The following is a 228,804-nucleotide window of genomic DNA, read 5'->3' as shown; positions in this document are numbered from 1 at the left end:
TAATCCTACTACGTCATACATATACCATAGACAACACTATTTCCAATTAAACATTTTGAGTGGTTTTCAGTAGCCATTAAAATAACTACCAATTATACACTTTTACAGGATATGTTTAAACATATATTTAAACTATTCAAATTAGTCCTTTTACCTCAATCCCAATTGTAAAGTGCTATGGAATCTACTGTGCTATATAAATAACTGTTGATGATGAATTGCTTTTGCAGTAAAAGCCACTTATAAGGAGATATAGACTTTTCCTGTGTGCGGTACCAGTTTATAAGGTGTCCTGGCAACACTTAAAGAACTGTGCAAATATGAAATTATGTGTTTTTCATCAATGATACAGAATTTGTACAGGGTAAGACTCATTTTGAAAGCAAATGAAATGGGTTCCATTAAAAGAAGAATTAAAATAGATGCCCACTCAGATTATTCAGCAGGACACAACCTGCTTTTGGCTAGTAGGACATACTCGCCCTTTCCAATCAGCTGCAAACAGCCAGCATTTGGTTAGGAGGCATGTGAGATGCTCCGATGGGTCAGAGAATGTGTTTGAAAGATGCTATGTTTTTATGGAAGTAAATTTGTCTTTCGTCCATTGCCATGATAATGTGAATATACTCACGGTATTGCTAGAAATGGAACAAGTGCCACACAAGCTTCATTTTGTAGCCCTATTAGTTAACATCTCCAGCAATTTGTAGTCTGCATACAATATGGATATTACTGGTTACACCTGCAGTTTTTCACATTTATCCATAAATGCCATTGGACAATATGAATACATTTTTGTATGATTATTCATTGAAACATATTTAATTAGCCATACTGGCACAATATTTATTACCCCGCAGTAATGGGGTGCAGTGTAACACAGAACACCCACATTACAATCCTTAAGGACATGCCATGCAACACTTCTTTGCATAAATTCCAAGAATGCATTAATGTTTCTTCCTTTCTGAAACAAGTTGGAAATATAACTATTTCTCATGTGTGTGCTGTTTTTATTTCCAGCTTGTTATGCTTTATATTTTTTTTTTTACTAGTTGTGTGTTTTTTTTTTTTTTGTCACTGCCTAGTGTACTCTAATAGTAGTCCCCTCCTACAAAGAGGAGTAGAATATATACCTTTGGAAAGCTAGCTGAAAAAAAACCTTGTGTTCCCCTATTGCAGTGGTTCCCAAACTGTGCGCCTAGGCTCCCTGGGGTGCCTCAGTGATCTAACAGGGGTGCCTCGGCCAAGGCCAGTGGTAAGCAAGGCGGGGGACTACTTCGTAATTTATTTTGGCTTAGGGATGCCTTGAAAAAAATTATGTAGACCCTAAGGGTGCCTGAAACTGAAAAAGTTTGGGATCCACTGCCCTATTGTATAATGTTAGTGTATCTACAAATAATATCAGTCGCATTTTATTACACCCAAACCACCCTGACACTATTACTAGGCTCATGCATTTGACATATAATTGATAAGTGCTATGTAATGTATGAATGCCAGGGCATCATTTATGCAAATAAAAGTTAACATGTCAAACACACATTGGGAACACATTTGAACAGTAAGCACTGCTACCAACCCACTCAATTATATCTGCTATAATGGTCAAGTCCTATTCATGCAGTTCGCTGTCATATCAAGCCTAATAAGCTCTACTGCCTAATTTACAGAATGTAGCTTTGATACTCGGTTACTGCACACTACAACTGGCTCAATATAAACTGGTCACGGAAGGAACAAGTGACTTGTATTCTCCTTCCTACCTGATGAAAGTTACCAAGCACTTCTCTACTAACGCATTTCAGATTTTTTCAGCAGGGACAGAGTTAATGTGTACTCTCAATTATGCAAATGTATGACCTGTTATTTGTGTTTGTAAATATTGTATAGTCCCATTTGTCTTGTTTGCTTATAAGACAAAAAAAGAAACAATATGACAAAAAACAATTTTGTATCAATTTCTGCCTTTTCATGTAAAATATTTTCCCCTTAAGTTTTTAATATTTTTTGTACAAAATAAAAAAGGAAAAACACGACAAACTTTTACAATTGTGAATTTTAGCTTTTTATATGGAAGTTGACTTTAATTTAACAGATGAAAATATTTTGAAACATTTTTAGATTTTATGTTTTCTGATCATTGAGGGGCTGTTTTATTTTGTATCAAGTATTAAATTGAAAAGTGTGGTAATATGTTTAAATTTAATGTGCGTCTGTGTTTTTTTTCCCCTCCGTTTATTCTGTTTTAATTTCTTTGGTTTCCAAAGCTCTTTAGAATACATTTATTGTAATCTTCAAAGAGAATTTGGTCAGAGTGTCATCATCCCACAATAAGCTCCTATGTTTTGTTAAGTTTTTGTTTATAATTTGGGAATGGTTGAAATTGAAAAGTGATAAAATTACAACACATTATTGAACTTATATAAAATAAAAACTATGAACACAAAGGTAGTAATGAGGCCTGTTACTACGGTAATAGTGCACATTATTACCGTTGGTGCGGTAATTTCAAAGCTGATTTTTGCTGGCAACTCTGAGAGCCGTAAGCAGAAATCTGCGTTAGTACGGTAGTTCTAACGGTAAAAGTTTCAGGGGTAACGCGACCAATTGAATTCCCCCCTAAATGTGCTCATTCAAGCAGCACCTGACCGCAAATCGCTGCAGGTGTTTCCCAAAAACAACTGGCGGTTGGGAATTAATTACATGCCCACTGAGGCTGGCAGAACCATGATATGACAACATGTTTGGTTATCTTCTGACCTCACTAATTGAATTGGTGAAACACATATCTCTAGATAGAATAGATTTGGTGCACTAGGTACGAGTGGGCAGTTTTTATGGACACCTTAAGTGAATAAAGCACATTTTTCTGTGTTTTATATGAAAGCGATCTAGACACATGTAGAATTGTGCAAAAAATGTAATTTGCGACTAACATAGTAACATAGTTGATGAGGTTGAAAAAAAGACACCAGTCCATCAAGTTCAACCTATTTTGGATCTCCTGCGATCCTGCACTTATATTTGAAATTAATCCAGAATAGGCAACCGCCCATCTGTTTCAATTTTGAAAATCCCCCCAGACTCAATATTGCAGTCCAATTTTTACCCTGTATCCACTACTATCCTTTATTGTAAATTAACGGTCGTATCCCTGGATACACCTTTCCGCTAAAAATTTGTCTAACCCTTTCTTAAACATATCTATTGAATCTGCCATCACAACCTTCCCTGGCAATGAATTCCATATCTTGACTGCCCTTACTGTAAAAAACCCCTTCCTTTGCTGGTTGTGAAATTTCCTCTCCTCTAACCTTAGGGGATGACCACTAAGCCCCTTTTTAACTTGGAATACCATAGAAAAGCTATTAATAAGAAAAAAATTACTTTATTAAAGGCATCCTTAAATTACAGCAAATTAAAGAAGTCCCACTTGTTTAAAGTAAGGTCAACCTTTATGAAAATAAACTAGTGAATGTATTAGTTGTGGTGCCTAGATGATTCTGAGATGATTTAATGGCCTCCTACAGCAGATACCAGTCACAACTTTCTACAGTACTGTAGTGATGTGTTCTTTTATTTTCATTAAAGTCCTTGCATTTACATGGGAATGGGAGAACAAAGGAAAAGGCACAGACAAAGGAAAGAAAAATAACTCAATCTCCCACACACCCATCTAAGACCACACATACCCTCTAACCCAACAATTTACATTATATGGGTCTTAAAGTCCCAATTTATGGGGCTCTAAGCCTTTTGTTTGTAATTTCTTGGCCTATGGGTGGCAGAAATGACTCCGAGTTGACTGTAGCCTGGAGAAAGGGATACAATTAAACTGTCTAACATATACATTATCTTGTGCTAGGAGTATAAACACAAGTGTCATAGCCAGTGTAAAAATCGGCACAACAAAGAATAATCAAGCAAAAAATATGTTTAAGAAGTCATATTTTAAAAAATACTAACCAATCTGATAATAAAGCAGGAGGGGGCTGGGACCCGCAGGTGCAGGCTCTGAGGGCCACAGGCTGCCTATCACTGCCTTAAACTAATGCTGACATATCACTAATAGGGTTTTCGGAAACTGGGAGTCATCTTTTTGCTAACAACAGCTGGACGCTTTGGGAGAGGCCCAGACTCGGATGGCACAACCAATGCTGTATACAGAACAATGAGTTGGCTGAAGTAAAACAGTTTAAAGTAACTATAAGGGAAATTATAATTATGTTATTCTATATATTAGCTAAACAGGAAAGACACAGAGAAAACGTGCAAAAAAATAGAAAAGATGGGAAACGCACTGTAGAGTATACAATTGTCCTTCACTTTACATAAGCTGCTAATTGAAAATTACACTGCGCTTACTAAAGTCTATTATATTCTATTGTGATCATACAGCAGTTTTACACAGTAGTAACACAACTAACCCTAGACATCAGCCCCCCCCCCCCACTGTTATTTCTGCTAATTATAATTGCCATCACCCCAGTTGCTGCCATTCAGGCCACACCAGTTATCAATACAAATATTTACTGTTACAACCTCACCCTGGCTGTATGATTTGTGTACTGAAGTGGAGAATGCTGGTATAGAAGTTACATTTATACTAATGTGCTTAAGGTGGTGGTGTATATGCGCGCTTACAACATGATGTCCTCCACCTGGTCAGACTGGGAACAAAAATAGATACTTAGCGGTTTGTCACTGTGGAGCGCTGTTTGTGGTATCTTGATGTCCTGGACATGGATTTATGTGGTGACTTAAAGCCGGAGCCGTGGGTCTGTATCGTTGTTGTAGAGGGAAGCTGTAATATAGATGAGTTACGAGACGTGAGATGGCTAAAAGGGCTATGGAGAAACCGTATTAAGTACAGTGCAGATATACCTTTCCTGCAAGTGCAAGAGAGTGCTAGTATAACTTGAATCTCATAACAAGGCGGCTTTTGTGAACCAAACTGACTTCTTTATAATATATATACTGCATATCTGCTGGCATTCCTATAGTTTACGACAAATAGGTCATACCCCTGATCCACCCAAACCACGCATGCAAAGTCATCGTTATCGTTAATTTTTATGGATCCCCAGATTCCGTAGCGCCTGACCTAGTCATACAGAAATGACAAACATGAAAACAGTATACATAATTAATGTAAGAAGGGTACAGTTGAAGAGAATAAGGGGATTTATGTACTTACGTTAAATCTCTTTCTCTGAATCCAACTGGGGGACACTGCTACAATGGGGTGGTATGAGGGCGCAGGAGTTTGCACTTAAACAGTTAACTAAAACTTGCCGCTGACTCCTCCCCTCTGCAACTGCTGCCAGCCTCAGTGTAATACAAAAGCCCCAAGGAACAGAGCAATCAACCAAGACCATACAGCAGGAGAGCAAAACGGAGGGAACGCAGTGTCCCCCAGATGTATTCAGAGAAAGAGATTTAATGTAAGTACATAAATCCCCTTTTCTCAATCATCCACTCTAGGGGACACTGCTACAATGGGGACATACCAAAGCAACCCCCTAAGGGAGGGAATGCTCTGATAGCCCAGCCCGCAAAACACTGCAGCTGCACCCTGCATCAGCTGACGCAAACACATTAAACTGTTAGAACTTCGTGAAGGTATGCACAGAGGACCAGGTGGCCACCCGACACATTTGATCCACAGAAGCCCCATGATGTGCGGCTCAAGATGCCCACACAGAACGAGTGGAATTAGCCGTGATCCTCGCCCGCACATGCCTGTTCAAGCTCACATAAGCCTGCTTAATCATAGACTTGATCCACTGAGCAATGGTTTGTTTGGAGGCTGGCCAACCCCTCTTTTGGGAATCATATAAAACAAAGAGAGAATCCGATTTCCTAGAAGACTATGTTCTATCCACATAAATTCGCTATGCCCTAACGACATCCAAGGATCAAGGGAAAGAAGGTTCAGATGTAGATGAACCACCCTTGAAAGCCAGAACCACGATGTCTTGATTAATGTGGAACCCTGAGACAACCTTAGGCAAGAACCAAGAAACCGTCCATAATACAGCCCTGCCATATCATGAAAAACTAGATATGGGACCCTGCATGACAAACTTTCCATGTTTAAAGTCTCCAATCAAACGTAAAGGCTCAAAAGGAGCCTTCTGAAGAACTTCCAGTACCAAATTGAAATCCCAGGGAGCCATGGGCGGAACATAAGGCAGTTGTACCCTAACACTCCCTGGAAAAAAGTACGAATGTCTGGAATAATTGCCAATCTTCTCTGAAAAAATACTGATAGAGCAGAAACGTGAACTTTCAGAGAAGCCAGTCAAAGTTCTGCTTGCAAACCTGTTTGTAGGAAGGCCAACAGAAGTGATAATCTGAAAAGGTTCACTCTGGAAGAATGTCGTTCACACCATCTAATGTAAGCTCGCCACACCCTGCGATATATACGAGCTGAAGAAGGCTTACGCACTCGCATCAAGGTTTGTACAACAATTTGCGAGAAACCCTTGGATCGCCAGATGCCGGCCTCAACAGGCATGCCATTAAAGCCAGACGATGAGAATCTTGATGATAAAATGGCCCCTGACTTTGCAGGTTGGGACGACGAGGATGGGATCAATCTGGACCGTCCGCCATTTGTAGAATGTTGGCGTACCAAACATGTCTGGGCCAATTCGGAGCCACCAGGAATACCTCCCAGACTAAGCCGTCGGAGAACCTGTTGAATCATGAGAATCGGCGGAAAGAGAGATCCCAGTTGGAATTCCCAATCCATTGTCAAAACATCCACTGCTACTGCCTGGGGGTCCAAACTTATCATTGCCTGTCTTCTTTCGGGGTCTCTCGGAAGAGAAGTGTGAAACAAACGCTGAGGAGAGGGTCCTGAAAGATGCAAGATATATCCCCTGGAAACAATTCCTAAGACTCAATTGTCTCGAAAGGTCGCCACCCACTGATCTAGGAACAAATGTAGGGACCCCGTCATGCAGAGGGCTTGTCTGAATTTTTGTGGACTGGGGGCCTCTTAGAGTAAGACCCCCTGCCCCTGACTGCCTGCCCCCAGGAACCCTGAGTCCTACCTCTACTGGCATACACTCCTGTGAACCGAGTTGCTCCGGAAGGACTGCCGGAAAGAACTAAACCTAGGTGCTCGCCCTCTAGGTGCATTGACGGGCAGAGAAGTACTCCTTCCCCCTGTAGCCTCACGGATCATAGTATCCAATTCCGGTCCAAAAAGGACCAAGCCCGAATAAGGCAGGGCCTCCAAAGACCTTTTAGATTCCACATCCGTGTCCCAGGCTCTAAGCCAGAGAATTCTCCGAGCAGAGACAGCCGCAGCTGAAACCGCCGAAGAAATGAACGCTTCTTTCTGTGCTGCCTCATACAAATAACCTGACGCCTCCTTTAAATGCAAGGCTAGCTGGAGAAACTCTGAATCCTGTAACCCAATCGCAAGTTTATCAGCCCAGGACTCCATGGCTCTAGCACTCCATGCCGAAGAAAACGGGTTGGGTACTAAATTACAATACTGAGAAAGACGACAGTACTTACCCCTACAGCAACATGATGAAACTCTCATTCCCGACATCCTCAGCGGGCCGACTGTTGTAAAAGCTGATTTTGCATGAAGCAGCACAGAACGCAGCGTCCATTTCTTCGGCGGCCCGCTGAGGATGTCAGGAATGAGAGTTTCATCCTGTTGCTGTAGGGGTAAGTACTGTCGGTGAGGTGGTAGTCCGGAAAGCGACTACCACCGGAAGAAAACATGGGTCTGAAAGCTGAGCCAGCAGCAGAAAATATAGACTTCAGACAACTTTAGGGTCCTGGAGGACAGCCAAACTTGTTACCTGTAAGGCGGTATGGCGAGCCAACCTACTGGTGCGTCTACACTGGAAACCTGCTCCCAACGCGCCGCTTCCTGGTCCTGTAAGGGGTATAAATTTGCAAATCTACGCAGAACAGAATTTTTTTTATCCGGCTGTTTCCAAGCTATCTCAACTATCTCTGTGAGCTCCACCGAGGAAGGAAAACATACCAACTTAGGTCTCTTACGAGTGAACAGACCCTGATTCGAAGGATCCGCCTCCCCTGGGTCTACCAGATCCAGTCTCTGACGTACTGTCGTAACCAACAGAGAACCATTGTGTTTTATTAAGGGCACTCTTAGGATATCTTGATAATAAAACATCTTAAAGTTTATTGATATGCATTAAAAATTTAGGTGTCTAATAATCAGTAGCAGTGAAATATTAAAATTGTTGATTATGAATAGAGCCAATGAATAGTTGGTAAAGAACTGTTAAAACTAGCAATAAATGCTAGTACGCGCCGTTCTTTCTAATAATGTATAGATCAGGGTCTTAAAGGGATCAGATCCTGAACACCCTGGTTCCATACAGACTCGTCCCAATCACACAACTGGGTAGAATCTGAATCCTCAATCACTTCCCCCTCTTCTTCAGAAGACCCCTCTGAATCTGACAGAGAAATAAATGCGTGAGAGGATTTATGTCTCTTGTTCCTAGGTGTTAATATACTAGGTGAGTCTAACAACCTATTCAAGCGGTCCAATCTCTTTCCGAGGGAAGATGACCAAGCTGGCTCTACCTGGGCGGGTCAAGGGTAGAAGCAGTCTGAGACATGACCCCTTCAGTAACCTGGTAAGCAGCCATAACATTATCTGCCTAGGTAGATGGGACAGACCCCGTAGGGGCCCCTACCGCCATGGTCGTGGTTGCGGTCTGTCTGCTAATAAGCTGATTCAACATAGATACAGACTGTGGCAGCGAGGAAACCCATGTTGGCTCCTCCACTGTCACTGCAGCGACCCCCTGTGCTCCACCTACTCCCACTTTACACTGCGCGCACACGGCCCCAAGTCCTGTTGACCCACAGGAAGTTAGGCAGCACATTTAGAGCAAGCATGAAAACTTACTTTTGTGCGTTTACCTTTATCAGACATAATGACAAAAAGTCTTTCTTTTTTTTTGTTAATAACACACAGTCACCACACAGAGGGAAAGAAATGTATTACTTGCTCGTCCCAGGCTAATGCCTACAAACAGTAAAAATCTCTGTTATAGGTGTCCCAAAGATGTCTGATTACTCACTTGTTAAAATTCTAAGTGTTTAAACTGAGAATAACAATATATACAAAATGTAAGGAAAGTTATACAATCATAAACCCCTTCAGGGGACTTAGCTGAAGGATGGTCAAAGCGGGAGAGAGTCAGCCACAGCTAAATTGTAAATCTGTCAGGATACTCTGTGCACTGCTGAGTACTGGCGCAAATCCTTCCCGCTCCAGAAGGTACCAAGTGTTGGGGGAGCCTCTCACAACAGTCTCCACCCCACACAGTCTGCAGACATCTCCCTCCGGTTCTCTGATATCCGAAAATAGTTTGCCACTACTCTGATAGAACCACCTTCCAAACTATCCTTCTGGCCACGGAGATCCAACCTCCCCCCTTCCCCTCAGTGGGGGACTTGGTATCTCCCTTAATGGCCTCTCACCCGACAGGGCTCGGTGCTCTATGCCCGTGGCAGCGCGGACCTGAAGGGAGGAAACTGTGACAGTCTGCAAACCTGTAGCTGCCACGGCATAAAGTGATGTGCCACGATGAATCTTCAGACACTTTGAAGTCCACAATACTGAACGCTATCGCGTCCCACTACAGATATAAGCACTGGCCGCAGCACTTATATCTCCTCACCTTCTTAATAAAATAACAAGAGTTAAAATAAAAATAAAACCTACACTAACCTAGCAGCAAGTACTGGACACAGTACCAGACAGCCCAACTCCTTGGGCACTTAAACTACACTGATGCTGGTAAGGGTTGCAGAGGGCAGGAGTCAGTAGCAGGTTTTAGTTAACTGTTTAAGTGCTAACTCCTGCACCCTCATATAACCCCATTGTAGCAGTGTCCCCCAGAGTGGATGAATGAGAAAAATGCATAGTAAAACAAAGCATAACTTTGAGCTAAGCACAACTTTCACTTGCATTCCTCTACATCCAGAGAGGTGGATTGGTGGCGTGCAAGCACAAGTTGTTTATAGTAATGTGCACATTAAGTGTAAAATGTGTGACTCCTAAGACATGTAGTAAAGATACATATTGCTGGTGATTATCAATTATGTTCCTTGTATCAATGAATTAATCAATCAATTACATTTTAACACAGCCGCACACAGAACCCCAGTGCTATTCTGGCTTGCCCTGGGGAAAGGGGGACACCCACATGTTTTTTACGGATCGAAATTCCCTAGGGAATTCTGCCCTGTGCTAACTGAGCTGGGGCTGCCGCACTTTATGGCAGGGTACCCCATGCTGTGGGACTCCCTATTTAGAGAGAAACCAACCTAGCCTAGCATAGCCTGGTGCTAATTGTTGCATTTGTAGGAAGAGCCCACACTCTTTGTCTCATTGCTTTAGCAATAAGACAAAGACAAAGATCTGTGATCTGATCACTCTGCCCATGTGCCTCTATATTCATACATAAGTCGTACATGACTTATGTACAATTAAAATAACTCTTACCTGTTTTTGCTGGCTGTCCTGCTCTCTCCTACCTGTTCAGTGGCTGTTGGGCGTCTTAAGCTTAGTTGCTACTTATCTGGATCCTGGAATGTTGGTGCCCTGTTTGGAAAAAAGTCAGATACATAAAATATCTAAAGTCCCAACAAGCCCAGGCATTAAATCTATAACACACTTAGGCATATGGTGAACTAACATTGCCAATTGTAGACAGGACCCTTCTTAGCACACAATTATTGTAGCTTTCTGTTGTTAGTTATTAACATAGTAAATATAGTCATGAGCTGAAATTGTAATCTCTGCATTGAGGTGTATCCCTGCCAGAGAGATATGGCTGGTTAAGCACCAACTTGGCTGGGAAGAAGTGATGTCACACAATCTTATATTTGATTACATATTTACTAGAAAAAATACAGGGTTACCAGAGAGTTGATACCAGAGATCAAAATCACATAGAAATTTGAAAGTTATAATCATGTTTGTACTGCTTTGTTACATGCCCGTGCTTTCATCCTATAAACATGTATCTAATTTAATTTATGTAGACATCCGATCTCGCGTAACTACCTTCTAAAGTGGCCATTCCAATATATATGTACTCTCTCTGATATTTGTTCCTGGGTTTTCATATTGTAAACTGGAATATAAGTCATTTAAAGTTGCCATTGACCCCTTGGTAGATTCCCTTCCTGATCAATTTCCTCCTAGCTCTGTCATTCAGTTTGGAGGGACGTCCCGATCTAGGTAAGGTCATTGAATTATATTCAGTTTTAAGAATTTTTGTAAATAGCACTATGACTTTGACGTTGAGTGTTATAATGTGTAAATACAGCTGTAAAAAAATTTGATTTAATTTATTTCTATTTCCATGGTGTAATGAGACAAAGGTTATGATTTTAGCAGTGTATGATGATTCTCAATAGTAACTGAAGGTACTGGGGGACTAGCAGGAAGTGTGTCTGAGAAAAGGGAAAATCCTCTTGTAAGAGAAATAAGGTCTCGGACTATAGATAAGAACGTTAGCAATCGCCGCACTTCCACCACATACAACACCTCCAGTATGTCTGAAGTGTTCGAATAGAACTCGTATAGCCTGGTGGGGATGTAACAACATCAGAATAGGTGTTGATATTGTTACACTGACAGTCAGTACACAAACTCACAGAACTAGTTGGAGGAAGTCTTCACCTTTAGCAGCCGCCTTTCTCATAGAGCTTTATACGCTCACCGGTACTCAGATGCCCCCAGGACTTATCTTCAGATGTAGTGTGAGTTTGTGATACAAAACCGTAGTGGCAGGCCAGGAGGCAGTGTAGATGGCAGCGAATGGTCAGACAAAAGTCGAGGTCAAGGGTCACTAGTAAGCAGGATAATCAGGAAACACGCCAAAGGTCAGGGTCACAAGCAATATAGAGGGGCCCAAGGCACAGGCAAAACGAATCAGGGTCACAAGCAAACAGGCAAGGTCCAAGGTACAGGCAGGGGTCATACACAACAATTCAATCCAGAAGGTATATACCAACAGCACAAGAGCAGGTTAGCAGGCAGGAAACTGGAAGCTATAACCGGCAGGGAGGCTAAGCCCTCCCTGTCTTAAATACTGACTGTGGCCAATCAGAGCCTAGCTCTGACAATCACTCCCAGCCTATGCCTAATAAATCTGGACATTAATTATCCCAGAGGCTAGTGGGTTATTTGCGCACGGGCCCGGCTGCCCTCCGTTGTGGGGACGCAGTGCTATCTATTACAGCGTCCCGAGCGTTGCCTAGAGACGCTTGGACGAGATCCGGAAGTGACGTCCCGGTCGTCATAGCGACAGCCGGGATGCAGATGAGAGAGTTGCGACGGCCGGGCACCGCCGCGACTCGTAACAGATATGCATTTTGTTCTATTTTAAAACATACTGAGCTCCTGTCTGTGTTTTCCCTTATCTACGCCTGCTTCACTTCCTCCATTGTCTCTGCCAGGTCAGCCTTCTATTTCAAGTCGTGAAAATCTTTTATTGCCTCACTCAGTACTTACAATTCTATATATAGTATTGAAATACAGTCTGGCGTGGACAGAGGGATTCTAATGTGATGAGAGGCCTGTTAACTAGAGCGGCTGATCTGAATAAAAGTTCCTAGAAGGGATATTACATTTTTCTTGTATTTTGGAGAAGGTAGGAAAAGTTGATCGAGAAATTTCATACTACCTGCCTTCATGCTTTACAATTTTATGCTGGGCCAAACCTTGGAGGATGAAGGAGTGTTCCATTGAACATACTGGACTAGTTGCACTGCCAGATAATATTTTCTGAAGTGCTGGATGCCCAGAACCCCTCCCTGAAAGGACCGGGGCAACGTACATTACTTTAACTGTGTAGTTGATGTGATGTGTTGAATGGATTTAAAAATATGGGAGGAATTGGATGAGGAGGGTTTGGAACAAATAAAGGAGCTTAGGTAAATCATTCACGCCAATCCAAGAGACGAATTGCTCATCCCATGTGTTGAGGTCAGTTTTGATTTTGGATATCAGCAGCTGGTCGTTAGCTTCAAAAAGCTGTTAGTGGTGTTTGGTAAGAGAAAGGTATGTAAGCTTGTGACACTGCCATTTGAAGGATTATGTCAATAGTGAATCTGGTACTATCTGAAACCTGGTGGCTTGGATCAAAAGAAATTGGTCTGGATGAACCAGTGATGGAAGTATGTATTTGAGGCAGATGGTTAAATTTTTAGCAACAAAATGGACTTATAGGGCCTGAGTCATTAAGGGACGTATCTGTTTTTTGTCTGTATTGTACACAATTCCTTTCTGTGCATGCCCAGAACAAAGACACTCGGCCGTCAATGAAAGCAAGTCCGCTGCGTATGCCAACGCAAGTGACAGTTACAATGGCCTACGATTTTGGGGAGTGAACGGGACAGGGAAGGAGCATGTACCCGTACTCGATGCACAATGTGGGCGTGTCAAACTGAAGCGAATGCAGCCACATCGGAATGAAGCTCTGCGTGCGAAAGTTTCTTGCTACAAAGGACTGGATTGCAACCAGGTTGTTGGTCTACCACAATGTTAGACTTTGACTTGGCTTGGTCGAAGGACATCATCCTCCAGAATGTTGTTGTTGTACAGGTCCGCTAACTTTGAGGTGAGAACAGCAGTGAATTTCTTGCAGTGTTGGGGTTTATGCTCATTAGGCCCGGTGCGAAGGTTGGTTTCAATTATTTTAGGCTTGTGCTGGTTCTTCTATGGAAATCTCTTCATTTTTTTCAGTTTTGCTAGCCAGTCTGGAGAGATTTTGGTTTGCAGATTTGGAGAGATATGCGTCCATAGCACTATATCGTTAGTGGAGTTAGAGAAGGTGGGGAGATTGTATAATGCCTTATAAATTCCTCAACTACATTACTGGGCTCATAGGTAATAGCTTCAATATTTTTTGCTGGAGCTTGTCAGAAACTATGAAGTCAGATTTGTCCACTTTGTCAAAGAAAGCATTACTGTTGTATTGACTGTCCTTTTTTTGACAGTACAGCAATAAGGTGCCCTTTAAGAGAGTCAATATACAGCTGAAGACATTTGAATAGCTTATGTTGGGCAAGAACCTCGGCAATTTGAGTCTCCAGCGTAATTTCTTGTGTTGCAAATATTCTGAAGTGCTAAGGCGAATGTGATGAGTTTATCTCTAATGGTGGCCTTATCCACTTCTCAGTGTTACCTTGCCATTTGAATTAAGATTAAATAAATTGATGGTGGCTTCTGCTATCTCTTGTACTGAAAACTTATTCAAAAAGGAGTCATCAAGCCACCATAGGAGGGTCTCTGCTGTAAGCTTAAAGAAATCAAAGAGTACATAGACACCTGTGTGGTCATTCCAAGAGTTTCATACCTACTTCAAGAATTTTTTGTGTAGGAGCAGAGGAAAACAGCAGCATATCTATGCAGGAATATATGCGATGGGACAAAGTAGTGGGTATAATCTCTGGATGTTGTTTTTGAGATGTCAGGTACAGTGAAGGTTATGTTGGCATAACAATTAACGCTATTAAAGTCCCTTTCTAAAATTACATGGCCTTTCACAACTCACGCATTTGAAGAGAGTTCATGGAAAGCTGTTGGAAAAATCAGAAACTTATGTTAAAAAAATAACAAGCAGTCCAGCATCATCTACCTCCCTTCTCTTATCTAAATCCCAGCACCTGCAATCTACACCCCCAACACTTTCATCATCAATATCCTCCCAAGTGATGGGAGTTAGTCCTGCATCCAAGTTGCTAAGGCTAGATGACTCCTCCACTAACCATGATTCCTCTGAAGAATTATTGAGTGTTAGTCCCGCTGTTGCTGGATCTTCAACCCAGATGAAGACTACTAGTAGTTGACTGTTAAACAATCCTTTGCTAGAGGAAGAAAATAAGAAAGCTGTCACCCAGTGGCAAAGTGGATCACAGACGCCATGGGGACTATGCCACTATTAGATCTGCATCCAATATCCACTATTAATGCAGCTGGTCTTAGACAATTACTTGAGGTCTTGTATCCCCGTTTCCAAATTCCATCACAACACCATTTTACTAGAAAAGCTATTCCTCCCCTCTACCAGAAGGTTCGTAATCATGTAATTATTGGGCTACAAAATCCCATTCTATCCACTGTACACTTAACCACAGATACTGGGGACAAGCAGAACTGGGCAAACTAAAGATTATATGACTGACAGCCCACTGGGTTGGTGATTCGCCTTCACCAGTAAAAACAGCAGCAGCATGTACCCAAGTACATCACATTTTTCTGAGGCAGGCTACTCTGTGTATTATCTGCTTCACTAAGAGGCATATTATTGTTATTATATATATTATTATTTGTGTCAATAGTGTCATCGAGGATAAGGTCACCTCTAAAAAAGAGATTGGTTTTCAAAGAGCATCTAAAGATTTTAAGGCTGTGGGAATGTCTGATTGAACGTGGTAGGGACTTCCATAAGTGGGGAGCAGCACGGGAGAAGTCTTGAAGGTGGGAGTGAGAGGTGCCTATCAGAGACGAGACAAGGCACAGGTCAGAGGTAATACCGCTGACAGCCTGTTTTTTTAAAAACTAAGGGATGTCATTGCAATATGGCTTATCCTGATTGGACTCTCCTGCGGATATGTGATTTCTGAGAACGTCACCAATATTGTTTGAGCATTACAGCGGGGGGAATTCAATCACATTTCCTGTTTTGCTCACATAATCAACTTGGTGGTACAGAACTTTTAAAAAAAATGACAATGACATGCAGGAGATGCTGTTTGTGTCCCAAAAATTTTTAGGTCATTTTCAGGATTGTGCAACAGCATGTAGGAGAATGCAGCAGCTGCAAGAAGACTAGAATTTGAGGGGGAATGTACTTTAGTCCAATGAAGTAGTCACCTGTGAAGAGAGTGCAGACACGGTTAGCTTGAGTCAAGTGATTGCCTTAATTATACTTTTTGAGAAGCAGCTATAGAAATTGAAGGAGGAAATTAAACGAAACAAATCTGCTAACTATATTGTAATTGTAGATTAACTACTTAATTCGCTTTGAAACAATCAAAGACCTATCAACATCTTGTAATGACGTCTCCTCCTTCAGTTTCTCTGGCAACTGCTTCTAGGAAAAAACTTAGATTTCCTAAGACACCCAGTGGTGATACAAAGGAGTCAGCACTTTTTGACATTTGTTCTGCTCTAAAAGAATTGCCCAAAAATTGTGACAGCTCTGCCATAAAATGAACTACAAATTCCATGAGGAAGGCCATTATAGGCAATTACATATAAAGTACACAGACTTCTAAGATGGTGGAATCCAGCGGGGATTAATTAGTATTGTTTGTGGATGATGTACACAATGATGAGGGTGAATATGACAGTGTAGATTGCAGGTATTGAAATCTAGCTAAGAGAAGGAACTACCTGATGCTGGCAGGCATGGTAATATTGTGGGTAGAATGGCATATTGGCAATTTTATGTTTTTCTACAGTAAACGTTCAACTTTTTTAGAGAGGTTTTCTTTTCTTTAAAAAGGTGCAAGCTTTTTATTTAATTTTTTGTTTCCTTGACTTAAAACCACTATGCACTTGAAGACAGGCTTTAGAACATGAGGTAGATGGATTAGTATCATCATGACTGAGACTGGAGAGTGACAACAACATCACCCCTCCTGTTTCTGTATGAGCTATGGCACAGCAGTATGTCACTGGAGACTTTGAAGAACACTGACAGCCATATTATTACAATTTCTGTTTCAGCACTGAACCCTGCCACATCTCCTGTTTCTGAGTGAGCTATGGTACAGTAAAATGTAACTGCAGATTTAGCCCAAGCCAGCCAGCCCTATAGTTTCTATTTCAGCAATGACGCTTAGCAATGGAGCTCTTGTCTTTGGGTGTATATAACACCATACACCTTTTTGGTGCAAATTTCAGAAGAAAAGCCTGCAAGACTAGTATTTGTATTTCAGCAATGACAATTAGCAACACAGCTCTCCTTTTTGTGTTACCTATATAACCGAGCAGTATTGGACTGCAGAATTACATCAACCCTGTAAGCACTATTATTTGTATTTTTCTGCAATGCGATTTAACAGTGGAGCTATGGAGCTCTCCTGAATGTCACTGATTACTTTCTTTAACACTGCTATCACCCTCCTCTTTCAATTCTCTAACTTTTATGCACCTGGTATAGCCTATAAATTGATTTGAGCAACTTCCATCTTTATCTGAGAGGCATGTTGATGTCAGTAGCTGAGGGGGGAGTGCTGACATTGGATTGCTTTTTGGAGGCTTCTGGGGTACCTCTTTGGTAAGTTAGCTCTCAATTTAAAAACACATATGTATGGCCCAAATATATGGGACTCTCATTGTTTAGAGTAGGACCACCCTATTAGCAAAAGCACCGTGGAGTGGTGGGTGGCCTCAACATACATTTGCAAATGTGTGCAACTAAGACTTTTGCATTTTTATCTACAGTAGAAATAGCAGATCTGTTGCTGGCTATAGCAGTGTACTGGGGGGATTTGTCTGTTTGTTCCTTTTAGGATAACCCCACCCTTTCATGCACCTGATATAGCCTATAAATTGATTTGAGCAACTTCCATCTTTTTAATTTTCTAACTTTGCCTGCCCAACTGCTCTACACTCTATCCTACCCCTTCTGTATCCCTCTCTCAAATGGCGCTAGATCGCCATGGAGGGGGGTATTTATAGATTCCAAAACTTGCGAGATCCGACGAAGTCACAATGTTTTGCCTCGTTTTCGAATCCAAAAAAGTGCAAAAGTACCGAGCCGACCTAGCTAGATACTCGGATCCCCTAAGTTCGGGTGTGTTCGGTTTCCGAGGAACCGAGCCTGACCATCTCTAGTATGAACTCAGGGTGAGGCAGAAGGATTTGAATAAAACAAAGCATGTTTATTAAAGCAAATATACAATGAAGCCAACAGGTGCAGGGAATCTGCTTGAACTGCGTTGCTGTTTACAATGATATGTTTCAGACATCAGAAATTGCAAGTTAACCCATAGCAACAACAGTTCCATGATATGCAAAGTTAACAGTAGTACAAGGTAGCAGGTCAACCAGGGTTGAGCCACAGATGCAGAGTGATTAATGGAAGAGGCTATCGCAACAGATTCAAAGTTGGGTGTAATGTCAGTTGTGGCCTTTGTGGAGATGGCGCTGGTGAGCAACACATAACAAGCAGAGGCCAGATTAAGCTGTAAATCTACATAGTGGAACACAGGTAAGTCCCAAGAAGCAGACACCACAAACCTGAGGCTGGGAAGTAGAATCGCAGCCAAAGGGCAGAGTCAAAAGCCAGGCAAAGAGTCGGTCCATGCAACAATATGAATAGACGAGCACGGGCAAAAGGGTCAATCCAGGCAGCAATCAGGGATGGTCAGGTCACAGGCAGAGGTCAAGCCAAAGTAACAAACTTGAACAGGTTACTCACAAGGATAGCAGACAAACCGCAGCAGACAGGAACAAACAATGAATTGCAAGGAGCAATGGCTGAAACAGGTATATAAAGCAGTGGAACAGGCACTAATCAGGGAAGATTAACTCTTGCAGGCAAGGTGGCATGTTCAAGAGTAAAACAGCAGCACCTCTGGCAATATTGAGGTACTGCAGCCAGATACAAGAGAAAAAGCAATGTCCTAACATGTAAATACTTGAATGTTCCTTGAGCTTCTTCCACAGTAATTATAAGCAGCTGAAAGACACTTGTTTATAAGCACAGAGATATTTGAAAAGTCATCCTAAGAGTAACTGAGGTTGTACATTCCCCTTTCAATATTCTGGGTGCTTTCCCAAGCAGTCATGGTACATAAATTGAGGATTTTAATAACCTCTTTACTTCCTCCCTTAACAAATTGATCAGACGTGTAACCTAACCAGCTCTTGGCAACAGATATGTAAACTCCACCACAAAAGCATACTGATGTTTCTTTACTGTATATAGTTATCCTATATGTAGTAAAGAAAAATATTCTATCTAGATTTAAATCCTATGTAGTATTTGATGTTGGTACTAGATCTCGCCTTTCTTATACAAGTTGATAGAACATTTTCCTAGCTCTTTTCAAGTGACACCCCTGGTTTGCCAATACTGGAGTGGAGCACTAGGCCAGTCCCTGCCTATTTGAAACTTTATACTTACTAACTTTGTTACCAAAGTTTCACTCTGGACAGACTATTTGAGGCATGAATGATGGCGCTTTGATTTTCTAGGCTTGGGACTCCTTAAGAAACCTACATAGAGGGCTTGCCTCTTCATACATTACACAAATACAAAAACATTCTAAAGTATAGTCATGGCTGGAAAAACTCTGCACCAAGAAGTCTAGGATACCTCACACTCTAATGTCTAGCCTGTGGCATTCACAGTACTTCTCACTATACAAAAAAAAACATTTGAAGGTGGCAAAAGAAATGATAGGTTACTCCCCATATGGGATGTTAATGGCACAACCCAGATTTATCCTATAATAATATGAACGCTGTCTTTAGAGACTACTACACTTTCCTCTACTCCATAATATTAACAATGTTGACTTTTCTACCTATCCTGCTCAAGTCCTTTTCCCAGATTCTGGAAGACAGCCATGTTAGACTTCTGATTAACACTCAGGAAATAGGGAAGGCAGCAATTGCATTAGTGGCTTCTCTAAATTCTGTGGCGCTCTCATACCTGTGAGGATCTATAAAAATCTAGATTTATTTAGCACCAATACAACTCGAAGTATACAGCTCTGCATATATAATGTCTGCTGCAGGTCTTGACTCTAGGATTCTGTTAGAATTCAGGTTCTGCTGTATATCCCTGTGCATGAGAGTGCTCTGCTTTCTATTAGGCTGAGCTGCATTGCAGGTTTGTTACCTGCGTTATACTGATTGGTTGCCTGCACTATTTAAGGCCTGTCCTGGCACTCGCTGCTGTGCCAGTGATAGCATCCTGGTTCCTCTGCTGTATCCTGCATCTGCTTTCAGGTTCTGATCCCTGGCTACATCTATGATTCGGTTTTTGATGCCTGGCTATGATTCTGGCTCGGATTCCTGGCTCTGTTTGACCACTCATATTCCTATCACCTGAGTGGCTGCTAGATACAGCACTCCATTCCTGGCTGAGGTAGTGAAGTTCTAAAAAACAAGCCACAGCGGTACCATTACCATTTACACAACCTGTTCTGTTTGCAGACATCTGGTGGTACATCTCTCTGGTGTTCAGCTATGCCACATACATTTCAGGCCTGCTTCCTAACCATCAGTTGTGCAACTCCACTCAAATAGGAGTGTTAAGCATTTGCATTGACTTTTGTACGGCTTCAGGTGCTGTTGTGGCCGGCTGTTCTGAGGGACTCTGGGTCTGTCTCAGAATATATGGATACACCAGACTTTGTTAAACAAGGCTGACAAATACACTGTGACATATCCTGTTGTACCACATCTGCTGATTGGGGTTAATCTCCTGCTCCTATATGTATCCTGTATTTTTGCCTGATTGCAGATTCATCTGCATATGATTCTAAACCTGATAAATCTGCATATGATATCCTGCATTAGATGATCTGCATATACTGCTTCTTGCTGATCAATTGTGTTATAAAATAAAGACTATGATTTTAAGCCACACACCTCTTAATTTCTGCTGCTAACGTAACAGCTGCAACATCCTTGCATTCCGTACCTTCACAAATGATGCCATATTACACTTAGGCTGTTAAAAACAGCCTCATCAGAGCATCATATACCATTTCTAAATGTGGGACATTTCATGATGTTTGGTGAATAAGGCTATTAAAGCAGACAACATATTAGAAATAAACATCACATATAACAAGACAATTGTTTTACAAAGATTATGTTTATGTAAGAAGGAACAGGAAGAGCCTATCATGTTTCAAGATATGCATCATTATAATTTACTTGTGTTTATTTTTAGATAGGACAATTAGTGTAGAACAGCTTCCCTCAAGCCAGCAACACTGTTATAATTAATCTCAGTGTTTTGTTCAGATTTACACTGATGGACATTCTGCACCAGAGGGTTTAACAGGAACAACATATAGATATAAATAAAAAGCCAAAGAAAGTTCTCATATCCCCAAGTTCTCCATGTCTGCATCTCAAGTACCAACATGCAAACGCAACACCTTGAAAAATGCTATAATTCCCAAGTGCTTGGGGCCATAGTGACAGCACCTGTTACAATAGGCACAGTAGGGTCCCGTGCATGGGTGGGTACAGGAGAAGCACTCTAAGCATACTCAGGGGAAAGAGCAGAAGAATGGATAAAACTGAATGCTAACAGGGCTATATATACAATGGTAAAACTTTCCTTTTAGCCAAGGGGAATTAGGAGGAATTTCATAGTGCAGCGTTTGCAGGAACTCGTTTCTTGCAGTTTAGGGGGCCGAGGCTTGTAAACACAAACTGCAGCTCATTTGCTCAGTTTCTTTATTCTGGAGTCAATACTGGAAAAGTTGTCCTCCACTGTAGCTAAATTCTCCTTCATGGCCTTTTGGACCTGCAGAGAAAACAGACAGATTCACAACATGTTGTTCTCTATACAGAACTGTATTGTGTATTCTTTTATTAATGATTGCATGGTCTGTCAAATGAGCTCAAGTACAGATATTTGAAATGTACTATGATGTATTATTAACTCGTGAACATATGTGGGATTATTAAACCAGAATGAGGAACAGGGAGGTATTATTGCAACCTGTTCATGAAATTAAAACTTGACTTTTATTAAATAATGAAAAGATTGCTGACAACTATCCTATTATTTATAAAGGATACAGATATTTCAGAATGTAGTTTTATTTTGTTTCCTAGTTGAGGTTGGCACAAATCACCAAAAACACTACTTAAAACACGTTAACCCCAGAGATAGATGTATATATGTATATATGTGTATATATATATATATATATATATATATATATATATATATATATATATATATATATATATATATATATGATATATTTATTTGTATTGCACTGTAGAGGCATCATCATCATCATTTATTTATATAGCGCCAACATATTCCGTGGCGCTTTACAATTGTGGACAAACATAGTAAACTAATAAACAAACTGGGTAAAACAGACAGAGGTGAGAAGGCCCTGCTTGCAAGCTTACAATCTATGGAGGCAACACTGCAGGCACACTTCATTACTATAGACAATGTACAATAGGAAACAGATCAAGGCAGATTATTGTGAACACGTTGAAAAGCAAACTATTACATTAAGTGAGAAAGCAGCACCTGACATATGTAAATAATAGATCAGATAACCATCTGTCAGAATGTACTGAACAGAATAATTTCTAAGCAATCAATTGTACTTTTCGTACAGAGATATTTTTAGAGAAAAAGAAAATGCAGAAGCCTCCTGAAAAGTCAATAGTAAAAAATACAAATAGTGAATGGCTAAGTACCAAGAGACCCACAGTTCTACACTGCTCTGTTACTGTAAGCAAAGGAAGAGATGTACACAAGTTATTACATACCATGGCTAGAGCACTAGTGTTGTCCTTCAGGGAATTGGCAATCATCTGCTGGGTAGTGTCAAGATGGGTGAGGAGCTGCCCAAACTGCATGGCTGAAAGTCAAAGGCACATCAAATATTATGCCACATTATATTCAAGTGCACCCATTCCCCAAGTCCAAAAGGTAAGCGTTGTATGGGCTGAATCAATATACCTGAGAGGGCAGCCTATGAAATCGCTAGGCACTAGTGTGATATCGATTTACAGAGTACCTCTGTGATAAGCTGAATCCATAGCCCGAATACTGGTTCAACCCACAAAACGCCTGACACTACTACATATTTTCTAGGGGTACACTTTAAAAAGCAACGTACATGGATAAAAGAATAACTTATCAGTTAATAATGCAGAGTTAAAGCAGGAAACATGATTATAGTGTATGAAGCTAGATGGGCTGACGACCGCAAAGATAAAAATTGTAAGTCTGCAAAGGAACCATTAAAACACTAACAGCGAATCTGTAAACTGTTACCATAAGTCAGGACACCTAAGATAAGTACACAGTATATATATTCTGCTCTGCAAAAGCTATATAAATAAATATACACATGAATAGCACTCATGAACGGGAGGTTAAAATAAACAATTAAGTATAGAACTAGAAACAATGTGTGTGTAAAGAGTTTAGCAGCAGCAAGAGAATATAGAGCTATAAAAAGGAAATATGAGACACATTTGACCAACTTAAATAAAGCTGGAGGGTGAACGGCCAGCTTATTAGAAATTCACCATCCCCTATCAACAGAGACAAGCAGAGCAAGACACCCAATAATGTGGGTGTGTTCTGGTTGTAGTCATTGGGATTGGTCCTGAAGTATGCCATTGCTGGGGATGGGTATACAGGGTGGGGTTTGGGGAAAGAACATTGTTTTGTTGTAAGCACATGCAGAATTTACCAACTCATGTTTTGTGTGCCATGAAATGCCAGATTGCACTATTTTGAAAACACCCTCTGAAAAAGTATATTGCATGTAATACATATCGAGCATCATCCATAATACTCCAAACAAATTTTCATGCACTTGGAAATGTTGGATGGCTCATTATGGGGCTGCCTCAACACTACAAGACTAAATATAACCTCCATGGTAATTAAATGTCTACCCAATGAGTGACTCCCACCCCACCTGTCCTGCTCCCCCAACTTCACATCTCCTAATTATCCCTCTCCCCACCTGATCTTATCCTACAGCTCACGAAGTTCTGAAACCTATAAGTTGGCTCAATTAAATACAAACTGATAGGTGAATTACCTTGATCTACAAGTTGAACTGGGGGAATTTATATTAGTTCTCACAACCTTCCTACCTTTAAAACATATTTTAAACTGTAATGATTTCTGTGGATCAACTCCCTCCCCTCCACCTTCTCTTTTTTAGAACACTAAAAAGATCTTGAAAAAAATAAATTGGTGTAGGATTTAATGTTATACATCGATGAAATTAAACTCCCTAAATTATCTATTGACAGAAAAACATATTCAGACTCTCCTAATATTATGGAAGACATGGAAAATATCTTGACTTCTTTTCCAAGTGGTATGTTCATAATACATTATAACTGTATTAAAGAACAAGAAAAAAAACAAAACACAAACATAGGGCATTATATGTCCAGGTCTACGAAGCAAAGATAGAGCTCCCAAACCCCAGAAAAAATCCCATCTATCCTGACTCCTACAGACCCATATCCTTGTTGTCAACTATCAACTAAATTTCAGGTTCTGCATCTTAATAGGGTTATAACTGTAATAGTCAATCAAGAACAAGATGGATTAATGCCAGGTAGATCTACAAGTAAAAATTTTAGATGTCCATCTTCACATTTACAGTAAATACAGTGCTTTGACTAGTGCCGTGTTGTCAGACATGTCTGCCATAACCTGCAAATTGAGCAGCTCTGATCTAGACCTCTTGATAATTTTCCCCAGCAAGACAAAGCCGAGTTTCGTGGCAATGGCTTCTACAAAGCACTAAGACACGCTTCCTTAGTAAATGTGTCGCGTTTAAGTTTAAATAATATCCAAGAATATCCCTGCCACGCAACACACCCAACACCAGACCCCATGTGTGTAAGCCAGTCCTTCTCCTGAGACAGATCTTTACCTTGCTCATGAAGCTGTTTTAATGCCACCAGTCTCTGAACAACTTGGGGAAGTGTGCCAGACATAGAATCCCACTTCTGAACAGTGTCATAGAGTTGGTGCACCTGGAAGGAGATCAGGTAGTTTAAATAACTAGAATAATTAGTGCCACAAAAATACGTTGGATGTGTACAAAATATTTAGTTTTGTTTAGTGTAATTTTTTAGCAGCTATGAAGATATATATCAACTTTATAACAGCTGACTTATGAGTGTATTTGGAAAAAATGGTGCATTAATTTGTCTACAAGGAGGAATATGGCTGGTTCAATGTACGCCTGGGCACATTTATCATGGGGATAAAAAAAAAAAACTCATAGGCCAGATATTATCTGTAAAGGCATTCAGGAAAGCTTGGGACCAACATTGGGGGCTAGGGGGACGGATTCAATTACCTACGAGGTGCCACTGGACATCACCTTGATTTCTGGCTGCGCACAATGCTGGCCAATACAGTACAGGTCTCCTCACATCCCTATGGGACACAAGGGACAGCGAGCAGACATTTAAGGAAAACCGCTTGACGCAATGTGTGTCTGCGTACTGTTCCGCAGGCACACAGCGCCACCTCAAGGCTAATTGAATCTTTCCCCGCCCCCAATGGAGGGCTAATTTCGTACCGTGGTGTGCTTGGTTAGACAGCCTGCAAAACATTCAGTCAGGATCAATACCTTGCTTTCTGTGTCTGCATCCTCAATGGTTGCCTTGTGCTTTGCAATTTCATTCATCTTCCCCAGGACACTCTATAAAACAAAACAACAACATGTCTGAATACATTATAACTTTACATTAATACAAAAGCAAAACACACACATCTATGAAACACTGGTGCAAAGGAAACAGTGTGGAAAAATTGGTGTTGCCCAAACTAACCATTTAGAATTTCAAAGTCCATTTTCTAATACAGTTTACAAAAGAAAAGCAAACGTTATATTGGTTGCTATGTGACAGCACATTATTTGCACACTTATTATTGCACTGGTTTCATAAATGTCCCTGCATCTTATTTGTGGAAAATGCTGAACATTCCAAGTGGTCTTTATAGTGAGTTTTCATTGGAGCAAGAATAACCATAAATGGATGCTACACCTGTAGTCGGGCTTCCACCTGATCCAACGAAGCTACATCCAACATGTTTACTTTAGCCTGTAGGATTTCCACAGTGTCCTGAAAAGACAGCATTAAAGAATTTTATATACTTCTACTACGCAAGTGACATCAATACATGTAAAATATCCTGTAAAACTTAATACAGATGGTGAGGCGTTCAGTCATCGCTTATATTTTACAGGAATGGCATAATTACCCTGTAAAAACATCTATTTGTATATTGGATTACAGTTGTCAGTATGGGTAAACTATATGGCTAGTTTATCAAACAACTGGTTAGGCTTTAAAGTGATTTTTTTATGTATGAAAAAAATAATGTCTCTCTTTCCTACCATTGGGGGACACTGCGAGACATTGGGGTATGTACCTGTTTAATACACATGCCTCCATTACTATGCCCCTCCTCTCCTGAAGTAGACTCAGTTTTATCTAATTGCCCAGGTAGTAGGTCATGTTTGTATGGGCTCCAGCCTATACTAGCTATAGTTCTAGAAAATAGGTCATTTGGATAGATTGACTTTTACAGATGTCAGTGCAGGGACTCCAAGACCCAGTGAGTGAATAGTCTGCTGCTTCCTTCACTCGGAGTCCCTGCGTAGGGGTGTGCAGCTGGACCGCTCCACTCATACAGATTCTGCCGGCATCTTCACAGAGTAAGCCCTGAGTGCATAGGTGACCAAGGAAATACCCGCAGCAGCAGAAAAGGATTAGAGGTTTTACTGATCGGGTGAGAGTGAAGCTGTGACAGGCTCTCCTCCAGGCCAGACTGACTTGCTAGCACTACCCCTAGTCAACCAGCAGTGACAGCTGCGGCTGGGAGAGAGCAGGCGATTGCTCTAGGAGACAATACGGTGGCCGGCGCAGAAGATAGTTCTGGCCTCAAAACAGTCTGCAGCGCAATTGTGACAGCAACCGACAGCTACACTTTGTGTACGCTGATCGATTGCGCATGGAGGCAGCCATTGTGGAGGCAGACCTGAGGACAGGACTCTATCATCTTTGGCTGGCTTCCCTCGCGGGGGCAGTCATTTCCCTGCAAGGCTGTTAGGCTCCACAGTTGCTCTTTGCCACGCTGACCTACTGTCTCTCTCCTGTATGGTACCATCTTAATTATCAACAATATACTGGTTACAGCCTGGTTACTCTGTTTTTAACAAATTTAGATTTATATGCTGAGAAAACAGAATTTTAGAGTGTTGTGTCTCAGGTGTGGGTTAGCTTTGGAGGAGCCAGCTTAGCTTGGGCCAGATAGCTGGCGACATCCATAGCAAAACTCGCAAGGGATCACCTACCCACAGAGGTAGGTGATCCTTCTTCTTTAAATGCACCACACACACACACACACAATCCTCCCGGCCTAGCCCTGAGAATGTAGAGCTTCCCAGGCAGAGACAGGATTGGCAGTATCCCTAGCCGAATCCGCCCAAGGTTTGGCACAAGCCTCCTCGTCCTTAGAACGCCAGCTTACTATTTCCCACTGGAGTAAACGCGTAGTTCCTGACTCTTTTCCGGCTCTAAACTTGGATTCCGATCATTCTTCTGCGGAAGATGGAGAGCTGCTCCTGGAATCTGATGTAGAGGATGTGCATAGCCCAGAGGACTCCGTCACACAGAGTGGATAATCTGATCCTGGGTGACACTCATTAGGTATTGCGGAGCCTGAGGCTGGGGACCCCTCCGATTTCTTTTAAAAATCAGAAAATGCAGATTGGTTTGTTTCCCCCTAGACCCTCAGCTACTGGAAATGGTGTTTGAAACTAAATAATGAATTCCAGATACCGGGCAGATTTCTCTCTCTTTACCTATTCCTGGCGGAGGAATCTGTAAAATCGGAGGATACCTTCAAATTGGATCCTCAGGTTGCTCGTTTAACTGCTGCTATGGCCATTCTTGCACAGGGCACTATAGTTTCACTCTATGATCCAACAGACAAGAAATGTGACTTTCTTCTCTGTTCGGCTTATGTGGCGGTAGGTAGTTTGTTTAGACTCAACGTGTTCACAGCCTGGGTCAACAAAGCCATTCAGCTGTGGGCAGAGCACTTGGTTAAGGGCTTCCAGGACAATGTGCCTAGAGCTGATCTACTGACATAACACATTCAACAGGCCTCTGTGCGCCAGGCATCCTGGATGTGGTGTCCGTCAACTCCTTATCGTGGCCAGACATGCTTTATGGCTGCGCTCTTGGTTGACGAATGTGAACTCCAAATGCACCCTGGAAGCCTTGCCGTTTTATGGTATCATTGTTTGGTTCTAAGTTAGAACATGTCATTCAGGTGGTCACGGGTAGCAAGACTACCTTTTTGCCCATCAGCTCCACTTGATCACACTTTAGGTCTTTTGGCAGATCTCGGACAGCCCTCTGCTCCCGGGCACGTGGAGTGAGGGTGAGGCGGAGGGGCGCGTGACAAGATATCTCGCCACAACACTGTGGTGGGGACCTGTCTACTACGCTTCCAGGACCATTAGCAGGCATCAACCACAGATGTCTGGGTTCAGGGAATTGTTACACAAGGCTATGTTATCAACCTAATTAAATTCCTTGTGCATCGATGCTTCACCAAAGCTCTTCCCTTTTGTGCTCTAAAGCACTATACACTTCAAGAAGCCATCAGGAAACTACTATGCTCTGGGGTCATTGTCCCGGTCTCATAGCAGGAAAGAGAAACGAGGTTTTACTTCAACCTCTTTCTGGTCCTCAAACCAGATAGCTCCTTTCGTCCCAAACCTACAGTCCCTCAACAAGCAGGTCCACGTGCTCAAGTTTTGGATGGAAACCTTGCGTTCGGTGACTGCAGGCATGGAACAGAGAGAATTCATGCCATCCGCATCTCTACTCTTGCACCACATTCAGATAACTCATTTTCTGGAAGCTCACGGCTGGGTACTGAACCTATCCGTCTTCACTCAGCCCTGCACAACGAATGCCGTTTTTTGGGCCCATTTAAAGGAGTAAGTCAGGTTTCCGCGCTCTATTCTTTTTTTCAGTGCTGGCTGGCGGTTTTCACGGATGTGTAAACGTTCCTTCAGGTTTTACACGTTCAGCCCCCCTTTGTCCATCCAGTAGAACCTTGGGATCTCAATCTCGTGCTGCGGTCTCTCACCAAGGATCCCTTTGAGCTGTTGGATTCCATGGATTTACGATATGTTACTTGGAAGGCATTGCTTCTCTCAGTTATCTCCTCTGCCCACCGAGTATTGGAGCTGGAAGCGCTGTGCTGCAGTCCAGGGATTCCTGGCGTTTCATGAGGATAGGACGATGCTCCGCACTAAGCCCTCCTCAGGGAATAGTTCCCGCGTTCTGTCCTTCTACATCTTCGGATGAGACTTTACCTAAGTTGGACGTAGTTCACGTCCTTCGGTGTTATGTCAACCGCACAGGTCCTGTCTGTAAGCTGTCCGCTTGCTGGATTACCTCCACCATTTGGCTCATTGTCTGGGCATCTCGGCCTGTGCCGTTAGGTTTGAGGGCTGATTCCACCAGGGCTGTTGTCACTATTGGACAACAAGTCATAGTGCTTCGACTGAGCAGTTGTGCTGGGTGGCAACATAGTGGTCTGTCAATACTTTTCAAAATTCTACAGGTTGCAAGGCTTTGCATATGCGGATGCTAGCACTGGGCATAAGGTGTTGCACGAAGCTGTTCCAGAGCAATCCCTCCATTAAGGGCAGCTTTAGTATGTCCCCAATGTCTCACAGTGTCACTCAATTGTAGGAAAGAGGAAGAAAAAAAAAAAAAAAGAAGATTTGCTCACCATAAAAGTCTGCTTCTCCTATTCCATTTGGGGGGGGGGGGGGGCGCACCCTTGCCTTGCTCTAAAATATGTTCTGTTATGGCCTTTTCTCTATGCTTGGTTAGACAAAACTGGGGCTGCATCCAGACAGGAGGGGCAAAGTAGGGGAGGAGTGTGCATTAAACAAGATATGATACTTGCCTAAACTCTTAGTCCACCTACTATGCCCCAATGTCTCGCAGCGTCCCCCAATGAGAAACAGATCGGAGAAACAGATTTTACAGGCAGTAAAAATCCTCTTATGCCCTACTATAACGTAAAATGGATGATGAGAAGTCACTTTGGAGATCCGAAGTCTTCTATGAAAGCACTCGGCTTGTAGATGGCACATCATTCCCATTACATTAACATTCAGCACACCTGACAACTAGAAAATTTCAGTGAATCATGTCAGCACACCTCTTTCACAACTTAAGTTATTGTACAGCTTCCATGTTGCATCAGTTGTATGCAGATAGCAGATTATATTGTGTACATATCCTGTTTACAGGTTGAAAAATAATCATATTTAAACTATGTACAGAATAGGGAAAACAAATGGGATAGACGAAAGGGTACTCATTATCCAAGTCAGAGAAACAGCTAAAGACTTGATGAGCTATAAAATTGCTTTAGCAGCTGGAATAAGTGGTTCAATAGCAGACATACTGTAAATGAACAGCGAGAAACAAATGGTTCATCTGCATTATTAGTATATAGAAGCAATACACTGTCCAGCGCATAGCTTTCTCTGAAGGATATCTGTGCAGGCAAACTTTTATGTTAGTTGTGTGGCTGGAAGAACTTCACCCTACTTAAAGTTACTCTTAGGGTCAGACTGGGATTGGCTGTCAGGTTTTTAGGGGCTAACATGCTAATGGTAAGTCGCAGTGGTATTCTGAAACGGGCTGCTGAGGGACCCTCAGAGGTAGAGCTCACATGCATCTCACAGGTCTGGTGCCTAGACAGAGTCGTGCATTCACTCCTTGTTTTTCAACCATGTTCACCAATACATTTCCAGATTGGTGGTAGACTGTCACTTAAAAACACTACTTACCATCAAATTAGATCCTTGCAATCCAACAGTAAGGGGATTCTGCAACAAGAAATGGTGTCCATTATATTTTAATGATCCAATAAAAATGCTTTCTCATATGACTCAAGAATAACTTGTTCCTAACTTGCCTGTGTGTCCTGATCAAAGCGCACAGCAGCTTCCAGTTCACCCATTCTCTTCTCAAGCTCCGCCAACTGTTATACAATAAGACAACAACAACATTATTTCAGACATGTCTATTTTAAAATCTTCTGTGACAAAACACAGCAATATAGACAGACATTTATGGTGCAACTTGTACCGCGCACCTTTGAAGCCTGGGAAAACTTGTTTTGTTCAGGACGACAGTGTAACTCATAGGTGACCAAGCCTCCATTATCTTGGGCTGAACCTTTTTCTGGGATTTTCCCTTCTGGATTCTTTCTGGTTTTAGCAACATCCAACTGAGTCAGTAAACGTCTACAACACAAAACCAGCAAATCAAATAAGAGCAGAGAAGTATTAGACCCACATTTCTCAAAGCTGAAAGGATACTTCATGTCACAACACAGACACAGCAGCTATTCCAGTAGGAGGATATAAAAGGTATGTACTCACTTTGCTAGAGCTCCATCAGGATCCGTCAGGTTAATGGCAGCATCAGGGCCTAACAACTTCTCTAAGTGGTTGGATACTAACTGCTGCTTTAAAACCGCTACCTGCTTGGCCAGCGCAACTGGAGTCAGTTTATCCTCAGTGGCAGATTCTTTAACAGAGCTCTGTATGGGTAAACAATGCAAAATAGTATTATACAAACATGACAAACTTACAGATACAAGACATCTGCCTGACGTCTAAATTCAATCTAATCATAACCAATATGAATACATTTTAAAGATTCTAGCAGCGTATAACTATAGGCTGTGTTTTGGTCATTTGTGCCGTGGAAAACATGTATGCATGCCTTGGTTAAGTCTATCGCTATAGTTTATAGTGTATCTGATTAGTGATTTTCATGCCATCTTAAATAACGCAGTGTGCGTGCTTCAATCAGGTGTTTGGAGAATGGGAATTTTCACCTGGATCTTCTCTACTTCTTGTGTCAGTTCCTGGAACTCATGCAGCAGTCGCTGGTACTTCTGCTGTGGCGTTTCCTTTACACCTATTCCTTCCCCCAGCTGCACAGGAAACAAACTGTCAGGTTATACAACCAATGCAATATGGAAGCTTTATTCAAATGAACAAATGGAAATACATAATCAATAGAATGCTCATCAATACACAGGCAACGACTTCCATAAAAGAGACAAGCATATTTAAATTTGCCTATTCAAAGTTATTTATACAGAATCTCAAGTGTATCGGTAAAAGCTTCATTTAGGGCCTCATTTAGATTTAGAAGTAAAGCAAAAAAAAATAATAAAATGGAGTAAATTTGCTCCTGCACAAACCATGTTGCAGCATAAATTCTGCAAACACAATTATTTTTTTGGCATGCAGCTAAAGCACTGGCTGCTTTAGTCCATTATTTTTACGCTGCAATTTAGTGTTGTGCTAGGACATGGTCCTCCCAACTCTAAATCTACACGGACATTTTAAATTTGCTCCCCCTGCAGTGTAACATGGTTTTGCCAAGATGCATAAATACCTTTATTAAAACTATTGAAGAACAAAATTCTGACATATTCAGATCTCACTCAACTGGCGAATTATTTTAACCGAACAAGTGTGTGATCTTCAGAGAAGACCTACAACACCACTTTTGCCTTCATAATTCCTGTAATTAGAATTATGCAGTCGTTTTCCAAATTACTAGCACTAGACACAGCGAAAATTCATTGGGGGAATTCAATTGGCCGCGTTACTTCCGAAAGTAACATGACCTGCACTCTTACTGGTATACGGTCATTTTAACCCGGATTACTGCTCAGGCTCCCTGAGCCAAGAGCAAAAATCAGCCTTAAAGATTTACCGTACTAACGGTATTAACGCGCACTAACCGTCCCGTAGCAACGGTAATAGTGCGCAGCCCGCGCTACTTTTGGCAGTAAGACGACCAATTGCATTCCCTCCATTGTGTTGAAATAAAAGAGCATTTTAAAATTAGGGAAAACATGTTTTTATATTTGTTTCTACAAGAACATTTATTTGTGAATCAATGCATTACTTTACTGACATAGCTTTAACCCTACTCACTCAACAAACACTCATTAACAAAAACATGTGCTGTACTTCACATTTTACTCTCATTTGTAACAATACTCAAAGAAACTAAACTAAAAGGCACAACACACTATATACCCACATCAACACAGAGATCAGAGCAAAAATCATGGCTGCTCAACCAAACACTAATAACTGGTCAGCATAAATACTTACTATTTCATACTCCCCAGATTCATAGCCTGTTCTTTTTGACTTGCTGATCCGGTCAGAAAAATCTATGTAGGAGGAAAAATAGTGTCAGATGTAAATTTTTACTCATTCTGTATTGCAGAGCTATAAAAGTACCACTATCTTGCATTGCAACCTTGGTATTAAACTGCAGCTATGCTAAAATTGTAGTCTTACCTCCACCACTTCACCAAGCACAGCTGAAGGTCTTCGGTCTTCCAGTAGGACAGTGTCCTGATGGGATCTCATACAGGTCAAAAAGCTAATTGTACAGACACCCGAGTTGCTGTGGCAACAATGGCCCTATCAATCAACCTATCCCCACATTTCTGTGCAGGAAAACTGCAAAGATGTCATTGAAGCTCTGCCTGCTTACTTACTTGCAGAAGTACCTACTAACATGGCAACTGACTGAAGAGGAGTGGAAAGGAGCACGGTAGCCATTATACCATTTACAGAGTACAACAAGCTATTGTATAGTGGCTTTACTTGTTTTTATTAATTAGACGAACTGCATGCAAATGTTTTTATTTTTGCAACAAACTCCATCCACATAACCAGAACGGTGGCGTTCCCATGGATAGAACCCCTTACAGTTCATGATATACTGCTGTTCCTTTATTCTCCAGGGGTATATCTGGAGGTCAATTTAATGGACAAGCTGTGCTAACAACCATCAAGTTTAAGCTGTGAGCCCTGGAGCAAAGAGGGAGTAGAGATGCCAGCAGGTGAGTGCAGAGGCTTGGTGCATAGACCCCCCCACAGTTCTGCCAGCTGGTAGGAGTTTTTATTTTTTTGCGTAAATAAAGGTTTTGCATGGAGTTCTATCTTCATGTTTCAGATCAGCCTATGTCTTCCTTAACAAACACAATATGACTGCCAAGAGCTGTGTCTCGTGCGGTGAGGAAAGAATAACTCTTTCTATTTACTTCTACATAGATGTCTGTGCTCTGCCATAACAATGTGTTGAAAAAACAATAGGAAACCGCAGTTTACATTTACCAGAGCGACAGGTTATTTCGCTTACCTCTCGGGAGCAATTTGCATTTTTCTCAATACTGCATTTAAAAGTATTACAAGAACATATAGTTAGCTAGAATGTTTGTTTGTATACAAACACATCCCTGCTGAATAGTACCTCTGTCTGTAGCTGCTAGAGATGTCACGTGCAGCTCAATTACAGTAACATCCCATTGCACAGTTAGCAATAAAAACTGCTCTCTGAAACATTGTCTATCTTTACAATATATCTGTGTTCTAGCAGAGATTTAAAAGTACATTAGTGAAGTCAAAACATAAAATAGCACCAATTTAATACAAAGATGTTGTTCTTATTAATACGCAGTCATTATTAAGCCACATAAGGACTATGAATGCATGTAGAAAACATAGTACACAGCATCCCTTCCAATACACCGTCCATCCTATATTACCGCAGAATGAATGTGCTGTTTATCTCTTATTCCAATATTCAAATAAAGGAATTTCACACTTACCAAGTCCTTTAGTGCCAACTTTCTTGTCCTTAAATTTGTCATAAGCTGCATTAGGGTTGACGATAATATGCTCTACACTGCTGCTAGCCAGCTCCTCCTAGATGAATGGATAGAAAGACAGGAACACAGTTAGAGCCTGTTCCACCCCTGGCAGGACTGTGTCTATCCCCTCCTACCCCAATCATGGACGGAGAGAAAAATTTAACACATCATATAAAAGGTTTCTCAATCATATTTACTAAAAATCTGATAACTACACCCTTGAATTGTCTTTTAAAGATCAACAAATCAAATAGTTTTTTTAAAAATGTTCAAATTACAACACATCACACACAAGCCGAGATTAATATATAAAAACACAGCTATAGCAAGTATGCTGTATACATTTTCTTGTCCTTTTAGCTAAATCAATCTTTTCACAGTGATTGTCACTAGCAATCCATCAAACATGGACTCCATTATCTGGACAGGTGTTGCATCAAAACAAAAAAACATTTCTACCTCAATCATTCAACAATACTCTACCAACATATCAAACATTTGATCTAAGAAAGTTTAACATGTCTGTAGGTCCAGATAATGAAAAGAGGCAGTGCAGGCAGCACCCACTTCCAAAACATGAATTATTAGTTCAACGGATATTTACACACAACATTCAGTGATTGGGTTATATTCTAAACAAGTCAACAGACTAAAGTCTCTAACATCTATGTAAAGGAGAGCAATTACAGAAGTGGGACTATGCAGAATAAAGGCAAGAAAAAGACTTAATTATAACATTATTATAGGAATTTTAATGAAAAAAATATCAAATGAGACATAAAAAGTATGTAGAGGGAAAAGCTGTAAGTGGGTGTGTAGATGAATGAGGAAGCTCTGCCGCTAGTAAGAGTGGAGAAAACAGTGTGACATGACTGGGATCTTTCTGTCATTTCTCTACAAGACACTACACCTGCACAAATTGAAGACTTAAGCTTCAGCACAATTAAGACAGTTTAATTTCCAAAGTAATTTTGTTGTTAGTGGCCTGGCTGCACCATATATTTTAATATGTGGCTGTAACTACAGTGAACAATGGAAGGTGAAAGCAAGGGGGAAATTTCAGCGGCACTAAAGGCACTCTAGCATCTAGCATTAAGCAGCAATGTCTTCAGGCTACAAGAATGTACTGTAAAAAATTAAATACAATGTCTACCGATTATAGTACAAGATACTTTGTTATAGAAGAGCTCCAGGGGCGAGTAATTTGGTATGTGAGAATCCAGGCCATAAGGGGCAATGGCAGATCTCTAAATAAAATGACATCAGGATAAAGTCCTCCCTTAATAAAGGAGAAGCGGCACTGAGCCATGTGACGCTAATGGAAGTGCCAGAGAGTACAAAACGCTGCTTCCTACCTCTCGCCTAAAAACTGGTGCGAATCGTGTTAAATGTTGCAGCTCAGAGTTAGGGACAAATAGTAGATATGCAGCAATTATTTTTTTTTTATTATTAATAACTATTCTTCATTGCAACTTAAACTTCACACACACAGAAGTTATTTTCAGCTAATGTGCTTTGTACCGGTGTCTTATTCCACAAAAAGAACAGTATCTTGTCCAAGTCACTGACAGTAACCCAAAGCCAGAATAGTCACATGCCTTCATTATCTTAAATCCAAGCTTCTGCATAAGGATAACATTAGCTGCAACTAAAAGCTCTAGTATTAGTAGAACATGGAAGCGTATACCAAGCACAGCACTGAGAAAAGCAGACAGAATAGCAGGCTTCTTACCAGCTCCTTGCAGTTTTCCCAAGAGGTGAGTGAAAAATAAAACAAATAGTTAAAAAGGAGAAAGGGAAAAAAAAAAAAAAAAAAGAGAAAGAATTTGGATTAGACAAATAAACATGCAACAACTTTACAATAAGCTCAAAGTACCTATCAAAATTCTAGAATTCAGAATAGTTGGCAGAAGTGCAGAGTAACTTTCCGCTCTTAAAGCCAGCTAAAGGTCAGGTCTTCCATGTAAACTAAAAGTCTAGAATTCTGACTATAGAACTGCAAATACATCCAATGCCCATATAGACACTATGCTCGAGTCATAATCATTAGAAAAAATGGTTGCGGATATTTTTGGCCATAAACTTCAACTACTATACAATTAAAAACAAATATGTAAAAATTGTTTTATTTCAATAATCCTGACGTAATAATGCTTTAAAATGGATCGAACACACTGGGGTAGAGTATTAGTAACAGCATCTATATAAAAGCATGAAATGATGGCTGGTAAACAGACAGAATTAGTTGCTGCAAGCGATGACATGAATGCTTAGATGAAAGCTGTAGCAGGTTATTGGAGCAGTGTAATATCTGTGAGAAGATGAAGTGCCATAACATACTATGCACCTCACTAAACGATCAAATGAAAGTGACATTATTAATGACCACAGTTTTCAAAGTTATTACAACTGCTATGTCGGTCACATAGGAAGGAGAAAAACATGGGATCAGCATTATTTTCTCAGTGTAGATGATGGCATATAATATGCATGCAGCAAACAATAACGATTTTCTTCTCTTACTGATTTCTTGACACATTCTATAGACAAAGAAAATATTAAAAAATAAAAAATGTTCCTTGATCTCTCATTAAACAACAGTAAAGATTTCATTCAGTCCAATGTGACATTTATATTGCAGTAACTATGCTCTCTGCGCTGGACAACAAGAACCCAGGTATTGATCAAGTTTACAAATGGAAACGTCTGTGTATGAGGTACACCAAGCATACGGGAAGCAAGGGATTCCACACAGGTGTGGCTCATGCCTGACTAAAGGCAAACAGCAGCCCAGAGTCAAGCATAAAAATACTGGACTTCCTGGTTGCCAGTAAGTATGGCTAGCATGGCTGCATGAGGAGACACTGGAAGAGTGTGACCAAGACAGCTCAACTTGCTAAAGTTTCATGAGCCTTATGATGATGTCAGCATGACACTCAGAGGGAAAATCATCATCAGCAAAGGGCAACAGTGGCCAGAAGCTCGTACTCCTGGAACAAAATATCATATATTAAGTCTAAGTGCATGGCAAAACAAGTGAGCAACTGCAAATAAACTGGCTGCAAGTTGTAACCTGTGGCTCAAATAGTCAGTTTCATAAAAAAAAATTAGATGAGATCTATGCAGAACAGAATATCATAGTAGGGCTGCATTACATAAACTGCTCATGGCCATGTACGTTCAGGAGTTTAGGCAATGGACTACTGAGCAGTGAAAGGTGATATGGCTAGAAGAACCACCCTTCACTATGTTCTCAACAAATGGACTAATGCACGGGTGCTCCAATCTTTAAAAATGTAAAATAAATAAAAATAATAATATTAATTATTAATAATAATAATAATAATAATAATAATAATAATAATAATAATAATAATAATAATAATATCACACTATAAAGCCATAAGGGCTTGTTTCCAATGGAAGGGTTCTGGGGCACATTTTTCTGCCATGGTGCAGTTACTCCATTTAAAAGGCAAGGTCAATGCTAACCATTACGAAATTGTACCTAGTGATCATCTCCCCCTTCCCCCCATGTGGAAGTATTTATCTCCTGATGGGAGGGATGCCAATGTCCCCATCCACATATCACATGTGCTCACCTAATGGTTTTAGGATAAGAAATGTTATTCTGATACCACGGCTATTTAAGAAGCTCAGGTCTAAACCCAATTTCATCACTTGAAACAAAACCCATCATAAAACCAGGCGTCAGTTGAGTTTCTTCCTATTCAAGAATGATACTAAATTCCTCCTAAACAATTCTAGACATTGATATACTCAATGCTATGGCACAAAATGGCCACACAGGATGGCTCAACACCCTACAGGATGACTATGTTGATATTTAATTTTTTTTTTCAACCACTACCTGTATGTTACTCAATCATATTTTTAAACATGGTAGAAAACAAGACCACTGGCCATGTTAAATCATAACTAGCATATTCACTTCTTTGGCAATATATGAGGATATATTGGATTGCAGTTTGGGCACATGATATACAAAATTATTCTTTTTAGAATACAAATGCAAGCTTATAGCAATCTTTAATGTAGAGCATTTTGCAGCAACCATAAAAAAAGTGATTTGGACTCCCAACATTCCAGTTTATAAAAGGGATTTTCCTCATATATTAACCGGAGGGAGAATCCAGCACCAACTGAGGCTCACAGAAGACCAAGCTATTGGATACTCGCTGTTTGCACAGCAATTAACTACACATGCGCTAAACTGTACTGAAATATATATCTTGTTATTCCCAGCTACAGCCCACTATTAAGGCAATTTATTTACTGGAAAAATATAGGAGTATAATGACTAAACACAAAAGAGGACATTGTACAAGTCATGTTTACTTATTTTCACAAACAATAAAACATACAAACCTAATTGTTTATATAAATCAGCACATGTAAGGCTTTAATTATTAAACTAAATATTTGTTTCCATGCATCTATTAATCACAAACTGTGTTGGTCCTTGGATACCAATGTTTAATAGAAAATGAAAGAGAAACTATTTTGTCCATATGCCTCCGAAATGATCACATACACCAATTTCTCTAAATTCTGAGGGGATTATTATATAGAAAGGATCATGGCTCCAGAAAATGAAAGTACTACGACTCTGAAATGAGAATTAATGTTTCAAGCTTTATAGTCACTGTCCGTCCTAAATCACAATTATACATTCAAAACAATTTTTTGTCTATAGCATATACCTTGATTTGAAGGGGACCTGACACTTTCTAGGTAAATCAATGCTTACAGCATTTTGCACTGTGCAAGTGTAAAACTATCTGAGTTTTCCTATGTGCACGCCTACCAGTGTCTGTAAATGCCCTGACTTGGCTTGAGAGATGGACAGCATACCGAGCTATGCTTGTTTTCAGGTAGCTCTCTTCATGGGGCAGGAAATCACAGTGTACATATAATCAAGGCTTTCAAACAGTAACTCTAATTGTCAGATTGTAGCACATTAATTTCCTGTAGCCATGATCCCTTCTTAGCAATAATCCTCAAAAGTTAGATAAACAATTTAGTCCATATGATCTCAAGGGCACAAAGTCTCCTGACAGCTGACACGTCCTTGTGGCCAGTGGCTGATCAGATTTTCTGTCATTCCAATTGTATTCATTGAATGACTATTACAGGACCACACTGTGCAATTTTGTAATGGCAATTATCTCACATTAAAACAGGACACAGGCAAATTACCAATGAATCTCAGTATGAATAATACAAAACATTTTAGATTTCTTAAAATTAAAAGGACTTTGCGAAATCAAACACGTTTCTGTCACACGTCAACGTCATTTAGATCAAAAGGATGATTAGTCTCGCCCTCAGAGTTTAATCACATCCTAGATTACACCAGTAGGAATTACAATATTGAGGCTTAAAATAAATCAGTTGCAATTATAGAAAATGTGATTGCATGCAATTATTTTGAATACACAAAAAGCATGCAAATAAGAAGCATGAGTGGTCTTACTTGTGCAAACTAGTATCCAGGCAAGGGGGTTAAAAAGGGGAGGGTGAGAGTGTTAGAAAATTGGTAACAGTGCAACACATTTTAAAACAACTCAACATATATGTGTGATGTCCCAAAGCAATACTATATGAGCTGTATGAAGGCTACTTGCAAACAATGGTGGCATTTCTGTCTTGTGCTTCATGCTAGAACTATATTTCTCAGCAGGTGATATAGACAAAATATCTGTATAGTTCCCACCATTTGAATGGCTTTCATCTCAATCTAATGGCTTCACGCTGGAACAGGCGTAGACTAAATAAACACTGAATATGGTTTATATACGGCCATTAGTCCCGAGTTGTGCCTTACATTTCTTGAGACCTAGTGGGCGGCTCAGAAACACTCTACCTGTAACCCCCCGAAACCCTGTGCCTAGCTACAGAAAAGAAAATAAGTGAGGCCTCATCACAAGGCAGAAGACTTTCCAGTTTGCTTCCTAGGCGATTTGAATATCAGAAACTACACAAATAAAGCAAAAGTAACATTTGGATTTTGATTCTTGACAGTCTCTTCTCCATAATTCTACAAAACAAAAATGATCGAAGATATGCAAAGAATCATGTTCTTCCTGTGTGAGAAGGAATAAATCAGGAGCACAGAGAGAGACCCACATGGCACTGATTATTTTCCAATATGAGAATACACAGTTACTGCACTTACTAGGCCAGAGAAAAAAAACTGTAACGCAAGATGAAGTTCTTTTATTTAAGAATCCTTTGCATATATATATATATATATATAAATGATGATATTCACATATAATCTATTCTGGATCTGTGATGATTCAATGTATGGAATTACAGAATGCCATATATAGGGAGTATTACAAATGATAACATTTTGTAAACAGGGAAATATAGTCTCCATTTTACACTATTTGGCATTAGGTAATATGTCGATATTATTAGTCATACTTATAAAGTATTCCAAGTATCTAATGTGGTGATATATACTGCCTGCTTTACAGTCCACAGATTCCATAGTGCCTTATTACATGAAGTTATGGGAAAACACTGACTAGAGCCATTTTGAGGGTGCAAAGTTTATTGCAGGCTCGTGACAAGTCTGCCCCCTCCTGTTTTTTCACTGTAGTTACCGATCAGAAAAGTATTGGAAGTTCAGAGGACAGGTACGTAAAAGAAACCAGAGTGGAAGTGATACAGTAGGGAGATATCAAGAGGTAGCATGTCCCACAACACCTAGTACCTGGAACTGACAGACATGTTTTAGTAACCATGAATTTGGCATAGGGATATCATTGCTAGAGCACATCAGTTGTTTCGAAAAAAACAAAAAAAAAAAAAACACTAAACAATGCAAATTTAGAGCAATAATGACCAGTCCAATTATAGGAGCATTTAACTTATCATTCTAATTGATTTGCCTAATATAGCTACTCAAAGACGAAATAAATGCCCAAATTTCAAATCGTCAAAACTAAAAGATATTTGAGACAAGGGTGAGCTACATGAGGGAAATGATTTGGTCTACAGAACAGAATGAGTACTATAGCTACTGCACATATATGCTCTCAAGCAGCCCATGTTCTGTCATGGTAGGAGAACAAACTGAACTGTAATTGTTAGGAGATTCATTAACTTAATAAATTGATATGTATTTTAATGTTATTGGTCGTTTAATGCTACTAGTTCAGTAGTACAGTAAGCAGAATTAGTGACTTTGTATTCTGAACGTGCTTAATGTAACATTTCTCGGGCATAATAGTAACATACTGTACACTCCTATGGACAATCAGGCAGACTCTATGGGGCAAATTTATCAAAGTGCGGGTTTGATAAAGTGGAGATGGTACCTATAGCAACCAATCAGATTCTTCTACAAAATGACAGCTAGAATCGGATTGGTGGCTATAGGCAACATTTCCACTTTTTCAAACACACAGCTTGATAAATTTACCCCTATATGTATAGAATAATGGTAGAAGTGGGGGTGCATACAGTGGTATGCCATACCAAACACTTCTCCTACTGCCTTCATTGTAAAACTATATTGACTCACATTCCCATTACAATTTTCATACTGTCACTTCTAAATTTCCACTTCGACCACAGTTATAGAAGAAAGTAGGCAGAATAGTAAAATACCCCAGAGTTGGAAGGGTTATTTTTTTAATCCAGTTACATAATGATCACATTAGCAAAGAACCATACGTACTCCAAACTTTCTAAACCTATCCACTTAAGGAATAGTAGTGTAAAGCAAAGAAGACGAAAAAGGGGAAAGTCACAACATTGGTACAATAAAATTCAGTAACAAAATGTGTACGCTCAATATTTGGCATGCAAGATTGTGAACAGGCAGCTGTCAAAGGTATCAGTAACGAGACACGAGGCCTTTTTTGTGTAATTATTTAAAAAGACAATGTGATAAAATGTTATTTACAGTAAATGCCTTGATAACAGGCACTGGATGGAGTTCATTGTGTACTCTCCAAAAGATCAATCCCTTATGTATTATTTGCGCATTTTTCAACTGGCAAGAATCCATTTACTTAATATTGCTGACTCAGTGATATTCACCCAAGGCATTGACTTTATATAGCTAAAAGTAGAGGCCTGGATATAACACCAGCTCCTCTTGCATCCAATCAATACAGCAACTAGCAGGGACCTGCCGCATGAGTTGCATTCTGTTTCAGGAAGTCTACACAAGTGGGTAAGATAAGTAAACACACGCATAGAGATTATTGATGCCTATGGGTTTCATGCAAGGTCTGTGTGCATTATCATATATGAAAATAAAACATTCAGGCCTTTTGGTGTGTGGCCTGTGGCCCTTTAAATGTACCTTGCACAATACTAGATATCTATACTACAGCATTTTAGTTCTTTTCACAGTCTGATATATAAAGGCCAGAACACAATTCTCATGCTGGCCTTACATTTATGACACAATAATTGTCTGAAGTCCCACAGTATCTAGCGCATTTATAAGGTTCAAGGACAGCATATGAAGGTGTAAATCATCATCAATAAGCGTGAAAAGTGTCCCCCTCTCCCAAGTTTTGTGAATTTACGGTGGGAAACAAAAAAGAGGGGAGGGGGGGGGGGGGGGGGGGGGGGAGTTTTAGATTTTTTTACATCCTGTAAGTTTCAATTTGTAATTCCCTGCAAGAAATGTTTAATATCAGAATGGAACTCATGTATGTATATCTGTGAAACATTAAAAAGAGACATGCCCCTGTTTTGGAATAAGCTAACAAATAGCAATTAGCAGCCTTACCGCATCAAACTCTGCTTGATCATCTTCTGGCAGGTCACTTGTTTCATAAACATCTGGTTCATTCCTAGCCTGAAACCAAAGCAAGAAAACACATTATAACCATCATTACTATTAGCAGGAAATAAACAGACATTTTATACCTCATCCAGGGTTTATAAAACATCATCATGTTTGCTAAACATTGCACAGACAATAAATACAAGTACAATCCAACACTAACTTATAGTGCTTATAGATAAAAAAATACTGAAAGACTTCTCATAAAAGCGTTAGGACTAAAAAGAGTTTGAGGTGCAAAACAGTTGTAAGGTGGGAAAATCCCTGATGACATACAGAACAAGAAGCTAGGTGAGTGGAGGAGACAGATTACCAGGATAGGTGGCCCCTAGTACTGAAGATACATGTGGAAGGAAGGAATGAAGAAGAGCAGTTGGGAGAACACACACATGCAGTCAGAATTGTGGATGATTTGTATCCGTCACCTACACACAACTACACATTTAACAGATAACTGAACAGTGCATAATTCTACATTATAAAGACTGTTACAGTTTCTTCTATATTCACCTTTGTTATGCCAGCAGGAAGTTCACTATCTGTAATGTAGCTATAAATGCTCATAAGTATTAAAGAGCGTATGAAAAACACATGTACTGGCTGGAGCATGACAAGGGCACTCCTGAGAGACCTTAGTGTGACATCACCTTGAGAAAGACCTAACCAGAGATTGAAAGGCATCGGCAGGGACTGGAAACAGTTTGGGGAGAAGATCACAAACCCAGGAGGTTCTTACATGATCCCATAATACCAACCTCTGAATATTTAGCATCTAGTTAGTTCTGACAGACCCCAGATGGGGAATACTGTTTTATCATTGATCTTTTATATGCCTTTTTAATCAGAATTTAATGTGAGTTTAATTGAATGATTTATGGTACACAATAAAGCATAGAAGCCATTGTGACAGCCCTTTCCTTTGTTCTCTCTCTCTTATGTGGAAGATAAAATTTGCCCTGGTTGCGCTGTCTTTGTTTTTACCATAACAATATCAAACTATTGTGTAGTTTTATTTGTTTATTTACATATCACTCATATATACAATTTGAGAAGATTTTCTTCCCACATCAATTTGGACATTTTTCTATAATATTTAATTAGGATTGAATAGGGATACCAATGTGATTATTTATAATAAGAGATTATATATATATATATATATATATATATATATATATATATATATATATATATATATATATATTCTAGCTTTGCCATTAGAGGTTGCACCACAATTCACACTGGGTGTTTTATGATGACAATACTGTTGCCCACACCTATACCTAATGTAAACAGATGATGTATAACAATAAGGAGGGGCGCCATTTTATAGCCGAATTCTTATCAACAATGGTATATGTAATAAAAACTTTAAATTTAATAATATTTATTTTCATTTTAGATTTTAGGTTTTAACTCAGACTGTACTGTTAATGTGAGATTTTTCAAAATTCTAAAACAGATATTTTAATATGCATAATTTAAAAATGTTTTAGTTAGATAGCAGAGCATGTCAGTGCAAACACAGGGAGAGTAATCAATATTAACCTATGAACACTCAAGTTGATCAACCAGATAGTGCTTAAATCGAATTGCGGATATTAAAAAGGAAAAAAACACCACTTTATCATATAAAAAAAAAAAAAAGACTGACTTTTTCCAGCAAACCAGGAAGGCAAAATGACTGGATCTACATCCTATTTACACTATGTAATCTATATGAGAACATGGAGTGACAAGTGTATAAATCTGATGAGATGTAACTGTTGACATAATATGCCAACCTTGCAGCAAGTCACTTTATAGAACTCCAACTCCTGGTATTATAATAAAAAAAAAAAGCTTTACTCAAGTGAATATAATAAAAAAATTTTTTTAAAAAAATAAGCAATATTGGCTAACCCAGTGAAATGTCAGACACTAGCTGTAACCGTTGCAGTAATAATCATCCTATTCCACTACCAGGAAGGCAACACTGAAAGCACTTAGTAATGATTCTGTATAAGCCAACACCCAGATGCTCATACTATGAAAGAGCACAACAAATAATAGGAACGATAGGATGAGCAATGCAATATTTAGAGAAATGATGATATACAAATTCACTTTGGGTTTTCTTCCAAGCCTTGATCAGAAACAAAGCGTCATGTACATTTAAAGACTTGACAATAAGCCAAGACGACATCACAGGTGTTCTCTGGGTTAGCAGCGTGGGCAACTGAGCAAGCATTTAAAGAATGTAATGGTAACATGCTTTTGTACCAATTGATTAAGAGATTTGTAAGCTCATCCATTTAGTAAGGTAGTTGCTCATATTATCATCTGCTATTGGACATAACCAAGCAATAGCAACTCAAAAAATCCCTAAAGACCATGTTTCAGTAGTATATGGCCCATGAGTATGTATCTACAACCACGTTATGTGGCTATTCACAGCAAAATAGCCTTGACCTATATTGTAAATGTTTAAAAAGTTAACTCCAAAGCCAAATGCCTGCTTAAAATATTATATTTTGTCATTTTCACAGACCAGAATATATAATTGCACTGGGTACTGTCTCACAGTACACTGGTACAAGATAGCATCACATTTTATTATACCACAAACAGTATATAGTCTTGGGGCCTAATTCATCAAAGCACATATCTGTGGATGCCCATAACTGGGAGATACACCCATGAATATAGCCCTGTCCGCTGGGTCTGCATACTCAAAGGACAATTAATACAGTCTACGATTTCAGGGATTCAACAGGGTAGGAAAGGGGCATTTTGCTGTAATTAATGTACAGTAAGGCATGCCAAACTCCAGAGCATGCAGCCACATCCGAATCCAGCTCTGGCCATCTAAAAGTTACTTGTTTTTCTGCCGCATCTCTTGCTTAAGCTAAATGGCTAGTTTAAGTCCTGATGAGTAGTGATGACAGTTTTGTATGCATGCTATAACATGTGTTTGCAATCAGGAGCAAATGTAAAAATGTATTTTACATTCAGTAGACATTACAAACATTCTAATAAATGTACTTCATTAAAAAAACCACTTTAACTGTGTTATCATTAATGCATTTATTACAGGTGACATTAATGCAAGATTTTTTTTGTTTTGTGCATTCTTTAGCAAAGCTCTGCAAATGACAGTTTACCATTACACCGCCATTACATACGGATACCTGTCAGTAATATACTAACCATTACATTGGGCTATTTTGCATATTAAAAAAGTTATGTGAGCATTATTCACTAATGCATAATTTTGAGCCTGATGTTGACAGGTCTTATGCAGCTAGTACTAATACAGTATTGCATGCACCTGGATTGGGATATTTCATAAGTGGAGAATGACTAGGTTCAATCACTTCTTGAATAAGAATATCCATAGATTGTATGCTTGCGAGCAGGGCCTTCTCACCTCTTTGTCTGTTTTACCCAGTTATTTTATTAGTTTACTATGTTTGTCGCCAATTATAAAGCGCTACGAAATATGTTGGCTCTATATAAATAAATGATGATGATGATGATACAGAAGCATAGACAGGGGAGGGCTGGCAAACACTTTAAAGGAAAATAAAGGCATGTAGCCCAGTGACCCAGCCCAATATAGAACACTATGCTCTCCTGCCCAGCCAGCCCTTGAACATAGAGTACACAATATATACATCGATTGCACACTTTTTGCTGATGCTGTAATTTTTCTCTATTAATAAAGACTGTGCAATCTACCATAAAGGAGGAGCACCAGTTTTCCTATACTGTTCCCCTATGGGCATACCAGTGTGCGTCTACGACAGTGACACATCTGGGGGGAGAGAGCCAGGCAGCTGTGGCTCTCATAGTCTCTGTGCTGGGCCTCCTGGCCCCTTAGTACATAAAGCCGTAGGCATGCATGGGAGGAATGAGTGGTCCAGCACTGACACACTGCGGCTGACATGCCAGCACATCCCTGCACCCGGGGAGCGCACGGTATATTAGCACAATACATGCACGGTACACATGGTACAGTAGGACGCCATGGTCTGGGCACTGGTTACTCACGATGCCGGGCAGATCAGCGTATTTGGGATCGGCCATGTCTGTTGTGTACGCTGACAGGAGGGCGCGGCTCACTGCGGTGCAGGATGACACAGGCTCTCAGTACAACGGACAGATACACCGAGCTGTCTCTGCAGATGGCGTCAGCCGGGGACAGGGGTAGATGACACTACACAGCGCAGCCTCGGGGAGAGCGGCCGGGCCCGTTACCGAGCACCAAGTACCGGCAGATTGGAAACTCGCGAGATTGGAAGATACGAGAAGACGTCACGCGGCGCGGTGCTCGCCGGGAAATGTAGTTCTGAGCGGGTCATTTATATATTATTATCATTGTGCATTGAAGTACTTCTTCAGCTCTGTGAACTTAATTAGTCTATAGTTACCAGGTTTAAAGTTTTGTTCCTATTTTTAAATAATTGTTAACTGCAAAATAAAATTCATGTTTTTTCTGCCTCTTATATGCACATCTTCCCATCGGTTTATTTTCAGCAATTTAGAAGGTAATATTTTTTGAACAATAATATTGAAAATACCAAAAAAATCCCAAAGCGAAGGCCCAAAGAACAAGTGCTGGGGGCTTGATGACATTTTCGGGTGGGCTGCTTAAAATTTCCCAGATACTTCCCTTACTACATTTTTCTATCATGTTTTTCTTTTACTATTTTCTTATATTTTAAAATTAATTTCAGTTTAAAACAGGCCCCTGTCTGTAAAATTTGAATCTTGCCAGGGATTGGGGTGCTGTGATAATCATACCAATGGTCCCAGACCTTGTGGAATTTGTTAGCCCTGTTAGGAAAGCAATTAGCGTAGAGACGTCATGAGAGGGCAAGACTCCCCAGTGTTTTGTTTTGCTTTATTTTATTTGGAAAATGGACATCGCTGTGCCTGGACTACGTCATGTAATATATTTCGATGCTGGATAGAACTGTTAACTTACAGGATAGAAGGTTAAAGGTGTGGTTTGATTTTTAAACGTGTGCATAAGGTTACTTACGTTGGAAACTTGAAATTCATTTTTACAAACACACTTATGATATATGCTGTAGGATATCCTACTTCATCTATTTACATACTTGCCCACTCTCCCAGAATGTCTGGGAGACCCCTGAATCACGGGAGACCAGACCATTATCCCACATTCTGCCCACTTCCTGGTGAAGGATGGATGACTGCATGACGCGAATCGAGTGTCAATACATCATTCTTAACAGCTTTCTGTAGTATACTATAAATTTAGCTGAAAGTTTACTGTATTTTATTTTTTTTAATCATTTATAAACTTATAAATTTATAAACTTATAAACTGAGTATTGCCAATAGCTGTGACTGACATCCGCTGAGGGAATAAACATGGTTCTGTCGGGAAGGAGTCTGTGTTGCTCTAGTAGGTGATAATGAGCTGTACTAAGATTTCCATGATCGACATGTGGAATGCTATCTAACATACTCACATTTCATGCTCTTGCTGTTACAGCTTTCTGGCATGGCGACCTGTGGTATTTCACCTTCCAGGATTAACGGTGGTTCAATTAGGCTACCTGACTCCATCATCAGGCTATGGGCAGAATATCCACCATAGTTCTGCAGAGCTGGCCATTCATCTACTTGCAGATCTGCATGATTGCATCTGTAAAGTGTATCTTCCATATCCACAAGATATGAGCATGGTGTAACCTTTTGCACACAGGAACCTAGTCTCCATGGGCCGGTGCAATCTACAGAAATAGATATGGATATAACATGGATTAGTTTTCTGATGTTGTGTTCAGGCAACTCCTTGACTGATGAATTGTACCATGAAAAGGTCTGTAGTTTTTCTGGTATGCGTAGTACCAAACTGGGCTGACGTAATGTGTTGGCAACTTTCAAGGATGTTTTGGGTTTCCTTGGCAACAGGGGTGCGTTTCTCCTATGTAATATTCCCTTCCAAGTGTCTGTATTGTCACTTAGTTTTTTTGCGAAGCTTTTTCCACTATCTGGACAGCTGATTCAGCTTTATAGTTGGATTTTGGTGCATGCTCAAACTCCCATTCAGAGGCAAACCACCAAAATTGTTCACATACAAATTGAGGTTTGTTTTCTGAGATAATTCAATCTGATTGGCCATGACGTACAAATAATCCTCTCCAACGCTTGATTGTAGTCTCTGCAGACATGTCCGAGAGTAACTTAATTTCCCAAAAATCAAAGTAGTGGTATATGTGGGCAATGGACAGAAATTCCTTACTTACATAGGTGAATAAATCCATGCTGAAAATCTGCCATGGATATGTCGGAATCTCATGTGATATCATGGTATCTTTCTGCTGTACATGTGAGTAACTCATTACATGCTGAAAAGTTGTTATTGTAAGTCACTTTGAATGTTAGGCCAGTACAATGTATCTTTCACTTGTCTGTAACATGCCTCACCCCCAATGTGGTATTGTCACGGCGGTTACCTGTGTCAGCGCCGCTCCTTCGCTCTGTACTGCCGCACTTCCGGGTAGGTCCCGGCGGAAGGTCAGCTGATCTGGGTTGGGGAATTCAAACTCCTACTTCAGGCCTGCTCTGACACACTGTAGGTGTCAGAGCAACGTGTTACCTGTATCTGGCTGCACTGTCTGTGCTTTGGCTTCCCTGGTGTTCTCCTTTGTGACTGCTGATCTCTGTGTACCGAACCAGCTCTCCTTCAGACCATTCTACTGCCTAATTCCTGGTACTGCATAACGGACAGATCCCTGTGTACCAAACCGGCTATCCTCCAGACCATTCTACTGCCTAATCCCTGGTACTGCATAACGGACAGATCCCTGTGTACCAAACCGGCTATCCTCCAGACCATTCTACTGCCTAATCCCTGGTACTGCATAACGGACAGATCCCTGTGTACCAAACCGGCTATCCTCCAGACCATACTACTGCCTAATCCCTGGTACTGCATAACGGACAGATCTCTGTGTACCGAACCAGCTATCCTCCAGACTATTCTTCTGCCTTATCCCTGGTACTGCATTAACGGACGGATCTCTGTGTACCGAACCGGCTATTCTGGACTACGCTTCTGCTCCTGGGGCTGTACCGCGGATTGACTCCTGCATTCCACCAGTCTCTACTCCAGACTATTACCTTCTGAATATACGGTTAGTGATTTCAGTTATCTATTCTTCTGTGGATCTGACCGTGCCGCTACATGTCCATCTCATAGAACTCTTTCCTTACGTCAGTAGGCTAACCTGGGGGCCGCAACCTGCGGTTCTCCGGCAGCAAAACCCACCCTGCCTTGCGGCGGTTCTTGGAGAAGACCGGGAGGGCCGTTAGACTCCGCGCCCTAGGAAGGCCGGCGTAAATACTGACTAAGGTAACCTTGAAACCTAACAGTTTGCTCTGACCACATATATCTATCTGATGGACGGATCCGGGAACCCCTCAACCAGGGAGTTATTGGAACACTTAGCTACCCGGGTAGAGGAACAGGACAAGAACCAGGCACAGTTACTTCAGTTTCTTCAGAGCATGTCTGCTCGCCTGGACACACTTCAGGGTGCGGTGTCAGCTCAGGCAATCCAGGCAGCGGTACCTGATCCACTACCGATTCTCCCTCAACCTGCTCCTGCCCAGGGGGGTGGTGCCGCTCCTCTCCCGGTGAATTCCCAACTTCGCATCCCTAATCCTCCGAAATTCGATGGGGATCCCAAGGCCTGCCGTGGATTTTTAAATCAGTGTGATATCCAGTTCGAACTCCAGCCAGGGAACTTCCCTACTGAAAAAGCTAAAGTAGCGTATATTATCTCTTTACTTACCGGTCAAGCTCTTGCCTGGGCATCTCCCCTATGGGAACACAATGATCCATCGCTACATAACTGCTCCACCTTCCTGGAGGCTTTCAGATATGTCTTTGATGAACCAGGAAGAGTTTCCAGCGCTGCTTCTGGCATCCTTCGTCTGCGTCAAGGCTCTATGACCATAGGCCAGTATGCTCTTCAATTTCGCACTATGGCGGCTGAGTTACGTTGGAATAATGAGGCCCTGGTAGCAACCTTCTGGCAGGGTTTGACCGACCGCATTAAAGACGAATTGGCAGGTCGTGAACTTCCAACTTCTCTGGATGCTTTGGTCTCTTTATGTAACCAGATTGACATTAGATTCCGTGAGCGCTCTCAGGAGAAAGAGAGTTCCCGTCGTTCTCCTTTTCGTCTGGTCCCACGTTTTCAGAGTCCGGTGATGCCTGAGGAAGAGCCCATGCAGTTGGGAAGAGCTCGGCTCTCTCAAGAAGAGAGGGAAAGACGATTCAAAAATCGTTTATGTCTTTACTGCGGAGAACCTGGTCATTTGCTAAACAATTGTCTTAAGCGTCCGGGAAACGACCGAACCTAACTGACGATGGAGAGGCCAAGTTAGGTGTACGTGTTTCCTCTCCTGTTGATTCTAGTTTTTCTATTCAGGTTCTGTTACAATCCTTTGACAAACAAACAGCTTTCTCTTCCAGCACTCATTGACTCCGGAGCAGCGGGGAATTTCATAAGAGCTGACATAGTGGAGAAGTTGTCCTTACCTACCCTTCCCCTGGATCCCCGATTGCTTTCACAGCCATTGATAGAAATCGCATTAGTGGAGGATCACTCAAGAAACGTACCATCAAGCTCTCTCTTCGCATAGGAGCCCTGCATACTGAATCTATGTCCTTGTTGGTCATTCCAGAGGCTATTAATCCTCTCATTCTTGGTCTTCCGTGGCTCCAACTTCATTCCCCTACATTAGATTGGCATAAGCCAGAAGTTCTTGCCTGGGGCCCGGCCTGTCATTCTCGTTGCCTTCCCAGAATCAATAAGTTCACCAATAATGAAGCTGCATCACTACTTACGTCCACTGGTATTCCTCTCCAATACCGTTCATTCTCGGATGTGTTTTGCGAAAAGGAGGCCTCCAAATTACCTCCCCATAGACCTTGGGATTGTTCTATTGAGCTTTTACCCGACAAAATACCACCCAGAGGACGTGTTTTTTCGCTATCACTACCAGAATCCAACTCCATGTCTAAATACATAGAAGAGAACCTAGAAAGAGGCTTTATTCGGAAATCATCCTCCCCTGCAGGGGCCTGCTTTTTCTTCGTTAAAAAGAAAGACGGGGGTCTACATCCATGTATAGATTATCGTGGGCTGAATGCCATTACTGTGAAGAACAAGTACCCGTTACCATTGATTTCAGAGCTATTTGATAGAATAAAAGGCGCAGTTATTTTTTCCAAATTAGACTTGAAGGGTGCCTACAATTTGATCCGTATTAAGCAAGGGGATGAATGGAAAACTGCGTTCAATACCCATGATGGACACTTTGAATATTTAGTTATGCCCTTTGGGTTATGTAATGCCCCCGCAGTGTTTCAAAACTTCATCAACTAAATTTTTTAAGATTTTCTCTACCAGTTCGTGGTGATTTACCTGGATGATATCCTGATATTCTCTCCTGACATCGTGTTGCATCGCCATCATGTTTCCTTGGTGCTTGAACGCCTTCGGGTACATCAACTGTTTTGTAATTTGGATAAATGTATCTTTGAAAAAAGTCATATTCCCTTTCTTGGACACGTGATCTCTGGATCTGGGCTATGCATGGATTCCGAGAAAGTAAAGGCAGTTTCCGAATGGCCTCAGCCGATAGGTCTGAAAGCAATCCAACGTTTCATAGGCTTTGCCAATTATTATCGGCATTTTATCAAAGGCTTTTCTTCAGTGATCGCACCCATTACTGCACTAACTAAGAAAGCTATCAATACTAAACTTTGGCCTCCTGAGGCAGAAAAGGCCTTCTCTTCCCTAAAGAAAGCATTCACGACAGCTCCTATCCTTCATCAACCGGATCCTACCTTTCCTTTCTTTCTTGAGGTCGATGCATCCTCTGTGGGAGTGGGGGCTATCTTGTCACAGAAGGACTCTGGTGGAAGATTATCTCCTTGTGGTTTCTTTTCCCGTAAACTTTCTGTTGCCGAGAAGAATTATGGCTTTGGAGATAGGGAACTCCTGGCCATCAAATTAGCCTTAGAAGCATGGAGACATCATTTGGAAGGAGCTAGGTTTCCTATCACGATTTTTACAGATCACAAGAACCTTCTATATTTACAAACAGCTTCTTGTTTAAACCCTCGGCAAGCCAGATGGTCCCTGTTTTTCTCCCGGTTTGATATGATCATCACCTTTAGATCAGGATCTAAGAACAAGAAAGCGGATGCTCTTTCGCGATCCTTTGATGCCACGGATGCTATAGAGGATACTCCTAGACCCATCCTGGGCCCGAAATGTATACTGGCCACCACCCCTGCTCATCTAGTGATTCCTCCAGGGAAGAACTTTGTTTCTCCTCATCTTCGATCAAGACTCCTCAAATGGGCTCACGCCTCTCGGTTCTCTGGTCATGCTGGGATCAAGAAGACTCTGGATTTTGTCTCCCGTAATTACTGGTGGCCATCTATTCACTCTGATGTTCGGGAGTTCGTTACGGCTTGTTCCACCTGTGCTCAGAACAAGGTACCTCGGCAAGCCTCCTATGGATTGATACAGCCTTTACCCATTCCGGATCGTCCATGGAGTCATCTCTCCATGGACTTTATCACTGATTTACCCTCTTCAAGAGGCTTTTCCGTGGTTTTGGTAGTCACAGACCGTTTCTCTCGGGCTGCTCATTTCGTACCTCTAAAAGGCCTTCCATCTGCTCCGGTGCTGGCACAACTTTTTATAAAGAAAATATTCCGTCTCCATGGTTGCCCAGAGGTCATCGTTTCAGACCGTGGAACACAGTTTGTTGCAAGATTTTGGAGAGCCTTTGCTCGTGTTTGTGGAATCAAACTGAATTTTTCCTCTGCATACCACCCCCAAAGCAATGGTCTCACGGAGAGGACTAATCAAGAGCTCGAAAAATTCCTCAGATGCTTCATTTCAGCTAAACATGACGACTGGGTTGATTTGTTACCTTGGGCAGAATTTGCTCACAATAATAATTCTCATGACTCTACATTGGTTTCCCCCTTTTTTGCTCTCCAAGGCTTTCATCCTAGAGTTCCTCCTTTTAATGATTTGCCTACATCCGGAATTCCTGCTGTAGATTCCATGTGGTCAGACTTCTCGTCCAGGTGGGGTATAATCAAACGTAACCTGCTTCACGCCACTGCCACCAGCAAAAAGGCGTTTGATAAGAAAAGGAGACCTTCCCCATTACTTTCTCCTGGCGATAAGGTATGGCTATCTACGCGGAACCTTCGTCTGTTGGTTCCTTCTAGGAAATTCGCTCCCCGTTTCATTGGACCCTTCAAGATCTTGGAAGTTATTAATCCAGTAGCTTTCAGATTAAAGTTGCCTCCTACTTTAAGGATTCCCAACGTGTTTCACATTTCCCTCCTCAAGCCACTTGTCATTAATAAATTTTCCTCTTCCAAGAGACCTCCTGCCGCTGTCTCTACGCAAGATCATGAATTCGAGGTCAAGGAAATTCTAAATTCTCGCATTTCCAGAGGTTCTCTACAATTCCTGGTTGATTGGAAAGGCTACGGACCAGAGGAGCGTTCATGGATTCCGGCACGTGATCTACATGCTCCAGTACTGTTAAGAAGATTCCATGCCAAATTCCCTCAGAAACCTTATAGGCTGTCCGGTGGCCATCCCTAATGGGGGGGGGGGGGGGTACTGTCACGGCGGTTACCTGTGTCAGCGCCGCTCCTTCGCTCTGTACTGCCGCACTTCCGGGTAGGTCCCGGCGGCAGGTCAGTTGATCTGGGCGGGGAATTCAAACTCCTACTTCAGGCCTGCTCTGACACACTGTAGGTGTCAGAGCAACGTGTTACCTGTATCTGGCTGCACTTCCTGTGCTTTGGCTTCCCTGGTGTTCTCCTTTGTGACTGCTGATCTCTGTGTACCAAACCGGCTCTCCTTCAGACCATTCTACTGCCTAATCCCTGGTACTGCATAACGGACAGATCCCTGTGTACCAAACCGGCTATCCTCCAGACCATTCTACTGCCTAATCCCTGGTACTGCATAACGGACAGATCCCTGTGTACCAAACCGGCTATCCTCCAGACCATTCTACTGCCTAATCCCTGGTACTGCATAACGGACAGATCTCTGTGTACCGAACCAGCTATCCTCCAGACTATTCTTCTGCCTTATCCCTGGCACTGCATTAACGGACGGATCTCTGTGTACCGAACCGGCTATTCTGGACTACGCTTCTGCTCCTGGGGCTGTACCGCGGATTGACTCCTGCATTCCACCAGTCTCTACTCCAGACTACTACCTTCTGAATATACGGTTAGTGATTTCAGTTATCTATTCTTCTGTGGATCTGACCGTGCCGCTACATGTCCATCTCATAGAACTCTTTCCTTACGTCAGTAGGCTAACCTGGGCGCCGCGACCTGCGTTTCTCCGGCAGCAAAACCCACCCTGCCTTGCGGCGGTTCTTGGAGAAGACCGGGAGGGCCGTTAGACTCCACGCCCTAGGAAGGCCGGCGTAAATACTGACTAAGGTAACCTTGAAACCTAACAGGTATGGATGTATGCACGCTGTCATCTCTGGTCATAAAGATTTTGGTATTATGACCCTTGTCCTCTTATACAGAATGCCATTCTGTATGCTGATGTCATCTCTAAATGACAAGTTGTCACTTGCTTTGAGTGATGTCTCCTCTTTCAAATCTGGCTATCCTGCCAGTACAATTACTTTAGAGTCTGCAAACTCTCATCATTCATGGCATGCCATAGGATCTGATGCAGTCATTGATCTGTGATATTCAGATTCTTTGCTTGGTTGAGCTGTGCAATGTTGATCTGCACTTGCAAAGTGCAAACTGTTTAGTGCGCATGGTCTGTTCCTTATCCCCGTCCATAGCTGTTGCTCTGCTGAAAGTGTCACTAATGTACATCTCAGGGCCTGGCTTGTTCATGACATGGAGGTTGTAATGCTAGAAGCATGCTCTTAAGTCACTTGGGTGCACATAGGAAAGACTTCTTGAACATTGCAATTAGCAGCTTGGGATCTGTCTCCGCTGTGATCATTTCCCAGCCATACAGATAGTGATCAAAAGGGTGGAAAGCAATCACAATGCTCCTTTTCAGTCAGTAGATCATTCTGCTCATTTGGAGTCAGTACCTAAGAAGCAAATGCAACTAATTGGCCTTCTTACATCAGAGAACATCCCAGTCCAGTTTTACTTGACACTCTGTATAGTGATTGGCTTGGTAGTAGCGTAAAACTTCAACACAAGTGTAACTGTGACCAAACGTTTTATTTCCTGCACCACATTGTTATGTTTTGGAAGACAGTGCCAGATTGACTCCCAGTCCAGGAATCTTCGCAGAGGCTTAAATTGCTTAAATTGTTTCTTTACACTGAGGCTTAGTTTCACTTGATTGCAATGATCCATCAGTGCTAGCAACTTGCGGTTATGGTTATCATCTGCTTCTTTGTCTCTCTCGCCACAGCCAAACATAAGAATATTATCCGCTAGTGGCTTAATACCACTGAGTCCAGTTAAGGACTGGTGTTGCTTTCATTGACAGACCTCTGTGCAATGGAAATGCCAAACAGAACGTTAAGCCATGTATTCCTGAAACAAGGGGTCCAAAAAATTATCATATAGGTGCTTTCTTCATCCACCTTGCATTTTGGCCAGGTGATCTTACAGAACCAATGCATTCTGTTGAGTAAATCACTTCAGCAATGTGGAGGTCTGTTTCTTCTAAAGTGCGTACTTTCCCTGCATGTTTTCCCAAATGCAGTGGACTGCTCTCTCCCTTGTTTATTAATTTTGCCACAGAATTTGCAAGTTGTGTGTTTGACTGCTGGCGAGCTCTCATGCAGGTTGTTGTTGACCAGGTCACCTGTGCTGTGCTGTTGTTTTTCTGCAGAACTGACATTGGCTATCTGTTGTCTATCCATTGCTCTGGTTAAGGTTAACATCTATAACAACTATAGATGAAGAGGTGGAGATGTTGGAAGAATCAGGCTATCACAACCTCAATCCTTTACCCATTGAAGAAGGCCAGAGGATGAGGTATCATGTTATCCAGCAATATTTCAGTTAGGTACAACATAAAAACTACAAATACTAGATTGCTGTGATAATAATAATAATTTTATTTATATAGCACTTTTCTCCCAATAGGACTTGAAGTGCATTACAGTACAGGAGAGAGAGCTAAGCATTTGCTTTTTTATTATTTAGAACATTACCATTTTGTCAAATACTGGACATCAGTACATGCTATTAGAGGGTTTGTGTCACTCACCGGACTGTGAGTGCTTCTTCCCGGACATTTAGGAACCGTGGCCGTCCTCCATCCTGAGGGACTGCGCATGCGCAGCCCTTTCTATACCTCCAGTGTATGTTCCTTTAACTTAATTGGCAGATCAGGCAACCTCCCTATATTAAGCACCTGTGGTCATCACCACATTGCCTGATCTTGGAGTCTCATTCCCCATGAGTCTCTGAAGGTGTTCCTGTGTTTCCTCGTCTATTCAGCCCAGCTGATTCCTGTGGTTTCCAAACCACTTCTACCTCTGTGGTTTCCAAACCACTTCTACTACTGTGGTTCCCATACCACTTCTACCATCTACTGTATCATCGTGACTGTGAGCTGATTCCTATCCGCTGCCTCCGTGCACTACAGTCTTCTAACCACTTCAACTCTACCTTGTATCATTGGGACTGTTAGCTGATGCCTATCCGCTGCCTCCGTGCACTACAGTCTTTCATTCACATCCACTCACCTGTTCATGATTGTGACTGCCAGCTGATTCCTATCCGCTGCCTCCGTGCACTACAGGCTTCAACCTGCAACTCGTCTGTGTTTCATCATCGTGACTGTTTGGCTGATTTCTATCCGCTGCCTCCGTGCACTACAGTCTTCAACCTGCAACTCGTCTGTGTTTCATCATCATGACTGCTAGCTGATTCCTATCCGCTGCCTCCGTGCACTACAGTCTTCAACCTGCAACCCGTCTGTGTTTCATCGTGACTGTTTAGCTGATTCCTATCCGCCGCCTCTGTGCGCTTCAGTCTTCAGTCCTTGTCAACTCTCCCGTGTTTCCTTGAGTCTGCTGCCACTATTGCTACCCGCTACTCTCCGTGATCAACTGTTCCAGTTCAACTCTGCTCTGGTGTCCCATCGTTACTGCACCTGCTGGTTGCTATTGGCTACCTCCGTGTTCCCGCAGAGACCCGCTGCTGTTACTTCTCAGCGCTACGCATCCATCTACTGCTGATCCGCTCTCCACGCCTTCCTGGGTTCCCTGCTGGTCTACCTACCTGTGCGCTGCACCTGCTAGACCACCGCTTCACCCATCCAGGGACTTTGCATCCTGCCGGCCTCCTGCCGTTCAGGTATCTCTGCACTTCTGTCTGACTGCCTTCTCCTGAACCACGGTATGCATACTTCCCATTGACTGTGCTGTGTATTGCATACCTTGCTGGACTGTGTTGGTTCTCCTCTGGAGTGTACTATCCGCTGAGTCTATTGCCATCATTGACTGTGTTATCTCATGCTGGATTACTTCAAGAGACTTTCTATATTGGCAGTGTTGTTCAGTCATTTATACATTTATATTGTGCATATTACTGTGGATCAAAGTCAAGGTGCCCGTGTATATATTGTGTTGCAGTCTCTCCCCGTGCACCTCCTCACATATATATTCAGTGGTACAACTTGCTAGTGGCAGACCACTGACCCCTGTTTCCAGTTTCACCTGCTCCAGTATCCTCTCACATAGCAGTGGTACAACTTGCTAACGCAGACCACTGACTCCCCGGATACCTCCACTTGGATTCCATTCCTTCACTCAGACAGCGGTACAACTTGCTATCCGCAGACCGCTGACTCTCATCACCTCCTCGTTTCTGTTGGACATTCCTCCTCACTATAGCAGTGGTACAACTTGCTACCGCAGACCACTGACTACCTTCACGTGTCCTTTGTCCATACAGTTCCTCGTGTATTACTACCTCCATATTGCCAGTGCTGCTAGTCATAGACTTTCCTGAGCATCTCACCATCTGCTATTTCCTGTTCCGTGATCACCCTGCTACCAGAGTACCATATTACCACCTATACTGCTCTGGTAAGCCTATCACCTGGTGATCCCTGGGTAAAGACTCCTAGTGCCCGTGACAGTTTGTTGGGGCTGGGTCCAGCTCACAGGTGGTGATCAGTAGAGTAATTTCAGCAATGTTTTTTACATCCAATTTACATGCCCAATTTACATGCCCAAACTGAAACAAGGATCCCACCTTCTGACACTGTCTCCCTTGCTGCCGTATTCAATGGCAGTCTATCCTTTACATGTTAGGATCTACTTCAAGATACTGCTTCGTCTCGGCAGCTCCTTCCTTTGGTACCATTCTTGACTTTATTATTGTATTTACCCTGCAGTACCTATGTACCACCAGAGGTGTTTCTATTCTGTCATCTCGTCCCACTACCAGGCGTTAACTAGCTGCAGCTAGTTAATCATTTGCACCTGAGTGTCTCCTATATATGTCTGCCTCTCCCAGTTTCCTTTGCTGGTCATTAATGTTTTTGTGCCTGTTTATGTTTACCCTTTGTCTGCTGCCTTGCTTTTCGCTGTTCCTGTGGAAATCCTTGCTTAGCCAGTTCTTGCTTCTCTTTTATGCATTTACCACTCACCTGTATCTTCTCTTGGAGGTAAACCTGATATCTGCATTAAACCTGTTATTCTGCAATACCTGGAAATCTGTTTATTTACTGACCTGGTCTTGCTTCTCCTGGACTGTGTTTTCACTGTAATAAATAGTTTAATGTTTTCAATATATGTCTGGCTCCATGGCTATAATTACAAGAACCTAGTTTGTGGAACAGAATTGTAGCATTACACACAATCCCCAACATGACGCCATTGTTCTTCCAGAACCCTCCCTCTGCTTCTCTTCCATAAAGATTCACACATCTCTTCTCTCCTATACCTCTTTTTGTTGCCATGTATGAGCCCCCAGGCCTCACCACCAACTTCCTCGACAAGTTTTCTGCCTGACTCTCCCACTTCTCTACTCCAAACTCCCCACTTATCATTGAGAACTTCAACATCCCTGTCAACAACCCCATTGGGAATTTGCCTCCAAACTCCTTTCCCTCCCCTCCACCCATAGTCTCACTCAGTAAACCTCTTCTCCCACTCACCCTGATGGGCACTACCTGTACCTGTGTTCTCAAATCCCTGTGATATCTCCAACTTTTCTAACTCTGCTCTCTAACCTCAACCTCTTCTCCTTTACACCCTCCCCACCTCCCTCTACGCCTTCCTTACCCAAAATCATGACACTATGCAAACTGCATGATTTTGACTCTCCCACTTGTCTGCCACCATTAAACCACTCCTCTCTCCCCTCTCCTACTTGTCATTCCTAACAAAGCAGTCTCTTTACACAATTACACTGTCTACACAGCACTAGATGAATCTGTCCCTGCCACCGCAATTCAACTCCCTCATTCCAAGACCCAAACCTGGCACTCCAAGCCCATTTGCAGCTTTCAAATGTAATCCCATTCTACTGAGAGAATTCCAATTCGACCCCAACTTTATCCAGTTCAAGTTCACGCTGTCTTCCTATTACGCTGTCTTCTCTCTTGCTAAACTGACCTACTTCAAAATACTTACCTCTTCCCAGTTCAACAACCCCCATTCACTTTTTGCCACCCTTCTCTGCCCCCCACCTCCCATCCTCCGCACTGTCTCAACATCCAAAACTTTGCTTATTATTTCAAAGAGAAAGTCGACTCCACCCATCACAACATCTACTCCCTCTGGCCTCTATAGTGTCCACATGGACTCACTCTTAATACTCCCCACCGCAGACATTCAATTGTGTATAATTGTTAATCTTCTACTTCCTTAGGAGTTATTCTGTCATGCTATGCAGACATCCACCTACACTTATACCTTATATAATAATGGAGGTGTTACAATAACCACATAATCTTGGTAAATGTAAATAAGCAGGCATTAAGACTGCACTCATTACTTTTGATGTATGTGCCCAGGTGCAGACCTAAAGAAAATATAGATTCCAGATGATAAATAGAAGGCATTCATGGGAAACACATCAGTGGAGGATGCATTACAATTCACTCTGTGCATAAACAAAGGGGCTTTTTTTATCACAATAGCAGAGTGGAGGTGTTTAAATGAGAGGAGGGGGAGAGGAAAGGAAGAGGATGGGAGACAGGAAGGGAGGGGCGGGGCATGGCAATGAAAGCAACTGGTTGATGGCAAGCACCTGATGCCCAGACTACGGCTATGAGTTCTGCACAACTCTTCTTACAACTCCAAACCTGAGGCCCCACTCCAAACAATTGAGGGCCTTGGCAGAATATTTAAAAAAACAATGTATGTGGCGGGCAGGCCCCTGAAGGGCACCTAGATCGCCTGTTATTTAGGCTCCCACCTAGAGCCCGGTGCCCTTGGTTTAGAGTGCTAGATTTAAAAGTGCCAATACTGCAAACTAAGCATACACAATTGCACAAGCCTTGGTAAATATATTTAATGTAATTTCACATACATAAAAGTTTGTAGATATTTGATAGGTCTTTGATAAGGAGACACACAGGCAGGAATCGTTTTAAACAAAGTAAGTGAAAATTACATTTCTCTATAGAAGTGCTGTTTGTATGCATCGGTGAAGGTGATTCTGCAGTTATACAATCATAAGCATAATGGATTTGCACCTAAAACACCTCCTAGCAGGCATATATATATAGAGAGAGAGAGACACAAGTAGATACACAATGGCGCTAATTACCACAACGTAACCATCAGTATATGAGTCTCTGGGGTAAATGATGTACCAATAAATCAAATCAGTCCCGGGAATGTCACATAGCTCAGTTAAGAGCGGCAGCCTCAAATAACTTGTATCCAGATGGTTGGTCTGGATGGATGTAGTAACTGCGAATAGATAAACAAGTAGGGCGCCCCAATGTGTAATATCGAATATAAATTGGGAAGATGTATTAAACTGCGTACCGTAAGGATGTGGTGAAAAGGTCATGTGATAGAATAGAAGTTCCTCTTCAGAGGTAGTATCTCCCACTCTCCAACGAATGGCGACAATGTAGATAAAAAAATAGTAAGAGCAAATATAGTGTAGTATTGTTGTATGATGTATTACACCCAGTGCTTTTTTTCCCATTGAACGCTGGGAACGGCGTTCCGGCACCTTTTTTTTTTAAACTTTTTTTTTTTCTCTGCGGTGCTGTGCAGCACCGAATGTGTGTGTTTGTGTCCTGCTTCCGTCGGCCGGAAGCAGGGCAGCGGGAGGAGCAGCGATCGAACTAAGAAGAGTGAAAAGAAGTATGCAAAGAAGGTAAGTAATACTGACTACAGAAAGCGGGAAGGGGCGAAAGTAGAAGAGGGCTACAGAAAAACAAAGGGCGAGCAGAAAGAAGGCTACAGAATAGAGGGGGAGCAGAAAGAAGGCTACAGAATAGAGGGGGAGCAGAAAGAAGGCTACAGAATAGAGGGGGAGCAGAAAGAAGGCTACAGAATAGAGGGAGAGCAGAAAGAAGGCTACAGAATAGAGGGGGAGCAGAAAGAAGGCTACAGAATAGAGGGAGAGCAGAAAGAAGGCTACAGAATAGAGGGGGAGCAGAAAGAAAACTACAGAATAGAGGGGGGGCAGAAAGAAGGCTACAGAATAGAGGGGGAGCAGAAAGAAAGCTACAGAATAGAGGGGGAGCAGAAAGAGGGCTACAGAATAGAGAGGGAGCAGAAAGAAGGCTACAGAATAGAGGGGGAGCAGAAAGAGGGCTACAGAATAGAGGGGGAGCAGAAAGAAGGCTACAGAATAGAGGGAGAGCAGAAAGAAGGCTACAGAATAGAGGGGGAGCAGAAAGAGGGCTACAGAATAGAGGGGGAGCAGAAAGAAGGCTACAGAATAGAGGGAGAGCAGAAAGAAGGCTACAGAATAGAGGGGGAGCAGAAAGAAGGCTACAGAATAGAGGGGGAGCAGAAAGAAGGCTACAGAATAGAGGGGGAGCAGAAAGAAGACTACAGAATAGAGGGGGAGCAGAAAGAAGGCTACAGAATAAAAGGGGAGCAGAGAGAAGGCTACAGAATAAAGGGGGAGCAGAAAGAAGGCTACAGAATAGAGGGGGAGCAGAAAGAAGGCTACAGAATAAAGGGGGAGCAGAAAGAGGGCTACAGAATAAAGGGGGAGCAGAAAGAGGGCTACAGAATAAAGAGGGAGCAGAAAGGAGGCTACAGAATAAAGGGGGAGCAGAAAGAGGGCTACAGAATAAAGAAGGGGAGCAGAAAGAGGGCTACAGAAAAAGGAGGGAGGTGGAAAGAGAGGGCCACAAAAAAACCAGGGTGCAGAATAGGGGTGAGAATGGCTAGCGGCCATATGTGGGAAAAGTTGGTAGGCAGCCGCAGCAGGGGACATGTCAGTGTGTAACAGGTGAGTGATGTCCAGTTGTTATGTTTGTTTTATTAAATTAACATATGGGGCCTCCCCTCTAGATATCCTGCGTTTACTCCATCAGTCATCTGGAATGCAGCCTTGCCAGCCAACCAGGAGGAGGTAGGAACTATTATTTTTATTTTACAATTGTCAAGTGTGTGAGGGGCAAGGAAGGGAGTAAATTTATGTGTGTGTATATATATATATATATATATATATATATATATATATATAATTTTTTATTTTTTTTCATAAAAGATTAATAAGACGTGAGTTCCGGCACCTTTTTTTTTATAAAAAAAGCACTGATTACACCTATTGTGATAAAATCCTCCACCATGATCAAATGTTGTAGCCCAAAACCGGGTAGATTAACATGACAACAGACATGCAATGTGCACCTCCAGATAAAAGCAATAATAACTGCGTAGCAGATAATCAAACTTGTAGCAAACACTAGATAGTGTGCTCATAACAGGACCAGCGATTCCTCAGTCCTCTCATCCAAGTGGCGGTATTGCATAAGATAAACAAAGAGGAATGCAGTATAAAAGTATGAATCCACAATTTATTAAAAAAATAGTAATAACTCACATGAGGTACAGATGATGGTGCTGATAGAAACCACAGCTCAACTGTGGCGGTATTATGCAATACCGCCACTTGGATCATACAGGGAAGTTCCTGTTTATATATTTAATAGAAAGTATGTTTCAATGGGCAATTTTAAGTTTAGGAATCAATAGCTTATCTGTTTTATCTCCCTTCTCATTATAGTTTTGATTAAGCCCAAGTTCCACTTAACATGAGCCTATCCAAATTTTGATTGCTTTGTGAATGTTCATGAAGGGTTTCCAAATTGTGGAGTTTTTTAGTTAGCTCCTGTATCTTATGGCCTGTATCTTATGGCCCCAGTTGAAGTTCTCTGTATGAAATATCTGCTATAATAGCATCATGTGCATTCTGTAAGATAATGATATTTATTTTATATTGTGAGATTGGTTCAAAGAGAAATATTCCTCTGGTAATTGTGAAATTTTACTTTTAATCTTTACATTTTATAGTAAAGATTAGATTACACAAGTGTTGACTAACCTGTGACACTCCAGGTGTTTGTGAAACTACAAGTCCCAGCATACCCTTCCAGCAATAAGCTGCTATATATTGGCAAAGCATGCTGGGACTTGTAGTTTCTCAACACCTGGAGTGTCACAGGTTAGCCAACACTGGATTACACGATGTAGAGATAGATGAAAAGGTTAATACGTCACACTGATCAACATCTATAGGGACATGGTCAACCCAGGTTATAAAGATATATCCCTGTATTTGTAATTTTAGAGGTTCCAAGTTGTCTTTGAAAAATCATGCCAATTTTTTTTTAGGTATCATATACACTAGAATAATATGTGTAATCTCTGGCAAAAGAGAGGCAAAATATCTGTGAACTACAAAACAAGCGGTAGAGAGAGATAGCCCTTCAACTACTGTCAAAGATTTTTTATTTTGGATGAAGCCAATTTATTAATATGAAAATATTTACATTGTTTTATCTTATTTTAGTATATCATTAATATTTGATGTGGTATTATTATGTCAAATGGATCCTTGCGTGTGAGCTGATGAGAGGGATATGAACAGGAATGAAGGAGTTAATTCAAAGAACAGATGTTTCTAATCAGAGTTGATGAACAAAGAGTTGCACGAATTTCTCCAAAGTCTCCATTGCATCCCGGGGAGCCAAAAGGATCAAGATATGCCTATATACCTTCTCAGACAATTGTAATATGACATTTGTAAATTGTAGTACAACCTACTTTTGCTAGTACTAAAAGTAATTGTCTGGTGTCAAAGACCAGAGTTTTCAGAGACTGGAAATTAGTGATATTATCACAGCGCAAGCTTTTCTTTTGTAAATAAACAATGATATAATTTTATTCTTAAAGTTTCTTTTGCTGAAGAAATTAAATTATTACTTTAACACTACGATGACCAAAATAAGTAGTATAAGAGATTATTGATTTAGAGTGATGTAAACTATTATTTATTATAGTAATAAATTTCACTGCCATGAAGACCTGAAATAGCCCCAAAGATTGAGCTAGAGCAGTGGTTCCAAAAGTGTGCGCCGCGGATCCCTGGGGTGCCGCGGCGCTGTCACAGGGGTGCCGCGATCACCCTTTAAAAAAAGAAGAGAAAAAAAAAACTTACCCATCCAGCGCCGGATCCTCCTCGCTGTTCTCAGTGACTGCCAGGCGTGACGTCATCAAGTCCGACAGTGTCAGTGAGGAGCAGCAGCAGAGAGGACATCAGGACAGAAGACAGTGGAACATGAAGAAAGAAGGTAAGTAAAGGAACGGAGAATGAAGGGGGACAGAGATGCTGAAGGGGGACAGAGAGAGACGCTGAAGGAGGGGGACAGAGAAAGACGCTGAAGCGGGGGGGCAGAGAGAGATGCTGAAGGAGTAGTGTCACGGGCACTAGGAGTTCTGCCCAGGATTCAGCAGGTGACTATGCTCACAGGGCTCAGGGCTCAGGGGCAGAGTTTGCAAAGCGGTCCTCTGGCAGCAGGGTGAATAGTGGAACGTATATAACAGCAGATGGAGAGAGGATGCCAATGGAATTGATGATAGTCAGTGACTTGCAGCTATACTGGTAGATGAGTGAGCGACTTGCAGCTATACTGGTAGATAAGTCAGCGACTTGCAGCTATAGTGGAAGGCAGGTTTCAACCACGGAGAGCCGGGTGGACGTGAGCAGGTGAAGGAAGGTAATGGGAGAGTCAGTGGTCTGCGTTCAGCAAGTTGTACTACTGCTGTGAAGGGAAGACTTGGACAAGTCTTCCCTTCAGGTGTAGGTAGGTAGCGAAAAGTCAGTGGTCTGCGTTCAGCAAGTTGTACCACTGCTGTGATGAGAAGACTTGTCCAGGTGCAGGTAGGTAGCGGGAAGTCAGTGGTCTGCGTTCAGCAAGTTGTACCACTGCTGTGATGAGAAGACTTGTCCAGGTGCAGGTAGGGTAGCGGGAAGTCAGTGGTCTGCGTTCAGCAAGTTGTACCACTGCTGTGATGTGAAGACTTGTCCAGGTGCAGGTAGGTAGAGGAGGCGTCAGTGGTCTGCGGACAGCAAGTTGTACCACTGCGAGGAGGTGAGGACTTGTCCAGGTGAGGATAAGTGGAGGAATGAATAGAGTCAATAATTGTATGAATACAATGAGAGCACAGAGGAACTTGCTCCAAACAGATATGCAGCGTTATAGCTAATAGTCTATAGCGGGTATGGATACCGCTGCTGAGTAGGGAAGCTTGTCCTAAGCGGATATGCAAGGTAACAGTTGAAAGTCAATAGCAAGTAAGCATACTGCTGATGAGTAGAGAAGCTTGTCCACGAGGATATGCAGGCACAGCAGGAGCGCTGAACGGCTGAAGCGGGTATGGGAACCGCAGGTGAGCAGAGCAGGTAATCCAGCAGACAGCTGAGGACACGAGCAGGATACAGAAGTCAGTAGCGGGTATGAGATCCACCGATGAGTAGAGCAGATAATCAGCAGGAAACTGGCAACACAAGCAGGACACAGGAGACACCTTCAGAGACTCACAGGGAATGAGACTCAAGATCAGGCAACGATGTAATGAGCACAGGTGCCTTAAATAGGGAGAGGTGCCTGATCCACCAATTAGATTAAAAGCAAAGGTCATAAGAGTTCTTGGATGCTGCGCATGCGCAGTCCATCAAGATGGCGGATGGCCGCGGCTCAAGACAGGCGCCGGCAGGAAGGCTAGAAAACCACGCACCAGCGCAGAGGCACTCACGGTCCGGTGAGTGACAAGTAGGACAGAGAGAGATGCTGAAGGAGGGGGACAGAGAGACACGCTGAAGGAGGGGGACAGAGAGACATGCTGAAGGGGGGGACACAGAGAGACGCTGAAGGGGGGGACACAGGGTGTGAGATTGCGAAGAGAGGGACACAGAGTGTGAGATGGCGAAGAGGTGCCTTGGAAAAATTATGTTGACCGAAAGGGTGCCTCGAACTGAGAAACTTTGGGAACCACTGGGCTAGAGTATTTACCACAAAAAAAATGGGATTGACTTTAGTTAGGAGCATACATATTCACCAAGATCATGGGAGAGATATTAAGAGTACCAATCAAAATGAGGTATCTACCAAACTTATATGAAATGATCTCATTCACTTTAGGTGGCTTGAAAAACAAATTGCAACCCCTGTCATTTTATGTCTAGCATCACACACATACTATACAGTGAGTAACCTCCCAGACCATGGTTTTTACCTAAAAAGTGTTTGGTTTTTTTACCTGAGAAATTGGTCTCCTACAAGAAAACAAGATTTTCCAACATCTGCTTCAAAGAAAGAAACATTTTAGTTTGATTTTTGGGATTATTCAGACCTTTAAACTAAAGGAGATTACTGTAGAAGTCATTGATTCTGTAAACAGAGGGATAAATTATAATACAGCCAGATACAACTCTTATATCCAATCATTAATTTCATATTTATTATAGGGGTACATGTCTACCGGACAAGGGAAAACAGAAAGGGAAAAAGGGAAAAGAGAAAAAAAGTTAGATTAATTTCACAATGAAATATAGTGCGAGTAATAACTGTTGGGTTTAAGAAAGGAGTGAATGGAATGGCCTTAGCTTGGGCCCAGATGATCCAATGGGGTGGCATTGAAGAGTTAACAAGCAGTCCCCTGGTCACACAAACTCCTTAATACAAATGTTTATTAAGGAGTAACTTAAATATACAGCAATGCAAAATATATATTAGTCATGTTCAATTTTAACAAATCACCACTAACCTTTTTACCCAGTAGCATTGTAATCTCTTTGATATAAAAAGAAAAGATGTTAATTCCTAACAAAGACTAAAACAAATCCAAAATAACTGTAGAAGATGCTACATTTAGTTTACAGAAATGTAAGACCAACCATACCTCAAATATCCCAGTAAGTGTAAACCAGGGAAGAAAACCTGAAATAGTCGGAGAGATTGGGCTAGTGTATTTACCCCATAATGTGTAACATGTGAGGTTTGACATACACTATACACAAACAGCTCATTGCTGTCTCATATTCACAATTGATAAGTGAGGGGGTGCTCTTTCAAGTACATAGGAGTAGATTTTCAAAAAACCAAAGTTGGGGAAAAAAGAAGACCCTTCGGTCCAAGAATGACTGAAATTTTGGACCATGTTAGTCAACTTTGTCAAGGTATTGCTTGACAAAGCCATATCGGTGAAACGTACGTCGGGTAAGGACATCACTTAAGAAAACATAAAGGGTTCTCACATTGGGAGGAGTTATTCCCTGAATACAATTATTAGCTCTTACTAATAATAATTGATATTAATAGCATATGTGGTATGGTCGGGAATACCTATAATGGAGACCACAGTGGATTAAGACACCATAGATATGCAATTATGAAAATATGGGAGATTATTTGGTTATGATGAGTTTGGGGACCATATGATCGCAACAGTATAATATCTAATGATAAAAACTATTGTTGTATCTAGTGTGACAGAGTCACTGGTTTGAATGGCAGGTATCCATGTCCCAGGCTGTCTGACTTGCATGCTTTTAAACCCAGGGATATTTCTGGAAAAAAAAGCTGGAAAGCAGGAAAAGCTGGTAACGGTCCCTGGTGTTTTGTATGGAGAGTGCAGGGTGGACTCCATACAAAGGCCCAGTCCAGGTCTGGTCTGCAACCTCACAGCAGACTGATTAGGAGCTGCATCTGAGACGTTCCTGTTAAAAGGTTGCAGCTCTGCTTCAATCTGTCTCTTAGTCCTGGGGAGGAGGTTGGTTGCCTCCTGAGAGATGTGTATATGATTTGTGAGTGGGACATAAGATCCTGCACAGGAGAGAGGGTCTCCACAAATGTTTAAGTAAGTGCCGGGCAGGCAAGGTTTTTATTTATGTTTTGATTATGCTAATACAACTGGTTGAGGCCAGTTAAACCGAAAACCCTGCATTCAAGTAATTTATTACTACTGTTCGTCGCCATCTACCCCAGGAGATGGTACCTATTCCCTCACACGGTCACATTAGGAACTGATATTTCTGATGTTTTAAAGTGAATGGTGATGAATGAAGAATTGCTGTAGATTAAATTGTGCATTTTTGAATAATAAACAAAGACACAAAGGAATGTTCTCAATAACCATTCAGTTTATTGGGATTAAGTTACATCATTATTCCAAAACAGAATTACAAGGCTGCTGATTAAACATATGTCATACAAAGATAATTTTTTACTCATAGGGACCCTAATTTGCCATAATTTTTAATCCGTCCCCACTATGTGGTTTGAAATAATTATTTTTAACAGAGCACCTTATTTCTTTCTGTTTTCACTCTCTAAATCAGGGGTGTCCAACCTTTTAGCTTCCCTGGGCCACATTGGAAGACGATGAGTTGGTTTGGGCCGCACATAAGATACACTAACAATAACGATAGCTGATCATCCAAAAAACCATAGAAAACATGGTTAAGATATATATATATGAGAAAAAAGTGATATATATATATATATATATATATATATATATATATATATATATATCACTTTTTTTTCAAATCCCTCTATACTTACCTTTCAATCGCCCTGTTCAAAAAATCCTCACTAGTTATTATACTATAATCACTTTTTGTATTGTTTCAATGCAATATCAATAAAGTGCATTTAAGCCAGGCATTGTATGCACCTGACCAGGCCTGCGGTACCTGACATATACATCACTGTGACCCCAAATTGTGACCTGTTTTGCTAATTACACCACTATGTTAGCTAAGGGATAACAACTTATAATGGGCCAAAGAGAATAATATATAATGCCCCATTAGTAATACAAGTAGAAGTATGTAGCAGGGAGATAAGGTCCATTATGCTCCAGGACCAGGTGACTTTTATTCACTTGTCAGCGTCCCTTGAAATAATAAAAAAAATCCCCCTTAATTTACCTTTTAATCGGCTTGTTCTCCTGTCCTCTTCTCTTCTTTTCTCCAATTCTGTGCTGCTGATTGTTCTTCTCTCACGGGTGACTCCTCTGTGCTGCGCTCTGCAGTGGATGTTGGGCGTGATGACATCACGCCCGACATTCACTGCGAGCACCGCACGGAGGAGGAGACAAGGGAGGAAGCCGGAGTACCAGCTGGAGTGACTGCGTGACCGCAAGGTAAGTATTTTCTTTTCTTTTTTTTTGCAGGATTTTTTTTTTTTCCATTAACAGTGCTGTCCCCTTGCCACAACCAAAACTCCTTCTGGGCCACATTTACAAACATGGACAACCCTGCTCTAAATCTTTATTTTAATATTTTGCCATAATAGACCTAGTGGATGTAGAAATAAAATAATGTTTAACGTTTACTACCAATAAAAAGTGATTTTAAAAATAAAATATCAGATTGGAAATTCTTGGACCGGAGGGCCTTCTTCTTTCTCACACACACAAACAGAGAGAGAGACTAGGGTAAATTTTGATAGCAGCCAATCAAACTACTAGTATGTTTTGGATTGTGGGAGTAAAGCGGAGCACCCCGGAGGAAACCCACGCAAACACAGGGAGACCATACAAACTCCACGCAGATAAAGCCATGGTTGGGAATTGAACTCATGGCCGCAGAGCTGTGAGGCAGAAGTTCTAACCACTTAGCCACTGTGCTGCCCAGTCATTGCTTGAAGTGATTGGTTTAAAGGATTACCTTTTAAAAATTGTTGCAGGGGAGATATCAGAGTGAAGGTAAATTATGCTTCATATAAACTGTATTGTTCTTTCTCATTTTGTTTTCACCAACAGCTTGCTCTCCATTGTGCTCTGTTAATCAAGTCTATTTTTGTCTATGGCCAAATACATAAAATGAAATGTAAAAAGCAGCACACAAAATAAATTTTAAATCAATTGTAAACTGTAATGCATAACATGTATGATAAAGACAGTTATACCAGTTTTTTTAGACTGGGGCTCCTAACTCCTAACACTAAATAAGAACTTACCATTTTATATTTTGTAGTCACAAAACATATTCATCATGTTTTCCTTTCACTATACTAGAGAGATTTATATTACAAACAGATTAGTTCAACTAAAATAGAATGATATCTACATCTGTAATATCAGAATGAATATAGGACTATCTCTGGAAGACAAATCGGCTAGTCAAAAGTCATGTTGATGTATCTTGCTTGAGGCAGTGCAGACTTACTTTTCAGTACAACCACAGAAGTGAATGAAATCTTTCTGCCTGTCACATTACAAAATTAATTGTTTGTTTTATGTGAAGAACTCAGTGTTATATGTTTAATGTCAAAATAACTTATGAATTCAAAACTATGAACTATTATTGATATATAAAATGGTCATATCCTACCCTGGTGGCCCTCCATCGGAGGCCAGTGTTTGTTTTTCTTCAATAATCTGTTGAGGCTCTTGCTTGTCTTGAGTGAGGCCCCATGTTTGAATATTTAGTGGGGGGCTGCGTGCCATTATTGATGTCCAGCCCAGTCCTAAAGAGGACAGCCCCCATCATTGCTGTACTTCCTGGTAGCTGGCTCTTGCCCTGGGAAAAGCTTTCAATGAACTGGCTTCCTTTCTAGACCCGTCATCCACCTCTCTTCTCCATCCCAGTCATCCCTTCTCCTCCTACTTCCCCTCCTCTAGCCTGTCTCCTCCATTCCTCCCCTCTCTACATGTGGCTATGCGGCTGCCTCCATCAGCTTTGGAGGATTGGTATGTGACAGGGGTGATTAATGTTGTGTGTGTGTGTGGTGTTTTTTTATAGCATATTGGGTGGGTATTATTGTTAAGAATGGGGTGTTATTTATAATGTGCAGGGTAGGTATTAATGTTATGGTGGGTTTGGTGGGGCTAAACTGTATGGAAATGTATGGATGGCCACTTAATAACGTTATTTATGACTATTACCATCAACCAACTCCTCGCAACAGTAGCTCTGCTTTAACCTAAGAAATATAGTTCTTAATTTTCCCTAAATCCATAGGACCAAATTATCTATAATAGACTCATGCTCATACTTTCAATCAAGACTGCAGACAAGATGTAGTTTCATTTAAAATGGTTAAATTGTAAAACTCAAATATAGTATAAAACCGTAAACAGTTTATTATACAAACTCAACAGATTTCATTTGCTCTATTAACATGGGTGTTATAGCATAGATGTTCATACAATACATTACATTCATTATCCCCTTTATTATATCATTACATTTACATTATTCATTGTACCCTTTTTGCATTACCATTATATCCTCTCTCTCTCTTTGGGGAGATATCTGGCATCAGAGTCAACAATCCAAAAACTCAATGACTAAAAATGTAAATATTGGTGAATCTGAAAGGGTGGTCAAATTTCTAAAAATTCGTTTTGACTTCTTATGGACTACGTTCATATTATGTTACCTCGAGTTGTGCCATATAATACAACTCTCTTGATGAAGACAATTTTCTTCCATAAATTGGGACAGAACCTGGAGAAGAGGAAAAAACATGCAATCTTTTGGTTATATATGTAATGTTTTTATGTCACGAGTAGGTAAGGACACTAAGATTATTCATAAGATTAAAGGCAGTTCGGGAGTGCCAAATTTACTAATTTACCTAGTTCCAGAGTCATTAAAAAAATAATTACTTCTTTTTTTTTATTTTTATTAAAAAAAAAAAATCAAAAATTACATTATTAGAAAAACAAGATAAAAGGTTTATTTTAATAAATCATTTTTTCCTTTGGGGAGCCTTAGCTATCACCATCCTGAGATGGTGATAGCAATAGAAGGACAGCGGTGGTACTTTTACTTGTTACATACTTATAAAATAAACATTATGTTGATTCCCTGAACAGAGATCACAGGCTAATCCAGACCATCAGTATGAGCATATTTGTCTGTTTACTCGGGAGATGAGGAGTGGGAGTGCAAATGCAGGGCCGCTGAGAGGGGAGGGTACTAATTACCCAGGCCCTCACTGCCCACTTTTTTTTCTTTTTTTAGACTGAAATTGTTTTTTATTTTGTCTGGGGGGTTTTTCAGCGGGGGAGGGCTCAATGTATCCGCCCCTTCGTTGGTGGGGGAAGGAGAAAAAACAATAGAAATACTTACCTGATCATGGCGCCGGTGTCCCTCTTCCCTCCTTCCTGCTCTTTTCGCACTGAATGTCGGGTGTGACGTCATCACGTCACGCCTGACATTCAGTGAGGAGCGGCGCAGAGAAGACCCAACAACAAGACAGAAGACAGAAAAGAGAAGAGAGGAAAAGAAAAGAGATAAAAGAAGCCAATACAAAGGTAAGTAAAGGAACGGAGGAAAGCAGAAAGGCACAGTGTGATGAAGAGGGGGGAAGGCACAGTGTGATTAAGGGGGGGGGGTGGCACAGTGTGATGAAAAGGGGGGGAGAAAGGCACAGTGTGATAAAGGGGGGGGGGGGAGGCACAATGTGATGAAGGGGGGGGGGCGAAAAGCACAGTGTGAAGAAGAAGGGGGGAGAGAAGGGCACAGTGTGATGAAGAAGTGCCTCACATAAGTGCCCCCAGATGACTGCAAAAGCCTGGAGTGCTCCCTTATTTTATATAAGGGAAGTGAAAAGAAGATTACATTGGATTATGACTAATGAAAATCTAAATAGTGTCCTAAATAATTACCGTGGTAAACTTGAAAATTTAGCAGCCATTGGCTATTTATGTCTTCCTTAACAGGCTAAATTGTTCTTTAATTGTATATATTATAGTCTTGGCTTTTAAAAAAATAAGTGGTGTCCCTGAGTTTGAACCCCCTGTTCCTCCACATTCCTTTTCCCCTCTTTTTATATCCTATCTCTTTCCTAGTGTTCTAGCACTAATAAATAAATAAATAAATAAATAAATAATGTAAAATAGCAGACAACATAGAATTTATCCCTATAAATACAACACTAGTATCAAAATGCCTTCTAGCTCAACAAGAAATAGTTGAATAACCCCTCTGAAAATAGAGTGATTTCACTTTCTAGGTCAATTTAAACATAACCCCAGGGAATCTCCCAGGCCAGTTATAGCCAAGTTCCTAGATTACAATGATAAACAATTTTTACTATGAAATGTCAAGATATTGTCTCCAAAGAAATATTCAAATATATGGTAAAAACCATATACTACTGTAAAATATAAGGATATTACCAATTTATCTTATAGATATATACAAAAATGAATTGTTTAATGTGAAATATACCTAGCATATACTGTATTCTTTGTTTCAAAATAAAATACAAGAAGCAATAATATTCTATTTGGATATTATAATATATGAATGAATTTGTGTAAAATACATAGTTGAATTTGCTGATACTTTCCACAAGGGCCTGATTCATCAAGGCAGGCATACTGAGTGCAAACTGCGTTTGGTTTAAAACGCATGTATTACGGCTTTACGTACGCCCAAATTCATCAAGGCATGGATCTCAAGGTACGTGCCCTGTTCAATTCGGGTGTAGGTCTGCTGTGCTCTATTACATAAGACACAGCAGGATACTTCCAATACCTATGTGAATTATAAATTTACACAGAAAACAAAAATGCAACCAGTAAATAATAAAGGCATTAATGATAAACAGTAACATCCCCCCCAATGAAATACATTTATTAACATCTTGTTAATGTCTACTGAGCATAAAATACATTTTTACAGTAGTTCGTGATTGCAAACCCATGTTATAGCAGATATGTCATCACTACTGATCAGGACTTAGACTAGCCCTGTAGCTGGAGCAAGAGATACAGCATAAAAACAAGTCATTTTGAGATGCCTAGAGCTGAATTTGGACATGGCTGCGTGCGCTTGAGTTTGGCACACCCTTATTGTACAGTGACTATGACAAAATGCCCCTTTCCCATCCTGTTCACAGCATGGAATCATAGCCTGTAGTAAGTGTCCTTTGTGTTAAAAGTTGGAGTGGACAGGGCTGCGTTTACTGGCGTATGTCCCGGTTCTGGATACACACAGAGTGATTTTTAGTATGACATGCTCAAAATTGTCAGATATGTCCTCTGATGAATTAGGCCAATAATGTAGAAACATGGGCTAAACCCAAAATATGGGTACACTCTTGATCCGAAACTGATCATATATCATTTTCTCATTTTGACTAAAGGAATAGAGTTTCCACATCCAAATCCCTCAACAAAACTACATATATATTAGAAATTAATTTCTTTTGACCCATATTTTGGAGAATAGCTTTATTTGGAGATGCCATGACCCTGGGTTTACCATTTTCAAGCTGATTTTCAAGAGTCTGCCAAGGCTGAAGAAATTTAAAAAATGCTGTTTTTCGGACAATACATTTAAACTTTATTTTTATATATATTTAAATAAATTGTGGAGATAAAGCTGATTCATTCGGGTAATACCACAGCCAGACATATATACATATAAATAGATAATCTACGTTGATGCATTTAAGATGACAGTTTACGTTATATTATTTTTTTCATTGTTATTTTGTTTTAGTATATTTTCGCTCATTTTATTATGCTTATAATGGTCTTTGATTTATATTTTATGTTGGAATAAAAGAAAAACCTTCAACATAAACTTTTTTACTGTAAATAACAACTACATGGGAGTCACAAAATAAATTCTTATTCACATAGTATAACATTATCTAATAATAAGATTGAAAATAATAAATAACAAAACACAATAATAAAAAATTTCTAGTGCACAACCATTTATTCAATACTTTGAATGTCAATAAAGCCCAATTCCATTCTACGCTTATGTGGTCCAATTCAGATGACTCTGCCCCATAAATCTGCAAAGATGGGTTTTTAGAAGCTTTATAGAACTAAAGCTGTGCTCAGCCTCACAGGTAGTGACCGTAAGGACACATAATATCTTCAGCAGGGTGTTGATGTTAGGATATGCCAGATTACTAGCATGGCATAGAGCTTCACAAGGAGTAGAGGGGAGAAGTGCTGTATCTAGAGCCATCAAAGCTCAGCATGAAGTGTTCTTGGTGATGGAAGATCATCTTTATATGTCAGTGAAGGTATTTAGAACTTGGCTTTAATTCTCCATTTCTGTAACCAGTACAGATGGGATTATTGCCAGTGCCGTCATAACTTTTGTTTGGTGATCTGAGAAATGAATGTCAAGCTCGGCAATTAAGTAATAAAGATAGGATACTGCAATGACACGACTATAATAAGTATCAGTAGTTCAGATGACATGTTATTTCTATTGGTCTGATGACCACAGGTACGTGGGAGACAAGGTGTAACTTCAAACTGTAATCCCAAATCAGCAGCTTTCTTAAAAAGTACTGTATGCTGGTTTTTCCACATCCTCTCTGATTCCTGCCATTGTCACTTTCACACCATCAATAGCATAACAGGCCTTCACAATGTCATTAGCTTTAGATTGTAACAATACAGTTAGTCCTTTCACAAAGGACATACAGTGCTGCACTACTACTAAAGAGATGATGTGGTCAAAAGTAGTTATAGAAAGGTAAAGTGCTTTGGCATCAACAACACTATCTCTGTTCCATGATACAGGATTATCAGATGAAGGATCATCAATGTCCACAAAACATTTGACTATTGCTGGATATAAGTCAAGAAATGTCTCCAGTGCATGATGTCGTTCTATCCAGCGGGTCCTGCACTTTAACCTTCTCGCTTCAGGGCACTCACTTGTAATACCAGCATCAAGAGAATTCTGTCATTTAGAGTGAGAGTCAAAATATATATATACTCTGTCAACAACACCAAACATATTTCTCACAATGGGAATTTGAGAAGCTGCCATGATGGCCAGGTTTAAAACATGCAGCAGCAATGGGTGTACACAGCCTTCGGGTACTGCTGAGATATAATTGTAGCAGCACCTTTCACTTTCCCTGCCATTGATCCTGCACCACCATATCCCCCAATTGTAAAACGCTACGGAATTTGCTGGCGCTATATAAATAAATGTTGTTGATCCTTGACCTCTTAGTTTTTCCGAATAATGTCCTGCCATTTTACTGCCTGTGATGATTTCCTCAGCAATTATTTGATCAGTGACTCCCTTAATGCATTCTATGAACCTCATGAACTCCTCTCTTATATAGCCATGTTTACTAACAAAGCGAATGACAAGTGCTAACTGTTCTTTGTTAGCAGTCCGCCGTTTCATCAGCTATGACAGTAAAGAAGTCATCTATATCAGCCACTATCTCTCTAGTTAGTATGTTTCAACATATGTCTATTATATCATTTTGGATGCGCCAGCTGGTGTATCTTGAGTTTTTATCTGAATTTTTTAGGTGGTCTCTCAATTCCCTGTCTACTTCACTTCGTTATTCTAAAATGGCTTTGTTTGCAGAATCATCCCTAATACTGTCTCGATGGCCTCTTAGAGCAATATTTTGACGACCACACATAATAATGGCACTGATAATTGGATGAAGCTTAGCTCTATTTTGCTCAAAATTCTTACATCTTTCGTGGCTTAGGTAGTGGTCTACTGGTTTCTGGATTCCCTTATAACTCGATCTAAACTCTGAGGCTACTGATACAGCATTCATATAAGTTAAACTAACATGGTGTTTAGCTAATGCGACAATCATTTTTTGTCCAGTTTGAAAATAGTACAGGCACAAAATTTTCAGAAGCACCACTTGGCGGAGGGAGGACAACACAGAAAACACAGAATCCCGCATCAAGCGATTTAGAATATATCAGCCATTTGTACTATGACTGATACTCATACTGGAATTTACATTGCTTTCCATACATAAGCTTCTTAGATAACTGGAAGTCTACCGGAGGTTTATAGAAATTCTCAAGAAAATTTAATTTCTCTGCATCCCTTAGTGACTGAGTTAAGGCAATGCTGATGTCAGGCAATGGAGGAAGCTGTTCAACATGTGGAACTGTAGGTGGATTTGCTAGTTCTGCAGATGATGTTCCTATATCATCCTCATAGCATGTTTCTGAAACACTTGGACATGTCACTATGTTAGTTATTGGGCTGGTTAGTACTGCAGATGATGTTCCTGCCTCACCCTCAGACCATCATTCTGATACACTTGGACATGTCTCTATGTTAGTTATTAGCCTGTGTGACAGGATGGACCGCCTATGCCACCCTGTCTGTTGTTGCTGGGAACCGGTTGGGCTTACTTTGCCACCGTCCCCTTTCGTTATTATGAATACGTCCCTCCTGCCGCAGTGGGAGGGGCCTGCTGCCACCACTGAGCTCCTTCTATGGCACTCAAAACCAAGTTCCTTCTGGGTCACTGACGCTGCTAGCGTATCTCGTTGCTGGTGTACCTGGGCTGGTAACTCAGGACCTCTTACTATGGATCCGGGTTGCTGTGAATGAATCCCCCCTTGGCCTTTCACATTGACCAGGGCTGCTGGAAACGCTTGAGTCAAAACCTCAGAGACAGCCGGAGAACGGATTAGATTTAGGGTCTAATCTGTAGATCACAGGAATACAACGATATGGAAGATGTTTCCAAGCAGGTCTTTGAAGCAAGATGATTTATTTGCTCACACTGTTTTGAGGGACCAGTGATCAAGTCATATGTTGAAATCAGAAGAACACATTTCAGTGTACAAGTCAGTGCATTTATACCTTTCAGACACATGCTATTTTTAGCATAAGGATATACTATGTTTACACAAACATGGATTTACATGCATTTCAAGGCTAACAAAATTTACACTTATCTATGAAATTCACTCTGAGCAAAAGGCCACACAGTAACGACCCCCTGCTGGGCCTTTGGCCAGAGCAGGCATGACACTTCATCACAAAACTTTGTTAGCCTTTCCTGCTATCAGACTTCCTTGTACATATGCCTAATTGGAGGTTTTCTCTAGCAACCTTATAAATCCTAAACAATGACACTTCCATACTAAATACATCCCAATACACAGAAGACCTCCATCCACAAAGGCCTACTGTATCAAATATATGCATCAAAAATAAGGCATTATCCTTTAGTAAGGTGAAAACAGGAAAGACCAGTTTCTACACTGGTCTCAGAAATAACGATTTCCTATCTCAGAATATATACAATACAAAAAAATAAGTGCATATGCAATTATATAAATATGCACCCTGCGCTATTTACCTTAAATAAATTCATACCAGAAGTTATTTATGAGTGATCCAGTCACAGACTGGTTAGTACTGCAGATGATGTTTCTGCCTCACCTTCAGACTATCTTTCTGATATACTTGGACATGCCTCTATGTTAGTTATTGGGCTGGTTAGTACTGCAGATGATGTTCCTGCCTCACCCTCACACCATCTTTCTGATACACTTGGACATGTCACTATATTACTTATTGGACTGGTTAGTACTGCAGATGATGTTCCTGCCTCACCCTCAGACCATATTTCTGATACACTTGGACATGTCTCTATGTTACTTATTGGGGTGGTTAGTACTGCAGATGATGTTCTTGCCTCACCCTCAGACCATCTTTCTGATATACTTGGACATGTCTCTATGGTAATTATTGGGCTGGTTAGCAGTGTCGGACTGAGGTATGAAGGGCCCACCGGGGAACTGCAACGCTAGGGGCCCACCAGAGGGGGTGTGGCCAGCCATCATAGAGGTTTGGCTAGCCAGAGGGGGTGTGGCCAGCATCAGGTAGCCTGGAAAGTTACAGGCTACCTAAGCCACTTTTGTGTAGGTTTTTGTACTTGCCTCTCTATGGCTTCTAAAGCAGACATTATTTTACTCCCTCCTGTTTTATATCACTGCTCTGTCATTCGTTTCCCTTTCACTGCAGAAACCTGGGAAATCCATCACATCACCTGTGACTAAGGATTCTCTGTTATGTGCATGGATTGTGTTACTGAATACAGATGTCCAAGCTTGTTCCTCTGCTGACAGCAGACATGTGGTGCTGTGTGAATGCTGGGAGTGACTAGAAATGACAACTTGGGCTAGATGGGGCACAGCACCAGGGAATCATTCCTTCTCTGTGTCTGATCCCTTCCCCGTCCAGGCTAGGGGCTTACCAAGTGTTTGGATAGAAATCTTTCTGTACCTTCTTAAAATTTCTGATCTAAAGCGTCCCAGCCAGTGAACATAGTGTAATATAAACACAATATTAAGTGGAGGGGAGTTAGGGATGAGATAACAGCAGGGATTGGGGGGGTGGGTTTGGGGGACAGAGCGATGGTGGAATGTGCAGACACAGCATTTTTAAGCACAATGCCATAATGTGCTGAACATATTCATGGGAACACTGTGCTAGCCATCAACACACTGGTCAAACCGGAATGACACAGGACCTGCAGAGTCATCCCTGAATCCATTGCTTACCTGTTAAGATGTACTGAATCTGTACTCTCATGAATGAGACAGCATATGTGTATTATATTTACAGAGAGCCCAGACAAGGCTCTCTGCACCGTGCAGTCACCGCCGATATCGCCAGTCAGGTGTTCCACGTAAGCTCCGCCCTAACAACGGAGGGGTCGGAGCTTCAACGTGCCGGGCCTACCGGTGGATAGCCCAGCTGCCCGGCAGGCCAGTCCGAGGCTGCTGGTTAGTACTGCAGATGATGTCCCTGTCTCGCAATCAGAGCATCTCTCCCAAACAGCTGAGCCAGCGTGCTGTACCAAACAGCTTTGGATATCAGTAGAATCCGTCACTGCTAGCAGCGCCATAGCCTTTGAAGCTGCTTTCAAATATTTAAGGATAGCACCCTTTTGAGATGAGGGATGTTTTGACATGGTTGTATTTTCTGCATACATTTCTGACTGTTCTAAAAGATATGATAAAATTATGATTTTGCAACAACTAACCTTTTTGCTAAAATATTTTCTATTATATATTATATTAACATTTTACATTAAAAGAAAAATCATTGCTACCACACACTATAATACTGTACATTTAAACAATCATCGAAACCCTTCCTTAAAATAAGTATTGACACCACACATTAAAACTAGCATTGATACCACACATTAAAAATACCATTGATACTGCCCATTAAAACTAGCAATGATACCACACATTAAAACTAGCAATGATACCGCACATTAAAACTAGCAATAATACCGTCCATTAAAAATACCATTGATACTGTACATTAAAATTAGCAATGATAACAAACATCAAAATAGCATCAATAACACACATTAAAACTAACATTGATACCGCACATCAAAATAACATTGATAACACACATTAAAAAAAGCTTTAATACCACACATTAAAAATACCATTGATATTCAACATTCAAAATACCATTGAGATTGCACATTAAAACTAGCAATGATAATGCTGATTAAGAAAATGCACAACAACAAAAAAAACAAAAACCATTAATACCATGACACCAGTTTTGACTATATTACATACATATGTGCAATATATATATAATGTTAGGGCAGCATGGTGGCTTAGTGATTAGCACTTCTGCCTTGCAGCACTGGGGTCATGAGTTAAATTCCCAACCATGGCCTTATCTATGTGGAGCTTGTATGTTCTCCCCGTGTTTGTGTGGGTTTCCTCCAGTTTCCTCCCACACACCAAAAACATACTAGTAGGTTAATTGGCTTCTATTAAATTGATCTTAGTCTCTCTTGGTCTGTGTGTGTGTATGTTAGGGGATTTAGATGTGGTAAGCTCCAATGGAGCAGGGACTGAATTGAGTTCTCTTGATGGTAGCAAATATGATACAGAATTTTTTATAAATCATTTTTAAAGTAACTATATAAATATAAGTATATATATATATATATATATATATATATATATATATATATATATATATATATAAAACTGAAATCTAATTAAAGCTTATAGGCAGGTTTAAGTAATTACTTTAGTACTGATTATTAAAATAGAGGATCCTATAATGTTTTGCTGCTTCAACTGGAAAAACAACAAGCTTGGGTGGAATTGATTAGATGAGTAAACAACATGCCTTTGTACACTTTAATTTATTTTCATTCTATTCCATCTATCTATCCTTATAGTTTATATCAGGTGCTCAATAACTGTAAAATAAAATTAAACTGCCACATATAATATATTTAATTAAAGTATTAATATATATCACACAGCTCTATATCTCACCCCTGCCCTGCAGAACCCCACCAACAATCTCAGCTCTGCACTACAACCTTGACCAGCAGAATCAATTTTATTCCAACTCCTCATAAACGGCCTGCAGCTTTCTGTAACATTTTCTTGGCTTTTATTAGTACTTCTTATTCTTATTATTCCCATCTTTTCTTATATAACACCACAAGGCTGTAATTGCACAGGACTCCTGCTTTAATCGTATATATCATCACAGAGCTTCCAGCTGAGTCACACAAACTGGACATAATATCCTAATTTAATGCTGAACAACCATTCTCCTGCAAGCAGTCTGCAAAAATGGGTTCATCCAGGAGTGAGTGCAGACTCACCAGAAATGGACTCTTGGGTGTATGAATCAAGGGTGAAACACTAGAACACTATACAAGCTTGTTTATGGGCAGTATTTGGCTTGCATTCACCCTGTATCATACCCAATAACTAATAAATGCATTTATATGACTCTTAGACAAGTACCAGACCTATATATATATATTTATTATAATTTGCTGAACGCCCTGGGACTAACTGTTCATCAGGGCAGCCAGTGACGTAATGCCTCACTCTGGCTATGCCTGGGAGGAGCTGCTGCGGCCACGCATATACAGCAGCTCCATTTTGGCGATGCTGGATTATACAGCAGACGTTACGCTGTGAGAGAGGCGTCCGCGGCGGTGCTGTAGAAAGGGGCAGTGTTTAGCATGTTTATACATACTTCTACTGTCCATTCATTCGTGGAGAGGGGGGGGGGGAGAAAGCTAGAACCGACCCTCCCCCTGTGTGCGCGCCTGAGTATTTTACCTTAGTCAGTGGGCAGGAATATGTTAGCAGCCACCTTAAAGTAAAAAATGGTCACTGTTAAAAGTTTGTACTTACAAATCTTAAAGGAAACATTAATGAAAACAAGTATTTAATAATAGACAGTAGTCTCTCTGGAACCATGCAGTGTACGATGAGGTATTTCTAGACACCTGACCTCCCAAAGGTACGTACACACGGATCACACTTAGGAGTTCTGCGGTCCATGTCTCTCAGGGATATTCCAGCATAATAAGGCAAAAGTTGTTACTGCTGGAAAAGGATAACCAAAGCCATTCAAAAAGGTCTGAAAGAACCTAGAGAAAACTGCTTGGCTGGTTAAAGGTGATATAAACTTTTATTAAAAGTTTGACTTTTACAAAGGGACATATCAGCATACAGACCTGTGTTACTCTGAATATCTGCCCTATCTGCATTTTGCCTTCCAGCTTCAGGGGTATGCCGATTCCACGTAATCCGCCCAGCGGTAACATTTCTCATATGATTCTGGAATATCTATTAGTTGTTATTATATAATGTACTTGCCCTGGCAGTGCATGGGTAGGGGGAAGAACACCCTGCCCAACAACTGAAAGTAAAGTTAAAAGCAGAAAACATGAGCTTAACTGACCCTTATGATAGATTAGAAAATAATTTGGGGCTGGTTAAAGAAAAAGAGTCTGCCTATCACACTGCCAGCATGTGGTGAGAAAGCTGTATAAAAGTAAAAGTGTATAACATCTTCAATATTGTTGCCCTCTATCAGGGCCCCCTTCAGAAAAAATTAGGCCCAGTACGGGCCCCCGTGCCACCCGGCCCCCCCCATGAGCGCCCCCTCCATGAGCAACACATACTTACCTGGGGCCCGCCGCTGGTCTCCGCTATTCTGTCTTCAGCCTGGCTGTCACCGTGATCTGTCACAGGCAGAGCACATGATCGCAGGGGGAATGAATCCTCCACCCCTGCGATCGGATCCTGGTGCCTGGCTGTCATGGTGACAGCCAGGCTGAAGACAGAATAGCGGAGACCAGAGGCGGGCCCCAGGTAAGTCTGTGCTAAGCTGTTGTACCGGGCCCCCTGGTGAGCCCGGGCCCGGTACAACAGTACCCCCCGTACCCCCCTGATGGCGGCCCTGCCCTCTATTATATAAGGGGTAAGGCCCTCAAGGTGGTATGGAGAGTGTGGTTGAAATGGTGCAGGCTCTTGCACTCTGGACACCAGGCAATCAAGAAAAGCCATCATAAGTTCTCTGTTTTCCGTGAGAATCCGCTCCTGCATACACATTACTTGCGTAATGAAAGGGTTCTGCAACTTGCGCTCATTATCCATGAAGCGTTGTAGGCGTGCGTCTTCTTGGGCCTGGATAGTCATATCCATTTCCTTGAGCTGTTGACCCATTACTGTGGTCATGGCTTATGTTGCTTGTTCCATCTTATTTAGCCTCTTCTTCCTTTGAGGAACATTGAGAAATTGGAAAATCAAACAAAAAGCATTAGGGCTCATCATACACTTTTCATAGGACACAAATTTGAACTTCCAAGTTGCAGTTTTACACTCCGAACAATGTAGTAGAAAATACTCAAACGCACTAAAGTGACACGTGTAATAATGACAGCCCTGATTCCCCTCACTTGCATGATTAATTTCAGATAAAAATTAAGTAAAACCGAGGAGTATTTTAGTAGAAAAACTAGAACACTTAATTAATAAAGGGAATGGTCCTAATTTGGAAATGATTTGTATTTTGTAGTTATGTAAGTAACCTCCATAAGTTAGAAAGTGAGCAATGATCTCAATATTGTTATAATTGCTATATACTCAGGAAATTTTGATTTGAGGTGTAATTAATATTAGGCAAGTAAGGAATGTTATCTGGTATTAACATAGTATTTTTACACATAGATGGCCTGATTCAAAACAGAACGCAACTTGTTTCGGTTTAAAAAGAGCACGGAACTTGAGCGTTGTTCCCACCATATTCAAATCCAGGTGGATCTCAAGATGTTGTGGAAGTCAAATAATTGGATGAAGTAAACTAAATTGATTAATATTGTTTTACTGTGCGATTGCTATTAGTACATATGTGTAATGACACAATCGCACAGATTAATAACACATTTACATTCACACTTACACTTGTAAACAGTACACAATTATTAAGGTTCCAATCCACATTTATTTATTAGTAAAATGGATTAGAGATTATTTATACATAGATAATATTATAGTAAAGGTATTTATGGTTCAGGTCCTCTAAAAGGTAAAGAGTTTGGTCTCATATTAAAGCTTATTTCACCAGCATTAACCTGGTAGCAATCGCATCTAGCATTCGCAAGTTATGAGCAATATGACATTAATACTCAAAAGCACTTTGTTCATACATGCCAACTTTCAAAACTCATGTGACACGGGGTAGGAGGGGGCGTCACCATAGCTCCGCCCCCACTATAAAATGATGAAATTCACGGCATTGAATAGTGGGGGGGCGGGGCTTAATGACGTGATTAAGCCCTGCCCCCGCCATTCAATGCCGTGAATTTCGGCGAATACGGAAGGTTTGCCTACTCTTATTAATTAAATCTTAATTAGGGATCCTCCCTGGAAGTCCGGGAGAGTAGGCAATTATGACTTTGTTTATGGGTCAGTTTAAATTGGTTATTTGGCGCGAAGACGCGTAAGCAACAGTTGGAGTCAGTGGCCCCCCATCCTTGGAAAAGATTAAATTAATTTACCTATGACCAGCAGGCTACTGGAACATTGTTAACCCTGGAACAATAAAGACCTCACTTGTTGTTATCTGTGTACATTGTGACATCATCACTGTTTATGTTAATTCAAGCTGCATATAAGCTCCCCGGGCCAGTGTTAGCTCTCTCTCTTCCTGACAACAGACAACATGACTGTATCAGGGGAAGCGCATGCGTAATGTATTCGGTTTATAATTTCCTGTTTTTTATTATATTTTATTTAATTTATTGTTTATGCATTATCATGGTTTGCTGTTATCTTGCTATATTTGGCTATTAAATCATCATCATCATCATCAACATTAAACTCTTTGTGCGTTGGAATCACAATGATCGCATTGGACAATGTTTATTGGTAGCCACAAAATGAACATTACAATGTATTTTGGTTCGAATCTGGGTATAAGTACGCTCTGTCTATATGTTACTTACCGTATGTAGACAGACAGAACAGAGTGCAGTATACGCACAAGTGTACTGTATGAGCAATATAAGGTCACATCACAATGTATACAAAAACATTTATATTATAAAATAAATGAACAACGCCAAACATTATTATCATTAATAAACATATGGCTGGTTTAAAAAAAATGTTTATATAATTATTTTTTACCACCCAGTGCAACTTTACCCACTGCAAATCTGGCACTAGAGTAATGTATAATGGTTAACAATGTTTTTAGAAATAAAATTATTTCATTCTAGCACTAATTATCAGGAATGACACATGGTATCTCAGGATCACCTAAGTTAAATGAGTCATAAGTAGAATTAGTTTTACATAAGAATCTTTTTTTTTTAAAAAAAAATATGAGAATCTCTTGTCTTCCTTTATTCTCCACTGCTAGTCATGATTGCCCCCCTGTCATTGTGGGCCCAATATAAGTATCCTTGTTGTCCTTTAGTAAAACTGCTCCTCCTTCCACTGCACTTACTACAGTACTGAGAATGCTCTACTATGGTATTAGTTGCAGTACTAGCTGTCCATAAATACTTACGGTGTTCTACTGTGCTAACAGAAACAATGATTAAATGGTTCATAATGAATCTGCTGTAAAGTGTCCCTTTGAAAAAAAATTAGAATAATATATATATATATATATATATATATATATATATATATATATATGTGTGTGTGTGTGTGTTTTCCAGATGGGAAATATCCCTGTATACAAGCGTTTATGATATTCATGTACTCTAGGCTGAGATTGCAATATCACATACTAGCCCTGGTTAGTGCTGCTCCACTAACCAATGAAACAGAATGATTTTATTAATAAACAGCTTCATATGTAGTCCTATAATAACAGTGTAGAGTGATATTGTTTCGTGTGCCCCGTTCTATAAATATATTTATAGTATATATTTAGTTATGTTTACTTAAAAATCGTCAAAATCAAAATAACTGACAAGCAGAAGTGCCTTTAAAGGAACAGTGGTTACATTTCAATGTAAATACACAATTCCACTTCCACCTTAACAGGCTGTACCACCTTAAAAGATGCAGAGCAGCGCTGTAGCACGGAATGATTAAGCAGTGTACCATAGGCTGCAGCATTGACTGCAAGACAGAGCTGGTGGTTTCATCTCTGCAGCACTCAGGCTGAAGACACATCAAACAGCTCCTGTCTCCATTGTTATACATGTCCATTGGCCAGCACAGGAGGCACATCTCATCGTACAGAGGAAGAGACAGATGAATACCACACCAGATAACACCGCATGCAGATGAGACCTTCCAGCCGGCTGGACACCGCAGCCAGCCTCTTACATCTGCAGCGTGTTTATCTCTCAATCTCCAGGGCATCCATCCCAGCTCTGCTGTAAGGGCTGGATCCAGCGGGTACCTGACTCATTGTGACCCACTGACCTCGGGATCTCTCGCTGCACCCCACCTTATTGCTGCTACGATCGCTCATTTATTTCAGTGCACAAGTCAGGCTTTATAAAGTCAGTGCCTGTAGCATCCTTACATCCCGATCATGGCTGAACCCAATGAATGCAGCATCAAGGTTCTGTGCAGATTTCGCCCTTTGAATCAGTCGGAGGTGCAAAGAGGGGACAAATACCTGCCCATTTTCCAAGGCGATGACTCTGTGGTCGTCGGGGTGAGTGACCATCTAGTTTAGTTTGGTTTATGTATTATCCTTAAAGTGGAGCCATAAAAATATAAATATAGCAAATAAAACCTCTGTTCACATTTTAGTCAAGGGATATGAGATGAGTATGTATACGTTGTATTTGTGCATTAGACGTTGTGTGGTGTATAATATTCCTGCAAGATGTTCACAATAGTAAATGTGGCCCCTCCCTCTAACAGGATAGCCGGTGTCCATTCTATGCAGGGTGTGGCGGAGTCCTTTATACATCTCTCCTATGATGCACAAGCTTGCTCACTGGTGATGTTTATGTTGACCATGACATAAATGGTGGCCTGCCACCATATCCCCCTACTCATTCCATTTAGGTGGTCCACAGTGCTCTACAGACGGTTTCACTGAGGCTTTTAAATATAATTGATGTTTATTTATCCTATCACCATTGTATGCTTTATATCATTAATACTAATTATTGGTATTTAGCTAGATATTTTACTTTATATTAGAGTACATGATTCTTTACACACATCTGGTTGTATGGAGGTGCAATATTGTCGTTGTGCCAAAGTAGTTTGAATATGGGGACAGTAAAAGGAACGCAGCTAGCTAGCTTTATGTAAATAATAGTTTTTTATACCATTACTTAATTTTGCAAATATTACAGGCAATATATATTATTATAAACAATTATATTACAGTAGGTTGTTTATTAGGCCATTTCCATCTTTCTTTATGTAAGGAGTAAGGGGTCTGCCAGGGATGATCTTCTCCCACTGTCACCCCCACTCCTCACCTCAAGCCTTTCTCAGTCTCCTTTTCTAACTCTTGTCACTTTGTGTAACTTCTTTGAAGTAGGTTGAGACAATTAAGGAAACTATTAAAAATGTCCCCACCATGTCACACCTTGTAGTGATGTCATCACTTGTTTTTACCAGAACAATTATATACTTGCAGCATCATCAGTTACCAGCAATGTGTCTCTTCCCTACAAACTAGATACTGTTTTATTGTGTGAACATATGCCATGGTTTTCTGCATTGATTTTTAATGTTCTGTTGTTATTACATCATTTTCCTGCAATGCTGCTCTGTACATGTAACATTATGTAGATTGCCAAGTATATTATATTCTAAATAACAGTATGCAAAGATATCATAAAGAGAGCATGACCTGCCAAGGTCACAGACAAATGATATTGGGTTATTAGATGTTTAATTTGCAAACAAATCCATAATCAGTCAGCCATGACTTATTTTAGGGAATAAAACACAATATTAACACCCAATGCTTAGATTATTGAGCAATTTAACCTTTTTTGTCTATTTGATGGACACATATAATAAGTTCCACTGGGAGTGTTTGTCTATTATGTACTGTATATAAGTGAAAGGTTTTATTTTTCCCCATACGGTGCGGGATACTGCATGTATGTCTACAAAAGTAACACTTTACACATTTCCAGAGTTAGAAAATAAAACTTTTAGCACCAATGTGTATCTTTATTAAGTCTGAAATGTTACAAGTATAATGCAAAGTGTAACCAGTGCTAATCCTAGACATGGGATCATTTAGGATCCACAAAAGATCTGGCTGGAAAATTTTAGCCCGGGGTTAAGTGTGTGTAGGGGGGGTGGGGGGGGGGGGGGAATCCAGTTCGGCAGCCTATTAGAAACATTAAAGGGAAAAAATGCAGGTAGCCCAGTGACTCAGCCCATGGTAGCCCACTATTGGACTGGCCCAAGGGGGAGGGGGGTGCAGATGCCCCCCAGTGCAGCCATCCCTGGGCCCACAAGGTCCTTGTGTGTCCTGCCCTAAAGCTGGCACAGACCATATATGAATAATACATTATAGTGGACTTGTTTTTCTGTAATGCATATACAAATACAAACTGACATGACAGTCGCCAATTGGCAATCATGATATACAGATTATTTTACTTATGTCTTCGCAAAACAGTATTTTTTCTCTTTGAACTTATTTTAGTTTGTTTGTATTATTTTTATGAATTTTTCTTTGAAAGTTCAAAAATGTCTTAAGTTAAGTTATACACCCGCATTGTTTATTGTTTCATACATGTTTACAATAGAACATGTTTAATAAGAGTTCATTCTCCCTGATTCCTTTGCATCCCTTACAAGGTAATACACATTATATATAGAAATAGCAGCAATGCCATTACCTGGAAGAAGGATCATGAGAAGCAATGTGGTGAATGGACTGTACAAGCAACTTCACTTCTCGTGGGGTGTCTCACTATTTAGTGCCAAAAGTACTATAATGTAGAGTACAAAAACATCAGAAATTCTTTAAAGGAGCATATGATAAATAATGTATTTTATAAAGGTCTGTGGGGTATATTTACTAAACTGAAGGTTTCAAAAAAAATGGAGATGTTGCCTATAGAAACCAATCTGATTCTAGTTATCATTTATTTAGTACCTTCTACAAAATGACAGCTAGAATCTGATTCAGGGGTGGCCAACCAGTCAGAGCCTAAGAGCCAAAAAATACCCATAGATATGGAAAAGAGCCAACTTTACCTTTTATATATGTGTGCATTACATATACACAGTATAAAGATGCGCATACGTAACGCACACACATACATTGAAAATATAACATAAATTGCAATATCTCGCTAAGTGAAAAATAAGATATTCAACATTGCCAAAATGGTAATAATAATAATAATAATAATAATAATAATAATAATAATAATCAACTCAGCTCTTACCTTGCTGCTGAGTCCAGCGGAGGAGGGTTGAAAGGGTACTTACAGTCTCTCCACAGTAGCTCATGCTGCTTCTGTGTTGACAATCACTGTGAAGGGAACTGTTGAAGTGGGGATAAAAAAAAATACATAATTAGCCAACATGCCCCTCAGACCTCTTCACATTCCCACCAGACCTCACCACATGCCCTTTAAAAACACATCAGTGTCTCAACATGCCATGAGATCTACCCACATGCCCCATACATGCCAATCAGCCTCCCCACATGCTCCATACAAGCCAATCAGCCTCCCTACATGCCTCTCAGCCTCTCCACATGCCCCATACATGCTAATCAGCCTCCCCACATGCCTCATACATGCCACTCAGCCTCCCCACATGCCCAATATATGCCAATCAGTCTCCCAACATGCCCCATACATGCCACTCAGCCTCCCCACATGCCTCATATATGCCACTCAGCCTCCCCACATGCCCAATACATGCCACTTAGCCTCCCCACATGCACCATACATGCCACTTAGCCTCTCCACATGCCCCATACATACCATCAGACCTCACTAGATGCCCTCAGACCACCCTACATATGCCATAAGATCCCCCACATGCCCATCAGCCTCCCCAAATTTGATTAAATCTAACATTGCTATCCCTTACTTACCTAACACACAGCACACACATCGTGGATCCCGTGAAAAAGAAAGGAGGGAGAGCACTCTCCACTGTCTCCTCCTCCTTCCCTGATTGGACTGAATATAACATGTGACCTGCCTGCGTGGTGCAGAGGAGGTAAGACTCGACTCAGCAGCCTATTAATAACATTTTAAAGCAAAAAAAAATGCAGGTGGACCAGTGACTCAGCCGAAGGTAGCCCACTGTGGGACCAGCCCAGGGACAGATGCCACCCTGACCCAGCCCAGCCTGCCCCTGCTCCCATCCATAACCCCCAAATCAACCCCATTTCCACTCCTCTCCCACCTGCTGTTCCCCTTCCCCACAGTCCTCTGCCTACTAATGGGTCAACTCCTAGTTGTTTTGTTGTCCAGTTCTGACCTTCGCTCCCTGTCATGTCCCTCGCTCAAAATCATATCCAACCTTGCAATTCAACAACCTCAACAAATTCATTCACATCTCTTCCTCTATCCTGTGGTTCCTGGAATGCCAGGTCAGTCAGTAACAAATTGACCTCTATCCACAATCTCTTTATCTCTAGCTCCTTCGACCATCACTGAAACCTGGCTATGCCCTGTGGACACTACCCCACCAGCTGCTCTCTCTTTCAGGGGCTTGTCCTTCTCCCACACACCCAGACCTGGGAGACAAGAAAGAAAGTGGTGGGTTGGAATACTTCTTTCCCCTGCTGCTTTTTCGGAGTTCTCCTGAACTCTCCCACTATTTCTCCTCCTATGAGGTAAACTCTATCCGCCTCTTCCACCCGGCTCACCACGTGTTGCTGGTCCTGTCTCTCAATTCCTTGATAACTTCATCACCCTTATCACTTTTAATTTCCCTATAGACAATACCTCAGACCCTGCTGCTTCCAAACTTCTCTCCTTTTCCTCCTCCCTTGGTCTCTCTCAATGGACCTCCACTCCCTCCCACCACGGCCACTTCTTTTCTCTGGTCTTTTCCCACCTTGCTACTGACTCCGACTTCAACAAATCATCTTTCCCTCTTTCTGACCACAAACTCTGCTCTTTTAGCATTTCCCCGCCTCTCTCAAGTTCCCCATCCCCTAAAGTTACTCTCACCAGGCATAACCTAGACACCATTGATCATACCACGTTCTTCCTTGTCCCACTCCTCTCTACCATCACTACCGTGACCCTCCAAACTTACCCACAAGCTTCAAAAAAGCTCCAATAGGGCAAAACCGCTCTGGTGAAAGTCACACACTAATGCTGACTTTCTTCACTTCAAGTTCATACTCACCTATTACGGTTCTGCACTATCATTCTATAAACAATCTTGCTTTAAGACTCTCATTTCTGCCCAATCCTCCAACCCCCATCGCCTTTTTGCCACCTTCAACTCCCTCTTCTCTTCTCCCCTCCCCTACTCCCACTCCCCTCCTCGGTCTCTGTAATCAACTTTGCTGCCCACTTCATCTCCAAAATTGACTCATTATGTCATTACATCTCCTCCCATCAGTTCCTTCTCACTCCACCCTCTCCCCTTCTTTTTCCCTCCTCCCACCCTTTTCTGTGGTGCTGTTTCTATCCTCTGCTCCCCACTGTCTCCTCCACATGCTAGCCCAACCTTCTTCTCTTCCTTCACTCCATTATCCACAGATGAAACCCACACTCTCCTATCCTCCTCACCCCCCTCCACATGCTCACTTGCCCCATTCCCTCCCACCTCCTCCACTCCCTCTCTCTTGAGGCCTACTCCCACTTTGCCCACCTCCTCAACCTATCCCTCGCCTGATGAACCTTCCCCTTCTCCTTTAAATATGCTCTTGTCTCCCCCATACTCAAAAAAAGTCCCTTGACCTTGCCTCCCTCTCATTACTGCCCTATCTCCCACCTTCCTTTTGCCTCCACGCCTCTTGAACGGGTTGTCTACAACCATCTCACCTCCTTTCTCTCTTCTCACTCCCTCCATTCCACCCTCACTAAGGTCACTAATGACCTTTTCTTCGCTAAATCTAAAGGGCAATTCTCCTTTTTTATCCTTCTCGACCTCTCTGCCTTCCGTATAGTTGACCACTCCCTCCTTTTGCAAACTCTCAAATCTATAGGCCTCTGTAACACTTTCCTTTTCTGGTTTTCCTCTTACCTCACCAACCGCTCCTTTTCAGTCTCTACATCTGACTTCCCATCTTCCCCTCTTCCCAGGGTATGGCTGGCAAATTTTAGTCCGGGGGCAAGACTCTACTCAGTAGCCTATAAAGGAACATTTTAAAGGGGAAAAAATGCAGATGACCCAGTCCAAAGTAGCCCACAATGGGGCCGGTCTGGCGGGTAGATGCTCCCCTGTACCTAAGCCCAGCCACCCTTGGCCTCTTCTGTTACCTGTTGGAGTTCACCAAGGGTCTGTTCTTGGCCCCCTGTTCTTCTCCGTCTACACCTCCTCCCTTGGTGACCTCATCTGCTCCTTCTCCTCCTCCAGCACAACCTGTATGATGAGTTCACCCAAATCTATCTTGCACACACTGACCTCTATGTCTCGTGTCTCCTGCTGTCTCTTGGCCATCTCATCTTGGATGTCCCACCGCTTTCTTAAACTCAGTATTTCCAAGACTTAACTCCTCCAGGGCTCCATCATCCCCCCTCTCTTTCTGTTAAAAACACTACCCTCCTTTCTGTCCCGTAAGTCCGCTCCCTAGGGGTCATCCTCGACTCCTCCCTCTCCTTGAAACCTCACATTCTGTCCCTCTCAAAATCCTGCTACTTCTACCTCTGGACTATGTCCAATATATGGCCCTTTCTCACCACGGAAACCACCAAAACTCTTACTTACTTGTAATCTCTCGCCCTAATTATTGTAACCTCCTACTCTCTGGCCGCTCTATTTCTTCCGTCCCTCTCTGCCAGTCATTATATTGGCTCCCTGTGGCCTACAAAATTAAATTTAAATGCCTCACCCTCACCTTCCAAGCTCTCAACCAACCCCCCCCACCCCGCTACATCCTACATCTCCAACATCATCTCTACTCACATTCATTGCCGCCCCCTTCTCTCTGCCAATGACCACCACCTCACTACTTAATTGAGTATCTTTTCCCACTCCCGCTTCTAGGTCTTTGCCCGGGCTGCTTTCCAGCTGTGGAATGATCTCCCATTCCCTATCAGTGTAGCCTCTACTCTTCCAGGCTTGAAGAGTGCCATTAATACTCATTTCTTTATTCAAGTCGATCAGCCTTTCTCCTAACTCCCTTTTTTCGGCTTTCACCCCCACTCCCCCAATCGATACCACCCTATTTGTGTCTTTTCCTTTCCTTTAGGATCACAAACAGGGCCCTCTTTCCTTGTGTTCTCCTTCTACTATTCTATCCACGTTGGTCATTACCATCACTTTCACTCATGATTTTGTAAATATTTTGATCTGCATTACCATGTTATCTGTATATTATTTGTTTGTTTAGTATGTCTGGTCTTTCTATTTTGTTTTCATGTATCATGTAATGTGTTTTGGATAATTTTGTTCTGTATATGTCTTGTAGGGTGCTGCAGATCTTATGTGGTACCTTATAAATAAATATAATAATAATAAGAATTGCGTTCGCTTGCAGTGAATGTGAGTGTATAGACCAGCTAGTATCCAAAAGACATTGCCACGCCTCTCCATATCAAGTGTGTATTAGGTCATAGGAACCAAGAGGTTTCATCCCCATATCCATTTAATTTCATTTATGAGCATTACAAAATGTTAGTAAAAACATTATTTTTAATGCCAGTGTATTTATGTTAATTTTATTTTTTATTTTTAATTTCCCGGTTGTGCTGCCTGATCCTTCTACCAACCTTCTATTTTTTCAATAAAATAATGGCAAAGGGGCATTAAATATAGGGAGCTTGTGGGGCATAATTGATACTTTAGAACATAATTACTCACAATGCACAGGGCAGAGTACACTCTAATTATTATATACATATTATACCACATCTCTACTAATCGCTGAAAATGTCAGCATCTTCCATTATGTTTATCTTTGAAAAAGTTTGCTTGTGAGCAGACGAAACGCGTCAGTTCGATCTATTAGCATTGCTCATGTCCTGATAAGCGCCTATTTATTTTAATCACTAGACACTATTGGACCTTTTTACTAACGGATATTTTATATCATCTCAACCTTTTAAATCATTGTTTATTCCAACTGGGATCAACGCACATTGGACTGTTTACAATCTACAGGGGAGGAGACTTTCTCCATAACAGCTAGATCCTTCGAAACACACTGTCCGAGACTACGGGCACCTGAGGCGCATGACGTCTACCTAATACTTCAATATTGTTCGGGACCCCTGTCTCCAGCGTCATACAAAAGCGCAAACAGTGGGGGGAGGAGATTTTCCCCACAGCAGCCAGATTCCTCGGCATACGCTGTTTGCGACTAAAGGTACTAGAGGCGCATGACGCTTATCTAATATTTCAAGACTTAATTGGGACCCCCGTTTTCAGCATCACACAGGGGTGCAAACAGTGGGGTGAGACCTTTTCATTATTACCGCTGTCATAATTATTAATATTCTTCTCCATGCGTGTCCAGGATTAGAGACATTTATACAAGGTGTACTGGCCACACACCTTGCTACTATTTTCCAATAAGATCATATCCTGTCATAGATGATATACTGCTTTATCGGACATTGCATTATTGAATAGAGGTTGTTTACACAATTGCATTTGGTATATGTGATACAGCTTAATATTGTGCATATTTTATATTATGTTTTATGTTGTAATAAATTGATCTAGATACAACGAAGCCCGCCATCAGTCACGGTCATCATTAATATTTTCTTATATATGATCTGTTATGTTTGCCGCACCCATATTCAGGGCCTGATTAAGGGTTCCGGCCGCCCTAGGCTTTTTCAGCCGTAGCGCCCCCCCCCCACCCCAGCCACCTCACCTGCCCCCTCCAGCCACCTCACCTGCCCCCTTCAGCCACCTCACCTGCCCCCTTTAGCCTGCTCATCTGCCCCCTTGAGCTACCTCACCTGCCCCATTCAGCGACCTCACCTGCCCCCTTTAGCAATATCACCCGCCCCCTTTAGCCATCTCACCTGCCCCCTTTAACCACCTCACCTGCCCCTTTAGCCATCTCACTTGCCCCCTTTAGCCATCTTACCTGCCCCCTTTAGCCACCTCACCTACCCCCTTTAGCCTGTTCACCTGTCCCCTTTAGCCATTTTACCTGCCCCCTTTAGCCACCTCACCTTCCCCCTTTAACCATTTCACCTGCCCCGTTTAGCCTGCTCACCTGCCCCCTTTAGCCATCTCACCTGCCCCCTTTAGCCATCTTACCTGCCGCCTTTAGCCATCTCACCTACCCTTCAGCCATCTCACCTGCGCCCTTTAGCCATCTCACCTGCGCCCTTTAGCCTGCTCACCTGCCCATCTGCCTCCCCTCCCCAAGACTTTAGAACGGACTTACCTGCTGTTGACTCCTCTCTTCAGCGCTGTGTATGACAGGCAGTCTGGCAGCGATCGCTGCTAGCTGACTGTCAGTGTGGCCGCGGGTGCTTCTTACTCTGGTCACGTGAGATGTGGAAGTCCTGATCTCACGTGACCAGAGTAAGAAGCGCCAGACTGCCTGTCATGTGATAGTGACAGTCGGGACCCCTCCTTTAGACCAGGGGCAGTCCCGATGACTCCGGCTGCCACATTTAGAAAAAACAAACAAAAACATCTCGGCGATCCTGCGCCCCCCTGGCTCCAGTGCCCTAGGCTGCAGCCTGGTCAGCTTATTGGCTGATCAGGCCCTGCCCATATTGTTCTTTTTCTCTTTGATCTGTACAAGGCTGGCACCCTTGAGTAGGGCTGCAACGAACTACAGATCTTTCTAATACATTTTTTATATACAAAATTTTCAACATTTTTAAGAGGAGCGCTCAAACTGTTGTTGTTTTTTTTATAGCATCTTCATTATGCGCCTCCTAAGGAAAAGCATCAAATAGATAACCACTTTGGCTGATGTCAGCACTTCAGAATGTGAAAAATTGTATATAGGATCGCACATCAGGACTTGGGGGCATAGATCCTTTGTCATTATTCATATCTGTCATTGGGCATAGTACATTGGATTCAATGTACTGGCAGCTCAGTTGTAATCAATCAATCCAGTATCCCCATTGTCCTGAGTGCTAGTTTTAAACTAATTACAGTATAATCTTCAAACTGTGGCGAGTATTACGAGGAGAAGTCTTGTGGCCATTTATTACTTGTATCAGGCTTTTAATCTTGAACATATCTTGTCTATTTTCAGAGAACAAGAGCATTTAACTGTTACAGAAGCTAGCGAGATAGATCCTACTGACCTGACCTCTTAATAGGGCAGGCAGGTCAGTATAACATACATGATGGGCAGCAAAACAGCCCATTTCTTTTTCTGTTGTATCAAGATCTGTACCAAGGGCTGCAATATTCTGTATTTGCTGAACCTTAGAGAGATTACAGTGCATTTTTATACCTCTCTGTGTCAATGTATACTAATGTAATGTTCAGCAAAATAAAGACAGAGACTTTCAGCAAAGGAGCATGTTTGCCAACTGTCCCTAATCCATGTACATTCTCAGTAGTGATGCTCACTGACCCCCGTGTTTTGGTTTTGGATCTGGATTACCTTCGGGTTTTGGTTTTGCCGAAACCGCCCTTGCGTGTTTTGGTTTTGTTTAGCCATTTGTTAAGAAAAATAACATAATTTAGCTATTATTTTGTACTTACATTATTATTAACCTCCTACTAACAGTAAATTCCAGTGATTTCCATTAAATTTTTACCATCTCACTGGTCACAATATGCTTTTCATACACTTTCAGCCAAATACTGCAGCGATCTACAGTTCCTAGCACATCTAGGACACATTGGCACACAGCAGTGGCAGAAAAGAAAAGTGGTGCAAGATGGAATTGTCCTTGGATCAAGAAACCAGTTATGGTTCATTTGATCGCACCACCTGTTTCTTGGATAAGTGAGGTAATTCTAGAAGCTAATACATGGCAACGATTGCTCCACCTGTTTCTTGGATAAGTGAGGTAATTCTACAGCTAATTCATAGCAACGATCGCTCCACCTGTTTCTTGGAAAAGTGAGATAATTCTATAGCTAATACATGGCAACGATCGCTCCACCTGTTTCTTGGATAAGTGAGGTAATTCTACAGCTAATACATGGCAACGAGCGCTGACCCCCAGGGATGCGTGCTTTTATCAGACACACACCAATCCAGGGTGCCAGACAATGCACTAAAAAGAGCCATTGAAATTCACAGCAAAACGCCAGTTCATCAGTGATTTTTGAATCAGCCCCAATTCCCACAAAATTATAATCTAGTTAGGTACCTTTCATGTAAAGTGCTGATTACAAATACAACAAAACGTGTGGGAGAATGTGGCCTCTGAGAGCCTGACTACTAGACACAAAGACATTGCATGGGTGGCTATCAAGGGATGTCTGCCTCTCAGGACATTCATTCACTCCCGGAACCTCTGCCGATATGTCCACTTCTGCATCACTAGAAGGGAAACAGCACAGCGTATTTTTTTTGGGACTGCCCCACTGCACAGGCACTGTTGGATGCCTTGGAACATGAACATAAGGACAGTGTGCCCAGAACTTGCCTGTCATACCATTCGGAATTTTATGGATTATTTCCTGGGACCCACATCATTGGGGCAATCCAGGAAGCCTGGAGCCTAATTAACTGCTTTAAGAACGCTATTTGGCTTGCCAGGAATCGCCTCATCTTGAAAAGGGAGAAGATGACCATCCAGGACTGTCGCAGGCTGATCCACAGCTAAGAGACTATAACACCATTGACAGTCCTGAGTAAGATGAGGAAGATGATTATTTTTTTGTCTCCCTCTTCTCTTCCTATGTGTCTGTTTATTTATTTAGTGTAACATTATCATTGACTCTTAGCTATGGAACACTCGTCTTTGGGTGTATATTAGACCCTATACTTACTAGTGCAAATTAAGAAAAAAAGCCTGCAAAGACTTGTAGATTAATAAAAATGACCAAAGCAGCTCTTCTATAAGGGTGTATATATTAGACCCTACACTTATTAGTGCAAATTCAGAAAAATACAGTTTAATCACTGCTAGGCCCTCCCTAAACAAGCTAACATTGGGCTTGTTAGAGTAATGGCAGAAACACACATCAGTGTCAGGAAAGATTAATGGTGCAAGATGAAATTGTCCTTGGGCCCTCCTACTCACCCATATGTTTGATTTTACAAAGGACATGCACACTTTAACAAACCAAGCACTTCAGCGACAAGGGCTGCCATTTTTTTGGCTGAAGTGCTTGGTTTGTTTGGGCCCCCACTAAACCAGCTATCAATGCCCTAAAGGCATGTTAGACCAACAGTGCTGTGAAATGAATTCGTCACTGTCAAGATGTTGTCGTCATCATCTTCAGCATCATCCTCACCCTCATCAGTGTGTACATCATCATCACAGACTATTAATGCATCTCCACTGGAATCCACCATTAGAGAAGTGTCAGTTCTTGGATGTATTTGCCAGTAAATACCTTCCTCATGGAAGATGTAGTTCATTTTGATGAATATAATTTTTTTCACATTTTTAGGAAGTAACCTCCTACGTCGATCACTGACAAGGTTCCTGGCTGTGCTGAAAACTCTTTTTGAGTACACACTGGAGGGTGGGCAGCTTAGGTATTGCAAAGCAAATTTGTACATGGGTTTCCATATGCTTCCAAAGCTTTTTTATAAGGGGGTATATGAGACCCCAAACACTTTGTAGTGCAAATTCAGAAAAATACAGTGCTATATTAGGATTTCAGCGCTCAGAAAATACAGCTTTTTTTTATAAGGCGGTATATGAGACCCCAAACACTTTGTAGTGCAAATTATAATTTATAAACCATGTATAAACCACAATGTTGAATAAAAACATGCATGATGGAAAACCAAAGAGAATTGCAGCATCTTCCATGAGGATGCTGCTGGCCTCCTGCAGCTCCTGTCTGCTAAGAACTGTGCTTGAATTTTGCCATTATGTGAATCTGGCCTGCAGTACCTCCCTACCACCAGAGGTGCTGCTGTCCTACTATTGTACATTCCACCTCACTAGCAGCACCCACACATGTTTCTCTGCCTTTATAAGACTGCCTTTCCCAGTAGTCTCTGGCAGTTTATTGTTGTCTTTGTCTACTGTTACTGATTCTCCAGAGTATCCTGTGTCCTACTCAGTCTGACTTCTTGGTATTGACCCCTGCTTGTTCCTCGGCTATGCTGCTTATCTTCTGACCCAGATCCAGCCTCTGTTCTTGACTCCAGCTCATTCTCTGGTACCTTCGTTGCTCTTCTGGCTTTTGACCCTTTGACTTGTTTGACCCTCCTCTATCCTGACACCCACGGATCGAACCAGTGCTTCGTGCCTCCTGGCAAGACCTCGAGTCCTGTCTACCGTGGTTCATCTGGTACCTCTAACTCCTGAGTAAACCAGGTATCCTGTCATCTGTTGTTATCCAGTACTTTGTGTCTCCTGAGTCTACCAGGTATACTGACACCGCGGTACATACTGTGTCTTCAGTCTTCTCTGATTCTCCAGCCTCCGAGCTAGGTATGCTATTCGTCTACTCAGTACTGCCTCTACAAACTATTTTACCAGTTGTGACTTCCTGAGTTATTCAGCTATATTGCCAGTTCTGCTGTTGTATCTGCTGCTTTGAACTGTCTTGACATGCAGCTAGTCTGTTTTGTTTACAATTGAAATATAGCTCAGTATAATACATATGTTCAATGAAGTTTAAATTCTTATGAAATACTTAGCTTAGTATCCTGACACACAAATGAATCCTGACACACTGGTTTGGAATTAGTGCTAAAGGGCAATACAAAATAAATACCCTGCTGATGTTAGAAGCCGCGGCAGCTGCGGGCACCTCTGCGACTCACTGCCCCTGTCTCTGGCGTCCCGGCCATCTCCATGACGAACAGGATGCCACTTACGGTTTCTCGGCAGCCGTGCACGTTCGCGGGGACATCTATAGCCTGCGGGCTAATTAATCAGTGCCTCATTAATCAAAACAGTACCTGATTGCCTACCATCAGTATTTAAGGCAGGGAGGGCTTTGCCTCCATGCCGGTTATAGCGTGGATTCTGTCCGTTGCTGACCTGCTCCCGTCCTGTTCCTGCCTTGTCCCAGTTTTCCTGTGGATACTCTGCCCGTTTACTATTGGACCTCCCGTTGTGACCTTATTGCCTTGTTCTTGGATTCTGCTGTCATGCTGGTGACCCTGACCCTTTGGCGTGTTATTTGACCATTGTACTTGCTTGTGACACCTGACCTCGGCTTACGTCTGACCATCCGCTACCATCTACTCAGAGCCTCCTCTGACTTACCGCTGCGGTGTTGTTAACAAACTTGCACTACGCTAGGAGTTAAGTCCTGGGGGCATCCGAGTACATGTGTGCACATAAAGCTCTACGGGAAAGGCGGCTGCTATAAGTGAAGACCTCTGTCATCTGTTCTGCAAGGTCGTTATCAGAACGGCAGCCTAACAGCTGAACCACTGTTGGATAGAACATACGACAAAAGACATAACTATAACATGGGAAGAACCCTACACATTTTCTGTCTCCCTCACTGTAGCCTTTTATTTTATGCCTTCTCTGTACAGTTTTTAGTATATGAGTGAAATGTATGTCTTCTTTTGTATTTGACCTCAATCTTCTGCATGATCTATAATTCCAGTTTACTAGGACATACATTTCTTGATGGAAGCTTCAGAATCTTTAAATGGAACTTACTATTAAATTATTATTATTATTATTATTAATAATAATAATAATAATAATAATAATAATAATTAACAGTTTATGCTTCTGATCATAATAAATATAAAAACATTGAAAACAGGTACTTGAACTAGTAGAACCAAGCTCAGAGGCGATTGAGATTTAAAAGACTGTACATGGGTCTGTAAATATAGATTGAGACAGAGACGCTATATATACACAACATTTACCATAGCAATCTACAGATACATATGTAACACCCCTTATTCCGGTTAGGGTGTATATATCAATTTGTGTGTGTGGTCTGCAAATGAATTCAGTGCTTTGTATCCCAGATTGTGCAGTGCCTCCCCCTTGGTCTGATTACCGAACGGTCTTCTTTGGGCAGTGTCCTGGTTGTATCAACACCAGAGGGAAACCAAGGAACCCTCCGCCCCCCTTCACTGGACAAAAGCCACACACACAAATGTCACAAATATCACACATGAATTATCTTTAGATCTTTAGAAGCCCCACTGGCACATTTATTAGTGTGCTATAAGCATCTAAAGGGATTTTACAATATTTTAAATAAAAAATATAAATTGTAGTTTAAACAAACAATTGTATATAATCGATAAATAGTACTATATAATACCCATACTACCATACATATATGTTCTCTCTTCTCTGTTATTCTACTACTAAGAGGTAATTCTCTTTTAACTACAATCATCTGCCAAATATAACTAATATCAACAACTAACATGACACAAGTTCAGCAGCATAAATAGACATATGTTTACACTTTGGATTTCACCATCTATCCCTTAGATATGACCATATAGTGACTTCAATATTGTAGGCTCCTCCCACCACAGGTTTGTGAATTTCTCTTGTAAGCGACTGAAAATTAGTGAGGTAGTCTGCACAGTTACTCATACATGTAACTCAGTCTCTGCTCCCTAACTAACTGTCCCTGCACTAATCCCTTGTTAATATTATCTCAGTCCAGCAAAAGGGTTCATTTACATTACAATCTTCAGGCCTTCCCACCTAGTCCCTATCTGACTACTGGTATAATACAGAGTCCCGATAAATCAATAAACAGATAATAAGATGTTATTTATCCATATGACGATCAGCCTTTTAGTCCAAGTTGGCTTTTTCCAGTCAGGACTCCAGTTGTTTTTCTCTTTTAAAAAGATATTTTCCTTCTTCTCACTGTGTCTTTCTCTATATCTCTCTGGGGTATTTTCTTTATTCCAGACTTTTACTTAAAGCAACTGACAGGGGTGTACTCCCCTCACCAACAGCTCCTATTTACCAATATCACTCCTCTGTATACAGTGGTCTTATAGATACTGTTCCCTCCTCTTCTCAGACTTCTGGTACTCTCACAGTCTCTATCCTGCCTCTCTGCTCCCTCTGTTTTGCTCCCAACCAGTAGTACAGGGGAACACTCACTTCTCAGTCAGCTCTGTTTTTTTTTGCTCTCTTCCATACTCCTTCTTTTCTTTCAACCGCTGCACTCCAACTGCCAGTTTTAAAGTCATTCCTCGCACACCTTAGCCCCTACCCCTTTTGCAAGCTCTTACTAAATACTCTGGCAGCAGCTCAGTGCAAACCGGTGATTGTAGTTCCTGTTTGACTACAGTTCCCTAATGCGCATGTGCAGATGTCTGTGACTGCCAGCACTACACATACATTCTTGAAACTACAATTATGTTTCCATTTAATATGTGAATCAAATGTACCCTGCAAATCAATTGTTAATTGATTGATTTAGAAAGTGTGGGAACGGAGAGATAGGGTAGACCAGAGCCTAATTATATCATAGGCTGATTTGCATTGGCTTCGGGGACACTCACCAATAACATTAGAATTACTATTGTTGATGTTCTGCAGATTAAAGTGTCAGTATAACAGGAAGCCGCAATAGATGACATTGAGTATCCTTTGGCATGTGGGAACTGCAATATCGAACCTCTTATTTTTTTGCCTATCCTTTAGTGGAACATTTATGGTAAATGCAAACATCAATGCATCTAATAACAATAATTATATAAAAAAATAGCTTCAAAGCAAATGCATTTGTAATTAGAAACCAATAAAACCTGAGGATATCTACATCCACAGTGTGCAGATGAATGATGCCCTTTTGCTATTAAATAAAATATATTATGTGCTTTTTCACTAAATTTGTATTCATCTACAGTTCACATCACAGGGATAACAAGTACTTTGTGGGTCCCATAGCAACATTTTGAAGGGCCACAAAGCTTCTAGCTCACTGAAGTGAGCTGCCATAAGGGTTGTGCCCACTGCTTGTATTATGCACAACCTCCTCCCCCTCCCCCATCTTGTAGTATCCTTACTTTCCACCCCCAGCCTGCAAGTATGCTCAACTCAACTGAGCATGAGCCAGATAAGTTGTATTAGAGAAAGCGAGGGCTTAGGAATGGGGGTGATCTCACCTCTGAGCCCCATGATATCAGTACCCCCATAGTTCCACCACAGTTTCTAGTGATTGGTACAGTCAGAGAACCTTCTAGTGACCAATTAACAATACAGAGAGCACATCTAGAGATGCTACTCTAACATGTATTTGTAACCAATATACACATATAACATAAAATGTAACATATAACATGTATATTTATATAGCAGTGATTTTTCTTTTGGGACATAAAATAAAGTTTACAGAATACTTTAATTATTGAATTGTTTATGTTTTTCAGGAATTAACACTTAAATATTTTTGTGGCAGTTTACGAAATATATATGATTTTGGAATAAAGCCAAATGCACTTAAACTCATGTTTGTACAAGTGTCATTCACTTATGCAATCGGAGTTAAGTGTCCTCCATTCCCCAGCTAATAATATCCACAGGGAGGGTCTTAGGTTTCTCTATATATTCTCCCCCAGTGGATGCTGGTGCTCTTTGTTTGTTGCACCAAATTAGTGTTAGGGGCTTTAGTTCGCTCAATTGGTGGCGGGCTGTGAGTCAATTAAAGGATCACAGCTTTGGCAGGAGAGCATCGCAGTCGGCGAATAATTCATACAGTGCTTCCACTGATTGGCCGCAGGTCACTGCCCCCTTCAAAGTAACCTGAATCTTGGTCCTTTTGTATGGAGGACCCCCTGTTTGTGTGGGCACATCTTTGTGAGTCCAGAAGGGGTGTAGTCACTCTGATGCCAGATATAGCACAAGACAATCGTAAAGGATTATTTCCTGGGACCAGTGGTCTAATGACAATTTGACCTTCCAGTGTTTGGTTTGCTATTAGTTGTTAGCTGACTCACTTTGCTCTCTACGCCACCATTCTTGTTTAATAATGAACTTGTGAACTTTTGCCAAATTTATATTGGTGTCCTTGTGGTTATTTATTCATTTACAGTAATATTAAGGAGGAGGTTTGGGTGCAATGAGAGACATTAACACTATGCAGTTTACAATTATTATCACATATTTTATACACAGCAAAAAGATTATTTATGGGAGGCATTGGTATTGTGAACAGACTGGCTGGCAGCTCTGGGATGGGGGCAAACGGATTGTTATAGAGGGGTTAAGAAGAGAATTAGGAAGTAGTTTTAGAATGCATTAATTGATGTAGACACTCATCTGGGGAGTGGACAAGGAGCAACTTCAGACAACCGTTGGACATGAAATCCCTTATTTGGGTGAAGTCATAATCGTCCCTTTCTGTTGCAGTTCCTAACAGCACCCCGTGCCCTGGCACATGGACACTCAGGGCAGTTGGTCAGAGTTCACAATGGAAATAATAAGAAATACAAAAACAGCTTTCACAGGGAACTGTGGCTGGGCAGCTGAGCCTCCTAAGTACTCAGGCCCTAAAATAATGTCATCCCCTGCAAACACTCTAATTCCTACCATGGTTCACATACCAAACAGTAGACATATTCTGAGCTGGAATAGAACTAAAATGAAGTCCTGACATAAAAGCTCACCAGACCAGGTCATGTATACGGCATGTAATTGCGGCAGGGCGTTGCCCTTAGTGCTGAATAAATACAGTAGTACAGTGTGTGCAGTGACTGTTACTCAGTACTACAGTATGTTATTAAAAGCGGGAGCTTAAAAATATCATTTAAGAAATGTTTGGGAGCCCAGATCACCCTACTAACATTTCCTTCACACAGATGCCATGAGGTGAATATTTAAAACAGAAATGAGGGATTCTGAGTGAATTGAAGCCATTAGTTTAGTAGTTCCAATCCTGTCAAATCATCAGTATAATTAATTTTGGACCAAACTGATGAACCAATGATATTTGAGCTGGGAACCTTTTCACCTCACTTTTTTCACTATTTCACTACCTATAGACATACCTGGGTTGGGGAAGTCAATTTACAGTGAGGGCGTGCCCAGCTCAAGCGCACACAGCCACGTCCAAATCAAGCTCTGGACATCTCAAAGTTACTTGTTTTTCTGCCGTATATCTTGCACTAGCTGCAGGGCTAGTCTAAGTCATAGATGCCTACTCTCCCGGAATGTCCAGGAGACTCACAAATTTCCCAAGAGAGCAGGGTAAGCACCCGGATCCTTTCCCCTTAGTTTGTTAAGTGATGGGGACGAGGCTTAGGACGCAATTCACATGTTATCATGTCATTCGTCGAGCCCAGCACCCATATGCCCACCTGCTCCCTGGATCTCCCCGAAGACAAATGGGCAAAGTTGACAAGTATGGACGAAGTCCTGAGTCCTAGTTATGTCAGTATTGAATGCATGCTCAAACATGTGTCTGCAATCAGGAGCAACTAAAGTTAATATAATCCTAATAAATGTTTTAAATGGGGTGGGGGACACTTTTTCTTTTTTAACTGTTTTATCACTAATGCCTATATTAATACCAGGTGACATTAATTTAATATATGTTTTTTCCTGTGCGTTCTTTAGTGAGTGATAATCTACATAGGTGTTGTATGTATCCTGCAGTGCCTTATCTAGTAGAGCAGAATAAACCTACGTAGTCATCACCACACGTATCTTCACGTCCGCTCCTTGATGATTTTGGCCGTATGGATACTGGACCTACAGGTGTTGTAAAGAAACAAAGGTTGTGCTCAGGATGCATTCCTTAATGACTCCGGCCTGAAGTGCACTAATTACCTTTACATCTACTCTCCCAAGACTACATGGGCAGAGGACTATCTGTGGACAATATATATTTACTCCTATTTACACTGCTGCAATATACCTTGAATCTGTTTTATTTTCTAATTTGCATAGTGCGCCAATGGAAAAGTATGGAAACAGGTACAAACGTCATATAACCATGATGAGGATAATACATGGCACAAGGTCTACTTCTTCCTGAATATAGAGCATTCTGGTGTTGTCTGTTATGTTCTGTATGTGTTGACATTGTTGTCTACTGAGCTCTTGATGAAGAAGTTAATTATTGAATACCTTTGACTCTCAAGCGATTAAATGGAAAACTGTTTCCTCTCTCCCTCTAGTTTCCATATTGCATTTGGATAAACAACTTACAGGAAGATAAATGAGCACTCAGTGCCTGTCATGTTCCAAGAGATATCCGATTTTCCAGCTGCAGAGAATCACATTAATTATCTTTCCCCATAAGACCAGTTTTTACAAGTATCCCCCGTTTTTCGGGAATACGTCAATATAATCTATTACTGCACAGAGTACTAGAGCTGGTGAGATTACAGTAAGGCGATGTCCTTTTATAGGACATTGTACACTAGGTAGCTATTAATGGAAAGGTTTTTGTGTGCAGTAAATACAGTTCTTAAACATGACAAATGAAATAAGGCTCTGAAGCTGGTCTGGACTGAGCATCTGCTCTCATCTTATTAGTGCATAACTTGCTGCTTGATTATACTGTATGTAGTAATACACTACACTCTATACTATGCAGATTTCATGTAGAAATGAAACAAAACCATCAGATATATTGCCGAAACAAAGGACGAAAAGTAATAAGGCTTCTTCCTATTGTTTCACCTTATAAGGGTTAGATTCATTGGTGATACCTTACATGTGCCTTCGCCCAGGGAAGCCTATTTAGCAAGCATTGTGGCAGCAGGGGAGGGCTGACAAATATTAGCCTGGGGCGCAAGACTCGACTCAGTAGCCTATTAGGAACATTTTGAAGGAAATAAATGCATGTGGCCCATTCGCCCAGAACAAAGTAACCCACTATGGGACTGGTGCTCAGCAGATGGCTCCTTGCCACCCAGTATACATTTATTTTTTGAATTAAGCAATTTTTCATTGTTTAAGGATTTTTTTATATAATTTCCAAAATTATCTATAAAATTATCTATAATTTTTTATATACTTTAACTTTTTTTTTTATTAGTGGAGCTGAAAGCCCAAGTCAGGGGTTTCAATATTTGCTCCACACAGAGGTTGAAGTGGACATTTAGAAGTGGCGGTATGGAAAATGTAATGGGAGTGTAACTGAGTTTAATTAAGTTACAATGAAAACAGTATGAGAAGTGACAGTATGGCAGTATACACCCCCACCTCCACTGACTGCACATACAATTTCATTTAAAAAAAATACTGTCCCAAGAGCTAATAGTTTACATACCCTAAGATAGTGATAAAACTTGTATTGCGCCGGGACGAGCACCTCTGCAACACGTGTTCAATAGACTACCCTATGCAAAAGCCTAGGAAAGTCTTCATTGCTGAAACCTACCACCGGCAAGGTTATCACCAGCCATAACAATGCTGTTGTCAGTGGTAACCCTTTTCATATATATATTCATAACAAGTCCTATTGCCAGTAAATAGGACTTGTTTCTATTTACTGGCAACGGCTAGGTTTCTATTTGCTCATTGATTAATATGCTCCATAATACTTACATAGAATGTAATAATACATAAATAATAAAGCAAATAAAAGGCACCTGAAGGTCACTAGAGCTGTAAAAGACTTACACCAGGGCCATAACTAGGGCTGTGTAATAGGGGCGACCGTCTGGGATGCAGTTTATGAATATTTTAGGTGCATTTGGTTAAAATTGAGGGCTAGGGCCGGCATTTTTCTTTCTCACCCTAAGGGCTAAGGCTCTGTCTTACACACAGACATAAGCTAGGCTATATCTGTAAGACAGATATATCAAATGAGAATCTCTAGTTGTAACCTACACCAACTCGGAGGGGCACTTGCTCCATCACAAGTATCAGTAGATGTTCTGGAGGTAACCATGAACTAAAACACCATGTTCTACCCTAAGAAGGATGACCACTAACTTAAAAACTCCAACACCACAGGCAGCAGCTATAAATACCTCTGTACTACACCCACTACAAATCACACACTAACATTTCTTTTCTCACAGCTAGTCTCATATCAACATATTTTGTAATTTAACTCACTCAGCCATCAAGCAAGACAAACGCCAACTGAGCAGAACCAACCGTCCACAACCCATCATAGAGCCACATCACAAGCTGCCTTTTAGCTGACTAGTTCCAAACTTATTGACATGGGGTTGGGCACCATATTTGATACTGTCTACAAAAATGGGCTTGAGGACCTGATATGTAAGTGGACACATGGACAAGAAGCACCCAAAGACAGCAGAACTCCGACGTTTCAAAACACACACCTGGGATGGGAAAATAATAATAATGCATAGCATCCACATACCGCTGCAGAAAGTCACTGCCAGAAAACATACCATGAAATAATGCCCCCACTAGAGTCCATTCTATCAGAACCCCCAAATGGAACAAAGGAAACAATTTTCCACAAACGACGTTATACAGCCCCCCACATCCTGGGTTTAATACCAATAAACACTACAGCAATATGGATTTGTATAACGCAATCATACATTATACAGCCCCAACACATAATACAGTGAAATGACAGCACTTCTTCGTACAATACCTAAGAATTAGTACAATGACCTAGACCTATAAAATTGTGAAGCGCAGTACTACATTACATAAACACAGGGCCGCCATAGCATCCAACACAATATAACCATCATAACACTATTACCCTACAATAACACTATATCCAACCACACCACATAAACAAACTAACAAATATAATACAATTAGAGTCATTATCTCCACAGTTCCATATATCCTTATCTGGCAATATCACCATACAGTGCTACTCTGGTGGTACAATAACGCCATTCTAACACTACCACACTACACAAATCACAAATACAGCAATGCAGCAATGCTACATCACCGCACACCCTGTCAGTGCATGTGAAAACCTACAACCAACATATTGTCCACCACCATCACAGAAAGGACACAAAGTGATATAACACTATGATACAGGGCACACATACATCACAAACAAAGCACATTAAGATTTACTAACGCTCTATTCTTTAAAAAAAAAATCTTTTATGAGGCTGTAGCCCAGGATCTGGGCTGGATCACAAGAGGTCTCTAGTAATGTAAATCACTACAACTGGCTCTTAGGCTTCCTGATTTGGGCCCTTTGTGTTTCTGACACATGCTGTAGCCACCAACCTACTGGATACTAATTGTGCATTAACAATAACAGCAGCCTTATGCAACTACCAGCAGGCCTCTGGGTCGCTGCTTTCAAATGTCAGTGCCTGCATGGCGCTGTGATATAATGGGGCAGCCAGAAGGGAGGAACCAAAAAGGAAAAGAGTAATGTGTGTATTGGGGCACTCCGGGAACTGAACTGATAAGTAATCTTTATTAGTATTTCATAAAAACATATAAACTTTATTACATAGATATGACATATGTCATATCTTTGTAATAAAGTTTATATGTTTTTATCAAATACTAATATTATTAATTTTTATTATTATTAATATTTATTTATAGGGCGCCACTAGGTATTCGTAGCGCTGTACAGGGACAGACAAAAACACGGTACAGGGTGAGACAGCACGGTACAGTTAACAAAAACCACAGTAACTCGGAAGCTCAAAGTACAGCTAGATGAAAGGTGAGAGCCCCCGGGGGTAGAGAGAGGGGTAGAAGGGCCTCATGGAAGAGACAAGGAGCTGGAGAGCAGAGTTAAGGTGGTGGAGAACAGGAGGAGAGGAGGCCCTGCTCGAAGGAGCGTACAATCTAAGGGGAGGGTAGGACGGACAGAGACGCAAGGGTAGGAGGAGGAACGGGGGAGAGCGGAGACATAGACGGAGAGGGGGGGGAGGAGAGTGACGAAGAGGGAGGTAGGAGGGGGATAAAGATTACTAATAAAGATTACTAATAAAGATTACTTATCAGTTTAGTTTCCGGAGTGCCCCAATACACACATTACTGTTTTCCTTTCTATGCCTATGACTATTATGTGTGGGTGCACCACTCCTAGGATGGTGAGTCTTGTATAGATTATTTTGTTGAATTTCTGGCGACCACCTAGGAGGATTAGGGATCACCTGGTGCCGTATACTCTCTTTACAATGTAAGAAGCGAGGTAACATCGGCTGAATTACTCACAAATGGCTAAAAACACCCATCTGCTGGGTACCGCAGCCATCAGAGCAAACCTGCCAGTACCACTTGTGCAAATCGGCTTTGCCTGTAATGTTTCGCAGTCCTATCCTGCCCACTTATGTACTGAGTCTCAATGAAACAACCAGCTGTGTAGAAATAGCAGCAGCCCAGTCCATGAGAGCAAGATGAGGTCTAAAAAGGCTTGGTTGCCTTTCCTGTGAATGACTTATCACTAACGCTGGGTACACACTATAGGTTTTTTTAGCCAACTATTGGGTCAATCTAGCGATAAACGACCGTTTGGGCCAATATCGCATTAGTGTGCATACTTGAGCGATGAACAGGGCCGTCTTTTCCATTGGGCACGATGGGCAGGTGCCCGGGGGCCCCACGGGCAAGGGGGCCCCATAGGCAGGGCTCTTAATTAGAATAAATAATCCTGCAAAAGAAAAAACCTGCAAAAAAAACCTTCAAGGGTCACTGAGCAAGTACATCTTTCTATCTCTGTCTCTCTCTCTCTCTCTCTCTCTCTCTCTCTCTCTCTATATATATATATATATATAGGGGCCCCGGTGCACTGCTTTGCCCCGGGGGCCCATAATGTTGTTAAGATGGCCCTGCCGTAGTTCCAAAGTACCGATCGTCATTTCATTTGATTGTTCAACAGAACTATACATCTCTTCCGACTGCCTTCCGATCCTGCACTATATATGCACTCACGACTGTCTGCCCAGAGAGAGTGTTAGCAACCCATCTCTGTGTCTGTGTTGTTAAACGTAGAGAGTGCTGTAGGTGGGATAATTTGTTAGTTCATTATGAGACTGAATATTTAGTTTCGGAGGCACAGAAGCTAATGGAATTTATAATGACATTGTGGAAAAGTCAAAGTTTATTTCATGTGTACCCAGCCTTAAATCAGTGTGACAGGAATGATCGACTACTCTGCTCTTGGACCAGATGAAAAGCACAGAGAAGGTAAATCGTGTATAGTGTGTACACATGAATTGGCAGACTGATTGGAACTTTAGTCATTTATAAAATTGTTAGTGATAACAAATTAGTCGAAAGTTTTTGTAGTGTGTACCCAGTCTCAGCCTGTACTCAGGTCCGACAATAAGGTAAATAAATCAATCCCCTAGGCGCAGATAATGAAAATAAAAAATAAATAAATATGTAAATAAATTGATGATAATGAACACCAAAAATTCCTGAGAAAGGATTAACACGGTATATAAAGCTTCAAAGGCAAGAAGCTCAACATATAGAACCTTATAATGTATACATATTGAAGGTATGGGATACAGTAACGACAGGAGTGAATAAGCTTCAGAAAAAGCAATTTTAATGCTCATAACAGGGCAGGTATTTCTAAAGGCTGGTATCTTGCCATCTTGCGCCTAGGGGATTGATTTATTTATATTATTGTGCTACCTATCAAAGGTTGGAACTTCCCTTCTGTCTTGTATCCCCCTGGCTGCAATTCCTACCAGATCTCTCATTAAGGGAGCGCGGAATCCACCTCTCTATTTTCCTGTGTACTCAGGTCAGCCCCATCTCCTTATGTCATTCCAATCCTGAGCTTGCTATTGTATTTAAGACTAGTACTCCTTGCCTTAACCATGTAACGTTACCTCTCCTCCTAGAATAATGACGTACTCTGTATTTTGCTATATACAGATAAACAAAAGACAGAAGACAAACAACAGAAAAGAACTGGTATGATTTTTTACATACCAGTTCTGAGACTCTGATGATGGAACTGTAAATGTTGCACTGTTCATGGACATTGGGTATTAAACATCCTATCATTATGATCAATTCCTATTGTATTTTATATATTATCCAGAATGACCAATACAAAATACACAGTTTGGTACAAAGACAAATCTTATGAGAGATGAGTGAAGTTGTGGTGATATTTCATGCACGCCATGTTTTGCAGGACATTTTGCAGAGTTTTGCCAATACAATCTTTCATTCTTTTATTATGTTATATATCCAATTATTCATTGAGGAATCAGTGAATTGGAGTTTGCTGTAGAATAGATTTGAGAAAAAAGCTCTTGCATAAAGTGTAAAATATGTGTTTAATTCAGCACTGGGATTTGAATCATCTTATAATTGCACATTTGCCGTTTTAAATGTAATTAATCTTCTATTTAATTATTCTTAAATGCTGGTGTATTTTTTCTAATAATATATACATATAATAAAGACACATTTTAGGCTTCCTGTTGGGTGCTCTTAAATAACTCAGCAGTATGTGTTTAATAACTCCTGCTGAGTGCAGCATTAATGTCTAGACATGTTTTCCTACTGTGTTGCTGTGTGATTTTTCAGCATTGATTTCTGTGCATATGATGAAATTGTTAAAATTGTTTAGTTTATTAAATTTTGTTTATTAAAGCTTCACTTCAACGAGTAAAAGATAGTGGTGCCCCCTGCCCTGCCCCCAGCCGAAGTCTCAGGGACTATTCCATGTAACTGTTTTTCCTGTGGCTTTTCCGTACCTCTGTCTGTATTACACGGTATTCGTGGCTGTAGCTGTCACTATAATTTGGGTCAACAATGTTTCGCCTTCAAGCATTTTTTCCTGGACAGTGCAGTGTTTTCCTATGTGAACACATTTTATAGTAATTGTTGGACTATGATCACTGCTTCTCTCAACAATAAAGCACTGTAATGAATAGAAAAAACATAATTGATCCATACAGTTGATGGAGTGTATTGGTTCAATAAAGGCTCTGTGTGTTTGTGGCAAGAACAGGGTACAAGGAATATTTAATAAAGTCTACTTGACATCCCCTCTTGCACTGAATATATTATTAGGCTTTCACAATTCTTAAAAGTCACCAGGTAGGTCCTCTGCCCATCGCTAGGTATTTAAACATGTCCCCTATTGAAGCTATGGCCATGCCCTCCATTAAGCAGACACCAATCTGGGGCAGATGCGTTATCAAGGGACTGCCCTGCTGAAGCCGTGCCACCGTGAGAATCAGGCTGGATAAATCCTGTATTTGCCCCAACATTTGCATATATAATTATGAATGTATGGGCATCATGGCTAAGTGGTTAGCACTTCTGCCTCACAGCACTGGGTTTATGAGTTTGATTCCTGACCAAGGCCTTACCTGTGAGGAGTGTGTATGTTCTCCCCGTGTTTGCGTGGGTTTCCTCTGGGTACTCTGGTTTCCTCCCACACTCCAAAAACATACTGGTAGGTTAATTGGCTGCACTCAAATTGACCCTAGTCTGTGTGTATATGTTAGGGAATTTAGACTGTAAGCTCCAATGGGGCAGGGACTGATGCGAGAGCGAATTCTCTGTACAGTGCTGTGGAATTAGTGTCACTATATAAATGGCTGATGATGAATGTCAGTAGTACTTTTTATACAAAGGAACTTGCATTATAGGACTGGGCTCTCTAATTCTATTTTGTTACTTACTCTATTTAATTTGTGTCATGGAAATATTTTGAGGTTGCCTTTTTATGGAACTGTTTCTTCCAGGAATCTTGGTGCTGTGAACTGCTTACCAGATTTTTCCAGTTAATAGCATCCTGCTTTTTCCCACAAAAGTGCTCTGGCCATATGGAGTTGTTGTGAGATTGCAGCAACCATTAGTAACAATGGAGGTGGCTTCCTCCTACACCTCCACGTACTTGTAGCTGCTCTTTGTAATCAACAGCTGCAACATCATCCAGTGGGTACCACCATGTCTATTAGACTAGTTTTAGGGAAGGGGAACGAGAGGAGTCAGAGGTATTTAACAGTGTATGTGGAAAAGTAATCCTATTGGACTTCACCACACTATTTACTAATGGCAGTGATGTTTACAGGACACAGTGAAGAGGTAATAGAGAGAATAATAATACATTTCATATGAAGTTAGATATATAACTGCAACTGCATCCATCCTTATTATCTTTATGTAATCATATTATTCATTTTTGTATTTCTGTCCTTGTGGAGCTTACAGTCTAATTTTAGTGTGAGAGAACTGGAGAACCAGGAGGAAACCCAAAAGAGAACACACAAACTCCATGCAGACAGCCCCCTGGTCGAAATCTAACCCAGGTCAACAGTGCTTTAGGCAGCAATGCTAACCCCTGTGCCACACTCACATTTTATGGAAAAAGCCTTATCATTTTATGCTGCAAAAAATAAAAAATTGGTCAGGGTATCTTAAATGTTTAGCAGTTACGATAAAGCATTAAGATATAGAGCTATATTGTGTGCAGTAATAGATTGAAATGTTTATAACACAAGCGTGTTGTAATTTCTTTCTTACTACTAGCAGTTTGTGTGTTCTAGGCTGTCAGCAAAGGATTATAAAGATAAAGTGTTATCTTTAGAATTAGTTGTCAGTTACATAATACACAGTCTCAAATAATTAAAATCTGCATTCATGCACGATATGTTATCTGCTAATAAAATATTTGCCAGAGCAGCTGATATGCTAATCAATTATATGCATAAAATCAAGAACAAAACAATTTTTTTTTTAACAAGAGTGCACAAATTACATAGCGCTATTAATTAATGTACTTTAAACAAATTGCCAACCTTGCTTATGGTATGGATTTCTAGAGATATAAATTCCTACTTGTCAGCTATAAAGATACCTTTTCTTGAGCAAAGTTATTTGAATGTGGCAAGGTTCCTCTTGTTTTGAGCTAGTTTGCAACACTAACTAATTGGCTTTAATATCATCCTAGCCACTAAGGGACTTTTTGAACCTTTTGAACCGCAGAACCTACAAAACCTACAACCGCACACCTACAATACCTGTTAATGTTCCCAAGTGCACCGACTTGCCCCCGTCAAATCTAAATCAGATTGTTATGAGCTCATCAGCCGGAGAGAATAAGAGACACTGCAAGTTCTGCGTGTACAATTAGCTCTGCTTTATTAGTTACCAGTCCATAACTATTTAGCACAAAATCACGTATTACAGAAAACTACATCCCAAAAGGTTTTAGCCACTCATGCTTTCTTTACACAGATCTTGCTACATTCTCACATTTTCACACAGGAATACTCCCCAGGGGGGAGTTGGTTTATCTCCTGTTCTGCCATAGTCAAGGTCATGGGTATAGTTTCTTGCAAACAATGAATAACTCCTACAAACTAGCTGTATCTAATCTGTCTTTATGCTATAAGAGAACAAAATGGTTATAAGGCAACAAGATGACGTCAGCTTAGCAAAATCACATTTCTCACCCCCAAATGCATGTCAAGGTCACATTATTCTTGACTGTGCTTTTGCTGATTTGTCTGGCTGGGATGCTTCCAAATACAAAATGGCTTGGCAGAATCTTAAAAATGAATACTCTCCCTACATTCATTTAATAAAATCCCAATTACTCTGCCCTTACTTTCGGCTGTTAGTTGATTGCTTTCATCTAGTGTGATGGCTGTTCTAGGCTTAACTGCAAAATTCTCATTAAATAGAAAAAAAAACCTTCTGAATGTCGATCTTTATAAAAAATTTGGGATAGAGCCCAAATAACAATACTCCCTCTTATAGCTAGACATATGGGAGCACAGGCCAATCTATTGTCTCCTCTTTTGAGAAACCCCAGTGTTTGACCTAGTCAGAAGGCCTACGATTTCACCAGCCTTTGTTAATAGATAGACTTAAATATGCTAAAAAACCTGACGGATTGCTATGTAAATTGTTTCTCTAATGGAGTACATCTGTACTGTTGGAATTTGTATTTTCTGGGATTTTCTACACAGACTGTATTTGTTTGACAACCTAATAAGCTAAGTAAAGACTGTATCTCTTAATCATTATATTTACCGGTCTGTATTATTCTTTGTCGACTTCCATGAATGTGCAAGAGAACCTAAGTTTAAGAGAAGCTGAAACATTTCACTTATGACAGTGACGCCATACTGCTCCCCAGTGAATTGTTTTCCTACACTCATCTTAGACACTTGTATTTCTCTATGAACCTAGGGAAGCAGTAGAGACACTACGCGTTTTGAGTTACTGTACATAACATCATTTTATTTACTGTTTTTCCATTTTTCCTGCCTGGCCATGGCAACGTAGAAAGTTAATTCTGCCTCAGCAATATTTTTTTGTTGCCGTAACAAAAGTCGGAGTTATCACCACAATCAGAGGTCTGTTGATAAATAAGCTCCATAGATTTCTGGATGCTCCTCTACAATGCAGACCAATAGTTTTATTTTATTGTACTTTCTGAAATGATTGGTCTACAAAGGCCAGCAGCAGAATATTAAGCTTTGAATCACTGTGAAACCACAATCAGCAATTTAGAATAAGCTGACAATGTTGTCAGAACATATCTAGTGATAGAACAGTAAGGAGCGCACTGAAACAGGTTTTTGAGCCTCTTGTAATATGAAATTCTATTTTTAGGAAATGGGTTTGCTAGATTTTATCTCAGATGATAGCTCCAGCTCCTGAAGCATTGAAGCCCAGGTATAACAGTATACATCAGAGGTCCTGCTATACTTTCTTATTTATTATAACAGGTATGCTGCCTATAAGTCATGGAATGAATACTTTATAATCTCATATAAGTCTTACCACTATGGCGCTTACTTCCTGGCTTTCAGGGAAAAATTTGGATCTCTGCAATGTTGTTGTGAGAAGATAGGACCAAGCGTGAAATATTCAGAACAGTGTGTCCGCCTCAAGCAACTGTGATCTCTAATAACTTTGCTAATAAGTGGGCAATAGAGATGTTCAAAATCAAACCAGTTTTAAAATGCACAATCAGTTATGGACCCAACACGTGTTAGCTGTTCGCAGTTTGTGTTAGAAGTTTGCAGATCGCGTTCCAAGATCACGTTTGAAGATTGAGGTTCATGATTGCCCCATTCTTATTAAAATTAGTGTCTGTTAGTGTCAATTAATATAGCAGTATTTTAATATTGTATTTAAATTTCACTGCAGCTTGAGATTCGCCGTTCGCATTTTAGTCTTAACACTCACAATAGAAAAAAACAAAATTATTCAAATTTAACCGTGTTTAAGTCAGTTCACCAATGTGCACTTTGCCCTTTCCCCATCAGGGCTGCATTTGTATAAGATACAAAGACCGAAAAATGTAATTGGGTTTCCCCGAGCCCCTACAAAAGATATTTCTCATGTCTCAATTATAAAACACATAGAGTTCAAAATAATTCTCAAGAAATTCTTTAGATAGATTAATAGATTCCAGCTAAATTGAAGTAAAGCAAACAGGTTTGTTCATGTTCGAGTCGGTTTGAGCATGTTTGAGCTGTCTTGAACATGTTTTACCTTAATGACTATGTAGTATGTGATTATATGGAATTTTTAACAGTTTTCCAATGTGAACGGCGAACCTCAAGCTGCTTATATTCAAGATCGTACCACAAACAAGTTTGAGGCCTTTGAACCAGAAAGATTCTCTCAAACTGCTTAAATGTTTAAGAGCAGAGCAGTAGCCATGTGGAAAATTAGTAGGGGATTTAGGGGTATATTTACTAAAATGCGGGTTTGAAAAAGTGGAGAGGTTGCCTATAACAACCAATTCGATTCTAGCTGTCATTTTGTAGAATGTAATAAATAAATGACAGCTAGAATCTGATTGGTTGCTATAGGCAACATCTCTGCTTTTTCAAACCCGCAGCTTAGTAAATATACCCCTTAGACGGTGTGCTGCTCACGGTCACTGCTGGATGCCTGCAAAAAAGTAAGTATAATAGGCACACTAGTTTAAACAATAACTTTAGAGCAGTAAAGGAGGGGTGGAAAGTATCATTCCACCTGAGTAGATAAACACTTAGGCCACAACCTTACAATGTTACAATGGAGCAAGTGGGTCCTAAATTTACTTACTGCCTGGAATTATACACTACCACTTCCTTTCTACTCTCTCCAACCTGGTCACCAATTATTTTCCCCAACCCTTTGTGATGGCAGTAATGTTGGAAGTAAAGGTGACTTGGAAGACGTCTGCCTACCAACCTTGTGGCAAAGGAATCAGAGCCATAAGAGACATGTATGGTTGCCTCTATAGAAGTCCACTAATTAAGACAATTCTAATAAATACATTGTTATATATGTGCAATTTGGTGGTATAATGATACATGTCTATCTTGCTAACACATTATTTATGCTGTCCTTTTAATATCTATTCAGTGTGTCTTATAACGGTGCTATCATGTTAGGTAGCAATAAAAGATATCTCTCTATAAGATTGTGCCCTTTTCTTGCTCCCTGAGGTTTATAATGCTTTCCATCTGAACATCCAGTCTTGCACAGTGTGACAGCGTCTTACAGCAATAAAACAATCTCTTTGTACTTAAGTAGAGGGATCTTGCTACTGTCAGTTTGCCCTTGAACGCGCCATAACTTACAGCTATATTCAGTATCAGTCAGAAAATAAAAAGCAGCCCTGGCAGCTCTTCAGAGAAAAAGAATGCTCAGCCTAATAATGTCACCATTGTGTCTATCAGTGTCACTGCTGCCCCTGTACATCAGTGGGGGCTGAGTCCAGACTGCAGTCATATTTGTAAAAAGTCTCAAACTAGCCCACTAATAACCCTCTAATAACCCTCAGGCTTACACAGAGGCGGAACTAGCGAGCTGTGGGCCCCGCTGCAGAGAAGCGGGGAGGAGGGAACTGGGGCCCACAGCTCGCTAGTTCCAATCCTCTGCATCTGCCTTGCAGTGGGCCCCATTATCTCCATGGATCCCAGGGCACCGCACCTGCCACACCAATGGTAGTTCTGCCACTGGGCATACATGACCTTATGCCAAATTTCCATTCCAGGCCTACCTTCATTACTTCCTACCTCAGGCAGGTGCAGAATGCTCATGGAATGACTCGTCACACTGAGCAGGGACTTAATACGCTACATCCCGCAAATCAGGACAATCATACCAACCCACAGGACAGTCCCCTCAAATCTGAACTGTTTCACCTGAAGTGGGACAGTGTGGAGGTTTGTAATCTACAAGGAATGCTATTATATAAAATGCAATGCATTATTGCTTATAATCTGTTTATTAGTCATAAAGTGATAATGGGCATTGTTAATTCTGTTCTGGTTTCTTTCTCTGTAATGCTGGGAGGTATATAAAAGGAGGCACATTAGTACAAAACACTTACATTGAATTATTTATGGTGAAATTTATGTTTCATTTGAAATGTATGTATTTTGATTAGAATTATTCTTCACAGACTGTTATGTTAGTAATTTCTGTTCCCAATTCCAGACTTCAGAAGACTCTCACACTGCAATACATAAGATTTTCATATTTGATAATATAGGGTCACCTAATATAACCGATCCAGTTGTGTTACTACTAAAGTTTACTGTAAATCAGCAATCTGTAACCAAGAATTATTGGAACAAAATGAGATCACAAACATAACCTCCGCACTGTGCAAGTCATAGGGGCCTAGTGAAGATTTATCAGATTTTTGTCCCGTTAAGTATCATTTGTCATCGCAGCAATGACAGATGGCTTTTTGGGGCAATTTACTATAAAAGTCATTTTGGGATAGTGCATCCAATAGGAGGCTGTCCCAGCAATGACTCTTTTCTAAAGAAGACTGGGTTCTGAACTAGGGTCGCGCATGCGCAGTTGACATTTGCGTTAAAAAGCTCAGGGAAGAGCAGCATTGCTGCCAGAGAGGGATCCAAAGCTTTTTCTCAGCTTGATAAAATTGCCAACACTGTAGTCCCAATCGAGTATAATTGTGACTGTGGTTTAATGCTGTACTTATCTCTGATATCTCCTGCGTTAGGCTTTTAGTAAATTAACATTTTACTTCAAAATGCCTAAACCATGCAGAAAAGCTGTTTCCGCAAGGTTTAAATGGGCCCCATGGTCTGCTCTAAATTGAAGGTTTCTTTTATGTAGTTATTGGACAACAGGAGGACTCAAGCTGCTTAATCACAGAACACTAGTACGTTTTCCAGATCAGCCAAACATTTGTTCACATAGAAAACACATATATGTTGCATGAGTGCATTGCAGTTAGTTAAATTGCATTCTGAATGCATGCAGTTGTTGACATGCAACAATCCAGTATTCATAGGAAATAAATGCTTTGGCCGCATGCAGCATGTGTGTTTCATCTGTGTCTGATTTAAACGGCCCACCAGTCAGTCCTATGAAATGACCTGGTTAAATAACCACACAGAGGATGCGTTTTATGGCTGACAAGGGGCTCTGCTTGTAAAATCTCATTTTCATTGAGTTCATAAATATTTTATCACCAACAGCAGCAGCTGCCCTGCTTTCTGTGTTATATAGGTCTGTTGGTGGTGCCGTCTGCAAACTACGTCCATAAAATATAAACTGTTCGTAAAATATTTGCTTCATTGCACATTATGTTGTGACATTTTTCACATATTACTGGTGGAATTTGGCCTTATGTGTTGTCTGTCTACCAAACAGCAGAATGAATTGTCCCAGGTCTGTTTATAGATTATAAATTGTATCAAAGGCAAATTTACAAAAATATTGGTGAAGAAAGAGTGGAATTCCAAAATTGTAAATATATTAGAAACCTGTATGGTGGCATTGCTAAATTGATTTTATATAGTATTCATTATATTAATGTAAGATCCAGGCACTATTACATGGATCTAAATGTAATATTTATATGCAGCATATAATCCTCCCAATGGGGAAACATAAGCAATCTGATATATGCTTTAATTCAATGTATGGTACAGCTGCCACTTTTGCCACAGAATTTTATAACATAATGTGATTAAAACACTTTCTCAGCATACTAAGCTGATTCTCAGCAGATCATATACAGACCCATCATATAGGGTATCTTCAGCAAAGATTTATTTTCTTCCTGTTTAGTGTGGGGCAGAGGGGCTGCTATGTAATAAGTACATACCGTACCCACACCTGTCTCCTACAAAGATCTGCTTCCTCTTAAAACAGGTGTTTAGCACTTAGCATCTCTGGTTGTATCTGTGTCATTACCGTAGAAGCTTCAGGTTAATTGATGTCCATTTAGGACCAAGTACAAAGCACTTTGCATGTTTGCACCCATGGTTTCTAGATTGATCATTAAATCTTCATTATCTGTTTCTGTGGTATAATGCTGGTTGTTATAGACTAGCTAAGAGCATAAGTATATGTTCTCCTTTTGTAAAGGCTTTTACTGTAGTTGTTTTTATGTTTAGCTAGATGCTGTTTCTGCCCACTTTAGCGTGCTGAGCTTGCATTCTTGATGAGGCCGGCCTGAACCCAAGCTATTATTTAGAGACCCTTATCTGCCTGTATTTTGATTGTAATTACTTACATCAGGAGCGCTGTGTCCTCTACACAGGTACAAAGACTTATCATTCATAGGTTTCATGTATTAAATCATACTTGCCAACTCTCCTGGAATGTCTGGGAGACTCCCGCATTTCGCGGGAGTCTCCAGACTCCCGGGAGAGTGTGGCAATCTCCCGGATCTGCCCACTTCGCAGTGGGAGAACTAGGTCCAAAACGCCACGATTCATCGTGAATCGCGGCGTTTGGTCCGACGCGATTTTCGGAGCCCGCCCCCTGCACGCCCATCTTTCCCGGCAGGCTCCCGGATCATACTTGCCATAAGTTGGCAAGTATGGTATTAAACTGTTACCCAAAGGTCAAATCATCATGAAAATCACCATAGCATCACTAAGCAACTACTGTACCTTTATTGTTTTCCAAATAACTTCTTTTATTGCAATGCATTTGTTTCTTTAACTCAAACATACTTAAAGAGACATTGTTATAATTACATTTGGAGGAAATGAATTAAGTCGGCCACTGGGGAGGATGTGAAGGAATTGATGGACATTTCATTGCTCAGAGACACTGTCGTCCTTTTTGAACAAATTACCGTAGACGCCGGCTGCTGTACAGAGGGGGGCAAGAGGGGAGATGTCATGCAGCCATTGCCTGATTGTTAGATTAGTAAAATAAATTACAATAAATTAATTTTATAAATATTATAATTAATTCTAATAATTGAACATGCCAAAAATGTCAGCCTCAATCTAACTGAGTGCATATATCTGACTGCTTGCAGACAAGCATGTCCCAAGTAGTTTGTGTTGTCTACATGTCCTCATTCCTCACCAATAGTTATTTATTTTATTCTAGCAAAAATAAAAAAAATTGTTTCCTTATACATTTTAAACACATCTACCTATGAAAGTTTGTCCACAATAAAATCAATATTTGTGTAACTTTATACCGCAATAATGCCAAGTATTTTGAAGTATATAGTTATTAAAGATGAGAAATGTGATGTTGTACGGTGTGCTGGGTTGTTATAGGCAGACAGGTCGACGTTTGCTATTCAAGGCATGTACCAGGAAAATACTTGTGTTGCTGCAGGCTACTCAAAGAGAACTTACAGCTATTATCATTTGTTATTATTTCCCCCATCGCTGAGTTTATAAATTGCCTATATTTATCAAGAAAATATTGCAGAGACCGCTGAACATTATTCAGCTTAAGCGGCGATACAGATCCAGAGTGGTAAATTCTACTTCACTAGCGCCAGTCTCAGTCATTCTGCACCTGTGCCAGCCAACTTCCGGGGACCAAAAGCTTTTATTTGGGCTTTCAGTTCCACTAACTAAAAAATTTAATTAAAAATACACACACATATAAATTGTATACATAATATATAACTTATATTAGAGGATGAAGTGGAAGTTTAGAAGTGGTGGTATGAAAAATGTATTGGGAATGTGAGTGAATGTAATTTAATAGTTTTACGGTGAAGGCAGTAGGAGAAGTGGCGGTATGGCATACTACTGTATACACCTCCACTTCTACCACTGTATATATGTATAATGTAAGTGACTAGAATGTGATAGTGTTACAATGAAGGCAGTAGGAGAAGTGGCGGTATGGCATACTACTGTATACACCTCCACTTCTACCACTGTATATATATGTATAATGTAAGTGACTAGAATGTGATAGTGTTACAGTGAAGGCAGTAGGAGAAGTGGCGGTATGGCATACTACTGTATACACCCCCACTTCTACCACTGTATATATGTATAATGTAAGTGACTAGAATGTGATAGTGTTACAGTGAAGGCAGTAGGAGAAGTGGTGGTATGGCATACTACTGTGTACACCTCCACTTCTACCACTGTATATATGTATAATGTAAGTGACTAAAATGTGATAGTGTTACAATGAAGGCAGTAGGAGAAGTGGTGGTATGGCATACTACTGTATACACCTCCACTTCTACCACTGTATATATGTATAATGTAAGTGACTAGAATGTGATAGTGTTACAGTGAAGGCAGTAGGAGAAGTGGCGGTATGGCATACTACTGTATACACCTCCACTTCACCACTGTATATATGTATAATGTAAGTGACTAGAATGTGATAGTGTTACAATGAAGGCAGTAGGAGAAGTGGTGGTATGGCATACTACTGTATACACCTCCACTTCTACCACTGTATATATGTATAATGTAAGTGACTAGAATGTGATAGTGTTACAGTGAAGGCAGTAGGAGAAGTGGTGGTATGGCATACTACTGTATACACCTCCACTTCTACCACTGTATATATGTATAATGTAAGTGACTAGAATGTGATAGTGTTACAGTGAAGGCAGTAGGAGAAGTGGTGGTATGGCATACTACTGTATACACCTCCACTTCCACCACTGTATATATGTATAATGTAAGTGACTAGAATGTGATAGTGTTACAATGAAGGCAGTAGGAGAAGTGGCGGTATGGCATACTACTGTATACACCCCCACTTCTACCACTGTATATATGTATAATGTAAGTGACTAGAATGTGATAGTGTTACAATGAAGGCAGTAGGAGAAGTGGTGGTATGGCATACTACTGTATACACCTCCACTTCTACCACTGTATATATGTATAATGTAAGTGACTAGAATGTGATAGTGTTACAGTGAAGGCAGTAGGAGAAGTGGTGGTATGGCATACTACTGTATACACCTCCACTTCCACCACTGTATATATGTATAATGTAAGTGACTAGAATGTGATAGTGTTACAATGAAGGCAGTAGGAGAAGTGGCGGTATGGCATACTACTGTATACACCTCCACTTCTACCACTGTATATAGGTATAATGTAAGTGACTAGAATGTGATAGTGTTACTATGAAGGCAGTAGGAGAAGTGGTGGTATGACATACCACTGTATACACCTCCACTTCTACCACTGTATATATGTATAATGTAAGTGACTAGAATGTGATAGTGTTACAGTGAAGGCAGTAGGAGAAGTGGTGGTATGGCATACTACTGTATACACCTCCACTTCCACCACTGTATATATGTATAATGTAAGTGACTAGAATGTGATAGTGTTACAGTGAAGGCAGTAGGAGAAGTGGTGGTATGGCATACTACTGTATACACCCCCACTTCTACCACTGTATATATGTATAATGTAAGTGACTAGAATGTGATAGTGTTACTATGAAGGCAGTAGGAGAAGTGGTGGTATGGCATACTACTGTATACACCTCCACTTCCACCACTGTATATATGTATAATGTAAGTGACAGGAATGTGATAGTGTTACAGTGAAGGCAGTAGGAGAAGTGGCGGTATGGCATACTACTGTATACACCTCCACTTCCACCACTGTATATATGTATAATGTAAGTGACTAGAATGTGATAGTGTTACAGTGAAGGCAGTAGGAGAAGTGGCGGTATGACATACCACTGTATACACCTCCACTTCTACCACTGTATATAGGTATAATGTAAGTGACTAGAATGTGATAGTGTTACTATGAAGGCAGTAGGAGAAGTGGTGGTATGGCATACTACTGTATACACCTCCACTTCTACCACTGTATATATGTATAATGTAAGTGACTAGAATGTGATAGTGTTACAGTGAAGGCAGTAGGAGAAGTGGTGGTATGGCATACTACTGTATACACCCCCACTTCTACCACTGTATATATGTATAATGTAAGTGACTAGAATGTGATAGTGTTACAGTGAAGGCAGTAGGAGAAGTGGTGGTATGGCATACTACTGTATACACCTCCACTTCCACCACTGTATATATGTATAATGTAAGTGACTAGAATGTGATAGTGTTACAGTGAAGGCAGTAGGAGAAGTGGTGGTATGGCATACTACTGTATACACCCCCACTTCTACCACTGTATATATGTATAATGTAAGTGACTAGAATGTGATAGTGTTACAATGAAGGCAGTAGGAGAAGTGGCGGTATGGCATACTACTGTATACACCTCCACTTCTACCACTGTATATATGTATAATGTAAGTGACTAGAATGTGATAGTGTTACAGTGAAGGCAGTAGGAGAAGTGGCAGTATGGCATACTACTGTATACACCCCTACTTCTACCACTGTATATATGTATAATGTAAGTTACTAGAATGTGATAGTGTTACAATGAAGGCAGTAGGAGAAGTGGCGGTATGGCATACCACTGTATACACCTCCACTTCCACCACTGTATATATGTATAATGTAAGTGACTAGAATGTGATAGTGTTACAGTGAAGGCAGAAGGAGAAGTGGCGGTATGGCATACTACTGTATACACCTCCACTTCTACCACTGTATATATGTATAATGTAAGTGACTAGAATGTGATAGTGTTACAGTGAAGGCAGTAGGAGAAGTGGTGGTATGGCATACTACTGTATACACCTCCACTTCTACCACTGTATATATGTATAATGTAAGTGACTAGAATGTGATAGTGTTACAATGAAGGCAGTAGGAGAAGTGGTGGTATGGCATACTACTGTATACACCTCCACTTCTACCACTGTATATATGTATAATGTAAGTGACTAGAATGTGATAGTGTTACAGTGAAGGCAGTAGGAGAAGTGGCGGTATGGCATACTACTGTATACACCTCCACTTCCACCACTGTATATATGTATAATGTAAGTGACTAGAATGTGATAGTGTTACAGTGAAGGCAGTAGGAGAAGTGGCGGTATGACATACCACTGTATACACCCCCACTTCTACCACTGTATATATGTATAATGTAAGTGACTAGAATGTGATAGTGTTACAGTGAAGGCAGTAGGAGAAGTGGTGGTATGGCATACCACTGTATACACCTCCACTTCTACCACTGTATATATGTATAATGTAAGTGACTAGAATGTGATAGTGTTACAGTGAAGGCAGTAGGAGAAGTGGTGGTATGGCATACTACTGTATACACCCCCACTTCTACCACTGTATATATGTATAATGTAAGTGACTAGAATGTGATAGTGTTACAGTGAAGGCAGTAGGAGAAGTGGCGGTATGGCATACTACTGTATACACCTCCACTTCTACCACTGTATATATGTATAATGTAAGTGACTAGAATGTGATAGTGTTACAGTGAAGGCAGTAGGAGAAGTGGTGGTATGGCATACTACTGTATACACCTCCACTTCTACCACTGTATATATGTATAATGTAAGTGACTAGAATGTGATAGTGTTACAATGAAGGCAGTAGGAGAAGTGGCGGTATGGCATACTACTGTATACACCTCCACCACTGTATATAGGTATAATGTAAGTGACTAGAATGTGATAGTGTTACAGTGAAGGCAGTAGGAGAAGTGGCGGTATGGCATACTACTGTATACACCTCCACTTCTACCACTGTATATATGTATAATGTAAGTGACTAGAATGTGATAGTGTTACAATGAAGGCAGTAGGAGAAGTGGCGGTATGGCATACTACTGTATACACCTCCACCACTGTATATAGGTATAATGTAAGTGACTAGAATGTGATAGTGTTACAGTGAAGGCAGTAGGAGAAGTGGCGGTATGGCATACTACTGTATACACCTCCACTTCCACCACTGGCTTATATATAATTTTGTTTTTTAATACATATTTACAAACAGTTTTTTAACATATTTTTATAATTTACACAATCCTGAGACGCCATTAACAGGACAGGTGTTGTGGAGGTACGAGTACTGCTGTGATATTTGATAACTAGGCTTCTCCATGCAAAAGAGAAAAAGGGAGAGAAAGTAATGAATTTACAAGGCACTCCTATCCTATTAAAGAAATTATATTAAAATACACTGGTTTATACCTTTATTAATTGTATTACATTAAAAATAATTCTTATCCCCAAGCATATATATAAACCCTTGGTCTAAGGTAGTGAAATGTTAAAACATAGATACACACGTGAACAGGAAAAGAATAGTGTTTAAAACAATCACCCACGGAAGTTGGAATCAGTTAGCAAGATTCTTCAATATCCCAATAATCAGAAAAATTATATTACTCAGTCTATATTTCTTTTGCCCTTCCTTTATTATTTCTATAAATTCCCATTGTATGAATAGAGATTAGTCACATATGGTAATAACAGTGGATTATTGAGTCATCTAGTTGTAAATACACAGACTTATAAATACCATAAGCATCAGCGGCACTACCGCTTACTGGCCCCACTTCCGGGTTGTAACGTCATACATAATGTCAATTACCCGAAGTACGTTTCACTTTGTTTAGCTTTGTCAAGGGAACCATGCAAAGGCGGATCTTAGCGCCAGCAGAAACTCCTTTGATGGGTGATGCCATTAAAATATGGTATCATAGAATATAATCTGAACATTGAACCAGTGATAATCGATTGAATTGGGAACCAGTTTGAATAAAGCGCCCTCTACTCTATATTATTGTTATTATTATCTTATAAATAACTTACAGCAAGATTACATTACTTATCATTTATATGGTTTATACTACTTAAGCAATGCTGCACTCTATTATCTAGATGAATGTTTTGTTCTATGTGTCTAATATTACCAGTAGCACTAGTACAAGATATTTGCTCTCATCATTGTACCACTGTGTGAATTTAATTGACAAATATCCAGCTAGTTGATTGCTGCATACAGGTTAGGACACTTAGAGCCTGATGTAGAGTCGGACGCAAGTCCAACTGAACAGTGCAAACAGCACTTTTAGCCATGGATCCGTCTCAGTTTGCACTCCGGCTGAGATGGATCTCCCTCATGGACCTGTCTGCACTTAGTGAGGTGGAGCAGGGATGTTCGTGGGCGAGCCTAGCAATGTAAAGGTATATTCACGCACTTTACATGCTGTGCTGAGTTGAAAGCAGCCACAGATAGGTCTCTAGGAGATGTAGAGATGTATCCTTTGTGGGTACTTTCTGCTGGTGCAGCAGACCTTGCAGTGTTAAAAATAAAATAAAAAAAATGATTACATTTTAAAAATAAATGTGTGCACCCCCTCCCGTACATTACGGGATGCAATTTACTCTTACAAGTTAAGTGTAAATTGCGTCCGACTCTACATTAGTCCCTTAATATATTTTGTGTGGCTTTTATGTAAAACAGATAATATTTATCTACCCTTTGTTACATTTGTAACTTAACTATGTCCCATCACAAATCCCACTATATTTTCTAGTCTTCCTTTCCTACATTCTATTAACTACAACATCATCTCCTGCTCTCCTGTCTTCTTGTATAATGTCAGAGTCTTTGGCAGGTGGGAATTGTAATTATTTGCACATGAACAGACACTATTAGAAATAATTCAAGGGAAGATCTATACAAACTGTGGCAGAAATCCAATGTGTTTGATTTATATTAATGCAAGTAATAAACATTTATCCTGCTACATTTAATGCTATGAAGCACACAGGACAACACAGGTAGCATTCAACTAAAACAGCATTGTTCCTGAGAAGTGTTTGTCTCCATGACCTGTGTGTTTTCTGAAATGTGCGTGTGCGAGCATTGAAATCATGGGAAATGTCAGGGGAAGGGCACTATGTGTGGTACTTAGAAAGCTGAGGGTAGCCTGGTTTGAAAGAGGGTATTTTGATTAGCAGGCATTAATATAAATCATACTTGCCTACTCTCCTGGAATTTCCGGGAGTCCCACGAATTTCAGGGAGTCCTCCCGGAAGAGCAGGCAATCCCCCTGATCCTTGTAGAGGGGGGGCACAGTTGCGTTATTAAGCCCCGCCCATTGATATTCAATGCTGCAAATTTCAGCATTTTATAGTAGGGGGCAGGGCTATGGTGACGTGATGACGTCACCACGTCCCCTCTCCCTCTCCTGCCCCCTGTCACATGACCTGTGCTCCGGTATCTCCCGGAGGACAGGTTATAAAGTTGTCAATTATGAAATAAATATGGGGTGAGCCCACAAGTAGTCAGCATAGAGCATACTTGCCAACTCTCCCGGAATGTCCGGGAGACTCCCGCATTTTGTGAGAGTCTCCCGGACTCCCGGGCGAGTGTGGCAATCTCCCGAATTCTGCCCACTTCACTAGGAAGTGCCCCACTTCCTAGTGAAGTGGGCAGAATTAGATCCCAAACGCCGCGATTCCCGGTGAATCGCGGCGTTTGGCCCCGCCCCCGCTGTCAAATGACGCAATTTGCGTCATGACGTCACAGGGGGCGGGGCCGAAATGACGCGATTTCGGCCACCCCGCCCCTTCACGCCCCCCTCCACTGGCTGGCTCCCGGAAGGGAGCTGAAGAAAGTAGGTAAGTATGGCATAGAGGTGAGAAAAGCTGAGAGGTTGTTCTCTCATTTTGTGAGAAATTACATTAAACATAACATTGTACTTGTAAATAGTGTGCAGACATAAATGTATATATAGTTGGTAATGTTATATTACTAAACAACTACTTCATCAATTTTTAATCCAGTCATGAGAAGTGCTCTTATTAAATCCACCCATCATCCTTCACATCTCACTTTTAGTTCAGTCTAGTCATTGCCTCAGAGACAGCAGCTCAAAAAGCTTCCACTGTTTACATCTTTCTATGCAGTATTTTAATAACTCTTACAGGATATTTCAGGATTATGAAGCTAAGAAAACTAACTGTCCCTAAATATACTGTGGGATCACCTAATTTGGTCATCCTAGAATATTTAAACTGCCATGAATATCCAACGCTGCATAGATCACTTATAAATCAGCACACAACTTCATCTATGCTGGCTGGGATTTGCAGATGAACTGTCAGATGACATGTAAATTCATTATACATATATTATATATATATATATATATATATATATATATATATATATATATATATATATATATATATATATATATATATCTCGTACATATGTGCATCCTAATTAGATTTGTAAGTGCTGTGGGAAAGTGTGCTAAAACATTGTGAATTTTAAATTGTACTATTAGGTCACTACCTTTATCTATTGTTGCTATAAAATGAGATGTATGCTTGATAAGAATATACTTGCTTCCGTGCAATATTTGTTTTTACCAGAATCTCAGAGGTGCCCACACAATATATATATATGTATATATATATATATATATATATATATATATATATATATAGTGGGTATAGTAGCTAATACAAGCTCTTGTTGTGTAGTGAATCTGCTAGACAAAACAGCTGGAATTAAGTAGAATACCCCAGTGGACTGAGCAGCAGATAGGATGGAAATTGGGAGACCTTTATATCACTTGCTGGTTGCATTAGCCTATTAACCTTCTCAGTTGGGATTCAGTTGCCAAGACAACAGTTGATGGCAATTATGAAACTAGTAACCGATGAAGTGTAACTGCCCATGCGAAGAATGCAATTTATATACTTCTGTTTAAAACATTAATGTTTAACAAGTATCACTGTCATGTAGGAAACTGAAACAGGATTAGGATCCTGAAATAGTATTTATCAGAGCAGAGGACTGGTCCAGGTTCAATAGACTGTGCCTAGTCCATGGGGTGTGCCGTGACTGCCATGGGCTGGTCATGTGTAATCTGCAGTGTTCAGGGAGGGGAATGAGAGCTGAGATATGCTCACATGACATGGAAAACCATTCAAAGCAGATGGGAGCAGCTTGCTCTGTGTGGTGATTTGCATTTATATTGATTGCTAGAGCTTTTATATCATAGGCTGAGTTGGGGCTTCTGGCTCCTGCATTGATTACAAATTCATTTAACAGCTAGCTGTAACAAATGTTTCTATAATACTGTATACAATCAGTAAACAATGTACAGTGCAGACACATTGGAGGCTTTTATGTACTCACTCTAGCAATGAGATCTATGAACTTCTGTTGGACCTCTTTAGGGTAACCTTACACTTCATCTCTATCACAAGACTTCAGTGACACAGTGGTTAGTATTGCTTTCTCACAGTGCTGGGTCCATGGGTTATATACTGACCTGGGCACTATCTGGGTGGAGTTTGTGGTCCTACGTCATTAAGGAAATCAAAGCATAAAAAAGGAGTAACTGTGCACCTGGGCAAAACCATGTTGCATTGGAGGGGGAGGTAAATGTTAAATGTGGGGCCAGAATTATAGTTTGGGTTGGGCATGTTCTAGATCAACTTAAAATTTCAGTGTAAAATTAAAGCTAGCAAGTATTTGTGTGCTACATGAAATAAATAGCCAGTATTTAACATATGTGCAAAATAATAAACTAATTTGCACCCCTTGCTTTGTAACATGGTTTGTTCCGGAGAACATTTATTCCTTTTTTTTGCCTTACTTTCCTTAATGACTCAGGCCCAGTATGTTCTTCCCGTGTTTGCATGGATTTGCTCCATCATTCCAAAAGCATTCTGGTAGGTGATTGCTAGTGTCTGCCTGGGAGTCCTCCAAGGGCCCATCTTTCCTCCAACACTACATAAACATACAGAGGTATTAATGTTAGTCTGATTGTGTGGTAGACGCCAGCTCCACTGGGCAGGGACTGATGTAAATAATGAAAACATATTAAAGTGTTGTGTAATACTGTATATTGGTGCTATATAAATAAAGTGTAATAATACCAAGATTAAAAAGAATTTTCATAAATGTATTTTTCGCTGCACCTAAAACTACCTTCCTAATTTCACCTTTTTCAAAAGCAATAGAATTATTTTCTGCTAAATTAATTGAAATTGTTAAAATTGTAAGTAGAGTTCTGCACGAAGTGACCTTTTGACTTCCCCATTAGTGTAAAACCTGTTCTCCATACAGTAAACCAAGTGTAAACCCGTGGACAGTGAAAATGAGGAGAGACTAGCAAGCATTAAAAAATCATGGGCCAGAGGAAAAAAGATTAAACAATAAATAACCTGACTAGAAATTCCATTCTACATTGAGCATTGTTCCATTGACTTCAATGACACATCTTTCTTCATTGAATTTAATGGCAGTAGTTACCAAACAAAGTAATGGATAATGCCTCAGCAGGAAAAAATGTTAATGAGAAAAGTAGTTAAAGGTGAAGAATTGACTTCGATGCAGTATACTGGAAAAAACAATATGCAGCAATAGACCTTGTTAATATGCGTAATTTACGAAATGCAATTAATGCAGACCCCCAATTATTCTTTATGTGACCCATCTAGTGTTTATGTTGGTGCCTCCCACTTTACAGTTCTTATAACTGCTGCTGGAAAATCAGCCTGCAACTAACTTTACAGTTTGCGGATAGAAAGTGTGCATTTTGGAAACCCCACTTCTAACTACAGCCACTTTAGGACCATCCCATTTATTCACTTAAATATTTATACCCCTTGGTTTAGCTTGATTTACACCTTCAATGAAATATGAGAGGGGACATCCAGATCGTTTATGACTTTGTGTGTTTAAAGGCTTTTATAATTTGTTTAATTTTGAATTGACATAAACAAACAATAGAAATGAAAAACCAGGAGGGTTGAATAATAAAGAAAAACAATCATCAACAATAAATGAATATCAAACAGGAAAAATAACTTTATCAGTCTGTCAATTTTCACAAACATTTCAGTCTTAATTAAGAGATGGGAACAGACATAGAAGATAGGGAGAGAGAAAGAAGGGATGGGGTAGGAAGGGAGGGAGTGCCTTGTGCAAATATCAGCAAAAATAAAATTAAGTGAACTATAATAGAGAGATGACGTTGAATAGTCACTAACAATGTCAAAGCTCTATATAGTACAGTGAAATGTATTGAAATGTTTTTATTAAATCACTTGCTTATGCTTTCCTGCTAAAGTACAACTGAAAAGTGCAAAAATGCATCTTATATAAATTATAAGGGCGAGGAGGATTTCAGCACCTCTGACCATCCAGAGAATTCAAGACCGTTTATGGCAAGATAAAGGCTATGTCCATACTGGTCAAACATGGAAAACGGAAACTCTAAATGTACCTTCCTCACCTTCACTAGATCACTGAAATAGTTCTTGTTCTTCCACTTCCATACAATGACAGGTGTACTTTACAAGAAATATCCCTGATCTACCCAGCTCCTCTCACCAGCCAACGTAAACCTTTGCCCCCAACCCTGCACATGTCACTTTCTTGGCCAACAATTCCATGCACCTACCTGCACCAATGGGTGCATTAGGACAAACGTATGTGCGTGCCTTCACAAAGAGAATTTGCACTTTATATAAAGTAGTTGCTGACCCTAATATTCTGTCAGGAATGATCCGAGTCCCTGTGGAAAGTGAAAACAGATTTCAGATCCTGGACAGCTCCCAGTGCTGATTTCTCTTCCACAGTCAGCCGTAGCCTCAAGCCCTTGATGTGAACAAGGATGAGAAATATAGAAGCGTACCCCTGAGGAAGTGTAAGCAGCAATATGCTAATTCCATTCCCCAACAGAACACTCCATATTCTGTGAAATATTTAACAGTTTCCAGTGTAATTCAGGGCAGCTGAGATCTTTGTTCTTACAGCTACTGTTCTTCTTTCTTGTTCTAAATTGAAATGCAGATTGGTTTCAATCACAGAGATCCCGCAAGATGTCAGGTACATCAGCAGGAGGAGGCTGTCTCTGTGCAGTGATATTACTAGGGCTGGTTAGCATGCTGAGTGAGTGCGACTATAGCTGCACATAATACAACAGTGTGTATGGTGCCAAGCAGAATGGCAGTTGTGTTTCTGCCATGTTGTAGTAACAGGATGAAGCAAGACCTGAAGATAAAAATATCTACCTTATAGAATATTAGAAAAACAGAATACTTATTATTTTCCTTGGGTATATAAGTTATTTTTTATACTAGGAAATTGGTTAATATTTATTTTGATATATATATGTTGCAGGAAGAATGTGCCTTGGTAACCTATATGGCGGGACTGTATTAAGTGTGAAATAAGCATATTATGTGAAAAAAAAGGCTATTACATGAAAACTGGTAGTCGCTGTACCCACTGTATGTGTAAACCCAGTATAATATTGTTAGAAAGTGACAGGCAGCTACTCTGGAGAACATGGTGCCTATTTCCTAGGCCTAGGACATTGGTTGCGTAATAAAGTGAGTTCAGGAGTACGTAAATAGGGGGGTGATATTGTGGATACCAATTGACCAGCCTAGTTATTCATGCAATATGTCTTTCATATTTCATAGTTTGTCTAAAAATAGTCCAGACATTACATATAATATACACTTATGAATTATCTTGAAAAAGTATTCAGTCCCCAGCACTTTTTTCACATTTTGTTACTTCAGATTCTGAATTCAAAGTAGCTTGAAGTATGATTGTTTGGTACTAATACACAAAGTATTGAGTACCATGTCAAATCAGAATATATTGTACAAAACCCTTCCACAAACTAAAAGAAATAAAAAATCAGAATTGTATTCATACCCCTAGCACCATTTCTTAATACAGAGGCACTGAGCATCCCTTGGAGTACAGGGGTGGAAGACGTATGAAACCAGAGACATACGGCCGCCCCCCTCCAAACTTACAGGACAGAGCAGTCAGTGGCTGCAGTGACAGATTATATGTCTGGGTGTTAGGAACTCCCAAGTCAGTACAGTGAAACTCGGGAACTACTCTGAAGGCCAGGTGTTCGCTGGAGCCCCTAGTGGTGGGGACAGACTGGGCTGCGGGCCGACCAAGGGTCGAGTAACGTATACTGACTTAAAGGAGTTCCCAGAAGTGGAGTGATTGGTGGACTGTAGTATAAGAAGAATCCTAGGTCAAAAGGTCACAGGCACAGATGCAATATCCAAGGGCAAGCGAAGGGTCAAACTCACAGGCAGAAAAGCAAAATCCGAATTCCAGGCAAAAGGTCAAGGTCAGAAGAGAAGGGTCACAGGTCCAATAACAAGCAGGGGTCAAAACACGGGTAGTCAAATCCAAGGTAGCAGGAACCAAAATGGATAGCACAAGCAGGCAGCAGGACTGAGGACAGACGCTATAACCGGCAGTGAGGCTGCAGACCTCACTGCCTTAAATACCAGTAGTGGCCAATCAGAGCCTAGCTCTGAAATCACATGGGCAGGCTCAATCTTGCCATATTAATCAGCCCACAGGCTTGTGGGCGCTTCTGCGCATGCGCCCGGCTGTTCCCAGCTGCCGGGACGCAGCGCCCCTGTAATTAGCGTCCGACCGTTGCCCTGGCAACGTGACGTCCCGGTTGCCATAGCGACGACCGGGACGCCTGCAGGAAATAGGTGAGAGTCGCGGCGGTGCCCGCGGCCGCCGCGACTGCTAACACTGGGTCAACAATTTCCTGGGCATTCCACAAAATAATCTTTACAGGAGGGTCACAAGAAGGAGTCCTGGCTCAGCCATAACCTATAGGATGGCCTGCAAACAGTTTGCAGAACACCACCTGGAAGATACTGTAGAGATGGACCAGAGGTCCCTGTAATCTAAATAGACTAAAGTGGACCCTTGTTGCCTGAATGCTGAGCTGTATCCATGGTGCAAATTAAACAATACACACGGTATGAGGTAGGCTGGAGTCAGTTAAATAAAAATAGATATACTCAAGCGATTCAGGTTATTGACTATAATCCCGTAAGAAATCGGACCTTGAAAATGCAGTCTAGTCCTGGTCTTCAGGTAACCTGGCCCAGCATGAGCAATATTGCAAGACGGAATGTTCAAATATTGCTTCATTTTAGTGTTCAAAGTCACTTGAGACTTATCCAAAAAGACTGGAGTTTTGACCAAGAGGGATAAATACTTAAATTATTATATTTCAGTAAAGCACTGTATATATGAAACATCAAATATTGAGCAGGTGATGGATAGTTTACAATATAGTAAGGGTAAGCATATATTAACCTATATTAATGGGGCATTCTGGTTCTTATTATTAATTTTCTTACAGCGGCCAAATTATTTTATGAATAAATTAGTGGGCCAAATTTCATTAATGATTATAAGTAAGGCTTCTTTTTTTCTTTTATTTTATTATGGTGGCATATTATTTCATTACCAGTGGGGCAGTAATATTTTTTTTTCTAATGTGGCAACGCTTAATATTTCCAGATGCGGACACCATTTAAAGTACATACTTGTGGCACTATAAGTGATAGCATGCACATGGGCACAAGATAATTTGGCCCCCGTAAGATAATTAATAATAATCTTTGACCCTCTAAGCAATAAATCATTATTACCTTCATAATTAAAACTTATATTGTGCCTCATGTTAACATTGGCCAGCAGTGGAAAGCTGAAGTGTTTGCGAATCTCGCCTATCCAAAGCAGCGTGTTGATCCTGGCGATTTTCACACTGATCTCGGGTAAGTTTGCCACGAGTTAGACTAAACAGGTGGCGGGATAGGAGATTAGATTTTGGAATCTCAACATAACAGGTCAATACATATGGTGACTTTGCACATAAAATCGGCGGCAATCTCGAGCGATTTGCAGCAATCTAAAATAGCTGGGGGAAAAAATCGCACTTTGATACATTTATCCCCTGGCCTGTCAGTCTTAATCACCCCCAGAGCCTTATCTGTGTGGAGTTTGAATGTTCTCCCGGTGTTTGCAGGGGTTTCCTTCGGTTGCTCCGATTTCCTTCCACATTCCACAAACACATTGGAAGGTTAATTGGTTTATAACGAAATAGACCATAGTGTGTGTGTATGTATGTATGTATGTATGTATGTATGTATGTATGTATGTATGTATGTATGCATGTGTGTGTGTGTGTTAGACTGGAAGTTCCAATGGGGCAGGCACTGATGTGGGACTACATATTCTCTGTACAGTGTTGCATGATATGATTAGCGCTTTATTAATAAATGAAAATAATAATAATACGTTTGATTTGAGAAGCCATAGTATTTTGTTTTAGCCCACTAATGTCACTGTTGCTATTGTTTTCTGTTGACTGCTTTATGTTATCAACTTCCTTATCTATAAGTGTGCTCTGAGTCACAGGGTGTTATAACATTTATTACATAATTACTTTTACACAGCCATTACATTTGGGGTAAATATTATTGTCTGGTGCGCACATCTGATGGAGGACACAGCTTTGAATTTGTATCTGTTTTCCATGGCCATTTACCATTAGGACATATGTAGTGGATGTGAGAGGTGCAGAGCAGCCCTTGTCCATTTGTGATGTAATGGTATAAAATATTTCCCCCAGAAAATGTGTCGTTATTTTTGCCACCGAGATAATCAGAGAAAAGCATCTATTGCAGTATGCAGCTTCTTAGACTACGCTGCGGAAACTATGCACACAATTCACTTACATACATGACTAAGAAAAAAAATTGTACTAATTGCAATAGAGATGAGCGGGCTCGGATATCTGAAATCCGAGCCCACCCGAACGTTGCCGATCCGAGCCGGATCCGAGACAGATCCGGGTATTCCCGCCAATTGCAAAACTGAAACCGAGGCTCTGAGTCATAATCCCGCTGTCGGATCTTGCGATACTCGGATCCTATAAATTCCCCGCTAGCCGCCGCCATCTTCACTCGGGCATTGATCAGGGTAGAGGGAGGTTGTGTTAGGTGGTCCTCTGTCCTGCTATATCTCGTGCTGTGCTGTGCTGGGGAAATAACAATGCCCTTAGAAGGACACAGCACAGGACCCAGCAGCACCATTGAACTCAGAAGGACAGACCACAGGACACAGCACCACTGGACTGAGCAGAACACAGCACAGCACGAAAAATTTTAAAAAAAGTTATAAAAAAAAAAAAAAAAAAATAATTATAAAAAAAAGAAATTAAAAAAAAATATCCAAAAACAATCCTGCAGTATAAGTCCATTGGTACTGCAATATTACAAAGTTCACTGATTCTGCAGAATAGACTGGGAATTAGTGGAAATGATTGTTATTGAATGTTATTGAGGTTAATAATAGCGTAGGAGTGAAAATAAACAAAAAAAACTTGATTTTAACACTTTTTATGTTTTTTTCAAAATAAATCCGAACCAAAACCTTTCGTCAGGTGTTTTGCGAAACAAATCCAAACCCAAAACCTCAAGCAAATCCGAATCCAAAACACAAAACACGAGACACCAAAAGTGGCCGGTGCACATCCCTAATTGCAAGTGTGCTTATCCTGCTTTTGTGATTGCACAGGGCACTATATGGTCCTCTTCCTGCTATTTCTCCCATCGTTGTTCCAAGTTATCCTGGCCCAGTTGCTCTGAGGAAAAGATTATGGATGTTTGGATAAGGAGAAGATTGCGTGGGCAAGCTCTGCAATCTTACAAATCTGATAACATAGAAATAGGTCAACCAAAGCTTTTTATATGCAGTAATAACAGTCATTAAGAAGGTATTACTTAATGTAATAGTAGTGGTTACATGTTAACTAAACAATAAACATTAAAAGGCTTAACTACTAGAATGTTATGTGCAAAAATGTGATGCGATCCATAGCAACCAATCAGAAATATATTTTACGTTTCTAAACTGCATTAGACAAATGAAAGCTAATTTTTGATTGGTTCCTTTTAGCACCATTTCATTTAATAAGCTCTTAGAATAAGCATGTTTCTTAATAAAATAATGTGGTCTTTGTAAGTAAATCTACTGGTGGAACGTCAATGATTTATTTATAAATGGCTACCGATTCATGAAAGCAATTGTTACACATTGCAATACTTTAGTCAGTAGGCCCAAATGAGGACCATGGCAAGTTCCTGTGATCTAATTAACAGGTCAGAATCACAGTGCTTTATATAGGCCTGTACTGCTCTTCTGTACATACAGGACCACATGTTCCCTCTTGACTGAGCGGAAAGTATTTAACAGACAATATAAACTATCGGGGGGGTGGGGGGGGGGGATTAAGGTTTCCCACATGTCCCTGTATGGTGTCTTCACCTCCAGGAAAAGATTGCAAAATGTGTGCACAAATTTAGGGGGAACAAAATAATGTTATTCTTATAGATGTTAAATAGAAGAATAGCTCACATAGAAGAATAAAAGTATGATTAGAAAGGTTTAGCTCATGACATAAAAAAATCAGTATTCTCCATCCTCATGGCAGCCAAGAAAAATAAATCCAGAGGAAACCTCTTATAGATCCATCAGTTTGAACTCTCACTAACTCCTAATCAGGGCTGCCAAGAGAAATTTCAGGGAAATTCTTGGGGGCCTTTCCATAGCCACTGAAGGGGGCAGCCAGACCAGATTGGTGGTCCCTCACACTACAGAGGCAGGCCAGGGCCCCACCCACCCCCCTCTTGGTGCCTCTGCTCCTAATCCAGGTATTTGCCTGTGGGGAATACACCCTTCCTGCACTGGCCATAACCTACATGCTTACATCAACCAACATAACCCTTCAGCCATTCAGAGACCTCAACACACAGGGCTGAATATTTTTGGTCACACCTTGTCACTGCAGACACATTTAGTCATGTACCCATAGTGGGACACCTACAGGGTTAAATGGAAAAATAGCCTGCCTTACTTTGGCCACATATTGATATTGATATCATGGTAGGGTTGTAGTGCTCTATATACTAGAAGTAATTTTCATAGAGCCGTAGTTTTTATAGAATCCCTGGACCTTGTTAACAAATGTTGGCAGCAATGGGACCAATTGTGCTGAATAAATCCACACAATATTCAGGAACTTCAAAAAGAGACTAATTAACATTTGTTAGATCTCATGTCATTGGGGAAAAGCACTTCTTCATATTCTAGGTAATTGTTCATACTGGTAATTAACAGACTTACAACTTTGAACTTCGATTGTAATAATTAATATTAAAAAGTCATACAGTTTAACCACGATTAATCCATGATAAAAAGGGTTCTTGAATGAAAAATGCAACAGTTCCCATCTCTTTCACAAAGTGTATCTTCATATGCCTTGTTTATGGGACGCTCAGGAGTCGCACTAATAGCTATAGAGATGTCCAGATAGAGCAACTAATCATAAGTACCAAAGTGTTTATTACAGGGCCACTAAACCTAGACTTAAGTTGCTTTACATTCATAACAACAAAACAGAAACCTTTCCTGATAACATATAGGTATATGTGTAAATGTTTAAAGAGCTTGTCCACATTTAGACCAGCCCTCCTTAATTTTACATGCTCCCATTATAGCAAATAGGGTGTCCCACCGCAGGGAAATCACATATTCTACAAACCATCCACGGCTCTTCAATAGAATTTAGTGGCGCTCTATTACAGGGGTAAGTCGTCTGCTCAATTACCATGAGCCGCATTACGAGCCGACTTTCAGGTAATGGGAGTGGGGGAGATTCCTGGGGCGACATTCTTATTTGCTATAAAGTGATGGATGTTATATGAAGGAGGGGGGTTTTTAAAGTGGAAAACTGAAACACAATTAAACAGAATTGAGATAGCTTTGATAATGAGAGGAATCATTCTTTAGTTTCCATATTAGGTTTGTAGCTATATTGTAGAACAAAAAGCGTTCTATTTAACTATGTCAGATAGCAGAAAACAATATCTTGCAAGGTTATATGCAATGTCAAAATGATACATTTCTGTTATAACATGGGAACCTTTATATGTACATTGGTGAATAGTTATATTGGATCAATTTGTGTTTTTGTCATTTTCTTTCTGACACCAGTCATCTTTCAATATAATTTAATTACATGTACATTTTATATTTAGTGTTGCTTTAGTTCTGTGTGGTGTTTTTAGCTGTTTACTGTAAGGTGGGTTCTAAGTCTTTATCATCATTTATTTGAAAGTCTACCACAGTGCTTATGAGTGTGAAAACATGGAAATGTTTGTGTATTTGTCACAAATGCTACAGTAATTGTCACTCTTTGGTCATATAAAATGTTGAAAAGCATTGGATTAAAGACTAAGAAGTATATTTACTAAGTGGAGATGTTGCCTATAGAAACCAGTCAGATTCTAGCTGTCATTTTGTAGAATGTACTAAATAAATGAGAACAAGAATCTGATTGCCTATTATTTGTTGCCTATAGCAACCAATAATGGTTGCTATAGGCAACATCTTCACTCTTTCAAACCCACAGTTTAGTAAATAAACCTCTTATTGTTCTATACTTGGGGATTACCATATGGCAATAGTTATTCATTTTTGTCCAGAGGAGTAATAATATACAAAGTTAGATTTTGGTGATACCTTTTTTTTCCAGTTATACTAACCTGCTGCTTGATTGGTGACTTCACAATACTGCATATCCATGTTACAGCTTTCTATATTTTACTGTTAATTTGTAACAGCCTAATAGTACAATAGTTTACAAAGTACTAGATATAAAAAGGAGACCATGCAGATTTCATTATCTGCCCATGTAATCTGAAATATACTTAACTGATATCGTGTGATATTTCTTTTTTTAACGCAATATTTTTTTTTTATCTTAGGGAAAACCCTATGTATTTGACCGTGTGTTTCCTCCAAATACGACGCAGGAACAAGTCTACCATGCATGCGCCATGCAAATTGTTAAAGGTAATATTTATTATATATGATCATGAGATCAACCTTTTTATGGAAAAGTTTGCTTGCTCCATAAATACATTTTTCAAACTGGTGGCTAATGCTTAAATATATGGGACATTAAATATTTAATTTATTACATTATACATGCCCTCTTGCAGCTTATAATAAAATCATTGCTTTTTGTATCCAAATTCCTGTAGTTTTCTGCCCTATATGTTCATCAAGCAGTTATTTCTTTTTATCCGCCCTCTGATACAATAAAACTCTAGCTGTGTCTTCTGCATTGGACCATACCGCAGGGCAATGAGAATAGGTAACCCTGTCTGATGATATAAATATATGGCATAAAAGCAGAATATATTTAGTAAACGTTGTACTTGTGTACATGCTAATAAATGTAATTATTCTGAGTGTGGACAACCCATTTCATTTTTATATGACAAGAGATAAAATAAAGCAGAAAAGGGGGCTAGCTGTTGACTTAAGTGGTCCTTGTCTAGTGTAAACATGTTCAATGCAACATAACTTGTTATTGTTAATTGTGTCATTTGTACTACTCAATACTAAGATCCCTGTTCCCTGTAGATGTTCTGGCTGGGTATAACGGGACCATCTTTGCTTACGGGCAAACAGCCTCTGGGAAGACCCACACCATGGAGGCAAGTCTGTGCTCAAAATATGTTGTTTTCTCACTCTTCCTAAAATGCAAACCATTACAAAGTATGTCACAGCCTGTCGGTAGCAAAGTGCTACATTTATCAAGGGATGAAAAGTAAGACGCTAATCATATTCTGCCCCCTGATTCTTCAGCTTCATCTGCTGAAATGACTTGAGATGAATGCACAGTTTTGGGGAAAGAAGAGCTTCAGATAGTCTTGATTTGTGCAGTTAGTTGCTAGAGAACACAATTCCTAGATAATGTTGGCAAGCAATGCCATCGACAAATGCCAATTGGTGAAGGTGCATATTTCATGACCATGAAATCTGTGTATTACTCTGCAGTACAAATAAGGTAGAAAACTGCAGATACTTTCATAAGACCTACGTCTGCACCAGCCACGTGGAGGACCTCACGGTGATTACTCTTGCTGTCCCTCATGTATAATCATTTCTACCATCTGTTTTCACATGCACTTCAATATAAATGTTTGAAGCTTGCCATGTGGTTTGTATATATGTTGATGCTCTAGAGGGAAGCTGTCATGTCTTGGTTGTGAGTATCGAAGGATACGTCCCTAGCCTCAGCCATAGGGTACAAACTGTAATTTGTCACTTTTTTCCAGGGTAAGCTCCATGATCCACATCTGATGGGAATTATACCCAGAATCGCCAGGGACATATTCAACCACATCTATTCCATGGATGAAAACCTGGAATTCCATATCAAGGTATATTACCAGCTTACATGTTCAAGATAAACTCTTACGTATGGTATGGTCCAACTTTTATATGGGTAGGTGAACAGGATGCTAATGCTGATGAACGTACCAGGTCCTATATAACAACTAGTTGCATTCAGTAGGTGAGGAGCTCTCAGAGAAATTTACAAAAATACAAAAGCATAGGAAGGTAACAACTAGCACCTTACCCCTGTTTGTAATATAAGTATAAAAAAATATATATTCTGCAATGATTTTGTAACTGGGATGTGATTATTTGGACATCATGTTAGTTAGTTGAACTAAACAGCTATAAGCTAAATAAAAATATTACTGTAAATGTTAATTAATACTGGAAATTAGGTTTATGTAATTGGTGATTGGGATCAATGACAGACTATATATATATATATATATAGGTATATTAAATTTAATCCTAGACTCAAAAAAATGGTAAACAAGAAGGTAGAATATAAACATGCTAGACCTGATTCATTAAGCAGAGTAAAACAAAACAAAAATTACTAACTTTGCACCTTGGCAAAACCATGTTGCATTGGAGGGAGAGGTAAATTTAAAATGTGAGGACAGATTTATAGTCGGGGTAGGGCATGTCCTAGATCAATTTTAAATTTCAGTGTACAAATAAGCTATCAAGTATTTGTGTGCTACATGAAAAAAACAGCCAGTATTTAGTTTATGTGCAAAATAATAAACTAATTTGCACCCCTTGCATTGTAACATGGTTTTGTCCAGGAGAAAACATTTTTTTGCCTTACTTTCCTGAATGAATCAGGCCCGCTTAGTTTATAAACAAATTACAATATTTACACTCTGAGGATAAGTAATGTAGAGAGTTAATTATGAATTTTTATACAGTCGCAGCCAAAACAATGCACCTTGTTGGTATCTGTTTTTCCAGGTTTCCTACTTTGAGATTTACTTGGATAAAATAAGAGACCTGCTAGATGGTAAGTAAACAATAGCTAGAGGGTGGAGCAAAATAAGAGCGAGGTGTCCTAGGGCTCTCAAATTTAATGGCAGCTTGGCTTATAAGGGAAATTATACTGTACAACTGATCAATATTGACAAATAGGAACATTTCCAGGATAAGAATATCCAGAGACAAATCTTCAGATCTTGGGACTGTCCCAAGGTGGGAACTTTGATGTAGTTTTAAATCACCAATAGCAAAGAGTTTTGTAAATCAGTGTCCTCTTTGATGCTAAAATGCAGGTTAGTGAAATATCATTAATTAGTTAAGGGGTAAAACTGGATCCCAAAACATTATTTCCCTAAGTATTTACATTGTGTGACATGGGCATGACCAGTGTGCAAGGGTATGGCTATCATTTTAGACAAATAGATAGGTTACGCAGCTCCCTCTTCATAAGCGGACATTCCCCCGGACTGTCTCTGCATTTGGGAGAAAGTCCTGTCTGAGCAGTATAGTCACCCAAAATCGGAACTGCCCCACGAAACTCAGGAGAGTTGGCAGACCTGTGCTGGTCTCGCCTACCTGTTCTTGCATCTTTTACTACCTGCTGCTGCTGGTGTCTTAAGCTCAGTTTCTGGTTGTCTGGATCCTGGAATGTTGGGTCCCTGTTAAGAAAAAAGATAGAAAGCCTCGCTATAAGTGAACACTAGGCCTCTCTTCTCCAACCAGCTACAACATTAAATCAATAGCACCCACATTTAATAATTAGGCCTCCCTACCTGCAACAGCCTTAACATTACATTAATAGCGTTCACATTTTATTAATAGGCCTATTTCCCCCATCCAGTCCAATGCTATAAATAAGCCCCTACTCCCACCCCCAAACAGCCCTGACGTTAAATTAGACTATTCACATTTAATAAATAAACCACTTTCCCCCAAAACAGCACCTATATTAAATAATTAGTATTCATATTAATAAATAGCCTTCCTTCTCCCTTAACTCAGCCCACATTCAGTTAATAGCTCCCAAACCACCCGAGTATTAAATTAAAGGTCCCACTCTGACCCCACTATTAAATAGCCTGGACCGCCAAGTAAAAAGCCCCCACTACCACCCCACCACTTAATATAGTTGGTAACCCCCACCCAGCATTAAATGACTAGACAACCTCACCATTAATTAATAGGCCATCCCCGACCACATTACATGCCTGATACTGCTGAGCTTGGTCTTGCATGCTCCTGCTGACCCGACCATATTGCTGCCAATGAGGAGAATGCGGCAGACATCGAGGGACGCTCCTCACACTAATATTATACTGCCATACTGGGAGCGAAGCAGCAGTGGGTACATGTAGAACATTGGAGGACCCGTTGGATCATGTGACCTGAGATTTTATGGGATATTCCACCCAAAACTAAAGCTTCAGTTTATTGGTATAATTATACTTAAAGCTCAAACTTTGTAAAGACATTGGTGTTGAAGGAGGAATACGCTGGAGATGTTTTTCTATCATTGTAATTAAAATCTAAACATAGATATTTTTGCACAGTTAATCCCCGTTTCAGTTAAATTTAGATGTGTCAATTTTCCTCATTCCTACAGTCAACGTTTTTACCTATAAAAGAAAATAAGAAAATGAATGAACTGCTTTTCAGCCTGTGTAGCCTCAAGGAACAGACTCACAGTATCACAGTATATTAGGTTTAGGATAACTGTGCTGCTAGACTGGCAAATGATCTAATCATACATATTCATTGCAGTGTTATTTATTACGAAGCATGTTAATCTTTATGTAAATAAGCTATTATCAGTTTATTATACTTTAGGATGACGAAATCAGAGCTTTCATTATAGACTTTGATTTGTCACCTGCTTGAGGCTGTGGGGATGTGATTGCTAACACACATAACGTGCTATGTATGCAGTGCATGATGTGCACCATACTGGGTGTTAAAATGATGTATGTTATTTGATGCTCTGCACTTTTGATTTGCACCCACATGAAAAAGTAAGATTTTATTTTGAGGACAGAGCTATTTAAATTAGATTCAAGAGGTGTAATAGTTGCATTTACCAGCATATTCCCTGATTAGTGGGTTTCCCTGCAAAGGGATTAGGTTTATTTTTGTACCAGTGATCAGTAGGTGTCAGTAGTCAGGGGTCATCCGGTCATTGTGGCAGCCTTTGTACATAAGAAGATGCATTACACATGTACTTTGTATGCCTTTATAAATGTCTCTTACAGTGCCTTAAATAGGGTGAAAGGAGAAGTTGTTCTTATTTATTTTCATTAACTAGAAGTCTGTTTAAGAACCTCCCGGCATTACTGCTGTTGTCTTGTCATCAGGGGCAGCGCCCCCCCCCGGGGAGCTCAGTCAGGCCGCTATTAGGGCTGGGGGGTAGGCCGGCCGCCCCCCGGATGCAATATTACACATTTGTACCCGCGACCGATGACATCAAATGCGGCCTCTCCCAGCCCGCGCCTGCTTGTCATTGATATTGTCACTCTGCAAATACATACCGCCCAACTGTCCTGATATAGGTGGTTCAGTCCCAGTTTGAGGGGACTACATTGTAGGGGTGTTTTTAGGGGAGGGGAATGGGGCTGGGGGGCCTAGCACTTTGGAAATTACATGGACACAACCGTGTGTACCGTGACTCCTCCCCCTAGAGGCGCACGCTCTCTTAATTTGGAACACCCTAAAGTTGTGTTGTATGTAACTGCTGTACAGCATATCAGATTATTTTTTAACAGTTTATAAATAATTTTACTCTGTTGGTGCAACAGCAAAAAGGGTGGAAGCACTAATGGGTCTATTTATTTATTATTAGATGGGGATATGAAAGATTTTCTATCACCACATATTGCAATGATAGAAAATCTTCTTTGCTGCTATTCACCAATACATCAGCTCAGCTCCCCGGTGATACTGACCAGCAGCGTTAGGCTGATCTTACTGCTTAGCCAGGCCAATCTAGAAGCCTAAGGTGCATATGTGGATCTGCTTGCTGTGCAGTGGAACTGGAAGCTTGGAAATTCTTCGACTTACCCCCAACTATCGCCATCTTGAAATAGCGATAGGAGAGCATCACACTGGCCACGGTAAATAGGATTCCCTATGCTTCGCCTGGTCGCTTTTCTCCCTATAATAAATACACCCCTAAATCTGTCACTGCATCTGAGAATGTGCTGTGTGCTCTCTGGCTTGTGTGTGAGCTCGTCTCGTAGTTCGCAAAGGGAACATAGGTCTGAGCCATCTTTGGTTAGTCCCCTTTTGCTATGCATTCATGCACAAGGTCCAATGGGCAGACAATAATTGGGGTGCGATTTTGAGTATGTGACTGAATCGGCCCCCTTAAGATGCAAATCCCCTATAAAAATGTAAGTACATCTTTATTATCTAGCAAAGGTATGCCTATTACATAACTTTATTCCAGTTCATAAAAAAATATATACTTTATATGGATTTCAAAGAACTGTAACTTGAATGTAGGGGTTATTTACTAAATGTAAATGTGCAGAAATCCAAAACAACCAATCAGGCACTTGCTCTCATTGTTTTCATTACACTAGGTATATATAAGCTAATTGGTTGCTATGGGCTGAGGTATATTTAGGGCTCTGGCACTTATAGCTGTGTTTTATAGCTGCACTACCACCTAGTATAAGGTGGTCCCTAGCAAATCTGTCTTACATGTTTTATAGATGAAAAGAAAAATAACCTGGGTAAATTATATTGCGCTATTGATTTTAAGTATAATGTTTTTTAAAAATCAATTCATTTGTTTTCCTTTCCAGTATCTAAAACAAACCTCTCTGTACATGAAGACAAGAACCGCGTTCCATATGTCAAGGTGAGAGCAGACATTAAACTTGTTTTTTTCTGTGGTTTTGTTTTATGGGTCCATATCTAATATTACCTAGGCTGCAAAAATAGATTTAAAGCTGGTAAATAATGGATCAGAAAAAGAACCAGATCCAGTGATTTTTTTTCCCATATATCCCATATTCTAAGACTATCCTGGCAGATTTACAAATGTGAAAACAAAGGCATGAACAAATCCCTCTATCTTCTTTTTCTTCCAATGTGCCTATGTGTGAGGCTCACGTGTTTTAAAAACATACAATCAAGCTGTCCCTATGTTTCAGAACATTCCTGTTTGGAAAGTTGTGACAAATTAGGTAATGACCCATTCAACACCCATTCAACACCCATTCCCCACCAAACCACACCTCCTTTCTGTTAGGCAACATACATTTTTACTTCAGAAAATCAGGATTATTGGGAGGTATGCCTATGACATAACTTTATTCCAGTTCATAAAAAATTCTATACTTTATATGGATTTCAAAGAACTGTAACTTGAATGTAGGGGTTATTTACTAAATGTAAATGTGCAGAAATCCAAAACAACCAATCAGGCACTTGCTCTCATTGTCTTCATTGCACTAGGTATATATAAGCTAATTGGTTGCTATGGGCTGAGGTATATTTAGGGCTCTGGCACTTATAGCTGTGTTTTATAGCTGCACTACTACCCAGTAAAAGGTGGTCCCTCCAGCCACTTGGCTACTGCATACAGCCTTAGTTCTTGGGGCTACGCTGGTTCTATAATACAGAAATGGCAAATGAATTCCACTCACCACTTTAAAATGGTGGCAGAGGGGGTTATGAGCGGAAGGAACTACACAAACTGCAATCTCATGTGATTGGTCATCCACTAAATCCCTACCTGCCCATCCCCATGTTTTAGGATGGGTCTGCAAGGGGAACAGATTCATGGAGCAGGTCCTGGAGCTCTGGGTGGGAGTGGGTGGAGCCCCTGCACTATTCCATTTTACTAGGTGGGAGTGCAGCTTTAAATACTAGATACTGAAAATAAGTCTGGGGCCACATCAGTTTATTAAGTCACACCCACAATGACGTGGCATATCAAGGCATGCATTTTTTAATATAAAAATATAAAATTAATAAGTAAAATTAATTTTGAGCACAAAGTGCAGTATAGGGAAAAATATATACCTGACTTGCGTGGCTTTGATAAAAGAAATGTACTTATTGGAGAATACTTTGCATGAGTGCTTTGTAAAAGTAATATACTTATATAGCTATATTCCTGGACTAGATATTTGATAATTTATCACATAATTATTGAGTGCAGAGGGCATCATACCCCCATTACTAGCCAAACAGAGAAATGGGGACAAGAAAATATACTCAGGGCAACTGAGTGATCCTCCTCCAGCTCGTGCATGCGCAGTAGAACGGAAAGCAAGGATTTGGGCTTTTGGTTCCACCATTTCCTATATAGGATGAAGCAAAAATAAGTGCCCTACCACCATCAAAATAATAATAAATCATCCCCTTGGTCACCTTAACCATATCTTAAAGCTGAAGCCACTGTTGACATCTGCTCTATCCCTCAACAATGCCCAACTCTACAGCATAGTAAGTGCATTCATAGCAATGTGGCACAGGTACATCATACTTACCAACTTTAGAGAGTTGGTTTCCGGGAGCCTGCCTGGGGAGGGGGGCGTGATGGGGGGCGGCCAAAATGTGCGTCATTTTGGACCCCGTGACTTAATGATGCAAACACGTCATTTGACAGCGGGGGGCGGGGCCAAACACCGCTATTCATCTAGAATCGTGGCGTTTGGGACCTAATTCTGCCCACTTCACTAGGAAGTGGGGCACTTCCTAGTGAAGTGGGCAGATCCGGGAGATTGCCACACTCTCCCGGGAGTCCGTGAGACTCTCGCAAAATGCGGGAGTCTCCCGGCCATTCCGGGAGAGTTGGCAAGTATGAGGTACATATAAGTACATTATTCCTATCATCAGTATTATTTGGCAAATCCTGGTTGTCTGACTTGCTAAGTCACTATACAACTAGATTAAAGCACAGTTTTCTTTTCAGGAGCTGCACTGCTCTGGCTATAATGCTCTTAGTATGGGCTACTGCACATTTGCCTGCTTATTCTTTATGTTTATTAAATAAAGAGCTTTTAATGCTTAATCTCATGCTTAATTTGTCTCACAGCATTTTCTGAAGTAAAAGCAGTTGGAATAATCTTTACCATATTGAGTATGTAATGGAACTATAAATCAGAGTACATAAATGAAACGTACATGACAGGAAGCATTTGCTCCATTTTATATATATATATATATATCTATATATATATATATATATATATATATATAGATGTATAGTAGTATATGTGTATACATACATATGTGTATATATACTAGGGATGAGCGCACTCGGATTTATGAAATCCGAGCCCACCCGAACGTTGCGGATCCGAGTCGGATCCGAGACAGATCCGGGTATTGGCGCCAAATTTAAATCTGAAACTGAGGCTCTGACTCATAATCCCGTTGTCGGATCTCGCGATACTCGGATCCTATAAATTCCCCGCTAGTCGCCGCCATCTTCACTCGGGCATTGATCAGGGTAGAGGGAGGGTGTGTTAGGTGGTCCTCTGTCCTGGTAGATCTCGTGCTGTGCTGTTTAGTTCTGTGCTGTGCTGTTTAGTTCTGTGCTGTGCTGTGCTGTGCTGTGCTGTGCTGTGCTGTGTTCTGCAGTATCAGTCCAGTGGTGCTGTGTGCTGTGCTCTGTCCTTCTGAGGTCAGTGGTGCTGCTGGGTCCTGTGCTGTGTCCTGTTCAGTCCAGTGGTGCTGTGTCCTGTGCTCTGTGCTTCTAAGGGCATAGTTATTTCCCCAATATTCCCCTGTGTTTAAAAAAATAAAAAAAAGTTTTTTAAAAAAATACCAAAAACTACTTTAATTTTTTTTAATTACCACAAAATTTGCACAACCAATCCTGCAGTATAAGCCCATTGGTACTGCAATATTACCAAGTTCACACATTCAGCAGTAAAAGTCCAGTGGTACTGCAATATTACAAAGTTTACACATTCTGCAGTATCAGTCCAGTGGTGCTGTGTCCTGTGCTCTGTCCTGCTGAGTTCCGTAGTGCTGCTGGGTCCTGTGCCGTGTCCTGTTCAGTCCAGTGGTGCTGTGTCCTGTGCTCTGTGCTTCTAAGGGCATAGTTATTTCCCCATTATTCCCAAGTTTTTAAAAAATAAAAAAAAACTAAAAAAAAATAAAAAATTAAAAAAAAAAAATATATATAATAATTATAACCAAATTTGCAAAACCAATACAGCAGTATAAGTCCATTGGTACTGCAATATTACCAAGTTCACACATTCTGCAGTATCTTGTGCTACATATAATGGAGACCAAAAATTTGGAGGATAAAGTAGGGAAAGATCAAGACCCACTTCCTCCTAATGCTGAAGCTGCTGCCACTAGTCATGACATAGACGATGAAATGCCATCAACGTCGTCTTCCAAGCCCGATGCCCAATCTCGTAGTACCGGGCATATAAAATCCAAAAAGCCCGAGTTAAGAAAAAGTAGCAAAAAGAGAAACTTAAAATCATCTGAGGAGAAACGTAAAGTTGCCAATATGCCATTTACGACACGGAGTGGCAAGGAACGGCTTAGGCCCTGGCCCGTGTTCATGACTAGTGGTTCAGCTTCACCCACGGATCTTAGCCCTCCTCCTCCTCCCCCCCCCCCCTACAAAAAATTGAAGAGAGTTATGCTGTCAGCAACAAAACAGCAAACAACTCTGCCTTCTACAGAGAAATTATCACAAATCCACAAGGCGAGTCAGAGGATGTTGGTGGTTGTCAAGCCTGACCTTCCCATCACTGTACGGGAAGAGGTGGCTCGGGAGGAGGCTATTGATGATGTAGCTGGCGCTGTGGAGGAACTTGATGATGAGGATGGTGATGTGGTTATTGTAAATGAGGCACCAGGGGGGAAAACAGCTGATGTCCATGGGATGAAAAAGCCCATCGTCATGCCTGGTCAGAAGACCAAAAAATGCACCTCTTCGGTCTGGAGTTATTTTTATCCAAATCCAGACAACCAATGTATGGCCATATGTAGCTTATGTAAAGCTCAAATAAGCAGGGGTAAGGATCTTGCCCACCTAGGAACATCCTCCCTTATACGTCACCTGAATAACCTTCATAGTTCAGTGGTTAGTTCAGGAACTGGGGCTAGGACCCTCATCGGTACAGGGACACCTAAATCCCGGGGTCCAGTTGGATACACACCAGCAACACCCTCCTCGTCAACTTCCTCCACAATCTCCATCAGATTCAGTCCTGCAGCCCAAGTCAGCAGCCAGACTGAGTCCTCCTTAAATACGGGATTCATCCGAGGAATCCTGCAGCGGTACGCCTACTACTGCCACTGCTGCTGTTGCTGCTGTTAGTCGGTCATCTTCCCAGAGGGGAAGTCGTAAGACCGCTAAGTCTTTCACAAAACAATTGACCGTCCAACAGTCGTTTGCCATGACCACAAAATACGATAGTAGTCACCCTATTGCAAAGCGTATAACTGCGGCTATAACTGCAATGTTGGTGTTAGACGTGCGCCCGGTGTCCGCCATCAGTGGAGTGGGATTTAGAGGGTTGATGGAGGTATTGTGTCCCCGGTACCAAATTTACTACCGGGGCCACTCCACTGTGCAGTCCATATTTAGGTGTATCAGATATTAACAACGGTGACAGTTGATGCCCAATTTTTTAATTATATTGTGGCCTCGGTACCAAATTGTGTACCGGGGCCACCACACTACGCAGTCAAGATAGATAGATGCGTATCATAGATAAAGTACATTCAGTGGTGTGGGGCAAATTGAAAAATATTCAAAATGCACTGACATTATCAAAAACAAGAGGTTGTCACACGCTAAAACTCAAACATGTATATGATGGAGAGGATGGAGGAGCAGCCGTATGTGTAGTGTAATGCAGACCTGTTGAAGGTTTTTTATATATTTTATTGTGGTGCCCAGTGCCCACTCCTCTAGGCAGTCCAGGTACATTTATTGGTGCGATTCATAAAAGTTCAGGGTTTTTAATATATTGTGGTGACCCACTCCTCTACGCAGTCCAGGTACATTTATTGGTGCGAATCAAACAAGTTGATGGTTTTCTTATTATATATATTGTGGTGACCCACTCCTCTACGCAGTCCAGGTACATTTATTGGTGCGATTCATAAAAGTTCAGGGTTTTTAATATATTGTGGTGACCCACTCCTCTACGCAGTCCAGGTACATTTATTGGTGCGATTCATAAAAGTTCAGGGTTTTTAATATATTGTGGTGACCCACTCCTCTACGCAGTCCAGGTACATTTATTGGTGCGATTCATAAAAGTTCAGGGTTTTTAATATATTGTGGTGACCCACTCCTCTACGCAGTCCAGGTACATTTATTGGTGCGATTCATAAAAGTTCAGGGTTTTTAATATATTGTGGTGACCCACTCCTCTACGCAGTCCAGGTACATTTATTGGTGCGAATCAAACAAGTTGATGGTTTTCTTATTATATATATTGTGGTGACCCACTCCTCTACGCAGTCCAGGTACATTTATTGGTGCGATTCATAAAAGTTCAGGGTTTTTAATATATTGTGGTGACCCACTCCTCTACGCAGTCCAGGTACATTTATTGGTGCGATTCATAAAAGTTCAGGGTTTTTAATATATTGTGGTGACCCACTCCTCTACGCAGTCCAGGTACATTTATTGGTGCGATTCATAAAAGTTCAGGGTTTTTAATATATTGTGGTGACCCACTCCTCTACGCAGTCCAGGTACATTTATTGGTGCGATTCATAAAAGTTCAGGGTTTTTAATATATTGTGGTGACCCACTCCTCTACGCAGTCCAGGTACATTTATTGGTGCGATTCATAAAAGTTCAGGGTTTTTAATATATTGTGGTGACCCACTCCTCTACGCAGTCCAGGTACATTTATTGGTGCGATTCATAAAAGTTCAGGGTTTTTAATATATTGTGGTGACCCACTCCTCTACGCAGTCCAGGTACATTTATTGGTGCGATTCATAAAAGTTCAGGGTTTTTAATATATTGTGGTGACCCACTCCTCTACGCAGTCCAGGTACATTTATTGGTGCGATTCATAAAAGTTCAGGGTTTTTAATATATTGTGGTGACCCACTCCTCTACGCAGTCCAGGTACATTTATTGGTGCGATTCATAAAAGTTCAGGGTTTTTAATATATTGTGGTGACCCACTCCTCTACGCAGTCCAGGTACATTTATTTGTGCGATTCATAAAAGTTCAGGGTTTTTAATATATTGTGGTGACCCACTCCTCTACGCAGTCCAGGTACATTTATTGGTGCGATTCATAAAAGTTCAGGGTTTTTAATATATTGTGGTGACCCACTCCTCTACGCAGTCCAGGTACATTTATTGGTGCGATTCATAAAAGTTCAGGGTTTTTAATATATTGTGGTGACCCACTCCTCTACGCAGTCCAGGTACATTTATTGGTGCGAATCAAACAAGTTGATGGTTTTCTTATTATATATATTGTGGTGACCCACTCCTCTACGCAGTCCAGGTACATTTATTGGTGCGATTCATAAAAGTTCAGGGTTTTTAATATATTGTGGTGACCCACTCCTCTACGCAGTCCAGGTACATTTATTGGTGCGATTCATAAAAGTTCAGGGTTTTTAATATATTGTGGTGACCCACTCCTCTACGCAGTCCAGGTACATTTATTGGTGCGATTCATAAAAGTTCAGGGTTTTTAATATATTGTGGTGACCCACTCCTCTACGCAGTCCAGGTACATTTATTGGTGCGATTCATAAAAGTTCAGGGTTTTTAATATATATTGTGGTGACCCACTCCTCTACGCAGTCCAGGTACATTTATTGGTGCGAATCATAAAAGTTCAGGGTTTTTAATATATATTGTGGTGACCCACTCCTCTACGCAGTCCAGAAAGATACCTTGTTGCAACGTTTTGGACTAATAACTATATTGTGAGGTGTTCAGAATACACTGTAAATTAGTGGAAATGCTTGTTATTGAATGTTATTGAGGTTAATAATAGCCTAGGAGTGAAAATAAGCCCAAAAACTTGATTTTTAAACTTTTTATGTTTTTTTCAAAAAAAATCCGAATCCAAAACCTTAAATCCGAACCGAGACCTTTCGTCAAGTGTTTTGCGAGACAAATCCGAACCCCAAAAATAACGAAAATCCGGATCCAAAACACAAAACACGAGACCTCAAAAGTCGCCGGTGCACATCCCTAATATATACATATGTGTCATGTACGTTTCATTTATGTATTCTGATTTATAGTTCCATTATATACTCAATATGGTAAAGATTAGTCCAACTGCTTTCACTTCAGAAAGTGCTATATATATTTATACATATATATGTGTGCGTGTATGTATGTATGTATGTATGTATGTATGTGTGTGTGAATGTATGTATGTATGTGTGTATGTATATAATGTGTATGTGCATGTATATATATATATATTTAAAGAGAGAGAGAGAGATAAATGGTACTAGTGTAATGGAAGCTGGTCTGCCTGGCTGCCTGTGATTGCTAACATGAATAAAGCCATTACTAGAGTAAGATAGACCATTTTTCTTGCAGTCTTATGTGGCAGGTGCACAGATTCAGGAGGTGTTAGCTGAAAGCCAGGATCACAAAGTATTGATCTCATGCTGTTTTGCTCCAGCTGAATCACTACACAAAACACTTAGTATCATTTACCAGAGTCAGAGATTTCAGTTACACTGAATGGTATTCGTGTGGCTCCCATGGCTCAAATTGTGCCCTTGACACAGAGCGCTGGAACACAGCTGACTTTTCAATTGTTTCCCCACCTATAAGAGGCAGTTTTGTGATGCTGTTCAAGTAAGGGTTTGCATCAGGCTGGTGCAATTATTATGTTTGATATTCTTAGTATGATATGCAGGCCCAGCGACTAGTGTTAAGGGGGTCTGGCCTAGTTTAGTCTAGGGGGTTTTCACAGGATTTAAGCAAGGGGATGCCCATTTATTGTGGAATAGTACCACTGTTAAAAGTACCTCGGAATGTTAATACCATTAACTTTATAAAAATAAAGCATTTTTTTCCTTTTTTGTTTTTTTAATAAAGTTTATTTTATTTTTAAAGATTTTGTTTTATTACATAACTTTTTTTTAATGCAATCGGGAACTGGAAGCCCAAGTCCGTGCTTACAGCTCCAGAGCACATGTGCGCGCCGGCATGTCGGCTCAGGCGTGTGCAGAGACTCTTCCCTAGCAAGCGGTACTCTTACCACCGCCAGCCAATGTCATCGGAGAGCTGAACATTGCTCGGCTGCATCTGTGGCTTTTTTGGGGGGTAAAATGCGTTGATCTTCTATCACTACGTTAGAAAATTTTCATATGGATACAATCTTAATAAATAGACCCCTTGATCTCAAACTGTTGGACTTTAATTCACATTTATCTACCTACAATCATGCATCTCAAGGAGGACATTTGTTAACCAATACTTCTTTCACTTAAAACCTCAGCTTAACTGAGTGTAGGTGGTCTGTTGTTCTGATTTATTAATATTACATTACGGTGCAAACTTTGCACTAAGTCATAGCACCAATCAGACACTTGCTTTGGTTGTCTTGCACTAGACAGATAAAAGTTACTTGCTGATTGGCTGCTGTTGTTCAATGCAAATTTTACACAAAAATGTAATGCTAGTAAATAAGCTCTGATGTATTTTATTTAATCTATTCTGTTCCTCCTGTCAGGGCTGCACTGAGCGTTTTGTGTCCAGTCCAGAGGAGATCCTGGATGTGATCGATGAGGGAAAGTCCAACCGCCATGTCGCTGTCACAAGTGAGGCCTATTTTTATTTATTTTACTAAGTACAGCACAAGCGTATAACTGGAGGGGTCATCCTTAGCTATGCACTCATCCATTTTGGTTCATCCAAGATGACATAATGGTGGCCTCTGCTGGGTTTTACCTGGCTTCACTCCATGCTCCCTTTTACACAAATCCATACATCCTAACATTTACAGTGGCAAAAGCGGGATAAAATAAGCCCCACCCCATATATGTGTAAGCCACACCCCTATTTTGCACACCACAAGCCTTAATCCACCCAGCAGCACCCACTTTGAGAGAAGCCAATGCGATTTCATCATAAATTGTGGGTCTACCATTCGGAACTGTCCTGCTGCATTGGGTCAGTTGGGTGGTTTACAAACAGGTGTATATGGGTTATCAGTGACAGTGTAAGGAATCAGGTATGGCTCTCTCTCCATTGTGGGTATGTTCTCAGGGTATGGTAATTTCACATTCAATAAGAGAATCAAAGGAAAACCTTAAATCATAGGGAGGCCCAGGTGGCTGCAAGATAAACCTCCATACACGCACTAGACCATATATAATCTGGAATTAATGGGTCTCTACACACTCATTAGCCCAGACCCATCTAACTGTACTGATCACTATCAGAGAAGTCCCAGGTATTAAATTTAATCCTGTAAAAGTAATTGTTATATAGGAATAAATTTAGAAAATTCTGGCAAATTTTCTAAAAAAACAACAATATTCCTCTTTATTGCCTTTGTTAAAGATAAAAACTGTAAAAATCACCACAATTCTAAGAGACCACAAAGATATTCTGAGCTTTCTACGGTGAACTTTATAATATAAATAAAATTATAAAATGAGATGAACTATCTTAACACCAATGGTCATTGGAGATTAGTAAAGGATATATAAAAAACAGTTACTAAGGACCGGGCAGTCCTCCTTAACATCAGGGATCAATGACATCACTGTACAATGAAAACTTCCAAACTTAGAAAACACATTTCCTAAAGCCTTATGTGCCAGTAGTAAATCCTTATCACCACAAGCCACACAAGCTCACATCATAATCTTTCCGAAGACAGGAAACGGATCCCCTGCATGTGGCAATTATATGTCAATATCGGTTATAAATGTTGATGTGAAAAGAAGAGACTTATACCTTTACTTCCAAATACTATATATAACAATCAGGTTGGATGTGTTTCATCCAGAGATGTAAATTATACACTATCCCCCTGTACAATGGAATCTGTCTGCTCCTCTCTGCAGATGTAGAAATAGTATATATTGGGCATGAATAGAAATCACTTGTAAAACTTTGGGAATGAAACAGAGATATCTTTGCTGGATTATGATTGTATAAAATAACCCACAGCTTATATTAATGTAAATGATACAAAATATTTTGCTAGTTTTTGATATTCTAAATAAGACTGTAGAGGAATTATTGAAACCTTTGTCAGTGCCATTAGAAATAATAAGTATTACAAGATTAAACATTGATAATAAAGAGCATATATTAGCGTCTTTTGCAGATGATTTTCGTTTTTTGCATTTCTCAACTTCATATAAGTATCTCAAATTTTGTAATAATTTCACATATATACAGAGATTTATTACTTTAAACTAATTGAGACAAATCACACACAAGTCCAAGGCTCAGCCAGTTTTAAGAAAGTAAAAGAAACTTCAAAATAAAGACCTTGCTTGTCCGGCACTAACTAAATACAAGTCACTCCTGAATAACAAACTAAAACAAAGCATAAGAAGTTACAGCACGGTTTTCTCACAGCAAAATTTTCAATACAAAGATTTCTTCCTCTCACAGAGACTCTGCAGTCCCTTTCCCCAGGTAATAAGAGAGTGAATTCACTGCCTAGCAGCCTTTTACACACAGCTCACAGGTGCCAGCATTATTTAGTCTGACAGCAGAACAGAAGACCTGGACTGGGCCTTGTAAATGGAGTCCACCCTTCTCTCTCCATAAACACCCTAGGAACCCTTACTAGCTCATCCCTAAAGCTGAAAATCTCTTTGGGAACTATATATACATATATGTATATGTATATATACCTGGGGCTTAAAAACATGTAGGTTAGAATTCTGGGCCTAATATACGTGCCTGCAAACACTATTTTAGTGTTTTTGTCACATAGTATATAGTATGTATTAGTTTCAGATTATATGTGGGGAGGTAGGATACTTGTGCTTACACTGTTATTAGTAAATTACCCTGTTTTAATATCACCATATGCTCTTGTGCTTTACTTTTTCGATGTTACTTTCTCGGTTGTGCAGTGTGCTTAGAAGTTGGAAATGAAAGTTATGTTCTTCCCTCTTTTGATGTGTGTTCTTGCATTGCTTGTTTTTTATGCCTGTCCTTCACTTTTGTGGTTATGCTTCACTGTTGTGTATTCTCAGTGACCATCATCCTAATAACTGTATTTTATTTTATTTTAGACATGAATGAGCACAGTTCCCGTAGTCACAGCATCTTCCTTATCAATATCAAACAGGAGAATGTGGAGACGGAGCAGAAACTGAGTGGAAAGCTGTATTTGGTGGACCTGGCAGGCAGTGAAAAGGTCAGATTCTTAGCCAGCCAATGATTGGTTAATAATACCTGTACTACGATGTCATCCTGAGTACTGGAGGAAGTTATACAGAGCAACCCATACTCCTGGAAGCATAATGATGTCTCAATGAATGACTTTATTTAAATGATCATTTATTGACAATAAACTGAAGGTTAGGTGGAGGCAACCAGATCACTTACTATGGGTGGCACAAGGGAAAGTTATTTTTCTGGTGTGTGGACATTGTTGTCAATATCAGGGGTTGACTGGGGTATTCAGTCAATAACACCCTTTTCATGTCTGCGTTGGTTAAGCCTTGGATACCCAACAGCAAGGGGGTATTTAATAACAAACATGTGGAGAATGCATGCTGAGTTTATACATGGAGGTTAACAGTAACAAGAGGGCCGATTATAAACTGTCAAAAAGACAGATTCCTGGAACATAATCTCAAATCTCAAACGTGCAAATGTGTCCATATAACATCTGTGCCCATACAATGATATGTGTCTCCTTTCAGCTTTCGGAAGTACTTCCATGCTTTACACAACCATTTTCTGGACTACAGACTGTTATAATGCTGCCTGCTCTGATAGACGTCACTTACACAGCCTACTTTCAATTTTGACCAGCCCATTAATTAATTACTGCTTTTTTCTCCTAAAATATTGCCAGTACTAGTAATGTCTGACACCTGATCCCTGGGGTATCTGAAGACATTATATTCATGTAGTTTGCAGAGGGATAAAGAGCCTCTGCATCAACCCACTAAAACAGGCACCACCAGAGATACCGCAGGGAGGTCAGGGGGCAAGTGGTGGGGTGGCTTGATGGTGTTACTGTGGACTCTCCATCTGCTGTGTAATTTGTGGCATTGCACAGCGAGGGCGGGACTTGATGTAGGTATACATGTCACCAAGCCCTGCCTCCACCCACTTCATTAGTGAAGTAGTTGCATTCTAGGAGGGAGGTCTGCTCTGAAATCTTGGAATCTCCTGTACATTCCAGAAGAGTAGGTAAGTATGCCTTATTTTAGATGGAAGCACATTGTGTATGTCTGCTGTCCTTAATGTGCTAAGCCATGCACTTACCAAAGCAAATGGCCACAAGTATGTAAAAATAGGTACATCATATCACAAGAGGGAAATACATGGCATTTGTGCTGTGAGTCTCCTCTCCTGAATAGCTGTGGATGGACTGAGTTGCTGGCTCTGGGCTTCAGGAAACAGGATTCGGGATTCCCTATTTGCTTTACGGGGACAAATTGCATTCAATTAGGAGAGAATTATGTTTCAAGTTTTATCCAAACCCTTAAGTGCACAAACTCACAATAGGTGTGCTTTCTTATTGAAATTGTCTTATTAATGACACGTACACCAAGAGAAATAAATGAACATCTTTCCTCTGTGATCCTTTGCACAAGAGACAATGTAACTGTGTGTTTAGGTTATTTAGATATTAGACTCCGCATCAACTATATTGTTTTGCAAACTTGCACTGTGCCAGCAGCAAAGCGTGAGCTGAACTGGTAGCACCTATTGACCAGATTACAAAATTAGATAAAAATTGGTTAACCTTGACTTTGGTGCTGTGCGCTATGTACATTACTGAGCAAGAACGATGAATATAAATATTTTTTTATAGAACACATTTTCTATTGTTTTGCAAAGACATAAATATTTTAACACGCAAAAAATAAAGTTGTCGTTGGACTGACTCCGTATTATCTGCATAGAACAAGGTCGTGGATACCCTGGGATCATTGGAGGTAGTTCTGCCTCCTATTTGCCAGCACATATTACTATTATTCCTTATTTATATGCATTGGTTTTATCTTTGCTTATATCGATAAGATTTGTGTATTTTCTTCATTTTTAATTTGTGTCTATTTTTTCAATAATATTTATTATTTGATATATTCATGGTTACTCTGTCAGCAAGTGCATGCTGCATATAGGAATTCTGCACAATCATCGGAGTATCAGCCATGAAATATAGTCCTTTGAAATACTGTAAAATCAATGTAAGCTCAGACTAAACAAGGCATATTGATTTTCCGCACTATGCTTATGTTAGAGGCTTTCTGTAGTGCTCCTGACTGCCGGATGCTGCAAAAAGGGAGAAGAACAACAAAACAGTTGTGTCTAATAGATTGATGACAAATTACTGATGTTGGGGTTTGCTCTAATTACAGTAGAAACGAGCTTGACCAAAACAAAATATTTCTTTAAATGGTTTTTACATATGGTCCTGCTTTAAGCAAACGTTTCTGTGTACAATTTTCTTTTCATTAATCCTGAGCACAAGTCCTCCCATAAATGTGTTTTTATTTTGATGACACTCAGCATTGAATCCTAGTGTAAGTATTAGATAAACCTATGCAGTATCACAGTCAGAGAAACAATGTGGGCTTCCATTGTTCTCTGTATGACTCTCTCTCATCTAATTAGGTCAGTAAAACCGGAGCTGAAGGTTCTGTTCTGGATGAAGCTAAGAACATCAACAAATCTCTATCTGCCCTGGGAAATGTCATATCATCACTGGCAGAAGGATCGGTAAGGGACAGCTAGCAATGCATGAACACTGTTACTTCATTGCTCAGTTACTGTCAATAATTATATACAATATTACATCAACCATGTATTGTGTTCCATTTATAATGAAGCAAACAAGCACTTTACAGTATCATTTCCTCTTCTGTGTTGTAGAAAGGATACGTTCCTTACAGAGACAGTAAGATGACTCGAATCCTCCAAGACTCCTTGGGAGGTAACTGTAGGACCACCATGTTTATCTGCTGCTCCCCATCCAGCTACAATGATGCAGAGACAAAGTCAACACTCATGTTTGGCCAGAGGTAACGGGGCTTAGCAGTTATATTCCTGTTAGTGTTCAATAAATAAGTATTGATTATATACTTTAGTATATTTATGTCCTTCATTCTGTTTCTCACTGTATAACTGATGATAACTTGTATCTTATAGGTTCCTCCCCTGATAATGTTATTTCCAAAGTACTTATGTATATGATTTGATTTTATGACCTTGGGCTAGATTTACTAAACTGTGGGTTTGAAAAAGTGGAGATGTTGCCTATAGCAATCAATCAGATTCTAGTTATCATTTATTTAGTACATGCTACAAAATGACATCTAGAATCTGATTGGTTGCTATAGGCAACATCTCCACTTTTTCAAACCCGTAGTTTAGTAAATATACCCCTTTGTCCCTTTCACCTAATGTCTTTGAAGGCACATTTTTGCTTTGCACGCTAATGGTGCTTTCCAAATAAATAGAACTCTATCTTTGTAGGGCCAAGACCATCAAGAACACTGCATCAGTCAACCTGGAGCTGACTGCAGAACAGTGGAAGAAGAAGTATGAGAAGGAGAAGGAGAAGAACAAGACCATGAAGGAGACCATTGAGAAACTGGAAGCTGAGCTCAGCCGCTGGAGGAACGGTAAGGAGCTGTTTAGGACAGGCACAATCACCCATCTCTAAAGTGCAAAATCGATTTTTCGGGATGAGATAAAATGATTCACTCTGTAGCTGATACATGGAATAAAGCTATGGTACCAAAACTTGTATGACTCAACCAAAACATTTCTCGGGCATTAGTAATAACGTTGAATGACCTTTGTTCTCTAGGAGAGAACGTGCCTGAGACAGAGCAGTTGAGTGACAGGGAGCAGCTCACCCAGGAAACTTGTGATGAGACACCAGTCAATGATAACAACTCCTCCATTGTGATCCGAATCTCAGAAGAGGAGAGGAGGAAGTATGAGGAGGAAATCCGTAAGATGTATAAGCAGCTGGATGACAAGGTGTGGACCAGTCACTAGTAAGAGTCAGAACAACACTGTTTTATCTCTTCTACGTAAACATGGTTTCTGCTTATTACTTTTATAGGACGATGAGATCAACCAACACAGTCAGCTGGCAGAAAAGCTCAAGCAGCAAATGATGGATCAAGATGAGGTAATATTTATTAAACAGAAGATTCTTCTAGAATGAAATGCAAATTCAGTCTCTTAGTACAGCAGGTCACTGGGAGTTCTTATTTACATAATATAGGTAAAGTAAAATAACATATAAGGGATAATAAATTAAGGACACTTTGTAGATTATTTATATATGGAATAATTACTGATTATTTCACATCTGAATGACATTGGAATTCTGCATTGTGAGTGTTTTGTAATGGTCACAGAGCTCTGCTGTGATTTTATATATCTTTAATATCTGCAGGGTAAATTATTCCAATATGAAGTATTGGCATATATCCCGAAACAGGAACCTTTACCTTACATTCATGGCATTTGTTTATGGCATAATAATACAGAGATATGTTAAAAAAGTGTGAGCCTGATATCATATGTACAGTGTCTTTTACACTACCAGAGCATTGGTGTGAGCGGAGCGACAATAATATAGTTTGATAACAATATTTGTATTGTGTATAAGCACGAATTACTATAGAAGATCTGTGTATGCTATAATTATGTTCTTATGGTGAGCTATACAAGTTTATAGAATTATTATAGGGTGTGCATGTGCAGAACCGGGAAAATGGCCACTTAGACTGGAAGCTCCAGCTGATTTAGAAGTTTGTGCTTAACCCTGACCCACTATCAGTGAAATGCAATAGACATGCAGGGTTATTACGCCATTAACCAGGGTATCCACTACACTTTGGGGGTGATGGATTGAGCCATATATCTAAGAGAAACATACTTATATATGCTTTTAGTGCATCACATGTTCCTCCAATACATAGAGAAACTCCTGTGCCAAATCTCCTCACTTTGTCAATAACTGATCTTCTGTCAGTAACAGGTCTTCTGTCAATAACTGATCTTCTGTCAGTAACAGGTCTTCTGTCAATAACCGATCTTCTGGCATAACAGTTCTTCTGTCAGTAATTGTTCTTTTGTCAGTAATTGTTCTTTTGTCAATAACTGATCTTCTGTCAGTAATTGTTCTTCTGTCAATAATTGTTCTGTTGTCAATAACAGATCTTCTGTCAGTACTTGTTCTTCTGTCAATAACTGATCTTCTGTCAATAATTGTTCTTCTGTCAGTAATTGTTCTTCTGTCAATAACTGATCTTCTGTCAGCACTTGCTCTGTTGTCAATAACTGATCTTCTGCCAGTACTTCTTCTGTTGTCAATAACTGATCTTCTGTCAGTAATTGTTCTTCTGTCAGTAATTGTTCTGTTGTCAATAACAGATCTTCTGTCAGTACTTGTTCTTCTGTCAATAACTGATCTTCTGTCAATAATTGATCTTCTGTCAGTAATTGTTCTTCTGTCAATAACTGATCTTCTGTCAGCACTTGCTCTGTTGTCAATAACTGATCTTCTGCCAGTACTTCTTCTGTTGTCAATAACTGATCTTCTGTCAGTACCTCTGTTGTCAATAACTGATCTTCTGTCAGTAATTGTTCTGTTGTCAATAACAGATCTTCTGTACCTTTAAGCATCTAAGGTAAAAAACAGGTGTCCAAACCCTGTTCACAGATGAACGGGCTGGGAACAGTGGCTGGGGCTTTGAAAAATGCAGTTTGAGTTCAACCTGGGAGTGGGGGATTATCCTTTATAGGCTGAATGTCCACTGTGCACTAGGCTTGGCTCAGGGTATAGAATCGATAACTAAACAAGTTACTGAACAAGGGGCTTACTCTCTCATAAAATGTACTATAGGTGCTCCAGCCAGTGGCATAATAAAACCATTGGCCCCAGTGGAGATGAAGCAATGGACACCCATTGTTTTTTAATTGTAATTAAGAAAAAACTCTAGAGTGTTTTTTTGTTTTGTTTTTTTACATTAAAGCATATTCTGTGTTGATGAGCGCAGAGAGTTCTAAAACAAATCCATTTTGATTCCATAATAAAATGTGAAAAATGCCAAATGGGCGAATACTTTTTATAGTTACTGTACAATTTACTTATTGGGAGATGACTCAGAACTGAGTAAAGTGGAGGTGAACAGTAGCTAAGTCTAGCACAGATTACCTGTCCTAATCTGCCATGAAGTAGTATCTGAGGATATCTTTCCTAATAATACCTAGCTCTGTTCATCATTTATATATCTAATCCCTGATACACATGCTTTTTTATATTCAGTTATTCATCTATCTGACAATGTATATTACTTGCACAAATGACATGACCATAGAATTGTTCTTTATACCAATAGCTCTTAATATCCACCCGGGGAGACAATGACAAGGTGCAGATGGAACTGAGTCGCCTGCAGTCAGAGAATGACTGTGCCAAGGAAGAAGTGAAGGAGGTTCTGCAGGCTCTAGAAGAGTTAGCTGTAAACTATGATCAGAAGTCCCAGGAAGTGGAGGATAAAACTCTACAGAACCAAATCCTTGCTGAAGAGCTGTCTCAGAAAGTTGTAAGTACACATAGATCATCATTTCTGTGTTCTAACCACAAGGTGGTGATATTGCATCGATATGATATGGAAGATCTGTGTATGCTATAATTATATTCTCACAGTGAGCCACATGATTCAATAGATACAGATTCATTTTGTACGGGGCACAGGCTTTGGTAAAATCATACCTCCCAACATTTGGGAAGGTGGCATTGGGACAGTGGGCATAGCCAGGCCACGGTGGGGCGTGGCCACAACCCGTGGCGCGCCTTGCACTTTTGAAGCAATAGGCTGCCCCATTCTCTAAACACCTTTATTACCGTGCGCAGGGCACTTGTTCACCGCTGCTCTGCCATGCAATACTTCACACCAATTGTGTTAGCTAAGGAATGGGTTATGAAAGTTATTGCCAATAGCCTGAGACACAATAGGCCTGAGGCTGAGATAAATGTACACACATTTGCATGGCGTAAGAGAGCATATGTATAGGCACGCATACACTTGCACCTCCTTACGACTGGAGAGGCGGAACGGGGAGGGAAGGAACAGTCTAACGTAGGCCAAGTACAGCACGGGTATATTCATGCTAATGCAAATGAGGCTGACCAAGATGACACATATATACGCCTTTCAGGAACCGTATCTCTGCACCTGCTTAGAGGGCAGGTGCAAATGATGACAGTCACCAGCGCTAGCTAGCTGTTTTGATTGAGTCATTGCAAATTCCCTGAAAGTCAAATTAAATAACAGTTTATTTACACTAGTTAATAATGCCCACGACCAAGATCAACATACTTATTTTAAGAAACTTAGTGCTGTCATCTCTCAGCATAGATAGCATAGAAAAGGGAACATGATTGTAGGAGGAGATGTTATTACAATACGCAGTGATGACTTGAGCTCTTGTAACTCCAGGGTCCTCTCTAAACTATATCTCCATTATTACTTTTGGAGGGTTTGAGAACCTCTCAAAAGACTACACATACAATTCAGCATTCATGGTACGTATTCCATGTTGGGTATGATTGTGCTCAGTCACTCCCTGACCCAATAGTAATGTATACATCCAGCTGATAATCACAGCAGATATTATGGGAATTTCAACCCATACTCAGACAATCTTTCTGAATTTGGGTACCACATTGAATACATCCTGGAAATTACATTGAATTAAATACTTCCCTGACATTAAATCAATGGTTCCATGGGACACCTACAAAGCAGTTATAAGGGGTTATCTAATAAATAATTATTACAATGATTATAATTTATCATCTGCAACAACCCTTGTCTCCTAGACACAATGTCGGCACCCTAGGCTTTGCCAAAAATCCTTAGCCAAATTAAACTCTGAAATTTCATCAGAAAAAATAGCCATGACCATTAAAAAAAACAGAGGCAAGGCCGACTACCCCGATGGCTTTACTGCAGCAATTTAACAACTCGAAAATGTTTTCCCTCGCTTCGCTCCCTCACATCCACACATTACTTAAGATCATTCTGTAACAGAATAAAGGTAAAGACTCCAACAGCTGCTCTAGAAACCGCTCCTTATCCCTGCTGAATAACAATGTTATATTATACAATGAAATGCTATCTGAATGCCTAAATTCAGTGCTCCTATTGTTAATCCATAATGATCATGTGGGCTTTAACCCAGATAATCAACTCTAGTCATACCCCTTCTCTTGTAATATCATTAGATGGTGAGAACGCATTTGTCAGGATACTCTGGCCTTTACTGATGGTTACGCTTGGCCTGTAGCATTACAGGGAAGTTCTTAACAAATATACAACATGCATACTTCAGTCTCTCAACCAGAATCTCAAATAATTGTCTCCCTTCAGATGTGATATTAGCAGTGTTACTAGGCTGATCTCTCTCCCCCTGTCTTTAGACAATGTAATTGAGCCCCTAGTAATGAAGATATTCAGGGCAATGAGGATAGGAAGCTGTCTAAAGCCTTTTCACGGAAGATGTGTTGCAAAAACTCTCAGCCCCTCATTCCTCCATCCAAAATTTATACAAAATCTTGTTATAAAGTTACCTACTGAGCACGGTGGCTTAGTGATTTTATATATTTGAGACTTGGATTGCTATTACCAGTTTACAGCAAAAACATGGTATCCCAAGGTTCAATGACTATTTACATCTAAGGCACTACTTCACCTTACTTCCTCTTACCTGCTGGATTAAATCTCTCACACGTTTTGAAAATCCTAAAATATCGTATTCTAAGGGGCCTTATCTCTACTGTCTATATCCTATATCTATGCTGATGACAATGTGGTCTACAGAATACTAAATACAATATGGTTTATCGCAAAAGTGGAAAAAATAACATTATTTACATGACAAAGAAGTGTCAAGAATCCTACATTTAGATACAGGACTCCGCATCTATCTTTCACTTCACATGGTGGCAAGCCCAGCTGATGCATGTTCACTGAGGTGCAATCAGGTAATCGCTGAGACGGGGAGTTGAACTCCCAAAAAGTATTTAACCCTGCTCTTCCTGTCATTACCTACAAGAGTATCAGCTTTGCTGTTCTGAGTTCCTGAGCATGTTATCCTGGTTACTACTTGATTCCTGGTTATTAACCCGGCTAGTTCCTCTTTTTGTGAGACTTGGATCATGACTTTGTAATGCGCTGACAGATTGGTTTTGGCCCTTGGATTTCCCTGCCTATTCCCCTGCCTGCTGATTCTGTTTTTATTACCTGCATCCTTCTGACCTCGGCTTGTCTGACCACTCTGCCTTCTGAGCTACTACCTGTGGTGCTCTGCCCACTATATTAAGAGCCAGTGATCTGTGACCTGGTTACAACACACAGCCACATCCATCCCACCATGTGGTGGTCTCTGGTGAACATCGGTAGTAACTTAGACTCCGCCCGACTGCTCTCTGGCTGTATCAATCCTAGATGTTGAGTCCACAACCCCTGACCTGATAAGGAGATACATTTATCCAAGTATGGCAACTACATTGTAAAACTCTTTACTCCTAATAACCCCTCTGTGTTCTCATCTGCAAAGTCCTAAACTAGACTCCTGTTTTCTCTATTTGGGATTAAAATGATGTAATTCCAATATGCCCTACCATCTCTCCCTCCCATCCTACCTCAACCTTATCCCTCCTACACTCCCTCCCTTTTTACATTGATAGCTTGTAAACTGTTTAATATATAATTAGTTTAATTCCTATTAGTCATTCTGCATAATCAGAAAGTGATTTTTTTAAAATGTATATATGTTTTTATGCTTGAAGACTTACAAGCTGTCTAAAGGTGACTTTGAGGAATTTATTGTTTTTTTTATCCCTTTAAGGCCACTCTCCTGTCTCTGGAAAATGATCTACATCGCCTGCAGGAGTTTAGTACACATCAACGAAAGCGAATTGCAGAGGTTCTCAATGGCCTCATGAAGGACCTTAGTGAGTTCAGTGTCATTGTGGGCAATGGAGAATTTAAACTGGTGAGTAAGCAATGCACAATACCAAGATCACAGGGGACTAAGTGCTTCAACTGAGGAATGTGCACAATTAATTATAGTGTGTCCATGGTTTAAACATTCTGTGCATTGTGTGTTTTTGTTTTAAAATATGTACTACTTTATAATTTGAAAACTCAAATAATCATACAATGTAGAGGACTGATTAAAAAAATGAGAAATGTTTAAAATAAGTATAATAACATGCTGTAAAGTTTACAGTGTATTCTATGCATTTTTCATTTTTTGTTTGTTTTGTACCTTCATGTTGTCTACAAGCACTAGAATTTGCCACAGTTTCATTTTATGTTTAATATTGTTATTATTGTACTGGAGATGCTTTTCATATATAGTTTTTAACTTGTAACTTAAAGGACATTACACTCATAAGTGTATATTCAAAATATGATTTGCAAGTTTACTGCTTTTCTTTAGCAAAGGGGATAACTGTTTTACAAAGCAGAGCAACATTGTTTTAATAAAGCAATAAAATATCCGTAGTAGCTCTCTGCTACGTTATCCTGTAGTGAACAATGAAGCAGGAGCAGGTACATGCCCAGACTATTTGTTTTCTAACTCACTTGTTACATGTTGGCTGAAACCTCCAGAACAGAAGAATATGGGCTACAAACTTTAATAGATAATTTTATTTTCAGTTTAAGGAAGCAGAACAAAATCATAATATACTCCCAAACATTTAATATTCTTAAAATGGGACACATCCACCCCATCTCTGAAAGGGGTATGTGATCGAGCCTTGTTAAGGGCTTGGTCATGCGCAGCGGGCATTGCCACTCCCCGCTGATCTGGTCAAACATGCCAATCAGCGGGATGGCGGGCCAGTACCCTCCAATCAGGACTGTCCTGACAAAATCGGGACAATTGAGAAGCATGTCATAATAAGTTGTCATATAAGAAATAACAGGATATTTGAAGTTTAAGCTGGTTGACTGGTGCTCAGCATATATTATGAATTGGGTCTCTCATTTCTATCTCTTTTCCTTGTTTTACCTTTAGTTTTAGTGAGATTTAGAAAGTCGTTTTTGACACGTTTTCTCTCTTTAGCCGGTGGAGATCAGCGGGGCCATAGAGGAAGAGTTTACAGTGGCACGTCTGTATATCAGTAAGATCAAGTCTGAGGTGAAATCAGTGGTGAAAAGGTGCCGTCAGCTGGAGAACCTCCAGGTGGAATGTCACCGCAAGATGGAAGTGACTGGACGGGAGCTGTCCTCATGCCAGCTGCTTATATCACAGGTAGACAGCTACATGTGGCTTAAAATTTACCTAGTATGATGATTTCGATACATTTTTAATTACAATTCTGGTAAAGGAAAATAAGTTTGATGTAAGAATTTTATTTCCTATAGAGGTGGATATGGTGCTACAATTTTCTCAGTTTGACAAGAGCCTCACACCACTGCTCTGTCCTACTGAGCGACCCTGCTCTTTACAATGTATTGTATGCTCTCAGTTTCTGGCTTAATGTTTGCCTCAATTCTCTTACTCACATCATGACACTGCTCCTGTCACATGCAGCTATGACCTCACTTATACAATCCCATGGCTGCACAGGTTACTGAAACCCAAAAGAATGGTTCGCTCGTCTCTTGAATAGTCTGTTCTGCTGTGAACATTCCGATGATCTTGTTGACTACATTCACATCCACTCAAAATACACACAGACATAGCAATGACAGATGAAGAGGTTGAAAGGCACCTAAATATCACTACAGCTCTGGGATAGCCCACAATAGAAAATGTAGATCATTTAGTCATTTAGGGGTAGATTTATCAAACCTTCTAAAAAGCAAAAGTGGATGAGTTGCACGTGGCAGCCAATCAGATTCTAGTTATCATTAATCTAGTACAATGTAGAAAATGATAGTTTGAATCTGATTGGTTGCTATGGGCAAGACCTTCACTATTCCTATTTAGAAGGTTAGATAAATCTACCCGTTAGTAACACAGTATTAGATATTGCGAATAGAAATATGGCAACACGCTTTTATATGAAGTAATTGTCCGTTTGCACAGTCAGTAGTCCAGGCAGTTGCAGTATAACAATGGAACCAATCAGCCATTGAAATCATAATTGATTGTTCTCAGTGCTGCAGTACCTGGAAAATTATGAATGAGCTGTGTGGATGTTGTGCTAGTAGCATTTTTAGGTATTTTGGATTGACTATGCAAAATCAAGTACATAAGATTTAGTGCTCATAAAGAGGTTCTGATGGACTGATTTTTTAAATAAATTTTTATGGTTTTACTTTATTCAAGGCTGAACAATCGAATATACAGTTATAAAATGGTACAGGACTAGAACAATACAGAAAAGAAACTGAGTCAAACAATCACTAGAATAGATGCAAAAAACATCAACCAAGAGCTGACGGACCCATTTTATAAGATAAGAAAACACCATCTCCACCCATCTAGTACGCCCATATTTTAACCTATAGTAACCTCAAAACCCTATTTGATCGTTAGTTCTTTGTAAGGATATCCTTATGTCTATCCCAGGCATGTTTAAATTGCACTACTGTATTAGCCTCTACCACATCTGAATCTCTGATGGTAGGCTATTCCACTACCCTTTCTGTGCAGTAATTTTTCTCAAATTTCCTCTGAACCTCCTTCCCTCCAGTTTCAGTGCATGTTGTCATGTTCTAATATTTCTCTTCTTTTGAAGAATGTTTCCCTCCTGTACCTTGTTAAAGCTCTTTATATATTTTAAAGTTTCTATCACATCCCCCCTTTCCCTTCTCTGCTCCAAACTATACATATTAAGATCTTTTAGTCTTTTCGGGTAAGTTTTGTGCTGTAGGCCATGCACCATTTTAGTTTCCCTTCTTTGTACAGTCTCTAATGTATTTATATCCTTCTGGAGATATGGCCTCCAGAATTGAACACAGTGGGCCTGCTTCATTAAGTAAAGTAAAGCAAAAAAAATGAGTAACTTTGAACCTTAGCAAAACCATGTTGTATTGGAGGGGGTACATACATTTAAACTGTGAGGATTTATAATTGGGGTAGGGCATGTCCTAGATCAACTGTTTGATGTCAGTGTAAAAATAAATCTATCAAGTATTTACATCCTACATAAAACATCAGCCAATATTTTCCTTATGTGCAAAATAAAAAACTAATTTGCAATCCCTTGTATTGTAACATGGTTTTGCCAAGGTTCAAAGTTACTCCTTTTTTTTGCTTTACTTTCATTAATGAATCAGGTCCAGTATTCTAGATGAGGCCGTACCAATGACCTTTACAGTGGCATTATTACTTCCTTCTTTCTGCTACTGATTCCTCTTTGTGTACAACCAAGCACCTGACTTGTCTTTCTCATTGCTATTTTAATCCAGCTCAAGAAAATCTCATTGTTGTTTTAAATTACATACAACTGGGACCAATGTGTCCAGAAAGCTCCAATGAACCTCAGCTCTTCTGTATTTCAGTGAACAAGTCAGTGACTGAGAAAAAGTAAATCAATGCAATCAATGTGTGTAACATTGCAGGATGCACAAATAGAATTTGTCCAAAGCCTTCTGTTTCTGCACCATATCCTTCTACAAAGGAGCTCCTCCATGCTTCCTCCATTTACCTTGTGTCCTGGTAACTCACTGGTGCTGGGAAGTCATGTGTCAATGGACATTTCTTTTTGAACATATCCATACTGGACATTGTGGAAATAAAATACAAGTTCATGTTATTAGTCTAAAAAAAATACTCCTCATAAAGATTAGCAGCTTCATTTAAAAGTCTGCTAGTTCTACATTTGATCAACTAAATGACTTTTCAGTCTTCCAGCTAATCCACTAGAGTTGTTGTGTTGCAGTTAAAAGGATTGTGAACAAAGCAGAACAAACAATAGGCAAAGGATGATGACCTCCTTTTATGTTTGTTGTCGCTATCTCTCTTCTTGAATATTCTGGTTCCTCTGTCAGTAGCAGTGCCCCAGGAGTCATTGCTGGGACTCTTCTCAATTGACTTTCTCCAAACCTCTATTAATGAACTAGTCGGCAGCTTAGAATTTCCTGCCCATTCCATGTCTGGTTAATTTGCCATTATCACTCGTATCTCCTGTTATCTTACGATTCAGGCAAATTGGGCATATGCCTAAGGCAGCACTGTGCAGGGACAATATGAAATGGTAATATGTAATGTAATGTGAGATAAATGCATGAGATGCACAATTTAAAGCCTAATGCCTAGGGCAGACTCAACTAAATTTAGCCCTGCTAAGAGTAATATTCAATTCTGTTTTAGTAACCTCGTCTCACTTCAAATATCCCGTCACTTCCATCTCATAAACATCTCACAATTCCCCTTACATTACTGGAGATACTTAGAAAGTACATAACTCGTCCTCCCCACCTTGATTATCAGTAACTTGGTAGTAAACTGCCTCCCCCTTAGCTAAGCTGGAACCGCATCAATCCATTCTGAATGCAACTGCTGGACTGATGTTTCCTACTAATAATATGCCGATTTGTGACAGTTTGTACCTATAAATGCTCATGTTATTACAGGTTCTCAGGGGTGCTGGTAATCAGGTAATCTATACATTGAATAGAACAACTTTTGATGCCTTTAATTTGTGTGAGCATGTTTATATGTGCACAATTATCCATGTAAGGAAAGCATTCAAACACACAAATGTGACACGTGTACTAAAGACTGCTTGATGTCCTCTCACACTCATGGTTAATTTAAGTCTTGCTTCAATGACCAGTATTTTTGGAAAAAAATAAATAAATTAATGAGGGTGGACCTAAAATGCTAGTAGGCAACACGTTGACTTGCATAGTTTTTTTACATTTTTGCTCATTTGTATTTGCCCCCCACAACCCCACACAAGTAGTCACAGCTGTTGTGTGTTCACCTCATACAGGAACTTATAGTCCTACAAGAGTTGGGGAGTCACATGTTACCTCATACCTTCCAACCTTATGTTGGCCGGGTCCGGGAGATCCTGGAGGGCAGGAGGGGTATATGGACGAAGGGAGCGAGGTTTCACAATTCGCGTCATTTTGGCCCCGCCCCCCAGTGACGTAATGTCTGTTTTGGGTCTTTTTACAAAGACCCCAAACAAGCATTACATCACTGGGAGCAGGGCCAAAATGACGCAAATCGCAAAGCCCCGCCCCCTTCACGCGTACATTCTGGCTCTAATTTTATTGAAGTTGGCAGGTGGGCCAGATGCGGGAGAATCACCAGCTCTCCCGGGAGTCCGTGAGACTGACCCGAATTTCGGGAGTCTCCCGGACATTCCGGGAGAGTTGGCAAGTATGTGTTACCTACCTCTGTTGTGGTCAGTATGACACAATCTTATGTTGACACTCCATTCTTTTCACACTACTGATATATAATCTGGTTTTCTGTATTGTTTCACAGCATGAGGCTAAGATCAGGTCTCTGACAGAGTACATGCACAGTGTAGAGCTGAAGAAACGCCAGCTGGAAGAGTCCTATGATACACTGAGTGAAGAGCTAGCCAAGATGCAGGCTCAAGGTACTGAACAGATATCCTTTGCACTACCGCATGTACTGTGCTGGAGGAAAGTGGAGCGGTTGCATCATAAAAAACAATGGAGTCAGCTATTGTAAAGTTTGAGCTAATTGATTACATTTTATTTTTCATTTGCAACACCTTGAGTATATTGCTTACTGTGTTTCCTCTGTTTTTTTAAGATGTATGTGGTTACTTATTCATTGATGCTCTACCTCATTAGCACCCTGACACTGCATAGAATCACCTATTGTGGCAGGTCTATGTCAGAGCTCTCAGTCATGCTCTGGATACAAAGCACATCCCACTCTGTAGCAGCAAAAGAAATCCCTTGACCAATCACAAACACGTTCTCTCTTTCCTAAGCCTGATACTCGTAGGGTAGAATAGAGCTGGCTGGTGATTGGTGGAGGGACTTCATTTAGGGGAGAGGAAGGTAGTGTATGAGTAGTGCATGTTATCTGCTATATGTTGGTTATACCTTTTGATGTTAATAAAGGTGTTCAGCGGTGTTAATGTGGATGTTAAGTCACAACACTTTTGTAACTTAAACAGGTTGCTGTTTATTAAAGATGATAACACAGTAGAATGCAGTTACTCACAGTTATATATATATCTACTATATAAATGCCTAGTGGTGTGTGTGGAGAAAAAAACCCAAGCTGCAGCGCCACCTGCTGGGCAGAGTTATACACTGACCTATATATTTCTTGAAGGAGAAGTGACAGTTGGGAGTGGTTGGTGGTTGCCGGGGGTGACAGTGGGGAGTTTTTAACACCTTAAGTAGCTTGATGAAGGATGTGGCGATGAAGATGAAGGATGAGGTGATGGAGAAAAATGATGAGGTGGTGACATGTGGACAAAACCACGTTAAAAAAGGGCGCTTGCATCGGGAAGTAACGCTCTTCCCCTGAGGAGGCCTGGGCTAGGCCCAAATGCATGACAAGAACCTTTTTAACACCTTAAGTAGCTTGATTTGACTAGAATGCATGAGTATCATGCACGGGTTAACTTGTATATATATCAATGTCTGATGTCAGAAGTATCATGCCAGTGTTTACATACTGTACTTTCTGCATTCAGCCTATCACATCAATAACACCTCTGAGGGATTTTCGATTGGACTGTACATGATATCTTACCAACACTTTCTTTTTCACTTGGCAGAAAACGTGACAGAGGTAGCAGTAAAGGATAAAGAGCAGGATGTGATAGAAGCTCGTGAGGTGAAGGTCAGTCTTCTGCCATGTCCTGGTGTTACTGACAATGCTAGTGTCTACTTTCCATTATCACCCTTTCTACGTTGTCTTCAATCCGAGTTACAGTTCTTGCTATCAGCCTCTATAGAAAAAGAGTGGAAATGTTCTTTGCACTGTTTCCTAAAAGGTAATTCTCCTGTGTGGCAGAAATTTCCAATGAAGACAGATGACTCCTGATCACTCTCACTCTTTCATTACCAGCCTCATGCAACTTTATAATACGGAAATGTTTGGCTCAGAAGGAAGTTTTATTTTTAAAATGTATGTGTGTCACAGTCCACATTATGTTTCAAATGTAGGATGTTGTCAGCAGTTCACGGAACTATTGCAATGCAGCCACAATGGATGTTATAGCGTGTCTTATTCTAAAGAACTCATAGGACTGAGGGTAAACTATCTCTGATGAGTAAACTATAACCTTATATTATATCCTGTGTGATTAGGTCACCACTGAATCAAATTAGTGACTTATATACATTTATACAGTTGCTGAATTACAGGAAAATACATTTTAGAAATTGCTCTGGCCAAACCTGTTCCTTCCATCTGTCTTCTAATACCTACGTTCACTGTTGAATGCTCCGGATGACCTGCTGCCATAATTGTCTTTTGCACCTTACAAATATGCTATGTAGTCACCTGACATTATATTCACATTGCTGGTTATGGGCAGCTAAGGAAGATTACCAACCATCTCTACTAGTATTTTTATGCTACCATAATTATTACATATTAATGATATTTAGATAATACACAAGTGGTGCTATTACAGTAAAGTCCTGTTAACAATATCTGTATAACTGTTGAGTCCTAATATTGTTGCTTATAATTGGTGAGTTTGTTTCTGTGTTCCTTATGAAGCTTCTATATTAAAAATAATAAATAACCCCCTACTGTGCATTATAATGAATATTAGAGGTCACCTTAGAATTCCATGACATGTATAAAAGCAGCATAGAAGTGGAAGTCATCTGTGACCTCTAATATCCATGTACAGTATCCAATATATGACAGGACATATCCAGTTGTCACAGATTTGATGACAACAATGACCCGCACTTCCCAGTGTAAGAAATGTTTTATGCGGAACCAACAAGAAAGATTTGAAGCTCAGAGACCAAATATTTTTCTTCATCTTCAGATTAGTACACATAGATCAGTTGTTAAGCTCTGTTAATCTTATTTATAGCATTACTGAAGCTGCTTTGAAAACTAGTGAAATTGTTTTTAGATGATGTCTAATGTTAGAACTTTGGACACAAAGTGACACAGAAGAAGACAGCTTCCATAATGTTTTGTAGCATATCTTATTAAAAAGAACTCAGAGGACTGAGGATAACCTTTCTCTGATGAGTAAATTATAACCTTATGGTATATCCCTTGTGATTAGGTCACTACTGAATCAAACTAGAGAGCTATATACATTTATACAGTTTCTGGATTACAGTAAAATAATTTTTAGAAATTGCTCTGGCCAAAACTGTTCCTTACATCTGTCTTTTAACACCTGTGTTCACTGTTGAATGCTGCGGATGACCTGCTACCATGATTGTCTTTTGCACGTTACAAGTGCTCTATAGTCGCCCGACATTATATTCACATTGCCAGTTATGGCAGCTATGATCAAAGAAGGAAGATTACCAACCATCTCTACTAGTATTTTTATGTTAATACAAATGCCCTGATTTGTCTGTTTTTGATACCAACCTTCAGCATTTCCGCTGTTACTGAAGACTAGCCACATACATTAGGAGATGACAATGTGTATTGTGGTTCAGTAATACCTTGTGTGCTGAATGATACTTACACATAGTCTACGCTGTAAGGGATAAAGCACTTACTTCCCCTCTGTTATGCATTGTGTCATTTCACCTTCAGCTATATCCATTTGTATTATAAGGTGCTGGAGATGCAGATGGAGAGCCACCGTGAGGCCCATCACAAGCAGCTGGCCCGTCTCCGGGATGAGATCAATGAGAAACAGAAGATCATTGACGAGTTGAAAGAGTAAGACACGAGAGCCCACACGAAGGGGTATATTTACAATACTGTGGGTTTGAAAAAGTGAAGATGATGCCTATAGCAACCAATCAGATTCTAGCTGTCATTTTGTAGAATGTACTAAATAAATGATAACTAGAATCTGTTTGGTTGCTATAGGCAACATATCCAGTTTTTCAAACCCGCAGTTTAGTAAATCTTGCCCAAGGTGTTTTTCATCTGTAATTTACTCTCTGTCTCAAACACAGTACAGTCCATACATCATGGTAGAGATTGTGCAGTTTTGGGATAAGAAACCATGAATGTCATGGTAAATGTATATTTAGCTAATCTAATGCTCCAGGTAATTATACTAATTTGATAATATTACCAGAAGCATCCCATTGTTCATTACCAATGAAACCTCAATCTTCTCTTAGATATTCTCTTCCAATAGGAATATCTGTATTTTGTGTGACCTGGGGGTAAATGTATCAAGCTGAGAGTTTCCGGCAGGTTTGAAAACTGGATGTTGCCTATAGCATCCAATCAGATTCTAGCTCTCATTTATTTAATACATTCTGCAAAATAATAGCTAGAATCTGATTGGTTGCTATAGGCAACATCTAGTTATCAAACCTGCCGGATACTCTTAGCTTCATACATTTATCCCCTGGATTCCTTTTTAATGGACATAAAAATAATAAAAACAAAATGTACCTGAAGCAGCCAAGTAATTATCAAAAATCAGAGGACCTCTGTGTTTAATTGCGATACTAAAATTTGTTTAATTAGGTATGCACCATATTCAGGATTAGGATCATGGCAGAATGCAACTTATTCTCTTATAACTGTTTCTTTAGTCTGAACCAGAAATTGCAGCTGGAGTTGGAGAAGCTGAGAGCTGACTATGAAAAGCTGAAGAGTGAGGAACATGAGAAGAGCAATAAGCTGCAGGAGCTGACGTGAGTATCCATTGAACCTCCAAAAGTTTTATTGCTGCTACTGTTCATATTGTGCACATAACTCTTACATTATGTATCTTTTCTTCTAATAGAAACAGCCCGTGGCTACAATTCAGCAAACAGTTATGTATTTTTCTAATGATGGAAGTCATTTTGACAGCGACGAGATTTCTGTGTAGCAATACCACATAGCACCACCTATAGGATTTTTTAAGAAAGGCAACTTTCACCAAAATTATGATATTCTTTCCACATGTAAACATTATCTTATCCTGCCATGGAAACGTTTATACACTTCTCTGGACACAAGGGATAGGGCTTCTTCGGTGTTAGGAACAGCAATAGCTAGTTCCACATTCAGGGCCTCATTTAGAGTCGGACGCAATGTGCGTTTAAAATGCAATCTCAGGAGCAGCTGCGGGAACTGGCCGCAGCTTGGTAGGGTATTACTAGTCGGATGCAACCCAAGTTGCGTCCCACTTGTAATACCCTACCCAACTGAGACCAGTTTCCGCAGCTAGCTAACTACTTGCTCCACCTCATTCCTGCCGTACTCTTTCTGTCTTTTTTGACGTGTGTTCCGTCTGCGTCTTGGTCCGTCTAGAGTTGTTTTTGCAGGTAGATGGACATAGTATCTTAATTATTCACGTTCACGCCTACATAACACCGCGTTACACCCTTTCCCTCGTACCAAGAGACACAAGCTGTTGCAAGTGTACACTGCGTTTGAAAAGCAGACGGAACTGTTGCTTACTGCGCATGCATGTCAGTGAAAATGTGCACGATGCGCCTAAAATGGACTTTGCATTCGACACTAAATGAGGCCCTCAGTCTAATTGGAAAAATAGAAACATGTTCCTGTATTTGTTTCTTTACACATTGCGGCTGCGGTGTGGCATGAGGTTTTACAGGGTGTGCTAATATTTACATTTAGCTTTTTTTATAACATTAGTTAATTGCGGTAAGATTGAGTTCATTCCTATTAATAACACAAACAGCATTTGTATTTGTAGTTGTGTGACAAGTTTTGTTTAATCTAATAACATCAACAAATGTCACAAAAGCCTTCCAATCTTTCAAGAACATTACAATAAAAGAAACACCAAGTTCTATTCCACTGATTAGGGAAGGGAATTTTTCTGAGCTCTTTTTCAAACCAACTTCACATGTTTACTGATATCTCCAGCTCACAAGTTTAGGCCAGCAACAAACAGGCAGATCTTACTGCTCGGCACATAGATGGGCAAATTGAACAAGCTAAGGAGCGTTCTTGGGTCCTATCATCATCATCACCATTTATTTATATAGCGCTACTGATTCCGCAGCGCTGTACAGAGAACTCACATCAGTCCCTGTCCCATTGGAGCTTACAGTCTAAATTCCCTACTATAGACATACACAGACAGACAGACAGAGAGAGAGAGAGACTAGGGTCAATTTGATAGCAGCCAGTTAACCTACCAGTATGTTTTTGGAGTGTGGGAGGAAACCGGAGCACCCAGAGGAAACCCATGCAAACACCTATTAGTGCAGACCAAAGACGCAGGGTGATTGGGTGGATCTGCAGTCCGCCTGCATCTCCGAACATGCCAATAATAGTCCTATTGGTTCCCACAGGATCATTATTGGGCATTGGGATTGTTTTCAGGCGATACTCTGTGATATTCGGTTAATTCCGTGTAGCCAGCATTAGAAACAACTTTAATATGTGCACATTTTACACCAGAATTGGTAGATATGGTATTTAAAAAAACAAAAGCATTGTATGGGCATCTTGTTTAATGTATCTGACCAGTGGCGGAACTACCATTGATGCGGGAGGAGCGGTGCACTGGGGCCCATGGAGATGCATGGCAGCTGAGGCGGGTCGGAGCTAGTAAGTTGTGGGCCCCAGTTCCCTCCTCCCCGCTTCCTGCACCAGGGCCCACAGCTCGCTAGTTCCACCTCTGTATCTGACAGTATTCATATATACGTGATTTATTAAATTATGCTGTTGACAAGTAAATAGGTTAAATAAATAATAATATGTGAATATTTTAGCTTTGCTTCTCTTATAAATGATCAGTGTTTATTGTTTACTTTGCATGTTTACCTTACTCTGCTTACACTTTGTGTTTTATCCTCCATAGATTTCTATACGAGAAACACGAGCAGTCCAAGCAGGATCTTAAAGGGCTCGAGGAGACTGTTGTAAGTAAGCTTCTTATGGTCTGTTCTCTTTTTGCCCAATAGTGGACTGTGTATCTATTGGATCCTCATGGAATTCCTCTCTGTATTTTAGGCCCGTGAACTTCAGACCCTCCACAACCTTCGGAAGCTTTTTGTTCAAGACGTCACATCTCGAGTCAAGAAAGTAAGTAGTCTGACTTTTCCTAATGCTTAATAATATAGAATTAATGGGAAAATAGAATTAAGGCATGAGACTTGTAGTAAGTCCTGATGGGCATGTGCATTGAAAGATAGGTGAAACCGTACAATTTCTAGTGTTCTCAGCATTGCAATCAGCATTGGAGCAGTCAGAATGTTAAGTATTTCAGAAGAGACTAACATATATTCTTAGCCTAGCAGAGTGGGTAGTGGGTGACAGTAAATGAAAGAGAAATAGTCACCTGAAACAAATAGGAATGAAGCACTGTATCCAATCACGATCTAATTTATATAAATATACAAAGCTGCAGATAAAATTATATAAAAGGCACAAATAACACTATTTAAGAATTAAGTATATAACGCAATATGCTAATATTTATTTAGCTATGGTGTAAATAATAAATTCATAGATACATAAACTTAGCTGAACCCATATACTGTAGATATCCTCTTACTAAGCTGCAATACAGTGGATTGATACTGTATTGCAGCAAAATCCTATTTGTCTTCCTAGCCGACCTGGGGGTAAATGTATCAAGCTGAGAGTTTTCCGGCGGGTTTGAAAAACCAATCAGATTCTAGCTCTCATTTGTTTAGTACATTCTACAAAATGATAGCTAGAATCTGATTGGTTGCTATAGGCAACATCTCCACTTTTCAAACCCGCCGGAAAACTCTCAGCTTGATACATTTACCCCCTGGTGTGTTGTAAGTCTGTGATTAGTAAAATACCCCACCCCATTCTACAGGGGTCTCCCCAGCCTTACTTGGTATGGTGTGACTGGGGTATCCCCATGATCGTGGAATCCCCATGATCGTGGAATGCCTTCCTGATCCCATCTCGAGCCAGATGTGGGGGTGGGACAGACCACTAGCCTCTAACCTAGTGCCTGGGATCCTATTTGCCCCTATGGAACCTGATAAGGGGCAGAATTTTTTATTTCAGACGGGACAATGAATGCCATCTGCAAGGTTCTAACTAATTGCTGTTCCCTTGTGCTGTATACAATTGCCTCGGTCATTATTAATACAGAATTCCTTGATCCCTGTACCGTCAAGAGCAATCATGTGCGCCTTTCAAAAAGAAGAATATTCAAAGTGTACAATGCTACAGAATAGAAAATAAAGGTTTATGTCCAGTGCTGCTTTGTAGATGAACCTAACAGAGTTAATGTTAATCAAATATTTATGTAATGTATATTTTTAAATTTATAAAAACATATTTGACTATATGTAGAGTGCTGAGATGGAACCCGAGGACAGTGGGGGGATTCATTCCCAGAAACAGAAGATTTCCTTTCTTGAGAACAACCTGGAGCAACTTACAAAGGTTCACAAACAGGTATGTGAGTCTGTCTACACCCAGCTCAGCTGTAAGATTTATATATTGCAAATCACCGTAGCTGTTCACAAACCCCATACAGCCACAATCATGTTGTTTTCCTTAGCTTCAATCATTTCAAAGAGTTATAACATTTATCTGTGTTTGTAAACAAGTATTTTCCTCGCTGCGGCTGCTTCATTAAGTTTATTTGCATCCTGCAAAAAGTGTGGACCTGCAATGCTTCTTTATGTGTGCACATGTGCCCAGGGAAGCCAAGAGGGTCCAGGAGGGGTAAGCAGCTACAAAGTACTGGGGCCCGGGCCTGCCTGTATAGTGAGAGGAGCCACCATCCTGGCTGTGGCAGGGGCCCCAAAGAGTTGCTGTACTGGGGCCTATTCCTCTTGGTGTCCCTGCTTGTGGCTACGTGCTTGGCGAGCACATTTCACGGTGCATACCCACTTCACAGTCTTCAGAAACACCCCAGTACACTCAATCTGTGCCTACATTTGTGGCCTGCTGGATGATTCACATGGTGTGAACTGTAAAAACATCACATCAAAGTCCAACCTACTTCCACTTTAGGACCGCCCCCTTCATTCATTTCAACTTTTACATTTTTTTTTGGAAATATTGCTCAGTTTTAGCCTAATTTGTGAAGTGAAGGGACAATGGGGTTGTCTTATATGTCATTATATGCGCGGCTTGTGTGTGCTGGATGCTTTTACTTACATTGGTCGAAGCATCCCTAGAACTACACTTTCACACAGAAGTGCATCCAAATGCATCCTATCAATATAAGGGGAAAATCCAAGTCCTTTTGTGGGGAGAAAGAGGCAGTGTGCCATTCCACAAATCAGGAGAGACTTCTGTAAATGTGTCCGCTACACCCCTAAATCTCATCTAAATAATTCTGTCCGCACTTAGCAAGGAACACCCAGATCTGCCCCTCTCCTCTCACTGGCCGGTCCAAACTCTCGCACTACTGCGGACGCCGCCATCTTAGCCCACAAACACATTCCCTTGTCCATAAACCTAGGTGCATAAAATCACAAAAATCATTTGCATGGTGGGTTCGTACGTTTGCATTTTTGTAAATTATACTTAGTGTGTGCCACAAATTGCTGACATTTATTCTAAAGCTTGGCCTGCTATCATTTCTGTTCAGTTTTAAGCATTACTTCTCATTGCATAGGTTCATTCCCCTCAATTTATAATAAGCTTATAAGATTTTGACAACCATTGTTATCAATTTTCCTGCTGCCTTTTGGTGGTAATAAAGCACATAGCAATGCTGTTTCTTACAAACTTAATGCTAAAAGTAGAATAAAGATGATCATTGTTAAGTAGGTTTGAAGGGAAACCAAGTTTTTACAACCACCACCCTCTAGCCTGGGATCTATCACTAACGATAGACCTTAGCAGTCATTTGTACGGTACACTCTAAAAGCAGCTAACTTCTAATGCTGGAGGGTTGATAGTAACAATTACTTGATGGTCATGTACCTATTGTGAAAAATAATATATATATATATATATATATATATATATATATATATATATACGCACAGTGTATGTATAGGTTTATCTGTATAACACCACTGGATGTGCTGCCCATATCAAACATACAAGGATAAAGTACAGAGGGAATTATACAATAGAAAGACATAAACTCAAGTGCATTGATCATTGTTGAAAGCACATAGGGAGGATGGAAAACTTACAGCCTCATCAGGTATATATAAAAGCCAAGGATATAGTGAGTGAAAAGAGCACAGCAGCGGTTATAGCATTATCTGATGGTGCTTTAGGCCACATCCACATAAGAGTAGGACATGTGTTCTAATAGTAATGTGACATGAGTATACCACCAGGTAACTACTGCCGGCAGTGTATCTACAGTCTACATGGACAGCAATAAAATACACATCTGCAATGTTTACTTATGTGGTGTATATTTCATTATTGCAGTATATGTATGGCATGGGTGGTATACGTGCGTCACACTTTATTTGGCACACAATACAAGTATTTTGCTCACATGGACAAGTCCTTGGGAGGGGCGAGGGGGAGGCTGTTAACTTCACCTCTCCTAAGATAGGGAGATCCAGAATATAGGGAGAGTGGTATAGGAGAAAGGTGTTAAGTGAGATTAAGCCATTTTAGCATGTGTCATACAAAGCAAACTAGGAACAGAATAGTGTGGTATTCTGACATGTGAAAGTGCTAGGAAGTGATAGCTTTGTTTATAGTTTCTTAGCCCCCTTCCTCTCTTATTGCTGTTCATCAAAATTGTCCATACATTATCATATTACCTAAAGCAATGGTTCCCAAACTTTTCGCGGCACCCTTAGAGTCTCCTTAATTTTTTCAAGTCACCCCTTCAAAATAATTACAGAGCAGTCCTGTTTTATAAGTAGTTGTGGCAAAAAAATGTAATAAGTATTTAGGTCAGGACAGAAATACTTATTTACTTGTATGTAAAAATAATACATATAAATCCAAGGGAAAAGAATATTTTTATATATTTTTTTCAATTATATTTCTGTCAAAGAATAATTTACAGCTAACTCACACTGTGCCCTCCTTCATCTCTACTCGCTCTTCCCCTCCTGCATCCCCTCGCTCTGCCACCCCTGCATCCCCTCGCTCTGCCCTCTCTGCATCCCCTCACTCTGCCCCCTCTGCATCCCCTCACTCTGCCCCCTCTGCATCCACTCGCTATGCCCCCTCTGCATCCCCTCACTCTGCCCCCTCTGCATCCTCGCTCTGCCCCCTCTGCCCCCTCTCATCCACTCGCTCTGCCCCCTCTGCATCCACTCGCTCTGCCCCCTCTGCATCCACTCGCTCTGCCCCCTCTGCATCCCCTCGCTCTGCCCCCTCTGCATCCCCTCACTCTGCCCCCTTTGCATCCTTGCTCTGCCCCCTCTGCATCCCCTCGCTCTGCCCCCTCTGCATCCCCTCGCTCTGCCCCCTCTGCATCCCCTTGCTCTGCCCCCTCTGCATCCGCTCGCTCTTGCCCCTCTGCATCCCCTAGCTCTCTCCCCTCTGCATCCCCTCGCTCTGCCCCCTCTGCCTCCTTGCTCTGCCCCCTCCTTCATTCTTTTGCCCCTCCATTGCTGTTTCCTATCACCATTCCCCTCCGTTTTCTTACTTACCATACTTGACCTTCTTTCTTCTATTTCTTCTGTCTTTTTTTCTGTCTTACCAATTCGGCAGTCCCTGGGACCCAGCATCCTCTCTCCTGCCGTGAGAAGCGAGGAGGGAGGAGGATGCTGGGTCTTGGGTGCCGCCGGATTGGTAAGATTTTTTTTTGTCTTTCCTCCTGGCCACGGCACCTCTGTGACATCACTGCGGCACCCCTGGGAGCACACTTTGGACCTAAAAAATATGTCAGTCAAAACTACTGATTACCAATAAACATTTAGGAAAGTCTCATTTTTGAAAATGTGCTTTTTGGTGTTTACTCAAAATTTTGGAATATAAAAAGTTTTATTAAAATGTTCTCAATTAAGTTATGGTCAAAAGTTTTGACATTTTTGCAGTAAAAAAAAGTAATTTAAAAAGCAGTTTCTAGCAAAAATGTAGTTTAAGCATTTAAAAAATGGTTTCTAGGTAGAATGTAGTTTAAAAAGTAATTTTGAGACTAAAAAGTTGTTTATAAAGGCAGTTTACTTCATTTCCATATTGTGGTAGCTATTTTGTCTTTTACGTTACTTTTTTGGGTATAATGTTTAAGACAGATCTATAAAAGTGGAGTCATTTAAAACTGTCCCCTTTGGAGGTTGTGGTGCTAAATTGGTGTTTGGGGTTTGTTTATTTATCTAGAAAATGTAGTATTCGTTTAACCCTATATTATACACAATTTAACTCCATATTGTACATATTCCACTTTTATAGAATACTACTCTATGGCATATCTTGTTTCTATATTTCAAATCCATGTAATCTGATTATAATTGCTGTAATATATTGTCCTTTGCTTTAAAGGGAAGTTTTTATATGTCTAAAAAGTACACATTGTCTTACATTATGCATGCAGTCTTGGGTTAGGTAATATTTTTGTTGTCCTGTACTATGTCCTGAAGTTTGTCACCCTCTCATTGTCAAAGTTCTCTAATAGTTTACTGTAGTATTTATTCAAGACCCGACACAAAAGTAGATGATACATAGGATTATTACATCACCCATGCTAACACATAAAAGACTCATGTTGCATGGTTTCACTGCATGTAATTCACTTGCATGCTGGGAAATTAATTGCAATGAAGCCGTGCAGCATATGTACTTTATAGCTGTCCATATTTATTGTACCCGGTCGGTCTGTGATTCCTGTTTATATAAAAATAGTTACAAGAAGAATTCACAAATAGCCATGCACATGTTCTCGGAACTTCCAGTAAAGACATTTGAGTGAGTATTGGTCTGAATGTGGGATGCCAACTCGAGATGGAAGCAGGAAAGGCACAATGCTTCTAGAGGGCAGCAGCTGGCACATAGAGAGTTCATGAATCTTCACACCTATCTTAGGAAGATCTTAAAATATCTTAACAGTTCATATAAATAATGCCTAGTTTTATCATGGCCTGTGAAAAGTTACATTTGTAAATGCTACCATAATGATTTTATTTTAATGATATTTATATAATACACAAGTGGTGCTATTACAGTAAAGTCCTGTAAACAATATATGTATAAATGTTGAGTTCTAATGTTGTTGCTTATAATTGGTAAGTTTGTTTCTGTGTTTCTTAGGAAGCTTCTATATTAAACAGAATAAATTACCCTAACTGTGCATTATAATTAATATTAGAGGTCATCTTGGAATTCCATGACATGTATAAAAGCAGCATAGAAGTGGAAGTCATCTGTGACCTCTAATATCCATGTACAGTATCCAGTATATGATAGAACATAACCAGTTGTCACAGATTTGATGACAACAATGACCCGCACTTCCCAGTGTAAGAAATGTTTTATGCAGAACCAACAAGAAAAATTTGAAACTCAGAGACCAAATATTTTTTCTTCATCTTCAGATTAGTACACATAGATCAGTTGATCCTAATTTTATTTACAGGATTATTGAAGCTGCTTTGCATAATAGTGAAATTGTTTTTAGATGATGTCTAATGTTAGAGCTTTGGGCACAAATTGACACAGAAGAAGACATCTTCCATAATGCTTTGTAGCTGCTTCTTACATTTCTACATCATATTTTCCATTTATTTATTTATTGCTTAGTAGCCTTCTCTGATCTCTTCCAGTTGTCATCTCAATATAAATTCAGTGAATAATTGAAATTATATTGTTATATCAGCATTCTCTGCAGCTATATCTGGCTTCATTTTAAGTGCACTATCACCCTGCGTCCATTTTTCTATTTGTTCCACATTCTGCTTTTTGCGGTCTGCACGTTTAGTCTTTACAGAAGGAAGCAATCTCTTTTCAATGACTCCATTTATATCCCCCATTCCCTCCCTGCTGCCTTCCATTAAGCTGGATGACTGGGTATCGAAGGTACTGAAAGATATTAACACACAGAGATGTTTGCCTAACTCCAGGTCTGCTGGCCTCTGTTCACCCCCGACTGTATCTCAGCTTGTCAATACCACTCTGCAGTGCGCAGTGAATGTATCTCTCCTCTACGGGCTATGCCTGTAATACAAGTTTTATCACAGGGAAGGGCCTTTATATTTACGTTCAATAGTTCATAGTTCTCCTATGCTCAATCTTCCAGCACAGCAAAGCTCTAATGGAAGGGTTACATGTTTATATATGCAGCTGACATGGAGTAAGGGTGGCACCTCTGACAAAAGCTATCACGTGGTGTTAGTGAATGGGGCGTTTGCAGGGTGGGGCATGCCGTTCTACACCCTCCACCCAAATATGGTCACGTTGGAAAAGCAGAATATAAATTTTGTGGCTTTCATCTGCAGGGAAGGTTGCACTCTGTGGCTATTGGCTGATTGTCTTATTGTTTGTAAATAGGCCGAGCTGGGAAACAACTGTGCACTTATATCACAGTCAGCGGGCCAGCTGGAGCTGAATATTTGGACCCATAAGCTTTGACAAACCAGAACCTCAATGTTCATATTTTGAAGTGTGTTCCTTTTACATTTTGTATTAACATCCTGTAATTTTTTTATACTTGCAAATCAAGAATATCTCCAAATGACAAGAACATCTGCAATTCTTAAGGCAACTCAATCCGCCAAATAATTTCTTGCAAGATCACCTGGCTGCTGCTGTTTACATAAATCACTTACTACAGCTCCACATAAAAGTGATCTATTTGTAGCTTAAGAAATGTTCAACTAACAATGGTGACATCGTACAATCTCAGGTTTGAGGGAGATTACCATGACAGCTTGCAGTCTGCAAAGTGGGTGGTACTGTTATGTCTGTTCAGTGCTAGATTTCCATGATAACAGACTTTATTGCCCTCAGTGACTATTTTAAATGAGAGTTTTAAATATTAAACAAAGCCTGTTGTAGCATACATTGAAGCTGCTAGATAGAAAACAACAGTTTAGCGCTTTAAATGGGAAAGGCTTTATCAGAGACACATTAGCATGCAGTCAGCAGCGAGGTCAAACTAAGAGATTCCCTTTTAAATGATCACTGAAATGTAATATAATACTATTTTGGCATGTATTAAAGAAAGACATTTTGTTTTTCCTTGCTTCAGATATAAGCCGTTTAAATTGGTTCTTGAAAAAGATAATTTAATATACAACAGTAAAGGTTTTTCTAATAAAAAGTATCCATCCACATTAACCATGCAATACAAGGATAACAAATATTGTACTTTATACTTACATTACTTCAAATAAACTATACACGATATACTGTATATCAGTGTTTCCCAACCTTTCTGGTGTTGTGACACAAATTAGGACACAGATGACACTTTTTTGCGCCACATATTGTGTACATTATACCAGAAACTTGGATAAACTTACGTATATTTACAATAAAAAGTGAATTACAACTCTTGTGTTTAATTTGAAATTAAATTATAGTTCATATATATTCTTAACAGGATAGCTTCATCCTTTTCAAGTTTTCTCACTCAAAACTCTTGTGAAACATCCAAGCTGATATCATCTGACACAAATTTGTCCTAATACTCTGGCTGGGAATCATTGCTATATATAGACTATAACTCTGTGGCGGTCATTATTCAGACACTGTAAATGTCAGCACTTGCGACATGAAAATGCTGGCAGGCTAAATGCTGATATTCGCTTTATGTAGACAGGTGGACAATATCGTCACTCTGATTGGCGACAATCACAACGCTGCCAATCACAATACCGACATTAAAACACCAATGCTGCTGGGTCCGGCGGTTGTACCCTGGGCCCGACGGCATTGGTCTTTTAATGTCAGCATTTTGATTGGCGACGTTGTGAATGTCGCCAATCACTCTGACGACAGTGTCCACCTGTCTACACAATGCAAGTGTCGGCATTTAGCCTGCCGACATTATTGCATCGACAGGTTAAGTGCCGACATTTACAGTGTCGGAATTATGTACCCTACACCTATAACTAGTGTCCTCTTTACTCTTAAAGTTGCTTGTTTTGACAAACTAGAACCTCACCAGAATATATATCTGGAGAATCCCTGATGAAAATAAGAATACCAAATAACCCATAGCAATCTAAAATCACCCTTCAATTTATATAGCGCTGACATATTACACAGCAGAGCGTTTATTTAGGCGCAACAATAATTGCCCCAGTGGAGCTTACAGTCTAATTTCCATTATCAGAGTCATACAGACATAGGGGGAGAACATACATACTCCATGTACCTGCATGAGAATTGTGCACAGGAGTCCAGTACTCCAAAGACTACATATTACCTAATGTGTCGCCATGTCACCTGAAAGTGTGTATGCATACAGCTAACATACAAATGTACTTTTTGGGGCATGGATTAGAGTGAGCTATTTATTTAATCCTTAGTAGTCCTTTAATCATATATAAAATGACATTTTAACCTACATAGTTATTCCATTTCCATCACCGATGGAATTCTCACTGATGGTCTTTGGAGCTGTTAAATGTAACCATAGTCTTCAGCGGCATTACAAGTTATTGTTGTTTTGTTCAGCAATGTATTGTGTGCACAATAAGTTATGGTATCTGCAGTCACTGATGTTATTAATTGTATTTCCGGGTCTGCATGGGGTGGGAGCAGTTTAGCTTATAAACTGTTGCAGTCACATGGCTTGTCACCCCTTGATTGGCATCCTCTAGAATCACCAGCTTTTTGATTTGTTTGCATTTAGCCACTGCCGTACTTGCATGCTATATGGCGAGTCATAATCTATGCACGTGGTATATAAATACTTACTACATCAACATTCCGATTTCCCAAAGAAGACAGGCAATGTCATTCATGCTCTGTGATATTGAAATGGGTGAAACAGTTCAGCTTTACTTGCACAGTCTAATTATGTATTATTTATTTATACTCTATTCCTTGACACCAAATTAACTATTCCATTGTTACTAAATACTTAATTCAAAAGACCTTTGTTTGCAGTTACTGTTCACATCCATGGGTCTGCTAAAATATTAAATGTTGCAAATGTTTGCTCAATTTTGGGAGGAGCAGACAATGGATTTAGTAGTATTTGTACAGCACTTGTGTTCTTGTGACATGTAGCTATTTAAACAAGAGGTAGGTGAACTGCGGATCTCCAACTGATGCGGAACTACAAGTCCCAGTATGTCCTGGCGGCATGCTGGCCCTTGTAGCTATTCAACTGCAAGCGAGACACAGGTTTCTTCCCTTTGATTTAAACTATTGTGGTTTGGTAAAGAAAATATGACCAGGAAAATTTCCTGTCTGAAGATGTTTGTTTTGTTAAATAAAAGTGTCCATTTTCAGGTTAACCAGTAACTTGTTTCTAATATATCTGACATTTCCAGTGCTTTACTGTAGAATGCCATGTGTAAATACATAGTATTAAAAAGGAAGGTAGTATTCTATTGACAGGTGTTTGCTTATATAATGCAGTCATATATTAGCCATCTCAAAGTTTCAATCGCATGTTTAGAACTCACAAGAGTGTCAGTATAAATAAATGCATATTTTCATAGGAAGTATGTATGTCTCCAAATTTAAATAGCAAAACTTTGGGCTAGATCTTGTAAATTCCCAGACATACTATCCCATAAATCAGAGCACTGAGAAAAACATGACTCAAAACTGTATTTGGAAACATTACCCGCGCCTAGTTTGCAGGGGACAATTGGCATAGTTGTTCTGATAAGAAAATGTGTATAGTTGTCACCTCAGTAATAACATCTTAGGTGTGAGAGGTTATGATCATGGTCATATTTTCAGTCTCTCATTCTTTATGGTGTCTCCCAGTTGGTTCGTGACAATGCAGATCTTCGTTGTGAGCTTCCTAAACTGGAAAAACGTCTTCGGGCTACGGCTGAGAGAGTTAAGGCCCTGGAGGGTGCACTGAAAGAGGCCAAGGAAGGTGCAATGAAGGACAAGCGAAGATACCAACAAGAGGTGGATCGCATTAAGGAGGCCGTACGCTACAAGAACACAGTGAAACGCACGCACACTGCACAGATTGGTAAGAAGGCCTGACCTGCGCTATTGTGTGTTCTTGTTTCAGTGTGCTTTGCCTAGTCTGTCTGTCTGTACTCATATGCTCTGCATAGTGGATACATCACTATAGCAACTAATCAGATTCTAGTTATCATTTATTTAGTACATTCTACAAAATGACAGCTTGAATCTGATTGGTTGCTAAACGCAACATCTCCACTTTTTCAAACCCACAGTTTAGTAAATATCCCCCTTAATCTATCCTTGTTATCAAATGCAACCTGTAGAAGTAAAGGTCAGTTATAATAACATATGAGTAGAATGCAGATAATTTACTCGTTCAGATACATTTGTTAATGTGTTTTCTTAAACTCATTTATGCTTCATATCTAAAGTAAGATATTTCCCTAAATAATATTTTTATTTTGCAGCCAAGCCAATCCGGCCTGGACACTACCCTGCATCTTCCCCCACCAATTCCTATGGAGTCCGTAGTTCTGATAGCTCACTTAGTTACACTAACAACATCTTCCAGCAATACCAAAATATGTACATGCATTCATCCAGCCCAGCCAATGATACATTGTAAGTATACAACATATTGTGTATGTAGAAACTTTTTTTATAGTTGTTTTTCAAAAATAGTTCAAAGCTATCTACAATCTCCAGGATTTCCACACTCCACTTTATCAGTTGACAGTAACATGACTTGTCAAGACTTCAGATCAATCCAACTCATGTATCACAGATGGTTAATCTGTGGCTTTCCATGTAAAAGTTCCTGCATTCACTTTCATTGTGGCTGAAGTGCCACAGGCTGTATAAAGATGCCCACAAAGATGCCAAACAAGTAGATCAGTGAGCAATGGCATGTGAGGCCACATTGAACTAACCTGCATTGTTAGTCACTGTGACAAACAGCCAATTTGCACTGCAGACATGGGAGTATATTTACGTATCGGTGGTTCCGCATAGTAATTATACCCCTTGGGCTCCTGAACACTTGGGTCAGGCAGTGGCTGTACATACGTGTCAATGGCTTTTATCATTCAACCTAGTTTTCCAATTGGAATTTGTTCTGGTATAATAAGCTCATACAATCATTGGTTAAATTGGTTGGACTGACCAAAGTGTCTGATCACAATGCTACAAAGAGTGAAAGCTTAAGCCTTAATTATATAATTTCACATAAATTATAACAACAAAAAATCATCGATCTTCGTGTATTTCTTCATTTGTTTGTAAAATAGTTTGTAATTTATATTTCAGGTTTTGCTTTTCTCACTGATGTTCATAGCCAAGATAGTCAAGTACTATTGAGTCCTGGGGGTATATCTACTAAACGGCAGGTTTAAAAAAGGGGAGATGTTGCCTATAGCAACCAATCAGATTCTAGCTGTCATTTTGTAGAATGTACTAAATAAATGATAACTAGAATCTGATTGGTTGCTGTAGGCAACATCTCCACTTTTTCAAACCTTCAGTTTAGTAAATGTACCCCTAGGAGTGAAGTCTCCTTTTTTCAACATGATGCATTAAAATTAGTAACTCCAAGCGAACAGTACTAATATCTCTTAGTTTCTCATCTACAAATGCAGAACTGTGGAGAAGGATAGAGGATGAGCTGACTGAATAGTTGTACCATCTAACTGACTATACTTTGAAGCTGGGTGTATTTCTTCTTTGTTTAGAAATAAAGGACCACTAAGCCAAGAAAGTACAAGATCGCCCAATAGGCATCATGAAACGTACACACAACTTCAGATTTTAAGCTATTTTATACACTGTCTATGTACTCCGATATGAGTGTGACATGGAAAAAGTGTGAGAGGACACCATAGTTTAGCACAGACCAGTTCAGGAATAATAACAGTAGGAAGTAGGGGTAAGTTCAATGAAATCAGTGGAAGAGATTTACGAAGCACACTTGGTGCACTCTGTAAAACGCCCTGATTTTGCACTGTTCAGCATAGGCAGTCCACACAATGCACATCAAGGTGTACACCTACCATCCAGTCTTGTGAGATACCTCCAGAAGTGTGCAGAGTTGCTGACCATTCCACAGGTGCACTGTGCAGAGGTGTGACTGTCCCATCATCATAATCATTTATTTATATAGCACCACTAATTCCACAGCGCTGTACTGAGAACTCACTCAAATCAGTCCCTACCCCATAGGAGCTTACAGTCTAAATTCCCTAACATATACAGAGAGAGAGAGAAACTAGGGTCAATATGATAGGAGCCAATTAAAATACTAGTATGTTTTTGGAGTGTGGGAGGAAACCAGAGCACCTGGAGAAAACCTACACAAACCTGGGGAGAACATACAAACTCCATACAGATAAGGCCATTGTCAGGAATTGAACTCATGACCCCTGAGCTGTGAGGAAGAAGTGCTAACCACTTAACCATTGTGCAACCAACCACCACTTTCATTGTGTGAACTTTTCAGTTTTTCTCCTAAAATACTTCCTGACTTGTCATCATTTACAACTCAAATTAATCATTAGAGTGAGTATATTGAGACTGCCCTTATTACAGTTGGTGATTTTGTGCTTTTATCACATTGCCCAGCCTGTGCCAAGGAGCTACAGAATAGGTTACGCCAAAAGTAGAAGACCACCAGCTCTGACCTGGTCCAACACTAAAGTTCTTTTGCTTCCTAGATATGGGCAATTGATGGGGAAGGAAAGTCCCTAAAATGTGCCCTCTGCACCCCTTTATTTAACTTCAATAGTCTTAGTCTGCAAAAGGAAATCTCTTTTCTGAACAGTTCCATAAAACTACAGTGTCACGGGCACTAGGAGTCTTTACCCAGGGATCACCAGATGGTAGGCTTACCAGAGCAATGTAGATGGTAATAGGGTACTCTGGTAGCTGGGTGATCACGGAACATGAAATGATGGCCGATGAGATGCTCAGGAAAGTCTATGACTAGCAACACTGGTAAATAATGAGGTAATGATACACAAGGAACTGTATGGACAAGGACACGTGAAGGTAGTCAGTGGTCTGCGATAGCAAGTTGTACCACTGCTATAGTGAGGAGGAATGTCCAACAGAAACAAGGAGGTGATAAGAGTCAGCGGTCTGCGGGTAGCAAGTTGTACCGCTGTCTGAGTGAAGGAATGGAATCCAAGTGGAGGTATCCAGGTAGTCAGTGGTCTGCGGTAGCAAGTTGTACCACTGCTATGTGAGAGGATAATGGAACAGGTGATACCGGAAACAGGGATCAGTGGTCTGACATCAGCAAGTTGTACCACTGAATATATATGTGAGGAGGTGCACGGGGGAAGACTGCAACACAGGATATACACAGGCACCTTATACACGATCCACAGTAATATGCACAATATAGATATATATATATGTAAATGACTGATCAGGTCTGCAATCTAGAAAGTCTCTTGAAGTAGTCCAGCACAATGATAACACAGTCAATGATGGCAATAGACTCAGCGGATAGCAGACTCCAGAGAGAACCAAACACAGTCCAGCAAGATATGCAATACACAGCACAGTCAATGAGAAGTATGCATACCGTGGTTCAGCAGTAGCAGTCAGATGGGATTGCAGCGGTACCTGAGCGGCTGGAGACCGACTGGATAGGAAGTCCCTGGATAGGTGAAGCAGCGGTCTAGCAGGTGCAGCGCACAGGTGAGTAGACCGACAGGGACACGAATCCACAGGAGTCAGCAACACGTGGAACTGGACTCATAGGAAACCCAGGAGAATGGAGATGATCCAGCAGAGGGTAGTAGAAGAGATACAAATCCAATGCTGACAGGAGGGTAGAGACCAGTGGAACACGTGAAGGCGTGGAGAGTGGATCAGCAGGAGATGGACGATAGCGCTGACCACAGCGGCAGGACTCAGCGGCACACGGAGGTAACCAGTAGCAACCACAGGAACCAACAGCGATGGGAAACAGGAGTGCAGCGCAGGGCAGGAGCTGTAGATCACGAAGTGTAGCAGATGGTAATGAAAAGCGGCAGTCTCGAGGAAGTCACAGCAAAGATGAGATGAGAGTGTAGAGCACGGAGGCAGCGGATAGTAATCAGCTGGCAGTCACGATGTTGAACACAGGCGAGTTGCAAGCAGGAGACTGTAGTGCACAGAGGCAGCGGATAGTAGTCAGCTGGCAGTCACGATGTTGAACACAGGCGAGTTGCAAGCAGGAGACTGTAGTGCACAGAGGCAGCGGATAGTAGTCAGCTGGCAGTCACGATGTTGAACACAGGCGAGTTGCAAGCAGGAGACTGTAGTGCACGGCGGCAGCGGATAGAAATCAGCAAACAGACTTGATGAGAAGCAGGTGAGTGAGGTAAAAGCTGGAGTGCACGGAGGCAGCGGATAGCAATGAGCAAACAGTCACATAGATATAAAATAACGTTGAAGTGGTGTAGAAGACTGTAGTGCACGGAGGCAGCGGATAGGAATCAGCAAACAGTCATGATGATACAGTTGATGGTAGAAGTGGTATGGAACCACAGAAGTAGAAGTGGTTTGGAAACCACAGGAATCAGCAGCGCTGAATACACGAGTAATACAGGAACACCTTCAGAGACTCATGAGGAATGAGACTCCAAGATCAGGCAACGTGGTGGTGACCACAGGTGCTTAATATAGGGAGGTTGCCTGATCTGCCAATTAAGTTAAAGGAGTATACACTGAAGTATAGAAAAGGGCTGCGCATGCGCAGACCCTCAGGATGGCGGACGGCCACGGTTCCTAAATGTCCGGGAAGAGGCACTCACGGTCCGGTGAGTGACAGTACCCCCCCTTTTAAAGGTGGGCACAGAACGCCTGGAACCGGGCTTGTCCGGATTTTTGGAGTAAAACTTCTTCAAAAGGGCAGGAGCATTAAGATCTTCAGCTTTGATCCAAGAGCGCTCCTCAGGACCAAAGCCCTTCCAATGAACGAGGAAGTGGAGGACTCCTCGCGAAATTTTTGCATCTAGTACCTCGGTAATCTCAAAATCCTCCTCCTGATGAACTTGAACTGGCTGCGGAGCTGAGGGAGGAGTTGAAAAACGGTTGATAATAAGAGGTTTGAGCAAAGATACATGGAAGGCATTAGAAATCCGAAGACTCTTAGGAAGAAGGAGTTTCACACATACTGGATTGATAACTTGAATGATCCTATATGGACCAATAAAACGAGGGGCGAATTTCATGGATGGAACCTTCAAACGAATATTTTTTGTGGATAACCAGACACGATCTCCAATTTTTAGTGGTGGAATAGCCCGCCTCTTCTTATCAGCGAAAGATTTATATTTGACAGATGTCTTCTTTAAACAGGTTCTGACCTGAGACCAGATATTTTTAAAGGTCTGACAAACCGTTTCCACCGCAGGAACTTGGGTGGGCGGGAGGGCAGGAAATTCCGGAAAAGACGGATGGTGACCGTAGACCACAAAGAATGGAGTTTTGGATGATGACTCATGGTACATGTTGTTATGGGCGAACTCAGCCCAAGGGAGTAACTCTACCCAGTTGTCTTGATTGGCTGATGAAAATATCCTTATAAAAGTCTCAAGATCTTGATTGACACGTTCGGTTTGTCCATTGGATTGTGGATGGTAAGAAGATGAGAGTGCTAATCGTATGCCCAAGGTTTTACAAAGGGCTCGCCAGAATCTGGACACGAATTGTACTCCTCTATCAGACACAATCTCAGATGGACATCCATGGATACGGAAGATCTCTTTAATGAAATGTTCAGCCAGGATAGACGAGGAAGGCAAACCAGACAGAGGGATGAAATGAGCCATCTTCGAAAATCTGTCCACTACCACCCAAATAGTGTTATGGTTCTTACTAGGTGGTAAGTCAGTAACGAAATCCATACTAATATGGGTCCATGGTTTGGACGGAATGGGTAGTGGTCGCAGCAACCCTGCTGGGGTTCTGCGGGAGGATTTGAATTGCGAACATAATTCACAGGAAGCAATGAACTCTTTGACGTCTCTCCTCATTGAAGGCCACCAGTAACTTCGAGAGAGGATCTCAAAAGTCTTGTGTTCACCGGCGTGTCCAGAAAAACGAGAGGCATGGAACCACGAAAGGATTTTCCTCCTTAGAGTAGGAGGCACGAGGGTCTTCCCAAATGGTAGCGTTTTGGTGGATGAAGCAGCCAGTGAGATACATTTGGGGTCTAGAATGGTATGGTTGGAAACCTCTTCTATATCAGAGGACGTAACAAAGGCTCTAGATAAGGCATCAGCTTTTTTGTTCTTGGCAGCTGGTTTGAAGGTAATTATTAATTCAAAACGGGAAAAGAAAAGAGACCATCTTGCTTGACGAGGGTTCAAGCATTGGGCAGACTGGAGATATGACAAGTTCTTATGATCCGTGAAGATCGTCACCGGATGGCGAGCTCCCTCCAACAAGTATCTCCATTCCTCTAATGCGGCTTTGATAGCCAGTAATTCCTTGTCTCCGATGGTATAATTCTTCTCTGCGGGTAGGAGACCCCGAGAATAGAAGGCACAAGGGTGGAATTTTTGCTGTTCCGAGCGTTGGGAGAGAATAGCTCCTAAGCCCACATTAGAGGCATCTACTTCTAGAAAAAAGGGGAGTGTCACATCAGGCTGACGAAGGATTGGAGCCGAAGAGAAGGACTCTTTTAATGTTTGAAAGGCTTGAATAGCCTCAGTAGACCATTGCTTAGGATTAGCCCCTTTTCGAGTCAGGGCCACAATAGGAGATGCAATGGAAGAAAAGTCTTGAATGAAGCGTCTATAGTAATTGGCAAAACCTAAAAAACGCTGGATGGCACGAAGAGTAGTTGGCTGGGGCCAATGTAGTACAGCATTTACTTTGTCAGGATCCATCTTCAGACCAACTCCGGAAACAATATACCCCAAGAATGGAATCTGGGGTAATTCGAATGAACATTTTTCTAATTTACAGAACAATGAATTTTCCCGTAGCCTGGAGAGGACTTCTGCCACATGTTGGTGGTGAGAAGGCAGGTCCTGTGAAAAAATCAATATGTCGTCCAGGTAGACGACGACACATACATATAATAAGTCCCGAAAAATCTCATTGATGAAGCCCTGAAAAACAGCGGGGGCATTACATAGCCCGAAAGGCATTACCAGATATTCGTAATGCCCGTCTCTGGTGTTAAACGCCGTCTTCCATTCGTCACCGGAACGGATTCTGATTAAATTGTAGGCACCACGAAGATCCAACTTAGTAAAAATACGGGCTCCCTTGATGCGGTCAAATAGCTCAGTGATCAACGGAATGGGATACCGATTCTTGATAGTAATGGCATTGAGTCCACGAAAATCTATACAAGGGCGTAATGATCCATCCTTCTTTTTGACAAAGAAGAACCCAGCTCCAGCGGGCGAGGTGGAAGGTCGAATGAACCCACGCTGGAGGTTCTCCCGTATATATTCAGATGTAGCTTGAGTTTCAGGTAACGAGAGTGGATAGACCCGGCCCCTGGGAGGAGTCTTGCCAGGAAGAAGATCAATCGGACAATCCCAAGAACGATGAGGAGGAAGACGTTCAGACTGAGCTTTATCAAAAACATCGGTAAATGAAGCATATTGAGGAGGGAGTCCCGGTGAAATAGCTGAGATGGAAGCTTGCTGTACCTTGAGAGGGATGACTTGGGAAAGGCAATGATGGTGACATTCAGGCCCCCAAGACGTGACTTGAGGGGTGCGCCAGTCAATCTGGGGAGAGTGACACTGAAGCCATGAAAGGCCTAGGACAATCGGACTTGTCGTAACAGGAAGAATTAAAAACGATATCTCTTCATGATGCAGAGCACCAATCTGAAGGGTTACTGGAGACGTACTCTGGGTGATGAGACCGTTGATGAGACGTGATCCATCGATAGCCGTCACAGTAATGGGAGTTTTTAAGGTAATCATTGGTAGAGACCATTGATTAACTAACGATTTGGAAATAAAATTTCCTGCTGCTCCGGAATCGATCAATGCCTGTGACTCAAAGGTCTTGGTAGCAAAGGAAATAGTCACATCAAAAGCGCAGACTTTAGATTTCATAGACGATGGAGAGGACTCCAGGGACCCTAACTTCACCTCTCCAGAACTAGTTAGGGCCTGGCATTTCCCGATCTCTTAGGGCAGGAGCTGAGGACATGAGTGGAATCAGCACAATAGATACAGAGTCTATTCTTGACTCTTCGTTTCCTCTCCTCAGAAGATAACTTGGAACGTCCAATCTCCATGGGAATCACAGCGGGTGACACTGGACGAAATTGAGGGTTAGAGCGAAAAGGTGCTTTAGCAGAAGTCGTTTTCTCAGCCTCTCTTTCACGAAATCTCATATCAACACGATGGCATAGAGAGATCAAATCTTCAAGTGACGAAGGAAGCTCTTGGGTAGTCAGTGCATCTTTAATTTTATCGGAAAGCCCCTGCCAGAAGGCGGCAACTAGGGCTTCAGCGTTCCACTGAAGTTCAGAGGCTAAGATCCTAAATTGAATGACGTACTGGCCTACAGTATGAGATCCTTGTCGCAGACGGAGGATGCTGGAAGCAGCGGAGGTCACACGACCTGGTTCATCGAACACACTTCGGAATGTAGAAATAAATTTGGCACTATCTTGTAATATTGGATCGTTCCTCTCCCACAGGGGGGAGGCCCAAGCCAGGGCTTGTCCTGAAAACAAAGAGATAAGATAGGCCACTCTGGAACGATGGGTAGAAAAATTTTGAGGTTGGAGCTCAAAATGGACTGAACATTGGTTAAGGAAACCCCTACAAGTTTTGGGGTCTCCATCGTACTTTGACGGAGTAGGCAGGTGAAGCGTGGAAGCTATAGACACCTGGGATGGCAATGGGGAAACGGAGGAAAGCACAGGAGCTTCAGTAGTAGCTGTCACAGTCTGTCCAGATGTTCCTTGGGAGGTTAATGACTGATAACACTGAAGTAACAGCTGTTGGCGGGCATCCTGTTGCTCCACACGGCTAACCAGATGTTGCAGCATCTCTTTGGCGGTAGGTTCCACATCTGGGTCTGTCATGGCCTGATCTTACTGTCACGGGCACTAGGAGTCTTTACCCAGGGATCACCAGATGGTAGGCTTACCAGAGCAATGTAGATGGTAATAGGGTACTCTGGTAGCTGGGTGATCACGGAACATGAAATGATGGCCGATGAGATGCTCAGGAAAGTCTATGACTAGCAACACTGGTAAATAATGAGGTAATGATACACAAGGAACTGTATGGACAAGGACACGTGAAGGTAGTCAGTGGTCTGCGATAGCAAGTTGTACCACTGCTATAGTGAGGAGGAATGTCCAACAGAAACAAGGAGGTGATAAGAGTCAGCGGTCTGCGGGTAGCAAGTTGTACCGCTGTCTGAGTGAAGGAATGGAATCCAAGTGGAGGTATCCAGGTAGTCAGTGGTCTGCGGTAGCAAGTTGTACCACTGCTATGTGAGAGGATAATGGAACAGGTGATACCGGAAACAGGGATCAGTGGTCTGACATCAGCAAGTTGTACCACTGAATATATATGTGAGGAGGTGCACGGGGGAAGACTGCAACACAGGATATACACAGGCACCTTATACACGATCCACAGTAATATGCACAATATAGATATATATATATGTAAATGACTGATCAGGTCTGCAATCTAGAAAGTCTCTTGAAGTAGTCCAGCACAATGATAACACAGTCAATGATGGCAATAGACTCAGCGGATAGCAGACTCCAGAGAGAACCAAACACAGTCCAGCAAGATATGCAATACACAGCACAGTCAATGAGAAGTATGCATACCGTGGTTCAGCAGTAGCAGTCAGATGGGATTGCAGCGGTACCTGAGCGGCTGGAGACCGACTGGATAGGAAGTCCCTGGATAGGTGAAGCAGCGGTCTAGCAGGTGCAGCGCACAGGTGAGTAGACCGACAGGGACACGAATCCACAGGAGTCAGCAACACGTGGAACTGGACTCATAGGAAACCCAGGAGAATGGAGATGATCCAGCAGAGGGTAGTAGAAGAGATACAAATCCAATGCTGACAGGAGGGTAGAGACCAGTGGAACACGTGAAGGCGTGGAGAGTGGATCAGCAGGAGATGGACGATAGCGCTGACCACAGCGGCAGGACTCAGCGGCACACGGAGGTAACCAGTAGCAACCACAGGAACCAACAGCGATGGGAAACAGGAGTGCAGCGCAGGGCAGGAGCTGTAGATCACGAAGTGTAGCAGATGGTAATGAAAAGCGGCAGTCTCGAGGAAGTCACAGCAAAGATGAGATGAGAGTGTAGAGCACGGAGGCAGCGGATAGTAATCAGCTGGCAGTCACGATGTTGAACACAGGCGAGTTGCAAGCAGGAGACTGTAGTGCACAGAGGCAGCGGATAGTAGTCAGCTGGCAGTCACGATGTTGAACACAGGCGAGTTGCAAGCAGGAGACTGTAGTGCACAGAGGCAGCGGATAGTAGTCAGCTGGCAGTCACGATGTTGAACACAGGCGAGTTGCAAGCAGGAGACTGTAGTGCACGGCGGCAGCGGATAGAAATCAGCAAACAGACTTGATGAGAAGCAGGTGAGTGAGGTAAAAGCTGGAGTGCACGGAGGCAGCGGATAGCAATGAGCAAACAGTCACATAGATATAAAATAACGTTGAAGTGGTGTAGAAGACTGTAGTGCACGGAGGCAGCGGATAGGAATCAGCAAACAGTCATGATGATACAGTTGATGGTAGAAGTGGTATGGAACCACAGAAGTAGAAGTGGTTTGGAAACCACAGGAATCAGCAGCGCTGAATACACGAGTAATACAGGAACACCTTCAGAGACTCATGAGGAATGAGACTCCAAGATCAGGCAACGTGGTGGTGACCACAGGTGCTTAATATAGGGAGGTTGCCTGATCTGCCAATTAAGTTAAAGGAGTATACACTGAAGTATAGAAAAGGGCTGCGCATGCGCAGACCCTCAGGATGGCGGACGGCCACGGTTCCTAAATGTCCGGGAAGAGGCACTCACGGTCCGGTGAGTGACATACAGTCATGGCCAAAAGTTTTGAGATGGACACAAGTATTGGTTTTCGCAAAGTTTGCTGCTTCAGTGATTTTAGACCATTTTGTCAGATGTTCCTATAGTATACTAAAGTAAAATTACAAGCATTTCATAAGTGTCAAAGGCTTTTATTGACAATTGCTTTAAGTTTATGCAAAGGGTCAATATTTGCAGTGTTGACCCATCTTTTTGAAGACCTCTGCAATTCGCCCTGGCATGCTGTCAATCAACTTCTGGACCACATACTGACTGATGGCTGTCCATTCTTGCCTAATCAATGTTTGGAGTTTGTCAGAATCTGTGGGTTTTTGTTTGTCCACCTGCCTCTTGAGGATTGACGACAAGTTCTCAATGGGATTAAGGTCTGGGGAGTTTCCTTGCCATGGACCCAAAATTTCGGCATTTTCATCCCTGAGCCACTTAGTTATCACTTTTGCCTTATGGCAAGGTGCTCCATCATGCTGGAAAAGGCATTGTTCGTCATCAACTGTTCTTGGATGGTTGGGAGAAGTTGCTCTTGGAGGATGTTTTGGTACCATTCTTTATTCATGATTATGTTCTTAGGCAAAATTGTGAGTGAGCCCACTCTCTTGGCTGAGAAGCAACCCCACACATGAAAATTCATTGTCATGGCAAAGAGGGACTTTGAAATTAATTGCAATTCATCTGGTCACTCTTCATGACATTCTGGAATATATGCAAATTGCCATCATAAAAACTGAGGCAGCAGACTTTGTGAAAAATAATATTTGTGTTATTCTCAAAACGTTTGGCCATGACTGTAGGTGCACCAGAGTTCCTACTGGGCACTTTCCAAGGATTATCCTCATTCCACCCAACTCCTTCCCTTGGAATGTGCAAAATGCTGCTCCATAAACCTCCTTGCTTCAGCGAAATGTAGATGCACTTGTACATATTAAGGCGTACAGTAAGTCCATTACTGGATACCCACTACATAGCAGATGTTTTGCACTTTGTAAATAAAATTACCTCCATTGTGTGCAGATTAAATGAACATTTGTTCAAATAATCAGTACAGGCTCATACCTGGGGTACTTGTTGAGGTTCACTGAAACATCATTCTGAGAGAGAGCAAGTGACAGTGATCACAGCGGATTCAGTTCATAGCAGATTGACAATATGATGTTTTTCTACACAGCAACAAGCACAAGGCTGGACTATAGGCACTAATGTTAGTGATATCACAGATGTCATATTCTTGTAAATCATTATAGAACAAGTCTCCAGGTGTTGTGAAACTACAAGTCACATAATGCCCTGCCAGCTATTGGCTGGCTATCTACTGACAAAGCCTGCTGGGGCTTGTAGTTTCACAACACTTGGAGAACCACAGGTTGGCCACGTCAGATATAGAGCAAGTATGCAGGAATCACACAAGAGTATTAGGGTGAGCTAACGTACGGAATTTATCTTGAAGCTAAATCACATTTCTCTATGTCCAGGTATTGTCTCACTGGCAACTGTCGGGGTCTACTATCTCTTCTATGAGCAAATGGCTGCTGTCAGTGGCAGTCTTCCATATACAAATATTCATATACTAATACAAAACAAAATCCTTTCAAATGTGGCAGGCATGTGTAGATCACCCGGCCCTTCAGAAAGTATCCAATAGATCCTTGATGTCCCTATGTGACTGGTATCTGCATCTGTAGGACAGTCACTTAAATATGAGTAATTTATAGTGACTGTACTATGTCACACACAATATGTTAAGTTCTGGATTTTTTTAACATTTATTGTTCTCAGATAATACTATATTGCTTGGCCATTTCCATGTGAAACTCTGCTTTACTTAGCACTGTCTGACAATGAATGATATATGTTTCCATTCTCTACATTTACTTTCTCAATAAATGTATTTTCCATTTACAGACATCTAATAGCGTGCGCATTAGGAACATTCTACCCAGGGGAGGGCTGGAAGGAGGAGGACAATTTCCTCCTGCGTTGCAATTATTCTTAGGGATTAGGTTGACATATGTACATAATCAAAAGCATGATTATTGAAGGAACATAAGACTGCTGGCTACCTGAGCATACTGTAATTTAATCAGAGCCTTAACTTTAAATGTTAGCGTATGGGGCGAGAAGGCCCCCTTAGACTTCAGTTTTAACCAAATTAACCTAGAATATTCATAAACTGCGCCCCATTCAGCATTGCGTCCTGGGTGCTCACCCCTCTCGCACAGCCCTAGTTACAACCCTGAACTTAATAGTATTTTCCACCTTCAGATAACTTTAATTCATTAAGCCGTTAATGCAATTTTGAAGCTAAATAAATTAATTTTTACTGTGGAGTATTAGAGAATGGAAATAGAAGGGGACGGATGGAAGGAGCAGGCTTTACCATATTACAGATTAGTGATGTGAGGCTCCTGTCAAACTGATGCAGAAAAATTATGGTGCCAAATGCACTTCTATATGAAAAGAAGATCATGAATTCAACTTTCCCCTTTCCTCTGTGCTCTCTAGCCCCGTCTTTACTTCATCAGGCACATTTGTTTACAGAGACTCTCACCTTCAGAGCCAGTAGGCAGACAATGGATAGACATAACTTGTCAGCCCACCAAAATAAAATTACTATTGTTCAGGATTCCAAATAATTGGTTTAGTATAACTTGGACAATGTGGTCTGACCCAGAATTTGGAGTTATTTCAGGCCAAAATCGCTTTGATGGTAATAGGACCTCTACTCTACTCTACTGTTGGGTCAATATCATATTATTCCAACATATTTTTAATTTTCTTTCTTTATATATTAATTGCTTTCCTTACTTTTTTATCTGCTGTCTAATTGCTTGTAGGTGTTTTGAGTCTACCTTTTGGTTAGCAGTAATTCCTATAATGTCTATGAACAAAACAACTTAAAAACAAATAAACACAGAGAATTCATTAGATATGTTCTTCTTTTTGGACTAGTTTCACCAACCCATGCTCCACTGCAAGGAGCAGTTCTTCCACTAGCAGCTTGATCCCATACCAGAAGATGAATGTGGATAACGGTAAGGCCCAGATTTTGTATGTCATCCGCCTATTCCACATCCCTGTGCTGTCCAAGAAAGTGAAGGATCTAAAAGCATAGATAAATACAAGAGTAACAATGTGCTAACTGCTCACTGCCCCCCGCTGTACCCTCATTGTCACAGACCTCATGATGCAAACCTATGCTACCTCCCATACACTAAGTATATAAAATAAATAAATGCAGTATTTACATGAATATTGATAGTTTTTGTTATGCAGCATACAATCTAATGAAATAAGGAAGTCTGTCGCTCCTGCCATTATACCACCCTACTTCCAGCCATATGTGGCCTTTCCACAAATCCGGGCCTTCATACCCAATTTAAACAGGACACAGACTAGTTTAATATGAATTTATTCATTTATCATTAAAGGGCTATACATTACATTAAACCTGTGGTAGGATTAGACAGCTCAGTGTCATGCATAGTGAAACATTTTATTGATTTATCATTCCTACGTAAGGCTCTGATTCAGGCAGCTACTGACACACTTTGTGACCACTTTGTTTGTGGCATGGCAAATTTACTAAAACAAAACAAAATTATAGAACAAACATTGAAAACATTTTTTCTCTTTTTATTTATTTCCATCGTCACATAAAGAGTTCACATATCAATCTCATGGGCTCATCATTTTTATGACATTCTTTCCCATAGCACCTAATTATTGCAACCTATCTACTCTGCTATGGGTACTGGTAATGTGTCCTGATACAGCGGTTTGGGAATCAGTGACCTAGAGGACACATTTAAAATCAAGACTTCCACCCTCCTTTAATTTAGGAACAGAAACACTCCATATACTGGGCCTGATTCATTAAGGAAAGTAAGGCAACAAATGAGTAGGTTTTCACCTGGACAAAACCATGTTCCAATGCAGGGGGTGAAAAATAGTTTATCTTTTGCACATAAGATAAATACTGGCTGTTTTTTCATGTAGCACACAAATTGTCGGTAGCTTTATTTGTACACTGAAATTTAAAGTTGATCTAGAACATGCTCTACCCCAACTCTAAGTCTGCCACCACATTTTAAATTGCCCCCCCTCCAATGCAACATGGTTTTGCCAAGGTGCAAAGTTACTCATTTTTCTTTGCTTTACTTTAATAAATCAGACCCATTGTGTACTTTGCTTAAACATATCCTCATGCTCACCTTATCTCTTATCAAATTCATATGGTAAGACAAAGTTTAAGTAAGGTCTAAACCCATGGATGCTCTCCTAAATGCCAATAGCCAATCCCACTGCATTGCTGAAGGCCATGATCACCTTAGATTCCTGTATGTACAAAGACATTCTGAATACCCCAGCCTAAGTAGTAATAATACAGCCATTACAACAACTGTGGCTGGGTGGGGGCAGTTACTACCGCTCAGCTGAGCAGTTACTGCATACAGTAAAAAGATAAAAATGATAGGCTGCACAACAAAGTTCAAAAAGCAATAACATACTAACCTGAAACAAACAAAAAATATTCATATATCCCTCAACCCAGCCCTTGACATTTTTAAGGTTATATATTCCTTTTAATAGAAAATATTGTTTTATAAATGTAACAACTTCCTGTTCTGCATATTATATCTGGCAGTGAGGTTCATACAACTCTGTCACTACTATACATAGATTGATGTAATAGAAAACTGTTAATCATTCTCAAACAATATGTCATTTTTTCCTATTGTGTTCAGGTAATGCTACAGACATCAATGATAACAGGTGAGTCACAGGAATACAGTGTTGTGTAATATATGAGCTGTCATTCATACTGTATGTCACAGTATTATTGGTATGGGCTGTATTCAGCTGCTACTCCGAGCTAAGACGGATCCCCTGACATCAACAGGCAATAGCACATGGTTACTAGGGTTCACGTATTATTATTGTAATAATTATTTGTAAGCGTAACAGTGTTCCATGTAGCCGTAACAGGATATACATAAAACAGGGACATACAAGGTAGACAAAATTAATACTAAATTGAAAGCAAAAAGTATGGAGGACCCTGCTCATGAGAGCTTACATTCTATTTGGAGAAGGGCACAGCTGAAACAAGAGGATTGAGTGTGGCTCAGAGTGGAGAATGGGACATTTGTGAGGGTGCTTAGTGTGGGTAGTATAGAAGGAAGTAGAGTAAGCTGTAGTAAAGAGATGGGTATTCGGAGAGCGTTTAAAGGGCTGTGGGAGAGTCTGATCGTCCTGGTAGTGTGTAACAGCACGGGAGAAGTCTTGTAGGCAGGAGTTATAGGTGGTTACCAGAGAAGATGCACAGGTCAGACATACATCTAAGAAGAGATATATGACATTTGTATACAAAGGGGTCATCATTTTACTTACTGGTTGAATTATACCAGCGATACAAGGCAGAAAGGGGCATATTATTATAGATGACCACCTTGTATACAAATATCATATGCTCTTTCAACCCAAAGACCTAACTAGGAATTCCCTTTACTGTTAATCAAGACAGCTCAGTTTTCATTATTGATAAAGATTGAAGAGATAAATATCTAAGAAATGCGAAAATATTGATTATTTTAACAGGAACTACAGTGGTGCATGTTAGCAGCTGATAGCTGCTATCTTAACAGTAAATTTATACCAGTCACAAGGCTGCATTCATATTCTCTTTACTAATATTTAGCTAGTATATTTTACTTTTTTATTTTAGCATTCTAAATAATATTTAATGCATATCAATAAAGTTTACAAATATGTTTTATAAAAAAAAATAGACATTTGAGTGCCCCGTTAGACACATTTCTTCTTTCCCATCTCTATAATTACTATAAATGCATTCTATATTACTTGTATATCATGGTAGAAATATTGTTCCTTTCTGGAAACAGAGTAGTTGTTTAGGTTCTGTTGAACATTACGGTCCTATGTTTCCCATTTAATGTCCTACAGAAGTGACTTGCCATGTGGCTGCGAAGCTGATGACCAGTCCCAGTTATTTCCCCTCCATCAGGAGACCGCAGCCAGCTAATAACAGCGTTCACAAGATATCTCCTCTCACCTGCACTTCAAGGTAATTCCCGTAGAATACATGACCATACAAGACTTACATTTCCCTCTAAATGAAGCAGTAAATTAAAAAATGAAAGGGTCCCAAAAACACATTCACATAAGTTCCAGAAACACAAAAATATTTACTATAAATAAGCTTTCTGTGCTTATAATTATATTATCCCAATGTTGAAAGAGTAGTGTCAAATTATCTGATTGTATTATTTATACTTTCTAATCTAACTGAAGCACTGCAGCCCTTTCTGAAGCGATATGGCTATAAGCACCACCCCTTTGCACAGTGATGGGGACCTCACATCATTCTCACTTACATTGTCCCAACGGTGCCATGACCTCTCTTCTGTCCCTACGGTTGATGTGACTATATGAAGGTTCGGGCCACTGAAGAGCTAACAGCATCTGTCATCACAGGGACCCTGATAACACTATGAGCATCTCTCTGATCATTGCAATTCTCATAGCTTTGATTGAGCTTCAGGACCTCAACACAGTCATGTGGAGCTTCGGGACAGAATAGTAGGGATCATATTGCCAGTGACACACACTATGCTCTGGGTAGAGGAGAAGGGCCCTTGTAGCAGTCAATGTAGAAGACAGGTGCCACTAGTATGCCTGGATCTTCTGCTGTCACCGATAACCAATTGGTGGAGCTTAAAGGACCGTAACTATGGGGCCCCTCTTTCTCTATGCTCTATGGCCTGGTTGCAATTTCAACTCCTACAAACCCTGTTGTTATGATACTGCACTTTCTCCTTCATAAGGATTAATGGTAAAGTTCCTTCTGTTCACCACGGCGGCTTACATAGTCTTACAGTTGAAATCCAATTGTATGTTGATAATCATATTAGAAAACTTCTGATTACTAGTTGTCGTAGCCCATTGAAAGTAATAATTAATATTTTGATCATTACAAAGCAGATGCAATGGGTTACAACGACAATAAGGGAATGTTAGGAGAAATTGTTTTTTACAAGACAGGAAAAAATCTATGTACGAATAGCATACCCCTATATAAAGCAAACGTATTACAGGTTATTGGTTCATTTTGACATCCCATACTGATTATGTTGCTCTCTAGAGGGAGTATATAGCACCTCCGCAGGCTGTGGCAGGAAGAACGCCTCTGTTCCTATGTTTCCCCCTTTATCTCGCACTAATCTATTAATCTCTCTGCTTTGTCTTCCTTCTTTTTCACTTCCAGTTTCCGAAGGAACTGAAGCTTATTCCCAGCATGCTGCAAGTTAGCTTCCTGTGGCCTCTGCTGCCCAAACATTATCCTCCCTGTATGACTCTCGCTCAGTGTCTTTCTACTGTGCTCTGTTAACGTACTGTATACTAAGAGCTGCTAATGTTTATTCTATACCTTTGCAATGCACTCACTTATGTACCCACTTGTGTTTTAAACTCAATCCTCTAGAAAAAATTATTGTATATCTGTCGAATCACACACTGTGTCATTTACATGGGGTTAGTATTGTATCAGAAGGAGTGGAATAAAAGGTGACAATTAAAGTAAAGTAATGTTGTTTTTTCAGTGCTATGGCCTTGACAATATACTGGGATTACAAGTTTGGATGGATAGCTTAGTTAAAGGGAAATTTTCATTAAAATCTAACGTTTATCTGCTTAAAGATTCACCATACCCTATAAATGTCTGTTTCTCCTGTTCAAAAATAACACCAATGTACCATGCCAGCCTTCCACACAGAGTAGTTATCAAGGATATTACACTCTGGCTGCAGAGACGGCCTCTCTTCACTTTTTTGGGTCATTTGGAAAAAACAATTGTAGAAACAAATGCGGTGGTATTGTAAACAATAGGCCAATTATTTTGCAGCGCAGAAATCAAAAGAAAATATAAAAAGTTTATTTAATAAATTCCTTTATGGGAAAAATATATCAGCCCTTACAAGTAAAATGTAATCTATTTAATGAAACTTTCCCTTTAAGAGAGCATGATGCAATGCACTATTTTATCGCCATGTTAAATAGAGTACATCTGCATCTTGAATACAAAAATATTATTTATTTATTTTTATTTTTTGATTATACAATAATCAGGACAATTTACAATAAAGATACTTCAACTGTATTTTGTTCTTTAGCTTGTATTTTAATGTCATTTTGAAAATGTCAGCTCATGATATACAGATGATCAGAAGTAGTATTTGCAATTTATTTTTAGTATTGGCGCACCAGCTAAAATGGCTGAAACTTTGTACATGAAAAAATGGTCTGACAGCAAAACAGAACCAAAGTACTAACATTTCCTTTAGATGAAAAGTAATAAAAATGTCTACTTGGCTGCATAATTTTAAATGAAAGGTGCAGCTTTCATATGTGTAAACTTGAAAATGAATTGTTGTACAATTCACAAATATTAAAATAAAAAAGATAAAACATGGGGGCACCATTATGAGGGCTGAGGCAAGCCCAGGGGGTGTCCTAAAAGGATCCCAAAGTGGTGCACCCCCCATCTCAGGCTTTGCGCCCCACCCATGCTGCTTACCTTAGTAGACAGCAGGTGTAGGTAAGAAGTGGGGGCGACATCCTCTTGTTCCTCAGACTGGGAGAGTGGCGCAAGGAAGTGACATCATAGCCAAGTGCCGTACTCCCAGCTTAACGCTGACATGAAGGAGCAGCATCCAGCAGCTTCACTTTCAAGAAGCTACTGGCTGCTTCTGTTTCATTTCAGTATAGAGGTGCTGAGGGGGGGGGATTAAAAACACTATATGAGTATCCTTGTTTCAATTATTCAATGTTCTAGGTACCCCATAAGGTCACAGTACCCCCAAAGCCAACAGCATGCCCTCCCAGCCACTGGTAAATAGCATTCAATGGAACACTTTGTTCTAAATGCACTGCATTTCTGAATTTCATGGCAGGGATAGGGAAAACGAAAGACATAGTAAATTAATTCATATTTTACCGTCACACAGGAATGACATTGTGACTAGAGGAACCTGATTCATCAAGGCACATATCTGCCGATTTTGAGTGTATCGTACGCAAAATCACTCTGCGCATGTCCAGAACCGGGACATACGCCAGTACCCGCAGTCCTGTTTTGGGACAAAGTTTTGAAAATGTCACTCATCTCTAATAGAGATGAACTGAATACTGTGTGAGGTGTGTTTCTCCAGTTGCACAGGTCATGTGGACAAATGTGACAAATGCATGTCTGAGGTGAACAATTACTGCAAAAGTCTTTAATATGCCCCTAACTATGCCTGTGTGTGCCCTTTCTAAGCCAGAGCACACATCTTTGTACATAAGCTCATTGATAGGTGGAGGCTACACATAAGCAAAGATATGTGGTACCCCCATAAAAGGAGGTGTGTAGCGTAACACATATTGTGGTTTCTTCCTCTATTAGTACACGTTGTGTGAGAAAATTGCACCACTGAGAATAAACAAACAAATTCTAAACACTCCATTAGATGAATACCTCGGGGAGGCTCTGGTTTTCCATATACAATAATATATTGGGTGTTTCTTCTGGCACTGCAGGGCCTGTGCAATGACAACATGAATACAGAAAGTCATCTGAGGGAAAACTTTCCCATGAAAGCCAAATTGTATGTCATTACTTCTGTGCATTAGATTAGCCAATGTGTAAAGCTCTTAGGCGGAAGAGGAAGCTGAATATGTTTACAGGGGAGCGATTTATCCAGTGCTCACGTCTGGACCAATATACTGATGAACTGAAGCATTACTGGGAAGAAATACTCTTTACATTTGTGTATCAGCTATCAGTGACATTCGCAACAGTGGTGTCAACCATCAGAAAAACGTTACTTACCGTCCTTAAATATGTAATGAAAACTTTATCAATAGGAAACAATAGAGGTCTGAAAAATGTTTTCATAAAATGTAGAAGTAGCTGAATATGAGTTCAGGTTTGTTTCCAAATATACACATCATGAAGAAAAACACTTACAGTACTCTTGTAATAAAACTGACAGAAATAATACAAAGAATAAAATACATAAATAATACACAGAACGGACAATTGTCTCAAACTTTCAAAATACTGGGTGTCTTTTTCTATCTGGAACGTTTCTTCACAGAAAATACACCAGTCATTTTCCAGGCTATCACTTCTTGCCAGATGCCCACAGAAAATCTAATAGCCACCTACATGCTGTTTCTTTCTGCTTGATAACAATGGAAGTTTTAGAAGAGAGCAATAGCATGGTGTGTGTGATCTGCAGACAGTATACCTAACACCCATCAATGGACAAAAACAGACACACCTCTTGTGAAGCATACTCCACAGTCTTTATTCATACCTACAAACTTTAGAGCTTATCCACTAGGACAAAGAATGTGCACTGGGGGCGTAGCCTTCCATGTTGGGGCGTGTACTTGCCATGCCAGGGTCATGTCCCCCTATAGGCGTGAACAGTGTGTTAGATACGACAGGCTAGCTCAAACCACCCTCCGTCCCCTGAAGAAGAGCAGGAAGCCACACACACAAGTAGAAGTAACTGGTACTGTTGAGAAGTATGTTTATTCAGTGTTCTCAATAGGTAATGTCAACCACACATTGTACACATAAGCACATGTCAATAGACAGATTGTATGAAATATGGATGTTTGGCACCTGAGACAAGATGCCACATATTTTCCGGATTCATGGGCCTGTTGAGTCAACTAAAAAATGATTGCACAGAATAGTGGTCATCTTCAAACCACATTTACCAACATGTCCAATAATGATTAATCAGATTATTATTATGAATGTTGGTTACTTTGGAACTACAAATAATAGAGATAATGGCCTGATATCATGGAGTATGGCCAGGATAAGATGGACTGTAGCTATCATATATGTCACTCAACCAGTGGTTAGATGTCACCTAGACTCAGCCTTTGTTTACTGTAGGTGTGAGTTACCTGACTCACAGAAGGGCAGAAACTGAAGCTGATAAATGATCAGTGGGTCCCCGCACATGCAGGTGTTTCTCTGTAGTTAGTGGGACACAGGCAATGTCACTTTGTAATGCAGTGTAAAAGTCACAATAATTTGGGCCCCAGACCATCTCTATGATAAACTGAACTTTTATTTACACTCTTCTTCCTCCAGCACGATAATCATAATGGTTGCAGCAATAAAGAAAAATATATACAGCTCCTCACTCTCTCCAGCACAGTTCTTAATGTTATCCAGATGTTAAATAACATAATTTACATGTCTCTTGCACTCCATACTCACTGCAGATCACCCTCCTCTGCGGGGATGATGTCTCCTGTGCTCTGACACGTCTCTCTGGGTACTCTCAGCCTCAGGATCTGACACTACAGCTACCTTGCCTCTTGTAGCAGCCCTCACTCCAGGGCCTCTTCTATGCGAAGTGTCCCCCTCTTCCTTGGGTTCTCTATAGTGGCATGCAGTGGCGGATCCAGGGGGGGGGGGCGATTCGGCACATTGTAATGTATCCAAGTAATACAAAACGGACTGATTTTTCAATACCAAAATGCAGTGGAACAAGCAGTGTCCTTACAGATGTCTTTCAGATGCTAGATGCCACACACAAAGTTGAAATGTAGGCTGATGTTGGCCACCAACAACACACAAGTGGATGGATCAGTGTGTGCCCCAGAGAGGGTTACCATATAATGCCACAGAAAAGTTCCAGACCAGCAGTTCTAATGCATACATCCTCAAGGTGAGACACAACCGAAAACTTGTTACGTGTGGGGATGCCTCAAGGTTGGACAGGCCCTGGATGTAGAAACCAAAAAGCTATGATGCTGAGGCTGATAAAAGTGGATTTTAGGATGATCAAAAGACAGCAAACATTTGGTGCTTGTTTAGATGACCTCTTTAGTATAGAAGTAAACAAAAGACAGAAGTAAAGCACAATCATAATGCTTAATGCACTGATCCCTGTGTTATTTCTCGTGTTCACTGGCGTGGACTCTATAGGAAATGGTGCCTATGGCATCCATTTGAAATAGATAAATAATTATGGATAGCGACATTTTTAAATAAGTAATTTCTATAATAATGGAATTACAAGGTCATCTATGTTGCTAGGGTTGCAATATCTGCCATTTACAATTTGACACATATACACTACAAATATTGCATGGCTGCATTGCATTTACTTCAGATGCTTGCTGTCTGCATTCAGTTGTTACTATGCACAACAACGCACAAACATTATAAGTTATGTCTTTTTAAAACAGCTGACTTTACAATCCTACTTGCAGCAGTGACATCTGTTGCCTAGTAAAACATGTGCCACTGTATACAATGGGCCTCTACACCTGAGCTCAGCCAAAAGCTGTAACCAGTTTTTACTAGGGACCACCACAGCTTTTTGGATGGAAGTATAAAATATAAAAGACTAGGGCTGAAAAACTATGATGCCACTAAGAAAACAAAGTGCTTTAGTGTAAAGTGCCTTACTCTGTGCAAAAGGTGGCTAGGACAGCACCAGGGGCACTTAGCACCTCAGCCTTCAAGAGACCAACCTCTTGGTCAGAGGTCCACATGATAGCCCATCATCTACAGGATGTGCCTTTATGCCCCACTCCATACATGGGCATATACACCTGAGCTTAGACAAAAGCCATAACCATTTTTTACTAGGGGTCACCACAAGATAGTGATGGACTTCACTGTAGGAAAAACAGAGGTTGCAACCCCAGGGCTATTCTTGCTATGTAGACAGGAAAAGGATTAGATACCATTTGAGAATGGGGCAAAAACAGATTACTTATCCAAGGTCAGGCACAGATAGCTCAAGTTCATAAATGGAAAACAAAACCAAGAGTTAGGGTGACAGGCAAACAAAACTGGTCAAAAGAGATCTGGGTCAGTACACTGTAATAGAGTAATATAGCAGTGACGCTGGCTGCTCCCAAGAAAGGATCACTTGACAGGGGCAGCTATCAGAGACACACCACATCTGACCAAGCCGCTTAGTTCTGCAAGGATGAGGGTTGTTGGGTTGGAGAGAGTAGAATCGTGATGGCTGAAGCTGAAGTCGATTAATAGGCAAACAAACAAAGCCCTTTGAAGTACCAATAGAGAGATGCAAATCCAAACTTTACAGTGTTGTATCATCCACGTGTTGTATCATCACCAAGAAAAGTATACAGTGGGCCTAAAAACGATTCCGGCATTGAGTGTTTTGAAGATATTGCCGCTTCTTGTGATCAGGAGTAATGATATTACAATATGGTGTGTGGAAAGACTATTCCACTGCTTTTAAGCCAGGAATCCCTGATCTCCAAGTGAGTAAATATTTTTAGCACAAGAGATTTTTTGGGAGAAGAATCCCCAAGGGGAATTCTTACCAACTTTGTTGTCCTGGGACAGTACTACTCCTACTCTGACTGATAAAGGCTTAAAACTTCAAATGGTGTTGTAATACTGGAGAGAAATAAAAGCAGTGATCCCTTTCTTGGTGAGAGCAGTTATGGGAGCAATCACAGAACAGCAGTTTTAATGAATTGGCACTAATCGCTAGCAAAGCCAAGATTTGAAGACCCACAGGCTGAAGCCAATTGTAGTTAGCAGAAGTAGCAGAAACCTTAACTGGATCCAAAGATGACAATAATGTACCATAAGAACCTGGGATTGCTCAAATATATATACATTATAGGAACATTATCCCATATGATTTATGTGACTTATGTATCATGTTTCCTAAGTGCCATGTGACTTATGTTTCGTGTGATTTCATGAGCAGGTGATTTGTATGCAAGATGCCCCTATTTAAAATGCAGGACTCTTAGTGCCTCTGAGCAGCTGAAAGGAGAAATCTGGATTGGACTTATTCAACGCAACACTGATATGTTGGTTTACAATTACAAAATGCAATAAAAATGTATAATAACATTAGCCAGGAAAGCAATGTGAATTACTCTAATGGACTTGTTTTGTAGACTTAGGTTAGACCTGATATTATTGGGCATCCTGTGTGGGGTCCATCGTCTGCATGCACCTTTGGTAACTCGGGTGGTTCAGGTGAGTGACACTGCTGTCTATTTGTGGATGGAAGTTTTCATTAATGCTTCCAATTGAGATATATAAAATGAGCACCACTGTTTTTTAATACTGTCTATAAACTGGCTGCTAATCTATTTCAGCACATTCAAGATGCAAGACACTACATAAGTCATAAGAAATTTTATTTACCTTATCTTAATAATTAATATAATTATTTTAATTGATAAAGCTGTATATGAAAATCATAAATATCATTTATCAAAGACTGCAAGTATGTCTCCATTCCAAATATTTATATATAACCTTTTGGATCTTGTGACTTGGTGATTCATACATTTTTTCTTTTATTTCTTTTACTAGAGATTACTAATAGTAGATACTCCTCAGGGAATGGAATGGCTACTTATGGCTATATGCATTTTATCTCACACATATGGAAACTTTTACATTTGCAGTATGTAAAAAACCATGGAACAGACCGCAATACATACTAAAGTAATTACTACTTATTCTAAATTATTTATCAAGTATCTTTGTCTCTTCATGTGCCAAGTGGATTTGAGTGTACAATTTCACACCCACCATGTCACAGTCGTCTGTTACTCCAAAGTCACATTAATTACCCAGCTAACATGTCACACCCATTTCATCACCAACAGCTGAGATCAGTGGCCTTATAGGTATATAGGTAGAGGGAGCTTGCCGCAAGCGTCAGTCTCTATTCTATAATGATAGAAAACACCAGTCACTACTCTAAACTGGTACAAAATTACCTAATAGAAGGAGTAGCAGTCTAAATTGAGATACAAAGGAAGGAAGTGGTCATCACACAGAAGTCAATGTAAATATAATACCATAAGTACTTCTTATATACATTTACCCAGACAAGTTATAGTACATAATACTGTATTTCTCTGCCGCAATGTGATTATCATAAATGTAGACTTTATCATCTCAATAATGTTTAGTTATTTCCAACCATTCTTTGGACATGTGATATGTTAATCAAAATGTTCACATTAAAAAGTGGCTTCTTCTTACTATATTAGGTCTAAACATACATATTTCAACTGATACCTGAGCGCTTTAGTTTAGACAGTACAACAATGTCTACTGTTCAGTGCTGTAATATTGTTTAACTTGGTTTCTTTGAGTAACAGTCACTTCTATGCAGCATTCGGACTGTCTGGTCTGCACTTCAAACTCCATTATGTGTTTCCTTTTCTGCAGCTGTTAGGTCTGCAATTTATAGCCACAATTGTTTCACAAAGTGCTGTTGGTTGCCTTACCGCCACTAGGACTGCATTTTGAAAAGATACAAAGCTAGAAAACTGCTACAGATTTTAATCAACATATCAGGTCAGAGCCCACACTAGGGACTAGGTGAGTTTGGTCAAACCACATTCCCTTAATGCTTGATATGGTTACCGGTACTCTGTTGTACATGACCGGTACTCTGTTGTGCATGAGCCCAAGGTAGTCACTATTACAATTGAAAGTAAACCAGAACACTAGACAATGATAGTATTCAGGGTAGTCTAGTCACAGAACTGTACAGAATAACAATCCAGAGGCTAGGAAATAAGGGCCAATATCAGGCAGATAGTGAGGTACAAACTCAGATTCCACACAGGGATAGTCAAAGTTTAAAGCCGCAAGTTAAGACATATAGCATTTTAGGCACGAAATCAGCACAATCAAAACTCAGAATTCAGCAGTAATTATCACACCAAGGTAACCACAATGCGAATGTATCACAGACAATGTTACAACTCCAGACCTGGTTACATAGGTGATGCAGTTGACTAAGACGTGTCTTCTGCAGAATTCTAACAATAGCCATCCCTTTAAGAGAGATCCTGAAGATGGGGTAAAGTGCAAATGTGGAGGAAACAGGGCACCACGAATTGCGTCAATTTGGCCCCACCCCATAAGATGTGCGGACGGGCCAAAATGAGGTGATTCACAGTGCATCGTGTATTGGAGGCTTCCATCCTTTCCATGGAAATAGGAAGTGGGCAGGAAGGGGGAGAATGCCCTGCTCTCCCAGGAGTCCGGGAGACCTATCCGGAATCCTGGAGTCTCCTGGACATTCCAGGGGGTTGGCCACGTATGACTAAAACACAAGTAGGGTTACATATGTTGGAAGACATATGAGTATTTTAACTTGTTTTAGTAAAGAGTAATGAAAAAGATGATTTTAAATAAATTGGGTTATTGATTTCAAGAGTTTCATATGGATCGATCTATCGATTCATCAGTCTATTGATCTAGGACTCAATTTGGCTGCAAGAAGATGTAAATTGAATTTTTGTGCAAAATGTGTAATCTACAAGTTAAACATTGAGATTTATCTGCAAATTTGTGAAAATACTGTTTTTCTTAAGTTCTTTTGTATATTGGTCAATTTGGGACACATGACAAAGCATAGACTCTTCTTCAATATGCCGAAATACACAGTAGAAAGGTGAAGTTCATATAAGTAAGTAAAGTAAATGTTTCCAAAGAAGACTAATTAACTATTAGATTAATGTTCAGAGACATGGGGGTAAATGTATCAAGCTGCGAGTTTCCGGTAGGTTTGAAAAGTGGAGATGTTGCTTATGACAACCAGATTCTAGTTATCATTTATTTAGCACATTCTACAAAATGATAGCTAGAATCGGATCCCCAGTTCAAACCTGATGGAAACTTGCAGCTTGATACATTTATCCCATAACATATTAAGTACTTTTCAAAAGATTGATTCATTCTCTCAAGCATTAGTTTGGGATGGTAAACAGATAACAAACATAAATTGATACTGATATTGTTGAAAAATGGTGTACTGCATACCCTGAAAGGACACAATGTTTACTGGAATTAAGGAAATTAAAATAATATACAGCTAGCATATAAAAATATATGTGTATTAGTAACAACAATTGCTTACATATTTGTACTCTTCTTCCTTCTAGATATATAGTAATGTAGTGTTGTTTATACAAACATATAGTCCTACTTCATATATATATAGTATTATCTAATACAGGCATGTCAAACTCAAAACCTCAATTGGGCCAAATAATCAAAGTCTAAGATTGTGTGGGCGGCAAGAAAATAAAAAAGTCTCATATGCAATTTTGTAAGGTTTATCACTAAGAAAAAACAAAAATAAAATGTAATGTTTTTCTTCCCAATGCTTGACACTGTGCCCTCCATGCTGCTTTTGCTCCCCTTCACCTGTCTCACGTTTCGCACTGTGCCCTCCATTATGCTACTTTTGCTCCCTTTCACTTGTCTCCCGTTTCACACTGTGCCCTCCATGCTGCTTTTGGTCCCCTTCACCTGTCTCACGTTTCACACTGTGCCCTCCATGCTGCTTTTGGTCCCCTTCACCTGTCTCCCGTTTTGCACTGTGCCCTCCATTATGCTGCTTTTGCTCCCTTTCACTTGTCTCCCATTTCACACTGTGCCCTCCATGCTGCATTTGGTCCCCTTCACCTGTCTCCCGTTTTGCACTGTGCCCTCAATGCTGCTTTTGCTCCCCTTCACCTGTCTCCCGTTTCACACTGTGCCCTCCATGCTGCTTTTGCTCCCCTTGACCTGTCTCCCATTTCACTGTGCCCTCCATGCTGCTTTTGCTCCCCTTGACCTGTCTCCTGTTTCACACTGTGCCCTCCATGCTGCTTTTGCTCCCCTTGACCTGTCTCCCATTTAACACTGTGCCCTCCATGCTGCTTTTGGTCCCCTTCACCTGTCTCCCTTTTCACACTGTGCCTTCCCTTATGCTGCTTTTGCTCCCCTTCACCTGTCTCCCGTTTCACACTGTGCCCTCTAGGTTGCTTTTGCTCCCCTTCACCTGTATGTGGTTTCACACTGTGCCATCAATGCTGCTTTTGCTCCCCTTCACTTTCCTTTCTATTGCCTTTTCTTCTCTTGTTTTCTTCTCTACTTGTAGCTGCTTTCTGTGCACTCCTCACTGCAAATGTCAGACGTGATGACGTCACGCCCAACACTCAGTGCGAAGGGAGAAAACGAGGAGGGTGCTGGACGCCACTGTATCAGATATTTTTTTATTTTTCACCTGTCTCCCGTTTCACACGGTGCCCTCCATGCTGCTTTTGCCCCTTTTCACCTGTTTCCCATTTGATACTGTGCCCTCCATGCTGCTTTTGATCTCCTTTACTTGTCTCCCATCTCACACTGCACCCTCCATGCTGCATGTGCTATATGATACAATACTTGTTATATTAAATATGTTTAATAAAAATAGCATATTAATACTGACCTAACCAAATACATTATATCCAGTTATGCCCATAAATAGTTGCCAACAGTCCCTAATTTCCAGGGATAGACCCAGGTTGTAAAGATTTGTCCATTTTCATTATTTACTAAAAGCATTGTGATATCCCTACTATCTATACTTATGTTCTGGACTTTAGAAGTTAACATTTATTTAACAGGGTTATTTAAAATGTAAAAGGTTACTATTATTACAATCAGTAAACATTAAATGATGGGAAATGTAGTGCTCCAAAGTCTGTTGACACTGTATTGCACATAACCTGTGTGGGTACACAGCTCAGCAGCTAAGTGTATTTTAAAATGTTTCAATTGTGCTCAGACATTATAGAGCCGACCACAGGGTGGACATGGGGACATATGTCAGGGGGCCCAGAAATATGCTACCGGCATTTTATAATGCTATAACCGAAGACCCGTGTGTTATGACTGCTTTGTCATGGTGCCAGTCATGCAGAAGATCACTGCATCACCCCACCACCGACAGTTCTGATACGTAATATAGATCATATTAATTTTTTTACAGCACAGTAAAAAGAGGATTTTAGTACTGACGTTAAATCTCTTTCTCCGAGCACATCTGGGGGACACTGCTACCTTGGGGGTTGTCTGAGGGCGTTGGAGTTGGCACTTAAAACAGTTAAGAACTAAACTTGCTGCTGACTCCTCCCCTCTGCAATCCCATCCACCTCAGTTAATACTAAAGTCCCAAGAAAAAATTGGGCAAGTCTAACTAACTAAAATAACAGCAAAAGGGTGCAGTGTCCTCCAGATGGACTCGGAGAAAGAGATTTAACGTAAGTACAAAAATCCTCTTTTCTCCATCATCCATTCTGGGGGACACTGCTACCTTGGGGACCTTCTAAAGTAGCCCCTCTAAGGGTGGGAATTAATTGGTCTACCTGTTTGTAATACATTTTTGCCAAAATTGGCGTCCGAAGACGCAAAAATGTTGAATTTGTAAAACCGAGTAAAAGTATGGACAGAAGACCAGGTAGCTGCCCTACACAGTTGATCTGCAGAAGCCCCATGACGAGCAGTCCAAGATGCTCCCACCGCACGGGTAGAGTGTGCCGTGACAACTCTAGGCACAGGCCGGTTCAGACTCATATAGGCATGCCTAATGACAGACTTAATCCAGCGAGCAATTGTCTGTTTGGAAGCTGGCCATCCTCTCTTTGAGGAGTCGTAAAGCACGAAAAGAGAATCAGTTCTTCGACAAACAGAAATCCTTTCCACGTATACTTTTAAAGCTTTGACCACATCCAGACTTATTGCCAAAGAAGGAGAAGAGGACCCAGGAGAGGACTCTTCTTCCTTAAAAGCTGGAACCACTATTTCTTGATTCATATGGAAACTTGAAACCACCTTTGGGAAAAAAGACGGAATTTTTCTGAGACCACTCTGTCCTCATGGAAAATTAAGTAAGGAACTCTACAAGATAAGGCTCCTAATTCAGATACTCTTCTAGCTGAAGCGATGGCTAAGAGAAAAACAACTTTCCATGTCGCAAATCTGATGTCAGCCGATTCCAGAGGCTATATGCCAGTTTGAAATCCCAATTCATTGACATTACATCCACTGCTACTGCTAAGGGATCTCTGGATCTGCACTTTTTTGTTCCTCCCTGACGATTTACATATGCCACTGCCGTGGCATTGTCTGACTGTAGACGGACCAGTTTTCATTGAAGGAAGGATTGCGCTCCTTGAAGGCCCAGTAACATGGCTCGTAATTCCAGATGTTGATTGGAAGAAGAGCCTCCCTGCTGGACCAAAGTCCATGTAGTCGGAGATGGAGAACTACTCCTCCCCATCCTTGTAGACTTGCATCTGTAGTCACTATGACCCAGTTTAATAGAACAATAGAACAAAGGATCTGCCTGTCCTTAGATGATCCCGAACAAGCCACCAACCCAGAGAATCGCAAATCTTTTTGGAAAGATGAATTCTCCGAGATTCCAGATGTAGGTGTGATCCTTACCACTGACCTAAAAGATTCCACTGGAAGGCCCGAGAGTGGAATCGACCATAGGGAAGAGTTTCAAATGCTGACACCATCAATCCTAGAATCCGCATGCCCAATTTCATTGAAGGGCGAGGATGGTTCAGGAGTAACTGAACAGAGTTCTGAATTGAGTAAATCTTTTGCTCTGGAAGAAAAATCTTTTGAATAGACGTGTCCATCAAAGGTCCCAGGAAGACCATTCTCTGAGAGGGCTGTAGATGAGACTTTTGAAAATTGATTATCCATCCGTGTTGTTGCAGAAAAGTCAGGGACAAGGTAAGATGTTGAGACAGAAGCTGATACGATGGAGGCTTTATTAGCAAATCGTCCAGATATGGGATTACATTTATTCCTTCAGCACGTAACCCCGCCGGCATTACTGACATAATTTTTGTGAAAACCCTGGGGGCGGTGGAAAGACCGAACGGAAGAGCCCGAAATTGAAAATGAGAGATCCCTATCGAAAATCAAAGAAGAGACTGATGTCCCTCCCAAATAGGGACATGTAGGTATGCGTTATTAAAGTAATTCTATCGTTTTCAAATAAGCATTGCATAGGCGATTGTATTGTGTTTCTAACGCACAAAGTAATTTATTTTAGCAGATGTAAAAAGTTAACAGTTCAATACATTATTATAATATAATCAATAGTACAGTACAGCCAATACCAAAAGATACTTATTAAAGGTGTTACATCAAGGCAGGAAAGTATAAAAACACTGAATACATTACATCTTCCTTAGAGGTTTCACTCAGATTCAATGAATGCAGCCATGCCATCACATTTCTCTGCTTCCAAGAGAGAGAGAGAGAGAGCCAGAGAGAAAAAGCTTTGGCTGATAAAGAAACTTTATAGTATCTGGTTTCAGTATAGAACATGTTTCCATTGGTTTAGGGTTCAGGACAGTCTAATGTAAATCAGGTCTTAGGTCAGTTCAAAGGATTTCTCTGGGAAGAGGGGATCACCTTCCCCCAACAGCTGAAAACATGTGCTTCTCAAGGAAACTGACCCAAACCAGTTCTAAAGCAACTTAAAACACAATGTCATTTTGATTATTCAATCTTTTATCTTCCATAACTATTGATTGCAGGAAGCGATCACAAAGCCGAAATTATAAGATGAGAGATGGTAATGTGCAGATCAAAATATCAGACATGACACTTTTCCTATAACCTTAACCTTAAATAACACTGAAGTGTACATATAATCATAATATATAAACTAATAATAAACTAAATACTATCTGCTCATAAATTACAGTGTAACGGAACCAACATGAATATGAATTATATAAATAACTAAATGTTGTAATGCGAGTATGTGTGTGCGTATTTTACCATGCGATCGCACCATGCCACGTGTTACGTGGCGGACGGATCTGTGTTACGTGGCGTACGGATCACAATCGCACGGCAAAACAATATTAACCAATATACTTTCGTTCATCCAATTATACGACTTCGACAGCGTCTTGAATGTCTATAGATGCAAGAAACTCCAGATGTTCCAAACCGTTTATCACCGAGCGGATTGATTCCATACGGAATTTGGTTACCCAAAGGTGAAGATTTAGATTTTTGAGGTTCAGAATCGGCCGATACGAACCGTCTTGTTTTGGAACCAAGAATAGGTTTGAGTAAAACCCCTTGCCTCTTTGACTTTCATGAACCTTGCAAATATCGCCGGTGGAAAGAAGAGAAGCGATCGATTGTAACATCGCATTTCTCTTGATGCAATCTTGAGGCAACTGAGTCTGGAAAAACCGTTGGGGGGTAGGGCCAATAATGTCTAGGAAATAACCTCTGGAAATTATTTCCAATATTCAAACATCCTTGGTGGAAGCTGTCCACTGATCTTTGAATAATTAAAGTCGACCCCCCATCCCCGCAGCCGCTAGGAGAGGGGGAATCACTTAATGCGGAAGGCTTATCTGATATCTTGGACGGTGGACGCCTCTTACAGTAAGAACACCTTCCTTTCTGAGATTGACCTCTAAGAGCGATTGGCTTACCCCTAATGGAGGACTGTCCTCTTGAAATTGAGCTACCACGAAAGGGCTGCCGAAAGGAACTGAACCGTGGAATTCTGGGTTTAGAAGAATTAACTGGTAGGAAAGTACTTTTACTTCCAGTAGTCTGACTGATCATATCATCTAATTTAGAACCGAATAGGACGGACTCTGAGAAAAGTAACGCCTCCAAAGATCTTTTAGATTGCAAGTCCGCATTCCATGAACGAAGCCAAAGCGTTCTTCTAGCTGCCACTGCTGAAGCAGAGACCGTGGAAGAAATTGAAGCCGCATTCTGGGCTGCCTAGTAGAGATAACCAGAAGCCTCTTTTAAATGAAGGGCTAAAGGAAGGAATTCTGTATCCTGTAAACCTGCTACTAATTGGTCAGCCCAGGACTCCATAGCTCTAACCACCCACGCGGATGCAAACAAGGGTCTAAAAGAAGAGCCTGCCCAAGAAAAATATTTTTTTAGGTACCCTTCCAATCTACGATCAGTAGAATCCTGGAGAACCGCTGCACCTGGAACTTGTAAGGTGGTATGACATGCCAGCCTAGCCACCAGAGTATCTACCTTGGGTAGCTGTTCCCAGCGAGATACATCCTGTTCCTCTAGAGGATAAAGCATAGCATATCTACGAGGGACTGAAAACTTCTTATCTGGATGTTTCCAGGCAGTTTCAGCAATTTACGTAAGTTCAGGGGAAGTAGGAAAGCAAATAGTTTTAGGTCTACTGCACTTAAATAAACCCTGGACGATAAAAACTAAATCCTCTTCCATGCAATCAAGGGTCTAACGCACCGCTAACACCAAATCCTGAATCCCCTGGTTTCTGGAATTTTCATCCTAGTCACCTAATTGTACAGAATCTGAATCCTCTCCTACCTCGCCTTCCTCTCCAGATGAACCATCAGAATCAGAAAGTAACAAAGGATGAGAATGGCGAGGGCGCTTTGCTCTGGAAGCTAAACGTGTAGAAGAGTCTAAGAAACTATACAATCGGTCCAAACGCTTCC

At 40.6% G+C, this 228,804-nt stretch overlaps 2 protein-coding genes across 3 annotated transcripts; one reads left to right on the top strand and one right to left on the bottom strand.

The window, feature by feature from the left end:
- Window positions 1-20,860: 20,860 nt before the first annotated feature.
- Window positions 20,861-47,694, bottom strand: DCTN2 (dynactin subunit 2). The gene is made up of 14 exons (XM_075199367.1): window positions 47,440-47,694; window positions 43,351-43,419; window positions 34,527-34,623; window positions 33,016-33,077; window positions 31,716-31,814; window positions 31,255-31,415; window positions 30,966-31,116; window positions 30,786-30,851; window positions 30,658-30,696; window positions 25,808-25,885; window positions 25,390-25,461; window positions 24,682-24,784; window positions 22,538-22,629; window positions 20,861-21,542 (listed from the first exon to the last, which is right to left on the bottom strand). The coding sequence occupies exons 1-14, from the start codon at window positions 47,473-47,475 to the stop codon at window positions 21,456-21,458; spliced, it is 1,212 nt and encodes a 403-aa protein (XP_075055468.1). The 5' UTR covers window positions 47,476-47,694; the 3' UTR covers window positions 20,861-21,455.
- Window positions 47,695-88,080: 40,386 nt separating this feature from the next.
- Window positions 88,081-213,610, top strand: KIF5A (kinesin family member 5A). 2 transcript variants are annotated; one of them, XM_075199365.1, is made up of 30 exons: window positions 88,081-88,660; window positions 143,823-143,910; window positions 144,487-144,560; window positions 145,185-145,289; window positions 146,203-146,251; window positions 150,024-150,079; window positions 158,895-158,982; window positions 161,428-161,552; window positions 163,994-164,098; window positions 164,252-164,400; window positions 164,855-165,003; window positions 165,192-165,367; window positions 165,453-165,521; window positions 167,743-167,949; window positions 171,260-171,406; window positions 172,487-172,675; window positions 176,816-176,933; window positions 178,098-178,162; window positions 180,090-180,196; window positions 181,033-181,134; window positions 183,264-183,324; window positions 183,416-183,487; window positions 184,742-184,846; window positions 190,325-190,345; window positions 194,219-194,435; window positions 194,842-194,995; window positions 208,384-208,466; window positions 210,180-210,207; window positions 211,399-211,519; window positions 212,720-213,610. In XM_075199365.1, exons 1-29 carry the CDS (start codon window positions 88,535-88,537, stop codon window positions 211,475-211,477), a joined length of 3,114 nt encoding a protein of 1,037 aa, XP_075055466.1. In that variant the 5' UTR covers window positions 88,081-88,534; the 3' UTR covers window positions 211,478-211,519; window positions 212,720-213,610. The 2 variants fall into 2 exon arrangements, with proteins under 2 accessions (XP_075055466.1, XP_075055467.1); XM_075199366.1 differs by lacking the exon at window positions 190,325-190,345.
- Window positions 213,611-228,804: the final 15,194 nt, after the last annotated feature.

Source organism: Mixophyes fleayi, chromosome 2 (genome assembly GCF_038048845.1).
Source record: "Mixophyes fleayi isolate aMixFle1 chromosome 2, aMixFle1.hap1, whole genome shotgun sequence".
Taxonomy (NCBI): domain Eukaryota; kingdom Metazoa; phylum Chordata; class Amphibia; order Anura; family Limnodynastidae; genus Mixophyes; species Mixophyes fleayi.
Note: the sequence above shows the minus strand (reverse complement) of the source record. Positions and strands in the feature narration are given on the sequence as shown.

What these genes read in the sequence shown, in the direction of transcription:
- KIF5A (XM_075199365.1), top strand. Translation starts at nt 88,535, where the DNA reads ATGGCTGAACCCAATGAATGCAGCATCAAGGTTCTGTGCAGATTTCGC. An exon ending in ACCTGGAATTCCATATCAAG is followed by an intron (nt 145,290 to 146,202) that starts GTATATTACCAG and finishes CTGTTTTTCCAG; the next exon opens with GTTTCCTACTTTGAGATTTA. An exon ending in TTACAAAGGTTCACAAACAG is followed by an intron (nt 184,847 to 190,324) that starts GTATGTGAGTCT and finishes CCTTCCATTAAG; the next exon opens with CTGGATGACTGGGTATCGAA.
- DCTN2 (XM_075199367.1), bottom strand. Translation starts at nt 47,475, where the DNA reads ATGGCCGATCCCAAATACGCTGATCTGCCCGGCATC. An exon ending in ATCAAGCAGAGTTTGATGCG is followed by an intron (nt 34,624 to 43,350) that starts GTAAGGCTGCTA and finishes CCATTCATCTAG; the next exon opens with GAGGAGCTGGCTAGCAGCAG. An exon ending in AGGTGGAAGCCCGACTACAG is followed by an intron (nt 25,462 to 25,807) that starts GTGTAGCATCCA and finishes TTTGTTTTATAG; the next exon opens with AGTGTCCTGGGGAAGATGAA.